The sequence below is a fragment of the Coturnix japonica genome, chromosome 6 (assembly GCF_054131305.1).
Source record: "Coturnix japonica strain WE chromosome 6, WE-NBRP24, whole genome shotgun sequence".
Lineage (NCBI taxonomy): Eukaryota > Metazoa > Chordata > Aves > Galliformes > Phasianidae > Coturnix > Coturnix japonica.
In genome coordinates this window covers 1,248,239-1,532,891 of record NC_140668.1, presented here as the reverse complement: position 1 = coordinate 1,532,891, position 284,653 = coordinate 1,248,239, and the positions used below count along the sequence as shown (strand labels likewise).

The following is a 284,653-nucleotide window of genomic DNA, read 5'->3' as shown; positions in this document are numbered from 1 at the left end:
AAATCTGGAAACTTAAGCTCTCGTTGGACTCTCATTTAATCATTATGCTTCTCCTTTCTTGATGATGGCAGAGAACGGTGCCAAGCCAGCAGGGGAGATCCATGTCAAGACTCTGGAAGAGATCCGTCTTGAAAGAGCGAATCAGCGAGGAGAAACCCCAGCTGCCCCCCAGGCAGAAGGGTGCTGTAAGGTGGAGGATCCCAGCTCCAGGGTGAGGCCTTGTCCTGCACTTCACATTAAAACCTACTCGGAAGCCCTGGCTGAAAGGAAACACAAAGGACTGGAGGAAGAGAAGCAAAAAGTAGAAGAGCTTCTTACTGACAAGAGAGCTGAGGGTAAATGCAAGAACAAGAGAATTTTCCTTCCACCTGGGCCGGGTAACGTGAAACTGGAAGAGCCACGGCGTAAAATCAAGAGATTGGAAGAAATTCATATTAAAACTTTGGAAGAAATCAAGCAGGAGAAAGCCCTGCGGATGCAGCAGGTCGCAAAGCCAGCAGGTAAGGAGGAGCTTCACTGTCTGCTCTGCCGAAGTGCTTCCCCTGTCAAGCAAATGGAGTTTGCTTAGAATTGCCTGGGCTGTTTCTTACAACATGCAAAGGCAGGAAGTGCCAGGATGTCCATCCATGTGTTTTTCCATTGAATCCGTGGTGTCTGCCTGCTTCATTCTGGAAAATTCATTCGCTGTGAGGTTTTGTAGTTCAGTTTCTCTTGTACATTTTTTTTTTTCTGCCATGTTTTTGGTGTGGCATGTTCTGTGTGTTGATGCCAAGGTTGCCTTCATCTTTGGCGAGTGTTGTTTAGTTAGATATGTAAATGTATTTGAAAAGCATGGATTGACTCCTCAACATGGGGGCCAACCTCTGTCAGAAAGGTCAGGGGGGTGAATTATTCATTGGGGAGGTGAAAGGCTTTGTGATGAGACAGCATGTGAAGGAGGGAAGAGCTTGGATACTGCATGGACTGCGTGATGCCGCCTCTGTCTGTGCTTTGTTATTGAATGTGAGGAAATAAGCGCATGGAGGAAACACTGGCACTCAAGTTTCTTTCTATGCTTGCTGTTGACCAAGTGATTTTCTTTTTCCTTGTTTTAAAGCACCTGGAAGAGAAGAGAAAAAGACTGTGGAATGGAGTAGGGCTGCTCCCAAAGCTGTCTCTGCACCCGCAGAGGTGAGTCCCTTCTGAAGATGGACACATTGACACAATTTCTTCACATGTTCTCATGTCTCACTGCTCACCATGTGCCACCATCATGAGTGCATTCCTACCTTCCTGCCTTTGGTGAAGAGCTGCAGCCATGTTTCACAATCCTGGTACTTTCAATGGCTTTCCCAGTCAGCTTTGCACACCTCAAACTCAGAATTGATCTGATTGTATCTGGCAGTGAGGCAGTAACCCTGCTGGCACCAGGTACAACTTGTGAGGTTAACGTGGGGGGCACTGGATACAAAAAGGCCACGACGGCTTCGTGCTCAGGGAAATCAGACTGTGGGTGGATGCTGTGTAGGGGAACAGGAATGACTTTCTGTTGCTCAAATAGAATGTGGTAGGTAACAACTCCAGTACTGTGCTGATTTAAACGAGCTTGCTTTGTTAATTGCACACGTTTGAAACAGTGTTTTCACAGCAAAGCATGGATCTTGTTATATGCAGGCATTTATGAAAGGGTCAGTGACCCAAGTGACAGGAATGTACTGTTCCAGGTGCAGCCGTTTTTGCAATATCTCCAATGTGATTTCCTTCATACACTCCCCCTGGTGTTTGTTCTGATTTTGCACTTACTTTATTTCTTTTTAGCCCTGGGATCAGAGTACACCAGATTCTAGAGCTCAAGCAAAGAGCCTTGAGGGGGCAATAAAGGAGAAGCTGCAGCTGCGACAACCAAAGAAGCTGAAGAAGGAAGTGGCTGCTGTGCCGGCTGCTGCTAAAGAAACAGTCAAAGGTAAAAGTGCAGAGCTTAGCAGTCCTGAATCCACCCTTCATGGTCAGCTTATCAGCTTGCAAAGGCCTAAGTGAAATCTCAGCACGGTGGGCAACAGCATTGCCAGGGAAACCATCAGCCCAACCTCAGGAGCAGAGAACTATGAATGAGTGTTGAGTGTGAGGTGGTCCTCGGAAGTAAAGGGACCTGAGTGCTCATGGTGGGTGCGTGCCTTTGCTTAGTGTTAGAAAGGGAAATGCTTATTTTCTTAGTTCACTTGTGTTCCTTCCAGCCAGACTTCAGCTTGAGAACGAGGGACAGACAGTGGCACCGAGCTGCAGACTTACCTGTGTGATATACCCCTGGATGTATTTTGTGGGTCTGTTGTGGCTTGCACAGCGTCTGGTTGCACACTCTTGTCTGTAGCTCCTGCTTTTTCCTTTCTCTAGAGGGACCATGTCTTGCTTTCTCCTGCTGTATGGCTGTTTCCCTTGTCTGGGTTATAATATGGTGTAGCTGTGCAGTTTCTTTGTTCCTTTGGTCGGACTGTTGGTATGCAGCACTTACTGTGGAAGATATTGCTGAGATTTGTGGAAAGAGCAATGTAATTTTGCTGGCCGGATGTATTTAACTGTGGAGAAGAGCTGTGGGAATGACAGGACAACCTGGACTCCTCTCAAGGCACAATTGTACCAGCTCTCTCTTCTTCCTGTAGCCAAGGGCAATGTGTGTGAGAAGCCTTGGGATGGCAAAGCCAGCAGCCCCATGAAGCGAGCAAGGAAGCGGAAGGCTGATGAGATCTCTCCCTCTGCTGTGGCAGCTGTGAATCCTCGGAGAAGCACTGAAGAAGAGGAGCCTCCAGCTAAAAAGGCTAAAATAGCAGCTTTGGTAAGGAGGGGAGGAAGTGTCAGTGCTGCCCTGTTCAGGCTTACTGTTAACGTCCTTAAGGAGCCCCTTGGCCCCCATGTTGGGTTAAGGCTCAGCAGTGCTGAAGGAGAAGTGCTGCAGAGGAAGGATCTGCTGAGCAATCATTGACTTTGTCTTCCTTCTTTCCAGACTGCTGCTCCAGCCCTGCCGGAGGTCAGCCTGCTCACCAAGGCTGTAGAAGATGACCTTGAAAAGTTCATCTCAGAATTCTTAGAGGAAATGGAAGGACAATATGACTTGGAGCTGGAGAAGGATGTGGATGAACTCCATCTTGAACTTTCTGAGATGATTGACAGTATAACTGAGTAGTCTTATAGTATATATATATATATATATAAATAAATATTTTTTAAAGGCTTCACAATAATGAGTCTTAAAGCACAGCTGAACTGGTAAAAGATTGGCAGACTACATTCCATTGTCCTGAGTTTTCCTGCTGGTCAGAGTTGAGGTCCTGTGCATCCATGCCCTGATCCTGGTTGGCTCCTTTCAGCAAGAGGACAAAGCAGTTCTGTGACAGCCCAGAAGGACGTCCATCTGTGTGCTGCAGTGCCTGGCAATTGATTCAGTGACGCTGCGAAGGCTTCAACCTCAAGCTCCTTCCTTCCTCCTCCCTTGGCCATGCTCAGCGTTGGGTGCAGCTGGAAGCTTCTTCGGTGCTCCCATTTCTTGGGCAGTCCCTATGTCTACCATGGAGTTCTGCCAGCTCTTGAGTTTTTTTGGTGTCTGCTTTTGTTTTTGACTTGAATCCTTTAAGGCAACTTAATGACAACGTGGGGGTGGGAGGGAGCAGAATTATTCTGGTGTTTTGGACCAAATGTGCCACCAAGGATGGGGGGTGCCTCCTGCCTTCCACTTATCAGCAGTGATGCAGCAGCAGTGTGAGAAGCGGGAGCTGCACGCCGCAGCTGCGTTATTCCCCCCTTTCCCTTTTTCTGGACTTCCAGTGCTGTTTGCTGGCAGAGCGCGATGCTGTGCTGATGATTTCTGGAAGCCAACACGTGTGCGCTTCGCTTGTCTCAGTTCAGAGTGCAGCCATCCCAGCCCTGCTGTGGGCACAGTGCAGCCCTGGCCCTGCTGGAGGACGCCGTGGTGACTCTGAGCTTCAGCAGGGTATTGAGTGGTTTTCTGCTGCCTCTGGGTGGGACTGTGCCCATGTCGTGTCTGCCATTGTTACTGTAAATATTTTATCCTTTCCTTTTGTATTTGCCTTCTATTTAAGATATTGTATGAACATAGTCAGGCTCCTCTGTTTGTGCCAGCGGCTCTCAGCTGTGTTTTTAAATAAACCTGGAATAGGACAGCAGTGCTGTACGTCTGCCTGCAGCTCTTGGAGGGAGCAGGACGGGAGCCAGGAGTGCTGCTCCAACAACATCCTGGTGCTGCTGCCACCAGGGTTACTGCTGTGCTGCTGTTATGAGCTCCATGGAAGAGATGAGCTCCAGCACGGCCTCCTCTCACTTATTTGGCTCTGAAGCCTTCAGTTGCTATTGGCCATGGCACATTCCACGCAGTGTGAATCTCTGTAACAGACATAACTGTATCAGTGGAATTGTGGGGGCTGGGAGGGAGGACACAGTGCTGCTGAGAGCAGGGCCAGGCAGCCCAGCATGCTCAGCACCACAGCCAGGTGAGGCTGGCAGTTCAGTTACAGTCTTTGCACTCCCTGTGCTATCTGCACCGCTTTGGCATGAAGACATGACTGGAAAGTTCATCCAGTATTGGGCTGAGCTGTGCTTCCCCCCCATAACCCACAGTGCTGCCACAGCCACATTCTGAGGGCAGACACCCAGCTTCCATAACCAACCATGCACTGAGGCTGAGCTGCCCACACCCCACATCCCAACCTGCTCCTCTACAAAACATCTCCACTTTATTCCATACAAATCCCAGAGCATTCCACTCTTCCCATCCTGCAGCGGGGAGCGGAGACAGCCACAGCTCCCCATGTCCCATCGCTTCCCACTCCAGCTGCCCTGTGGTCCTCAGTGCTGCAGCAGCCGGCTGTAGGGTCCACCGCGGGTCCTCAGTTCGGTGGGTGTCCCCATCTCAGCCATCGTGTCATGCTCCAGCACAACAACATGGTCTGCCTTCTCCAGCATCCGGGCTTGATGGCTGATGAGCAGCATTGACTGGTCCCCCCTGTTGGGCATTGGGTAGGTTTGTGGCGTGGCATTAAGCTGGTACATTCGGTGTTACACGCTGTGTGTGAGTCCCGTCAGTTCCCGTGTGCGGAGGCACGGTACTTTCACACAGCAGCCTTGATTTGTCGCCGGATCGGGAGGCGACAGCCTTCATGTCAGAAATGTGGACAAATGCTTCTGTTGTCTGAACCGTCTCTTGGCCCTCAGCACAATGGTGCGCTGCCTTTCCAACCCTTCACAGCACTGCTAGGTGCCAAGTGCTGTGCTTTAAGTCTGTTGTACGATGAGTGGCAGCAGAGACTTTCCAAGTGAAATGCTTCATGCTGTAGATAAACAACAACAACAAATACAGCTGGGTTAATGTGGTCGTCTTCCTGTGGCATATTAGTTGAAGCAAAATAGAAAATCCCCATCCCTTCTTGCTGGTGCTCTTGGCCACCCCCAGGAAGGGCTGAAAAGCTCTTCCAGGTCCACAAGGAGCAGTAGCAAAGCCCTCACCCAGCAAGGCCACGCACTGGTACGTCTCCAGCATCATGTCCTGGTATAGTACTCACAGTGCAGGGTCCAGCAACGCTCACTCCTCTCTGCTGAAATACACGGCCACCTCTGCAAACGGCACAGGCACCTGCAAGCGCTCCTTGCTGAGCACAGCCAAGGCCCAGGGAAACAGCTTGGAGAGAAACTCCAGTCCCAGCGGCTTCTCTGTTCCCAGCACACAAATGCTGGCTGAGGACACCTCACTCTCCCCCTGCACTGTCATCTCTTGCTCCTTGCCCTCTTTTGGCTGTTTCCCTTAGCCCCTGCCCGAGATGGATGTGCCGTGGCTACTTGCTGCTCTGCTGCAGGCTCATATTAAACTGGAGCCTGCTGGGACAAGAGAAACAGCAGGAGAGGTGTGAGGGAACGCAGCAATCCCTGCTCAACCCCCACCCTCACAAGCCCACCTGCAGGGCATTTCCTGGGGGTAAAAACCAGCTGGGACTCAGATCAGCAGCACTGCTCTTACCAGCCTTCCTTCCCAGCAAAGCCAGTGTGATGGTGTTCTCCTTCCTCACCCTTTCTTTCTTCCTTTCTCCCCCCTTCCTCCCTCAGCCTGGCATAGGAAGACGGCGAGCAACACTCCTAGCTAAATCAGATTAAGGATCACAAAACTGACTCAAACTGGGAGGCTGAAAGAACTGACAGCGGACTTCTGCCTCGAAAACTGAGGGCCACTTGAGCATGTGCCTAAAAACAAAGTACGACAGTGAGTCAATCATCTTACCACCAAAACAGAGCAGCACAAGCACCTCTTAAGCTCTCCTGCACAGCAGCAGGCTGCAGGACAAGCTCTCCCCTTGAGCAGGGATGCCTCTTGAGGTCACACCTACACAGAGATCCTTTCTAACTTGATATCAAGATACCTCGCTCATATGGATCCTTAGCAAGCAACTAACAGCTTGGTTTGAGCTTTCTTAGCTTTGCTAAGGTTTTATCTTTGTGCACACAGGATCTCTTAGACGCAAACTCTTGAACGCGTCTGGGACTACGAGCGGATTCAGCTGTGCTGAGGATCCTTACCTCTGTGGTTTGAAGAGGTCAGACGGCAATGGGGTCTGCTCTCATCCTCATGACACAGCAGGAGAGTGAACTGTAGGTGACTGTTTAACCCAGTCCTTCTATGTGGAAAATAACCAAGCGTATCCTGCCATCTCCAGTCTTGTTATATCACCCTTATATACTGAAGTACAGTATAGGTACCTAACATCAATAAACACATTCCTACTTCCCCCTTAGGAGTGTGCATTGTAGCTGTATCCGAAACGACAGAACTTACAAACACAGGAGTTAACATCCTCATAGAATCCTACACTCTAATAACCTCGTAGTAACGCTACAGTATTGAATTGCCACATTTTGTTTCCTCACTCCCACAGAGGGAAGCCTCTGTAGGAGCATACTCACAATTGATGGTATCAGTCAGCATCACCCAGCACTCCTCATGGAACAGCTTATCTAGAATATCAAAACACTGACAGTTACAAGTGCTCAGAGGTTCTTCCTCAAAAGATGAATACCATTTAATACCATTTTTCATTCTGGTTTGGACACAGGAAGGGAACTGAGGTCTAGAATCCTTACGAAAGGAATCTAACACCACAATGCCCTTCATAAAACCTCTTCCCTTTGCCACAACACAGGGGAATGAGGAAAGTGAACCTTCATCCTGGTTTTCCACTACCCCTCAGGTCAGTCCCTGGGGACACCTGGGACCCTCCTGGAGACACCAGGAGTCCCCAGGACCCTCACTGGGCCCGCCTCAGGCATTTTGATGCCACAAGCCCACTAGCACCCAGGGTGTATCTCTAGTATCCCACAGAGGGTGAGAGCCCAGGCAGGATGCAGTGTGATAGACCCACGTGGCTCCATTGTGTGTCATGTGTGCTTCTCACTGTTCCTGGTTTAAGTTCTCAGAGGGGCACACAGAGCTAATAGCAGGCTGAGGACATGGCCAAGGGGCACTCAGGGTGACAGGATGTAGCCACAGCTTGGGGACAGTGGTCAGGTGCCGGGGACATTCATACGGCAGGAAAAGACACAACCACAGCTTGGGGACATGGGGGGCAACAAAAGGGACCTTGCTCTGACCACTGGGAGCACGGTGCCACGGGTGAACACACTGCCTCCCACCTAGTGAAAGTCACGTCCTTGCTGCAGCTGCGCCTCCAAAGGGCTTTATTCAGTGCCACAACCCACAGATCCCCTGAACAGGCAAAAACCACAGAATTCTGGACCAAGCAATTGTCAGGAGCTTCCATTCGGTGACAGCGTTACTGTGAGGCCAAGGTCCCCACAGGCCACGAGACACAGGAACACTGCTGAGACACTGAGTGATCAGTAGCGGTGCTGCTGATGGCAGCATCAACTCAAGGGGACACTGCGCCAGAAAGGCAGCGACAATAAGAACGCCATCAGTGACAACCTGCCACGGGTTACTTAGATTTACCTATGCCCGTGACAGGGGAAGCCACCCCGCGGGCCCCCCCCCGGGGCCCGGAAAGGAGGGGGAAAAGGGGAGTGGGATAAAACAGCGACAATCTAAGGAGGAAAAACTTATTTTACTAAATATGATATCGAAATACAAGATAACACAATATAATATAATTAAGGCTAACAAATCGAACGAAACAGAGAGAGAGAATCTCCGAAAACCGAGAGGCCTATTGTGAACTCTAGGCGACACGGCTGGAACGCTTCCCACTCTCCGAGAAGTTCGAGAGAAGAAGGAGGGCACTCCAGCCTGGGAACGAGATTATATAGAGTCCTGGTCCCGTGACTTATTGTTACTCCTGTTGTTCTCTGGGATATGTAGTCTTCTTCTGTGGACTGCACATTCAATAGAAGTATCCATACTTGACATGATGTTATGATGTGGAATACTGATAGCAAAATTACAAAATTACAAAACCATGACACAACCACAACCCTCAAGTCCACCGGACACAGCGCTGGAGGTTACCGGCAGTAACACAGCGACAACGAAGCCAGGAGCTCCCCACGGCTGCCAGCACTGCCCCACCGGGGTCCTCACTCTCACAGCACCCCACAGATGTCAGGCGGCAGGTGGTGACGGTGGCTACGGTGGCAGCCACAGCACGCAGATCACGGCGCACCAGGCACAGGCAGTGTGCGGTAGCAGCTGCCCCAGCTTGAGCTTGGCCCAGGGGTCCCCCGAGGCCTTCCAGCAGCCGCGCAGCCCCACTGAAACCGCGTCCCAGCGCCTCAGCCATCGCACCCCGCAGCCGCCCCTCTCCCGCCCCCAGCCGCTGCTGCAGCAGTGAGGTGCCCCCCCGGGACACCCCCGGCAGTGGCACTCGGGACACGCCGTCCTCTTCCTCCTCCTCCTCAGTCTCCGACGCCTCCCCAGGAACCTTCAGCCCCACCGCACGGGTCCCGGCTGCGGTCCCCCCCGGCTCCGGCTCCGAGTCGCTCTCCGAGGCCTCGCCCAGCACCACCGTGGGGGACAGAGGGGCAGCCATGGTCTGCAAGAGCAGAACGAAAGGGAGGAGGGGGAATCGCGGGGAGAACAGCCCCGTCGGGCACGGAGACCCCCGGCCCCTTCTCCCGAGTCTCAGGGGAATACCCCGCATAACAGCCCCGCATAACAGCCCCGCGCTCCCCCGGCCTCACGAGACCCCCCGCTTCCCCGCCCCCCTCCCAGCCCCACGCGGACCCCAAACACGTCCAGGCACCCGCAGCTCCATCGGAACGCCTCGCAGTCCCTTCCCAGCCCTACGGGACCCCCCACGCCCCGTAACGCACCGCCAGCCCCGCAACCACTCACTCCCCTCAGCCCCGCACCGCCGCGGCCGCGGCCCCGGGTCACGTGACGCTCACCCCCATCCACCGCGCGGCGCGGCGCGTCGCGTCGAGCTACATCCCGCCTCCACGCGCCCGGATGAAGGGCGCGCCAATAATAGGCAGCAGTGAAAACCAATCAGATGGCCGAACGGGGAAGGGCTGGCCAATAGGAGGAGCGGAGGGGAGGGGAGGGGCGTGCAGGAGGCCGTGCAGGGCCGGAGCCTGTGCCTGCCGTGCGTTCGTGTGGTCCGGCGGTGCCGCCCGGTGTCCGCTGCTGCTCGGGGCGGCGTGTGCCAGGGCCCTCGTCGGGAAACACTGCGTCCTTCTATGGAAGCCGCCGAGCGCCTCGGCCTGCACTCTGTACATAAGGACGCGGCGATGACCGACTTGGTGTGCGCAGGGCGACGAGTCCGCTGCTGGGACACTGTCAGGGCGCGTAAGAAGTCGCGGTCCCTCCGTGTGTGAGCTCCCTCCGAGGACGAGAAGGCCGCCATCAGGTCTCCCCAGAGCCTTCTCCGGGCCGCACGAGCACAGCCATCTCAGCCCTTCCTGTCGGGAGAGGCTGTTCCTGGGCAATGGGGCGCAAAGCCAGGAGTCGGATGCAACGGGGGCATCCCCTGATGTTCCGATCCATTGCCCCGTGCTACCCAGAAGCGAGCAGGGACGAGGGAAGAGGAGAGCCTCCACTTCTTGTCTGAGGAGAAGAGGTGCACCGAGAGGCCTGAGAGAAGGGGGAGAATGTGGGGTGCGGGAGTTGCACCGCCACAGTTGACGCAGGCACTCCAGGCTTTAGGTGACGACTGCCCGAGAAATCCAAACACCAAACCTTCCTTCCAAATGAGCCCCACGCTGAGTTTTACCAAGCAGAGCGAGGAAGGAAGAAGCATGACATTTGGGCCTTGCAGGTGGGCATCTTTCTGTGCCAGAATTTCTTTGTCCTCTTAATTAGTGAAGGGAGTGACGTGCGGAATCAAACTCTATAACCCACGTAAGCTTATAAAGCAGCTATGCTCGTCATGGCGCCAGATGCGAGGGGGATATCTCCTCCTCCAAGAGGACTCGCACTCCAAGAAAAGCTCTAGGTACATATTTACAGACAGAACATTTACATATTCATTACGTTTCACAGAAATGGGCTGGAATTCTGAGAAATTATTAACATATTGTCCGACTCTCTTGAACATGCGTCCTAAAAATGGGGTGGGGGTCTCCGGTGGTCATTGGATGAAGGCTAGTAGTCTACCCCGCTGTGAACTTCCAACCTTTTAGTGGGGGGTAGTCCAAACCAGCTCGTACTGGTGTTTTGTTGAGCCGAGGCATCTGTTTCACTCTCCCATCTTCTACAACAGGAGTCCATTCTTCTTTCTTATTGTTGATGGGCGGCAAGTTTCCGTGGACTCTGCATTCTGTTCTTCAGCTTACGTGCCCGCAAGCGTCTTGTCCTTCAGCGTGGACCCACTCCAGCTCTGTGAAAAGGCTGTTCTCACAATTTGGAAAGGCTGTTCTCATGGTTTGGGAGACAGCCAGGGCTGGGGAATGGATGCATGGCACCCTAACTCTGACCAGCAAGGGAACGAGAATGGAAATGCAGACACTGCCAACTTCTACCAGTTTAAATCTGCTTCCAAACTGTTGTGGTTTGGTAATTTGGTTGGTGTTGCTATTCCACATCAGAACATCATGTGGGATAACGGGAGTAAAGGACACAAGTTTTTTATTTCTTTCTTTTTCTGTGGACAGCCTTAAATGGGCATGGGGGGAGGGAAGCGGCAGCGGAGGGGAGGCCACCCTGCCCCATACATGCCCCCCCACCCCATAACTCCCCCCACCCCACATATGGCCACCCCTCCACCCCATAGAAGCTCCCCCTGCCCCACAGAAGGCCCCCTGCCCCATATAAGCCCACCTCCACCCCACATATGGCTGCCACCCCGCCCCACAGAATAGCTCATGAAGCTTCTTTAGAGCAATACAGTTTATTCAGTCGAAATGAACATGTGAACTTAATTACTCCACCATACAGTAAGCCTAGGATGAGGAATTAAATAGATCCCTTTATGGGTCATATGAGTGGAGTTTTGGCAAGTTGTGCAATTTTTTATGATCTTTAGTGGGTTTTGTTGTTTCTTTTTTCCTTCCTAAATTAAAAACAAGAGCATCTTTCCTTCTGATACAGATTATGCCTCAATCTGTAAGTGTAAATCAGAGGCAGACTTCAGGCACAGGAAGGCAGTAAACATACACAGTTATAAATTCAAGTACATTTGGACTTGATAAAAACACAGTAATCCACTGTTAACTGAGAAAGCCGCTTGGCATTCTGATCTGCTCATCATCATGGGAATCTTGCTACCCTTGTGGAGATGTCTTACTTTTGAACTCAGTCCTGTCCTGTTTCTGTCTAGTTCTTCATAAATACTGATGCATCAGGAAGGAGAAATACTAGGGATTACTAGGAAGAACAATAGAACAGCAGGCATCATTGTGTCATTGCGTAAATACCTGGTATTCCTTGAATTTCAGAGGGCTGCAGTAGGAAAATGCACAATGAGCAGAAGTTAGAATAACGAGAGGTATGAAATGTTATATGTCAAGGAAAACCTGAATAGACAAAGGTTTATCAGTGTGGAAAAGGCACAGCTGTAGAGTCAGCTGATTGCTGAAATGGTACAATGAGGTGGGAGATTACCACGAGAATTTGGCATTTAAGTGATAGAGCTCTACAGTTAAATTTAAGCAATAAAAACAAAACTAAGTCTTCACTTTCTAGGTTTGCATCAGAGGATTTTAACAATTGGTAACTTGTTTTTTGTTACAGTGCTGTCATTGGTGAGATCGATGAAGAGACAGATTCAGCTCTTGACTTAGGGAATATTCGAGCAGAACCCTTAGGTTCAGTTGTGCATTGAAAAGAAGAGAATGCACAAGGACTTTGTAAATCTTTGGTTGTACAGACCTATTTAACAATGTTCAACAGTTTTTACAAATTGTGCATAACTTGTCTAGTCACCAGTTGTTTTTTTTTTTTTATTATGAATATGTTGTAGTTTCGCTTGTAAATTAAAGTTTCTACATTTTACTAAGTATGTTTTTGTTGGATTTATTTTGGACATTTCATGCTGTGTAATTTCACTATGAATAATGGGAAACTCGAGCAGTATCAGGACAGGGGGCTCTGGTATAGAGTTCAAAGAAGGTAATGCATCTCTATTCACAGGCTGACATAGATGTAGGTGCTAGAGCATTCTTGGAGAAGCTGAGAAATGTGATTTCAGACTCTTTCAGAAAAGACTGCTGACAAAAACTGGCAGCACAAAGCCCTATTAGGTTGATAGGCTGTGCATTGTTGAACTGACTCTTCTTCAACAAGGTAGGCAAAGGATGGTCTGCTTACGGGTCTGGTTAGAATTTCAGACTGCAATTCAGTGCTGCCAGGAGGGAGACTACTCAGAAGCCAAGTTCTGTGTGACAGCTTAAACTGTCAGCTGTGAAGTTTGGTTACCTAAACATGTAGACAGCAGCAATGTTAAGATTATTTTTTACTTTTGGATTGCATTCAAATTTTCTGTTTCAACAGCAGATTTTATTTCAGTTTTGATGCCATTGGTTTTGGTCTGGATTTGACCAAAGACTGTGCTGGTTACACTGGTGAAGAAATCGGAGAGAGAAGAACTGGTAACAAAGGGGTTCTTTAAATCAAACAGAAGGCCCACTACCCTTCTAAAAACTACAAAGGTGAAATCATAGCCTAATAAAGTTACACTCTACAGTGGATTGTTAGGTCTTAATTAGAGCTTAATTTTGAGAGAAGTTTCGTTCTCAGATGTTGGAAGAAGTCTGGGAGAGGAAAAAGGGAACCACAAGCCGCTATTGTTTTGGACAGGGCTGTGCCAGTTGCTGTGTGCCATTTGGCTGGCTGCTAAGATTCCTGTGGTTTCCCACTCTGTACGGATGTAGAAAAGAAAGTGTTTCCTAGGAGATAAGTGGTAATTTCTGCAAAAGATGTCCTTTCTCTCACTGAAGGAAAGAAAAAAGTACTCAACAAAGAAGAACAATTCTCAGGCTTGAAGGTACTCTCAGTACGGACTGCTGGTCTTAAGACTGTCAGATGGTTCCTCAGTACATGGAGAGTCCTACTGAAATACATATAAGGTGTCAGTTCACAGTGTTCTTGAAAAGCGGCTTTTCCTGCCAAGAGCCAAAATCAAGAGTATGATAAATAACAAGAAACTGAGTAAAATTCAATGCGTCCTTGCAAATTAGCAAACTGATTTTACAAAAATGAGCAGGGCAGAGAAAGATGATGCTGAGGACAAAAGGAAGTAACACTGAATTGGAGGTAATCGTCATAATCCACTACGTTTCCTGTGTTGCCTGACGTTGGTCGCTTCCTCCTTTTGTTTATTTAAAAGACATCTTGGAGTTAAGGGACAAATCTTGGCTAACACTGGAAAAGGATGTCTCCAGTGAAAGGACTGAGCTGGCTTATAAAAAGATGTGTTGAATTCATTTGGTGTGCTTGAAGCAAAACAAAAGCCATCTTTGTAGTCAAAGAGCAAGTTCCTTAATTGCAGTCCGTGTGCAGAGCCTTCGTGTCCACACGTCTGCAAAATTCTTCAAACATTAGTTGGTCAACCCATAGGTTGAAGGAATGTGGATTCTGTTTTGAGGACTTAGTCTGATAAGGAAGGCTTTCTGTCCAGCTCATCCCTTGCTATCAGCTACAGCCTGTTATCCTTAGGCCTTGGACTTGGTGAGTATCAAACATGCTGAGCTAGATGTGGAGACTCATCAGGTAGTGTGATGTATCTAGTACGATTCCATCAGTATACTACCTTCCCAACAAACATACCAGTTCTGTATGTGTGAATAGATGCTTTTCCACCTATTAGCTTCTGATGGGTGAAGCTGTTCTCCACTGAGAATTTTACTCTGCAGGTAAAATGATCCTAAATACCTGGCTGGTGTTCTCAATGCCTTGCTGAGAGGTGATTTAGTTGATTCCATGGCTGACAGTTCATGGCTTGGTATTTTGTCATGTTCCTTTAGGAACTGAATGACCTTGAAGGCATTTCTCAACACAATGAAAGCCTCTCAGAAGAGACTCAAACTCCAAATGGGAGTAATGCCACTGTAACTACATGGTTTATGCTTGCAAGGTTTATTTGGTCTATAGTATTTCTGAACACATCTGCCTCTTTCGCATCCTTCAGGCTGTGGGTTTAAGGAGTGACAGTGACAACCAAAGGAAGTGTGAGCCATGGAGCCAGACATAGCAGCCCTGCCTTCATGTCTGGCAGCACTGTATGCAACTTGGCTAATTTTTAGTAATTGTATTTTCATTCCTACCTTCCAGCTGTGTGTTCTGCTTAGTGATTAGAACCATGAAAGTCCATAAGTTTTCTTTGAGTGGAAGAGGGTTCTTCAGTCTCAATTGCTGTCCAGTCAATGAGGGGAAACTTGTACCAGGTTTAGTTTAACTACATGTGGCAGAAGGTAATGAGTCAGGTGTTTGCCTTGAAAATCCCACACTTGCCTCTAATACTCTTTTAAGGATTTATTTATTTATTTATTTATTTACAGTGATTTTTACAGCAACTACAGAAACTGTGACATTTCTTCCAGTAGTAGAATCTTCCCTGAAGAAAATAAAAGCTCTGCTGACGAAGGTAGAAATCAAAAGTGAAAACAATAGCAGTCAGACTCCTGCCAAGAGTCACTTGCCTGCACTGTGAGCCTGACCTTATCCGGGCAGTAATATCTTCCTTCCTGGACCTTGCAGCATGTTCCAGGAACTCGGGGACTTGTGCTGAACAACGTGTTGCTGCTGTTAGTCTGACATCAGTAACGCTGGCCCTGAATGGGTGCCAAGAAACGTCACTCCACAATGAACTCCTCCACTTGCACTGTTATATAAACAGTGTTGGTTTCTCCTGGGGACACGAGGGCAGGAGGAGGGCAGTCCCTGTACGATTTTTGTTCTCTGAAACATCAGTAGTGGTTGTTCCCCACACCTCCTTGTCATCATTGTGTCATGGTTTTGTAATTTTGTAATTTTGCTATCAGTATTCCACATCATAACATCATGTCAAGTATGGATACTTCTATTGAATGTGCAGTCCACAGAAGAAGACTACATATCCCAGAGAACAACAGGGGTAATGATAAGTCATGGGACCAGGACTCTATATAATCTCGTTCCCAGGCTGGAGTGCCCTCCTTCTTCTCTCGGACTTCTCGGAGAGTGGGAAGCGTTCCAGCCGTGTCACCTAGAGTTCACAGTAGGCCTCTCTGTTTTCGGGGACACTCTCTCTGTTTCGTTCGATTTGTTAGCCTCAATTATATTATATTATCGTGTTATCTTGTATTCCGATATCATATCCGCAGGCACTGAACCCCAAGGGGCCGCACGCGCTCCGCCTCACTGCTCTGGCGGCCCAACTCTAACTCGGTCCGGTCCCGGGCTCGGCGCAGCTGCTAGTCCGATGGCAATGGAAATTATAATAATTGATCACAGTCCATTACAGATTTCTTTGTTCTTTCTCCACACCCACTGCTGCATTTGACTAGTCTTTAAAAAATCTGTCACGGGTTACTTAGATTTACCTATGCCCGTGACAGGGGAAGCCACCCCGTGGGCCCCCCCCGGGGCCCAGAAAGGAGGGGGAAAAGGGGAATGGGATAAAAACAGCGGCAATCTAAGGAGGAAAAACTTATTTTACTAAATATGATATCGAAATACAAGACTCCTCACAAATTGAGGTTTTCCCCTGCAGTTTCCTTAAATGACAGCATTCCTTGTCCCTTTTCTATCACAAGGAACTATCCACTCCCTGCACTGAATCTAGTTTAAAGCGCTGGTAATCAATCCAACCAGCTTGCTCCCCAGCATGCTTTTGCCCCACCTGCTCTGTCACATTCTGTCTGATGTCCACATACCTGGTCCCTCAAAGGCCTGCCCAAGATCACAGTAACCAAAACCTTGACCCTGACACCATTACCTGAGCCAGTAATTTACCTGACCCATTCTCCCTCTTCATTTCTCAGCCCCCAGTCAGCAGTACAGAGAAGACTACTTGTGTTCCTGCTCCCTTTGACATCTTCCCAAGGGATTCAAAGTCCCTTTTAATATTCTGTAATTTCCTTTTTGCAGCCTCCTGGGACCCTACTTGAATGAGACCTTGAGTGGGTAGTAGCCTTCTATTTTATCAGAGGCAGTAGAGTCTTCTTAACATCTGTGACATGTGCCCCCAGATAACAGCAAACTGCTCTGGAGAGGTTATTTTTGGTGGCAAATTCGGGGCCTCAGTGCCTCCCAGCAAGGAGTCCCAATTGCCAAGGCTCGTCAGCTGTTTTTGGTGGCACTAGTTTTAATAGGACTCCTTGGTTGGCCCTGCCCCGCATGCTTGTTGTATGCAGTGGAAGCAGGGACAGGTAGCTGGGAAGGGGCCAGGGATGCTGTCTGGACATGCATGGGATCAGGAAGGCTGAGGCACAGATGGAACTGAACTTGGCGAGGGATGTAAAAATAACCAGAAGGGAGCCTACAGGTGCACTGGGCAGAAGTGACAGACCTGGGAGAGTGCACTCCCTCTGATAAATGAGGAGGGAGAACTGGCTTTAACCAACATGGAGAAGCGCAAGGTACTCTATGAGTGCTTTGCTGTCTGGATTCTGCTGGAGATATTCTTCCACCTGGCTCCTGCCTTGTACCAGCTGGACAGAGCACAAAGGGCCACCAGAAGTTATCTCATAAAGGAATGGCCAACCTGCAGAAAAGGCTCCAAAGATCCCCCTCCCAAGCATGGCCAGGTTTACAACAGAGACTTTACCCTCGGCTTCCTGTTAATGAATCACCACCGAAGACCTGAAAGTGGTTCAGCACACCCATTAAAATCACAACCGTCCACACTTGTTTCAAGCATATACCCCTTAATTTCTATGATGACAAACCTTATGACATATAGTAGCTGTTTGCCCCACTGCTTCAAGTACCCAGGAGGAAAAGGACACAAATGCATGCTGGCCATTTGTCTGATCTCAGGGCAGACTGAAGGCACCAGAAGGAGAGATGGAAGTGAGCAGAGGAGGACTGTAGCAAGTCATAGAGGCAAGGAATGAGGTGGAAAGCAAGTCAAGAAGGCCAACAGAATAAAACAAAGATGTACCAGATATGAAAGTTTATTAAATAATTATGTTCCAAGTTGGAACATAAATATCTGGAATTAAATATAGCATATTAGTGTCACAAAATACATTCATATAAAAAGGTGCAGTACCAATTGGACAGAAGGTTGAAATATTAATTTTCCTTCTTCCACTATGAACCGCTTCAGGTTCATCATGTGTTCATCTACCAACTGTGAATGTCTTAAGATGAGTCAAATTCTAACGCAAAATCCAACAAGGATATAAAGTCAGAAATATCAAAAAGGTCACATTAAAGCTTTCTTGGCACTGCTACACACGCACAGTATTTTTAAACCTAAGGTGCGTGAAAGTGACAGCAATGTAAAGTGCATTCTTCTCCAGCTTAATCACTGGTAAAACTTCCACTTAACCAGCAGAAATATTCACAGCATCAGGATGGAAACAGCTGGCAGGAATCCAATCAAAATCTCCTATGCGTTAAAATAACACTGGAGACTCTACCACAAACAGTGGAAGGGTTAAATAGAGCCAAAGGAATGCTTCTGGTAAAACCTTTAACAAAAAACGTGGAGCAAAATAATGTGTCAAAAACATTTTGACAGTTCCGTCAAGTTCAAGAACCAACCTTATTCAGTCTGATAGTAAGAAAAAATAGATATGGTTCTTATCCTGAGTGCAAAATAAACTGGCTACCCCTCGGTGACCAACAGGTAAGTGCAGAGTGTCAACCTATTTAATACATTTAAAATTTATATTCAAACCGCAGTAAAGATGTTTCCACACTAAGCTGCAGGATGGGAAGTCACAGACCTCCTATGTAAACAAATGATCTCCAGTACTTTTCCCTTTGCATTTTAAATAAAAATATATTTAGATCAGGTAATTTTGGTTTAAAACATCCCGGTACTCCTGTACCGCTCTGCAAAGGGGATCCTGGTCAACACTGAGATTTTTTGAAGATCCATGAGTAGATTCCATTGGAGAAGCTCTAGCAGTTTCAAGCTCAGCGGTGGCTGGAAAGAAAAGAAACAAGATTCACGATATTACTTTTACAGTAGATTGAGTCAAATCAGTCACTGTAAAAACATTACTGATAACTGATCAGGCTACGCTCTAGAGAAATATTTAAAAACTTCCAAGGAAAACACAAATCAAAAAGGACAGGCATAAAGGAAGAAACATTTTTTCACATTCAATGATCAGCCAATACAATTTTTAAAGCTAGTTAAAGAAATTCCAGGTTTTAGAAACACAGAATGGCTTGGGCTGGAAGGGACCTTTTAAGATCACCCAGTTCCAATCTCCCTTCTATAGGCAGGGACAGCTCCCTCTAGACCAGGTTCCTCAGAGCCCCATCCGGACTGGCTCTGAATGCCTGCAAGATGGGGGCTATGCACAGCATCTCTAAGCAACCTGTTCCAGAGTCTCACCACCCTTACATTAGGAAGTAAAGAGTGTCTTCCTAATATGTAGTCTAAATCTACCTACTTTCAAGTTTACAGCCATTTCTCCGCATCCTGTTATTACATGCCCATATATATATATGAAAGTTTCAGCCTTAACTTTAACTGCCAGGGATGTCTTAACTTTCCCTGGCTAAACACTCTTTCATTCACGGAAACACATCTTCGATGGAAGCAGAAAAGGATTTTCAGTACTTCCATCCATCAGCCTTTTCCAGACAAGATCCCCAAACCAAGCAAATACTACGGCTCCTACTACACATGTAATTATGTTTGAATATGCAAATGGGCACATGGCAATGGGTTTCTGTCTATTCAGGGAAATTGGAAGAGCTGTGAAGCAACAGCTGGATTCTCAAGGGCTCCCTGCTTCAAAATAACTCTAGGAACAGCAGCAGTGACTCTGGCAGAATGCTAATTGTGAAACAGTATGAATTCTTCTCTGAAGACCTGGCCTTTTATTATAGAACAGGCTTTACACTGCATATTAAAAGCAACCAGTTCATGCTGTGTTTGTCTATATATTGCTGAATGACTTTTACCTAAAGAAAGGCTATCTTTTCCACTGATTCTTCTTTATCCAAAGACAAGTAAGACAACATGTCAGGTACAAACAAAAGCAATGAAAAAGAGCGAGCAAAAATTAAGAACACCAGAAAATGTATATGGTATATTTGAAGTGCTGAATGCAATGAATGTATGCAGAAAGAGAAGTAGTGACAGAAGTCCATAAAAATCTTATTTCTGGGCTTTTTTTTTTTTTACATTTGATGTTTGTGCCTGAGGATGAAAGGTGACTTCAGCTTAAGCCAAGTGTATCTGTGTGGGGGAGATGGTTTGCTCTCCGCGCTTTTTCTCAAAAGTAGCTGCAGAACATTCTGAAGAGTATATTGGTTAGCAGGAAGTTTTCCATTAAAACTCTCTAAGTTAGAGTTAAAAACAACCCCACACTGTGCTTCAAACAGCACAAATCTTGACAACTTTTGAAAATAATTACACAGAAGTTACGAACAGTCATCATCTTCCTTAAAAACACTGATATCAGAGTAGCATATTACCTTGCTAAAGTTCCTTATTGATTTTTTTCTCCAATTCCTTCTGTACCTAGAATTATAAATAACACATGCATTATAAATAACACTGCACATTTTATTAAGTAACAGAAACCAGCTTGGATCGCTAGAAAGGAGCATTTACCCCTCGCTCCCCCAGGAGATGTTTATTTACTGTCATTTATTCTGAATGCAAAGTTTTCATAAGGAGAAATTAGACCTTTTAAAGGGCCACAGTCCAAACACCGTATGCGATCATTTACATATGAAGATATCTGCGACTCCTGTGTTATTTTCCATCAGGTCTTTAACGCATAGAAGTAATTGTCAAAACAGACAGCATATAGCTTCCAGACTCATGTCATTAGCAAATACAGTTAAGTGCTTGGAGCATGTGGCTTATGTGGAGAGGCTGAGAGCATCAGGACTGTTAAGCCTGGAGAACAGAAGGCTTGTGGTCTCACCTACAGGTGTAATTATCTGACTGTGGGATGCAGCATAAAGAAGACAGAGCAAGACATTTCTCGGTGGTGCCAAGTAAAAGAACAAGAGGAACAGGCAGAAGCCAAAAGAGTGGAAATTTATAAGACTGCTAAAAATCAGGAGTGCAGACAGGAAATAAAATCAGAAAGGAAACAGAAACTGAGAGACGGAATGGGAAGTAGGTGTTCCCTTTCTTATGCTACCAGTAGGAAAACTGGTTTCATGAATTCATGCACTCACGCTGGTTGCAGCTAGCAGAAGTCACTATTATTTCCTGCACCCACTTTTCAGAGCTGCATTTCTTTCTCTTGTTTGCAATCAGTGCAATTTGTTTCTTCAAACAGTTGCATGGACAAAGTAATTGATACCAGCATTTTGAATAATGGCGGCGTGAAGTATTTTCAGCTTCTTATCCTTGAAGCTTTATCAAAGCTTTTGCAAAACCAAAGCCAAAATCTACACGAGCTTCCTCGTCCCAGGAGATGCTCACACTCTACTTCAGATAACCTCCCTTACTTTGAAAAACACCAAATGTGCACTGAGAGCTTTAAATAAAAACAAAAGTGCAAGATGACTACACGAAGCAAACTCTAATTTAAGTTCCTTAGTTTCCAGTTATTATGAACTTTACTGTCAGGAGAACTTGTAATCTCCTCCATCCAAGAAGGCAGCACTTAGTTTGAATTTAATGGCAATACAGAGGTGGTTTTTTTTTGTTGTTGTTTTGTTTTTTTCCCAATAGAAGGAAACAGATTACTGGAAAAATCTGAGGTATAACTGAAGCAAAGACAAGGCTCAGAGTCAGGTAAACTCATGTCTTTTTAAGTAGCCTGGTGAACAGGCCAAGTACTAAGCAGCACAACTGGCAAAGTACTTCAGAGCTATTGCAGAAGTTGCAATCATGTATAAATTGCTGCAAAATATTATAAAGCTGTGAAGACTTGAAGAGTAGGTTGTTGTTTTCTCAGGTAATAATACATAGCAGGAAGCACAAAAAGAAATGTTTCCTAGGCACAGCATGCATCCCACAGCAGACTGTATAGTAAGAAGCAAAGCAATCATACTCACATCATCCTAGTTTTAAAGGATGTCTTTGTTAGTATTAATGTACTAAAAGAAACTAAAAATGAAGATCAGTAAGGAAAAAAACAACATGGCTTGACCAGAGATGTCTGATGGGCTGAGCAAAGATGTCAAAGTTATCCATTTCAAGTACGTCATACACTTATGCACATTCTATACAATAAAGTTTAATAAATAGCTTAGCTGGGAACTTCCAATGCCACAGCAGCTGCTTATTAAATTTTCTCTAGTTGAAAAAAAAGAAAAAAAAACCAACACAAAAACCTTACATAAGTACATAGTTATGTGTATATACAGTTAGATAGTTCATCATTTAGATGTCAGTATTTTTGGTGTCTGAGCACTCTAGGAATTCTGTACAATCTTAATGACCTAAAGTCTTCATCACTGAAGAGTATTTCACAATGCTTACCTTATCCAAGTAGACTGCAAATTTTTCTTGACAGTAATGCAGTCCCAGCTGCATCTAGGAAGCATTCCACTTGGCTGAAGCTTCTGTTCAGTGCGGAATTGTGGCTGAGATTTCCCAGTTCAGCTGAATATTTTCCTGGACTTGCTACAAAACCTCCACTGACAGTGCTGCTTGCAATTAAAGATTTGTTTCTTAGGCGTTCCTCAAAGAGCTTACAATTGGCTTCTGCAAGTCTCTCGGTTGTTCTGAAATATTTAAAAACACACAAAGAATTATCTTTGGTAATATTTTTGCAGAGTCACTTCTTCCAGGTCTTTGACTACTATTCAGCTTTTGAAAAGAGAAGGCATTAGAAGTCCAAAATGAGAGGGGCCCAAAGGCCATGTGTTAAAATGCTATCAACTTCAAACACGGGCCAGTGATGCCATGACTAGTGGTGTGACTGCTAGAACACTGAAGTGAAATGATGGTGGTTCCAAAAATAAAGGGGAAAGGTTTTAGAGGGTTACGCTTACATCCATAGTGCTGACAAGACACAGAAAAAGGATTTTAGGAGGAAACAGTACAAGGTTTTTCATGCAAGCTACTGCTACTTCACGTCTTGTTACCACTCCAAAAAAGCATGCACTTACCTTTCCAGCTTATTTGCTAGCCTTATTCTCATTTTCATTTCTTCACGATAGAGCTCTTTGTATTTTTCCACTTCCGCAAGCATAGATTCGTTTTGAAAAATATTGTCTTTGGTATTTTTTATTTTGTCCAACTCACATTCAAGCTCTTTTATTCTGCACTTCAGCTGGTCTCTCAGCGAGGCATGATGATTTTCTCTGATTTGTTCTATCTTGTCTTGTGAGGCTGCCTGGACCTGAAGCAGATAATACAATTTCAACCACTGCAAAGAAAAAGTGAACTGCATCTCCCCATACGGTTGCCCATAACCAATTTAAAGGGCCCAGTTTTACTCAACTGAGTCAACTGGACCTTCTCACTACTATCAGCAATCAAGGCAAAACCCTGGAACCAACACGTTAAATAACTGTTTTCATCCACACAGATCTGCTCTTAGCAATATTACTTATGAGAGCAGCTACTAAAAGAATGCTATGGCTGTAGGACAGGGCACACAAAAAGGATTCTACAAAGAAATTATGAGAATCCCATCCCCACTCTTTCTGCCCCACGGTAACTTCAGTGACTTCTTCCCTGAGCATTTTATCCTGTACAATGATAAAACACAACCTGTACGTACGGCCAAGCCATCTCTAAGTTATAGCATTCATGTGATGAACAGCAATAACAAGATGACCAGATGGCCATAGCTTCTTCTAAGAACTGCAAATCAGAAGTCTGTCAAGGGAAGGCTATTAGCTTGGGGACCTGCAGGCAAATTACACACACAAAAGCACTTTCGACAAACAATTTTCCATTCTTCCACTTCCCTTCAGGAAATACAGAAGTATGGCACTAACACAAAAAACCAAAGTACGAACAAGAAATGACAAAAACCAAAGTTACATAATAAAAACTACAGACATACACAACAAATTCATTTACCTGCAAAAAAAAATTGACTTCTTGCAGTTTTTGATTTATTTCTTGTGCAGCTCGCTCTTCCACTTCTTTCTTGTATCGTTCGATTTGGTTGTAAGTCATCCTGTGCACATTGTGGACAGCCTCCAGATGTTGTCTCAGGTTTGCCACCTCTTCTTTCAGCTGGCATATGGTCTTCTCTAGTTTTTCATGTTTTTTCATGTTTAGAGCCAGCTCTTCTTGCAAATCATGGTTTTGTCTTTGTAGTTGGACGCATTTTTTACACTCTAAATCCAGCTGATGAGAAAGTTCAGCAACCTACAGACAGTAATAAAATGAACTTAGAGGGGTGTAAAATTATTCTCTGAAAATTTATGAAGGGGAAGACCATCAAGTCTGTAACTGTCATCTGCTGACTCAGTACCCGAGTCAAAGGAAAGACAAGATCATCTTTTAAGAGAAGAACAACTTTTAAGTTCTTGCCAATAGGGTTCCATGACTTACAACCTTCCTCAGTTCTGCAGCAAGTAAAAGATCAACAAGTAGCAAACTAGCAGAATTTCACTTACGGGAGTGTGCTGAAAGGCACTAGGGCCATTCTTTTGTGCACTGCTCTACTGCTTGATGGAAATCAAACCACTCTACCCAGACAGCAGAAAGAATGCCTATCATGCTTCAGGGGGAATGTTCCAGTACACAGTTAACTGGGCACAGGAAACAAGTACTCCTCCTGCCATTGCTCTTGAAAGCTTTGTAAACAGTGCTTCAAAAAGCAGCTTCCACAGCAGTGGTAAAGGAAGGTATTTTCTCTCTAGGTCAAATCCAGTGTCTGGTTGCAAGAGTATGTACAAAATATGAGATGTTTCAGTACTTTCCAAGGTCAACTGTGAAGCCAATTTTCTCTCCCAGAAATATAACTTTTCCATACCTACTGAAAAGAATATTACAAGTCTCTAGAAATTAACATGACCCAAAGAAAAAAACCACTACCAACAACAAAACAAACAAACAAACAAAAACAAAAAAACAAACCAAAAAAAACCAGCAAAAAGAACAAAAAGAAACAACAAGAACTTGCCTTTGTTCTTAATTTTTCAACTTCATTCACCATTTCAGAATACCTGTTCTTCATTTCTCCCTGGAAATTAAATTGGGAGTCTCTTTCTTTGGCTTCATGCATCTTTAGTTTTTTCACAGCTTTCTTCAGAAGCCTCTTGAACCTGCACAACAAATCAGTCAAGAAAATAAGCAAAGGAACTAGGTATCTATTTGTCACGCTTGTACAAGAAAAGCATAGCTATGGCTTGCTTCATTTTTAACATGCTCAACAGGCCAAAAGTTAATAAGAAAAAACAGCATTTCAATGCAGTAGATCACCTGGAGGGTCCAAATTTCACCTCAACAGAGGAAAAAAAGACTTCCCTCCCAGAAGTGCAAGGCAGCCTACATTTGCTCTTCTTATGGCAGCTACAGAAAATCATAGGCTCATGTACCAGAACTGTCTTGCAAGAACTGATGTGAGATCTGAATTTGTTCAGAGTTAAACACACCTGCTTTTACATTCAAGTTCCTTAAAGCCTGACTTCTAACCTACATGAGCTCTCTTTCAAGTACTAGTGAACCATACCTGTCACGTTCCTTCTGCAGTTCAGTATTTCTTTCCCTTTCCTGGTCAAGACATGCTTCAAGTGGTCGTTTCAATTCTATCGGCTTCTTCACCTGCTTTCTTTCATTCTCACACTTTCAAAAAACAAACAAACAAAAATACATGATACACTCAGCACAGGACAGTACACATAGCAACTGCAGATAGCACATATCCATCCCTTTGCCACATTCAGCAGAACACTGAGGCACAGGATTCTTGTAAACATTTAAATCACTTCAGGCTTCACACAAGCGGGCCAAGAGCTAGGGATACCAATTAACGCCCCTGCTGAAGCAAATGCCCCTCTGCCCCCTTATTGGGCTTCATCCCAAATAGCTGGAAAAAAGATGCTAGAGAACAGCTTCCGCAGTTCCTCTGCTAATAGGTCAGCTTGCACAGGTAGCCACAGCCCTGGAGAACACTGCACACTCTACAGCATTCAATTCCAATGACCAGCAGGCTCTTGTGGAAGAGTCTGCTTTTCTGGAATTCACCAGTGTCTTCTCACTCATTACTTCCATATCTTATTTGTGGGTGTTTACTAATTTAGTTGCTGTTCCTCGTGGTGTTTTTTCAGACAAACTACAGGAGAAGTGGCAACTAGTTCTGTAGTTTGCATTTGCACCTTATTTATTCTGCAAGGGTTTTAAGCTCCTGTTATTCTGAAAACATGCAGCAGTTCCTCCATACACTGCACTGAAAATAAGGGGTGTTTTAATCCTGCTTGTAAATCAAGGGGTCAGACAATAACCAGAAGGAAATCAAATAAAGAACACAGGAACTGCTGCCTTGCTCCATGTGCTCAACTGGTATCAAACCACACCGTCTTTCTGATAGCACAACTCCGAGATATTCTCTTGGCTTTTATTCAATTCCTTCATGACTCCCAAATCACAATAATACTCAGGGCCTGAGTAGCAGGGATATAAAATCAGAGTATGTAAGAACTCAAGAAAATGTCAGCATTGCTCTGGGTATTGGCTAGGTGTTAGGGACTGTTTTCTGGGCTCACTTCTTCTAAAAGCTCAGCATTTTCCCTACTCAGTTTAGCAATATGGTCTTCAAGGTGGGCTCTCGACTTTCAATCTTCCTCGCACATCATGCATGAGCCTCTGGATGTCATAGCCAACATATTCTGATTTTGTATCTATGGAAACAACAATGACAAAGGGAATGCCAAGATAACCAGAGAGACAACACTGCACATGAACTGCATTACAAACTAGTAACTCAAATGGAGGCAGGGCTAAGCTCTCACCACTAAGGATCTATAGTGAATGTTACACTGAGTTTATAAAAAATGGCTTGAGAAGCACCGTCAAGAACAGCACTTAATGCTAGTGGAAAAAGTGAATGCTCTCTATACGATAAAATGAGGTTACATCATTTGGAGATAAGAAGACACACATACAACATTAACCCACAATTTTCTTCATGAAATTCTCCAGATTTCATAATGATACAAAAATGACTACATTTATAACTGTGCCCACCACTTAAAATTCCCTACACTCACTGACTGTGAAATAACTGCAGATCTCCTCAGAGCAAGAAAATGTTTTCAGAACAGCAATGTTACTTATCCTTTTACACAAAGGAGCAAAGATTTGCATCACAGATGCATTTGTGTGTAAACAAGTTTGCTTACTCAGTTCCCTTTGTAAAGAATGAAAGTTGCCTACATGCTTTGAATAGCACATTTTAAGAAAAAGAGAGACATCCCTGACCTACAGAAGGACATAAAAACCTGACCTTAAAGGCTTATACAACAAACTCATAAAACTTCCTCATGTGTCTTTACAGGATATGTTAAATGTCGGTTCTCCGTATGTGACAATGTATGGGTAAAATACAGAAGTGTTAAAAATGTTAAAAACCTTCTAATTGCTATATCACCAAAAGAAGATGACAGAAAAGGAACCTGGAAAAGAACTCAGACTTTTCTGGTGCAGATAATCAACAGCTTTTCCCTTCCACTAGATCCTTCTTATTCTCCCTATAGCAGCTTAATTTTCCAACAGCAAACTAATTAAAGAATATTCCAAGGTTACACAAGATGCTAAGCCATGCATGGGCACCAGCTACTTCCCAGCTGCCTGCCACTGACTGCACAGCATTACTTCACCTAGTTGTTCTTTCCTTACCTCAGCCCCCTGCGGGGCAGTAAAGTACCAACACATATTCACAAATGGAAAAAGAACCTAATGAGCTCAGGTGGAAACTATGACAAAGCTCTGAAGATAAAATAGATTTCTCACATCCAGGTTTCCCCTCCCAGATCTGAACCACACATCTCCCTCCTGCTGACATTGTCCATCCTATCCATCAAAAGAATCATGCTGATTAACACAAACATTTTCATACTACTGCAAAGATAGAAATGGCAGCAGTGAAAGGTGGAGATTTACAACCTTTACCTTTGAAGGTGTCTTGCCCTGAAACCAATTTTGTCAGTTTATTTGTACTTTACAGCACACCCAATCTTTCCAATCAATTACCTGCACACAAGAAATAAAAAGAGTAAACCAGTTCTTTGCAGAAGTCATTGAGATACCTGCTGATGTTGATATTCTTCTACAACAGTCTGTACTGTACGTAATCCGGTTATCAAGTCCTCTAGATGACTGTGAACCTAAGAAAGCATCAAAAGAAGGAAGAAGACACTGTCTTTCTAGACCAAAGTTCACATTTCATTATCAAAAAAAAAATTTATGCATATCTTTCCAGCTCTCTACTCTTTTCATACTTACCCTCGTCATCAGTCATGAGAAATACCAATGCTATGATAAAACTGTTAGCAAATATCACCTCTGCCATTTGGCTTCAAGGAGGCAACTGTGCAGAATACAAAGAATGTCCAATCATAGGATCATAGAATTGCTCAGGTTGGAAAAGATCTTCAAGTCCAACTGCAAGCTAACCATGCTACCCTAACTCTAACAGTGAACAAAGTACCTTCTCCCATCCACCATACATTTGAAAACCATACTTTCTTAACCAAGGGGGAAGAATAAGCACTTCTTTATTCTTCTGCCAGTGTCGGTACAGCACAAAGTTCAACATTCATGTAGAGTTATTTTCAGAATCTCTTCAACATTATTTAACAACCACAGGTATAACAAGGCCCCCAGTTCATTGTTTAGATAGAATACAAAAATAATTTGCCTCATATAAACCACAGGTGAAGCCATATGAGATGGCTTGGGAGGATTTGGATAGTTTTTGAGTGTTTTGTGGCATTTTAGGGCCTTTCTGCTGTATTTGTGGCGTTCTGGGGGCTATTTTTCTGGAATTCTTAGTGAGATCTGGGATTTTTTATGGAATTTGTGGCATTTTGGAGGAGTTTTTGTGGAACCGTGATGTTTTAGGGATGTTTCTGTAAGATTTGGGGTGAGCTCCGTGGGTCTGTGTGGGGCTCTAGGGGCACATCGGCTCTAGGGGGGCTTTTTGGAGGGGTTCACCTTCACACCCCTCACCTTCAGCTTCCCCTCCAAGTGTGCGGGACCGTTTGAAGCCTGAGTTCTTGGTCTCAGCCTTGATGGCACTGATGGCTCCGGATTTCACCAGCAGCTTGGCCTGCTCCATGGCCGTGGCAGTGTCCACAGGGGGTTGGTCCAACATGGCTGCAATGTGTGTGTCTTTATGGGGGGTGAGGGGGAATACAACCTCACCCCTCCCCAAATAAAAACAACCCCCAACCCCCCAACACCCTCAAAATACCATTAACCCCACATTAACCCCACATTAACCACACTTCCCTCCACCGCATCCCCCCCCTGCATCCCTACGGCCTTGCTAGGCCCCAAGCTTCCCCCCTCCCCTTTGGGCCCCCCCACCCCGACTCACAGCGCTTGATGCCCCCCTGACTGCCGGGCCCGGTGTTACTCTGCTGCTTCTTTAGTGCCAGCAGCGCCTTTTTCTGCGGGGAAATGGCATTCAGGTCAATGGGGGGAGGGGGGGATAGGGTTAGGGTAGGGTTAGGGTAGGGTTAGGATGGGGTTAGGGTTAGGGTTAGGGTTAAGGTTAGGGTTAGGGATAGGGATAGGATTAGGATTAGGGTTATGGGGCGAGGCAATGAGGGGAGGTTGGGTGTCCCGGGGTGTTCCAGGCCGAAACCTTCTTGCGTAGCTTGGCGAAACGCTTCTGCAGGGCCTGCTCCTCCTCCGTCAGACCCGGCGGCAGCGTCAACATGGCGGGGAATGGGGGATCCCTGTGGGGTCGCTCTGTGGATACGGGGGCCCTACAGACCGCGGGGTGCTCGGTCTCCTTGGCAACGGCAGTAGTGCTCAGCTGCAGCACTTCCGCTCGGCAGCCGGAAGTTCCGGTCAGCAGCCGAAAGTTCCGCTCTGAGCTGAGGGCAGGGGGGGGAACGCTTCCGGGATCAGCGTCCGGCGGAGCTGCGGGATGGAGCTGGAGCGGATCGGTGGGGATGGGGGCTATAATGAAGGGCGGGGGGCTGGAGGGGGGTGTGTAATGGGGAAGGGAGGGTTGTAATGGGGAGGGGGCGGGTCTGTGGGCCCTGTGGGGGTTGTGAGGACCTGTGGGGCCTGTGGAGCCTGTGTATGGGCCTCTGTGGGGCCTGGAGGGGCTGCACTGTTCTATGGGGCTCTGATTCTCCTCTGTGTTATTTTGCCCTTTCTCCCCCCATAGCGCTGCCCCCCCCCGGCCCGCTGCACCTCCCCCTGGCGCTGTTGGAGTTGGGCTGTGCCGGTCGCTATGAACTCCTGTCGGGTCCCGCCCCGCCCCGCAGCACGGTGAGATCCTGCCGACCCCCCCGACCCCATCTGAGCCCCATAAAGGACGTTGTGGGTCCGCCTCCCCAGGGACCCCCGTAACCCCTCAGAGCCTGTGACCACCTCAGACTTCACCCAATTGACCCCTCCCCCCCGCCCCCCAGATCCTACTAACCGTTCCCAAGGGACCCTCCTGATCCCTCTTCCAGACCATTGCTGCCTGGAAGAAGGGAGTGGACTCCAAAGTGTGAGCCCAGAGTGTCTGCAGAAGACTGAGGGATTTTTCTTCCTGAAAGCAATACTTTAGAAGTGCGTTCATTTCAGAAATGTGGACAAATGCTGCTATTGTCTCAACCTTCTCTCTTGGCCCTCAGCACAATGGTGCGCTGCCTTTCCAACCCCTCATGGCTCTGCTAGGTGCCAAGTGCTGTGCTTTAAGTCTGTTGTACGATGAGTGGCAGCAGAGACTTCCCAAGTGAGATACTTCATGCTGTGGATAAACAACAACAAATACAGCTGGGTAAATGTGTTCATCTTCCTCTAGCATGTAAGTGTTGCGGTAGCTGGTATCAGGGTTCCATCCCGTTCTCTGCCATCCACGATGTTGTGGGAAGCTGTGGAGGAACTGCTCAAATGTATTCTCTCTAAGAGAGCGGAGCAGATATCTCCTAAATGCATATCCGAGCCGGTAAAATGGGCTCATATGAGTGGACACCTTCAGGAGGTGGCACTGATGTTCACTGTAGCCAAATGGCGAGAAATAGTTGACCATATGTGGGACTTTGTTATCTCCAAAAATAAGGAATACAAAATAAATACATTGAAGAATGTCAAGGGTCAGTAAGTAATAATGCCCCTAGTGATACTCCAGCACATTTGTCCTCTAGAACTGGTTCTATTTGACATGCAACTTCATACAGTTCAGTGATCAATTATTAGCCCAAAGGCATGGTTATGAGCATCCTAAAAGCATTTGTTGCACAAATTTTAAAAATCAATATATCAGAGTATATGAAAGTTGAAGACTTTTCCTAACTAGTTACAGGTGAACGCAATGGGACCCTCGTGGATTTATTTCCAGGTTGCAGAAACTTAGGTTGCAGAGCAAACGTGTTTGTTCTTTTTAGTAGGTTTAACAGTAATGTTGTTATGCTGTGTTTGACTTGTCTCTTTTTTCACTTCTAGAGTATTGTCAATCGAGGCCTTGATTGAGTTATAATGGTTATGTTATTAATATAAGTATTATATATATATATATAAAATATATATACTATATATTATATACTATATATATAAGTGTTATTCTATAGGCAGTAGCTTGCTAATTAATAAAAAAGGGGGGGTCGCCGCGTTCCGACCCTGCAGAGCTCCACTCCATGCAGTACTTTGAAACAGGGATGACGGATCCCGGCCCCAGACTGCCCTGGTTCTTTGAAGTGGTGTACATGGATGGCGAAATCTTCGTGCACTACAACCTGGTTATGCTGAGAGACGGAAACATTACCTGGAGGAAACCTGTGTGCAGTGGCTGCGGAGACATGTAGAGAACGGGAAGGCAGAGCTGGGGAGGACAGGTGAGGGGGAGGCTGCGGTGTGAGGCTGCAGGTGGGGCGGGGGCTCAGTGTGGGGAGCTCAGCCCGGCCCTCACTGCCGCCCACCTTCAGAGCAACCTGAGGTGTGAGTGTGGGGGAAGAAGGCCGACGGGATCCTGACCTTGTCCTGCCACGCTCACGGCTTCTACCCACAGCCCATCACCGTCAGCTGGGTGAAGGACAGCGTGGTGCTGGGCCAGGACACCCACTCGGGGGGCATCGTGCCCAACAGCTACGGCACCTACCACACCTGAGTCACCATCGACGCGCTGCCAGGGGACGGGGACAAGTACCAGTGCTGCATGGAGCACGCCAGCCTGCCCCAGCCCAGCCTCTACTCATGGGGTGAGTGAGGGGACGTGGGGCTGGGGGGCTCTGGGCTGCCCCTTCCCCTGCTGACAGCCCTGCCTTCCTCCAGAGCGGTCACAGTCCAGCCTGGTGCCCAACGTGGTGGGGGTGGTTGTCGCCGTTGTGGCCATTGCCATCATGGCTGGCGTTGGATTCATCATCTACAGACACCATGCAGGTAAAAGTGGAGGGGTGTAGGAGGACAGTGGGGGCTGTGGGGGATTTGAGGCTCCCTCAGGAGCCCTCAGCCTGGCTGTGATGTGAACCTGTGCTGATGCATCTCTCTGTCTGCAGGGAAGAAGGAGAAAGGCTACAATGCGACGCCCAGTGAGTGATGAGGGCAGCGCTGTCCCCCACCTCTGCCCGGTGCCAGGGCAGCATTGGGGTCCCTGCTTTCTCCCAGGGTTCCCCTTCCTGGTGTTCGGAGCTGCTCCATGCCCCACAGCAAGAACAGGGCTGGGGCTCATGGCTGTGAGAGTCCTTCCTTGTTTTCTGGCTCCAAGCTTGCTTCCTGAGGTGTTTCTTGTGAGAAGACTCTCAATGATTTATTGAAGTGGCAAGTAATGGGTGCTACTGTGTGACAATCAATATCACTTTGTGGGTATTTGAATATTTGAAAGCACCTTCCCTCAGAGCTGTTTGCCTCCAGAAGAGTGCTCAGGACTGTTTATGAGTGGAAGATCTGGCCCGGGACTAAATAGCTCCAGCTTGGTGTGGGAAAACTGGGTAATGAAGCCATCGTGCCCTGTGAAAAACAGGATGCGGATGGGTATCCCTGCTCCCTCTTATCTGCTGGCAAGGCTCAGAAGATGGGAACAAAGGAATTTCTGCTAAGATCCCAGAGCCAGAAGCTTCCATTCCAAGGAGAGCTGACTCAACTACTTTGGATTTGAGCTGTCACTCCAAAGAGAGCTGACTTGACCGCTTTGGACATATAAATAAGTTGGTGCTACCATTGGAAATTGTCATCGTGGTCACCATTAACAGAACAACGCCTGACGACCCACCACTACTGAAGACCAATGACTGAACTACAAACCTCGATGGATCCATGGTGGTGAATATCTCCCTCTTGCTTCCTACAGAGACTCCTTGCTTCTATTTCATATTTTTACTGCATTCCCTTCCCCATCACCCTACACCATAATAGCGTCCGTCCTCCCCTTCCCCATCTCCCTGATAATGTCTTGTAATAAACTGGTCGGACCAATGTTTGAACCGTTGTTTCTTAATCTCACACCAGGTATACGTATATCAAAGAACCTTGCCTCCCTCCTACAACCTGGGCTGAGACAATGGCTCTTCTTACCTTACAGGCCAGGAAGGTGGAACCAGCAACTCGAGCACAGCTGCGGTGTGGGGCTGGGGGTTGGAAGGGGTCCCTGTGCTCCTTGTGCTCCTTGTGGTGCTGCACCAGGGCTGGGCTGGGACTCTGCAGGGAGCTGAGGGTTGGGATGTGGACGTGGCCCTATGGGACACCATCTCTTCTTCTTCACACAGGAAGTAACCAAACCGTCTGAGTGCTGTGCTTCAGCCTGCAAGGGGCCAACTGGCCACACGAGCATTTGGGGTCGGTGATGAACACAGCCCCATCCCCTCTACCTCTCACATCTCCCTCTGCTTCCTATGCTGCTATGCTTTCCCTGTGCTGCTTCTTGTGAAATACAGTGTTGGGCTGTTCTGTGCTCAGCCTGCCTGCATTCTGCTCTGTGCCGTGCTTGGTTTTGGGGTGGATGAGGGGACCTCCCCTCATCCCTCCTCCCCCCATCCCACACTCTTTGCCCATTGCTCCATTTCACACTGCTGCTCTCCTCCTCCCCTTTGCACTCCCTGTGCTATCTGCACCGCTTTGGCATGAAGACGTGACTGGAAAGTTCATCCAGTATTGGGCTGAGCTGTGCTTCCCCCCCATAACCCACAGTGCTGCCACAGCCACATTCTGAGGGCAGACACCCAGCTTCCATAACCAACCATGCACTGAGGCTGAGCTGCCCACACCCCACATCCCAAACTGCTCCTCTACAAAACATCTCCACTTTATTCCATACAAATCCCAGAGCATCCCACTCTTCCCATCCTGCAGCGGGGAGTGGAGACAGCCACAGCTCCCCATGTCCCATCGCATCCCACTCCAGCTGCCCTGTGGTCCTCAGTGCTGCAGCAGCCGGCTGTAGGGTCCACCGCGGGTCCTCAGTTCGGTGGGTGTCCCCATCTCAGCCATGGTGTCATGCTCCAGCACCACAACATGGTCTGCCTTCTCCAGCATCCGGGCTTGATGGCTGATGAGCAACATTGACTGGTCCCCCCTGTTGGGCATTGGGTAGGTTTGTGGCGTGGCATTAAGCTGGTACATTCGGTGTTACACGCTGTGTGTGAGTCCCGTCCGTTCCCGTGTGCGGAGGCACGGTACTTTCACACAGCAGCCTTGATTTGTCGCCGGATCGGGAGGCGACAGCCTTCATGTCAGAAATGTGGACAAATGCTTCTGTTGTCTGAACCGTCTCTTGGCCCTCAGTACAATGCTGCGCTGCCTTTCCAACCCTTCACAGCACTGCTAGGTGCCAAGTGCTGTGCTTTAAGTCTGTTGTACGATGAGTGGCAGCAGAGACTTTCCAAGTGAAATGCTTCATGCTGTAGATAAAAAACAACAACAAATACAGCTGGGTTAATGTGGTTGTCTTCCTGTGGCATATTAGTTGAAGCAAAATAGAAAATCCCCATCCCTTCTTGCTGGTGCTCTTGGCCACCCCCAGGAAGGGCTGAAAAGCTCTTCCAGGTCCTTTCCTTTGAGCCTTTGCTGCAGAGGGTCCCCACAGATTCCATTCCAAGATCTCCCTAAGCCTCCCTGTTTCCTACAGCTGTAGGCACTGATCCTAAAACAGCTGGGCTCTGTTTCCAGCCTGTGGGACCCCAGGAGTTCCTCACACCATCTTCTGCAAAGCCAGAGCTGCCCACAGTCCCCCACAGCCACTCTTCCCACTACATACGTCAGGGTGCGGATGCAGCGCTCTGAGTCCCAGATGTCCCACACTTTGATGTACAACGTGGACACGGTGAACACCAACCCCATGTGGCTGCAGTACTTGATGGAAACGACATTATTTGGGTGACCCTTGAGGGAAGCAATTTCCTGACCCGTCACCAAGTTCCACATCTTACAGCTCCGGTCTGTAGGAAGAAGAACGTGCCTGAGAGAGTTGGGCTGGGGAGTTCCTCGGTGGCGTGGAGGCACCGACTCCTTCCCAAGCGCTGCCTCCCACCACCCACAGCTCCACTCCAGGGCAATGGAGCCAGCCTGCTCCAGCACCTGGACATCAGAAGGCAGGGACAGGGGAGCAGCCCAGAAGGAGCCATCCCTGCCATGCACCCCAATTCCCCTTGCCAACCTGGGGAGATCTATGAGAATAGCGCATAAAAAGCCAGCAGCCCCCACACCTGTTCTGTCCAACATATACCTTTTTAGGCAGTGAAAAGCAGTTCATCGGTGGCATCCAGGCAGAGCACAGGCTTGGTGTGTCCTTCTGCCACAGAGACGCACTGCAGTGGGGCTGTCCGGGCATTCTTGGTGCCACCCACTGGATTAATGATGCCCCCTGCATGGGAAAGAAAGAAGGTGGGGTAGGTATGTGGAAAGGCACAGCACTGTAAGGTCCTACAGGCATGGGAAAGCACGAGCTGCCTCACCCCCAAGCATCTTCCACTTCCTGGTAGGGCAATGGGCCCCTCCATCTGAACTCAGGCATATCTGAGCAATCATCTTCATGGAAAACCTTGGTATCTCCCCACTAGCAGCCCCTGCCTAACGGCTCTGCCCAGGTGACACAGACTGTGAGACGTGATGCTCACGGCCTCTGCTCTGAGCCAGGAAACTCAGCTCATTGGACCTCAGCTCAGTTGAGGACAAACTGCACTTTCTCCATCCTGAAGCTCTGCCAGGAACGTTTCATTAGACCTATTTCATGGCAGTTCCTTCAAGCTGCCAGCCAGCCTGTGGTTGGCAACGTTTAGAAACGGAGCTGTACTCCTTTTAAAACCAAAAGGATGACAGGGGGCAGCACTGGCATTTGCACCCAGCACCCTGCGCCCGATGCTGGCTCAGAGGATCCATCCTCACCAAACCTTCTTCCAAGGGACGCCCTGCAGGCACCTCATCCCTCCGGCCACAGCATCTGCCAATCACTTCCACATCAGAGCGTTCAGAACACTGAGGTCCAGCAGCCCCACTGCTGCAGTCCTGAGCTTTGTGGACACCAGCAGCTCTTTCCTGCTGGCATTCCAAGCGCCGCCTGGGGCTCTGAGCTGTGCTAAATCTTTTCCTATGAGTAGGCAAAACAAGGCAGGAGGCTGGAGAAGGGCAGGCCCAGGGCTGCATGAGGTCTGCATTAGTCAGGAGGGTGAAGGTAAGCTCATTAATTCGGGTTTCGAAGTCACACGAGTGCGACCTCCTTCTCAATTAGCAGCTGTGCTCACACATTCAGCAGCTCTCCTCTGACCCCTAGTGTTGCTACTGGTCTCGAAGTGACACCGAGACCAAAGGGAAATCCCGGCTCCCCAGGGTGAGATGCGATCAGAGCAAACAGCTCAAGGTGACAAAGCACACACGCGCCTGGAGCCCTGTATCCAGTGGTTGCTGAGAGCAGAGCACCCATCAGCACCAGAGGTGCTCCTAAAGGGCAATGAGAAGCTTGTCCTTGCACTGGGACAAACTCAGGAGCACATTCAGCCCGAGGCTGAGCTCTGCACAGCAGTGACTTGGCTTCTGGGGCAGAGAGCTCTGCTCACACAGGACCCAGCACTGCAGAGATATGGCCAGGAGTGGGGAACGCCTGCACGTGTTTCCCTGGAAGATGCTTGCAAGAAAAACACACTGACAGTGCCCAGTGTTGCTCACCCCAGCATTACAGTCCTGCTGGAGAGCCAGGGATGGGACAGGACATGCTGACAAGAGATGGCACAGAGTGTGTGATGAGGACCTCGATCTGCTTATTAAGCGGATGATGCGGAGAGGTCTGGCTGATGAAGCTTCTCACTGTGTGAGTCGGTCAGCATTAGAGAAAGCCAGCAAGGAGCTCTGTGAGCTTGTGCAGGGGACAAAGAGGCGCAGAAGCTGCTACCCGCCCTTGGTGCTCTTAGAAAGTTAACTGAATTGGCCAAGGAGGAGCAGGAGTTATGGCTAACCTGTTTCCTGCAGGGGTGAACCCCAGAGGTTTGAGACCAAATGAGGTTTGGCAGATGGATGTCACAGACTTCCCAGAGTTTGGGTGTTTCCGTCACTTGCATGTCACAACTGACACATGCAGTGATTTTCTCTGGGCTGTGGCACAATCTGGACAGACCGCCATGCATTACATAAAAGCGTTGTGCATGGCCATCGCTGTCATGGGTGTACCTCACGAGTTAAAGACTGACAATGACCCAGGATATAGAAGTGCATGTTTTGGACGCTGGTGCACAGCTTGGGGCATTAAGCATATCTTCAGCATTCCCGGCAGCAGCACCTGACAGGCTATTATGGAGTGTGCACATCAGACCTTGAAGGGGCATCTTCGTGCGCTTAAAGACGGGGAGGGCTGGAGGGGCCTGAGCTGTGCCCACACGCTCTCCTCCTGCGTGAGAGAATCGGATGTGAGACCATCAGCTGACCGAATGGACACCAATAGGTCAGGTCCTGATCAGACCTGACGCAGGGCCATGGCTCCCAGACCCTATGCCACTCCTCGTCATGGGCAGGGGATACGCCTGTGTCGGGACCCCAAATGGGCCCCGCTGGCTGCCGGCACGTTGGGTTAAGCCGGCACCAAACGACGAGCCATCCTGCGCACCGTGAGGATCCGAACATCTCAGCACCGGTTTTGGTCAATGTCTCCTTGGTTAATGTCTCCAGTGCAGCCAGTGATTTGATGTCAGCACTGGGCAGCGGCTGCTGGTAACGGCACATGAGACTGCGTTGCTCCCAATGTGCCTGAAGGTCCGAACTGGGAATCCAGCCTTCATGCCGGACTGATAGTTCGTGAGCGGGGGAGACCTTGTTCCTGGATAATCCCCCAGTGGTGGACATTCAGAACGATTCTGCACAACCAATATGTTTTTGTCTTCTTATTTGGTTATGGAGTGTGACATTATAATGCACACTGGACAGAACTGGATTGCCACGAAGATTCTGTACAACAGTGTTACATTGAACTTGGAAAAGTTGTAACTCCATTGTGTACTGTGCTGTTATCTTGAACTTGAATGCACTGTTCTCTACAAGTTGACTAAGTGTTGCCATACAGCATATCACAATTGTTAGGCAGATTGCTGTTGTGTGCTTTCAGGATTGTAGGCACTACAGCTGCATCACTTTGGCATGTTATTATGACAGCTTAATTGTTTTTCGCATATGTTTAATGTTTGATTCATTTGCGGAATAGCCTTAAATGTGCGAATCACCTTTGGAGTAACAGGGAGTACATGGGTAAACCTTTACAGGGGCTGCAGATGATAAAGAGGGGGGAGATGTTGGGTATTGGGCAGGTGGTGCCTGCGTGCACCAGGGCTGGAGTCAGGGAGGTCACGGGTATCTGATAGGGGCGGTCACCTGCACCATTAAATAGGGTTTGTGGCATGGCATTAAACTGGTACTTTCGGCGTTACACACTGTGTGTTCTGGTTAGCATTTGGGCTGCTGTGCTAACAGATGTGTCTGGGGTTATCTTGTTTTAAAATGGAAGGGCTCGTAAGGAGCAGAGGGATGTGAGGTATTTCTAGTCCGCTTCATGCTCCCGATTCTAGAACCCTTCCAATTGTGAGGAGAACAGAAGTGCTGAGCTGTGTGCGTGTTCCACGGTGCAGAGTCCAGTGGCAGTTGGTGCCCGGTGTCTGTGCTGAGCAGCATTGAGGCCTTTAGGAACGTAGGAATCTGCCAATCTGTTGTGAAGGTACTAAAGGTAAAAAGGCAGCATTTCTATCAGTATTGGAGGAGGGAAGGAAACTTTGTCCTTAACTGCTGTTTTTGTTCCCTTTGTCATGCAGTCAGTCCAGCAACTAACTTGAGAACCCGACTTCTCCTCTCTTTAGTTTAGATTTGGGAAAATTCCCTGAAAAAAAACATTTTTTTTTTGGAAAATTCACTAGTGTTTGTGTGAGTAAAAGGTTCCAGCCTTTCCTTACTGACTGTAGGAAATGCTTAGCACAGAAAAGTGCAGCACTTTAATGAAAGAGTTCCGAATCACTTGAATTTGATCTTCTGTCTGTCCTGGTTGTAGGTTTTACTGCATTTGATACCTTAAAAAAAAAAAACAACAACAAAACAAACCTAAAATACCAAAATATTTGATTTTTACATCAGAAAAGAAAAAAAAACAACCCAAACCCTTGTTGTGGCTGAGCAGAACGTGCTGCAGCTCCATGCAGTGCTGAGTTACAGTATTCAGGCACATGTGTGTGGATTTGTGTATTGATACGCACTGGCATGCTTTTGCTGTACAGGTAACAAAGACAGGGGAAGGTTTTAGTGTTTTCTTCATAGGTGAAGAAACCTTGAAGACCGGAAATTCCAACTTACAGAATTTGACATTGGCAAAGTGAGGAGGAAAATTCTTCCTACCCCGTTATTCTTAATTGACGGATTCAGTGTTGGTTCAGCCTACAGGAGAAGTGAACTGCAAGGCTTGGAAGATCGCTGTCTTTGCTGAGGTTGTCCAGGTGGGTGAGCTTGACGACCTGCAGCGGTCAGACAAATGTGTTGGGGTTACTCACTGCTGTCACTCGTGGTGTTGAAGGAGGGGCTCCATTGGAGGGCTTGCAGCCGTGCAGCCCAGGGGCTCCGTGCTGAGTCAGGGTGATGTTACTAGAGTTTGACCAGTGTTGAGGAGGGCAATGTTTTGAAACAACTGCTCCTGAGAGACTGATTGAATGAAGAGAAGAAAGCTGGGAAGATGATAGATAGGAGCACAGCTCAACTTTGTGTGCTTCTGATATTTCAGTTTTTTCTTGCATGCTCAGCTTCTTTTTGCTTTTGTGGCCTTTGCCTTGCAGGTTGTTTTTCTGCATTTAAGCTTTTACTGGGTGAATGTTGTGTAGGGGGGGATTTCTTTGTTCACCCAGTAGCCAGTTGGATGGGCAACTGGTGACTCAGCATTTATCTGTGTGGGTTTTCAGCCTTGCCTGCCATCTTTGTGCAGTGGTTGTAAGGTTAGGATCAAAGTTTTAAATTGATCCTTTTTTTCCTGTAGCTACTCTGCCGAGTCCACCAGGGTCTGCAGGTGACGATCCGAGGGCAGCTCAGATAACAGTGCAGCAGAGCAAGCTTTCCGTGCAGTCCGATCCCTCTCCACAGTCGATGGAACTGATGGAAGTGGAAAACTCAGAGAATGTCCCAAGCCCGACACATCCTCCCGTTGTCATCAATTCTGCAGATGATGACAAAGGTGATGGTGAGTGTGGTTGATTTCCTGGTTCTCTAGTAGTTACTCTATTCACTTAGGCTGCTTCTATGGGTTTACCAGGTAAGTGTAGCTGTTTAAATAAAGAACCCATCTGTAGTCACTTACATTTGTACTTAAGAATATTAACTGTGGGCTGAAGTGTCATTGTATGAGCTACATAAATGTGGGAAATCTGATTGAATTCCTACCACGTAACTGAAGAGGCTGATTTTTTCTTTCCTTGTACAGACCAGCTTTCTAAGACGGGAGAAGAAATAAAAACACCTGTCCAGCAACCAGCTAAGGAAAACCATCATGGATTGCGGATCGTTTCCATTAGGAAATCTAATGCTGATACAAAACAAGGTATTCCAGGATTAATCAGAAGCACTTGCCAATTAACTCCAAAGCAATTTATTGTACAAACACAACATTACATAGGGTTGCTGAATGGACTCAGCTATTTCCATGATCTTGTTCCTACCTCGTAACTTCATGTGCCTTTCAGATTAGGAAGGTAAACTCCTTTGTTTAGAGCATTAGAGCACGACGAGGCCACAGCATGGAGTTTAAGTGCCTGTATGTGCATCTTTTCCACCAGTGGTGAAAGCCACATTTGCTGAGAGAGGAATCTAATGTCATGTGGATGGGATAAAGTAAGGGATAAAGCCTACTTTTAATATCCAGAAGGATGAAAGGAGGGCAGCAGACAGACATCAGGTCCATGGTGCTCTTAGCTGTGGGGAGAGCTGACAGGGTTTGTTCTGCATGCTTCTGAGCAGGAGGCAGTTTGCAGAGCTGTGGTCCTCAGCGTGTGCCTCTGTCCTTCAGTCTCATTCACTGCTCTGTGTTCCCAGATGACAGTCTGAATTTTGGAATAAAAACACTTGAAGAAATCAGACTGAAGAAACAAAAGGATAAAACCGAACAACAAAGTGGTGAGTTCATATGCCCTACTTTGTTATCCTTCTGATAATACTCAGATAGCTGGCACTGTGTTGGGGAATAGAGCTGTGCAGTGGTTGTTGCACATTGGACAGCAGTGAGTAACAAATGCGCTTTGGTCTTTGTGACGGTTCTGTCAGGTTTGCTTTTGTTGTTGGCAGTGGCTTTTCTTTTTCTTGTTGTAAACACTGTCTGTTTGTTCAATTGGATCAGAAGGGCCTTCAGGAGCTCCTGCTCATCTGCTCCAATCTCAGACTGTTCCTGTGCCTAAGAAGGAGAATGTGCGGACACTGGTCAGAACTGTGACGCTGTCTGCAAAGCAGGGTAATGATGAGTACCTTTGTTTTCATTTGGTGGCTCCTAAGTGGAATGGATAAATTACAATTGGGACTTACCCTGAGTGCATTACAGTTGCAATATTATTTTCTGTCAGGGCTGTCAAAGTGGTGTCTTTTGGGTGTCTTTGTTTTGGGTGGGAAATGAGCTCACAGGTCAGTAATTCTGTTGGTTTCTGTCAAATAAGCACTTTGTTTTTCTTTGTTTTAGGGGAGGAGCCTGTGATTCAATTGAATATTGCTGATAAACCTGGAAAACAGGAATCCTCTGTAGGTAAGGGCTGCTTGTGAGCTGCTGTTTGGCTGCCTCCACGTAAATGGGAGGGCACTGCTGAAGCAGGAGGGAGGAAAGTGTGTCGTGGGTCTGTGATGACTCCAAGTGGCACACAAGTGTAGCAGCTGGAAGGTGAATTTGAGAACATACACTTGGAGAAACCAAAGTTTGTGGTTGACTTGTAAAAATCTTTCTCCAAAGGAATTATCTTAGGAATGTTGTTGTTTTCTCTCTGTAGCTGATGTCAGTGGCCTTCCGCTGAAACGCAGCCTCGCAGAAAGGCTGGGGAAGAAGATCAAGATTGACAGAGCACCAAGGAGAGGTAAATGGTCATTGGTGTTTGCTGCACAGATTCTCTAGGCTTTCTGCTTATTCTTTCTCAGGAGCGTTGTTGTTGGGAACACGTATATTCTGTAATATTATGACAAATCTGCAAACTTAAGCTCTCGTTGGACTCTCATTTAATCATTATGCTTCTCCTTTCTTGATGATGGCAGAGAACGGTGCCAAGCCAGCAGGGGAGATCCATGTCAAGACTCTGGAAGAGATCCGTCTTGAGAGAGCGAATCAGCGAGGAGAAACCCCAGCTGCCCCCCAGGCAGAAGGGTGCTGTAAGGTGGAGGATCCCAGCTCCAGGGTGAGGCCTTCCCCTGCAGTTCGCATCAAAACCTACTCGGAAGCCCTGGCTGAAAGGAAACACAAAGGACTGGAGGAAGAGAAGCAAAAAGTAGAAGAGCTTCTTACTGACAAGAGAGCTGAGGGTAAATGCAAGAACAAGAGAATTTTCCTTCCACCTGGGCCGGGTAACGTGAAACTGGAAGAGCCACGGCGTAAAATCAAGAGATTGGAAAAAATTCATATTAAAACTTTGGAAGAAATCAAGCAGGAGAAAGCCCTGCGGATGCAGCAGATCGCAAAGCCAGCAGGTAAGGAGGAGCTTCACTGTCTGCTTTGCCGAAGTGCTTCCCCTGTCAAGCAAATGGAGTTTGCTTAGAATTGCCTGGGCTGTTTCTTACAACATGCAAAGGCAGGAAGTGCCAGGATGTCCATCCATGTGTTTTTCCATTGAATCCGTGGTGTCTGCCTGCTTCATTCTGGAAAATTCATTCGCTGTGAGGTTTTGTAATTCAGTTTCTCTTGTACATTTTTTTTTTTCTGCCATGTTTTTGGTGTGGCATGTTCTGTGTGTTGATGCCAAGGTTGCCTTCATCTTTGGCGTGTGTTGCTTAGTTCGATATGTAAATGTATTTGAAAAGCATGGATTGACTCCTCAACATGGGGGCCAACCTCTGTCAGAAAGGTCAGGGGGTGAATTATTCATTGGGGAGGTGAAAGGCTTTGTGATGAGACAGCATGTGAAGGAGGGAAGAGCTTGGATACTGCATGGACTGCGTGATGCCGCCTCTGTCTGTGCTTAGTTATTGAATGTGAGGAAATAAGCGCATGGAGGAAACACTGGTACTCAGGTTTCTTTCTATGCTTGCTGTTGACCAAATGATTTTCTTTTTCCTTGTTTTAAAGCACCTGGAAGAGAAGAGAAAAAGACTGTGGAATGGAGCAGGGCTGCTCCCAAAGCTGTCTCTGCACCCGCAGAGGTGAGTCCCTTCTGAAGATGGACACATTGACACAATTTCTTCACATGTTCTCATGTCTCACTGCTCACCATGTGCCACCATCATGAGCGCATTCCTACCTTCCTGCCTTTGGTGAAGAGCTGCAGCCATGTTTCACAATCCTGGTACTTTCAATGGCTTTCCCAGTCAGCTTTGCACACCTCAAACTCAGAATTGATCTGATTGTATCTGGCAGTGAGGCAGTAACCCTGCTGGCACCAGGTACAACTTGTGAGGTTAACGTGGGGGGCACTGGATACAAAAAGGCCACGACGGCTTCGTGTTCAGGGAAATCAGACTGTGGGTGGATGTTGTGTAGGGGAACAGGAATGACTTTCTGTTGCTCAAATAGAATGTGGTAGGTAACAACTCCAGTACTGTGCTGATTTAAATGAGCTTGCTTTGTTAATTGCACACGTTTGAAACAGTGTTTTCACAGCAAAGCATGGATCTTGCTATATGCAGGCATTTATGAAAGGGTCAGTGACCCAAGTGACAGGAATGTACTGTTCCAGGTGCAGCCGTTTTTGCAATATCTCCAATCTGATTTCCTTCATACACTCCCCCTGGTGTTTGTTCTGATTTTGCACTTACTTTATTTCTTTTTAGCCCTGGGATCAGAGTACACCAGATTCTAGAGCTCAAGCAAAGAGCCTTGAGGGGGCAATAAAGGAGAAGCTGCAGCTGAGACAACCGGAGAAGCTGAAGAAGGAAGTGGCTGCTGTGCCGGCTGCTGCTGAAGAAACAGTCAAAGGTAAAAGTGCAGAGCTTAGCAGTCCTGAATGCACCCTTCATGGTCAGCTTATCAGCTTGCAAAGGCCTAAGTGAAATCTCAGCACGGTGGGAAACAGCATTGCCAGGGAAACCATCAGCCCAACCTCAGGAGCAGAGAACTATGAATGAGTGTTGAGTGTGAGGTGGTCCTCGGAAGTAAAGGGACCTGAGTGCTCATGGTGGGTGCGTGCCTTTGCCTAGTGCTAGAAAGGGAAATGCTTATTTTCTTAGTTCACTTGTGTTCCTTCCAGCCAGACTTCAGCTTGAGAACGAGGGACAGACAGTGGCACTGAGCTGCAGACTTACCTGTGTGATAAACCCCTGGATGTATTTTGTGGGTCTGTTGTGGCTTGCACAGCGTCTGGTTGCACACTCTTGTCTGTAGCTCCTGCTTTTTCCTTTCTCTAGAGGGACCATGTATTGCTTTCTCCTGCTGTATGGCTGTTTCCCTTGTCTGGGTTATAATATGGTGTAGCTGTGCAGTTTCTTTGTTCCTTTGGTTGGACTGTTGGTATGAAGCACTTACTGTGGAAGATACTGCTGAGATTTGTGGAAAGAGGAATGTAATTTTGCTGGCCAGATGTATTTAACTGTGGAGAAGAGCTGTGGGAATGACAGGGCAACCTGGACTCCTCTCAAGGCACAATTGTACCAGCTCTCTCTTCTTCCTGTAGCCAAGGGCAACGTGTGTGAGAAGCCTTGGGATGGCAAAGCCAGCAGCCCCATAAAGCGAGCAAGGAAGAGGAAGGCTGCTGAGATCTCTCCCTCTGCTGTGGCAGCTGTGAATCCTCAGAGAAGTACTGAAGAAGAGGAGCCTCCAGCTAAAAAAGCTAAAATAGCAGCTTTGGTAAGGAGGGGAGGAAGTGTCAGTGCTGTCCTGGTCAGGCTGATACTGAGATACAACTGCTGCAGAAAGTGTGGAGAACTGAAATGTTCTGTAGGTTTCCTTTCAAAGCAATCGCTGTGTGCTGGATGCTGGATGAATGGCAGTGTGTGCACAATGCTCTACAGCCCTGTGATTCCTTTGTGGTGTGAAGGAATTTGTCCATTATTGTTGCATTGTTAAAAAGACCTGAGGTGCTCTGAAGCCTTCACGTGGTTGTTAATGTCCTTCAGGAGCCCCTTGGCCCCCGTGTTGGGTTAAGGCTCAGCAGTGCTGAAGGAGAAGCGCTGCAGAGGAAGGATCTCCTGAGCAATTATTGACTTTGTCTTCCTTCTTCCCAGACTGCTGGTCCAGCCCAGCCTGAGGTCAGCCTGCTCACCAAGGCTGTAGAAGAAGATGTCTTTGAAAAGTTCATCTCTGAAATCTTAGCAGGGGAACTGGAAGCCAAGTGCAACGTGTGTGAGAAGCCTTGGGATGGCAAAGCCAGCAGCCCCATAAAGAGAGCAAGGAAGCGGAAGGCTGCTGAGATCTCTCCTTCTGCTGTGGCAGCTGTGAATCCTCAGAGAAGCACTGAAGAAGAGGAGCCTCCAGCTAAAAAAGCTAAAATAGCAGCTTTGGTAAGGAGGGGAGGAAGCGTCAGTGCTGTCCTGGTCAGGCTTACTGTTAACGTCCTTCAGGAGCCCCTTGGCCCCCATGTTGGGTTAAGGCTCAGCAGTGCTGAAGGAGAAGCGCTGCAGAGGAAGGATCTCCTGAGCAATCACTGACTTTGTCTTCCTTCTTTCCAGACTGCTGGTCCAGCCCTGCCAGAGGTCAGCCTGCTCACCAAGGCTGTAGAAGAAGATGACATCGAAAAGTTCATCTCGGAATTCTTAGAGGAAATGGAAGGACAATATGACTTGGAGCTGGAGAAGGACGTGGATGAACTCCATCTTGAACTTTCTGAGATGATTGATAGTATATCTGAGTAGTCTTGTAGTATATATATATAAAAATAAATATTTTAAAAGGCTTCACAATGAGTCTTAAAGCACAGCTGAACTGGTAAAAGATTGGCAGACTACATTCCATTGTCCTGAGTTTTCCTGCTGGTCAGAGTTGAGGTCCTGTGCATCCATTCCCTGATCCTGGTTGGCTCCTTTCAGCAGCAAGAGGACAAAGCAGTTCTGTGACAGCCCAGAAGGACGTCCATCTGTGTGCTGCAGTGCCTGGCAATTGATCTCCTGATTCAGTGACGCTGCGAAGGCTTCAACCTCAAGCTCCTTCCTTCCTCCTCCCTTGGCCATGCTCAGCGTTGGGTGCAGCTGGAAGCTTCTTCGGTGCTCCCATTTCTTGGGCAGTCCCTATGTCTAGCTAGGAGTTCTGCCAGCTCTTGAGTTTTGTTGGTGTATGCTTTTGTTTTTGACTTGAATCCTTTAAGGCAACTTAATGACAGTGTGGGGGTGGGAGGGAGCAGAATTATTCTGGTGTTTTGGACCAAATGTGCCACTAAGGATGGGGGTGCTCCCTGCCTTCCAGTTATCAGCAGTGATGCAGCAGCAGTGTGAGAAGCGGGAGCTGCACGCAGCAGCTGCGTTATTCCCCCCTTTCCCTTTTTCTGGACTTAATAAGCCTCCCTGCTTATTAAGTGGATAATGCAGAGAGGTCTGGCTGATGAAGCTTCTCACTGTGTCAGTCGGTCAGCATTAGAGAAAGCCAGCATGGAGCTCTGTGAGCTTTTGCAGGGGACGAAGAGGCGCAGAAGCTGCTACCTGCCCTTGGTGCTCTTAGAAAGTTAACTGAATCGGCCAAGGAGGAGCGGGAGTTATGGCTAACCTGTTTCCTGCAGGGGTGAACCCCAGAGGTTTGAGACCAAATGAGGTTTGGCAGATGGATGTCACAGACTTCCCAGAGTTTGGGTGTTTCCGTCACTTGCATGTCACAACTGACACATGCAGTGGTTTTCTCTGGGCTGTGGCACAATCTGGACAGACCGCCATGCATTACATAAAAGCGTTGTGCATGGCCATCGCTGTCATGGGTGTACCTCATGAGTTAAAGACTGACAATGACCCAGCATATAGAAATGCATGTTTTGGACGCTGGTGCACAGCTTGGGGCATTAAGCATATCTTCAGCATTCCCGGCAGCAGCACCGGCCAGGCTATTATGGAGTGTGCACATCAGACCTTGAAGGGGCGTCTTTGTGCGCTTAAAGAGGGGGGAGGGCTGGAGGGGCCTGAGCTGTGCCCACACGCTCTCCTCCTGTGTGAGAGAATCGGATGGGAGACCATCAGCTGACCGAATGGACACCAATAGGTCAGGTCCTGATCAGACCTGACGCAGTGCCATGGCTCCCAGACCCTATGCCACTCCTCGTCATGGGCAGGGGATACGCCTGTGTCGGGACCCCAAGTGGGCCCTGCTGGCTGCCGGCACGTTGGGTTAAGCCGGCACCAAACGACGAGCCATCCTGCGCACCGTGAGGATCCGAACATCTCAGCACCGGTTTTGGTCAATGTCTCCTTGGTTAATGTCTCCAGAGCAGCCAGTGATTTGACGTCAGCACTGGGCAGCGGCTGCTGGTAACGGCACATGAGACTGCGTTGCTCCCAATGTGCCTGAAGGTCCGAACTGGGAATCCAGCACTTCATGCCGGACTGATAGTTCGTGAGCGGGGCAGACCTTGTTCCTGGATAATCCCCCAGCGGTCGACATTCAGAACGATTCTGCACAGCCAATATGTTTTTGTCTTCTTATTTGGTTATGGAGTGTGACATTATAATGCACACTGGACAGAACTGGATTGCCACGAAGATTCTGTACAATAGTGTTACATTGAACTTGGAAAAGTTGTAACTCCATTGTGTATTGTGCTGTTATCTTGAACTTGAGTGCACTGTTCTCTACAAGTTGACTAAGTGTTGCCATACAGCATTTCACAATTGTTAGGCAGATTGCTGTTGTGTGCTTTCAGGATTGTAGGCACTACAGCTGCATCACTTTGGCATGCTATTATGACAGCTTAATTGGTTTTCGCATATGTTTAATGTTTGATTCATTTGCGGAATAGCCTTAAATGTGCGAATCACCTTTGGAGTAACAGGAAGTACGCGGGGGAACCTTTACAGGGGCTGCAGATGATAAAGAGGGGGGAGATGTTGGGTATTGGGCAGGTGGTGCCTGCGTGCACCAGGGCTGGAGTCAGGGAGGTCACAAGTATCTGATGGGGCGGTTCTAGATTCTAGAACCCTTCCAATTGTGAGAACAGAAGTGCTGAGCTGTGTGCGTGTTCCACGGTGCAGAGTCCAGTGGCAGTTGGTGCCCGGTGTCTGTGCTGAGCAGCATTGAGGTCTTTAGGATCGTAGGAATCTGCCAGAGAGGAATCTGTTGTGAAGGTAGTAAAGGTAAAAAGGCAGCATTTCTATCAGTATTATAGGAGGGAAGGAAACTTTGTCCTTAACTGCTGTTTTTGTTCCCTTTGTCATGCAGTCAGTCCAGCAACTAACTTGAGAACCCGACTCCTCTCTTTAGTTTAGATTTGGGAAAATTCCCTGAAAAAGAAAAATATTTTTTGGAAAATTCACTAGTGTTTGTGTGAGTAAAAGGTTCCAGCCTTTCCTTACTGACTGTAGGAAATGCTTAGCACAGAAAAGTGCAGCACTTTAATGAAAGAGTTCCAAATCACTTGAATCTGAGCTTCTGTCTGTCCTGGTTGTAGGTTTTACTGCATTTGATACCTTAAAAAAGAAAAAACCAACAAAACAAACCTAAAATACCAAAATATTTGATTTTTACATCAGAAAAGAAAAAAAAACCAACCCAAACCCTTGTTGTGGCTGAGCAGAACGTGCTGCAGCTCCATGCAGTGCTGAGTTACAGTATTCAGGCACATGTGTGTGGATTTGTGTATCGATACGCACTGGCATGCTTTTGCTGTACAGGTAACAAAGACAGGGGAAGGTTTTAGTGTTTTCTTCATAGGTGAAGAAACCTTGAAGACCAGAAATTCCAACTTACAGAATTTGACATTGGCAAAGTGAGGAGGAAAATTCTTCCTACCCCGTTATTCTTAATTGACGGATTCAGTGTTGGTTCAGCCTACAGGAGAAGTGAACTGCAAGGCTTGGAAGATCGCTGTCTTTGCTGAGGTTGTCCAGGTGGGTGAGCTTGAAGACCTGCAGCGGTCAGACAAATGTGCTGGGGTAACTCACTGCTGTCACTCGTGGTGTTGAAGGAGGGGCTCCATTGGAGGGCAACCAGTGTTGAGGAGGGCAATGTTTTGAAACAACTGCTCCTGAGAGACTGATAGAATGAAGAGAAGAAAGCTGGGAAGATGATAGATAGGAGCACAGCTCAACTTTGTGTGCTTCTGATATTTCAGTTTTTTCTTGCATGCTCAGCTTCTTTTTGCTTTTGTGGCCTTTGCCTTGCAGGTTGTTTTCCTGAATTTAAGCTTTTACTGGGTGAATGTTGTGTAGGGGGGGATTTCCTTGTTCACCCAGTAGCCAGTTGGATGGGCAACTGGAGACTCAGCATTTATCTGTGTGGGTTTTCAGCCTTGCCTGCCATCTTTGTGCAGTGGTTGTAAGGTTAGGATCAAAGTTTTAAATTGATCCTTTTCTTCCTGTAGCTACGCTGCCAAGTCCACCAGGGTCTGCAGGTGACGATCCGAGGGCAGCTCAGATAACAGTGCAGCAGAGCAAGCTTTCCGTGCAGTCCGATCCCTTTCCACAGTCATTGGAAGTGATGGAAGTGGAAAACTCAGAGAATGTCCCAAGCCCGACACATCCTCCTGTTGTCATCAATTCTGCACATAGTGACAAATGTGATGGTGAGTGTGGTTGATTTCCTGGTTCTCTAGTAGTTACTCTATTCACTTAGGCTGCTTCTATGGGTTTACCAGGTAAGTGTAGCTGTTTAAATAAAGAACCCATCTGTAGTCACTTACATTTGTACTTAAGAATATTAACTGTGGGCTGAAGTGTCATTGTATGAGCTACATAAATGTGGGAAATCTGATTGAATTCCTACCACGTAACTGAAGAGGCTGATTTTTTCTTTCCTTGTACAGACCAGCTTTCTAAGACGGGAGAAGAAATAAAAACACCTGTCCAGCAACCAGCTAAGGAAAACCATCATGGATTGCGGATCGTTTCCATTAGGAAATCTAATGCTGATACAAAACAAGGTATTCCAGGATTAATCAGAAGCACTTGCCAATTAACTCCAAAGCAATTTATTGTACAAACACAACATTACATAGGGTTGCTGAATGGACTCAGCTATTTCCATGATCTTGTTCCTACCTCGTAACTTCATGTGCCTTTCAGATTAGGAAGGTAAACTCCTTTGTTTAGAGCATTAGAGCACGACGAGGCCACAGCATGGAGTTTAAGTGCCTGTATGTGCATCTTTTCCACCAGTGGTGAAAGCCACATTTGCTGAGAGAGGAATCTAATGTCATGTGGATGGGATAAAGTAAGGGATAAAGCCTACTTTTAATATCCAGAAGGATGAAAGGAGGGCAGCAGACAGACATCAGGTCCATGGTGCTCTTAGCTGTGGGGAGAGCTGACAGGGTTTGTTCTGCATGCTTCTGAGCAGGAGGCAGTTTGCAGAGCTGTGGTTCTCAGCGTGTGCCTCTGTCCTTCAGTCTCATTCACTGCTCTGTGTTCCCAGATGACAGTCTGAATTTTGGAATAAAAACACTTGAAGAAATCAGACTGAAGAAACAAAAGGATAAAACCGAACAACAAAGTGGTGAGTTCATATGCCCTACTTTGTTATCCTTCTGATAATACTCAGATAGCTGGCACTGTGTTGGGGAATAGAGCTGTGCAGTGGTTGTTGCACATTGGACAGCAGTGAGTAACAAATGCGCTTTGGTCTTTGTGACGGTTCTGTCAGGTTTGTTTTTGTTGTTGGCAGTGGCTTTTCTTTTTCTTGTTGTAAACACTGTCTGTTTGTTCAATTGGATCAGAAGGGCCTTCAGGAGCTCCTGCTCATCTGCTCCAATCTCAGACTGTTCCTGTGCCTAAGAAGGAGAATGTGCGGACACTGGTCAGAACTGTGACGGTGTCTGCAAAGCAGGGTAATGATGAGTACCTTTGTTTTCATTTGGTGGCTCCTAAGTGGAATGGATAAATTACAATTGGGACTTACCCTGAGTGCATTACAGTTGCAATATTATTTTCTGTCAGGGCTGTCAAAGTGGTGTCTTTTGGGTGTCTTTGTTTTGGGTGGGAAATGAGCTCACAGGTCAGTAATTCTGTTGGTTTCTGTCAAATAAGCACTTTGTTTTTCTTTGTTTTAGGGGAGGAGCCTGTGATTCAATTGAATATTGCTGATAAACCTGGAAAACAGGAATCCTCTGTAGGTAAGGGCTGCTTGTGAGCTGCTGTTTGGCTGCCTCCACGTAAATGGGAGGGTACTGCTGAAGCAGGAGGGAGGAAAGTGTGTCGTGGGTCTGTGATGACTCCAAGTGGCACACAAGTGTAGCAGCTGAAAGGTGAATTTGAGAACATACACTTGGAGAAACCAAAGTTTGTGGTTGACTGTTGTAAAAATCTTTCTCCAAAGGAATTATCTTAGGAATGTTGTTGTTTTCTCTCTGTAGCTGATGTCAGTGGCCTTCCGCTGAAACGCAGCCTTGCAGAAAGGCTGGGGAAGAAGATCAAGATTGACAGAGCACCAAGGAGAGGTAAATGGTCATTGGTGTTTGCTGCACAGATTCTCTAGGCTTTCTGCTTGTTCTTTCCTGGGAGCATTCTCTTTGCGTGCTTGCTGAAGTCTTCATCACTGGGATTTGAAGTTCCTTTCCCTGCCCCGTTTTGAAACGTGAGCACAGAGCTGGCATTTATGCAGCATCCCTGGTTTGTTCCGTTCTGTAGTTCAAGGCATGAAGTCTCTGAAGGAGAGACAGGGACATACTTGTGCTCAGATAGATAATAACTAGGTATTACACCTGCTTTCCCCTTTTTCCTTCTCATGAATTTAGACCACTTCCACAGAGCCCTAAATGTTAATTTGAAAGGGAAAAATCGGACTGGTTTTCAAAATATAGGACAGGTGGCTTAGAAGAGAAAACTGCAGAGTGAAGCTGTCCTGTGATGCCCTGTTGGGAACACTCATATTCTGTAATATTATGACAAATCTGCAAACTTAAGCTCTCGTTGGACTCTCATTTAATCATTATGCTTCTCCTTTCTTGATGATGACAGAGAAGGGTGCCAAGCCAGCAGGGGAGATCCATGTCAAAACTCTGGAAGAGATCCGTCTTGAGAGAGCGAATCAGCGAGGAGAAACCCCAGCTGCCCCCCAGGCAGAAGGGTGCTGTAAGGTGGAGGATCCCAGCTCCAGGGTGAGGCCTTCCCCTGCAGTTCGCATCAAAACCTACTCGGAAGCCCTGGCTGAAAGGAAACACAAAGGACTGGAGGAAGAGAAGCAAAAAGTAGAAGAGCTTCTTACTGACAAGAGAGCTGAGGGTAAATGCAAGAACAAGAGAATTTTCCCTCCACCTGGGCTGGGTAAAGTGAAACTGGAAGAGCCACGGCGTAAAATCAAGCGATTGGAAGAAGTTCATATTAAAACCTTGGAAGAAATCAAGCAGGAGAAAGCCCTGCGGATGCAGCAGATCGCAAAGCTAGCAGGTAAGGAGGTGCTTCACTGTCTGCTCTGCCGAAGTGCTTCCCCTGTCAAGCAAATGGAGTTTGCTTAGAATTGCCTGGGCTGTTTCTTCTAACATGCAAAGGCAGGAAGTGCCAGGATGTCCATCCATGTGTTTTTCCATTGAATCCGTGGTATCTGCCTGCTTCATTCTGGAAAATTCATTCGCTGTGAGGTTTTGTAGTTCAGTTTCTCTTGTACATTTTTTTTTCTGCCATGTTTTTGGTGTGGCGTGTTCTGTGTGTTGATGCCAGGGTTGCCTTCATCTTTGGCGTGTGTTGCTTAGTTAGATATGTAAATGTATTTGAAAAGCATGGATTGACTCCTCAACATGGGGGCCAACCTCTGTAAAAAAGGTCAGGGGGTGAATTATTCATTGGGGAGGTGAAAGGCTTTGTGATGAGACAGCATGTGAAGGAGGGAAGAGCTTGGATACTGCATGGACTGCGTGATGTCGCCTCTGTCTGTGCTTTGTTATTGAATGTGAGGAAATAAGCACATGGAGGAAACACTGGCACTCAGGTTTCTTTCTATGCTTGCTGTTGACCAAATGATTTTCTTTTTCCTTGTTCTAAAGCACCTGGACAAGAAGAGAAAAAGACTGCGGAGTGGAGCAGGGCTGCTCCCAAAGCTGTCTCTGCACCCGCAGAGGTGAGTCCCTTCTGAAGATGGACACATTGACACAATTTCTTCACATGTTCTCATGTCTCACTGCTCACCATGTGCCACCATCATGAGCGCATTCCTACCTTCCTGCCTTTGGTGAAGAGCTGCAGCCATGTTTCACAATCCTGATACTTTCAATGGCTTTCCCAGACAGCTTTGCACACCTCAAACTCAGAATTGATCTGATTGTATCTGGCAGTGAGGCAGTAACCCTGCTGGCACCAGGTACAACTTGTGAGGTTAAGGTGGGAGCACTGGATACAAAAAGGCCACGACGGCTTCGTGTTCAGGGAAATCAGACTGTGGGTGGATGCTGTGTAGGGGAACAGGAATGACTTTCTGTTGCTCAGATAGAATGTGGTAGGTAACAACTCCAGTACTGTGCTGATATAAACGAGCTTGCTTTGTTAATTGCACACGTTTGAAACAGTGTTTTCACAGCAAAGCATGGATCTTGTTATATGCAGGCATTTATGAAAGGGTCAGTGACCCAAGTGACAGGAATGTACTGTTCCAGGTGCAGCCGTTTTTGCAATATCTCCAATCTGATTTTCTTCATACACTCCCCCTGATGTTTGTTCTGATTTTGCACTTACTTTATTTCTTTTTAGCCCTGGGATCAGAGTACACCAGATTCTAGAGCTCAAGCAAAGAGCCTTGAGGGGACAATAAAGGAGAAGCTGCAGCTGAGACAACCAAAGAAGCTGAAGAAGGAAGTGGCTGCTGTGCCGGCTGCTGCTAAAGAAACAGTCAAAGGTAAAAGTGCAGAGCTTAGCAGTCCTGAATCCACCCTTCATGGTCAGCTTATCAGCTTGCAAAGGCCTAAGTGAAATCTCAGCACGGTGGGTAACAGCATTGCCAGGGAAACCATCAGCCCAACCTCAGGAGCAGAGAACTGTGAATGAGTGTTTAGTGTGAGGTGGTCCTCGGAAGTAAAGGGACCTGAGTGCTCATGGTGGGTGCGTGCCTTTGCTTAGTGCTAGAAAGGGAAATGCTTATTTTCTTAGTTCACTTGTGTTCCTTCCAGCCAGACTTCAGCTTGAGAACGAGGGACAGACAGTGGCACCGAGCTGCAGACTTACCTGTGTGATAAACCCCTGGATGTATTTTGTGGGTCTGTTGTGGCTTGCACAGCGTCTGGTTGCACACTGTTGTCTGTAGCTCCTGCTTTTTCCTTTCTCTAGAGGGACCATGTCTTGCTTTCTCCTGCTGTATGGCTGTTTCCCTTGTCTGGGTTATAATATGGTGTAGCTGTGCAGTTTCTTTGTTCCTTTGGTCGGACTGTTGGTATGCAGCACTTACTGTGGAAGATATTGCTGAGATTTGTGGAAAGAGCAATGTAATTTTGCTGGCCGGATGTATTTAACTGTGGAGAAGAGCTGTGGGAATGACAGGACAACCTAGACTCCTCTCAAGGCACAATTGTACCAGCTCTCTCTTCTTCCTGTAGCCAAGGGCAACGTTTGTGTGAAGCCTTGGGATGGCAAAGCCAGCAGCCCCATGAAGCGAGCAAGGAAGCGGAAGGCTGCTGAGATCTCTCCCTCTGCTGTGGCAGCTGTGAATCCTCAGAGAAGCACTGAAGAAGAGGAGCCTCCAGCTAAAAAGGCTAAAATAGCAGCTTTGGTAAGGAGGGGAGGAAGTGTCAGTGCTGCCCTGGTCAGGCTTACTGTTAACGTCCTTAAGGAGCCCCTTGGCCCCCATGTTGGGTTAAGGCTCAGCAGTGCTGAAGGAGAAGTGCTGCAGAGGAAGGATCTGCTGAGCAATCATTGACTTTGTCTTCCTTCTTTCCAGACTGCTGCTCCTGCCCTGCCGGAGGTCAGCCTGCTCACCAAGGCTGTAGAAGATGACCTTGAAAAGTTCATCTCAGAATTCTTAGAGGAAATGGAAGGACAATATGACTTGGAGCTGGAGAAGGATGTGGATGAACTCCATCTTGAACTTTCTGAGATGATTGACAGTATAACTGAGTAGTCTTATAGTATATATATATATATATATAAATAAATATTTTTTAAAGGCTTCACAATAATGAGTCTTAAAGCACAGCTGAACTGGTAAAAGATTGGCAGACTACATTCCATTGTCCTGAGTTTTCCTGCTGGTCAGAGTTGAGGTCCTGTGCATCCATTCCCTGATCCTGGTTGGCTCCTTTCAGCAAGAGGACAAAGCAGTTCTGTGACAGCCCAGAAGGACGTCCATCTGTGTGCTGCAGTGCCTGGCAATTGATTCAGTGACGCTGCGAAGGCTTCAACCTCAAGCTCCTTCCTTCCTCCTCCCTTGGCCATGCTCAGCGTTGGGTGCAGCTGGAAGCTTCTTCGGTGCTCCCATTTCTTGGGCAGTCCCTATGTCTACCATGGAGTTCTGCCAGCTCTTGAGTTTTTTTGGTGTCTGCTTTTGTTTTTGACTTGAATCCTTTAAGGCAACTTAATGACAACGTGGGGGTGGGAGGGAGCAGAATTATTCTGGTGTTTTGGACCAAATGTGCCACCAAGGATGGGGGGTGCTCCCAGCCTTCCACTTATCAGCAGTGATGCAGCAGCAGTGTGAGAAGCGGGAGCTGCACGCCGCAGCTGCGTTATTCCCCCCTTTCCCTTTTTCTGGACTTCCAGTGCTGTTTGCTGGCAGAGCGCGGTGCTGTGCTGATGATTTCTGGAAGCCAACACGTGTGCGCTTCACTTGTCTCAGTTCAGAGTGCAGCCATCCCAGCCCTGCTGTGGGCACAGTGCAGCCCTGGCCCTGCTGGAGGACGCCGTGGTGACTCTGAGCTTCAGCAGGGTATTGAGTGTTTTTCTGCTGCCTCTGGGTGGGACTGTGCCCATGTCGTGTCTGCCATTGTTACTGTAAATATTTTATCCTTTCCTTTTGTATTTGCCTTCTATTTAAGATATTGTATGAACATAGTCAGGCTCCTCTGTTTGTGCCAGCGGCTCTCAGCTGTGTTTTTAAATAAACCTGGCACAGGACAGCAGTGCTGTACGTCTGCCTGCAGCTCTTGGAGGGAGCAGGACGGGAGCCAGGAGTGCTGCTCCAACAACATCCTGGTGCTGCTGCCACCAGGGTTACTGCTGTGCTGCTGTTATGAGCTCCATGGAAGAGATGAGCTCCAGCACGGCCTCCTCTCACTTATTTGGCTCTGAAGCCTTCAGTTGCTATTGGCCGTGGCACATTCCACGCAGTGTGAATCTCTCTAACAGACATAACTGTATCAGTGGAATTGTGGGGGCTGGGAGGGAGGACACAGTGCTGCTGAGAGCAGGGCCAGGCAGCCCAGCATGCTCAGCACCACAGCCAGGTGAGGCTGGCAGTTCAGTTACAGTCTTTGCACTCCCTGTGCTATCTGCACCGCTTTGGCATGAAGACATGACTGGAAAGTTCATCCAGTATTGGGCTGAGCTGTGCTTCCCCCCCATAACCCACAGTGCTGCCACAGCCACATTCTGAGGGCAGACACCCAGCTTCCATAACCAACCATGCACTGAGGCTGAGCTGCCCACACCCCACATCCCAACCTGCTCCTCTACAAAACATCTCCACTTTATTCCATACAAATCCCAGAGCATCCCACTCTTCCCATCCTGCAGCGGGGAGCGGAGACAGCCACAGCTCCCCATGTCCCATTGCTTCCCACTCCAGCTGCCCTGTGGTCCTCAGTGCTGCAGCAGCCGGCTGTAGGGTCCACCGCGGGTCCTCAGTTCGGTGGGTGTCCCCATCTCAGCCATGGTGTCATGCTCCAGCACCACAACATGGTCTGCCTTCTCCAGCATCCGGGCTTGATGGCTGATGAGCAGCATTGACTGGTCCCCCCTGTTGGGCATTGGGTAGGTTTGTGGCGTGGCATTAAGCTGGTACATTCGGTGTTACACGCTGTGTGTGAGTCCCGTCAGTTCCCGTGTGCGGAGGCACGGTACTTTCACACAGCAGCCTTGATTTGTCGCCGGATCGGGAGGCGACAGCCTTCATGTCAGAAATGTGGACAAATGCTTCTGTTGTCTGAACCGTCTCTTGGCCCTCAGCACAATGGTGCGCTGCCTTTCCAACCCTTCACAGCACTGCTAGGTGCCAAGTGCTGTGCTTTAAGTCTGTTGTACGATGAGTGGCAGCAGAGACTTTCCAAGTGAAATGCTTCATGCTGTAGATAAACAACAACAACAAATACAGCTGGGTTAATGTGGTCGTCTTCCTGTGGCATATTAGTTGAAGCAAAATAGAAAATCCCCATCCCTTCTTGCTGGTGCTCTTGGCCACCCCCAGGAAGGGCTGAAAAGCTCTTCCAGGTCCACAAGGAGCAGTAGCAAAGCCCTCACCCAGCAAGGCCACGCACTGGTACGTCTCCAGCATCATGTCCTGGTATAGTACTCACAGTGCAGGGTCCAGCAACGCTCACTCCTCTCTGCTGAAATACACAGCCACCTCTGCAAACGGCACAGGCACCTGCAAGCGCTCCTTGCTGAGCACAGCCAAGGCCCAGGGAAACAGCTTGGAGAGAAACTCCAGTCCCAGCGGCTTCTCTGTTCCCAGCACACAAATGCTGGCTGAGGACACCTCACTCTCCCCCTGCACTGTCATCTCTTGCTCCTTGCCCTCTTTTGGCTGTTTCCCTTAGCCCCTGCCCGAGATGGATGTGCCGTGGCTACTTGCTGCTCTGCTGCAGGCTCATATTAAACTGGAGCCTGCTGGGACAAGAGAAACAGCAGGAGAGGTGTGAGGGAACGCAGCAATCCCTGCTCAACCCCCACCCTCACAAGCCCACCTGCAGGGCATTTCCTGGGGGTAAAAACCAGCTGGGACTCAGATCAGCAGCACTGCTCTTACCAGCCTTCCTTCCCAGCAAAGCCAGTGTGATGGTGTTCTCCTTCCTCACCCTTTCTTTCTTCCTTTCTCCCCCCTTCCTCCCTCAGCCTGGCATAGGAAGACGGCGAGCAACACTCCTAGCTAAATCAGATTAAGGATCACAAAACTGACTCAAACTGGGAGGCTGAAAGAACTGACAGCGGACTTCTGCCTCGAAAACTGAGGGCCACTTGAGCATGTGCCTAAAAACAAAGTACGACAGTGAGTCAATCATCTTACCACCAAAACAGAGCAGCACAAGCACCTCTTAAGCTCTCCTGCACAGCAGCAGGCTGCAGGACAAGCTCTCCCCTTGAGCAGGGATGCCTCTTGAGGTCACACCTACACAGAGATCCTTTCTAACTTGATATCAAGATACCTCGCTAATATGGATCCTTAGCAAGCAACTAACAGCTTGGTTTGAGCTTTCTTAGCTTTGCTAAGGTTTTATCTTTGTGCACACAGGATCTCTTAGACGCAAACTCTTGAATGCGTCTGGGACTACGAGCGGATTCAGCTGTGCTGAGGATCCTTACCTCTGTGGTTTGAAGAGGTCAGACGGCAATGGGGTCTGCTCTCATCCTCATGACACAGCAGGAGAGTGAACTGTAGGTGACTGTTTAACCCAGTCCTTCTATGTGGAAAATAACCAAGCGTATCCTGCCATCTCCAGTCTTGTTATATCACCCTTATATACTGAAGTACAGTATAGGTACCTAACATCAATAAACACATTCCTACTTCCCCCTTAGGAGTGTGCATTGTAGCTGTATCCGAAACGACAGAACTTACAAACACAGGAGTTAACATCCTCATAGAATCCTACACTCTAATAACCTCGTAGTAACGCTACAGTATTGAATTGCCACATTTTGTTTCCTCACTCCCACAGAGGGAAGCCTCTGTAGGAGCATACTCACAATTGATGGTATCAGTCAGCATCACCCAGCACTCCTCATGGAACAGCTTATCTAGAATATCAAAACACTGACAGTTACAAGTGCTCAGAGGTTCTTCCTCAAAAGATGAATACCATTTAATACCATTTTTCATTCTGGTTTGGACACAGGAAGGGAACTGAGGTCTAGAATCCTTACGAAAGGAATCTAACACCACAGTGCCCTTCATAAAACCTCTTCCCTTTGCCACAACACAGGGGAATGAGGAAAGTGAACCTTCATTCTGGTTTTCCACTACCCCTCAGGTCAGTCCCTGGGGACATCTGGGACCCTCCTGGAGACACCAGGAGTCCCCAGGACCCTCACTGGGCCCGCCTCAGGCATTTTGATGCCACAAGCCCACTAGCACCCAGGGTGTATCTCTAGTATCCCACAGAGGGTGAGAGCCCAGGCAGGATGCAGTGTGATAGACCCACGTGGCTCCATTGTGTGTCATGTGTGCTTCTCACTGTTCCTGGTTTAAGTTCTCAGAGGGGCACACAGAGCTAATAGCAGGCTGAGGACATGGCCAAGGGGCACTCAGGGTGACAGGATGTAGCCACAGCTTGGGGACAGTGGTCAGGTGCCGGGGACATTCATACGGCAGGAAAAGACACAGCCACAGCTTGGGGACATGGGGGGCAACAAAAGGGACCTTGCTCTGACCACTGGGAGCACGGTGCCACGGGTGAACACACTGCCTCCCACCTAGTGAAAGTCACGTCCTTGCTGCAGCTGCGCCTCCAAAGGGCTTTATTCAGTGCCACAACCCACAGATCCCCTGAACAGGCAAAAACCACAGAATTCTGGACCAAGCAATTGTCAGGAGCTTCCATTCGGTGACAGCGTTACTGTGAGGCCAAGGTCCCCACAGGCCACGAGACACAGGAACACTGCTGAGACACTGAGTGATCAGTAGCGGTGCTGCTGATGGCAGCATCAACTCAAGGGGACACTGCGCCGGAAAGGCAGCGACAATAAGAACGCCATCAGTGACAACCTGCCACGGGTTACTTAGATTTACCTATGCCCGTGACAGGGGAAGCCACCCCGTGGGCCCCCCCCCCGGCGCCCGGAAAGGAGGGGGAAAAGGGGAGTGGGATAAAACAGCGACAATCTAAGGAGGAAAAACTTATTTTACTAAATATGATATTGAAATACAAGATAACACAATATAATATAATTAAGGCTAACAAATCGAACGAAACAGAGAGAGAGAATCTCCGAAAACCGAGAGGCCTATTGTGAACTCTAGGCGACACGGCTGGAACGCTTCCCACTCTCCGAGAAGTTCGAGAGAAGAAGGAGGGCACTCTAGCCTGGGAACGAGATTATATAGAGTCCTGGTCCCGTGACTTATTGTTACTCCTGTTGTTCTCTGGGATATGTAGTCTTCTTCTGTGGACTGCACATTCAATAGAAGTATCCATACTTGACATGATGTTATGATGTGGAATACTGATAGCAAAATTACAAAACCATGACACAACCACAACCCTCAAGTCCACCGGACACAGCGCTGGAGGTTACCGGCAGTAACACAGCGACAACGAAGCCAGGAGCTCCCCACGGCTGCCAGCACTGCCCCACCGGGGTCCTCACTCTCACAGCACCCCACAGATGTCAGGCAGCAGGTGGTGACGGTGGCTACGGTGGCAGCCACAGCACGCAGATCACGGCGCACCAGGCACAGGCAGTGTGCGGTAGCAGCTGCCCCAGCTTGAGCTTGGCCCAGGGGTCCCCCGAGGCCTTCCAGCAGCCGCGCAGCCCCACTGAAACCGCGTCCCAGCGCCTCAGCCATCGCACCCCGCAGCCGCCCCTCTCCCGCCCCCAGCCGCTGCTGCAGCAGTGAGGTGCCCCCCCGGGACACCCCCGGCAGTGGCACTCGGGACACGCCGTCCTCTTCCTCCTCCTCCTCAGTCTCCGACGCCTCCCCAGGAACCTTCAGCCCCACCGCACGGGTCCCGGCTGCGGTCCCCCCCGGCTCCGGCTCCGAGTCGCTCTCTGAGGCCTCGCCCAGCACCACCGTGGGGGACAGAGGGGCAGCCATGGTCTGCAAGAGCAGAACGAAAGGGAGGAGGGGGAATCGCGGGGAGAACAGCCCCGTCGGGCACGGAGACCCCCGGCCCCTTCTCCCGAGTCTCAGGGGAATACCCCGCATAACAGCCCCGCATAACAGCCCCGCGCTCCCCCGGCCTCACGAGACCCCCCGCTTCCCCGCCCCCCTCCCAGCCCCACGCGGACCCCAAACACGTCCAGGCACCCGCAGCTCCATCGGAACGCCTCGCAGTCCCTTCCCAGCCCTACGGGACCCCCCACGCCCCGTAACGCACCGCCAGCCCCGCAACCACTCACTCCCCTCAGCCCCGCACCGCCGCGGCCCCGGCTCACGTGACGCTCACCCCCATCCACCGCGCCTCCACGCGCCCGGATGAAGGGCGCGCCAATAATAGGCAGCAGTGAAAACCAATCAGATGGCCGAACGGGGAAGGGCTGGCCAATAGGAGGGGCGGAGGGGAGGGGCGTGCAGGAGGCCGTGCAGGGCCGGAGCCTGTGCCTGCCGTGCGTTCGTGTGGTCCGGCGGTGCCGCCCGGTGTCCGCTGCTGCTCGGGGCGGCGTGTGCCAGGGCCCTCGTCGGGAAACACTGCGTCCTTCTATGGAAGCCGCCGAGCGCCTCGGCCTGCACTCTGTACATAAGGACGCGGCGATGACCGACTTGGTGTGCGCAGGGCGACGAGTCCGCTGCTGGGACACTGTCAGGGCGCGTAAGAAGTCGCGGTCCCTCCGTGTGTGAGCTCCCTCCGAGGACGAGAAGGCCGCCATCAGGTCTCCCCAGAGCCTTCTCCGGGCCGCACGAGCACAGCCATCTCAGCCCTTCCTGTCGGGAGAGGCTGTTCCTGGGCAATGGGGCGCAAAGCCAGGAGTCGGATGCAACGGGGGCATCCCCTGATGTTCCGATCCATTGCCCCGTGCTACCCAGAAGCGAGCAGGGACGAGGGAAGAGGAGAGCCTCCACTTCTTGTCTGAGGAGAAGAGGTGCACCGAGAGGCCTGAGAGAAGGGGGAGAATGTGGGGTGCGGGAGTTGCACCGCCACAGTTGACGCAGGCACTCCAGGCTTTAGGTGACGACTGCCCGAGAAATCCAAACACCAAACCTTCCTTCTAAATGAGCCCCACGCTGAGTTTTACCAAGCAGAGCGAGGAAGGAAGAAGCATGACATTTGGGCCTTGCAGGTGGGCATCTTTCTGTGCCAGAAGTTCTTTGTCCTCTTAATTAGTGAAGGGAGTGACGTGCGGAATCAAACTCTATAACCCACGTAAGCTTATAAAGCAGCTATGCTCGTCATGGCGCCAGATGCGAGGGGGATATCTCCTCCTCCAAGAGGACTCGCACTCCAAGAAAAGCTCTAGGTACATATTTACAGACAGAACATTTACATATTCATTACGTTTCACAGAAATGGGCTGGAATTCTGAGAAATTATTAACATATTGTCCGACTCTCTTGAACATGCGTCCTAAAAATGGGGTGGGGGTCTCCGGTGGTCATTGGATGAAGGCTAGTAGTCTACCCCGCTGTGAACTTCCAACCTTTTAGTGGGGGGTAGTCCAAACCAGCTCGTACTGGTGTTTTGTTGAGCCGAGGCATCTGTTTCACTCTCCCATCTTCTACAACAGGAGTCCATTCTTCTTTCTTATTGTTGATGGGCGGCAAGTTTCCGTGGACTCTGCATTCTGTTCTTCAGCTTACGTGCCCGCAAGCGTCTTGTCCTTCAGCGTGGACCCACTCCAGCTCTGTGAAAAGGCTGTTCTCACAATTTGGAAAGGCTGTTCTCATGGTTTGGGAGACAGCCAGGGCTGGGGAATGGATGCATGGCACCCTAACTCTGTCCAGCAAGGGAACGAGAATGGAAATGCAGACACTGCCAACTTCTACCAGTTTAAATCTGCTTCCAAACTGTTGTGGTTTGGTAATTTGGTTGGTGTTGCTATTCCACATCAGAACATCATGTGGGATAACGGGAGTAAAGGACACAAGTTTTTTATTTCTTTTTCTGTGGACAGCCTTAAATGGGCATGGGGGGAGGGAAGCGGCAGCGGAGGGGAGGCCACCCTGCCCCATACATGCCCCCCCACCCCATAACTCCCCCCACCCCACATATGGCCACCCCTCCACCCCATAGAAGCTCCCCCTGCCCCACAGAAGGCCCCCTGCCCCATATAAGCCCACCTCCACCCCACATATGGCTGCCACCCCGCCCCACAGAATAGCTCATGAAGCTTCTTTAGAGCAATACAGTTTATTCAGTCTAAATGAACATGTGAACTTAATTACTCCACCATACAGTAAGCCTAGGATGAGGAATTAAATAGATCCCTTTATGGGTCATATGAGTGGGGTTTTGGCAAGTTGTGCAATTTTTTATGATCTTTAGTGGGTTTTGTTGTTTCTTTTTCCCTTCCTAAATTAAAAACAAGAGCATCTTTCCTTCTGATACAGATTATGCCTCAATCTGTAAGTGTAAATCAGAGGCAGACTTCAGGCACAGGAAGGCAGTAAACATACACAGTTATAAATTCAAGTACATTTGGACTTGATAAAAGCACAGTAATCCACTGTTAACTGAGAAAGCCGCTTGGCATTCTGATCTGCTCATCATCATGGGAATCTTGCTACCCTTGTGGAGATGTCTTACTTTTGAACTCAGTCCTGTCCTGTTTCTGTCTAGTTCTTCGTAAATACTGATGCATCAGGAAGGAGAAATACTAGGGATTACTAGGAAGAACAATAGAACAGCAGGCATCATTGTGTCATTGCGTAAATACCTGGTATGCCTTGAATTTCAGAGGGCTGCAGTAGGAAAATGCACAATGAGCAGAAGTTAGAATAACGAGAGGTATGAAATGTTATATGTCAAGGAAAACCTGAATAGACAAAGGCTTATCAGTGTGGAAAAGGCACAGCTGTAGAGTCAGCTGATTGCTGAAATGGTACAATGAGGTGGGAGATTACCACGAGAATTTGGCATTTAAGTGATAGAGCTCTACAGTTAAATTTAAGCAATAAAAACAAAACTAAGTCTTCACTTTCTAGGTTTGCATCAGAGGATTTTAACAATTGGTAACTTGTTTTTTGTTACAGTGCTGTCATTGGTGAGATCGATGAAGAGACAGATTCAGCTCTTGACTTAGGGAATATTCGAGCAGAACCCTTAGGTTCAGTTGTGCATTGAAAAGAAGAGAATGCACAAGGACTTTGTAAGTCTTTGGTTGTACAGACCTATTTAACAATGTTCAACAGTTTTTACAAATTGTGCGTAACTTGTCTAGTCACCAGTTGTTTTTTTTTTTTTATTATGAATATGTTGTAGTTTCGCTTGTAAATTAAAGTTTCTACATTTTACTAAGTATGTTTTTGTTGGATTTACTTTGGACATTTCATGCTGTGTAATTTCACTATGAATAATGGGAAACTCAAGCAGTATCAGGACAGGGGGCTCTGGTATAGAGTTCAAAGAAGGTAATGCATCTCTGTTCACAGGCTGACATAGATGTAGGTGCTAGAGCATTCTTGGAGAAGCTGAGAAAGGTGATTTCAGACTCTTTCAGAAAAGACTGCTGACAAAAACTGGCAGCACAAAGCCCTATTAGGTTGATAGGCTGTGCATTGTTGAACTGACTCTTCTTCAACAAGGTAGGCAAAGGATGGTCTGCTTACGGGTCTGGTTAGAATTTCAGACTGCAATTCAGTGCTGCCAGGAGGGAGACTACTCAGAAGCCAAGTTCTGTGTGACAGCTTAAACTGTCAGCTGTGAAGTTTGGTTACCTAAACATGTAGACAGCAGCAATGTTAAGATTATTTTTTACTTTTGGATTGCATTCAAATTTTCTGTTTCAACAGCAGATTTTATTTCAGTTTTGATGCCATTGGTTTTGGTCTGGATTTGACCAAAGACTGTGCTGGTTACACTGGTGAAGAAATCGGAGAGAGAAGAACTGGTAACAAAGGGGTTCTTTAAATCAAACAGAAGGCCCACTACCCTTCTAAAAACTACAAAGGTGAAATCATAGCCTAATAAAGTTACACTCTACAGTGGATTGTTAGGTCTTAATTAGAGCTTAATTTTGAGAGAAGTTTCGTTCTCAGATGTTGGAAGAAGTCTGGGAGAGGAAAAAGGGAACCACAAGCCGTTATTGTTTTGGACAGGGCTGTGCCAGTTGCTGTGTGCCATTTGGCTGGCTGCTAAGATTCCTGTGGTTTCCCACTCTGTACAGATGTAGAAAAGAAAGTGTTTCCTAGGAGATAAGTGGTAATTTCTGCAAAAGATGTCCTTTCTCTCACTGAAGGAAAGAAAAAAGTACTCAACAAAGAAGAACAATTCTCAGGCTTGAAGGTACTCTCAGTACGGACTGCTGGTCTTAAGACTGTCAGATGGTTCCTCAGTACATGGAGAGTCCTACTGAAATACATATAAGGTGTCAGTTCACAGTGTTCTTGAAAAGCGGCTTTTCCTGCCAAGAGCCAAAATCAAGAGTATGATAAATAACAAGAAACTGAGTAAAATTCAATGCGTCCTTGCAAATTAGCAAACTGATTTTACAAAAATGAGCAGGGCAGAGAAAGATGATGCTGAGGACAAAAGGAAGTAACACTGAATTGGAGGTAATCGTCATAATCCACTACGTTTCCTGTGTTGCCTGACGTTGGTCACTTCCTCCTTTTGTTTATTTAAAAGACATCTTGGAGTTAAGGGACAAATCTTGGCTAACACTGGAAAAGGATGTCTCCAGTGAAAGGACTGAGCTGGCTTATAAAAAGATGTGTTGAATTCATTTGGTGTGCTTGAAGCAAAACAAAAGCCATCTTTGTAGTCAAAGAGCAAGTTCCTTAATTGCAGTCCGTGTGCAGAGCCTTCGTGTCCACACGTCTGCAAAATTCTTCAAACATTAGTTGGTCAACCCATAGGTTGAAGGAATGTGGATTCTGTTTTGAGGACTTAGTCTGATAAGGAAGGCTTTCTGTCCAGCTCATCCCTTGCTATCAGCTACAGCCTGTTATCCTTAGGCCTTGGACTTGGTGAGTATCAAACATGCTGAGCTAGATGTGGAGACTCATCAGGTAGTGTGATGTATCTAGTACGATTCCATCAGTATACTACCTTCCCAACAAACATACCAGTTCTGTATGTGTGAATAGATGCTTTTCCACCTATTAGCTTCTGATGGGTGAAGCTGTTCTCCACTGAGAATTTTACTCTGCAGGTAAAATGATCCTAAATACCTGGCTGGTGTTCTCAATGCCTTGCTGAGAGGTGATTTAGTTGATTCCATGGCTGACAGTTCATGGCTTGGTATTTTGTCATGTTCCTTTAGGAACTGAATGACCTTGAAGGCATTTCTCAACACAATGAAAGCCTCTCAGAAGAGACTCAAACTCCAAATGGGAGTAATGCCACTGTAACTACATGGTTTATGCTTGCAAGGTTTATTTGGTCTATAGTATTTCTGAACACATCTGCCTCTTTCGCATCCTTCAGGCTGTGGGTTTAAGGAGTGACAGTGACAACCAAAGGAAGTGTGAGCCATGGAGCCAGACATAGCAGCTCTGCCTTCATGTCTGGCAGCACTGTATGCAACTTGGCTAATTTTTAGTAATTGTATTTTCATTCCTACCTTCCAGCTGTGTGTTCTGCTTAGTGATTAGAACCATGAAAGTCCATAAGTTTTCTTTGAGTGGAAGAGGGTTCTTCAGTCTCAATTGCTGTCCAGTCAATGAGGGGAAACTTGTACCAGGTTTAGTTTAACTACATGTGGCAGAAGGTAATGAGTCAGGTGTTTGCCTTGAAAATCCCACACTTGCCTCTAATACTCTTTTAAGGATTTATTTATTTATTTATTTACAGTGATTTTTACAGCAACTACAGAAACTGTGACATTTCTTCCAGTAGTAGAATCTTCCCTGAAGAAAATAAAAGCTCTGCTGACGAAGGTAGAAATCAAAAGTGAAAACAATAGCAGGCAGACTCCTGCCAAGAGCCACTTGCCTGCACTGTGAGCCTGACCTTATCCGGGCAGTAATATCTTCCTTCCTGGACCTTGCAGCATGTTCCAGGAACTCGGGGACTTGTGCTGAACAACGTGTTGCTGCTGTTAGTCTGACATCAGTAACGCTGGCCCTGAATGGGTGCCAAGAAACGTCACTCCACAATGAACTCCTCCACTTGCACTGTTATATAAACGGTGTTGGTTTCTCCTGGGGACATGAGGGCAGGAGGAGGGCAGTCCCTGTACGATTTTTGTTCTCTGAAACATCAGTAGTGGTTGTTCCCCACACCTCCTTGTCATCATTGTGTCATGGTTTTGTAATTTTGTAATTTTGCTATCAGTATTCCACATCATAACATCATGTCAAGTATGGATACTTCTATTGAATGTGCAGTCCACAGAAGAAGACTACATATCCCAGAGAACAACAGGGGTAATGATAAGTCATGGGACCAGGACTCTATATAATCTCGTTCCCAGGCTGGAGTGCCCTCCTTCTTCTCTCGGACTTCTCGGAGAGTGGGAAGCGTTCCAGCCGTGTCACCTAGAGTTCACAGTAGGCCTCTCTGTTTTCGGGGACACTCTCTCTCTGTTTCGTTCGATTTGTTAGCCTCAATTATATTATATTATCGTGTTATCTTGTATTCCGATATCATATCCGCAGGCACTGAACCCCAAGGGGCCGCACGCGCTCCGCCTCACTGCTCTGGCGGCCCAACTCTAACTCGGTCCGGTCCCGGGCTCGGCGCAGCTGCTAGTCCGATGGCAATGGAAATTATAATAATTGATCACAGTCCATTACAGATTTCTTTGTTCTTTCTCCACACCCACTGCTGCATTTGACTAGTCTTTAAAAAATCTGTCACGGGTTACTTAGATTTACCTATGCCCGTGACAGGGGAAGCCACCCCGTGGGCCCCCCCCGGGGCCCAGAAAGGAGGGGGAAAAGGGGAATGGGATAAAAACAGCGGCAATCTAAGGAGGAAAAACTTATTTTACTAAATATGATATCGAAATACAAGACTCCTCACAAATTGAGGTTTTCCCCTGCAGTTTCCTTAAATGACAGCATTCCCTGTCCCTTTTCTATCACAAGGAACTATCCACTCCCTGCACTGAATCTAGTTTAAAGCGCTGGTAATCAATCCAACCAGCTTGCTCCCCAGCATGCTTTTGCCCCACCTGCTCTGTCACATTCTGTCTGATGTCCACATACCTGGTCCCTCAAAGGCCTGCCCAAGATCACAGTAACCAAAACCTTGATCCTGACACCATTACCTGAGCCAGTAATTTACCTGACCCATTCTCCCTCTTCATTTCTCAGCCCCCAGTCAGCAGTACAGAGAAGACTACTTGTGTTCCTGCTCCCTTTGACATCTTCCCAAGGGATTCAAAGTCCCTTTTAATATTCTGTAATTTCCTTTTTGCAGCCTCCTGGGACCCTACTTGAATGAGACCTTGAGTGGGTAGTAGCCTTCTATTTTATCAGAGGCAGTAGAGTCTTCTTAACATCTGTGACATGTGCCCCCAGATAACAGCAAACTGCTCTGGAGAGGTTATTTTTGGTGGCAAATTCGGGGCCTCAGTGCCTCCCAGCAAGGAGTCCCAATTGCCAAGGCTCGTCAGCTGTTTTTGGTGGCACTAGTTTTAATAGGACTCCTTGGTTGGCCCTGCCCCGCATGCTTGTTGTATGCAGTGGAAGCAGGGACAGGTAGCTGGGAAGGGGCCAGGGATGCTGTCTGGACATGCATGGGATCAGGAAGGCTGAGGCACAGATGGAACTGAACTTGGCGAGGGATGTAAAAATAACCAGAAGGGAGCCTACAGGTGCACTGGGCAGAAGTGACAGACCTGGGAGAGTGCACTCCCTCTGATAAATGAGGAGGGAGAACTGGCTTTAACCAACATGGAGAAGCGCAAGGTACTCTATGAGTGCTTTGCTGTCTGGATTCTGCTGGAGATATTCTTCCACCTGGCTCCTGCCTTGTACCAGCTGGAGAGAGCACAAAGGGCCACCAGAAGTTATCTCATAAAGGAATGGCCAACCTGCAGAAAAGGCTCCAAAGATCCCCCTCCCAAGCATGGCCAGGTTTACAACAGAGACTTTACCCTCGGCTTCCTGTTAATGAATCACCACCGAAGACCTGAAAGTGGTTCAGCACACCCATTAAAATCACAACCGTCCACACTTGTTTCAAGCATATACCCCTTAATTTCTATGATGACAAACCTTATGACATATAGTAGCTGTTTGCCCCACTGCTTCAAGTACCCAGGAGGAAAAGGACACAAATGCATGCTGGCCATTTGTCTGATCTCAGGGCAGACTGAAGGCACCAGAAGGAGAGGTGGAAGTGAGCAGAGGAGGACTGTAGCAAGTCATAGAGGCAAGGAATGAGGTGGAAAGCAAGTCAAGAAGGCCAACAGAATAAAACAAAGATGTACCAGATACGAAAGTTTATTAAATAATTATGTTCCAAGTTGGAACATAAATATCTGGAATTAAATATAGCATATTAGTGTCACAAAATACATTCATATAAAAAGGTGCAGTACCAATTGGACAGAAGGTTGAAATATTAATTTTCCTTCTTCCACTATGAACCGCTTCAGGTTCATCATGTGTTCATCTACCAACTGTGAATGTCTTAAGATGAGTCAAATTCTAACGCAAAATCCAACAAGGATATAAAGTCAGAAATATCAAAAAGGTCACATTAAAGCTTTCTTGGCACTGCTACACACGCACAGTATTTTTAAACCTAAGGTGCGTGAAAGTGACAGCAATGTAAAGTGCATTCTTCTCCAGCTTAATCACTGGTAAAACTTCCACTTAACCAGCAGAAATATTCACAGCATCAGGATGGAAACAGCTGGCAGGAATCCAATCAAAATCTCCTATGCGTTAAAATAACACTGGAGACTCTACCACAAACAGTGGAAGGGTTAAATAGAACCAAAGGAATGCTTCTGGTAAAACCTTTAACAAAAAACGTGGAGCAAAATAATGTGTCAAAAACATTTTGACAGTTCCGTCAAGTTCAAGAACCAACCTTATTCAGTCTGATAGTAAGAAAAAATAGATATGGTTCTTATCCTGAGTGCAAAATAAACTGGCTACCCCTCGGTGACCAACAGGTAAGTGCAGAGTGTCAACCTATTTAATACATTTAAAGTTTATATTCAAACCGCAGTAAAGATGTTTCCACACTAAGCTGCAGGATGGGAAGTCACAGACCTCCTATGTAAACAAATGATCTCCAGTACTTTTCCCTTTACATTTTAAATAAAAATATATTTAGATCAGGTAATTTTGGTTTAAAACATCCCGGTACTCCTGTACCGCTCTGCAAAGGGGATCCTGGTCAACATTGAGATTTTTTGAAGATCCATGAGTAGATTCCATTGGAGAAGCTCTAGCAGTTTCAAGCTCAGCGGTGGCTGGAAAGAAAAGAAACAAGATTCACGATATTACTTTTACAGTAGATTGAGTCAAATCAGTCACTGTAAAAACATTACTGATAACTGATCAGGCTACGCTCTAGAGAGATATTTAAAAACTTCCAAGGAAAACACAAATCAAAAAGGACAGGCATAAAGGAAGAAACATTTTTTCACATTCAATGATCAGCCAATACAATTTTTAAAGCTAGTTAAAGAAATTCCAGGTTTTAGAAACACAGAATGGTTTGAGCTGGAAGGGACCTTTTAAGATCACCCAGTTCCAATCTCCCTTCTATAGGCAGGGACAGCTCCCTCTAGACCAGGTTCCTCAGAGCCCCATCCGGACTGGCTCTGAATGCCTGCAAGATGGGGGCTATGCACAGCATCTCTAAGCAACCTGTTCCAGAGTCTCACCACCCTTACATTAGGAAGTAAAGAGTGTCTTCCTAATATCTAGTCTAAATCTACCTACTTTCAAGTTTACAGCCATTTCTCCGCATCCTGTTATTACATGCCCATATATATATATGAAAGTTTCAGCCTTAACTTTAACTGCCAGGGATGTCTTAACTTTCCCTGGATAAACCCTCTTTCGTTCATGGAAACACATCTTCGATGGAAGCAGAAAAGGATTTTCAGTACTTCCATCCATCAGCCTTTTCCAGACAAGATCCCCAAACCAAGCAAATACTACGGCTCCTACTACACATGTAATTATGTTTGAATATGCAAATGGGCACATGGCAATGGGTTTCTGTCTATTCAGGGAAATTGGAAGAGCTGTGAAGCAACAGCTGGATTCTCAAGGGCTCCCTGCTTCAAAATAACTCTAGGAACAGCAGCAGTGACTCTGGCAGAATGCTAATTGTGAAACAGTATGAATTCTTCTCTGAAGACCTGGCCTTTTATTATAGAACAGGCTTTACACTGCATATTAAAAGCAACCAGTTCATGCTGTGTTTGTCTATATATTGCTGAATGACTTTTACCTAAAGAAAGGCTATCTTTTCCACTGATTCTTCTTTATCCAAAGACAAGTAAGACAACATGTCAGGTACAAACAAAAGCAATGAAAAAGAGCGAGCAAAAATTAAGAACACCAGAAAATGTATATGGTATATTTGAAGTGCTGAATGCAATGAATGTATGCAGAAAGAGAAGTAGTGACAGAAGTCCATAAAAATCTTATTTCTGGGCTTTTTTTTTTTTTACATTTGATGTTTGTGCCTGAGGATGAAAGTTGACTTCAGCTTAAGCCAAGTGTATCTGTGTGGGGGAGATGGTTTGCTCTCCGTGCTTTTTCTCAAAAGTAGCTGCAGAACATTCTGAAGAGTATATTGGTTAGCAGGAAGTTTTCCATTAAAACTCTCTAAGTTAGAGTTAAAAACAACCCCACACTGTGCTTCAAACAGCACAAATCTTGACAACTTTTGAAAATAATTACACAGAAGTTACGAACAGTCATCATCTTCCTTAAAAACACTGATATCAGAGTAGCATATTACCTTGCTAAAGTTCCTTATCGATTTTTTTCTCCAATTCCTTCTGTACCTAGAATTATAAATAACACATGCATTATAAATAACACTGCACATTTTATTAAGTAACAGAAACCAGCTTGGATCGCTAGAAAGGAGCATTTACCCCTCGCTCCCCCAGGAGATGTTTATTTACTGTCATTTATTCTGAATGCAAAGTTTTCATAAGGAGAAATTAGACCTTTTAAAGGGCCACAGTCCAAACACCGTATGCGATCATTTACATATGAAGATATTTGCGACTCCTGTGTTATTTTCCATCAGGTCTTTAACGCATAGAAGTAATTGTCAAAACAGACAGCATATAGCTTCCAGACTCATGTCATTAGCAAATACAGTTAAGTGCTTGGAGCATGTGGCTTATGTGGAGAGGCTGAGAGCATCAGGACTGTTAAGCCTGGAGAACAGAAGGCTTGTGGTCTCACCTACAGGTGTAATTATCTGACTGTGGGATGCAGCATAAAGAAGACAGAGCAAGACATTTCTCGGTGGTGCCAAGTAAAAGAACAAGAGGAACAGGCAGAAGCCAAAAGAGTGGAAATTTATAAGACTGCTAAAAATCAGGAGTGCAGACAGGAAATAAAATCAGAAAGGAAACAGAAACTGAGAGACGGAATGGGAAGTAGGTGTTCCCTTTCTTATGCTACCAGTAGGAAAACTGGTTTCATGAATTCATGCACTCACGCTGGTTGCAGCTAGCAGAAGTCACTATTATTTCCTGCACCCACTTTTCAGAGCTGCATTTCTTTCTCTTGTTTGCAATCAGTGCAATTTGTTTCTTCAAACAGTTGCATGGACAAAGTAATTGATACCAGCATTTTGAATAATGGCGGCGTGAAGTATTTTCAGCTTCTTATCCTTGAAGCTTTATCAAAGCTTTTGCAAAACCAAAGCCAAAATCTACACGAGCTTCCTCGTCCCAGGAGATGCTCACACTCTACTTCAGATAACCTCCCTTACTTTGAAAAACACCAAATGTGCACTGAGAGCTTTAAATAAAAACAAAAGTGCAAGATGACTACACGAGGCAAACTCTAATTTAAGTTCCTTAGTTTCCAGTTATTATGAACTTTACTGTCAGGAGAACTTGTAATCTCCTCCATCCAAGAAGGCAGCACTTAGTTTGAATTTAATGGCAATACAGAGGTGGTTTTTTTTTGTTGTTGTTTTGTTTTTTTCCCAATAGAAGGAAACAGATTACTGGAAAAATCTGAGGTATAACTGAAGCAAAGACAAGGCTCAGAGTCAGGTAAACTCATGTCTTTTTAAGTAGCCTGGTGAACAGGCCAAGTACTAAGCAGCACAACTGGCAAAGTACTTCAGAGCTATTGCAGAAGTTGCAATCATGTATAAATTGCTGCAAAATATTATAAAGCTGTGAAGACTTGAAGAGTAGGTTGTTGTTTTCTCAGGTAATAATACATAGCAGGAAGCACAAAAAGAAATGTTTCCTAGGCACAGCATGCATCCCACAGCAGACTGTATAGTAAGAAGCAAAGCAATCATACTCACATCATCCTAGTTTTAAAGGATGTCTTTGTTAGTATTAATGTACTAAAAGAAACTAAAAATGAAGATCAGTAAGGAAAAAAACAACATGGCTTGACCAGAGATGTCTGATGGGCTGAGCAAAGATGTCAAAGTTATCCATTTCAAGTACGTCATACACTTATGCACATTCTATACAATAAAGTTTAATAAATAGCTTAGCTGGGAACTTCCAATGCCACAGCAGCTGCTTATTAAATTTTCTCTAGTTGAAAAAAAAGAAAAAAAAACCAACACAAAAACCTTACATAAGTACATAGTTATGTGTATATACAGTTAGATAGTTCATCATTTAGATGTCAGTATTTTTGGTGTCTGAGCACTCTAGGAATTCTGTACAATCTTAATGACCTAAAGTCTTCATCACTGAAGAGTATTTCACAATGCTTACCTTATCCAAGTAGACTGCAAATTTTTCTTGACAGTAATGCAGTCCCAGCTGCATCTAGGAAGCATTCCACTTGGCTGAAGCTTCTGTTCAGTGCGGAATTGTGGCTGAGATTTCCCAGTTCAGCTGAATATTTTCCTGGACTTGCTACAAAACCTCCACTGACAGTGCTGCTTGCAATTAAAGATTTGTTTCTTAGGCGTTCCTCAAAGAGCTTACAATTGGCTTCTGCAAGTCTCTCGGTTGTTCTGAAATATTTAAAAACACACAAAGAATTATCTTTGGTAATATTTTTGCAGAGTCACTTCTTCCAGGTCTTTGACTACTATTCAGCTTTTGAAAAGAGAAGGCATTAGAAGTCCAAAATGAGAGGGGCCCAAAGGCCATGTGTTAAAATGCTATCAACTTCAAACACGGGCCAGTGATGCCATGACTAGTGGTGTGACTGCTAGAACACTGAAGTGAAATGATGGTGGTTCCAAAAATAAAGGGGAAAGGTTTTAGAGGGTTACGCTTACATCCATAGTGCTGACAAGACACAGAAAAAGGATTTTAGGAGGAAACAGTACAAGGTTTTTCATGCAAGCTACTGCTACTTCACGTCTTGTTACCACTCCAAAAAAGCACGCACTTACCTTTCCAGCTTATTTGCTAGCCTTATTCTCATTTTCATTTCTTCACGATAGAGCTCTTTGTATTTTTCCACTTCCGCAAGCATAGATTCGTTTTGAAAAATATTGTCTTTGGTATTTTTTATTTTGTCCAACTCACATTCAAGCTCTTTTATTCTGCACTTCAGCTGGTCTCTCAGCGAGGCATGATGATTTTCTCTGATTTGTTCTATCTTGTCTTGTGAGGCTGCCTGGACCTGAAGCAGATAATACAATTTCAACCACTGCAAAGAAAAAGTGAACTGCATCTCCCCATACGGTTGCCCATAACCAATTTAAAGGGCCCAGTTTTACTCAACTGAGTCAACTGGACCTTCTCACTACTATCAGCAATCAAGGCAAAACCCTGGAACCAACACGTTAAATAACTGTTTTCATCCACACAGATCTGCTCTTAGCAATATTACTTATGAGAGCAGCTACTAAAAGAATGCTATGGCTGTAGGACAGGGCACACAAAAAGGATTCTACAAAGAAATTATGAGAATCCCATCCCCACTCTTTCTGCCCCACGGTAACTTCAGTGACTTCTTCCCTGAGCATTTTATCCTGTACAATGATAAAACACAACCTGTACGTACGGCCAAGCCATCTCTAAGTTATAGCATTCATGTGATGAACAGCAATAACAAGATGACCAGATGGCCACAGCTTCTTCTAAGAACTGCAAAACAGAAGTCTGTCAAGGGAAGGCTATTAGCTTGGGGACCTGCAGGCAAATTACACACACAAAAGCACTTTCGACAAACAATTTTCCATTCTTCCACTTCCCTTCAGGAAATACAGAAGTATGGCACTAACACAAAAAACCAAAGTACGAACAAGAAATGACAAAAACCAAAGTTACATAATAAAAACTACAGACATACACAACAAATTCATTTACCTCCAAAAAAAAATTGACTTCTTGCAGTTTTTGATTTATTTCTTGTGCAGCTCGCTCTTCCACTTCTTTCTTGTATCGTTCGATTTGGTTGTAAGTCATCCTGTGCACATTGTGGACAGCCTCCAGATGTTGTCTCAGGTTTGCCAACTCTTCTTTCAGCTGGCATATGGTCTTCTCTAGTTTTTCATGTTTTTTCATGTTTAGAGCCAGCTCTTCTTGCAAATCATGCTTTTGTCTTTGTAGTTGGACGCATTTTTTACACTCTAAATCCAGCTGATGAGAAAGTTCAGCAACCTACAGACAGTAATAAAATGAACTTAGAGGGGTGTAAAATTATTCTCTGAAAATTTATGAAGGGGAAGACCATCAAGTCTGTAACTGTCATCTGCTGACTCAGTACCCGAGTCAAAGGAAAGACAAGATCATCTTTTAAGAGAAGAACAACTTTTAAGTTCTTGCCAATAGGGTTCCATGACTTACAACCTTCCTCAGTTCTGCAGCAAGTAAAAGATCAACAAGTAGCAAACTAGCAGAATTTCACTTACGGGAGTGTGCTGAAAGGCACTAGGGCCATTCTTTTGTGCACTGCTCTACTGCTTGATGGAAATCAAACCACTCTACCCAGACAGCAGAAAGAATGCCTATCATGCTTCAGGGGGAATGTTCCAGTACACAGTTAACTGGGCACAGGAAACAAGTACTCCTCCTGCCATTGCTCTTGAAAGCTTTGTAAACAGTGCTTCAAAAAGCAGCTTCCACAGCAGTGGTAAAGGAAGGTATTTTCTCTCTAGGTCAAATCCAGTGTCTGGTTGCAAGAGTATGTACAAAATATGAGATGTTTCAGTACTTTCCAAGGTCAACTGTGAAGCCAATTTTCTCTCCCAGAAATATAACTTTTCCATACCTACTGAAAAGAATATTACAAGTCTCTAGAAATTAACATGACCCAAAGAAAAAAACCACTACCAACAACAAAACAAACAAACAAAAACAAAAACAAAAAACCAAACCAAAAAAAACCAGCAAAAAGAACAAAAAGAAACAACAAGAACTTGCCTTTGTTCTTAATTTTTCAACTTCATTCACCATTTCAGAATACCTGTTCTTCATTTCTCCCTGGAAATTAAATTGGGAGTCTCTTTCTTTGGCTTCATGCATCTTTAGTTTTTTCACAGCTTTCTTCAGAAGCCTCTTGAACCTGCACAACAAATCAGTCAAGAAAATAAGCAAAGGAACTAGGTATCTATTTGTCACGCTTGTACAAGAAAAGCATAGCTATGGCTTGCTTCATTTTTAACATGCTCAACAGGCCAAAAGTTAATAAGAAAAAACAGCATTTCAATGCAGTAGATCACCTGGAGGGTCCAAATTTCACCTCAACAGAGGAAAAAAAGACTTCCCTCCCAGAAGTGCAAGGCAGCCTACATTTGCTCTTCTTATGGCAGCTACAGAAAATCATAGGCTCATGTACCAGAACTGTCTTGCAAGAACTGATGTGAGATCTGAATTTGTTCAGAGTTAAACACACCTACTTTTACATTCAAGTTCCTTAAAGCCTGACTTCTAACCTACATGAGCTCTCTTTCAAGTACTAGTGAACCATACCTGTCACGTTCCTTCTGCAGTTCAGTATTTCTTTCCCTTTCCTGGTCAAGACATGCTTCAAGTGGTCGTTTCAATTCTATCGGCTTCTTCACCTGCTTTCTTTCATTCTCACACTTTCAAAAAACAAACAAACAAAAATACATGATACACTCAGCACAGGACAGTACACATAGCAACTGCAGATAGCACATATCCATCCCTTTGCCACATTCAGCAGAACACTGAGGCACAGGATTCTTGTAAACATTTAAATCACTTCAGGCTTCACACAAGCGGGCCAAGAGCTAGGGATACCAATTAACGCCCCTGCTGAAGCAAATGCCCCTCTGCCCCCTTATTGGGCTTCATCCCAAATAGCTGGAAAAACGATGCTAGAGAACAGCTTCCGCAGTTCCTCTGCTAATAGGTCAGCTTGCACAGGTAGCCACAGCCCTGGAGAACACTGCACACTCTACAGCATTCATTCCAATGACCAGCAGGCTCTTGTGGAAGAGTCTGCTTTTCTGGAATTCACCAGTGTCTTCTCAGTCATTACTTCCATATCTTATTTGTGGGTGTTTACTAATTTAGTTGCTGTTCCTCGTGGTGTTTTTTCAGACAAACTACAGGAGAAGTGGCAACTAGTTCTGTAGTTTGCATTTGCACCTTATTTATTCTGCAAGGGTTTTAAGCTCCTGTTATTCTGAAAACATGCAGCAGTTCCTCCATACACTGCACTGAAAATAAGGGGTGTTTTAATCCTGCTTGGAAATCAAGGGGTCAGACAATAACCAGAAGGAAATCAAATAAAGAACACAGGAACTGCTGCCTTGCTCCATGTGCTCAACTGGTATCAAACCACACCGTCTTTCTGATAGCACAACTCCGAGATATTCTCTTGGCTTTTATTCAATTCCTTCATGACTCCAAAATCACAATAATACTCAGGGCCTGAGTAGCAGGGATATAAAATCAGAGTATGTAAGAACTCAAGAAAATGTCAGCATTGCTCTGGGTATTGGCTAGGTGTTAGGGACTGTTTTCTGGGCTCACTTCTTCTAAAAGCTCAGCATTTTCCCTACTCAGTTTAGCAATATGGTCTTCAAGGTGGGCTCTCGACTTTCAGTCTTCCTCGCACATCATGCATGAGCCTCTGGATGTCATAGCCAACATATTCTGATTTTGTATCTATGGAAACAACAATGACAAAGGGAATGCCAAGATAACCAGAGAGACAACACTGCACATGAACTGCATTACAAACTAGTAACTCAAATGGAGGCAGGGCTAAGCTCTCACCACTAAGGATCTATAGTGAATGTTACACTGAGTTTATAAAAGATGGCTTGAGAAGCACCGTCAAGAACAGCACTTAATGCTAGTGGAAAAAGTGAATGCTCTCTATACGATAAAATGAGGTTACATCATTTGGAGATAAGAAGACACACATACAACATTAACCCACAATTTTCTTCATGAAATTCTCCAGATTTCATAATGATACAAAAATGACTACATTTATAACTGTGCCCACCACTTAAAATTCCCTACACTCACTGACTGTGAAATAACTGCAGATCTCCTCAGAGCAAGAAAATGTTTTCAGAACAGCAATGTTACTTATCCTTTTACACAAAGGAGCAAAGATTTGCATCACAGATGCATTTGTGTGTAAACAAGTTTGCTTATTCAGTTCCCTTTGTAAAGAATGAAAGTTGCCTACATGCTTTGAATAGCACATTTTAAGAAAAAGAGAGACATCCCTGACCTACAGAAGGACATAAAAACCTGACCTTAAAGGCTTATACAACAAACTCATAAAACTTCCTCATGTGTCTTTACAGGATATGTTAAATGTCGGTTCTCCGTATGTGACAATGTATGGGTAAAATACAGAAGTGTTAAAAATGTTAAAAACCTTCTAATTGGTATATCACCAAAAGAAGATGACAGAAAAGGAACCTGGAAAAGAACTCAGACTTTTCTGGTGCAGATAATCAACAGCTTTTCCCTTCCACTAGATCCTTCTTATTCTCCCTATAGCAGCTTAATTTTCCAACAGCAAACTAATTAAAGAATATTCCAAGGTTACACAAGATGCTAAGCCATGCATGGGCACCAGCTACTTCCCAGCTGCCTGCCACTGACTGCACAGCATTACTTCACCTAGTTGTTCTTTCCTTACCTCAGCCCCCTGCGGGGCAGTAAAGTACCAACACATATTCACAAATGGAAAAAGAACCTAATGAGCTCAGGTGGAAACTATGACAAAGCTCTGAAGATAAAATAGATTTCTCACATCCAGGTTTCCCCTCCCAGATCTGAACCACACATCTCCCTCCTGCTGACATTGTCCATCCTATCCATCAAAAGAATCATGCTGATTAACACAAACATTTTCATACTACTGCAAAGATAGAAATGGCAGCAGTGAAAGGTGGAGATTTACAACCTTTACCTTTGAAGGTGTCTTGCCCTGAAACCAATTTTGTCAGTTTACTTGTACTTTACAGCACACCCAATCTTTCCAATCAATTACCTGCACACAAGAAATAAAAAGAGTAAACCAGTTCTTTGCAGAAGTCATTGAGATACCTGCTGATGTTGATATTCTTCTACAACAGTCTGTACTGTACGTAATCCGGTTATCAAGTCCTCTAGATGACTGTGAACCTAAGAAAGCATCAAAAGAAGGAAGAAGACACTGTCTTTCTAGACCAAAGTTCACATTTCATTATCAAAAAAAAAATTTATGCATATCTTTCCAGCTCTCTACTCTTTTCATACTTACCCTCGTCATCAGTCATGAGAAATACCAATGCTATGATAAAACTGTTAGCAAATATCACCTCTGCCATTTGGCTTCAAGGAGGCAACTGTGCAGAATACAAAGAATGTCCAATCATAGGATCATAGAATTGCTCAGGTTGGAAAAGATCTTCAAGTCCAACTGCAAGCTAACCATGCTACCCTAACTCTAACAGTGAACAAAGTACCTTCTCCCATCCACCATACATTTGAAAACCATACTTTCTTAACCAAGGGGGAAGAATAAGCACTTCTTTATTCTTCTGCCAGTGTCGGTACAGCACAAAGTTCAACATTCATGTATAGTTATTTTCAGAATCTCTTCAACATTATTTAACAACCACAGGTATAACAAGGCCCCCAGTTCATTGTTTAGATAGAATACAAAAATAATTTGCCTCATATAAACCACAGGTGAAATCATCTTATTTCTGCTAATATCAATCACCTTATTTATGGCAATACCACTGAACAGGGGCAAGTTGCAAGCCTTTCACCAAGCTCTGCAAATAATACCACAGGGATTCCTCTTTACCATTTCATAGAAACAAATACACATCGAGCAGCCAAAGGAAAAGCAATGCCACACAGCAAAATCTCTGAGGAATATAATTCTTGTCCCACAGCCTGATGATGTCAGTCAGGTCTCTGGTATGAAGCTCTTGGAACTGTCACACATGTAAAATCTGTCATTTAATGCCATGACTGGCATAAAGAATGAAATATTTAAACCAGCTCACTAGTGTCAAAATCTCACCATATATATATATATATATATATATATATATAACCCTATATATATATATAGGGTTAAGTATACAACTTAACAACTAAATAACAACTATATATATATATATATATATATATATATACATACATATAGGGTTTAGTAAGACTTGTTATATTATTATGGGAAAACTCTCAAAACTGGAGAATAGACCATCAGGATTTTCAGAGTACCCTACAGTCACACCACAGCTCAGATGACTCAGCTCCCCTATGATCCCCAGGAAAACCACATAAATTCCCCATGAAAAATATCTAAATAGGCTCAGAAGCTCACAAAAAAAATTAAAAAATAAATAAATAAAAGGGAAGTTTATGACTGGCTTACTGATGCTTCAGTTCTCTTGTCCTGGTGTTGCGCAGCAGCTTCCACTCTGGCATTTTCCATTTCAAGCCTTAAAGAGAAGCACAGATCTTATTAGACAAATCCATAATAGCACACACTGCAAAAGAATGGTGTGAAAGAATGCTATTTAAAGCAAGAGCTTCTTTTAAAATCATGTATTACCCTGATGATGCAACAAGGCAATTCTGATGTTTTCAGAGAATCCCAGAAAGCAAAACCTTGCTTCACTCTGTTATTTTCTTACCGTTGGACATGTTCTTCCAGCTGCTTTATTGTAGAACTGCTTCTGGAAGCTGCTAACAGAAGGTCTTTCATTTTTTGGTTAGAAGCTGATATTTGTCTTTCCTTATTATCTAGGTCAGTCTTCAAATCTTGAATGCAACGCTCAGATTGAATACGCTGTTGTTCAGACTCATGTAACTGTAAAATAGCAATGAGAATCCTCAGCAGCCAGGTTAGGTTCAGTATAGAGAGCTCAGTGAGCACTGAAGAATTTGAATATTGCATGTATCTACATACACCCCCTACCCAAAGTACTGGAATCGTTTCCAATTCATTCAAGCCTTCATTTCTCTTAGCAAATGAACAATAACAGATGATATTTCATCATCTGTGACACTGGCCTCTCCCATCTGTACAAAGGATTTTCTATAACACCATTATGAGCATTGACACTGCCAATCCTACCTTCTCAGTGACTTGTGACATCCTGAAACTACTTGTTTGCAATTCTATCGAAAATATTAACCAAAAAACCTCATCCTTTTCCTAAAGTGATTTCACAGCTCATTAGTACATTATTATGGTAGATGTTTCAGAAAAAAACCCACAACTCTCACAGAGAGCAAAAAAGAAACTCAAATTCAGCTGTCCAGTATTTCTACTTTTTCTCAGAAATCAGACACCAATCTTGGCCAAACCAAAAGCGATAACCTGCTGAGACACCAGGTCATTTTGCAAAGCAGCTTATCAAATACAGATCTTCTCCAGCTAAAGACATAATGACCTCGTGCCGAAGACCACCCAGTCATGGACACCAAGTGCACAGAACAATGCAGTTCATATACTTGTCTTTAAATCTATACCCCTGAATTTATTTCTACGATAGGAGGACATTTGCTTATACTTTGAACTCTCTGCTCTGATTTGGCACAGGCATGACTGTGATCACAGATGACAAGGGGCAAGTTGAGAAGACTAAGGGGATAAAGACCACCTTATAGTGTTTACAACCAACCTTATAAGACACAGAAAAACAATTTGTAAATTCAGAGCACCTGTGTGATGTTGCTTCAGATAGTTGGTAGTTTGTACACATCCCATCCACAAATAAATTCTTAATTGTGTTTGACACCAGGAGAGGGAAGTAAGTTGGGAAAAGAAAGAACACTGCTACAACACCCTGGAGCCACAAGAAGAACTTTAGCTGTGGGGCTGAAGAACGGCTCCTACTTGCAAAAGAAACTAGTTGGCTTTTTGATGATTCTAGTAACACTTATCTTTCACTACAGAGGAGGAGGCCAGCTGGCAAAGATTTCACCAGCTTCATGAATTATGACAGGGTATCACTGCTAACCTCCTTAGCTCTCTCTGGTACTTGCTCTCAGAACATTATTTTTCTCTTCTTCACCAGAAACAGGGAAAAATCACCCTCAGATTTTATGTGTAAGTTACAGCCTCTCTGTACCTTAGCTTTAATCCTGTCCAGTTCCTTCTGCAAGTGCAATTTGTCTTCCTCAAGGTCACTGCGGTAGCGTGTAGTAACTTCAAGGGAAGCTTCTGACATAGACTGCTTTTTAAGAGCATCAGCAAGCTCCTGCTGCAGCTGTCTGACCAAACCCTAAGGAAACAGATAAACATGAGGAAAAACATGAAACCTGACTTTACTCCTTTAAACTGACTATATTATACAGTTCAGCCATTTACCGGTCCTCCTTAATTCTAAGAGAAAAAACAATGAACCACAACAAAACAACACAATTTGGTCCTATGTGTAAAACTTACACCTGATGCATTTTAGAAATACAAAATCATTTTATGAATTGAAACATTTTAATTTATTCTAATTGTATAGCTTACCTCTCTTTCTTCTTTGTCAGTCTCATATTTAAAGACTTGTTCCCTTAAATCAGTACACTTGGTATTTAATTCCTTGTTTCTCTCTTCCATGAGGTAAACCTGCTTTTCACTGTCAGCTCTGAGTTTATTGAACATATCATGAAATCTGTCCTGGACATCATTCACAACCTTTTCTTTGATGATCTCCTTTTTCTGCAAATCTTCCAGCTGCTGACGGAGTAAAAGGTTTTCACTTTGGAGCTGGGACAATCGTTCCTGCATAGATTCGTGCTTTATCATAAATTTACTGACTTGATCTTTCTCAAGTTGCCACACATGCTCATTTTCTTTTGCTTGACACTGGGCTTGATTTAAGTCTTTTTGTGTCATTTCTAAAAGCAGTGTTTTTTCTCGAAGTGTTTGTTTCAACTGGTGAAGCTCGTTTTCTAGACTATTAACTTTGCTTTCCGTTTTACTCAGCTGCTGAGACAAGCTCTTGTTGCTCTCTCGCACCTCAGAGAGCTCACGATGGAGCTTGTCTTGTAAACGAAGCCATTCATCACGTACTCTCTGAAATGTTCGTTCGGCATCACTTTTCAATGACTGATGACGTTCGAGATCTTGAACCACTGCATTCAAGCGGGAACAGAATGATTCAATCTCTGTTTCCAGTCTGTCTTTGCTTTCTTTTTTCTGTTCAGGCTTGGAAGTTAGCATTGCAGATTCGGTCCTGAGTAAATTCAGCTGTCCATTGTACTGAAATACTGTCTGTGTTAAGGTTTCCTCACTCAGTTTAAGTTCCTTCTGAAGAGAATCATTCTTTTCTTTCAAAGACTCATTTTCCTCTAAGTATTTTCCTTCATCCTCCTGGTGCTTAAGTTTTACTTGATCGAGTTCTAGTCTTAGCATAGCAATCTCTTCTTGCAGTAACTGATTTCTGTGTACCAGATCCTTTTCTCTGTCATTAGTGTCAGATTTCTGTGTGATAAAGGACAATAATGAATAGTTAGTTGGGAAATAAATTCAGGTTTAACCCATCAGGCAGCTAGGCACCACACTCTCATCACTATGTGGGATGAGGGAGAGAACAGGAAACAAAACAGAACTCATGGGCTGTGATAAAAATAATTTATTAAGCAAAAAGATGAAGGACATGGAAACAAGAAAGTGATGACAGTATAATAACGAATTCAAAAGCCAAGTAATAGGATCACAAACAGCCTCAGCCAGCTTCTTTCCTAGTTAATCTCCAGATATCTGGACATTTCATGGGTAGAAACCTTAGAAATGATTGTAACAACTATACAGTGAAGAACAGCAGGCAGTTTAAGAGACTGGGAACACAATGTCTTATTTTCCAGTGGCTTCCTACTTCCACATGCAATTCAGGTCTATGTGGGATTGATGATGCTATTCAGAGTTTTTAGACAACAGTAACAAAATTTGGTTATATTGACAAACTGTAGATAATCCACGAAAAGGCACAAAAGGTTATTTTTCTTAAGGTTTTAGAATGAGCACAGTGAAGTATAACCAAATTAATTAGGAATGGAACTGCTTACCTCTGAATTTTTCCCGATAGTTTTTCTTGTCTCTTCTTCCAGCTCCTTCTGTCTCCACAGGTGGTTGCTCAAAATTCCTTCTTGCAGAGCTCTAGCACTCCTTTCATTAGAGAGCTGTCTCTGTGTTTCATCACGCTCTTCTTCAACCTACAGTAATATAGTTGAACTTGTGAATCTTGAACAAAATCAGAATTAGCAATACCTTCCTATTTCATTCTTTTTATTCTTACATTCTATTAATTCTAGTAAGAGTCATTTATCATAAAATCATAGAATGACCTGCATATCAATTTTCCATGTTTGCAAACAAACATCTTTAGATTTATCTGAATTGAAAGTTATAAGGATAGTGTGAGTCCTCTGCACAAATCAGCATCATAGAAGTTTTATACTTAATGAATCTCCCTCTATAACACAAGAAAAAAACAAACAAACTAGAACTACTATTCTTGAAAACATACAGAGTTTAAGTAGAAACCCAAGTTATCTTTCTAACAAACTATATATACATACTAAAACCAGAGATGGACACTCATATGCTTACAGTCAAAGATTTAAAAACATCTATTCATCAATATGAGCACTAACACTAAGAACTGCACAAAACAAATGACTAAGATTTCCAAAAGCACAATAACTACACTTACTTTACCCCACTGCAAGGTCTTAAGTCTACATCTCTTCTACTAATATTTAGAAATGCTTCAGAAAATGTGCCAATCCATTTTCAGTTTACCAAAATCTAGCAATACTGCTGGATAAATTGAGTTGTATGAGATTTCCAAAGGCTATTAATGAAGTGAGACACAGAAGAGGACTGACCAGCTGAACAGCAGACCAGGAGGTAAACTAATGCCAATGATGTCCCTGTTAAATCCAGGCAGACTGAAAGAGGTGATGCTAACTACTTACTGCTTCTGCCAGAGCAACGTGGCCACTGAGGATCCCTAATGACCACTTTCACATGTTCTTAATATGTTTGCAAATACAAGTTCTGAAAATTTGAGGCTTACTATTTATGGGGAAAAATACAACAGAACAGACGGAATTTCCAAGGTATATTTCAAACTGCGTAGAACCATGACAGGAATGCTGAAAAGTAGGTAAAGGCCAGTGAAAAGACCCTCAAAACTGTATGTAAGAACTGAAGAATTCATGCAGGTTGTGTACAGTGAGAACATCATCATCTCAATTGCATTTAATAAGCCACTAAACTTGTAATAAAAATAAAGGTGAGAGTTTTTCTGGATTCAGTCTTGATTGTAAGCAATTGAGGCAATTTACAGATTATCAGGTAAACAGTAACATTTAGGCCTAAATTTAAATTCATGTAAGTATACTTGAAAGAATACTACAAACAGTAACTGTAATTTCCTTCTGAAGAAAAAAAACCAATAATAATAAAAACATTATATATATATATATACACATATAATATATATATAGATATATATATATAGACATACATATACACACACGCGCACAGAGTTCTGTAGTAATTAGGAAAAATAACTCAAAGAGAAGCTTTGCCTGAAGCACAAACCAAACTATAATTCTGAAAAATGTGAAAAGGTATCATGAACTTGTTTGTTCACGCTGGTTTCATGACAATGGTCCTCAAAATGCACCAAGATAATTACCTAATGTCTCTTTCACCAACAAGTTGAACATATTAGCATAAAATATCAGTTTGAAAGAAACAGAAAAACAGAAGATATATATTTAATATACCTGTTTCTTGAGCTGTTTCAGCGTTATTAACTCTGTTTCTAAATTCCTTACACGAAACTCAAGTTGTTGTTTTTCCTCTGTCTCTCTAGAATATTGATCCTCTTCCCTCTTTAGTTGCTTTCTTGTTTTTTCATATCGCATTTCAGCTCTATGTCTCTTTTCCTCTTCTTGTTTCACAGAAAATCTGGGATTTAAAAGAGAGTATTTGAGGAATTAAAGCACTGACAAAAAAGTAAATATGCCACATCATGAACCAGGAGAAACAACTTAAAACTGTAGAAATGTCACACTTTTTCAAATATAGAAGTTTTTCTGCAATTTTAAACTTTTAACATCACTCTAATTTCATTCCATTAGTGGTGGAAGACACCTTATACATGAGCTGCACAAGACTGACAAATAAGCCCTTAAGTGATGTACAAAATTCATCATGTATTTCCATGTCGACATAGGTAAACATGAACAGTAAACCATGAACTTTTACTAACAAAAATACACTGTTTTTAATATGTTGATCATCACCTATATAGTACAGATTCATTAATGACTGCAAGTAATACCGATAAAACATCACATCACTTATCTAAGACAAATCAAAAACTTTTAAGAAGCCTTCCCTAAGACTATAACAACTGCTTACCATGTGTGGATGAACCTTTTCATTTCTTTTAATAAATTAAAGGATAAGGATAGTGTTCAAAAAAAGATTTGAATATCAGCAACCACTAACAAGTAGTTCAAAACATTGGCTGTAACATCAGTATTGAAGCAGCTTATTCTAAAGGAGAAAGATTTACATGTAGTCTTTAGCTTCCCAAAAAGTACAGCTTTTACTCATGTATAGCTAATACTGTTTTGAGATTTTACATAAAAGAAAAAATTAATTCCTTCTATTTACAGATGTTTGGGAATTCTGAAAAATGTTTAGAATCAAATCCAGGCCAAATCAGGAACGGCTTTGTCTTACTCACAATCCCCTTCCACGTACTGGGAGACTGCTGGCACATCCTGAAGTTTATTTCCCTCAGCTTATTCTCACAGAGTTTCATGCTCTGTGATCAGCCTGGAAAGCCTCTACTGAACTCACACATGTTGACTACGATCTCTTGAAGGCCATAAAAAGAAATGCACACAAGTACTTGGAGGCCAAAAGTTGGACCCAGTGCTCCAGACACAGACCAACTAGATGCTAAGTAGGGATGGACTCCTCCCTTCAGCTTCTTGACTCTGCAACCCAGGATGCTGCTGGCCTTCTCAGCTGCAAGATCATTCTGACTCACGTTGCACTTAATCTCTGCCAAAGCCCCCGGAGGCTTCTCAGCGAATCAGCTCACCAGCCAGAGCATTTCACTGTGTACACAAGGGGTTCCTCCATCCCATGTGCAAGGGCTTTGAATTCGTTCTTGATTAATTTATTAGGCATAGGAGGTAAGATTCCAAAGACACGATTAGAGTCAGTGTTAAGGAAGAAATTCTCTGGGAAGCCTGGTCTGGTGGTTGGTGACCCTGCACATAGCAGGGGGGTTGAAACTAGATGATCATTGTGGTCCTTTTGAACCTGGGCCATTCTATGATTCTGTGATTAAGACCTCTATCACCTCCAGCAAAATTGATCTGAACCTCCACTGTGCATTTAGTTCTTCGAAAAATATACTTTTAAAACAGTTTGGGAAGCAGGGGACTACTCAGCATAGCTTTCAATACCGAGGAAAGTGCTTCAATTACAAGATTTAAAACAATCTAATTCTACGGATTATTTTATTAGCTTACCCTTTTACTGGCATTTCAAGTAATTTTGGTCTCTCCTCGGATGAAGAATTCTTTGTGTGTTTTTCTTCTATCATTTTTTCGTTCTTCCTTAGAGCAAGCTTTTCTTTTACTGGTTGATGGGTAATATTGCCCGCTGGTGTATTTGATTTATCAAGACTTTCCTGTTTCTCCACTGCTTGCATTTTGAAACGTCTCCGCTTCCTTTTTTCCTTCTCAACCTATGAAGAGAAAATTAAGCTTCATATATTCTTCTGATTCTAAAGGAGATCCAAGACCAAATAATCTAAGCTTGACTTTTAAAATAATGTAAAATAAAAAAGATTTTCCCCAAAAATTACTCTACAAAATGTACCAAGTCAACAAATATACTCTGAATTCACTCTTGATTTGAAGTATAACAATCAAACAAAAACAAAAAAGCAAAGCAGCCCTAAGGAAACAAACAATAGAAGCATTACTGATGGATAAGAAATCAGATGGACTACACAACAGTAGTTGTAGAAACACAAAGTATGAGTGGATGTATGATGTCGTACTTCCTTAATGATGAGGAAAAAAGCAAACTGAACTCAAAAGTAGAAACAGCTTCACAGCAATCAGGAATTTTAGTGAGAGGCAATGAAGGCACACCATGCACAAACCACAGCAATCGAAGAGATAAATCAAGACCCTGTTCAGAAGCTATTTTCATTCCTTGATTGACAATCAAAACTGGTGTACTTGTATGAATTTCTTTTGATGGTAATGAGGTGATAACTACTTACACTGCAACTGACTGCCACCTATTGTCAAACTGAAACAATATATTTTGCTTTCTCAAAACCTTCTGATTACGTTATGGGGAAAAGCACAGTTCTCCACTGCTTTCCTTATTTATGAGCAACGTTCTTCTCTTAAGACAAAAAAAACAATTTGCACAAAGCACCTTCTTTTAATGATCAATAGCTAACATGAACAGGACCACTGATACTGAGAAAGACTAAAGAATAAGGAAAAGCAGGTGAACCTCTACCTCTTTTTGTAGCTCTACCTTCTCTTTTTCCAAAGCCAGGAATACCATTTGCAGCATTCCTACCTTACTCTTAAATCTTTCCACATCTTGTTTTAGTTCTTCATCCAGATTCCTTTTCAGCATGCCACAAGGTTGCTGAGCATGCGGGAAAAGATTTTCGATTTCTGTTTCTCCTATTTCCTTGTTTTTGATTAGGCAGTCTCTGGGAACACTGTCACTAAGACAGATGTCCTTGCCAATTTTCTTCTCGCTTATAAAGCCAAGTGTACTTTCACCATTTGTGGAAACAGGTCTTATATTAGGAAGATTATTAGAAATGTCATCCCAAATATTTGTTTTTAAACAATGTCTCAGGGAATACTCAGGACTTCCCTCTACATCTCTACTAATCCCATTCTCATTTTCTTCCATTTCCTCTGCTTTTGATAGATGTACTTTTGTATTATCTGTGTAATTAGTGCAGCCTTCTTCATCTGGTATTCTCCAGGTATTTTCCATGCTCGCATTTAATTTACTGTGATCAGGAAGGACACAGAGACTCGGAATAACTATTTCAGGTTTGGGTTCTTTTAGGTCTACGTTAAGTTTCACATCTCCAAATTCACCTTTACTTTCTAACATATTACTTGATTCTGTCACACAAGATGAAACACAAAGACTCTTCCATTCTTCAATGAGGTCATCTTCTGACACTTCTGCCACAAGGGATGGAGCTTTCTCAGATTCATTAATTTCACCAAACAGCTGCTTCAGTTCTGCTGTAATGTTTTTAAAATTTGCTTTCAACTCCCTTTTCTCTTTTTCAATCCACATCCTTTCGTATCTTTCTTCCCACGACTTTAGACTTAACTGCTTGTCAGCACTGTGGGATTCCTCATTTTCTGCTAGGGCTTCCTGATGAGAAATTTCTGCTTTGTCAGTCTGCTTTTCATGTGCTGTATTTTCTATCAAGTTGGTAGTTTCTAAAACATATTTATCCTTAAGTAAGCAGGTAAAGACAGAAAAATTACCAAGAAAAATGAAATTACCGTTAAGCCATATAATTTACATTGCAAACTCATCCCATCATACAACAACAACAAAACAAAGATACCTTATTTATTTTTTCCTCAAAACAGAAGGATCTAGTTTAGAAACATAAACCAATCAAACAGATCAAAACCAATCAGTAACAACAGAAAACACAACTGCCCAAATTTTCCCATACTCCATTACTTTCTACTGACTGTCCCTTTAAACCCCCTGCTGGTGAGCGTTCATAACAAGCGTGAGTGATCATAACAAGCTTTTTTACTAACCACCACAAGGGACTGGCTACATTACAATCACTTATGCTCCTCAGAGTCAGAATTATTAAATTCTATTCCAAGCTCCCAAGACAAATATTTAAAAGGAATACCTGTTCATTCCTGCCCTCAGCCCAAAATCAAGAACTGAGACATCTATCCAAACGGTACCATGCCTCAAGCTCACTGACCAGCTCCTCTCTCCAGCCTTCTCACTATCTCTGACTTCACAGTCCCTGCAAAGTTGCCCTTGGTTTGTGTTCCCTTCTGAACAAGGTCTGCAGCCTTGGCATCCCAAGGAACCACAACTATTGTCCTTCTTACTCTGGTTATAGAGGCCCTTTTCTCCTTCCACATTGTAACTCCACAAAAATCTTTCACAATGGAGAGCATCTCAGTCACCACCTGTCTCAGCCACTTCATTTCCAAGCTCCATTCACTTTGCACATCCGCTACCACCTTCCAATACTTAAGTTCTGCTCTCTACCTGCTGAAATGAATCACATCCCTCTTCCACAGTGCCTATGTATGATGATATTACTTCCTCCACTTCCCTTGAGGTATTACAGAAGACTCCAGACACTCAATGAAGATCCCTACCCAGTCCTGTATGCTCAATACAAACAGGACGCCTAGCCTATATTCCTCCATAATGACCTTCAAAAAATATTTTCGAACACTTACTAACTTGATCAGACAAGGAGATATTTTGCAGAGGCAGAGAAAGCACTGACAGATCATATTTCAGGTTTTTACTTAATCTTTCTAATACACAGAGGAAAATCTGGCGTGTTTTGTCAAAGAAATAATCACATGATATAAAATTTTGCTCCCAAATGAGTATGTATTTTGCATAGGAAAAAACAAAAAACCCACCACATGACTGCACTGTTTCTCAGAATTGCACGCAAGGAAAAACAGTGGTCAGTGTTTAAGCAAACCAGCTGGAAACATACCAGGACAATGGTATGTATTCATCACAACAGCAAGCATTTTATACAGCCATGAGAAGACAATATCTAACTTCAGATGATACAAACTTCATGTGCAAGATGCTTTTTTCAGAACCACTTACTGACTGGTAAGCTTTCTTTTAACTTACAATAGAGTTTATCAATTCAGATTATAATTCACAATATTTGGTTTCACATACCTGCCTCCCAAAGTTTTCAGTGGCATCCTTGACCATCTCTTTTTTAGCTGATGACGACACATGAACGGTAGATTCTGAGCGCTCACCTACAGTGAAAAAATTACATCTTTATAACGAACATGACTTATTACAAATTAATTATACCTAGAGTACATCCTGAATCATTGCATTTGTGAGAAAATAGCACAAACTAACACAGCCTCTCAAGCGTATGATTTACGATTTGAACATAATATTATAATACAGTTTGAAGATGCCTCTGTGTGAACTAATCCCTCTCAGGGCATTTTCCCTTTCATTCCTAAGGGAAATTTGATGAAAATCAGTCAGAAATACACGTTTAAGAATCTCAAATGGTTTACATGTAGAACTATATTTATACATACATGACACACTGTATGCTATACAGCAATCGGCTAGATTCCTCTAGCTACTTTCATTTCTCCTTGTTTTGTGCCACAAAGGGTCTTGTTTAACCCTTTTAGAGTTAGAAATACTTGTACCATAGGAATTATAACACTCTGCAGAAGAAATACAGCTTGCTGAAACCCAAACATAGGAGTTTGAGACAAACTTTCACATATATTTCTTAATACCTGATCTTTGAGCAAATACATGGATTATAGAAAAAAACCAGACACGAGGAAGGATGAACAGAAAATACATGAAATGATGACATAAAATGAGCTATGAAAAGACTGTTTTTCCTATCTAACTTTGCCACGTCCCACACCATCACTGGACTACATTTCACATGACTACATAAAACAGACAAAACAAGAACTCACAGAATCACAGAAACACAAAGGATGGAAAAGACCTCCAAGATCATGGGTAAATTAGGTTGTTAAGTCACTATCCACCATATTTAAAGAGTTGTGGTAGTCAGGTAAAACCCTTAGTGACAGGAGAAAGGGAAACATCACACTTGTTTTTAAAGAGTTTAAGAAAGGAGGTACTTTCCATGGCCCAGACAACCTTCTATTATGGAGTGACTAGAGTGGAGGATAAAGAAATAGCAACTGATGTTAGCTACCTAGAGAGCTCATCTCTCTAAATTGGAGAAATATCATGGATGGATTCTTTGGTAGACAGAGAAGTGCTGCCAAGTGGTGTATCTGATATGTTAGTGAAAAGAGATCGCATTCAGACGGATACTGACAGCCTACAGAAGCAGATCTTATGATGTTCAGCAAGGCCAAGCGCAAGATCCTGCACCTGGGCTGGGAAGTCATCAGCTTCAGCACAGGCTGGACAATGAACAGACTGAGAGCAGTCCTGTGGAAAAGTACTTGGGGATAATGCTGGATGAAGAATTACATATAAGCTGAGAATGCATGCTTGCAGTCCAAAAAGCCAATTGCACCCTGGGCCACAAAAAAAGAAGCACTGCATGGCCAGCAGGCCAAGAGAGGTGGTGTCCCCTTCTACTCCACTCTTTCAAAACCCTACCAGGAGCACCAAGTTCATCTCTGGGGCCCCCAGCACAAAAAATCTCTGGCTAGAGCAGGTCCAGGGAAGGGTCTCAAAAAACAATTTGAGGACTGGAACACTTTTCCTATGAGGAAAGCTGACAGAGTTGGGGAATAGAAGAGTTTGCAGAGACCATATGATGGCCTTTCAATAATTACTGGGGGCTTACACGAAAGACTTTTAACTATGGCCTGTAGTGACAGAGCAAAGGGTAACAGTTTTAAACTAAAAGATCGTTCAGATTAGATATAAGGAATAAATTCTTGATGAGGGTGATGAGGCACTGCAACAGGTTACCCACAGCTGGGAAGTTTCAATTAGGTGATTTTTAAAGGTCCTTTCCAGCCCAATTCTATAATTCAATGATTCTAACCACCTTTTGTGCATCTTACAGAAACAATAGCACTGCAGTAGAGAATCTCCTTTTCTTTATGCAAACACACGTACATTTTTTTTCTAGAAAGAAGTTTAACCTCTATTGTCATCAAAAGAAACAGTACCTTTTTTCCCAAGACATGGATGTCAAACAGCTTGGAGCAATTTCCATTCCATACTTAGAAGTTGCAATAGTTTTCTGAACTCTTATCTAATCATCTACTTCATATGCTTGCTTATATAGGTTTTCACCTGATTTGTAATTTTCAGGGCTCGTTGTAGAAATTCTAAGACCTTAATAGGGAACTGTTTTGTATCTTGCTAACAAATACTTAAATTCACATATATCAGAATTAAGAAATTAAGAACCCATTGAGGTTAGATATACTCTCTCCCATGTATAATAAATGATCTAGCTGCTTCACTTTTATTTATCTTTCCCAACCAAAAGGAATACCTGCCAACATACTTCCACTCACTGCCTCCCACCTACACTCTCTTTCCCATGTCCTTCCACTAGCTCTAAACTCAGTGCCCAGTTTAAACAAAACATGAGAGGATGGCTTTGGAAGAGCATACGTAATACATGTTTTCATACAACTGCCAGAGAGGCAAAGAAAAAGCCAGGTAAATAATCAATCATGCTAATGAAGCATAAGCCTGTGAACCACCCATTCTGTCCCACCTGCAGCTCCTGGACAGCTCCATCTGCAGACCCTAGACAGGAATCAGACACAGGACATGACCCCTGTTGCTCCTCTGCAGATCGGTATATTTGGCAATGAGAAGGAAATGAGTAAATGTGGACTGCCTGACAAGGGGTGATGATAGCAGGTATGCTGGAGGAACCTTACACTGTAGAAGGATGTTTACAAATGTTGAATGGAGCTCTAGTGGAGAAAACACCCAAAGATAGAGCCATATTTCATTAAATCTGCTGCTGAAATAACATCTTGCTAGCAAAACATTAATTTAATATGAAGAATTTACAACTACAATGTATCTGCCCACAAAGGGACATGACAAAAAAAAAACAACAACTATTTATAAATACCTTCAATATCATCTACACTCAATTTCTCCTGTGGATCTGCAAAACAAATGAATCAAATGCTTAATTAAATATGCTTATCAGAAAGATTTTTGAAGCTAAAATCAGAATATAAAAGACATCATTACCTGATTTTTGCTTTTCTGTTTTTGAAGATGTTTCATTCATCTCTAAAACTGCAGAAACCTTTAACTATGAAAGACAAACCAATGAAAAATAAACACCCATACATTCAAAATAACTACATATTCATTAATGAGCAGGACAAGTAGATTTCAATGAAAAGCATTTACCTGCAAATTACTGGGTTTCTCTGAAAGGCCTGGAGGTGAAAAATGAAAGCGTTATTTTATTTAATTGAAGATATCTTTTATTCTTTACAACATTAGTAGGCTCTGTAATTGTTTCTTGCACAAATTACTTCATTGAGAGTGAAATAGCTAATATCCAATTATCTTATCACACAGAACTTGTAGTAGTATATAAGAAATAGAGTAATTCCCATCATCCACCTTTTATTAAAAAAAAAAAAAAAGAATCAAATCACAGAATGACAACAATTCATGTGAAGCATTAAGTTATGTCTATTAAGAGAACAAGATTAAAATATTTTGTTCCTTTTGGAAGCTGAATTCTGCTTTCTGGAAAAATTAATTAGAGCAGATAGCTCTGGCTTCTTAATGACCAATCAAGAAAGAACCCAGCAGAACTATGACTACTTCTATTCTAGCAGTGCATAATGTTGAGGCTACTTTCTCATTAACAGCTTATGGAAAGCAAGGGTAGAGACACAGCAACCTCATACAAACATCATTCAATGAGGTAAAAACAATCTGGTTCTCAACTGACCTCTCTGGATCAGTTTGCAAGGAAATAAATGATACAAACATTGCTTGGTTGTAATGCACAACATGTGCATTATTCCAAACCTTTTTCAAGTTTAGTGTCAAATCTTATTTCCTAACTCTCACAACCTACTGCCCTGTGCTGCAGTCATCTTATACTTTACGACTCCATTCATGAAACAAGCATACAAAATGCTTCTACGAATTGTTCCACAAAAGAATTTTTACATTTAAATAAATACTAAAAACAAATCATCAAGACTTGATTTTCGAACACTAGGTGGTCAAGTAACATGGAAATACATTAGAAAGATTACCACAGTCACCTCTTCCCCCCTCCCACACTGATTTCAAGCTTAGCAGAATCATAAGAAGCAGACATTAAAGATAATTGGTAAGTTGATTTATGGATTCCAGAAGCTTGCTAATATTTGGTGTCTACTTACAAAAATAAAATTGGACTTGCCTTTTAGGCTATGTCATTGAATCCATATTATAAGCCATATTGCCAAAGCACTCGCAAAGAGATAAAAGCTTATTTCCAATACCAAAAAGACAATCAGGATGGTCATAAAGCAACTGCCAAGAGCTGCAGGTGGAAACCCGCATCAACATAACAACAATTTGCCCACATATTTTAGTTCATAAAGAAAAACAGGAAACTAAAAACAAATAAACAAACAAAAAGATTAACCAAATGATATTTTTCTTCTGCTGATTATCCAGAAATATCCAAATCCTCAGACAGATAAATCTTAAACCAGATACCAATCTCACCACTTTAAGCAACAACTTAAAGCAAAGAAAATAAACAAACACCCAAAAAAATACATGTCCAAAAAAAACATAATGAACGCAAGAACGTCCTGGACTAATCCAACAGGCCAGCAAGTGCAGTGTTCACTGCTGTTAATTAACAGCCAAGCACTTCATTGCTACAGCACATATTCACTGAACAACAGGACTAACAAGGAAAGCAAAAGAAAAATTTCACTTGTCTATAAACACAGACAAATCCAATCTATGAGATATTTACCCTTGTTGTGCTCCCCTGAAACACTCTGCAAGCGTACTCCATGTTCAACTGCAGGTGGGAGAAACACAGGAGGAGATGCTTTCCTCGGACCTTCAGAACACGGCTGTACAATACAGTACATACGCGTAAGAATTTGTACAAAACAATTTTTTTAAAATAAAATCTAACAAAGGTTTTTGCATTTTAAATAAAAGGGCAAAAAATCCTCACAATTCATCTAAACTATTCCATAATGTTGATTAAGGCTGGCAAATCACAGAGCCACACAAGAAATTAACACAGGAAATCAAGATGTCGATTGTGAACAAGAAGCTGCAGCTCTGTGTTGATTGAACATTTGCATCAAATTTGCGCCTGGCATTCAAATATGAGCCTACATTGCTGGGGCACATGTCCCACAATGTTGAGTGAGTGCATCACTATGTTGCAAAAGCAAGATTTGATTTGCTTAAAGGCCAAAAAGGCAAAGCTGATAGCGATTAAAGCTATCTAGAAAGTCTTGTATTTTTAAGAAAGGAGTGGGGAATTAGTTTTTTTCCCAACAACAAAGGCTAGAGGGGAAGTAGCTACAGACCCTGCTCACTCTCATCTTGAGAATTATCAGACAGAAAGGATAAGCACAGCCAGCACACTTGGTGTCTGCTGAACATGATTTTCAAAATCGGATTAAGTCTATCTAGAGAAGACAGAGGTTCTATACAGGAAAATCTAAATGTCTGGGTTGCTCAATGTATTGGCATCCATTAAACTCTGACTGGATCAGCAGAATAGATCTGAATAGTAGGGGGAAAAAAAATCCTCACAAAAATATGCCTGAGAAGTTCATAAGTTTAAAAGCAGCAATAAACTGCTGTATTAAAACTGTGCTAGAAAATCAACTCCAAAGCCTGCAGCCAGGAGGCCAACGTAAGTAGTTTGACATAACATTGTCCCAGTACTATCTCAACAGAGAACCTACGCTACAGGTATTTCAATGACCCTCAGATACAGGACATCGAGCAGCAGCAACATGGGGTAAATAAGCCTCACCAGGGGCAGAGCTCAACTCAAAGGCAAGCTCTCACGTAGTTCTCATCTGGCTCTCCCACAGACCGGGGAGATGCACATATCACAGAAAGTACCTCAGAATCCCAGGGAGAATCAGACTCTTCCTTTTTCTCTGCTCCTACTGCTGGCAGAGCACCTACAAAAAAATGGACAAAGAGAGACACTGAGAATTTACTGCACTCCACTTTTATACCCCATCAGTCAAACAAAGGATCTGAAAGATGAGTAACAGTACTACAGCAAAGGACAAACCAAGAAATGAGTTACACTCAACGGTAGCTTTACACCCAGTCACATCACAGTATTCTGTTTTCTCCTCTTCATTTCTTTTCCAGCAAAAGATGCATAAGAATCATGGCTGACATGACAATGTCCCTCGTGTTGGGACAACGTTAAGGAAGAAACTCCAGCACGCTTCAGACTCAGCATATGGACACCCTGAGTCATCTTCCCTCTTGCCTACACCTCCATCATCTGGCACTTACTATCACATTCCACTCTACAGGACACACCACAAAAGCACGATACAAAACAACCTCACACTAAGAGGAAGCTGCCAACACACACGGCTCCTTGCTTAGTGCTATCAAGGGATATCTCACCTGACCATGATTCATAATCCTGCAACTTCTGACCAGGTACATACACAAGGACTGACATTTAGGAATGAAACAGAAGCTCACAGCTCCAATACAGTCCAGAACACTGCAAGCATTTTAAATCTTATCACTTCAAAGTCTAGTATCTTCTGACCACCAAACTCCCATCTAGAGCAGACCACAGTCAGTTCTCTCTTCTAAGCTACTCCATTATGTAAAACAAACTCAGGATTGACTCACACAGAAACGCAAGGAAAATTTACAGGAATGAGCCAGACAGGAGCAATGGCGTCCGCTCTGGAAAACCGTAACTGCTGATTCCAGCCTGAGCGCTGACTATTCATGCTTTTCCAAAATAAACTCTTTGCACCTAAAATGCACTAAGAGAAAAGTGAATGCACCGTGAGTGCTGCTTCCACACCTTCTGAGCAGCAACTGACCAATAGCTACACGAGCTCTGAAAACATCTACAGCAACAAGATATCCTCTGGAGACGGACATACTATCTTCTGCTCTGAGACCCTGGGGTGAGTACCTAAGCACCCACCTCTCTCTGAGGTCATGCTCTCAAGCATACAAACGAGTAGCGCAGGAGAGATCTCCTACATTTTACAACTGAACAAGGTGAGGCACTGGAAGAGTCTTCTCTGACTTTGAATCAGGTCAGCTCTTGGCTGAAGCCCTGAAAAACCACAGCTTTTCAATCTGATAGTACCCATTAGAAAGGGAATCAATAGTGTCACACACAAGACACACTAGACTACCTACTTGTTTTGTGCAGATCAAGGAGAACACAGCAACAAAATTAATAAAGAAACTTGCATCAGACATAATCATTAGGAACCCAGCACCACCATTTGTGACCTTTAGGAAAGAACGAAAAGCAACAAAAGCTGCAGACCTTCTCCACCACAGCAGGCTAGGGTTCACAGCTAAATCTTAAGCCAGATACCACTCCCACCACTTTAAGCAACCACTTAAAGCAAAGAAAAACACCCGAACAAATACATATCCAAAAAGTATACAGAATGAACGCAAGAACCTCCTGGACTAATCAAGCAGGCCAGCAAGTGCAGTGTTCACTGCTGTTAATTAACAACAGCCAAGCACTTCATTGCTACAGCACATATTCACTGAACAACAGGACTAACAAGGAAAGCAAAAGAAAAATTTCACTTGTCTATAAACACAGACAAATCCAATCTATGAGATATTTACCCTTGTTGTGCTCCCCTGAAACACTCTGCAAGCGTACTCCATGTTCAACTGCAGGTGGGAGAAACACAGGAGGAGATGCTTTCCTCGGACCTTCAGAACACGGCTGTACAATACAGTACATACGCGTAAGAATTTGTACAAAACAATTTTTTTAAAATAAAATCTAACAAAGGTTTTTGCATTTTAAATAAAAGGGCAAAAAATCCTCACAATTCATCTAAACTATTCCATAATGTTGACTAAGGCTGGCAAATCAGAGAGGCACACAAGAAATTAACACAGGAAATCAAGATGTCGATTGTGAACAAGAAGCTGCAGCTCTGTGTTGATTGAACATTTGCATCAAATTTGCGCCTGGCATTCAAATATGAGCCTACATTGCTGGGGCACATGTCCCACAGTGTTGAGTGAGTGCATCACTATGTTGCAAAAGCAAGATTTGATTTGCTTAAAGGCCAAAAAGGCAAAGCTGATAGCGATTAAAGCTATCTAGAAAGTCTTGTATTTTTAAGAAAGGAGTGGGGAATTAGTTTTTTTCCCAACAACAAAGGCTAGAGGGGAAGTAGCTACAGACCCTGCTCACTCTCATCTTGAGAATTATCAGACAGAAAGGATAAGCACAGCCAGCACACTTGGTGTCTGCTGAACATGATTTTCAAAATCGGATTAAGTCTATCTAGAGAAGACAGAGGTTCTATACAGAAAAATCTAAATGTCTGGGTTGCTCAATGTATTGGCATCCATTAAACTCTGACTGGATCAGCAGAATAGATCTGAATAGTAGGGGGAAAAAAAATCCTCACAAAAATATGCCTGAGAAGTTCATAAGTTTAAAAGCAGCAATAAACTGCTGTATTAAAACTGTGCTAGAAAATCAACTCCAAAGCCTGCAGCCAGGAGGCCAACGTAAGTAGTTTGACATAACATTGTCCCAGTACTATCTCAACAGAGAACCTACGCTACAGGTATTTCAATGACCCTCAGATACAGGACATCGAGCAGCAGCAACATGGGGTAAATAAGCCTCACCAGGGGCAGAGCTCAACTCAAAGGCAAGCTCTCACGTAGTTCTCATCTGGCTCTCCCACAGACCGGGGAGATGCACATATCACAGAAAGTACCTCAGAATCCCAGGGAGAATCAGACTCTTCCTTTTTCTCTGCTCCTACTGCTGGCAGAGCACCTACAAAAAAATGGACAAAGAGAGACACTGAGAATTTACTGCACTCCACTTTTATACCCCATCAGTCAAACAAAGGATCTGAAAGATGAGTAACAGTACTACAGCAAAGGACAAACCAAGAAATGAGTTACACTCAACGGTAGCTTTACACCCAGTCACATCACAGTATTCTGTTTTCTCCTCTTCATTTCTTTTCCAGCAAAAGATGCATAAGAATCATGGCTGACATGACAATGTCCCTCGTGTTGGGACAACGTTAAGGAAGAAACTCCAGCACGCTTCAGACTCAGCATATGGACACCCTGAGTCATCTTCCCTCTTGCCTACACCTCCATCATCTGGCACTTACTATCACATTCCACTCTACAGGACACACCACAAAAGCACGATACAAAACAACCTCACACTAAGAGGAAGCTGCCAACACACACGGCTCCTTGCTTAGTGCTATCAAGGGATATCTCACCTGACCATGATTCATAATCCTGCAACTTCTGACCAGGTACATACACAAGGACTGACATTTAGGAATGAAACAGAAGCTCACAGCTCCAATACAGTCCAGAACACTGCAAGCATTTTAAATCTTATCACTTCAAAGTCTAGTATCTTCTGACCACCAAACTCCCATCTAGAGCAGACCACAGTCAGTTCTCTCTTCTAAGCTACTCCATTATGTAAAACAAACTCAGGATTGACTCACACAGAAACGCAAGGAAAATTTACAGGAATGAGCCAGACAGGAGCAATGGCGTCCGCTCTGGAAAACCGTAACTGCTGATTCCAGCCTGAGCGCTGACTATTCATGCTTTTCCAAAATAAACTCTTTGCACCTAAAATGCACTAAGAGAAAAGTGAATGCACCGTGAGTGCTGCTTCCACACCTTCTGAGCAGCAACTGACCAATAGCTACACGAGCTCTGAAAACATCTACAGCAACAAGATATCCTCTGGAGACGGACATACTATCTTCTGCTCTGAGACCCTGGGGTGAGTACCTAAGCACCCACCTCTCTCTGAGGTCATGCTCTCAAGCATACAAACGAGTAGCGCAGGAGAGATCTCCTACATTTTACAACTGAACAAGGTGAGGCACTGGAAGAGTCTTCTCTGACTTTGAATCAGGTCAGCTCTTGGCTGAAGCCCTGAAAAACCACAGCTTTTCAATCTGATAGTACCCATTAGAAAGGGAATCAATAGTGTCACACACAAGACACACTAGACTACCTACTTGTTTTGTGCAGATCAAGGAGAACACAGCAACAAAATTAATAAAGAAACTTGCATCAGACATAATCATTAGGAACCCAGCACCACCATTTGTGACCTTTAGGAAAGAACGAAAAGCAACAAAAGCTGCAGACCTTCTCCACCACAGCAGGCTAGGGTTCACAGCTAAATCTTAAGCCAGATACCACTCCCACCACTTTAAGCAACCACTTAAAGCAAAGAAAAACACCCGAACAAATACATATCCAAAAAGTATACAGAATGAACGCAAGAACCTCCTGGACTAATCAAGCAGGCCAGCAAGTGCAGTGTTCACTGCTGTTAATTAACAACAGCCAAGCACTTCATTGCTACAGCACATATTCACTGAACAACAGGACTAACAAGGAAAGCAAAAGAAAAATTTCACTTGTCTATAAACACAGACAAATCCAATCTATGAGATATTTACCCTTGTTGTGCTCCCCTGAAACACTCTGCAAGCGTACTCCATGTTCAACTGCAGGTGGGAGAAACACAGGAGGAGATGCTTTCCTCGGACCTTCAGAACACGGCTGTACAATACAGTACATACGCGTAAGAATTTGTACAAAACAATTTTTTTAAAATAAAATCTAACAAAGGTTTTTGCATTTTAAATAAAAGGGCAAAAAATCCTCACAATTCATCTAAACTATTCCATAATGTTGACTAAGGCTGGCAAATCAGAGAGGCACACAAGAAATTAACACAGGAAATCAAGATGTCGATTGTGAACAAGAAGCTGCAGCTCTGTGTTGATTGAACATTTGCATCAAATTTGCGCCTGGCATTCAAATATGAGCCTACATTGCTGGGGCACATGTCCCACAGTGTTGAGTGAGTGCATCACTATGTTGCAAAAGCAAGATTTGATTTGCTTAAAGGCCAAAAAGGCAAAGCTGATAGCGATTAAAGCTATCTAGAAAGTCTTGTATTTTTAAGAAAGGAGTGGGGAATTAGTTTTTTTCCCAACAACAAAGGCTAGAGGGGAAGTAGCTACAGACCCTGCTCACTCTCATCTTGAGAATTATCAGACAGAAAGGATAAGCACAGCCAGCACACTTGGTGTCTGCTGAACATGATTTTCAAAATCGGATTAAGTCTATCTAGAGAAGACAGAGGTTCTATACAGGAAAATCTAAATGTCTGGGTTGCTCAATGTATTGGCATCCATTAAACTCTGACTGGATCAGCAGAATAGATCTGAATAGTAGGGGGAAAAAAAATCCTCACAAAAATATGCCTGAGAAGTTCATAAGTTTAAAAGCAGCAATAAACTGCTGTATTAAAACTGTGCTAGAAAATCAACTCCAAAGCCTGCAGCCAGGAGGCCAACGTAAGTAGTTTGACATAACATTGTCCCAGTACTATCTCAACAGAGAACCTACGCTACAGGTATTTCAATGACCCTCAGATACAGGACATCGAGCAGCAGCAACATGGGGTAAATAAGCCTCACCAGGGGCAGAGCTCAACTCAAAGGCAAGCTCTCACGTAGTTCTCATCTGGCTCTCCCACAGACCGGGGAGATGCACATATCACAGAAAGTACCTCAGAATCCCAGGGAGAATCAGACTCTTCCTTTTTCTCTGCTCCTACTGCTGGCAGAGCACCTACAAAAAAATGGACAAAGAGAGACACTGAGAATTTACTGCACTCCACTTTTATACCCCATCAGTCAAACAAAGGATCTGAAAGATGAGTAACAGCACTACAGCAAAGGACAAACCAAGAAATGAGTTACACTCAACGGTAGCTTTACACCCAGTCACATCACAGTATTCTGTTTTCTCCTCTTCATTTCTTTTCCAGCAAAAGATGCATAAGAATCATGGCTGACATGACAATGTCCCTCGTGTTGGGACAACGTTAAGGAAGAAACTCCAGCATGCTTCAGACTCAGCATATGGACACCCTGAGTCATCTTCCCTCTTGCCTACACCTCCATCATCTGGCACTTACTATCACATTCCACTCTACAGGACACACCACAAAAGCACGATACAAAACAACCTCACACTAAGAGGAAGCTGCCAACACACACGGCTCCTTGCTTAGTGCTATCAAGGGATATCTCACCTGACCATGATTCATAATCCTGCAACTTCTGACCAGGTACATACACAAGGACTGACATTTAGGAATGAAACAGAAGCTCACAGCTCCAATACAGTCCAGAACACTGCAAGCATTTTAAATCTTATCACTTCAAAGTCTAGTATCTTCTGACCACCAAACTCCCATCTAGAGCAGACCACAGTCAGTTCTCTCTTCTAAGCTACTCCATTATGTAAAACAAACTCAGGATTGACTCACACAGAAACGCAAGGAAAATTTACAGGAATGAGCCAGACAGGAGCAATGGCGTCCGCTCTGGAAAACCGTAACTGCTGATTCCAGCCTGAGCGCTGACTATTCATGCTTTTCCAAAATAAACTCTTTGCACCTAAAATGCACTAAGAGAAAAGTGAATGCACCGTGAGTGCTGCTTCCACACCTTCTGAGCAGCAACTGACCAATAGCTACACGAGCTCTGAAAACATCTACAGCAACAAGATATCCTCTGGAGACGGACATACTATCTTCTGCTCTGAGACCCTGGGGTGAGTACCTAAGCACCCACCTCTCTCTGAGGTCATGCTCTCAAGCATACAAACGAGTAGCGCAGGAGAGATCTCCTACATTTTACAACTGAACAAGGTGAGGCACTGGAAGAGTCTTCTCTGACTTTGAATCAGGTCAGCTCTTGGCTGAAGCCCTGAAAAACCACAGCTTTTCAATCTGATAGTACCCATTAGAAAGGGAATCAATAGTGTCACACACAAGACACACTAGACTACCTACTTGTTTTGTGCAGATCAAGGAGAACACAGCAACAAAATTAATAAAGAAACTTGCATCAGACATAATCATTAGGAACCCAGCACCACCATTTGTGACCTTTAGGAAAGAACGAAAAGCAACAAAAGCTGCAGACCTTCTCCACCACAGCAGGCTAGGGTTCACTGCTAAATCTTAAGCCAGATACCACTCCCACCACTTTAAGCAACCACTTAAAGCAAAGAAAAACACCCGAACAAATACATATCCAAAAAGTATACAGAATGAACGCAAGAACCTCCTGGACTAATCAAGCAGGCCAGCAAGTGCAGTGTTCACTGCTGTTAATTAACAACAGCCAAGCACTTCATTGCTACAGCACATATTCACTGAACAACAGGACTAACAAGGAAAGCAAAAGAAAAATTTCACTTGTCTATAAACACAGACAAATCCAATCTATGAGATATTTACCCTTGTTGTGCTCCCCTGAAACACTCTGCAAGCGTACTCCATGTTCAACTGCAGGTGGGAGAAACACAGGAGGAGATGCTTTCCTCGGACCTTCAGAACACGGCTGTACAATACAGTACATACGCGTAAGAATTTGTACAAAACAATTTTTTTAAAATAAAATCTAACAAAGGTTTTTGCATTTTAAATAAAAGGGCAAAAAATCCTCACAATTCATCTAAACTATTCCATAATGCTGATTAAGGCTGGCAAATCACAGAGCCACACAAGAAATTAACACAGGAAATCAAGATGTCGATTGTGAACAAGAAGCTGCAGCTCTGTGTTGATTGAACATTTGCATCAAATTTGCGCCTGGCATTCAAATATGAGCCTACATTGCTGGGGCACATGTCCCACAATGTTGAGTGAGTGCATCACTATGTTGCAAAAGCAAGATTTGATTTGCTTAAAGGCCAAAAAGGCAAAGCTGATAGCAATTAAGCTATCTAGAAAGTCTTGTATTTTTAAGAAAGGAGTGGGGAATTAGTTTTTTTCCCAACAACAAAGGCTAGAGGGGAAGTAGCTACAGACCCTGCTCACTCTCATCTTGAGAATTATCAGACAGAAAGGATAAGCACAGCCAGCACACTTGGTGTCTGCTGAACATGATTTTCAAAATCGGATTAAGTCTATCTAGAGAAGACAGAGGTTCTATACAGAAAAATCTAAATGTCTGGGTTGCTCAATGTATTGGCATCCATTAAACTCTGACTGGATCAGCAGAATAGATCTGAATAGTAGGGGAAAAAAAAATCCTCACAAAAATATGCCTGAGAAGTTCATAAGTTTAAAAGCAGCAATAAACTGCTGTATTAAAACTGTGCTAGAAAATCAACTCCAAAGCCTGCAGCCAGGAGGCCAACGTAAGTAGTTTGACATAACTTTGTCCCAGTACTATCTCAACAGAGAACCTACGCTACAGGTATTTCAATGACCCTCAGATACAGGACATCGAGCAGCAGCAACATGGGGTAAATAAGCCTCACCAGGGGCAGAGCTCAACTCAAAGGCAAGCTCTCACGTAGTTCTCATCTGGCTCTCCCACAGACCGGGGAGATGCACATATCACAGAAAGTACCTCAGAATCCCAGGGAGAATCAGACTCTTCCTTTTTCTCTGCTCCTACTGCTGGCAGAGCACCTACAAAAAAATGGACAAAGAGAGACACTGAAAATTTACTGCACTCCACTTTTATACCCCATCAGTCAAACAAAGGATCTGAAAGATGAGTAACAGCACTACAGCAAAGGACAAACCAAGAAATGAGTTACACTCAACGGTAGCTTTACACCCAGTCACATCACAGTATTCTGTTTTCTCCTCTTCATTTCTTTTCCAGCAAAAGATGCATAAGAATCATGGCTGACATGACAATGTCCCTCGTGTTGGGACAACGTTAAGGAAGAAACTCCAGCATGCTTCAGACTCAGCATATGGACACCCTGAGTCATCTTCCCTCTTGCCTACACCTCCATCATCTGGCACTTACTATCACATTCCACTCTACAGGACACACCACAAAAGCACGATACAAAACAACCTCACACTAAGAGGAAGCTGCCAACACACACGGCTCCTTGCTTAGTGCTATCAAGGGATATCTCACCTGACCATGATTCATAATCCTGCAACTTCTGACCAGGTACATACACAAGGACTGACATTTAGGAATGAAACAGAAGCTCACAGCTCCAATACAGTCCAGAACACTGCAAGCATTTTAAATCTTATCACTTCAAAGTCTAGTATCTTCTGACCACCAAACTCCCATCTAGAGCAGACCACAGTCAGTTCTCTCTTCTAAGCTACTCCATTATGTAAAACAAACTCAGGATTGACTCACACAGAAACGCAAGGAAAATTTACAGGAATGAGCCAGACAGGAGCAATGGCGTCCGCTCTGGAAAACCGTAACTGCTGATTCCAGCCTGAGCGCTGACTATTCATGCTTTTCCAAAATAAACTCTTTGCACCTAAAATGCACTAAGAGAAAAGTGAATGCACCGTGAGTGCTGCTTCCACACCTTCTGAGCAGCAACTGACCAATAGCTACACGAGCTCTGAAAACATCTACAGCAACAAGATATCCTCTGGAGACGGACATACTATCTTCTGCTCTGAGACCCTGGGGTGAGTACCTAAGCACCCACCTCTCTCTGAGGTCATGCTCTCAAGCATACAAACGAGTAGCGCAGGAGAGATCTCCTACATTTTACAACTGAACAAGGTGAGGCACTGGAAGAGTCTTCTCTGACTTTGAATCAGGTCAGCTCTTGGCTGAAGCCCTGAAAAACCACAGCTTTTCAATCTGATAGTACCCATTAGAAAGGGAATCAATAGTGTCACACACAAGACACACTAGACTACCTACTTGTTTTGTGCAGATCAAGGAGAACACAGCAACAAAATTAATAAAGAAACTTGCATCAGACATAATCATTAGGAACCCAGCACCACCATTTGTGACCTTTAGGAAAGAACGAAAAGCAACAAAAGCTGCAGACCTTCTCCACCACAGCAGGCTAGGGTTCACTGCTAAATCTTAAGCCAGATACCACTCCCACCACTTTAAGCAACCACTTAAAGCAAAGAAAAACACCCGAACAAATACATATCCAAAAAGTATACAGAATGAACGCAAGAACCTCCTGGACTAATCAAGCAGGCCAGCAAGTTCAGTGTTCACTGCTGTTAATTAACAACAGCCAAGCACTTCATTGCTACAGCACATATTCACTGAACAACAGGACTAACAAGGAAAGCAAAAGAAAAATTTCACTTGTCTATAAACACAGACAAATCCAATCTATGAGATATTTACCCTTGTTGTGCTCCCCTGAAACACTCTGCAAGCGTACTCCATGTTCAACTGCAGGTGGGAGAAACACAGGAGGAGATGCTTTCCTCGGACCTTCAGAACACGGCTGTACAATACAGTACATACGCGTAAGAATTTGTACAAAACAATTTTTTTAAAATAAAATCTAACAAAGGTTTTTGCATTTTAAATAAAAGGGCAAAAAATCCTCACAATTCATCTAAACTATTCCATAATGCTGATTAAGGCTGGCAAATCACAGAGCCACACAAGAAATTAACACAGGAAATCAAGATGTCGATTGTGAACAAGAAGCTGCAGCTCTGTGTTGATTGAACATTTGCATCAAATTTGCGCCTGGCATTCAAATATGAGCCTACATTGCTGGGGCACATGTCCCACAATGTTGAGTGAGTGCATCACTATGTTGCAAAAGCAAGATTTGATTTGCTTAAAGGCCAAAAAGGCAAAGCTGATAGCAATTAAGCTATCTAGAAAGTCTTGTATTTTTAAGAAAGGAGTGGGGAATTAGTTTTTTTCCCAACAACAAAGGCTAGAGGGGAAGTAGCTACAGACCCTGCTCACTCTCATCTTGAGAATTATCAGACAGAAAGGATAAGCACAGCCAGCACACTTGGTGTCTGCTGAACATGATTTTCAAAATCGGATTAAGTCTATCTAGAGAAGACAGAGGTTCTATACAGAAAAATCTAAATGTCTGGGTTGCTCAATGTATTGGCATCCATTAAACTCTGACTGGATCAGCAGAATAGATCTGAATAGTAGGGAAAAAAAAAATCCTCACAAAAATATGCCTGAGAAGTTCATAAGTTTAAAAGCAGCAATAAACTGCTGTATTAAAACTGTGCTAGAAAATCAACTCCAAAGCCTGCAGCCAGGAGGCCAACGTAAGTAGTTTGACATAACTTGGTCCCAGTACTATCTCAACAGAGAACCTACGCTACAGGTATTTCAATGACCCTCAGATACAGGACATCGAGCAGCAGCAACATGGGGTAAATAAGCCTCACCAGGGGCAGAGCTCAACTCAAAGGCAAGCTCTCACGTAGTTCTCATCTGGCTCTCCCACAGACCGGGGAGATGCACATATCACAGAAAGTACCTCAGAATCCCAGGGAGAATCAGACTCTTCCTTTTTCTCTGCTCCTACTGCTGGCAGAGCACCTACAAAAAAATGGACAAAGAGAGACACTGAAAATTTACTGCACTCCACTTTTATACCCCATCAGTCAAACAAAGGATCTGAAAGATGAGTAACAGCACTACAGCAAAGGACAAACCAAGAAATGAGTTACACTCAACGGTAGCTTTACACCCAGTCACATCACAGTATTCTGTTTTCTCCTCTTCATTTCTTTTCCAGCAAAAGATGCATAAGAATCATGGCTGACATGACAATGTCCCTCGTGTTGGGACAACGTTAAGGAAGAAACTCCAGCATGCTTCAGACTCAGCATATGGACACCCTGAGTCATCTTCCCTCTTGCCTACACCTCCATCATCTGGCACTTACTATCACATTCCACTCTACAGGACACACCACAAAAGCACGATACAAAACAACCTCACACTAAGAGGAAGCTGCCAACACACACGGCTCCTTGCTTAGTGCTATCAAGGGATATCTCACCTGACCATGATTCATAATCCTGCAACTTCTGACCAGGTACATACACAAGGACTGACATTTAGGAATGAAACAGAAGCTCACAGCTCCAATACAGTCCAGAACACTGCAAGCATTTTAAATCTTATCACTTCAAAGTCTAGTATCTTCTGACCACCAAACTCCCATCTAGAGCAGACCACAGTCAGTTCTCTCTTCTAAGCTACTCCATTATGTAAAACAAACTCAGGATTGACTCACACAGAAACGCAAGGAAAATTTACAGGAATGAGCCAGACAGGAGCAATGGCGTCCGCTCTGGAAAACCGTAACTGCTGATTCCAGCCTGAGCGCTGACTATTCATGCTTTTCCAAAATAAACTCTTTGCACCTAAAATGCACTAAGAGAAAAGTGAATGCACCGTGAGTGCTGCTTCCACACCTTCTGAGCAGCAACTGACCAATAGCTACACGAGCTCTGAAAACATCTACAGCAACAAGATATCCTCTGGAGACGGACATACTATCTTCTGCTCTGAGACCCTGGGGTGAGTACCTAAGCACCCACCTCTCTCTGAGGTCATGCTCTCAAGCATACAAACGAGTAGCGCAGGAGAGATCTCCTACATTTTACAACTGAACAAGGTGAGGCACTGGAAGAGTCTTCTCTGACTTTGAATCAGGTCAGCTCTTGGCTGAAGCCCTGAAAAACCACAGCTTTTCAATCTGATAGTACCCATTAGAAAGGGAATCAATAGTGTCACACACAAGACACACTAGACTACCTACTTGTTTTGTGCAGATCAAGGAGAACACAGCAACAAAATTAATAAAGAAACTTGCATCAGACATAATCATTAGGAACCCAGCACCACCATTTGTAACCTTTAGGAAAGAACGAAAAGCAACAAAAGCTGCAGACCTTCTCCACCACAGCAGGCTAGGGTTCACAGCTAAATCTTAAGCCAGATACCACTCCCACCACTTTAAGCAACCACTTAAAGCAAAGAAAAACACCCGAACAAATACATATCCAAAAAGTATACAGAATGAACGCAAGAACGTCCTGGACTAATCAAGCAGGCCAGCAAGTTCAGTGTTCACTGCTGTTAATTAACAACAGCCAAGCACTTCATTGCTGCAGCACATATTCACTGAACAACAGGACTAACAAGGAAAGCAAAAGAAAAATTTCACTTGTCTATAAACACAGACAAATCCAATCTATGAGATATTTACCCTTGTTGTGCTCCCCTGAAACACTCTGCAAGCGTACTCCATGTTCAACTGCAGGTGGGAGAAACACAGGAGGAGATGCTTTCCTCGGACCTTCAGAACACGGCTGTACAATACAGTACATACGCGTAAGAATTTGTACAAAACAATTTTTTTAAAATAAAATCTAACAAAGGTTTTTGCATTTTAAATAAAAGGGCAAAAAATCCTCACAATTCATCTAAACTATTCCATAATGCTGATTAAGGCTGGCAAATCACAGAGCCACACAAGAAATTAACACAGGAAATCAAGATGTCGATTGTGAACAAGAAGCTGCAGCTCTGTGTTGATTGAACATTTGCATCAAATTTGCGCCTGGCATTCAAATATGAGCCTACATTGCTGGGGCACATGTCCCACAATGTTGAGTGAGTGCATCACTATGTTGCAAAAGCAAGATTTGATTTGCTTAAAGGCCAAAAAGGCAAAGCTGATAGCAATTAAGCTATCTAGAAAGTCTTGTATTTTTAAGAAAGGAGTGGGGAATTAGTTTTTTTCCCAACAACAAAGGCTAGAGGGGAAGTAGCTACAGACCCTGCTCACTCTCATCTTGAGAATTATCAGACAGAAAGGATAAGCACAGCCAGCACACTTGGTGTCTGCTGAACATGATTTTCAAAATCGGATTAAGTCTATCTAGAGAAGACAGAGGTTCTATACAGAAAAATCTAAATGTCTGGGTTGCTCAATGTATTGGCATCCATTAAACTCTGACTGGATCAGCAGAATAGATCTGAATAGTAGGGGAAAAAAAAATCCTCACAAAAATATGCCTGAGAAGTTCATAAGTTTAAAAGCAGCAATAAACTGCTGTATTAAAACTGTGCTAGAAAATCAACTCCAAAGCCTGCAGCCAGGAGGCCAACGTAAGTAGTTTGACATAACTTTGTCCCAGTACTATCTCAACAGAGAACCTACGCTACAGGTATTTCAATGACCCTCAGATACAGGACATCGAGCAGCAGCAACATGGGGTAAATAAGCCTCACCAGGGGCAGAGCTCAACTCAAAGGCAAGCTCTCACGTAGTTCTCATCTGGCTCTCCCACAGACCGGGGAGATGCACATATCACAGAAAGTACCTCAGAATCCCAGGGAGAATCAGACTCTTCCTTTTTCTCTGCTCCTACTGCTGGCAGAGCACCTACAAAAAAATGGACAAAGAGAGACACTGAGAATTTACTGCACTCCACTTTTATACCCCATCAGTCAAACAAAGGATCTGAAAGATGAGTAACAGCACTACAGCAAAGGACAAACCAAGAAATGAGTTACACTCAACGGTAGCTTTACACCCAGTCACATCACAGTATTCTGTTTTCTCCTCTTCATTTCTTTTCCAGCAAAAGATGCATAAGAATCATGGCTGACATGACAATGTCCCTCGTGTTGGGACAACGTTAAGGAAGAAACTCCAGCATGCTTCAGACTCAGCATATGGACACCCTGAGTCATCTTCCCTCTTGCCTACACCTCCATCATCTGGCACTTACTATCACATTCCACTCTACAGGACACACCACAAAAGCACGATACAAAACAACCTCACACTAAGAGGAAGCTGCCAACACACACGGCTCCTTGCTTAGTGCTATCAAGGGATATCTCACCTGACCATGATTCATAATCCTGCAACTTCTGACCAGGTACATACACAAGGACTGACATTTAGGAATGAAACAGAAGCTCACAGCTCCAATACAGTCCAGAACACTGCAAGCATTTTAAATCTTATCACTTCAAAGTCTAGTATCTTCTGACCACCAAACTCCCATCTAGAGCAGACCACAGTCAGTTCTCTCTTCTAAGCTACTCCATTATGTAAAACAAACTCAGGATTGACTCACACAGAAACGCAAGGAAAATTTACAGGAATGAGCCAGACAGGAGCAATGGCGTCCGCTCTGGAAAACCGTAACTGCTGATTCCAGCCTGAGCGCTGACTATTCATGCTTTTCCAAAATAAACTCTTTGCACCTAAAATGCACTAAGAGAAAAGTGAATGCACCGTGAGTGCTGCTTCCACACCTTCTGAGCAGCAACTGACCAATAGCTACACGAGCTCTGAAAACATCTACAGCAACAAGATATCCTCTGCAGACGGACATACTATCTTCTGCTCTGAGACCCTGGGGTGAGTACCTAAGCACCCACCTCTCTCTGAGGTCATGCTCTCAAGCATACAAACGAGTAGCGCAGGAGAGATCTCCTACATTTTACAACTGAACAAGGTGAGGCACTGGAAGAGTCTTCTCTGACTTTGAATCAGGTCAGCTCTTGGCTGAAGCCCTGAAAAACCACAGCTTTTCAATCTGATAGTACCCATTAGAAAGGGAATCAATAGTGTCACACACAAGACACACTAGACTACCTACTTGTTTTGTGCAGATCAAGGAGAACACAGCAACAAAATTAATAAAGAAACTTGCATCAGACATAATCATTAGGAACCCAGCACCACCATTTGTGACCTTTAGGAAAGAACGAAAAGCAACAAAAGCTGCAGACCTTCTCCACCACAGCAGGCTAGGGTTCACAGCTAAATCTTAAGCCAGATACCACTCCCACCACTTTAAGCAACAACTTAAAGCAAAGAAAAACACCCGAACAAATACATATCCAAAAAGTATACAGAATGAACGCAAGAACGTCCTGGACTAATCAAGCAGGCCAGCAAGTGCAGTGTTCACTGCTGTTAATTAACAACAGCCAAGCACTTCATTGCTACAGCACATATTCACTGAACAACAGGACTAACAAGGAAAGCAAAAGAAAAATTTCACTTGTCTATAAACACAGACAAATCCAATCTATGAGATATTTACCCTTGTTGTGCTCCCCTGAAACACTCTGCAAGCGTACTCCATGTTCAACTGCAGGTGGGAGAAACACAGGAGGAGATGCTTTCCTCGGACCTTCAGAACACGGCTGTACAATACAGTACATACGCGTAAGAATTTGTACAAAACAATTTTTTTAAAATAAAATCTAACAAAGGTTTTTGCATTTTAAATAAAAGGGCAAAAAATCCTCACAATTCATCTAAACTATTCCATAATGTTGACTAAGGCTGGCAAATCAGAGAGGCACACAAGAAATTAACACAGGAAATCAAGATGTCGATTGTGAACAAGAAGCTGCAGCTCTGTGTTGATTGAACATTTGCATCAAATTTGCGCCTGGCATTCAAATATGAGCCTACATTGCTGGGGCACATGTCCCACAATGCTGAGTGAGTGCATCACTACGTTGCAAAAGGAAGATTTGCTTTGCTTAAAGGCCAAAAAGGCAAAGCTGATAGCGATTAAAGCTATCTAGAAAATCTTGTACTTTTAAGAAAGGAGTAGGGAATCAGTTTTTTTTCCAAACAACAAAGGCTAGATGGGAAGTAGTTATTCTGTTTCACTACTGTGCTAGAAAATCAACTCAAAAGCCTGCAAACAAAGGTTCGATACAAGAAGCTTAAGCTAACTTTGTCCCAGTACTATCTCCACACAGAACCTACACTACAAGTATTTCGTTGACCCTCAGATACAGGACATCGAGCAGCAGCAATATGGGGCAAATAAGCCTCACCACGGGCAGGGTTCAACGCAAAGGCAAGCTCTCATGTAGTTCTCATCTGGCTCTCCCACAGACTGGGGAGATGCACATTTCACAGAAAGTACCTCAGAATCCCAGGGAGAATCAGACTCTTCCTTTTTCTCTGCTCCTACTGTGGGTTGGGCTTCTACAAAAAAAAAGGAGAAATAGAGACACTGAGAAATATACTGCACTGCACTTTTATACCCCATCAGTCAAATAAAGGATCTGAAAGACGAGCAGTAATTCTACAGCAAAGAACAAACCAAACAGTGAGTCCCACTCAAGGGTAACTTTACACCCAGTCACATCACAGTATTCTCTTCACTCCTCTTCATCTGTTTTCCAGCAGAAGATGCCCAAGTAGGACAGCTGACATGGCTATGTCCATCAAGTTTGGACAATGTTCTGTGCAGCATCTTACCAATAGCTACACATGCTCTGAAGAAGTCTACTGCAACAAGCAGTGCTCTGGAGTCAGACAATGGAAATAGTATCTTCTGCTTTCACACCCTGGGGTCTATGCCAAATTACCTAACCACAGCTTTTCAATCTGATAGTAGCATCGGAAAGGGAAACAATATTGTCACACACAAGATAGATTAGACTAGCTTCTTGTTTTGTTCAGACCGCATCAAGGAGAACACAGCAACAAAATTAATAAAGAAACTTGCATCATACGTAATCATTAGGAATCCAGCACCACCATTTGTGACCGTTAGGTAAGAACAAAAAAAACCAAAAGCTGCAGACCTTCTCTACCACAGCAGGCTAGAGTTCACAGGTAACAGGAAAGTTTATCATCTTTGAGGATAATCATCATTTTACTTTATTTACTGAACATTAATACTTATAGAGGAGCAATCAGGATCATATTTAAACTCACTTCTCGCATAAGCTGTGTCTTCTGAAACTTTACGGACTTGATGTTTATTACTAGAAACAGAATGTTTCACATCCCCCAAAACTGTCGTTTGCAACTTCCTTCTAGTATCTTCCTTCTCCTGTTCTTCTTTCCATTTAGGTGACTCCTTCTAAAACAGATTGACCAAAACAGCTGAAAAGCACAGAAATCAATATCTACTTCACCACCCATTAACAACTTGGAAAACGGTTTTCTTGGGTAAGACTTAAATGAAGCAAAGTGCAACATGGTTTCTAAAGGCCTACAATTTTTAGTGGGAATCTGCACAATTAAACTGCAGTGCCTCATGTTGTAAACTTCATCTCTGGCTATGCAAAACCTCTGAGAAGCACTTCCTTGTGTCAATCTAAATGCAGTTTCATTGATATTTGTCATGGTTTTGTAATTTTGTAATTTTGCTATCAGTATTCCACATCATAACATCCTGTCAAGTATGGATACTTCTGTTGAATGTGCAGTCCACAGAAGAAGACTACATATCCCAGAGAACAACAGGAGTAACAATAAGTCACGGGACCAGGACTCTATATAATCTCGTTCCCAGGCTGGAGTGCCCTCCTTCTTCTCTCGAACTTCTCGGAGAGTGGGAAGCGTTCCAGCCGTGTCGCCTAGAGTTCACAGTAGGCCTCTCGGTTTTCGGAGACTCTCTCTCTCTGTTTCGTTCGATTTTGTTAGCCTTAATTATATTATATTGTGTTATCTTGTATTTCGATATCATATTTAGTAAATAAGTTTTTCCTCCTTAGATTGTCGCTGTTTTATCCCACTCCCCTTTTCCCCCTCCTTTCCGGGCCCCGGGGGGGGCGTGGGGTGGCTTCCCCTGTCACGGGCATAGGTAAATCTAAGTAACCCGTGACAGATTTTTTGGTGGAGAATGCGGGCATAGAGCTTTTTAGCTTTTAGAACAACTCTCTCTTTGCTCTTAAAGAGCTTCGTTACGGGAGTGTTGGGAGTGTTATCTTTCCGTAGCTGCTCACGGAGAACGTGACCTTGAAATACCAGACAAATTGTCAACATTAAGGGCTGCTGTACATTCTCAGCACTGCTATCTAACTTTTGTGTAGAAAACAAAGGGATTTCTTTCTCCCTTAGAGCAAAGCTAGCTAGTTCTGACTTTTACAGAGCCTGCCAGCTATGAATCCACTCTTCATCCCAGTTGCTCTGTTTAAGGGATTGAAAGCAATTATGATCTTCTTAAAGTATTGGTCAACTATTAACACCATAATTTGGTGTTGTGGAATTGTGCAGATATATAGCCTAGTAAGGTGGATACTGATGGAGACACCTGCCTGGTACTTTTACGAGATGTGGTATGGTCAGAATTTTGGCATCTACACCCCAGATGGAATTGTGAATCTTACAAACACTTGCATCCCAGATGAAACAGGCAATTTTACAAATACTTGCATCCCAGATGGAACAGGCAATTTTACAAACACCACCATGTTTAATTCATTGTACAGGCTAAATAAACCCTTTTTATTTAGGTTGTACTCTCAGATTTCCACACGCTTTTCAATAACTGAGATAGGGTTCATACTTGCATTCATGTTATCACTATCAATGCATGCATATATGTTCCTATGCATTCGTTCTATGCGGAAGTCTCCTCCAGAACCAGAGAATGATGACTGGCAGGGAATATGGAAAGGTTTAGGAAAAGTCTTAGAAGCATGGGGACCCGCAGTGTCATGGGATTTCACTCTTGAACACCTAAGGGACCCTAAGAAATTAAGTGAGTATTTGGGTCAGAGATCTAAGGAGGTAAACCTTATGTGGGGTTTGGCTTATGCATACCGTGCTTTGTATCATACTATTCTGGAGAGAGAGAGTTTCCGATCTGAGATTCAAGCCCAAGTTAATTCTGATCAGTCACAGGAGGCATCAGTAGCAATATCAGTTGCCCCTGTGGAAGGCAAGAAATGGAAACGGGTGTCCATGCGTCTAGAACGAAAAGAAGGAGAAGCACAGGGGGGGCCAGCAGAAGACCCAGGTGCCGGGCATGGAGCAGTACCGAAAAAAGCAAAGGCAAAAACCAAGAGGCATGAAGAAGAGACTGATGATGAGGAGGAAATCACCTATTGTCGACCTCTGAAGCTGACTGAAATCCAAGGCTCAAGAAAGGAGTTCACACGGCGTCAAGATGAAGGTATCCTTGCTTGGTTGCTTCGCTGCTGGGACAACGGGGCCAACAGCTTGTCTCTAGATGGTAATGAAGCTCGCCAACTAGGAAGCATTGCCCAAGATGCAGGTATCGACAGAGGGATTAGCAGATGTTCGGATGGAGCTGCTACTCTCTGGTTGCGGCTGTTAGAAGCCGTGAGAGAAAGGTACCCCTATAAGGATGCTTTGAAGCCTAAATTTGATAGTTGGAATACCGTCCAAAAAGGTATTCAGCGCCTGAGGGAATTGGCCATGGCGAAAATGTTGTACAGCCCTGATCCAAGCGAACTTGACCCAGAGAGAGTGAGGGCCGATCCTGACATGTGGCAGAAAATCACAAGTACAGCACCAGAGAGAATGGCACAGTCATTGGTAACAGGTTCTAAAGGATTCGTGGACAGATGGCCCCGAGTTGTTGAGCTGATTATAATGCTTCAAACCACCGATCAGCAGCTCCCCCAACTGCATGCCGCAGTTTCTGCCATCTCACGGCTAGAAAACCGAGTAGATGAAATGTGCAAGAAATTGTTTCCATCAACTAATTGTAATGATCCCGTAACAGTATCAGAAACAACTGATGAAGGTCAATCCTCGTACGGGCCACCAGGTCTAATGAAGGATCTGATCAAACTAGTCCAGTCCTACTCCCCACCTGCATCATCAAAAGTCTCAGCTGTTAAACGCACACGCTTCCCAGCTCGAGCAAAGAACAACAGTACGATTGCACCGCGTGTTTCCATGTGGCGCTACCTACGTGACCGTGGAGAAGACATGAGGAAGTGGCATGATCAGCCCACGTCTGCACTACGAGCACGGGTGAAAGAACTACTAGACATACCAACCACCAGTGGAGTTGCTCCAGTCATCACAGGTAACCAATAGAGGGGCCCTGCCCTCAGTCAGGGGAGGGAAAGGGATAATAGAGTTTATTGGACTGTGTGGATTCGATGGCCTGGCACATCAGAACCACAGAAATATAAGGCACTGGTGGATACCGGTGCACAGTGCACCCTAATGCCCTCCAGTCATGAAGGGACAGAATCAATCCATATTTCTGGAGTGACTGGGGGCTCTCAAGAATTGACTGTGCTGGAGGCTGAAATAAGCCTCACTGGCAAAGACTGGCAAAAACATCCTATTGTGACTGGCCCAGGGGCTCCATGTATACTGGGTATTGATTACCTCAGAAGGGGGCATTTCAAGGATCCTAAGGGGTATCGATGGGCCTTTGGGATAGCTGCTGTAGATATGGACAACATTAAGCAGCTGTCTGTTTTGCCTGGCCTGTCAGAGGACCCGTCTGTTGTGGGGCTGCTACGAGTAAAAGAGCAGCAGGTACCGATTGCTACAAAGACAGTGCACAGACGGCAGTATCGCACCAACAGGGATTCCTTGCTTCCCATTCATGATTTGATTCGCCAGTTGGAGAATCAGGGAGTGATCAGTAAAACTCACTCACCTTTTAACAGTCCCATATGGCCAGTGCGTAAAGCCAGTGGAGAATGGAGGCTGACAGTAGACTACCGTGGCCTGAATGAGGTCACACCCCCATTGAGCGCTGCTGTGCCGGACATGTTGGAACTCCAGTACGAGCTGGAGTCAAAAGCAGCCAAATGGTATGCCACCATTGACATTGCCAATGCCTTCTTCTCTATTCCTTTGGCCGCAGAATGCAAGCCACAGTTTGCCTTCACCTGGAGGGGCATTCAGTATACTTGGAACCGTTTGCCCCAGGGGTGGAAACACAGCCCAACCATTTGCCATGGGTTGGTCCAAACTGTACTGGAACAGGGTGGTGCTCCTGAACACCTGCAGTACATTGATGACATTGTTGTGTGGGGCGATACAGCAGAAGAAGTTTTTACAAAAGGAGAGCAGATAATCCGGATTCTTCTACAAGCTGGCTTTGCTATTAAGCGAAGCAAAGTAAAAGGACCTGCCCAGGAAATTCAGTTCTTAGGTATAAAGTGGCAGGATGGACGTCGTCACATCCCAGCAGATGTGATCGACAAAATCACTGCCATGTCTCCACCAACTAGCAAGAAAGAGACACAATCTTTCCTGGGTGCAGTGGGCTTTTGGAGGATGCACATTCCAAACTACAGCCTCATTGTAAGCCCCCTTTATCAGGTAACGCGGAAGAAGAATGATTTTGCATGGGGCCCTGAGCAGCAGCAGGCTTTCGAACAGATTAAACAAGAGATAGCCCGTGCTGTAGCCCTGGGGCCAGTACGGACTGGACAGGATGTAAAGAACATCCTCTATACTGCTGCTGGAGAGAAAGGCCCCACTTGGAGTTTGTGGCAAAGAGCCTCAGGAGAGACCCGAGGCCGACCCCTGGGATTCTGGAGTCGATCATATAAGGGGTCTGAAGAGTGCTACACTCCAACTGAGAAGGAGATCTTAGCCGCGTATGAGGGGGTTCGGGCTGCTTCCGAAGTAGTCGGGACTGAAACACAGCTCCTTTTGGCACCTCGACTGCCAGTGCTGAACTGGATGTTCAAAGGACAGGTTCCCTCCACCCATCATGCTACCGATGTCACCTGGAGCAAGTGGATTACGCTGATTACACAGCGAGCGCGAATGGGAAACCTCAATCGTCCAGGAATCCTAGAGGTAATCATGGACTGGCCTGAAGATAAAAAGTTTGGAACATCACCAGCAGAAGAGGTATCACGTGCTAAAGAGGCCCCACCATACAACGAATTACCAGAAAATGAAAAGAAATATGCCCTATTCACTGACGGATCATGTCGCATTGTAGGGAAGCATCGCAAATGGAAAGCTGCTGTGTGGAGCCCCACACGACAGGTTGCAGAGGCCACTGAAGGTAAGGGAGAATCAAGTCAGTTTGCAGAGGTAAAAGCTGTCCAGCTGGCCTTAGATGTTGCTGAACGGGAGAGGTGGCCAATGCTGTATCTTTATACTGACTCATGGATGGTGGCAAATGCCTTATGGGGGTGGTTACAGCGGTGGGAACAAAATAACTGGCAACGGAGGGGAAAATCTGTTTGGGCCGCTGAACTATGGAAGGACATTGCTTCCCGAACAAAGAATATGGTTGTAAAGGTGCGTCATGTGGATGCACATGTGCCCAAAAGTCGGGCTTCTGAAGAACAACAAAACAACCATCAGGTAGATAAAGCTGCTAGAATTGAGGTGGCTCAAATTGACTTGGACTGGCAGAATAAGGGTGAATTATTTCTAGCTCGATGGGCTCATGAGACCTCAGGTCATCAAGGAAGAGACGCGACATATAAGTGGGCCAGAGACCGAGGGGTGGACTTAACCATGGACGCTATTGCGCAGATTATTCATGATTGTGAAACATGTGCCATAATTAAACAAGCCAGAAGGATGAAACCTCTCTGGGAGGAAGGGCGATGGCAAAAGTATAAATATGGGGAGGCGTGGCAGGTTGATTATATCACCTTGCCACGATCTCGCAGTGGTAAGTGTTATGTACTCACTATGGTAGAGGCAACCACTGGGTGGCTTGAAACATACGCAGTACCCCATGCTACTGCTCGAAACACCATATTAGGTCTTGAGAAACAAGTCCTGTGGCGACATGGCACCCCAGAAAGAATTGAATCTGATAATGGGACACATTTCAAAAATTCTCTTATAAATACTTGGGCCAAAGATCATGGCATTGAGTGGATTTATCATATTCCCTACCATGCACCAGCTTCTGGAAAAATTGAACGATATAATGGGTTGTTGAAAACTATGTTGAAAGCAATGGGTGGTGGAACATTTAAGCACTGGGAGAAGAATCTGGCAGAAGCCACTTGGTTGGTCAATACTAGAGGATCTGTCAATCGTGATGGTCCTAGTCAATCTAGCCCCCTACACACTGTAGAAGGAGATAAGGTCCCTGTTATACATGTAAAGAACATGTTGGGAAAAGCTGTTTGGGTCCTTCCAGCTTCTGGAAAGGGCAAACCTATCCGTGGAACTGTCTTTGCCCAGGGACCTGGGTGCACTTGGTGGGTAATGCAGAAGGATGGGGATGTTCAATGTGTGCCACAAGGGAATTTGATGCTGGGGGAATGCAGTCAATAATTTTATGTATCTATATATATATATATATGTTTGCATGTGTAGTGTATTTTAGTTATTATAGTTGTACATTTAGTTATGTTACATGCAATTCTACTATTTAGCTATCACAATTTTACATACGTGTATATATATGTATATATATGTATATATTAACCATGATGTAATAATGTAGAATAAGGGGTGGAATGTCATGGTTTTGTAATTTTGTAATTTTGCTATCAGTATTCCACATCATAACATCATGTCAAGTATGGATACTTCTGTTGAATGTGCAGTCCACAGAAGAAGACTACATATCCCAGAGAACAACAGGAGTAACAATAAGTCACGGGACCAGGACTCTATATAATCTCGTTCCCAGGCTGGAGTGCCCTCCTTCTTCTCTCGAACTTCTCGGAGAGTGGGAAGCGTTCCAGCCGTGTCGCCTAGAGTTCACAGTAGGCCTCTCGGTTTTCGGAGACTCTCTCTCTCTGTTTCGTTCGATTTTGTTAGCCTTAATTATATTATATTGTGTTATCTTGTATTTCGATATCATATTTAGTAAATAAGTTTTTCCTCCTTAGATTGTCGCTGTTTTATCCCACTCCCCTTTTCCCCCTCCTTTCCGGGCCCCGGGGGGGGCGTGGGGTGGCTTCCCCTGTCACGGGCATAGGTAAATCTAAGTAACCCGTGACAATATTATTCAGAAAGTCTTCTTTCTGCCTACATATCTCACAATTTCACTAGTTTCCTGCCCTCAATTTCATTCAAAACTTCCTTTTGTTTCTTCATTTCTAGTCATTACTTCATGAATTCTACTAAATGGCTACAACTTCTAATGGATATTATCCATTCCCTCCGTTTTACATAACAGAAAGTGCACAGATTCCAGAAAGAATGAAGTTTCCTGTCTTTCTCCTTCCAAAACTCTCCAATCTCATAATAAAAATATTGAAAATAATGTCTGAGTTTGGCTATGAACAAGATGTTTTCAGTATCAAAATACAATGATTGAATACAGATACGTGATTGAGTATTAACAGGAAAATAGTTTACTGTCACTTACCTGTATTACCCTTAACAAACTCTTCCAATTGAATCATCCCTGTACACTTACTTTTGTGCTTGAGGGAAATGCTGCCCATAGATTTTCCTCACATCTATTTAGGCCCAGGTTTTCACTTTCTTGTTTTAGTGTTTCATGGAATTTATTATGTACCTCTTTGCACTGCCCTTCTTCCTCTTCCACCAATTCATATTCCTCAAGGTTGCTTGAATCTGAGACATCTTGTTTCAACAACTCTCCACATTCTCCTCTGTTCAGATTTGCACCTGTTGGTTTTTTTTGTTTGAGGCTTTTCTTCTGTGACTTAGGAATTTCAATTCTAGAACTATCACCACCACCTTAAAGCATGAGAAAGGGAAAGAGGAATATGAATCAAATGGGTTATATAAATAGCAGCAGGCATTTTACCCATTAAAAAAACAGGAAAGTAGTCATCTGGGACTGTATGGAAAAGAAGCCAGGTAAGGGCAGGATGGGAGAAGGACACATCAGACACAAAGGCTTAGGAGGGGACTCAGTATGGTCATTTCCATTATCTTACTTATTTTATTCTGACATGACCATCTGTTCTGTTCTTATAACACTACTTTCCTCAATTACTACAGCCAAGTGAAAACAACAACAACAAAAAACGAAATGAAATTATTTAGTAAGTTTACATTTGTATGTCATTGTATTATGAAGTACTTTCCAAATAACTTACCAATATTCCTGAACTTTTGGGGAACATTCATTAACATTGTCAAGTTTGACTTCTGTGGCTTCTGTAAATAAAAATACATTTTAAAAGAATTATTTGATCTGTTTTTGTTTGCTTTTTGTTTTAAAGCAAATCCTTTACTTACATCAAATCTTGAACAGTAAATACAACCAGGCTGTCCCCTTTTGAAAGGACTCAGATGCTTGCTAGATCCTTCAACTTTAATTACACAAACATTCCTCTCCTCTTGTGTACAAGTCAGTGACTATTCAAAACTATCTGTAAATGCGTAACAATTCTAAAAAGGTATTTTAATCCATTGGTAAAATACAACTACACTCGCGATTACTTACTTGTAAGTATGCACAACTCAAGTATCAATTAAAGTTCCTGAAGCTTGAAGAATAAATTAGTTAATATAACTCCTCTTAGTGAAATATCTGTAAATTTCAAAATAATGCTAAAAATTTGAATCACTTCCCCTAAAATCAATGTAAGAAAATAGAAAAATTTTTAAAGTACACATGCTTACATCTCCAGCATTACAGAGTGTGCTGAACTAACAAACTAAAGTTCCTAATCACTGCAGAATCCCAGTGCAACAGACTAAATACTCCAGATGCCATTGAAAAAACTGGTAACATGAAAAACTGAAAAAACGTTCATAAAAACAGCAGGATAAGCTCATGGAGCTTATAAAGAGAAAAATCCAAATATTCAAAAAATGAAGATAGTCATGCAGTGTGAGATTATATACAAGCACGGAATGTCATCCCACAGAAGGAAAAAAGAAAGAAAGAATAATTATTTGAGCAACTCAAGTATCAAACACTCGAGGAACCTAGTGAGGAAGGAGAGAACCAGGTGATGAACAATTTCACTAGATTTTGATAAATAAATGTTCTTTTTCATTATCGTGTTCTTTTTCATTATTCATCCTATCATGTAAATTAGGGGAAACAATTGTGAAGTTTGAAAGAGAACAGAACAGGTTATTTATTAACTTATCAACTCCTAGGGTTGGCAAATCTCACTCAATGAACAACTAATACAATGTGGTAGTTTATCTTAATATCTACTCTTTTGCCTCAAACCACAAATCTACTGCATGTTCTGCCAAAGTAACAAGTTCTTAGGAAAAACTTACAGCACAAGAAAGGTTGGCAGATGAGAGACTCTTCTTAAGGAGGAAAAAAAAAAAAAACAAACAAAAGAATTGGCTGGAAAAAGAGTTTCCTTCTATCTCAGAGGAAACTGCCTTCAAATCACTTATTTTACACAACTATTTTCCCATAAAGGCACCATACCTTGGCTGTAAAATCCAGTTCTTCTTCCTCAAAAGTATTCCAGGTGCCATTACTGCCCTCTTTTTCAGAACTTCAAGAACAAAGAAAAGTAAGTACTGGTCCTCTCAAATAATTCCTCAAATAAGCATTTGGTTTTTTTTTAAGACTAACCTTTTTGAGTCTCCTTTGAAAAAGTCATCCATTGCTGTTCAAATATAAATCGACATGTTGAGATTAGATTTTGCATACTAAAAATTAACCAATACAGACATTTAACATGAAAACAGCTCATAAGAGTACAGAAGCTGAAGTGGTCAATTCAATAAGAACAGCATGAAGGAAAGTATTTACAAAACAAATGCTTTTTCAAATTATACTGAAAAACAAATCAGACATATCTACAATATCTACCATTTTTTTGCTGCCGTACCTTGCTATGGATTATAAATAAAGTATATTTATAAATACAAAGAAAATCAAAAAGCATACTCAGGAGCTATAGGTTATCCCTAGCTAGAAGAATCACCAGCATTTCTCTACAGTGAATCAAAAAATGATATACTTGAGACAAAAGGAGCATTAGCAGGGCATGCTATACTACACCCCCAAGTTTTTATCAGTTCAGTGAAGGTAGTAACTCACACCTAAGACTATAGGATAGGTCAGGTCAAAAGGGATCTCTGGAAGTCTCTCAGCCAACTACTTAAAGCCAGCTCAGCTTTGAGCTCAGGAAAAGTCGGTCAGGGTTTTATTCAGTCTAGTCTTGAACACCTCCAAGAGAAGGTTCACAACTTCTCTATTTTGCCATCCTTATCATGGCAACACTTTTCATCTCCAGCTAGAAACCATCTTGCTTTCATTTATACCTCTTGCCATCTTCGCTTCCTGTCAAGTATCACAGGGAAGCATCTGGCTTTGTCTTCTCATCTGCATTGGACGCTGCAGTTAGGGCCCTTCAAAGCTGCCTCTTCTTCAGGCTGAGTAAGTCCACTTTCTCAGCCCTCTCACAGGGCAAATACTCCTTCACAAATATGATGGCTCCCTAGAGAATTAGCTTGCTATTGATCGATCGACCTCTCATGTAGAAGGAACTCAAAATTACAGCCAAGGCACAGTCAAGTGAGTGCTAAACAGGGGCTGACAATCGCTTCTCTCAGTCTCCTGGCTTTGCTACTCTTAGCACAGTGCAAGCTGCAGCCCTTAGCTGCCAGAGCACCCTGCTGCCTCATGCTCAGCTTGCCTTCTGACAGGTCTGTGTCCTTTCTCAGCAGAGCTGCTCCCCTGCCATGCAGTCCCATCATGTTTTGTAGGAAGGGGCTTTTCCACCCCAAATGGGTCTTGGTATTTGCCCCCGATGGATTTCTTAAGATGCCTGCCAGTCTATTGCCCTGGCTCATTGAAGTCCCTCTGAATGCCAGCTCTGTGCTGAAGCATATCCAACAATCGCTCTTACTTCAGATCATTAGCAACCCTGATGAGAGCGCCCTGCAGTAAATCCTTCAGGTCACCATTCTAATGAAAACTGCAGTCTAGGAACACAATTTTTGAAGCGCTAACACCTCTTAACAACTAAAACATAATAGAAGGACTTTCTGATTCCCAGCACAGAAGGGAAAACAGACATATCTGATCTCCACATAGAAACCATAATTCCTGAAGTTTCTGAACTGTTAAATATTATAACAAAAAGAAGGGTTACTACTAACAGCCTACAAATGAGTGTACAAATTTTGCCTTTCCTAAACACAGTATGCGAGAACATTCCCTGATCTGAACACAGCTTTCTGATGATGCAGTACAGTATAAATGTTCAAAGAAATATCATGTAGAAAAAAGCTAGAGGCTGAAACTTCCCATCTGAGGGCATCTTAAATGGTTCAAATGCTAACAATCTGATTTTTGATGTTTTCCACTACAGAAAACACAGAATATTCTTAAATGCTAATGGAATCCTGCTGTATGTAAAGCTAAGTAACTAACTCAGTACTATGACTCTATCTGCTAACTTTCCATGCAGAACAGAAAATTGCTGCTGTGTGGAACAATTAAACTCTGGACGAACGACTTCAGTTACATCTTCAATGAGTACCACTAGAAGTAAGGAAAACAGCTCATTAAATTACCTACACTTTTGCTTTCAACATATAAATACTGCCAATGATCCTGCTATCCTTTAGAAGGCGAGACAGGAATTTGATGAGATAGCTTTCAGCTAGACCAAAACCACAGCCATGATGCACTGACACAGAAATGAGATCTAGTCTCCAGGGACCACTTTAACTGAAGCCTATATCACCATTTCTGAGCAAGAGGAGAACAGATTACAAAACAAACAACCCCAAAACAAACACTATCACAAGTGATAAAAGCAAATGCTGAATTCAGTAATAAGGGACTCATGCAAAACATGCAAAGAAACAAAAGCTGCCCCAAATCCACTCTAACTCATAGATCTTAAATCATCAAGATACAGATCTGCAAGATAATAAGCACCTATGATGAATAAGTATTTGTCTATCACAAGACATGTGTGGTATTTAAAATACTGCTGTGCAGAATGAATACCTTCACTCGATTCTCCTGTTCTCGGAGTCTGCTCAGGGGACTGTTGCATTTCTATATCCATTAAGGGAAAGGCATGGAAAGGACAGACAACAATGACATCAGAATAAATGCGGAATCTCACAAGTTTGGAAAACACAAAAAGCACACACACAAAGCTACAGCACTGGGAGAATGCGCTGTGACTATGACATGCATTTGCGTGCACGTGTACATCTGTGTGTCAAAAGAGAAACTGTGGAACACTACCTTGACATCAAATTCTTTCACAATAAATCTGTTACTTTTCTCTGGAGCAGAAGGTTGTCCTACTTACATGGATTTTATCACATACACATGCAGTGCTGTGGAAAAACAGCTACTATCAGAAACATACACTTAAGAGAAAGTTTAAAAGAATCACAGGATGGCTTGGGTTGAAAAGAACCTCAAGATGATTTCTCATCCCTTCTGGCTTTTCTGTTTCCTTAAGAGGGAATACAGGAAAAGTTTTATCTGACCTCAGGAGATAAAAATCACACAGAAGTGATAATTTACTTTTGTAAAGAGTTTTACAATGCTGAGACAATTCCTCTAATCATAGAAACACTAAGGTTGGAAAAGATTATCAAGTCCAATTGCAAATGACTCAGGGAAACACTGAACAATACACTAGTATGTGCTGCAGTGGCCAAACATACTGTCACTGCGAACATACTAGAAACAGAAATAGCACAACTACTGTTTTCCTCAAAAATAAATTGTTACCTAAAATCTAAGAGATCGGTCATTCAATATGTTCTGGAAGCCAATCTGTACGTGATTAATAAAAGGGTTCATGTTCTGACACCCAAATAATCATGAGCAAACTTGTTGAAAAATGCTGACCTGTTCAACATTCTTCAGAATCTCCTCTTCTAATTAGAAAGTACAAAAGTAGCAGAAAGGATAAGGTCAAAATTTTAGATAGCAGAAAAATAAAACAGAAGAGCAAAAGACAATAAAAGAATTCCAAAGTGGGTATTTCTCTGGTCTCTCTCTCAACATCCCGGCTTCTCCTCTAAAGGACACTTTTAAGACTGTTACTGTGGCATATTAAAAGGACTCTCATGATTCAGGGTGTAGATGCAATCAGAGACTGCAGAATTAATTCCAATATTGTTTCTACTACGCTACTGAACTTTCTCTCTGCTCCCTCCTACTCCTCTGCTGGGGTCATCTTTAAGAGACTGAGCACAGGGAGAATCACAGAATGGTTTGAGTTGGAACAGACCTTTAATATCATCTAAATCCAACTCCCTGCTATAGGCAGGGACACCTCCCTCTAGACCAGGTTGCTCAAAGCCCCATCCACCTTTGGCTTTGAATGCTTGCAGGGAGGGAGCATTTACAACCTCTCTGGGCAACCTGTTCCAGTGTCTCATCCCCCTCACAGTAAAGAATTTCTTCCTGATATCTAGTCTAAATGTACCCTCTACTTGGAAGAAGAAACCCTCAAATCACATATTTTAAATTAACCCAGGCCTGTTAGTTCTTACAATGGGGTACCAGAGCAACTATCTACGTGCATGGAAGGTAGCAACTGAGTGGATTTGGATAAAAAAAAGTATTTCAATGATTAAACCAACTGTATCGAGCCCCACTGAAAAACAAGCAAACAAAACTTCAAAACCAAGCTACGAAGAAACTTTTTCAACCACTCTCTAGTTCAAAGTAACTGCTCCTAAGTCAAAGGCAACATCACTTGGGTCTAAAATCTATTCTTCCATCTGGGATAAGTCCAGGAAGAAAAAATATGCCATGTATTCTTTGTTCATATTTCTCAGTCTTTATAATAAAAAAGTAATGAATTGTGTTTGAACAGTCTGCTGCCCATCTGACACATGATTCTCACAAAACCCTTAAAAATAAGGAACAAATAAAACCTCGTACATTGGGGCTTGAAACGTAAACTGCAAGGCAATCTCATTCATACTAAAATAGCAACTTCCTAAGATTCATTTAGGGCAATTTGAGCTTATAAACGCTGCCTGGATTTTACAAATTCATTGAAGGAATGTATTTCTTTTATTTACAAGGCAATGAGAAAATATAACAGTTTTTCTGGATCACAAAGTCTTTCTTGTTGTTTTTTTTTTCTTTTTTAAATAAAAGTAATTGAAAAAAACATTACTTTGATTATAAATCAAACCATGTCCAAAAAGATACGGTATATACAAACAATGTACTCTTGTTGCTTATGAAGTTATTTTTCCAAGACAATTTTTGTTATGTCTCCACAACACAAACAAAAGCAATTGTAATTGAAGGTGAGAAATTATGTCTCCCAAAAAAGGAGCTTTATGCAGGTGAAACTATTAAAATTAAAACAGAGTGACAGAAATCCAGTGGTAATCAACAAAAGATGCATCTTCTTGCAATTCATCTGCTGCTTCGCCGCTACAGAAGATAAAACTACTATTTGGGATGAAACTACAGCTTTTGCAATTGGATTTTCTGAATAACAATCTAAATGAGCATCTCGTAAGTAAAACTGCACACCCATAAAACAAGGCCACTTTAACCTATTTTGTTTTTTCTCTTCCCTCCTCCCCCTTGCTAAAGGGACAATTTAAATAAATGGGCAACTTGATGTGCTGAAAGTGACAACTGTATGAGCAGATGGATGTAGTGCACACAAACCACAACTGTCCCCACAGCCTGTGGAGATGCAGTGTAAACTAGCAGCAAGCAAACACATTCATAACACTTCTTATTACAGTCCACCTGATGCTTCCACTGAAGTCCACACTGAGCACGGTGAATTTAAAAGATGCAAACCAACCTAAGGAAGGGGCCAGCACGATTCTGCCCATTAGCTCTACCACGTTTAAGTATCCTACCTCCTCTGCTCGAAGCAGCTGCACCCAACGTAAAGCCAGCAGCTCTTGCCTGGTGAGGAGTCACCGGCACTGGGATGCCTCCTTCAGCACCTGCAGAAGCTTCCCCTGCGTTCTCATGGTCTGCATATTCTGCCAGTTTTTTACTAAGACTATGGAGAGCAAAAAAGGAAATGCATTTGGGAAAAATAATCCCATAGCTACATAAACACTTAATGGGATAATAAGAGCCTTATACTATCCATCCTAAACATAACCATAGCCAGAACAATTTTCATATTCAGTAAGTGTAACATACTTTACTTTTTGCAAACTGTAACATACTCAAATATTCTGGACACATCTATTTTATAGATGCACATCCAGATCTATGAAGTTATTTACTTCTGCTCGGTACCCTTTGCAGTCCAGTTTTTACAAATACAACCACTCTTATGAATGAACAACCACGGGTAAAATGCTTATGTGTCGGAGGAGTTAAACTGTTTAGTAATTTAACAAAAGAAATAACAGCTAGATCTCCTCTGAAACAAAACAGGTGGTTCCTGGTCAGTGGAACTGAAGACAGTAATAACAAGGGTTCTGTTTTGAGAAGAATTTACAAACATTTCAGTTTTTCAAGTTGAACTTCTGCGTCTGTGGGCTACAGACACATTTTAATAGTGTATAGCAGGCAGACATCAGCTTAGAAACAAACACTTGAAATCTTACAGAGAATTTTGAGCAGAAGCCCTTTTCTCAACTTTCAAATTAACACCAGACACATGAACAGTATACGTGAGAAGATGTCAACGAACACATCTTCAAAATAGCACCGTTAAACTTGGTGCTGTTACCAAAAAGGTTCAAACTCAACACTGATAACTAAAAACCTAGCAATAAATTTAAAAGTTTACCTAGCATTTCCATGAATAATAGCATAGTCCTCAGCTGTCCATCCATTAACGTCTTTATGGAAAATTTCAGCCCCATAGCGAAGAAGCATTTTTACCAACTTAAGCTCCCCACCGGCCGCTGCAGTCATAAGTGGGGTTCTACAGCATCCAAAATACAAGACAAACCATACAATTTAGTCAGACATTGTAATTATTTTAATTCCCATTTGCTCAATGTCAAAGAAAAATAAAATCACTTTATGAACAGAAAAAAAGCTTCTATATTAACAACACTTGCATACAAACTTGGCATCAATTTGAAAAACTCTCTCTGGCATAACAGCAATGTTGCTGGCACAATGGCAATTTTCCTGCCACAGCGGCTACCATAAACAATGTTTTCTTGCAGTTCTCAATGCAGAAAACATGCAATAATGCATGTCACCTGCCAAGCTGAGACCTGCTTTCGCCAGTCACTCAACGAGCTCTTTCTCTGTGTCTTTCTACTTCAATGCTCATTCCCATCCTTCCCATCAGTCCAACCTGAAGACAACTAAGGTGACCTGCAGAGTTTAGACCATCTCCTCACCTTTCACACGGATCTCGAGTGTGAACATCAGCTCCTTTTTTAAGAAGGAGCTCTACCATTTCTTTCTGATTTTCAGAGATTGCAAGAGTAAGAGGAGTACATCCGTCCTGAAAGAACAGAAATAATTCAAGTTAAAAATCAAAAGAAACAAACAAAAAATCTACAATAAAAATATCAATGCAACTTTTTGAACTTCTCTATTGAATCTCGAAATGTACCTTATTCTGAGCATTAATACGGGCACTGTGCTCAATTAACATCCCTGCTAGAAATCTGTTAGGAGCTACAGCAGCCAAGTGAAGGGCAGTGTTGCCACCAGCATCTGCCAGGTTCGGATCAGCACCGTGCTCTAGCAGGATCACTGCACATCTTTCTTTCTGGCATTGTACTGCCTGGAAACAACACACACACACACACACAAAAAAAAGGTAAAATTTCCAGCAGTCATATTTCACTGTGTCACTACTACTACAACTTCCCATTCCTGGATTATAAAAGCATCTGTCAAGATTAGCTAGCACATGCCAAACCCACACTGATTACTGCATGCATGTTTCTACACAGACTTACTTAAAGAATCTGGAAAGACATCATTTAATACATAATCAATAATTCCTACTTGCAGCAACATAGTATGTTCTACTTACCTTCATCAGTGGAGATCTGTTATCACCGTCAAAAAGATTTAGCTTACACTTGTTTTCTACTAGAAACGTAACGACATCCTCACGTCCATTTGCACAAGCAAGATGCAGTGGTGTCCTAAAAGTGAAACGTGTAAATTGAAACAGACAGCTAAATAAATATTTTCACTCTGTGGTACATGAACGGGGCAAATTGCATTTCTTTATCCCAATTACCTCCCAAAATAAACAAAATAAAATAAAAACAAGCTTATTCCATTACCAGCGTGCACCAAACCATGTCCCTTAGTACAACATCTACATGTTTCTTGAACACCTCCAGGGATGGTGACTTTACCACCAACCTGGGCAGCCCATTCCAGTGCACAACCACTCTCTGGAGAGGCTTATCCTAGCATCCAACGTGAACCTCCCCTGGTGCAAGCTGAGGCTGTTCCCTCTTGTCCTAACAGCTCCCATCACAGGCAGGCTGATGAGTACCCTCCATAAGACCAGCTTCCTCCAAGGCAGAGAAGATGAGGACGAAATAACAGGCAGAACGTCAAATAACTCATCATGCCTTGTCACAGACATGGAACAACTCGAGGGTGACTGTCCCCACTGAGAAATTCCCAAATAAGTATGCAAGATCCTTCACCTCTGAATAGAAGCCTGACAATATTGATCTGAGCACTGTATTTATTATTTATTTAGCACAGTGTACCGCAAAGAGCTCGAATGAGTAACGGAACTGTAACAAACACAACTTTGTGCAGGAGCCCCTCGTCACCCAAAAGCAGCCGTTACCAAGCACTGGGGAATATGACAACCTAAAGGAACCACCATCAGCTTCGCAAGCAAGAAAGCCTTCATGAAGCCAGCAGCCTTATCGCTGCCCTTTCTCACCAGCCCCCAACAGAGCTCTCAGCTCGGAGGAATGCCGAGCAGCGCTACGAGGGAGCCAGGCCAGGAGGGCACATCGGAGCGGCCTCTACCGGCCGTCCCAGCCATGCGCGGCCCCCGTTAACAGCAGCCCTCTGTGCCCAGGTCATGCAGCGGGGATCCCGGCCCGGCCCGCCGCCCTTACCGCTGCGCTTTGTCGCGCTCGTCGATGTCGTGCTTCTTCAGTCCTTGCTGCACCAGGGCCAGGTCTCCCGCGGCGGCCCCTCGGTGCAGCTTAGTCAGCTCCTTCGGGCGGATCTCGTACGCACCGGCGGAGCACGCCGAGGCGGCGCTGCCGGGCGGCGGATCCCGTTTCTTCTTCTTTACGAAGCTGAGTATCTTCTTCATGTCGTCTTAAAACTCTGCCGGGCCGAGCCCCGAGCAGGACGCGGAAACAGGGCGCACGCTCAGGAACCGCGGCCCAACCCACAGGCTGCAGGGCAGCCTCAGGCTCCCAGCCGGAGCCGGGAGCCCCACGTATGCGTTATACGTGCGATATTAAGCGACAGTAAGCGATAGTAAGCGATAGTAAGCGATATAAAGAGGATACACACCCGCGGAGAGCAGGAGTGTGCGCGTCTGTAGGCTCGGCTGCCTCAGAAAGCGGTTGGCAACGGTGTGTCCTGGGGCCGTTGCCTTTGGAATAGTCACGGGGATAACCGTCTGCAGGGTTATTTCTTGCCCTACTTGTGGGTATTATTTAATAGGGATCTCAAAGCACGCGTTTTTAACCTGTTACTAAACTAGTTGTCAGCTTTCTGTCTTCAGTTTTCCCATCTTCCCCCCCCTCCTCCCCTCCACCTTTGTTCATACTGTTTATTAAATCTTTAATATGGGCGATTTTGAATAATATTTTTAATTCATTCCTGTTAAAAACAAATAGTTCCATTTATTTTTTTTTTTTCTTCAGAAATTGGTATTTCCTGTCACGGTTCCTCATACTCTCAGTGTGTTCTCTTTGGTAATCTGGAGCTTTCTCTAAGAACCATCGAGTAATTGCTATTCCTATTGCTGTCTGCGTGAGGTGATTCCTGTTCTGTTACCCAGTACAAGATCCACGTAGCACAGTAAGATTTTCAAGTAAGGGCTTAAGTGTGGCTTAAGTGTTGCATAAGCATTGGCATTTGGGTTAGTCTGCTAAAGACTCACCTTTCCTTTGACATAACAATACGGCTGGATAATTTAGCTCACAATCCTCGCAGCTCTGAGGTACAAAATGGCAGTCTAAAAGGTCTCCTTTCGCAGTCTTTATTTTTCCCCTATTAAATCACTGTGTGTATTTTGCTTACTGAAGAGTAACAATGGCAGTAAAGGCTTGTTGGACTGATCACAGTGTGCTGCGTGTTGTCTGGTCATAGAATCTTTTAATCATAGAATGGAATGGCCTGGATTGAAAAGGCCCACAATGACCATCTAGTTTCAACCCCCCTGGATATAGCCACATCCAGCCTGGCCTTGAATGTCTCCAGGGATGGGGCATCCTCAACCCCCTTGGGCAACCTGTTTCAGTGAGTTACCACCCTCTGTGTGAAAAACTTCCTCCTAATATCTAACCTAAACCTCCCCTGCCTTAGTTTCAAACCATTCCCCCTTGTCCTATCAGTATCCACAGGTGACTTACTACACCTGATTTGCAGCTGTTGTGTTTACAAGCTGGGAAATCTGGCTGGGCAGATAGCATGTTTCTGCATTGCTCCAGGGCTTTGAAGAGAACTGGGCAGTTGCAGGTAGAGACTATAGCAGCTCCAGCTCTGTCTAGGTTGGAGAGCTGGAGCTGAGGTGGTGCTTTTGATGTTACACTGCCTGCCCTATGCAACCAATGTGTATGCTTAGATACAGTTTTGCTTGTTCCTGGTCCAGTCTGAAGCTCTCACACTGTATCTCATGCACATGGTCTGTTAATCCTCAGCTGGATTAACAGCTAGTTTCTATTGATAATGCTGAAAGAATTCCTTTTGGCTTACCCTAAATGAAAAAGATGCAGCTATGCTTCCCATTTTAACAATGAAAATTAAGAATAGGTTTCAAGATTGAAAAAAAATATATCATTTATTTGCTTTCTTTATGACTCCATTTTCAGTTGACATAAATACATGACTTGCAGATTTTCAAATGGAATATATGGAGTTGCAACTAAAAGTTTGATTATGTCTCTCTACCAGACCTCTACAAGTCTCATTTTACCAGAGAGAAATATCCTCCTTCTTACTTGTGTCACCGCTTCTGGCAGTAAATACATTTGTGAGTGACTGTTTTTCAAGGCTGAAGCACAGGAAGAGTAAAATTTCATCAAAACTGTGATGAACACCCGGAGTTCTCACTGAGAATGGCAATCACTGCCATTAAAGCAGCCTCATGTGGTTGTTTCACAGAAACAAGATCACATATCCCACTAGTTTTGTGGTTTTTTTGGTCTCTTTTTTACATGCTTTAATAATGAAGACTAAAAATTAAGTTTTGTTATTTTGTATATGCAGTGTTTCTTCCTGAAGTTCACACCTTACTGCCACTCTTGCCAGTATCAGTACAGCACAGGGCCTGCAGTCACCTCCCTGCCTCCCCAGACCAAATCCAAGAATCATTTGCTTCTCATAGGCCTCAGATGAAAATACTATTTTATAACAACTCTAACCACGTTAAGGACAGTGAGACACTTTAAGTCAGTGCTGTGCAGTTCTACAAACTTGGCAAATACCTCTAATGCAGGAGGAATGTCTAATGTGCAGCCTGAGGTCTTCGATACCACAACTAAAGCAGATCTAAACCAGAAAATACTTACACCAGCATGTTAGTGTAAACCTTCTCTAGTGTTAACTACGGTTTGCCATAGCATCGTGGCAAGTCTCAAAACCACAAACGTGGGGAAATAACGAATGGCAGGATTTTCAGAGTAGCCTATGGTCAGCACAGCTTGGGAATTCAGCTCTCCTAGGCCCTCCAGGAAAATGTCATCATGCATTTTCCTCACAGAATTACTTAACTAGTCTCAGGAGCTTGCAAAACCCACAGAGGTTTTTAACTAGCTTACTGAAGCAAAGGCTTGAAGGTTGTCCTGAGGGGCTTCATTCATTTTGCTTTGTTGCTGAGCTGTGGTTTCCAGTCTGTCACTTCCAGCCTTGAGCCTGAAAGAGAGACAGGCCTTGCTGTGGACATTCACAAGAGCACAACGTCTGAAAGAGCAGTCTTTATGGAGGGAAACTGACAACTTCTACTTTCAAAAACTCACGTTACTTCATTGCATTCCCTTCTATTAGAATTCAAAAAATAGCTTTTTGAAAGGAACATGCACACAATTCTCCCAGCATGGAAAAAGCAACTTCTTGATTGGCAGCCCTCCTAATTACAGGTTAGTAAAACAAGGCAACCAACTTTCATATCACTGAATCTACCCTGCTGAAACGATGCTCAGTCTGCTACAGCAACCTGAGCTCATGCCCCCACTGTTACCTTAAGCTGCTCACAGGAGCAGACACGGAATGCAGCAGCCCCATTCCTTCCCAGTCACTGTCACAGCTGAGTGCACGCTGAAGCATCCTGAGCTACAGAAATGTCCCAGAGAAGGAATCAGCTCTCCATTCTGGGTTGTTACAGCAAAGACCTGAGCACCACTCTCTGGGAACTACGTGGAAACTTAGGAAAGACATGGAGAAACCTCAGAGTCCAGAGCTTTGATGTGAGTATATGGCTTGTGTTGTCATGTAATTTGCTGCCTGTTTACATTAAACATCCCCAATATGGCTGCAGTCTTTCATGTGGCTCAAGCTTAGCAAAAGGGCCAATTCACAGTTGGGCATCGAAGGCAGGAGCTTGGGCTCCTCCTAGAATCAGGGAGGGGGAGAATTCAGAAATACCCATTGCTCATCCACTGTTAGGTTCATGTCAGCTTCAGTGCAGAAACTTGCAGGGGGAGCAAAGTGTTTCTGTGTATCCACTAGAAGGCTGTTTCTAACACAGTGCTTTGCCCCTCCAGCTTGTGAAAAGCACCCAGGCCTGCTAGCGGCATTATGTACCTTGAACAGCTGGCCTAGAGCTTAAGTATTTCAAGGTCTCATTGTTCAGAAGCATAAGGCAGAGGCAGCAGCAGAGGGAAGTGGGTCCAGAGGTGACAAGCCTAGAAGTAAGCAAGCCAACAGGGGTCCCTGCACATCCTTCAGAGAAAGTACCTCAGAGTACTGGGGAGATTCAGTCTTCCTCTTGCTCTGCTCCTGCTGCGGGCAGGGCATCTGTTAAGAATGGACAAAGTGAGACACATTCAGTCTCTTGCAGTGAGTTTTCCTAAGTCTGTTAAGCCCTGTCATCAAAGCTTTGCCATGCTCTCTGTGGGGAAGTGCAGCTGCAAGCTTTGTTAAAAATTGGTGGTATCTTGCTTTACAACGTGAGTTTTCCATTTATCATGTTCTGTGTTTTTTTTCAAAGATTGTAATAGGGCCCTCTGTCAAAAGAAGCCCAACTCTATGCAGAGAGATGTGCATAATCAGGCAGAGCTTTCTAAAGAACAGCACCTGTTGCAGAACGGCGGGAGAAAAGCAAACGATCACACCTGTCATTGACATATGATCAGCTAATCTCGTTTATTCCTTGGCTGCGTGTACATTTATAATACGGATAATTAGCTCATACATATTGCAAAAGTGGAGCTCATCATTGGTTCCCAATTACATACCATCCCCAAGTATCTTTGCAGCTTCTTGTTATCATCCTGAAAGCTACTCCCTTGCTGAGTTCACAAAACCATGGCTAGTTTCTCACCATCCCAGGGCATCCTGTTGTTCTCACTGTCCTTGCAGGTAGTATGGCTGCTTGATTAACTGCACCGTGTTTACGACCCTTCTCAGCTAACTAGCTGTAAAAAACACTCTCTACATTTCCCCCGTTTTCTTTTAGGCTGAAAAGGCTCAGTTTACCGACCGACTAACCGTATTTCACAAACAATTCAGTTCATTTGTTCAATTAGTTCTCATGCTGTTTATCCTGCTCCGTAGCTGCTGCTCTGTGAACTCCTTATCTTGATCCATGGCTGCTGCTCCATAAAATTCTTCTTGTACTACAACAATTTCAAGATACTGCCTATGGAATAACAACACTACTTATATTAATAACATAACTATGATAACTCAATCAAGGCCTTGATAGACAATACTCTAAAAGTGAAAAAAGAGACAAGTCAAATACAACATAACAACATTACTGTTAAACCCACTAAAAAGAACAAATATGTTTGTACTGCAACCTAAGTTTCTGCAACCTGAAAATAAATCTGTGAGGGTCCCATTGTGTAAATCTGTACCTGATTTGGAAAAGTCTTCAATTTTCATATACTCTGATACATTGATTTTTAATGACCGCTAAAATTTGTGCAATAAATGCTTTTAAGATGCTCATAACCATGCTCTACTGACTGAGTTATCCGGGCTAATAATTGATTAATGATCGCACAATTTAATGGAATAGCATGTCAAATAGAACCAATTTTAGAGGAAAAATGTACTAGAGTATCACTAGGGGCATTATTACTTATTGACCCTTGAGAAACAGCAAACCATGTTGGTGGTGGATGCAACAGGTAGTACCAGCAGGGCGTCCCCTGCTTCAAGGTGCACATTTCCTCTCTCACCCATCACAGATTCTCTCCTGCATTCAGGGTCTGAAGGATTTCTTCCAGTTGTACACCATATCCGCATGGCCAGTGTATGATATAGAGCCCAAGTGGAACACCTGCTTGGAAAACAGAATAAACTATCAAATTTAGTTCTATTAGTGTGCACTTTTGTCTAAAATGATGCATGGTTATATTTCAAAAATCCCAATTAGTTGGATGTAAGAGAGGTATCTATTCTATGATACAGGGTCATCTCTTTGTCTGGGATTCCTATCCAGGTTTTGTCTTTGCAAATTAAGAAAAGCTAATTAATAGGATAATAACATCATAACCAAACAGTACTAAAACACTGAAAGAGCTGTTCCTGTACATTCTAGCATGGATTACATCAAATCCTTTTTAATACACATCTGATCTACTACTAAAATAGAAGAAGCACACAACATCCTAGCTAATGCCTAAAACTCTAATTCTTGAGACTGCATTGGTAAAACAGAAAATCGCACACTATGTCAAACTATTACTAATATTATCTATAACAAAGAGTTACATATAACTCTTTGTTATATATATATAACTCTTTGTTATATATATACTATAACTCTATACAAAGAGGCTGTTAAGATGTGTAGAGGGAAAATCAGAGAGGCAAAAGCCCAGTTTGAATCTAAGCTGGCCGCTGGGGTAAAAACAAACAAGAAACCCTTTTACAAGTACATCAGCTGTAAGAGGAGGACTAAGGGGAATCTCCATTCTTTACTGGACGAGGCTGGGAATATGATTACAGAGGGTAAGGAAAAGGCAGAGGTTCTGAATGCCTTCTTTACGTCTGTCTTTAAAAGTCGTCTCGGTCCTTCCCAGGGCTCCCCACGCTCTGACCTGGTAGTCTCGGCTGGGGAGCAGACTGAACCCCCTGTGATTCTTGAAGGTCAGGGAATTACTACTCCAACTGGACTGCCACAAGTCCATGGGTCCGGATGAGATTCACCCGAGAGTGCTGAAGGAACTGGCGGAGGTGATCGCTGAGCCGCTTTCTGTTATCTTTCAGTGCTCCCTATTAACGGGTGAGGTGCCGGAAGACTGGAGGCTTGCCAACGTTACTCCCATTTACAAGAAAGGTTGTAAGGAGGATCCGGGGAACTACAGGCCTGTTAGCCTGACCTCGGTGCCAGGGAAGGGAATGGAACAAATTGTCTTGAGGGAGATCACAAGGCAGGTGTGGGATGACCAGGAGATCAAACCTAGCCAGCATGGGTTCGTGACGGGCAGATCCTGCTTGACCAATCTGATCTCCTTCTATGATCCTGTGACCCGTCTAATAGATGAAGGAAAGGCTGTTAATGTGGTCTACCTAGACCTCAGCAAAGCCTTTGACACTGTCTCCCATGCTGTTCTCCTACAAAAGCTGGCAGCCCGTGGCTTGGATGAGTACACTCTTGGCTGGGTAAGGAGCTGGCTGGAGGGCTGGGCCCAGAGAGTGGTGGTAAATGGAGTTAAATCCAGTTGGAGACCAGTCATGAGTGGTGTTCCCCAGGGGTCGGTGCTGGGACCTGTCCTCTTCAACATCTTTATTGATGTCTTGGATGAGGGCATTGAGTGCACCCTCAGTAAGATCGTGAATGACACCAAATTGGCAGGGAGTGTAGCGAGGCCCTACCTGAGTGTAGCGAGGCCCTGCAGAGGGATCTGGATAGAGCTGGGCCAAAGCCAACAGGATGAGCTTCAACAAGACCGAATGCCGAGTTCTGCACTTTGGCCACAACAACCCTGGGCAGCGCTATAGGCTTGGGGCAGAATGGCTAGAGGATTGTGTTGAGGAAACGGACCTGGGGGTACTGATTGATGCTCGGCTGAACATGAGCCGACAGTGTGCCCGGGTGGCCAAGAAGGCCAACGGCACCCTGGCTTGCATCAAAAACTGTTACTAGCAGGAACAGAGAGGTAATTGTCCCCCTGTACTCGGCATTGGTGCGGCCGCACCTTGAGTACTGTGTTCAGTTTTGGGCCCCACACTGCAAGAAAGACATTGCGGCCCTGGAACGTGTTCAGAGGAGGGCTACAAAGCTGGTGAGGGGTCTGGAGCACAGGCCGTATGAGGAGCGGCTGAGGGAGCTGGGATTGTTCATCCTGGAGAAGAGGAGGCTCGGGGGAGACCTTATAGCTCTCTATAACTTCCTGAAGGGGGGTTGTAGTGAGCTGGGGGTTGGCCTCTTCTCTTGTGTAATCAGTGATAGAACTAGAGGGAATGGTTTCAAGCTGCATCAGGGGAGATTCAGGCTGGACATTAGGAAGTATTACTTTTCGGAAAGAGTAGTCAGGCATTGGAATGCACTGCCCAGGGACGTGGTGGAGTCACCGACCATGGGAGTGTTCAAGAAACGCTTGGATGTGGTGCTGAGGAATATGATTTAGCCAGGAAGTAATGGTTGGTAATGGTAATGGTTGGACTAGATGATCTTCTAGGTCTTTTCCAACCTTGATAATTCTGTGATTCTGTGATTCTATAACACAGCAAGTTTCAAAGCAATACCACTAAGTAAGAAACACACAATTACAATTACTACGAAGGCTGGATGCTATTTTCTGCCTTCAGATGAGACTGAACATATCATGCTGGAACCCACATAAGGCCGGTCCCTGTGGAAATACGAGCATATTCACGACCCCAAGTTGTCAGTGGTAGGGGACTGTCCCAAAGTCCTGTGGCCATATTCCAAACATTAACCATAGGCTGTTCCTTTAGCACTGGGGAAGCCTCAAAATGACGATCCACATAAGCTGCATCTCTATGAACACGATCCAGAAACTTCAGCACAAGCAAAACAAGCAAAACCTTGCATAATATTTCTTGTAGTGTGTCTCCCATATTCCCTTTTTTGTTTAATAGTAATAAGAATGGATTTCAGTGTTTGATAAATGTGCTCAGTGATAGCTTGTTCAGTGGGAGAATGAGCAATGGCTGTAGTATGTTTAACACACCCTTCTTGGAGGAAAGTTCGAGTGGCCTTAGAGGTATACGCAGGCCCATTATCTGCCTTTGTAGTATGTGGGATTCCCATAGCAGCATAAACAGATAACCAGTGTTTACGGGCATTGCAACTGTGTTCACTTGTATGTGCTGTGGCAGATACATAAGAAAAATGAGTATCTATCGTTACATGTGCATATTTTAGACAGCCAAATTCAGGAACGTGAGTGACATCTGTCTGACACAGTTGAAGAGGTGCTGTGCCACATGGATTTGTCCCAGTTTGAGGCAAAGAGGTATCAGTCAAATTATGTAGCCGGTATTCAGTCACAAACACGGTGTATTGCATAGCAGAGAGGATCATTCTTAACACAATTTTCCAATCGTGAGGGGTCATAGCGTAACTGTCACTGTTTGCAACCAAAAGATTGTATGTAAAGGCTGACTGAACTCCGTATGTTCTCACTGACTCCCTTAGCTCCTTCACTGCCTCACAAGGCAGGGATTCCCAACGGGGGGCCTGATTCGGCTGATACAACACAGGAAAGGCTTGCAACGTGTCAGCATCACCCCTTAATATTGCTTCTTTTCTGCACTGCTCTAAGACATCACAGTACGCTGTAGGGAAAATTGTCGTTCCTGCTCCCTTCAAAGTATCATCAGGAGGAAATGCGTCCGATTCTCTTTCTGGATCTACTGGACCGGGGTCACAACGATCCCCTGGTTTCGGTCCGTCCGTGTCTTTAACCACGTTACACACGGGCTGCACAGACGCAGCCGCGCACGACGAGGGGGGGCGGCACGGCGAGGCGCAGAGAACGACGTGGGCGGAGCAGAGGGCGGGGGCGCGACGAGCGACGTAGGCGGACTGAAGGGCGGGGGGGCCGTAGAGGCCGACAACGCGGCCAGCGACGTGGGGGGGGCGGCAGGCGGCCGCTGGCTGGGAACGGCTGGTTGTGTCGGAGCGCGGCCGCTGTTCTTTCTCGCGCTGGGCTGGAGGTTTCTCGACCGGCGACGGCAGGTGACGGTGTTGTGGTTGTCCGAGCGGCAGTTCTGGCACCACACACCGACAGCTTGGCAATTCCGTCGCAAATGTCCCTTAACGCCGCACCGGAAACATTTAACAGAGGTGCTTGGGCCTGCACTGGTTACCGCAGACGCTTGGAAGGGTGCAAGAGCTGCTGACACTTGATTCTGAGAAGCCTCAGCCTGTGCCTTTAATCCTGCCCCTAGCTCTTTAATAGCCTCAACTATAAAAGCCTGAGCCCTGTGGGAACGCTCGATAATCTGTGTAACGCCTCCTCTATTGTCCAGTTACTCCTCAAAGTACTTAGAATGCCATGAGCTGTAGCATTACAATTCTGAAGTGCACAATGTTTTAGCATTATTTCCCTCATGTACTCTGGTACTCCAGCCTTCTCTATGGCTCCGGCTACCTTATCTAGAAACACTCCAAAATCCTCATTTCTTCCTTGCTGGATTCCCATATAAGACGACAGCCCACCTGGTGCCTTGATCTTATCCATAGCCTGCCTGGCCAGATACATTGACTCCCTACAGTTAACTGGTCCTAATAAAGCCCGGGCCCCCGTCCGGATGAAAGCACCCACCCCTAAAAGTTCTTCAACGGTTACGTTATACAACGGATCTCCGGGCTGCCTAACAATCGCAACGCTCTGTTGGCACATCTCTTCCCAATAAGCATTAAATAGCAGTTGTTAGTGCTGCGAAAAAAAATCAACCTAGCTATAGCCCGACAATCAGATGGCAACAAAACCTGAGTACTCCAGATATAATCCAGCATCTGTCTCGCTGGCTCACTTTTAACTCCAAACTGACTGACCGTAGACTGCAATTGTGACAACAACTCTGCCGCTTCCTTTTCTGCCTGATATTGCAGCAAATCATTACAAACCACACACCACCACTTCCCGCATTTTTTAGCCATCTTCTCCCCATCTATCATTCCCTGAAAAATTGCATCTCCAAATTTACACCACTCAACAAGATCATACACTAAATGCAGATTCTGAAATAACCCTTTAGCATACCCATACACTAATAACTTAGGGAGTTCCTTTTCCAAGTCTACCCCCTTAAACTGTCTCCGCCTAAGAAAAGCGGAAAATAAATTATATGCTGCTTGCCTGTCCATATTTACTCACGTCGGTACCGTTGCAGCCCTCCAGGCTTCGGCAGCACGTATCGGTCGAGCCCACCTGTGTGGTCACTCGAGACGCGGAGCTCCAATTTTAGCTCTTTCGTCGTCCGTCGAGCTGCGAAATCCGGACCCGAACCCAACGCAGTTCTTCACCCGTGGCAGCCCCTTTTTCCTTATCACGTCGAGGGTCACCATTTGTTGGAAGTAACCGCGGGAGACAAGTCTCATGCTATCATGGTCAACAAGCCTCGTTTATTAGGTGTTACAGCATCTCATTTATACAATCAGTAATAAGTTCATGCATATTGCAAAAGTTAAGCTCAGGATTGGTGAATTAGACATTACTTCATCTGACCTTTGTGGTTAGTCTTATGGATACTTTTTCTTTGCAGCTTTGTCTACACCTTGCTACACATCTTGCTTTTCCCTTAGGCCGTCCTTGCCTCTAGATACATATTTAATCTTTAGCTACATACCCTGTCTTTTCACATACTGATTTCTTCTCAGCTGCCTAGCCCGTGATTGGCCCTAGGATAGACCGTCTTTGTCTTTAATCACGTTCATTCTTTTACAATTTAACTAGTGGAATCTCTTCATGTCCTTTCTCATGAAGCCATTCTGCATAAACACTCTCCACAGTGTAGGAGGACAGTGGGGGCTGTGGGGGATTTGAGGCTCCCTCAGGAGCCCTCAGCCTGGCTGTGATGTGAACCTGTGCTGATGCATCTCTCTGTCTTCAGGGAAGAAGGAGAAAGGCTACAATGCGACGCCCAGTGAGTGATGAGGGCAGCGCTGTCCCCCACCTCTGCCCGGTGCCAGGGCAGTATTGGGGTCCCTGCTTTCTCCCAGGGTTCACCTTCCTAGTATTCGGAGCTGCTCCATGCCCCACAGCAAGAACAGGGCTGGGGCTCATGGCTGTGAGAGTCCTTCCTTGTTTTCTGGCTCCAAGCTTGCTTCCTGAGGTGTTTCTTGTGAGAAGACTCTCAATGATTTATTGAAGTGGCAAGTAATGGGTGCTACTGTGTGACAATCAATATCACTTTGTGGGTATTTGAATATTTGAAAGCACCTTCCCTCAGAGCTGTTTGCCTCCAGAAGAGTGCTCAGGACTGTTTATGAGCGGAAGATCTGGCCCGGGACTAAATAGCTCCAGCTTGGTGTGGGAAAACTGGGTAATGAAGCCATCGTGCCCTGTGAAAAACAGGATGCGGATGGGTATCCCTGCTCCCTCTTATCTGCTGGCAAGGCTCAGAAGATGGGAACAAAGGAATTTCTGCTAAGATCCCAGAGCCAGAAGCTTCCATTCCAAGGAGAGCTGACTCAACTACTTTGGATTTGAGCTGTCACTCCAAAGCGAGCTGACTTGACCACTTTGGACATATAAATAAGTTGGTGCTACCATTGGAAATTGTCATCGTGGTCACCATTAACAGAACAACGCCTGATGACCCACCACTACTGAAGACCAATGACTGAACTACAAACCTCGATGGATCCATGGTGGTGAATATCTCCCTCTTGCTTCCTACAGAGACTCCCTGCTTCTATTTCATATTTTTACTGCATTCCCTTCCCCATCACCCTACACCATAATAGCGTCCGTCCTCCCCTTCCCCATCTCCCTAATAATGTCTTGTAATAAACTGGTCGGACCAATGTTTGAACCGTTGTTTCTTAATCTCACACCAGGTATACGTATATCAAAGAACCTTGCCTCCCTCCTACAACCTGGGCTGAGACAATGGCTGTTCTTACCTTACAGGCCAGGAAGGTGGAACCAGCAACTCGAGCACAGCTGCGGTGTGGGGCTGGGGGTTGGAAGGGGTCCCTGTGCTCCTTGTGCTCCTTGTGGTGCTGCACCAGGGCTGGGCTGGGACTCTGCAGGGAGCTGAGGGTTGGGATGTGGACGTCGCCCTATGGGACACCATCTCTTCTTCTTCACACAGGAAGTAACCAAACCGTCTGAGTGCTGTGCTTCAGCCTGCAAGGGGCCAACTGGCCACACGAGCATTTGGGGTCGGTGATGAACACAGCCCCATCCCCTCTACCTCTCACATCTCCCTCTGCTTCATATGCTGTTATGCTTTGCCTGTGCTGCTTCTTGTGAAATACAGTGTTGGGCTGTTCTGTGCTCAGCCTGCCTGCATTCTGCTCTGTGCCGTGCTTGGTTTTGGGGTGGATGAGGGGACCTCCCCTCATCCCTCCTCCCCCCACCCCACACTCTTTGCCCATTGCTCCATTTCACACTGCTGCTCTCCTCCTCCCCTTTGCACTCCCTGTGCTATCTGCACCGCTTTGGCATGAAGACATGACTGGAAAGTTCATCCAGTATTGGGCTGAGCTGTGCTTCCCCCCCATAACCCACAGTGCTGCCACAGCCACATTCTGAGGGCAGACACCCAGCTTCCATAACCAACCATGCACTGAGGCTGAGCTGCCCACACCCCACATCCCAACCTGCTCCTCTACAAAACATCTCCACTTTATTCCATACAAATCCCAGAGCATCCCACTCTTCCCATCCTGTAGCGGGGAGCGGAGACAGCCACAGCTCCCCATGTCCCATCGCATCCCACTCCAGCTGCCCTGCGGTCCTCAGTGCTGCAGCAGCCGGCTGTAGGGTCCACCGCGGGTCCTCAGTTTGGTGGGTGTCCCCATCTCAGCCATGGTGTCCAGCACCACAACATGGTCTGCCTTCTCCAGCATCCGGGCTTGATGGCTGATGAGCAGCATTGACTGGTCCCCTCTGTTGGGCATTGGGTAGGTTTGTGGCGTGGCATTAAGCTGGTACATTCGGTGTTACACGCTGTGTGTGAGTCCCGTCCGTTCCCGTGTGCGGAGGCACGGTACTTTCACACAGCAGCCTTGATTTGTCGCCGGATCGGGAGGCGACAGCCTTCATGTCAGAAATGTGGACAAATGCTTCTGTTGTCTGAACCGTCTCTTGGCCCTCAGCACAATGGTGCGCTGCCTTTCCAACCCTTCACAGCACTGCTAGGTGCCAAGTGCTGTGATTTAAGTCTGTTGTACAATGAGTGGCAGCAGAGACTTTCCAAGTGAAATGCTTCATGCTGTAGATAAACAACAACAACAAATACAGCTGGGTTAATGTGGTCGTCTTCCTGTGGCATATTAGTTGAAGCAAAATAGAAAATCCCCACCCCTTCTTGCTGGTGCTCTTGGCCACCCCCAGGAAGGGCTGAAAAGCTCTTCCAGGTCTACATGGAGCAGTAGCAAAGCCCTCACCCAGCAAGGCCACGCACTGGTACGTCTCCAGCATCATGTCCTGGTATAGTACTCACAGTGCAGGGTCCAGCAACGCTCACTCCTCTCTGCTGAAATACACGGCCACCTCTGCAAACGGCACAGGCACCTGCAAGCGCTCCTTGCTGAGCACAGCCAAGGCCCAGGGAAACAGCTTGGAGAGAAACTCCAGTCCCAGCGGCTTCTCTGTTCCCAGCACACAAATGCTGGCTGAGGACACCTCACTCTCCCCCTGCACTGTCATCTCTTGCTCCTTGCCCTCTTTTGGCTGTTTCCCTTAGCCCCTGCCCGAGATGGATGTGCCGTGGCTACTTGCTGCTCTGCTGCAGGCTCATATTAAACTGGAGCCTGCTGGGACAAGAGAAACAGCAGGAGAGGTGTGAGGGAACGCAGCAATCCCTGCTCAACCCCCACCCTCACAAGCCCACCTGCAGGGCATTTCCTGGGGGTAAAAACCAGCTGGGACTCAGATCAGCAGCACTGCTCTTACCAGCCTTCCTTCCCAGCAAAGCCAGTGTGATGGTGTTCTCCTTCCTCACCCTTTCTTTCTTCCTTTCTCCCCCTTCCTCCCTCAGCCTGGCATAGGAAGACGGCGAGCAACACTCCTAGCTAAATCAGATTAAGGATCACAAAACTGACTCAAACTGGGAGGCTGAAAGAACTGACAGCGGACTTCTGCCTCGAAAACTGAGGGCCACTTGAGCATGTGCCTAAAAACAAAGTACGACAGTGAGTCAATCATCTTACCACCAAAACAGAGCAGCACAAGCACCTCTTAAGCTCTCCTGCACAGCAGCAGGCTGCAGGACAAGCTCTCACCTTGAGCAGGGATGCCTCTTGAGGTCACACCTACACAGAGATCCTTTCTAACTTGATATCAAGATACCTCGCTCATGTGGATCCTTAGCAAGCAACTAACAGCTTGGTTTGAGCTTTCTTAGCTTTGCTAAGGTTTTATCTTTGTGCACACAGGATCTCTTAGACGCAAACTCTTGAACGCGTCTGGGACTACGAGCGGATTCAGCTGTGCTGAGGATCCTTACCTCTGTGGTTTGAAGAGGTCAGACGGCAATGGGGTCTGCTCTCATCCTCATGACACAGCAGGAGAGTGAACTGTAGGTGACTGTTTAACCCAGTCCTTCTATGTGGAAAATAACCAAGCGTATCCTGCCATCTCCAGGACGAATCCTACACTCTAATAACCTCGTAGTAACGCTACAGTATTGAATTGCCACATTCTGTTTCCTCACTCCCACAGAGGGAAGCCTCTGTAGGAGCATACTCACAATTGATGGTATCAGTCAGCATCACCCAGCACTCCTCATGGAACAGCTTATCTAGAATATCAAAACACTGACAGCTACAAGTGCTCAGAGGTTCTTCCTCAAAAGATGAATACCATTTAATACCATTTTTCATTCTGGTTTGGACACAGGAAGGGAACTGAGGTCTAGAATCCTTACGAAAGGAACACCACAGTGCCCTTCATAAAACCTCTTCCCTTTGCCACAACACAGGGGAATGAGGAAAGTGAACCTTCATCCTGGTTTTCCACTACCCCTCAGGTCAGTCCCTGGGGACATCTGGGACCCTCCTGGAGACACCAGGAGTCCCCAGGACCCTCACTGGGCCCGCCTCAGGCATTTTGATGCCACAAGCCCACTAGCACCCAGGGTGTATCTCTAGTATCCCACAGAGGGTGAGAGCCCAGGCAGGATGCAGTGTGATAGACCCACGTGGCTCCATTGTGTGTCATGTGTGCTTCTCACTGTTCCTGGTTTAAGTTCTCAGAGGGGCACACAGAGCTAATAGCAGGCTGAGGACATGGCCAAGGGGCACTCAGGGTGACAGGATGTAGCCACAGCTTGGGGACAGTGGTCAGGTGCCGGGGACATTCATACGGCAGGAAAAGACACAACCACAGCTTGGGGACATGGGGGGCAACAAAAGGGACCTTGCTCTGAGCACTGGGAGCACGGTGCCACGGGTGAACACACTGCCTCCCACCTAGTGAAAGTCACGTCCTTGCTGCAGCTGCGCCTCCAAAGGGCTTTATTCAGTGCCACAACCCACAGATCCCCTGAACAGGCAAAAACCACAGAATTCTGGACCAAGCAATTGTCAGGAGCTTCCATTCGGTGACAGCGTTACTGTGAGGCCAAGGTCCCCACAGGCCACGAGACACAGGAACACTGCTGAGACACTGAGTGATCAGTAGCGGTGCTGCTGATGGCAGCATCAACTCAAGGGGACACTGCACCGGAAAGGCAGCGACAATAAGAACGCCATCAGTGACAACCTGTCACAGGTTACTTAGATTTACCTATGCCCGTGACAGGGGAAGCCACCCCGTGGGCCCACCCCCCGGGGCCCGGAAAGGAGGGGGAAAAGGGGAGTGGGATAAAACAGCGACAATCTAAGGAGGAAAAACTTATTTTACTAAATATGATATCGAAATACAAGATAACACAATATAATATAATTAAGGCTAACAAATCGAACGAAACAGAGAGAGAGAATCTCCGAAAACCGAGAGGCCTATTGTGAACTCTAGGCGACACGGCTGGAACGCTTCCCACTCTCCGAGAAGTTCGAGAGAAGAAGGAGGGCACTCCAGCCTGGGAACGAGATTATATAGAGTCCTGGTCCCGTGACTTATTGTTACTCCTGTTGTTCTCTGGGATATGTAGTCTTCTTCTGTGGACTGCACATTCAATAGAAGTATCCATACTTGACATGATGTTATGATGTGGAATACTGATAGCAAAATTACAAAATTACAAAACCATGACACAACCACAACCCTCAAGTCCACCGGACACAGCGCTGGAGGTTACCGGCAGTAACACTGCGACAACGAAGCCAGGAGCTCCCCACGGCTGCCAGCACTGCCCCACCGGGGTCCTCACTCTCACAGCACCCCACAGATGTCAGGCGGCAGGTGGTGACGGTGGCTACGGTGGCAGCCACAGCACGCAGATCACGGCGCACCAGGCACAGGCAGTGTGCGGTAGCAGCTGCCCCAGCTTGAGCTTGGCCCAGGGGTCCCCCGAGGCCTTCCAGCAGCCGCGCAGCCCCACTGAAACCGCGTCCCAGCGCCTCAGCCATCGCACCCCGCAGCCGCCCCTCTCCCGCCCCCAGCCGCTGCTGCAGCAGTGAGGTGCCCCCCCGGGACACCCCCGGCAGTGGCACTCGGGACACGCCGTCCTCTTCCTCCTCCTCCTCAGTCTCCGACGCCTCCCCAGGAACCTTCAGCCCCACCGCACGGGTCCCGGCTGCGGTCCCCCCCGGCTCCGGCTCCGAGTCGCTCTCCGAGGCCTCGCCCAGCACCACCGTGGGGGACAGAGGGGCAGCCATGGTCTGCAAGAGCAGAACGAAAGGGAGGAGGGGGAATCGCGGGGAGAACAGCCCCGTCGGGCACGGAGACCCCCGGCCCCTTCTCCCGAGTCTCAGGGGAATACCCCGCATAACAGCCCCGCATAACAGCCCCGCGCTCCCCCGGCCTCACGAGACCCCCCGCTTCCCCGCCCCCCTCCCAGCCCCACGCGGACCCCAAACACGTCCAGGCACCCGCAGCTCCATCGGAACGCCTCGCAGTCCCTTCCCAGCCCTACGGGACCCCCCACGCCCCGTAACGCACCGCCAGCCCCGCAACCACTCACTCCCCTCAGCCCCGCACCGCCGCGGCCCCGGGTCACGTGACGCTCACCCCCATCCACCGCGCGGCGCGGCGCGTCGCGTCGAGCGACGTCCCGCCTCCACGCGCCCGGATGAAGGGCGCGCCAATAATAGGCAGCAGTGAAAACCAATCAGATGGCCGAACGGGGAAGGGCTGGCCAATAGGAGGGGCGGAGGGGAGGGGCGTGCAGGAGGCCGTGCAGGGCCGGAGCCTGTGCCTGCCGTGCGTTCGTGTGGTCCGGCGGTGCCGCCCGGTGTCCGCTGCTGCTCGGGGCGGCGTGTGCCAGGGCCCTCGTCGGGAAACACTGCGTCCTTCTATGGAAGCCGCCGAGCGCCTCGGCCTGCACTCTGTACATAAGGACGCGGCGATGACCGACTTGGTGTGCGCAGGGCGACGAGTCCGCTGCTGGGACACTGTCAGGGCGCGTAAGAAGTCGCGGTCCCTCCGTGTGTGAGCTCCCTCCGAGGACGAGAAGGCCGCCATCAGGTCTCCCCAGAGCCTTCTCCGGGCCGCACGAGCACAGCCATCTCAGCCCTTCCTGTCGGGAGAGGCTGTTCCTGGGCAATGGGGCGCAAAGCCAGGAGTCGGATGCAACGGGGGCATCCCCTGATGTTCCGATCCATTGCCCCGTGCTACCCAGAAGCGAGCAGGGACGAGGGAAGAGGAGAGCCTCCACTTCTTGTCTGAGGAGAAGAGGTGCACCGAGAGGCCTGAGAGAAGGGGGAGAATGTGGGGTGCGGGAGTTGCACCGCCACAGTTGACGCAGGCACTCCAGGCTTTAGGTGACGACTGCCCGAGAAATCCAAACACCAAACCTTCCTTCCAAATGAGCCCCACGCTGAGTTTTACCAAGCAGAGCGAGGAAGGAAGAAGCATGACATTTGGGCCTTGCAGGTGGGCATCTTTCTGTGCCAGAAGTTCTTTGTCCTCTTAATTAGTGAAGGGAGTGACGTGCGGAATCAAACTCTATAACCCACGTAAGCTTATAAAGCAGCTATGCTCGTCATGGCGCCAGATGCGAGGGGGATATCTCCTCCTCCAAGAGGACTCGCACTCCAAGAAAAGCTCTAGGTACATATTTACAGACAGAACATTTACATATTCATTACATTTCACAGAAATGGGCTGGAATTCTGAGAAATTATTAACATATTGTCCGACTCTCTTGAACATGCGTCCTAAAAATGGGGTGGGGGTCTCCGGTGGTCATTGGATGAAGGCTAGTAGTCTACCCCGCTGTGAACTTCCAACCTTTTAGTGGGGGGTAGTCCAAACCAGCTCGTACTGGTGTTTTGTTGAGCCGAGGCATCTGTTTCACTCTCCCATCTTCTACAACAGGAGTCCATTCTTCTTTCTTATTGTTGATGGGCGGCAAGTTTCCGTGGACTCTGCATTCTGTTCTTCAGCTTACGTGCCCGCAAGCGTCTTGTCCTTCAGCGTGGACCCACTCCAGCTCTGTGAAAAGGCTGTTCTCACAATTTGGAAAGGCTGTTCTCATGGTTTGGGAGACAGCCAGGGCTGGGGAATGGATGCATGGCACCCTAACTCTGTCCAGCAAGGGAACGAGAATGGAAATGCAGACACTGCCAACTTCTACCAGTTTAAATCTGCTTCCAAACTGTTGTGGTTTGGTAATTTGGTTGGTGTTGCTATTCCACATCAGAACATCATGTGGGATAACGGGAGTAAAGGACACAAGTTTTTTATTTCTTTCTTTTTCTGTGGACAGCCTTAAATGGGCATGGGGGGAGGGAAGCGGCAGCGGAGGGGAGGCCACCCTGCCCCATACATGCCCCCCCACCCCATAACTCCCCCCACCCCACATATGGCCACCCCTCCACCCCATAGAAGCTCCCCCTGCCCCACAGAAGGCCCCCTGCCCCATATAAGCCCACCTCCACCCCACATATGGCTGCCACCCCGCCCCACAGAATAGCTCATGAAGCTTCTTTAGAGCAATACAGTTTATTCAGTCTAAATGAACATGTGAACTTAATTACTCCACCATACAGTAAGCCTAGGATGAGGAATTAAATAGATCCCTTTATGGGTCATATGAGTGGGGTTTTGGCAAGTTGTGCAATTTTTTATGATCTTTAGTGGGTTTTGTTGTTTCTTTTTTCCTTCCTAAATTAAAAACAAGAGCGTCTTTCCTTCTGATACAGATTATGCCTCAATCTGTAAGTGTAAATCAGAGGCAGACTTCAGGCACAGGAAGGCAGTAAACATACACAGTTATAAATTCAAGTACATTTGGACTTGATAAAAGCACAGTAATCCACTGTTAACTGAGAAAGCCGCTTGGCATTCTGATCTGCTCATCATCATGGGAATCTTGCTACCCTTGTGGAGATGTCTTACTTTTGAACTCAGTCCTGTCCTGTTTCTGTCTAGTTCTTCGTAAATACTGATGCATCAGGAAGGAGAAATACTAGGGATTACTAGGAAGAACAATAGAACAGCAGGCATCATTGTGTCATTGCGTAAATACCTGGTATGCCTTGAATTTCAGAGGGCTGCAGTAGGAAAATGCACAATGAGCAGAAGTTAGAGTAACGAGAGGTATGAAATGTTATATGTCAAGGAAAACCTGAATAGACAAAGGTTTATCAGTGTGGAAAAGGCACAGCTGTAGAGTCAGCTGATTGCTGAAATGGTACAATGAGGTGGGAGATTACCACGAGAATTTGGCATTTAAGTGATAGAGCTCTACAGTTAAATTTAAGCAATAAAAACAAAACTAAGTCTTCACTTTCTAGGTTTGCATCAGAGGATTTTAACAATTGGTAACTTGTTTTTTGTTACAGTGCTGTCATTGGTGAGATCGATGAAGAGACAGATTCAGCTCTTGACTTAGGGAATATTCGAGCAGAACCCTTAGGTTCAGTTGTGCATTGAAAAGAAGAGAATGCACAAGGACTTTGTAAATCTTTGGTTGTACAGACCTATTTAACAATGTTCAACAGTTTTTACAAATTGTGCGTAACTTGTCTAGTCACCAGTTGTTTTTTTTTTTTTTATTATGAATATGTTGTAGTTTCGCTTGTAAATTAAAGTTTCTACATTTTACTAAGTATGTTTTTGTTGGATTTACTTTGGACATTTCATGCTGTGTAATTTCACTATGAATAATGGGAAACTCAAGCAGTATCAGGACAGGGGGCTCTGGTATAGAGTTCAAAGAAGGTAATGCATCGCTATTCACAGGCTGACATAGATGTAGGTGCTAGAGCATTCTTGGAGAAGCTGAGAAAGGTGATTTCAGACTCTTTCAGAAAAGACTGCTGACAAAAACTGGCAGCACAAAGCCCTATTAGGTTGATAGGCTGTGCATTGTTGAACTGACTCTTCTTCAACAAGGTAGGCAAAGGATGGTCTGCTTACGGGTCTGGTTAGAATTTCAGACTGCAATTCAGTGCTGCCAGGAGGGAGACTACTCAGAAGCCAAGTTCTGTGTGACAGCTTAAACTGTCAGCTGTGAAGTTTGGTTACCTAAACATGTAGACAGCAGCAATGTTAAGATTATTTTTTACTTTTGGATTGCATTCAAATTTTCTGTTTCAACAGCAGATTTTATTTCAGTTTTGATGCCATTGGTTTTGGTCTGGATTTGACCAAAGACTGTGCTGGTTACACTGGTGAAGAAATCGGAGAGAGAAGAACTGGTAACAAAGGGGTTCTTTAAATCAAACAGAAGGCCCACTACCCTTCTAAAAACTACAAAGGTGAAATCATAGCCTAATAAAGTTACACTCTACAGAGGATTGTTAGGTCTTAATTAGAGCTTAATTTTGAGAGAAGTTTCGTTCTCAGATGTTGGAAGAAGTCTGGGAGAGGAAAAAGGGAACCACAAGCCGTTATTGTTTTGGACAGGGCTGTGCCAGTTGCTGTGTGCCATTTGGCTGGCTGCTAAGATTCCTGTGGTTTCCCACTCTGTACGGATGTAGAAAAGAAAGTGTTTCCTAGGAGATAAGTGGTAATTTCTGCAAAAGATGTCCTTTCTCTCACTGAAGGAAAGAAAAAAGTACTCAACAAAGAAGAACAATTCTCAGGCTTGAAGGTACTCTCAGTACGGACTGCTGGTCTTAAGACTGTCAGATGGTTCCTCAGTACATGGAGAGTCCTACTGAAATACATATAAGGTGTCAGTTCACAGTGTTCTTGAAAAGCGGCTTTTCCTGCCAAGAGCCAAAATCAAGAGTATGATAAATAACAAGAAACTGAGTAAAATTCAATGCGTCCTTGCAAATTAGCAAACTGATTTTACAAAAATGAGCAGGGCAGAGAAAGATGATGCTGAGGACAAAAGGAAGTAACACTGAATTGGAGGTAATCGTCATAATCCACTACGTTTCCTGTGTTGCCTGACGTTGGTCGCTTCCTCCTTTTGTTTATTTAAAAGACATCTTGGAGTTAAGGGACAAATCTTGGCTAACACTGGAAAAGGATGTCTCCAGTGAAAGGACTGAGCTGGCTTATAAAAAGATGTGTTGAATTCATTTGGTGTGCTTGAAGCAAAACAAAAGCCATCTTTGTAGTCAAAGAGCAAGTTCCTTAATTGCAGTCCGTGTGCAGAGCCTTCGTGTCCACACGTCTGCAAAATTCTTCAAACATTAGTTGGTCAACCCATAGGTTGAAGGAATGTGGATTCTGTTTTGAGGACTTAGTCTGATAAGGAAGGCTTTCTGTCCAGCTCATCCCTTGCTATCAGCTACAGCCTGTTATCCTTAGGCCTTGGACTTGGTGAGTATCAAACATGCTGAGCTAGATGTGGAGACTCATCAGGTAGTGTGATGTATCTAGTACGATTCCATCAGTATACTACCTTCCCAACAAACATACCAGTTCTGTATGTGTGAATAGATGCTTTTCCACCTATTAGCTTCTGATGGGTGAAGCTGTTCTCCACTGAGAATTTTACTCTGCAGGTAAAATGATCCTAAATACCTGGCTGGTGTTCTCAATGCCTTGCTGAGAGGTGATTTAGTTGATTCCATGGCTGACAGTTCATGGCTTGGTATTTTGTCATGTTCCTTTAGGAACTGAATGACCTTGAAGGCACTTCTCAACACAATGAAAGCCTCTCAGAAGAGACTCAAACTCCAAATGGGAGTAATGCCACTGTAACTACATGGTTTATGCTTGCAAGGTTTATTTGGTCTATAGTATTTCTGAACACATCTGCCTCTTTCGCATCCTTCAGGCTGTGGGTTTAAGGAGTGACAGTGACAACCAAAGGAAGTGTGAGCCATGGAGCCAGATAGCAGCCCTGCCTTCATGTCTGGCAGCACTGTATGCAACTTGGCTAATTTTTAGTAATTGTATTTTCATTCCTACCTTCCAGCTGTGTGTTCTGCTTAGTGATTAGAACCATGAAAGTCCATAAGTTTTCTTTTGAGTGGAAGAGGGTTCTTCAGTCTCAATTGCTGTCCAGTCAATGAGGGGAAACTTGTACCAGGTTTAGTTTAACTACATGTGGCAGAAGGTAATGAGTCAGGTGTTTGCCTTGAAAATCCCACACTTGCCTCTAATACTCTTTTAAGGATTTATTTATTTATTTATTTATTTACAGTGATTTTTACAGCAACTACAGAAACTGTGACATTTCTTCCAGTAGTAGAATCTTCCCTGAAGAAAATAAAAGCTCTGCTGACGAAGGTAGAAATCAAAAGTGAAAACAATAGCAGTCAGACTCCTGCCAAGAGCCACTTGCCTGCACTGTGAGCCTGACCTTATCCGGGCAGTAATATCTTCCTTCCTGGACCTTGCAGCATGTTCCAGGAACTCGGGGACTTGTGCTGAACAACGTGTTGCTGCTGTTAGTCTGACATCAGTAACGCTGGCCCTGAATGGGTGCCAAGAAACGTCACTCCACAATGAACTCCTCCACTTGCACTGTTATATAAACGGTGTTGGTTTCTCCTGGGGACATGAGGGCAGGAGGAGGGCAGTCCCTGTACGATTTTTGTTCTCTGAAACATCAGTAGTGGTTGTTCCCCACACCTCCTTGTCATCATTGTGTCATGGTTTTGTAATTTTGTAATTTTGCTATCAGTATTCCACATCATAACATCATGTAAAGTATGGATACTTCTATTGAATGTGCAGTCCACAGAAGAAGACTACATATCCCAGAGAACAACAGGGGTAATGATAAGTCATGGGACCAGGACTCTATATAATCTCGTTCCCAGGCTGGAGTGCCCTCCTTCTTCTCTCGGACTTCTCGGAGAGTGGGAAGCGTTCCAGCCGTGTCACCTAGAGTTCACAGTAGGCCTCTCTGTTTTCGGGGACACTCTCTCTCTGTTTCGTTCGATTTGTTAGCCTCAATTATATTATATTATCGTGTTATCTTGTATTCCGATATCATATCCGCAGGCACTGAACCCCAAGGGGCCGCACGCGCTCCGCCTCACTGCTCTGGCGGCCCAACTCTAACTCGGTCCGGTCCCGGGCTCGGCGCAGCTGCTAGTCCGATGGCAATGGAAATTATAATAATCGATCACAGTCCATTACAGATTTCTTTGTTCTTTCTCCACACCCACTGCTGCATTTGACTAGTCTTTAAAAAATCTGTCACGGGTTACTTAGATTTACCTATGCCCGTGACAGGGGAAGCCACCCCGTGGGCCCCCCCCGGGGCCCAGAAAGGAGGGGGAAAAGGGGAATGGGATAAAAACAGCGGCAATCTAAGGAGGAAAAACTTATTTTACTAAATATGATATCGAAATACAAGACTCCTCACAAATTGAGGTTTTCCCCTGCAGTTTCCTTAAATGACAGCATTCCCTGTCCCTTTTCTATCACAAGGAACTATCCACTCCCTGCACTGAATCTAGTTTAAAGCGCTGGTAATCAATCCAACCAGCTTGCTCCCCAGCATGCTTTTGCCCCACCTGCTCTGTCACATTCTGTCTGATGTCCACATACCTGGTCCCTCAAAGGCCTGCCCAAGATCACAGTAACCAAAACCATGATCCTGACACCATTACCTGAGCCAGTAATTTACCTGACCCATTCTCCCTCTTCATTTCTCAGCCCCCAGTCAGCAGTACAGAGAAGACTACTTGTGTTCCTGCTCCCTTTGACATCTTCCCAAGGGATTCAAAGTCCCTTTTAATATTCTGTAATTTCCTTTTTGCAGCCTCCTGGGACCCTACTTGAATGAGACCTTGAGTGGGTAGTAGCCTTCTATTTTATCAGAGGCAGTAGAGTCTTCTTAACATCTGTGACATGTGCCCCCAGATAACAGCAAACTGCTCTGGAGAGGTTATTTTTGGTGGCAAATTCGGGGCCTCAGTGCCTCCCAGCAAGGAGTCCCAATTGCCAAGGCTCGTCAGCTGTTTTTGGTGGCACTAGTTTTAATAGGACTCCTTGGTTGGCCCTGCCCCGCATGCTTGTTGTATGCAGTGGAAGCAGGGACAGGTAGCTGGGAAGGGGCCAGGGATGCTGTCTGGACATGCATGGGATCAGGAAGGCTGAGGCACAGATGGAACTGAACTTGGCGAGGGATGTAAAAATAACCAGAAGGGAGCCTACAGGTGCACTGGGCAGAAGTGACAGACCTGGGAGAGTGCACTCCCTCTGATAAATGAGGAGGGAGAACTGGCTTTAACCAACATGGAGAAGCGCAAGGTACTCTATGAGTGCTTTGCTGTCTGGATTCTGCTGGAGATATTCTTCCACCTGGCTCCTGCCTTGTACCAGCTGGAGAGAGCACAAAGGGCCACCAGAAGTTATCTCATAAAGGAATGGCCAACCTGCAGAAAAGGCTCCAAAGATCCCCCTCCCAAGCATGGCCAGGTTTACAACAGAGACTTTACCCTCGGCTTCCTGTTAATGAATCACCACCGAAGACCTGAAAGTGGTTCAGCACACCCATTAAAATCACAACCGTCCACACTTGTTTCAAGCATATACCCCTTAATTTCTATGATGACAAACCTTATGACATATAGTAGCTGTTTGCCCCACTGCTTCAAGTACCCAGGAGGAAAAGGACACAAATGCATGCTGGCCATTTGTCTGATCTCAGGGCAGACTGAAGGCACCAGAAGGAGAGATGGAAGTGAGCAGAGGAGGACTGTAGCAAGTCATAGAGGCAAGGAATGAGGTGGAAAGCAAGTCAAGAAGGCCAACAGAATAAAACAAAGATGTACCAGATACGAAAGTTTATTAAATAATTATGTTCCAAGTTGGAACATAAATATCTGGAATTAAATATAGCATATTAGTGTCACAAAATACATTCATATAAAAAGGTGCAGTACCAATTGGACAGAAGGTTGAAATATTAATTTTCCTTCTTCCACTATGAACCGCTTCAGGTTCATCATGTGTTCATCTACCAACTGTGAATGTCTTAAGATGAGTCAAATTCTAACGCAAAATCCAACAAGGATATAAAGTCAGAAATATCAAAAAGGTCACATTAAAGCTTTCTTGGCACTGCTACACACGCACAGTATTTTTAAACCTAAGGTGCGTGAAAGTGACAGCAATGTAAAGTGCATTCTTCTCCAGCTTAATCACTGGTAAAACTTCCACTTAACCAGCAGAAATATTCACAGCATCAGGATGGAAACAGCTGGCAGGAATCCAATCAAAATCTCCTATGCGTTAAAATAACACTGGAGACTCTACCACAAACAGTGGAAGGGTTAAATAGAACCAAAGGAATGCTTCTGGTAAAACCTTTAACAAAAAACGTGGAGCAAAATAATGTGTCAAAAACATTTTGACAGTTCCGTCAAGTTCAAGAACCAACCTTATTCAGTCTGATAGTAAGAAAAAATAGATATGGTTCTTATCCTGAGTGCAAAATAAACTGGCTACCCCTCGGTGACCAACAGGTAAGTGCAGAGTGTCAACCTATTTAATACATTTAAAGTTTATATTCAAACCGCAGTAAAGATGTTTCCACACTAAGCTGCAGGATGGGAAGTCACAGACCTCCTATGTAAACAAATGATCTCCAGTACTTTTCCCTTTACATTTTAAATAAAAATATATTTAGATCAGGTAATTTTGGTTTAAAACATCCCGGTACTCCTGTACCGCTCTGCAAAGGGGATCCTGGTCAACATTGAGATTTTTTGAAGATCCATGAGTAGATTCCATTGGAGAAGCTCTAGCAGTTTCAAGCTCAGTGGTGGCTGGAAAGAAAAGAAACAAGATTCACGATGTTACTTTTACAGTAGATTGAGTCAAATCAGTCACTGTAAAAACATTACTGATAACTGATCAGGCTACGCTCTAGAGAGATATTTAAAAACTTCCAAGGAAAACACAAATCAAAAAGGACAGGCATAAAGGAAGAAACATTTTTTCACATTCAATGATCAGCCAATACAATTTTTAAAGCTAGTTAAAGAAATTCCAGGTTTTAGAAACACAGAATGGTTTGGGCTGGAAGGGACCTTTTAAGATCACCCAGTTCCAATCTCCCTTCTATAGGCAGGGACAGCTCCCTCTAGACCAGGTTCCTCAGAGCCCCATCCGGACTGGCTCTGAATGCCTGCAAGATGGGGGCTATGCACAGCATCTCTAAGCAACCTGTTCCAGAGTCTCACCACCCTTACATTAGGAAGTAAAGAGTGTCTTCCTAATATCTAGTCTAAATCTACCTACTTTCAAGTTTACAGCCATTTCTCCGCATCCTGTTATTACATGCCCATATATATATATGAAAGTTTCAGCCTTAACTTTAACTGCCAGGGATGTCTTAACTTTCCCTGGCTAAACCCTCTTTCGTTCATGGAAACACATCTTCGATGGAAGCAGAAAAGGATTTTCAGTACTTCCATCCATCAGCCTTTTCCAGACAAGATCCCCAAACCAAGCAAATACTACGGCTCCTACTACACATGTAATTATGTTTGAATATGCAAATGGGCACATGGCAATGGGTTTCTGTCTATTCAGGGAAATTGGAAGAGCTGTGAAGCAACAGCTGGATTCTCAAGGGCTCCCTGCTTCAAAATAACTCTAGGAACAGCAGCAGTGACTCTGGCAGAATGCTAATTGTGAAACAGTATGAATTCTTCTCTGAAGACCTGGCCTTTTATTATAGAACAGGCTTTACACTGCATATTAAAAGCAACCAGTTCATGCTGTGTTTGTCTATATATTGCTGAATGACTTTTACCTAAAGAAAGGCTATCTTTTCCACTGATTCTTCTTTATCCAAAGACAAGTAAGATAACATGTCAGGTACAAACAAAAGCAATGAAAAAGAGTGAGCAAAAATTAAGAACACCAGAAAATGTATATGGTATATTTGAAGTGCTGAATGCAATGAATGTATGCAGAAAGAGAAGTAGTGACAGAAGTCCATAAAAATCTTATTTCTGGGCTTTTTTTTTTTTTACATTTGATGTTTGTGCCTGAGGATGAAAGGTGACTTCAGCTTAAGCCAAGTGTATCTGTGTGGGGGAGATGGTTTGCTCTCCGTGCTTTTTCTCAAAAGTAGCTGCAGAACATTCTGAAGAGTATATTGGTTAGCAGGAAGTTTTCCATTAAAACTCTCTAAGTTAGAGTTAAAAACAACCCCACACTGTGCTTCAAACAGCACAAATCTTGACAACTTTTGAAAATAATTACACAGAAGTTACGAACAGTCATCATCTTCCTTAAAAACACTGATATCAGAGTAGCATATTACCTTGCTAAAGTTCCTTATCGATTTTTTTCTCCAATTCCTTCTGTACCTAGAATTATAAATAACACATGCATTATAAATAACACTGCACATTTTATTAAGTAACAGAAACCAGCTTGGATCACTAGAAAGGAGCATTTACCCCTCGCTCCCCCAGGAGATGTTTATTTACTGTCATTTATTCTGAATGCAAAGTTTTCATAAGGAGAAATTAGACCTTTTAAAGGGCCACAGTCCAAACACCGTATGCGATCATTTACATATGAAGATATTTGCGACTCCTGTGTTATTTTCCATCAGGTCTTTAACGCATAGAAGTAATTGTCAAAACAGACAGCATATAGCTTCCAGACTCATGTCATTAGCAAATACAGTTAAGTGCTTGGAGCATGTGGCTTATGTGGAGAGGCTGAGAGCATCAGGACTGTTAAGCCTGGAGAACAGAAGGCTTGTGGTCTCACCTACAGGTGTAATTATCTGACTGTGGGATGCAGCATAAAGAAGACAGAGCAAGACATTTCTCGGTGGTGCCAAGTAAAAGAACAAGAGGAACAGGCAGAAGCCAAAAGAGTGGAAATTTATAAGACTGCTAAAAATCAGGAGTGCAGACAGGAAATAAAATCAGAAAGGAAACAGAAACTGAGAGACGGAATGGGAAGTAGGTGTTCCCTTTCTTATGCTACCAGTAGGAAAACTGGTTTCATGAATTCATGCACTCACGCTGGTTGCAGCTAGCAGAAGTCACTATTATTTCCTGCACCCACTTTTCAGAGCTGCATTTCTTTCTCTTGTTTGCAATCAGTGCAATTTGTTTCTTCAAACAGTTGCATGGACAAAGTAATTGATACCAGCATTTTGAATAATGGCGGCGTGAAGTATTTTCAGCTTCTTATCCTTGAAGCTTTATCAAAGCTTTTGCAAAATCAAAGCCAAAATCTACACGAGCTTCCTCGTCCCAGGAGATGCTCACACTCTACTTCAGATAACCTCCCTTACTTTGAAAAACACCAAATGTGCACTGAGAGCTTTAAATAAAAACAAAAGTGCAAGATGACTACACGAGCCAAACTCCAATTTAAGCTCCTTAGTTTCCAGTTATTATGAACTTTACTGTCAGGAGAACTTGTAATCTCCTCCATCCAAGAAGGCAGCACTTAGTTTGAATTTAATGGCAATACAGAGGTGGTTTTTTTTGTTGTTTTGTTTTTTTCCCAATAGAAGGAAACAGATTACTGGAAAAATCTGAGGTATAACTGAAGCAAAGACAAGGCTCAGAGTCAGGTAAACTCTTGTCTTTTTAAGTAGCCTGGTGAACAGGCCAAGTACTAAGCAGCACAACTGGCAAAGTACTTCAGAGCTATTGCAGAAGTTGCAATCATGTATAAATTGCTGCAAAATATTATAAAGCTGTGAAGACCTGAAGAGTAGGTTGTTGTTTTCTCAGGTAATAATACATAGCAGGAAGCACAAAAAGAAATGTTTCCTAGGCACAGCATGCATCCCACAGCAGACTGTATAGTAAGAAGCAAAGCAATCATACTCACATCATCCTAGTTTTAAAGGATGTCTTTGTTAGTATTAATGTACTAAAAGAAACTAAAAATGAAGATCAGTAAGGAAAAAAACAACATGGCTTGACCAGAGATGTCTGATGGGCTGAGCAAAGATGTCAAAGTTATCCATTTCAAGTACGTCATACACTTATGCACATTCTATACAATAAAGTTTAATAAATAGCTTAGCTGGGAACTTCCAATGCCACAGCAGCTGCTTATTAAATTTTCTCTAGTTGAAAAAAAAGAAAAAAAAACCAACACAAAAACCTTACATAAGTACATAGTTATGTGTATATACAGTTAGATAGTTCATCATTTAGATGTCAGTATTTTTGGTGTCTGAGCACTCTAGGAATTCTGTACAATCTTAATGACCTAAAGTCTTCATCACTGAAGAGTATTTCACAATGCTTACCTTATCCAAGTAGACTGCAACTTTTTTTCTTGACAGTAATGCAGTCCCAGCTGCATCTAGGAAGCATTCCACTTGGCTGAAGCTTCTGTTCAGTGCAGAATTGTGGCTAAGATTTCCCAGTTCAGCTGAATATTTTCCTGGACTTGCTACAAAACCTCCACTGACAGTGCTGCTTGCAATTAAAGATTTGTTTCTTAGGCGTTCCTCAAAGAGCTTGCAATTGGCTTCTGCAAGTCTCTCGGTTGTTCTGAAATATTTAAAAACACACAAAGAATTATCTTTGGTAATATTTTTGCAGAGTCACTTCTTCCAGGTCTTTGACTACTATTCAGCTTTTGAAAAGAGAAGGCATTAGAAGTCCAAAATGAGAGGGGCCCAAAGGCCATGTGTTAAAATGCTATCAACTTCAAACACGGGCCAGTGATGCCATGACTAGTGGTGTGACTGCTAGAACACTGAAGTGAAATGATGGTGGTTCCAAAAATAAAGGGGAAAGGTTTTAGAGGGTTACGCTTACATCCATAGTGCTGACAAGACACAGAAAAAGGATTTTAGGAGGAAACAGTACAAGGTTTTTCATGCAAGCTACTGCTACTTCACGTCTTGTTACCACTCCAAAAAAGCATGCACTTACCTTTCCAGCTTATTTGCTAGCCTTATTCTCATTTTCATTTCTTCACGATAGAGCTCTTTGTATTTTTCCACTTCCGCAAGCATAGATTCGTTTTGAAAAATATTGTCTTTGGTATTTTTTATTTTGTCCAACTCACATTCAAGCTCTTTTATTCTGCACTTCAGCTGGTCTCTCAGCGAGGCATGATGATTTTCTCTGATTTGTTCTATCTTGTCTTGTGAGGCTGCCTGGACCTGAAGCAGATAATACAATTTCAACCACTGCAAAGAAAAAGTGAACTGCATCTCCCCATACGGTTGCCCATAACCAATTTAAAGGGCCCAGTTTTACTCAACTGAGTCAACTGGACCTTCTCACTACTATCAGCAATCAAGGCAAAACCCTGGAACCAACACGTTAAATAACTGTTTTCATCCACACAGATCTGCTCTTAGCAATATTACTTATGAGAGCAGCTACTAAAAGAATGCTATGGCTGTAGGACAGGGCACACAAAAAGGATTCTACAAAGAAATTATGAGAATCCCATCCCCACTCTTTCTGCCCCACGGTAACTTCAGTGACTTCTTCCCTGAGCATTTTATCCTGTACAATGATAAAACACAACCTGTACGTACGGCCAAGCCATCTCTAAGTTATAGCATTCATGTGATGAACAGCAATAACAAGATGACCAGATGGCCATAGCTTCTTCTAAGAACTGCAAATCAGAAGTCTGTCAAGGGAAGGCTATTAGCTTGGGGACCTGCAGGCAAATTACACACACAAAAGCACTTTCGACAAACAATTTTCCATTCTTCCACTTCCCTTCAGGAAATACAGAAGTATGGCACTAACACAAAAAACCAAAGTACGAACAAGAAATGACAAAAACCAAAGTTACATAATAAAAACTACAGACATACACAACAAATTCATTTACCTCCAAAAAAAAATTGACTTCTTGCAGTTTTTGATTTATTTCTTGTGCAGCTCGCTCTTCCACTTCTTTCTTGTATCGTTCGATTTGGTTGTAAGTCATCCTGTGCACATTGTGGACAGCCTCCAGATGTTGTCTCAGGTTTGCCACCTCTTCTTTCAGCTGGCATATGGTCTTCTCTAGTTTTTCATGTTTTTTCATGTTTAGAGCCAGCTCTTCTTGCAAATCATGCTTTTGTCTTTGTAGTTGGACGCATTTTTTACACTCTAAATCCAGCTGATGAGAAAGTTCAGCAACCTACAGACAGTAATAAAATGAACTTAGAGGGGTGTAAAATTATTCTCTGAAAATTTATGAAGGGGAAGACCATCAAGTCTGTAACTGTCATCTGCTGACTCAGTACCCGAGTCAAAGGAAAGACAAGATCATCTTTTAAGAGAAGAACAACTTTTAAGTTCTTGCCAATAGGGTTCCATGACTTACAACCTTCCTCAGTTCTGCAGCAAGTAAAAGATCAACAAGTAGCAAACTAGCAGAATTTCACTTACGGGAGTGTGCTGAAAGGCACTAGGGCCATTCTTTTGTGCACTGCTCTACTGCTTGATGGAAATCAAACCACTCTACCCAGACAGCAGAAAGAATGCCTATCATGCTTCAGGGGGAATGTTCCAGTACACAGTTAACTGGGCACAGGAAACAAGTACTCCTCCTGCCATTGCTCTTGAAAGCTTTGTAAACAGTGCTTCAAAAAGCAGCTTCCACAGCAGTGGTAAAGGAAGGTATTTTCTCTCTAGGTCAAATCCAGTGTCTGGTTGCAAGAGTATGTACAAAATATGAGATGTTTCAGTAGTTTCCAAGGTCAACTGTGAAGCCAATTTTCTCTCCCAGAAATATAACTTTTCCATACCTACTGAAAAGAATATTACAAGTCTCTAGAAATTAACATGACCCAAAGAAAAAAACCACCACCACCAACAAAACAAACAAACAAAAACAAAAAAACAAACCAAAAAAAACCAGCAAAAAGAACAAAAAGAAACAACAAGAACTTGCCTTTGTTCTTAATTTTTCAACTTCATTCACCATTTCAGAATACCTGTTCTTCATTTCTCCCTGGAAATTAAATTGGGAGTCTCTTTCTTTGGCTTCATGCATCTTTAGTTTTTTCACAGCTTTCTTCAGAAGCCTCTTGAACCTGCACAACAAATCAGTCAAGAAAATAAGCAAAGGAACTAGGTATCTATTTGTCACGCTTGTACAAGAAAAGCATAGCTATGGCTTGCTTCATTTTTAACATGCTCAACAGGCCAAAAGTTAATAAGAAAAAACAGCATTTCAATGCAGTAGATCACCTGGAGGGTCCAAATTTCACCTCAACAGAGGAAAAAAAGACTTCCCTCCCAGAAGTGCAAGGCAGCCTACATTTGCTCTTCTTATGGCAGCTACAGAAAATCATAGGCTCATGTACCAGAACTGTCTTGCAAGAACTGATGTGAGATCTGAATTTGTTCAGAGTTAAACACACCCGCTTTTACATTCAAGGTCCTTAAAGCCTGACTTCTAACCTACATGAGCTCTCTTTCAAGTACTAGTGAACCATACCTGTCACATTCCTTCCGCAGTTCAGTATTTCTTTCCCTTTCCCGGTCAAGACATGCTTCAAGTGGTCGTTTCAATTCTATCGGCTTCTTCACCTGCTTTCTTTCATTCTCACACTTTCAAAAAACAAACAAACAAAAATACATGATACACTCAGCACAGGACAGTACACATAGCAACTGCAGATAGCACATATCCATCCCTTTGCCACATTCAGCAGAACACTGAGGCACAGGATTCTTGTAAACATTTAAATCACTTCAGGCTTCACACAAGCGGGCCAAGAGCTAGGGATACCAATTAACGCCCCTGCTGAAGCAAATGCCCCTCTGCCCCCTTATTGGGCTTCGTCCCAAATAGCTGGAAAAAAGATGCTAGAGAACAGCTTCCGCAGTTCCTCTGCTAATAGGTCAGCTTGCACAGGTAGCCACAGCCCTGGAGAACACTGCACACTCTACAGTATTCATTCCAATGACCAGCAGGCTCTTGTGGAAGAGTCTGCTTTTCTGGAATTCACCAGTGTCTTCTCAGTCATTACTTCCATATCTTATTTGTGGGTGTTTACTAATTTAGTTGCTGTTCCTCGTGGTGTTTTTTCAGACAAACTACAGGAGAAGTGGCAACTAGTTCTGTAGTTTGCATTTGCACCTTATTTATTCTGCAAGGGTTTTAAGCTCCTGTTATTCTGAAAACATGCAGCAGTTCCTCCATACACTGCACTGAAAATAAGGGGTGTTTTAATCCTGCTTGGAAATCAAGGGGTCAGACAATAACCAGAAGGAAATCAAATAAAGAACACAGGAACTGCTGCCTTGCTCCATGTGCTCAACTGGTATCAAACCACACCGTCTTTCTGATAGCACAACTCCGAGATATTCTCTTGGCTTTTATTCAATTCCTTCATGACTCCAAAATCACAATAATACTCAGGGCCTGAGTAGCAGGGATATAAAATCAGAGTATGTAAGAACTCAAGAAAATGTCAGCATTGCTCTGGGTATTGGCTAGGTGTTAGGGACTGTTTTCTGGGCTCACTTCTTCTAAAAGCTCAGCATTTTCCCTACTCAGTTTAGCAATATGGTCTTCAAGGTGGGCTCTCGACTTTCAGTCTTCCTCGCACATCATGCATGAGCCTCTGGATGTCATAGCCAACATATTCTGATTTTGTATCTATGGAAACAACAATGACAAAGGGAATGCCAAGATAACCAGAGAGACAACACTGCACATGAACTGCATTACAAACTAGTAACTCAAATGGAGGCAGGGCTAAGCTCTCACCACTAAGGATCTATAGTGAATGTTACACTGAGTTTATAAAAGATGGCTTGAGAAGCACCGTCAAGAACAGCACTTAATGCTAGTGGAAAAAGTGAATGCTCTCTATACGATAAAATGAGGTTACATCATTTGGAGATAAGAAGACACACATACAACATTAACCCACAATTTTCTTCATGAAATTCTCCAGATTTCATAATGATACAAAAATGACTACATTTATAACTGTGCCCACCACTTAAAATTCCCTACACTCACTGACTGTGAAATAACTGCAGATCTCCTCAGAGCAAGAAAATGTTTTCAGAACAGCAATGTTACTTATCCTTTTACACAAAGGAGCAAAGATTTGCATCACAGATGCATTTGTGTGTAAACAAGTTTGCTTATTCAGTTCCCTTTGTAAAGAATGAAAGTTGCCTACATGCTTTGAATAGCACATTTTAAGAAAAAGAGAGACATCCCTGACCTACAGAAGGACATAAAAACCTGACCTTAAAGGCTTATACAACAAACTCATAAAACTTCCTCATGTGTCTTTACAGGGTATGTTAAATGTCGGTTCTCCGTATGTGACAATGTATGGGTAAAATACAGAAGTGTTAAAAATGTTAAAAACCTTCTAATTGGTATATCACCAAAAGAAGATGACAGAAAAGGAACCTGGAAAAGAACTCAGACTTTTCTGGTGCAGATAATCAACAGCTTTTCCCTTCCACTAGATCCTTCTTATTCTCCCTATAGCAGCTTAATTTTCCAACAGCAAACTAATTAAAGAATATTCCAAGGTTACACAAGATGCTAAGCCATGCATGGGCACCAGCTACTTCCCAGCTGCCTGCCACTGACTGCACAGCATTACTTCACCTAGTTGTTCTTTCCTTACCTCAGCCCCCTGCGGGGCAGTAAAGTACCAACACATATTCACAAATGGAAAAAGAACCTAATGAGCTCAGGTGGAAACTATGACAAAGCTCTGAAGATAAAATAGATTTCTCACATCCAGGTTTCCCCTCCCAGATCTGAACCACACATCTCCCTCCTGCTGACATTGTCCATCCTATCCATCAAAAGAATCATGCTGATTAACACAAACATTTTCATACTACTGCAAAGATAGAAATGGCAGCAGTGAAAGGTGGAGATTTACAACCTTTACCTTTGAAGGTGTCTTGCCCTGAAACCAATTTTGTCAGTTTACTTGTACTTTACAGCACACCCAATCTTTCCAATCAATTACCTGCACACAAGAAATAAAAAGAGAAAACCAGTTCTTTGCAGAAGTCATTGAGATACCTGCTGATGTTGATATTCTTCTACAACAGTCTGTACTGTACGTAATCCGGTTATCAAGTCCTCTAGATGACTGTGAACCTAAGAAAGCATCAAAAGAAGGAAGAAGACACTGTCTTTCTAGACCAAAGTTCACATTTCATTATCAAAAAAAAAATTTATGCATATCTTTCCAGCTCTCTACTCTTTTCATACTTACCCTCGTCATCAGTCATGAGAAATACCAATGCTATGATAAAACTGTTAGCAAATATCACCTCTGCCATTTGGCTTCAAGGAGGCAACTGTGCAGAATACAAAGAATGTCCAATCATAGGATCATAGAATTGCTCAGGTTGGAAAAGATCTTCAAGTCCAACTGCAAGCTAACCATGCTACCCTAACTCTAACAGTGAACAAAGTACCTTCTCCCATCCACCATACATTTGAAAACCATACTTTCTTAACCAAGGGGGAAGAATAAGCACTTCTTTATTCTTCTGCCAGTGTCGGTACAGCACAAAGTTCAACATTCATGTATAGTTATTTTCAGAATCTCTTCAACATTATTTAACAACCACAGGTATAACAAGGCCCCCAGTTCATTGTTTAGATAGAATACAAAAATAATTTGCCTCATATAAACCACAGGTGAAATCATCTTATTTCTGCTAATATCAATCACCTTATTTATGGCAATACCACTGAACAGGGGCAAGTTGCAAGCCTTTCACCAAGCTCTGCAAATAATACCACAGGGATTCCTCTTTACCATTTCATAGAAACAAATACACATCGAGCAGCCAAAGGAAAAGCAATGCCACACAGCAAAATCTCTGAGGAATATAATTCTTGTCCCACAGCCTGATGATGTCAGTCAGGTCTCTGGTATGAAGCTCTTGGAACTGTCACACATGTAAAATCTGTCATTTAATGCCATGACTGGCATAAAGAATGAAATATTTAAACCAGCTCACTAGTGTCAAAATCTCACCATATATATATATATATATATATATATATATATATATAACCCTATATATATATATATATATATATAGGGTTAAGTATACAACTTAACAACTAAATAACAACTATATATATATATATATATATATACACATACATATAGGGTTTAGTAAGACTTGTTATATTATTATGGGAAAACTCTCAAAACTGGAGAATAGACCATCAGGATTTTCAGAGTACCCTACAGTCACACCACAGCTCAGATGACTCAGCTCCCCTATGATCCCCAGGAAAACCACATAAATTCCCCATGAAAAATATCTAAATAGGCTCAGAAGCTCACAAAAAAAATTAAAAAATAAATAAATAAAAGGGAAGTTTATGACTGGCTTACTGATGCTTCAGTTCTCTTGTCCTGGTGTTGCGCAGCAGCTTCCACTCTGGCATTTTCCATTTCAAGCCTTAAAGAGAAGCACAGATCTTATTAGACAAATCCATAATAGCACACACTGCAAAAGAATGGTGTGAAAGAATGCTATTTAAAGCAAGAGCTTCTTTTAAAATCATGTATTACCCTGATGATGCAACAAGGCAATTCTGATGTTTTCAGAGAATCCCAGAAAGCAAAACCTTGCTTCACTCTGTTATTTTCTTACCGTTGGACATGTTCTTCCAGCTGCTTTATTGTAGAAATGCTTCTGGAAGCTGCTAACAGAAGGTCTTTCATTTTTTGGTTAGAAGCTGATATTTGTCTTTCCTTATTATCTAGGTCAGTCTTCAAATCTTGAATGCAACGCTCAGATTGAATACGCTGTTGTTCAGACTCATGTAACTGTAAAATAGCAATGAGAATCCTCAGCAGCCAGGTTAGGTTCAGTATAGAGAGCTCAGTGAGCACTGAAGAATTTGAATATTGCATGTATCTACATACACCCCCTACCCAAAGTACTGGAATCGTTTCCAATTCATTCAAGCCTTCATTTCTCTTAGCAAATGAACAATAACAGATGATATTTCATCATCTGTGACACTGGCCTCTCCCATCTGTACAAAGGATTTTCTATAACACCATTATGAGCATTGACACTGCCAATCCTACCTTCTCAGTGACTTGTGACATCCTGAAACTACTTGTTTGCAATTCTATCGAAAATATTAACCAAAAAACCTCATCCTTTTCCTAAAGTGATTTCACAGCTCATTAGTACGTTATTATGGTAGATGTTTCAGAAAAAAACCCACAACTCTCACAGAGAGCAAAAAAGAAACTCAAATTCAGCTGTCCAGTATTTCTACTTTTTCTCAGAAATCAGACACCAATCTTGGCCAAACCAAAAGCGATAACCTGCTGAGACACCAGGTCATTTTGCAAAGCAGCTTATCAAATACAGATCTTCTCCAGCTAAAGACATAATGACCTCGTGCCGAAGACCACCCAGTCATGGACACCAAGTGCACAGAACAATGCAGTTCATATACTTGTCTTTAAATCTATACCCCTGAATTTATTTCTACGATAGGAGGACATTTGCTTATACTTTGAACTCTCTGCTCTGATTTGGCACAGGCATGACTGTGATCACAGATGACAAGGGGCAAGTTGAGAAGACTAAGGGGATAAAGACCACCTTATAGTGTTTACAACCAACCTTATAAGACACAGAAAAACAATTTGTAAATTCAGAGCACCTGTGTGATGTTGCTTCAGATAGTTGGTAGTTTGTACACATCCCATCCACAAATAAATTCTTAATTGTGTTTGACACCAGGAGAGGGAAGTAAGTTGGGAAAAGAAAGAACACTGCTACAACACCCTGGAGCCACAAGAAGAACTTTAGCTGTGGGGCTGAAGAACGGCTCCTACTTGCAAAAGAAACTAGTTGGCTTTTTGATGATTCTAGTAACACTTATCTTTCACTACAGAGGAGGAGGCCAGCTGGCAAAGATTTCACCAGCTTCATGAATTATGACAGGGTATCACTGCTAACCTCCTTAGCTCTCTCTGGTACTTGCTCTCAGAACATTATTTTTCTCTTCTTCACCAGAAACAGGGAAAAATCACCCTCAGATTTTATGTGTAAGTTACAGCCTCTCTGTACCTTAGCTTTAATCCTGTCCAGTTCCTTCTGCAAGTGCAATTTGTCTTCCTCAAGGTCACTGCGGTAGCGTGTAGTAACTTCAAGGGAAGCTTCTGACATAGACTGCTTTTTAAGAGCATCAGCAAGCTCCTGCTGCAGCTGTCTGACCAAACCCTAAGGAAACAGATAAACATGAGGAAAAACATGAAACCTGACTTTACTCCTTTAAACTGACTATATTATACAGTTCAGCCATTTACCGGTCCTCCTTAATTCTAAGAGAAAAAACAATGAACCACAACAAAACAACACAATTTGGTCCTATGTGTAAAACTTACACCTGATGCATTTTAGAAATACAAAATCATTTTATGAATTGAAACATTTTAATTTATTCTAATTGTATAGCTTACCTCTCTTTCTTCTTTGTCAGTCTCATATTTAAAGACTTGTTCCCTTAAATCAGTACACTTGGTATTTAATTCCTTGTTTCTCTCTTCCATGAGGTAAACCTGCTTTTCACTGTCAGCTCTGAGTTTATTGAACATATCATGAAATCTGTCCTGGACATCATTCACAACCTTTTCTTTGATGATCTCCTTTTTCTGCAAATCTTCCAGCTGCTGACGGAGTAAAAGGTTTTCACTTTGGAGCTGGGACAATCGTTCCTGCATAGATTCGTGCTTTATCATAAATTTACTGACTTGATCTTTCTCAAGTTGCCACGCATGCTCATTTTCTTTTGCTTGACACTGGGCTTGATTTAAGTCTTTTTGTGTCATTTCTAAAAGCAGTGTTTTTTCTCGAAGTGTTTGTTTCAACTGGTGAAGCTCGTTTTCTAGACTATTAACTTTGCTTTCCGTTTTACTCAGCTGCTGAGACAAGCTCTTGTTGCTCTCTCGCACCTCAGAGAGCTCACGATGGAGCTTGTCTTGTAAACGAAGCCATTCATCACGTACTCTCTGAAATGTTCGTTCGGCATCACTTTTCAATGACTGATGACGTTCGAGATCTTGAACCACTGCATTCAAGCGGGAACAGAATGATTCAATCTCTGTTTCCAGTCTGTCTTTGCTTTCTTTTTTCTGTTCAGGCTTGGAAGTTAGCATTGCAGATTCGGTCCTGAGTAAATTCAGCTGTCCATTGTACTGAAATACTGTCTGTGTTAAGGTTTCCTCACTCAGTTTAAGTTCCTTCTGAAGAGAATCATTCTTTTCTTTCAAAGACTCATTTTCCTCTAAGTATTTTCCTTCATCCTCCTGGTGCTTAAGTTTTACTTGATCGAGTTCTAGTCTTAGCATAGCAATCTCTTCTTGCAGTAACTGATTTCTGTGTACCAGATCCTTTTCTCTGTCATTAGTGTCAGATTTCTGTGTGATAAAGGACAATAATGAATAGTTAGTTGGGAAATAAATTCAGGTTTAACCCATCAGGCAGCTAGGCACCACACTCTCATCACTATGTGGGATGAGGGAGAGAACAGGAAACAAAACAGAACTCATGGGCTGTGATAAAAATAATTTATTAAGCAAAAAGATGAAGGACATGGAAACAAGAAAGTGATGACAGTATAATAACGAATTCAAAAGCCAAGTAATAGGATCACAAACAGCCTCAGCCAGCTTCTTTCCTAGTTAATCTCCAGATATCTGGACATTTCATGGGTAGAAACCTTAGAAATGATTGTAACAACTATACAGTGAAGAACAGCAGGCAGTTTAAGAGACTGGGAACACAATGTCTTATTTTCCAGTGGCTTCCTACTTCCACATGCAATTCAGGTCTATGTGGGATTGATGATGCTATTCAGAGTTTTTAGACAACAGTAACAAAATTTGGTTATATTGATAAACTGTAGATAATCCACGAAAAGGCACAAAAGGTTATTTTTCTTAAGGTTTTAGAATGAGCACAGTGAAGTATAACCAAATTAATTAGGAATGGAACTGCTTACCTCTGAATTTTTCCCGATAGTTTTTCTTGTCTCTTCTTCCAGCTCCTTCTGTCTCCACAGGTGGTTGCTCAAAATTCCTTCTTGCAGAGCTCTAGCACTCCTTTCATTAGAGAGCTGTCTCTGTGTTTCATCACGCTCTTCTTCAACCTACAGTAATATAGTTGAACTTGTGAATCTTGAACAAAATCAGAATTAGCAATACCTTCCTATTTCATTCTTTTTATTCTTACATTCTATTAATTCTAGTAAGAGTCATTTATCATAAAATCATAGAATGACCTGCATATCAATTTTCCATGTTTGCAAACAAACATCTTTAGATTTATCTGAATTGAAAGTTATAAGGATAGTGTGAGTCCTCTGCACAAATCAGCATCATAGAAGTTTTATACTTAATGAATCTCCCTCTATAACACAAGAAAAAAACAAACAAACTAGAACTACTATTCTTGAAAACATACAGAGTTTAAGTAGAAACCCAAGTTATCTTTCTAACAAACTATATATACATACTAAAACCAGAGATGGACACTCATATGCTTACAGTCAAAGATTTAAAAACATCTATTCATCAATATGAGCACTAACACTAAGAACTGCACAAAACAAATGACTAAGATTTCCAAAAGCACAATAACTACACTTACTTTACCCCACTGCAAGGTCTTAAGTCTACATCTCTTCTACTAATATTTAGAAATGCTTCAGAAAATGTGCCAATCCATTTTCAGTTTACCAAAATCTAGCAATACTGCTGGATAAATTGAGTTGTATGAGATTTCCAAAGGCTATTAATGAAGTGAGACACAGAAGAGGACTGACCAGCTGAACAGCAGACCAGGAGGTAAACTAATGCCAATGATGTCCCTGTTAAATCCAGGCAGACTGAAAGAGGTGATGCTAACTACTTACTGCTTCTGCCAGAGCAACGTGGCCACTGAGGATCCCTAATGACCACTTTCACATGTTCTTAATATGTTTGCAAATACAAGTTCTGAAAATTTGAGGCTTACTATTTATGGGGAAAAATACAACAGAACAGACGGAATTTCCAAGGTATATTTCAAACTGCGTAGAACCATGACAGGAATGCTGAAAAGTAGGTAAAGGCCAGTGAAAAGACCCTCAAAACTGTATGTAAGAACTGAAGAATTCATGCAGGTTGTGTACAGTGAGAACATCATCATCTCAATTGCATTTAATAAGCCACTAAACATTAATAAAAATAAAGGTGAGAGTTTTTCTGGATTCAGTCTTGATTGTAAGCAATTGAGGCAATTTACAGATTATCAGGTAAACAGTAACATTTAGGCCTAAATTTAAATTCATGTAAGTATACTTGAAAGAATACTACAAACAGTAACTGTAATTTCCTTCTGAAGAAAAAAAACCAATAATAATAAAAACATTATATATATATATATATACACATATAATATATATATAGATATATATATATAGACATACATATACACACACGCGCACAGAGTTCTGTAGTAATTAGGAAAAATAACTCAAAGAGAAGCTTTGCCTGAAGCACAAACCAAACTATAATTCTGAAAAATGTGAAAAGGTATCATGAACTTGTTTGTTCACGCTGGTTTCATGACAATGGTCCTCAAAATGCACCAAGATAATTACCTAATGTCTCTTTCACCAACAAGTTGAACATATTAGCATAAAATATCAGTTTGAAAGAAACAGAAAAACAGAAGATATATATTTAATATACCTGTTTCTTGAGCTGTTTCAGCGTTATTAACTCTGTTTCTAAATTCCTTACACGAAACTCAAGTTGTTGTTTTTCCTCTGTCTCTCTAGAATATTGATCCTCTTCCCTCTTTAGTTGCGTTCTTGTTTTTTCATATCGCATTTCAGCTCTATGTCTCTTTTCCTCTTCTTCTTTCACAGAAAATCTGGGATTTAAAAGAGAGTATTTGAGGAATTAAAGCACTGACAAAAAAGTAAATATGCCACATCATGAACCAGGAGAAACAACTTAAAACTGTAGAAATGTCACACTTTTTCAAATATAGAAGTTTTTCTGCAATTTTAAACTTTTAACATCACTCTAATTTCATTCCATTAGTGGTGGAAGACACCTTATACATGAGCTGCACAAGACTGACAAATAAGCCCTTAAGTGATGTACAAAATTCATCATGTATTTCCATGTCGACATAGGTAAACATGAACAGTAAACCATGAACTTTTACTAACAAAAATACACTGTTTTTAATATGTTGATCATCACCTATATAGTACAGATTCATTAATGACTGCAAGTAATACCGATAAAACATCACATCACTTATCTAAGACAAATCAAAAACTTTTAAGAAGCCTTCCCTAAGACTATAACAACTGCTTACCATGTGTGGATGAACCTTTTCATTTCTTTTAATAAATTAAAGGATAAGGATAGTGTTCAAAAAAAGATTTGAATATCAGCAACCACTAACAAGTAGTTCAAAACATTGGCTGTAACATCAGTATTGAAGCAGCTTATTCTAAAGGAGAAAGATTTACATGTAGTCTTTAGCTTCCCAAAAAGTACAGCTTTTACTCATGTATAGCTAATCCTGTTTTGAGATTTTACATAAAAGAAAAAATTAATTCCTTCTATTTACAGATGTTTGGGAATTCTGAAAAATGTTTAGAATCAAATCCAGGCCAAATCAGGAACGGCTTTGTCTTACTCACAATCCCCTTCCACGTACTGGGAGACTGCTGGCACATCCTGAAGTTTATTTCCCTCAGCTTATTCTCACAGAGTTTCATGCTCTGTGATCAGCCTGGAAAGCCTCTACTGAACTCACACATGTTGACTACGATCTCTTGAAGGCCATAAAAAGAAATGCACACAAGTACTTGGAGGCCAAAAGTTGGACCCAGTGCTCCAGACACAGACACAGACACAGACCAACTAGACTCCTCCCTTCAGCTTCTTGACTCTGCAACCCAGGATGCTGCTGGCCTTCTCAGCTGCAAGATCATTCTGACTCACGTTGCACTTAATCTCTGCCAAAGCCCCCGGAGGCTTCTCAGCGAATCAGCTCACCAGCCAGAGCATTTCACTGTGTACACAAGGGGTTCCTCCATCCCATGTGCAAGGGCTTTGAATTCGTTCTTGATTAATTTATTAGGCATAGGAGGTAAGATTCCAAAGACACGATTAGAGTCAGTGTTAAGGAAGAAATTCTCTGGGAAGCCTGGTCTGGTGGTTGGTGACCCTGCACATAGCAGGGGGGTTGAAACTAGATGATCATTGTGGTCCTTTTGAACCTGGGCCATTCTATGATTCTGTGATTAAGACCTCTATCACCTCCAGCAAAATTGATCTGAACCTCCACTGTGCATTTAGTTCTTCGAAAAATATACTTTTAAAACAGTTTGGGAAGCAGGGGACTACTCAGCATAGCTTTCAATACCGAGGAAAGTGCTTCAATTACAAGATTTAAAACAATCTAATTCTACGGATTATTTTATTAGCTTACCCTTTTACTGGCATTTCAAGTAATTTTGGTCTCTCCTCGGATGAAGAATTCTTTGTGTGTTTTTCTTCTATCATTTTTTCGTTCTTCCTTAGAGCAAGCTTTTCTTTTACTGGTTGATGGGTAATATTGCCCGCTGGTGTATTTGATTTATCAAGACTTTCCTGTTTCTCCACTGCTTGCATTTTGAAACGTCTCCGCTTCCTTTTTTCCTTCTCAACCTATGAAGAGAAAATTAAGCTTCATATATTCTTCTGATTCTAAAGGAGATCCAAGACCAAATAATCTAAGCTTGACTTTTAAAATAATGTAAAATAAAAAAGATTTTCCCCAAAAATTACTCTACAAAATGTACCAAGTCAACAAATATACTCTGAATTCACTCTTGATTTGAAGTATAACAATCAAACAAAAACAAAAAAGCAAAGCAGCCCTAAGGAAACAAACAATAGAAGCATTACTGATGGATAAGAAATCAGATGGACTACACAACAGTAGTTGTAGAAACACAAAGTATGAGTGGATGTATGATGTCGTACTTCCTTAATGATGAGGAAAAAAGCAAACTGAACTCAAAAGTAGAAACAGCTTCACAGCAATCAGGAATTTTAGTGAGAGGCAATGAAGGCACACCATGCACAAACCACAGCAATCGAAGAGATAAATCAAGACCCTGTTCAGAAGCTATTTTCATTCCTTGATTGACAATCAAAACTGGTGTACTTGTATGAATTTCTTTTGATGGTAATGAGGTGATAACTACTTACACTGCAACTGACTGCCACCTATTGTCAAACTGAAACAATACATTTTGCTTTCTCAAAACCTTCTGATTACGTTATGGGGAAAAGCACAGTTCTCCACTGCTTTCCTTATTTATGAGCAACGTTCTTCTCTTAAGACAAAAAAAACAATTTGCACAAAGCACCTTCTTTTAATGATCAATAGCTAACATGAACAGGACCACTGATACTGAGAAAGACTAAAGAATAAGGAAAAGCAGGTGAACCTCTACCTCTTTTTGTAGCTCTACCTTCTCTTTTTCCAAAGCCAGGAATACCATTTGCAGCATTCCTACCTTACTCTTAAATCTTTCCACATCTTGTTTTAGTTCTTCATCCAGATTCCTTTTCAGCATGCCACAAGGTTGCTGAGCATGCGGGAAAAGATTTTCGATTTCTGTTTCTCCTATTTCCTTGTTTTTGATTAGGCAGTCTCTGGGAACACTGTCACTAAGACAGATGTCCTTGCCAATTTTCTTCTCGCTTATAAAGCCAAGTGTACTTTCACCATTTGTGGAAACAGGTCTTATATTAGGAAGATTATTAGAAATGTCATCCCAAATATTTGTTTTTAAACAATGTCTCAGGGAATACTCAGGACTTCCCTCTACATCTCTACTAATCCCATTCTCATTTTCTTCCATTTCCTCTGCTTTTGATAGATGTACTTTTGTATTATCTGTGTAATTAGTGCAGCCTTCTTCATCTGGTATTCTCCAGGTATTTTCCATGCTCGCATTTAATTTACTGTGATCAGGAAGGACACAGAGACTCGGAATAACTATTTCAGGTTTGGGTTCTTTTAGGTCTACGTTAAGTTTCACATCTCCAAATTCACCTTTACTTTCTAACATATTACTTGATTCTGTCACACAAGATGAAACACAAAGACTCTTCCATTCTTCAATGAGGTCATCTTCTGACACTTCTGCCACAAGGGATGGAGCTTTCTCAGATTCATTAATTTCACCAAACAGCTGCTTCAGTTCTGCTGTAATGTTTTTAAAATTTGCTTTCAACTCCCTTTTCTCTTTTTCAATCCACATCCTTTCGTATCTTTCTTCCCACGACTTTAGACTTAACTGCTTGTCAGCACTGTGGGATTCCTCATTTTCTGCTAGGGCTTCCTGATGAGAAATTTCTGCTTTGTCAGTCTGCTTTTCATGTGCTGTATTTTCTATCAAGTTGGTAGTTTCTAAAACATATTTATCCTTAAGTAAGCAGGTAAAGACAGAAAAATTACCAAGAAAAATGAAATTACCGTTAAGCCATATAATTTACATTGCAAACTCATCCCATCATACAACAACAACAAAACAAAGATACCTTATTTATTTTTTCCTCAAAACAGAAGGATCTAGTTTAGAAACATAAACCAATCAAACAGATCAAAACCAATCAGTAACAACAGAAAACACAACTGCCCAAATTTTCCCATACTCCATTACTTTCTACTGACTGTCCCTTTAAACCCCCTGCTGGTGAGCGTTCATAACAAGCGTGAGTGATCATAACAAGCTTTTTTACTAACCACCACAAGGGACTGGCTACATTACAATCACTTATGCTCCTCAGAGTCAGAATTATTAAATTCTATTCCAAGCTCCCAAGACAAATATTTAAAAGGAATACCTGTTCATTCCTGCCCTCAGCCCAAAATCAAGAACTGAGACATCTATCCAAACGGTACCATGCCTCAAGCTCACTGACCAGCTCCTCTCTCCAGCCTTCTCACTATCTCTGACTTCACAGTCCCTGCAAAGTTGCCCTTGGTTTGTGTTCCCTTCTGAACAAGGTCTGCAGCCTTGGCATCCCAAGGAACCACAACTATTGTCCTTCTTACTCTGGTTATAGAGGCCCTTTTCTCCTTCCACATCGTAACTCCACAAAAATCTTTCACAATGGAGAGCATCTCAGTCACCACCTGTCTCAGCCACTTCATTTCCAAGCTCCATTCACTTTGCACATCCGCTACCACCTTCCAATACTCAAGTTCTGCTCTCTACCTGCTGAAATGAATCACATCCCTCTTCCACAGTGCCTTGGACGTATGATGATATTACTTCCTCCACTTCCCTTGAGGTATTACAGAAGACTCCAGACACTCAATGAAGATCCCTACCCAGTCCTGTATGCTCAATACAAACAGGACGCCTAGCCTATATTCCTCCATAATGACCTTCAAAAAATATTTTTGAACACTTACTAACTTGATCAGACAAGGAGATATTTTGCAGAGGCAGAGAAAGCACTGACAGATCATATTTCAGGTTTTTACTTAATCTTTCTAATACACAGAGGAAAATCTGGCGTGTTTTGTCAAAGAAATAATCACATGATATAAAATTTTGCTCCCAACTGAGTATGTATTTTGCATAGGAAAAAACAAAAAACCCACCACATGACTGCACTGTTTCTCAGAATTGCACGCAAGGAAAAACAGTGGTCAGTGTTTAAGCAAACCAGCTGGAAACATACCAGGACAATGGTATGTATTCATCACAACAGCAAGCATTTTATACAGCCATGAGAAGACAATATCTAACTTCAGATGATACAAACTTCATGTGCAAGATGCTTTTTTCAGAACCACTTACTGACTGGTAAGCTTTCTTTTAACTTACAATACAGTTTATCAATTCAGATTATAATTCACAATATTTGGTTTCACATACCTGCCTCCCAAAGTTTTCAGTGGCATCCTTGACCATCTCTTTTTTAGCTGATGACGACACATGAACGGTAGATTCTGAGCGCTCACCTACAGTGAAAAAATTACATCTTTATAACGAACATGACTTATTACAAATTAATTATACCTAGAGTACATCCTGAATCATTGCATTTGTGAGAAAATAGCACAAACTAACACAGCCTCTCAAGCGTATGATTTACGATTTGAACATAATATTACAAAACAGTTTGAAGATGCCTCTGTGCGAACTAATCCCTCTCAGGGCATTTTCCCTTCCATTCCTAAGGGAAATTTGATGAAAATCAGTCAGAAATACACCTTTAAGAATCTCAAATGGTTTACATGTAGAACTATATTTATACATACATGACACACTGTATGCTATACAGCAATCGGCTAGATTCCTCTAGCTACTTTCATTTCTCCTTGTTTTGTGCCACAAAGGGTCTTGTTTAACCCTTTTAGAGTTAGAAATACTTGTACCATAGGAATTATAACACTCTGCAGAAGAAATACAGCTTGCTGAAACCCAAACACAGGAGTTTGAGACAAACTTTCACATATATTTCTTAATACCTGATCTTTGAGCAAATACATGGATTATAGAAAAAAACCAGACACGAGGAAGGATGAACAGAAAATACATGAAATGATGACATAAAATGAGCTATGAAAAGACTGTTTTTCCTATCTAACTTTGCCACGTCCCACACCATCACTGGACTACATTTCACATGACTACATAAAACAGACAAAACAAGAACTCACAGAATCACAGAAACACAAAGGATGGAAAAGACCTCCAAGATCATGGGTAAATTAGGTTGCTAAGTCACTATCCACCATATTTAAAGAGTTGTGGCAGTCAGGTAAAACCCTTAGTGACAGGAGAAAGGGAAACATCACACTTGTTTTTAAAGAGTTTAAGAAAGGAGGTACTTTCCATGGCCCAGACAACCTTCTATTATGGAGTGACTAGAGTGGAGGATAAAGAAATAGCAACTGATGTTAGCTACCTAGAGAGCTCATCTCTCTAAATTGGAGAAATATCATGGATGGATTCTTTGGTAGACAGAGAAGTGCTGCCAAGTGGTGTATCTGATATGTTAGTGAAAAGAGATCGCATTCAGACGGATACTGACAGCCTACAGAAGCAGATCTTATGATGTTCAGCAAGGCCAAGCGCAAGATCCTGCACCTGGGCTGGGAAGTCATCAGCTTCAGCACAGGCTGGACAATGAACAGACTGAGAGCAGTCCTGTGGAAAAGTACTTGGGGATAATGCTGGATGAAGAATTACATATAAGCTGAGAATGCATGCTTGCAGTCCAAAAAGCCAATTGCACCCTGGGCCACAAAAAAAGAAGCACTGCATGGCCAGCAGGCCAAGAGAGGTGGTGTCCCCTTCTACTCCACTCTTTCAAAACCCTACCAGGAGCACCAAGTTCATCTCTGGGGCCCCCAGCACAAAAAATCTCTGGCTAGAGCAGGTCCAGGGAAGGGTCTCAAAAAACAATTTGAGGACTGGAACACTTTTCCTATGAGGAAAGCTGACAGAGTTGGGGAATAGAAGAGTTTGCAGAGACCATATGATGGCCTTTCAATAATTACTGGGGGCTTACACGAAAGACTTTTAACTATGGCCTGTAGTGACAGAGCAAAGGGTAACAGTTTTAAACTAAAAGATCGTTCAGATTAGATATAAGGAATAAATTCTTGATGAGGGTGATGAGGCACTGCAACAGGTTACCCACAGCTGGGAAGTTTCAATTAGGTGATTTTTAAAGGTCCTTTCCAGCCCAATTCTATAATTCAATGATTCTAACCACCTTTTGTGCATCTTACAGAAACAATAGCACTGCAGTAGAGAATCTCCTTTTCTTTATGCAAACACACGTACATTTTTTTTCTAGAAAGAAGTTTAACCTCTATTGTCATCAAAAGAAACAGTACCTTTTTTCCCAAGACATGGATGTCAAACAGCTTGGAGCAATTTCCATTCCATACTTAGAAGTTGCAATAGTTTTCTGAACTCTTATCTAATCATCTACTTCATATGCTTGCTTATATAGGTTTTCACCTGATTTGTAATTTTCAGGGCTCGTTGTAGAAATTCTAAGACCTTAATAGGGAACTGTTTTGTATCTTGCTAACAAATACTTAAATTCACATATATCAGAATTAAGAAATTAAGAACCCATTGAGGTTAGATATACTCTCTCCCATGTATAATAAATGATCTAGCTGCTTCACTTTTATTTATCTTTCCCAACCAAAAGGAATACCTGCCAACATACTTCCACTCACTGCCTCCCACCTACACTCTCTTTCCCATGTCCTTCCACTAGCTCTAAACTCAGTGGCCAGTTTAAACAAAACATGAGAGGATGGCTTTGGAAGAGCATACGTAATACATGTTTTCATACAACTGCCAGAGAGGCAAAGAAAAAGCCAGGTAAATAATCAATCATGCTAATGAAGCATAAGCCTGTGAACCACCCATTCTGTTCCACCTGCAGCTCCAGGACAGCTCCATCTGCAGACCCTAGACAGGAATCAGACACAGGACATGACCCCTGTTGCTCCTCTGCAAATCGGTATATTTGGCAATGAGAAGGAAATGAGTAAATGTGGACTGCCTGACAAGGGGTGATGATAGCAGGTATGCTGGAGGAACCTTACACTGTAGAAGGATGTTTACAAATGTTGAATGGAGCTCTAGTGGAGAAAACACCCAAAGATAGAGCCATATTTCATTAAATCTGCTGCTGAAATAACATCTTGCTAGCAAAACATTAATTTAATATGAAGAATTTACAACTACAATGTATCTGCCCACAAAGGGACATGACAAAAAAAAAAACAACAACTATTTATAAATACCTTCAATATCATCTACACTCAATTTCTCCTGTGGATCTGCAAAACAAATGAATCAAATGCTTAATTAAATATGCTTATCAGAAAGATTTTTGAAGCTAAAATCAGAATATAAAAGACATCATTACCTGATTTTTGCTTTTCTGTTTTTGAAGATGTTTCATTCATCTCTAAAACTGCAGAAACCTTTAACTATGAAAGACAAACCAATGAAAAATAAACACCCATACATTCAAAATAACTACATATTCATTAATGAGCAGGACAAGTAGATTTCAATGAAAAGCATTTACCTGCAAATTACTGGGTTTCTCTGAAAGGCCTGGAGGTGAAAAATGAAAGCGTTATTTTATTTAATTGAAGATATCTTTTATTCTTTACAACATTAGTAGGCTCTGTAATTGTTTCTTGCACAAATTACTTCATTGAGAGTGAAATAGCTAATATCCAATTATCTTATCACACAGAACTTGTAGTAGTATATAAGAAATAGAGTAATTCCCATCATCCACCTTTTATTAAAAAAAAAAAAAAAGAATCAAATCACAGAATGACAACAATTCATGTGAAGCATTAAGTTATGTCTATTAAGAGAACAAGATTAAAATATTTTGTTCCTTTTGGAAGCTGAATTCTGCTTTCTGGAAAAATTAATTAGAGCAGATAGCTCTGGCTTCTTAATGACCAATCAAGAAAGAACCCAGCAGAACTATGACTACTTCTATTCTAGCAGTGCATAATGTTGAGGCTACTTTCTCATTAACAGCTTATGGAAAGCAAGGGTAGAGACACAGCAACCTCATACAAACATCATTCAATGAGGTAAAAACAATCTGGTTCTCAACTGACCTCTCTGGATCAGTTTGCAAGGAAATAAATGATACAAACATTGCTTGGTTGTAATGCACAACATGTGCATTATTCCAAACCTTTTTCAAGTTTAGTGTCAAATCTTATTTCCTAACTCTCACAACCTACTGCCCTGTGCTGCAGTCATCTTATACTTTACGACTCCATTCATGAAACAAGCATACAAAATGCTTCTACGAATTGTTCCACAAAAGAATTTTTACATTTAAATAAATACTAAAAACAAATCATCAAGACTTGATTTTCGAACACTAGGTGGTCAAGTAACATGGAAATACATTAGAAAGATTACCACAGTCACCTCTTCCCCCCTCCCACACTGATTTCAAGCTTAGCAGAATCATAAGAAGCAGACATTAAAGATAATTGGTAAGTTGATTTATGGATTCCAGAAGCTTGCTAATATTTGGTGTCTACTTACAAAAATAAAATTGGACTTGCCTTTTAGGCTATGTCATTGAATCCATATTATAAGCCATATTGCCAAAGCACTCGCAAAGAGATAAAAGCTTATTTCCAATACCAAAAAGACAATCAGGATGGTCATAAAGCAACTGCCAAGAGCTGCAGGTGGAAACCCGCAGCAACATAACAAGAATTTGCCCACATATTTTAGTTCTTAAAGAAAAACAGGAAACTAAAAAAAAATAAATAAACAAACAAAAAGATTAACCAAATGATATTTTCTTCTGCTGATTATCCAGAAATATCCAAATCCTCAGACAGATAAATCTTAAACCAGATACCAATCTCACCACTTTAAGCAACAACTTAAAGCAAAGAAAATAAACAAACACCCAAACACATACATGTCCGAAAAAACCATAATGAACGCAAGAACGTCCTGGACTAATCCAACAGGCCAGCAAGTGCAGTGTTCACTGCTGTTAATTAACATCAGCCAAGCACTTCATTGCTACAGCACATATTCACTGAACAACAGGACTAACAAGGAAAGCAAAAGAAAAATTTCACTTGTCTATAAACACAGACAAATCCAATCTATGAGATATTTACCCTTGTTGTGCTCCCCTGAAACACTCTGCAAGCGTACTCCATGTTCAATTGCAGGTGGGAGAAACACAGGAGGAGATGCCTTCCTCGGACCTTCAGAACACGGCTGTACAATACAGTACATACGCGTAAGAATTTGTACAAAACAATTTTTTTAAAATAAAATCTAACAAAGGTTTTTGCATTTTAAATAAAAGGGCAAAAAATCCTCACAATTCATCTAAACTATTCCATAATGCTGATTAAGGCTGGCAAATCACAGAGCCACACAAGAAATTAACACAGGAAATCAAGATGTCGATTGTGAACAAGAAGCTGCAGCTCTGTGTTGATTGAACATTTGCATCAAATTTGCGCCTGGCATTCAAATATGAGCCTACATTGCTGGGGCACATGTCCCACAATGTTGAGTGAGTGCATCACTATGTTGCAAAAGCAAGATTTGATTTGCTTAAAGGCCAAAAAGGCAAAGCTGATAGCGATTAAAGCTATCTAGAAAGTCTTGTATTTTTAAGAAAGGAGTGGGGAATTAGTTTTTTTCCCAACAACAAAGGCTAGAGGGGAAGTAGCTACAGACCCTGCTCACTCTCATCTTGAGAATTATCAGACAGAAAGGATAAGCACAGCCAGCACACTTGGTGTCTGCTGAACATGATTTTCAAAATCGGATTAAGTCTATCTAGAGAAGACAGAGGTTCTATACAGAAAAATCTAAATGTCTGGGTTGCTCAATGTATTGGCATCCATTAAACTCTGACTGGATCAGCAGAATAGATCTGAATAGTAGGGAAAAAAAAAATCCTCACAAAAATATGCCTGAGAAGTTCATAAGTTTAAAAGCAGCAATAAACTGCTGTATTAAAACTGTGCTAGAAAATCAACTCCAAAGCCTGCAGCCAGGAGGCCAACGTAAGTAGTTTGACATAACTTTGTCCCAGTACTATCTCAACAGAGAACCTACGCTACAGGTATTTCAATGACCCTCAGATACAGGACATCGAGCAGCAGCAACATGGGGTAAATAAGCCTCACCAGGGGCAGAGCTCAACTCAAAGGCAAGCTCTCACGTAGTTCTCATCTGGCTCTCCCACAGACCGGGGAGATGCACATATCACAGAAAGTACCTCAGAATCCCAGGGAGAATCAGACTCTTCCTTTTTCTCTGCTCCTACTGCTGGCAGAGCACCTACAAAAAAATGGACAAAGAGAGACACTGAGAATTTACTGCACTCCACTTTTATACCCCATCAGTCAAACAAAGGATCTGAAAGATGAGTAACAGCACTACAGCAAAGGACAAACCAAGAAATGAGTTACACTCAACGGTAGCTTTACACCCAGTCACATCACAGTATTCTGTTTTCTCCTCTTCATTTCTTTTCCAGCAAAAGATGCATAAGAATCATGGCTGACATGACAATGTCCCTCGTGTTGGGACAACGTTAAGGAAGAAACTCCAGCATGCTTCAGACTCAGCATATGGACACCCTGAGTCATCTTCCCTCTTGCCTACACCTCCATCATCTGGCACTTACTATCACATTCCACTCTACAGGACACACCACAAAAGCACGATACAAAACAACCTCACACTAAGAGGAAGCTGCCAACACACACGGCTCCTTGCTTAGTGCTATCAAGGGATATCTCACCTGACCATGATTCATAATCCTGCAACTTCTGACCAGGTACATACACAAGGACTGACATTTAGGAATGAAACAGAAGCTCACAGCTCCAATACAGTCCAGAACACTGCAAGCATTTTAAATCTTATCACTTCAAAGTCTAGTATCTTCTGACCACCAAACTCCCATCTAGAGCAGACCACAGTCAGTTCTCTCTTCTAAGCTACTCCATTATGTAAAACAAACTCAGGATTGACTCACACAGAAACGCAAGGAAAATTTACAGGAATGAGCCAGACAGGAGCAATGGCGTCCGCTCTGGAAAACCGTAACTGCTGATTCCAGCCTGAGCGCTGACTATTCATGCTTTTCCAAAATAAACTCTTTGCACCTAAAATGCACTAAGAGAAAAGTGAATGCACCGTGAGTGCTGCTTCCACACCTTCTGAGCAGCAACTGACCAATAGCTACACGAGCTCTGAAAACATCTACAGCAACAAGATATCCTCTGGAGACGGACATACTATCTTCTGCTCTGAGACCCTGGGGTGAGTACCTAAGCACCCACCTCTCTCTGAGGTCATGCTCTCAAGCATACAAACGAGTAGCGCAGGAGAGATCTCCTACATTTTACAACTGAACAAGGTGAGGCACTGGAAGAGTCTTCTCTGACTTTGAATCAGGTCAGCTCTTGGCTGAAGCCCTGAAAAACCACAGCTTTTCAATCTGATAGTACCCATTAGAAAGGGAATCAAGAGTGTCACACACAAGACACACTAGACTACCTACTTGTTTTGTGCAGATCAAGGAGAACACAGCAACAAAATTAATAAAGAAACTTGCATCAGACATAATCATTAGGAACCCAGCACCACCATTTGTGACCTTTAGGAAAGAACGAAAAGCAACAAAAGCTGCAGACCTTCTCCACCACAGCAGGCTAGGGTTCACTGCTAAATCTTAAGCCAGATACCACTCCCACCACTTTAAGCAACCACTTAAAGCAAAGAAAAACACCCGAACAAATACATATCCAAAAAGTATACAGAATGAACGCAAGAACCTCCTGGACTAATCAAGCAGGCCAGCAAGTGCAGTGTTCACTGCTGTTAATTAACAACAGCCAAGCACTTCATTGCTACAGCACATATTCACTGAACAACAGGACTAACGAGGAAAGCAAAAGAAAAATTTCACTTGTCTATAAACACAGACAAATCCAATCTATGAGATATTTACCCTTGTTGTGCTCCCCTGAAACACTCTGCAAGCGTACTCCATGTTCAACTGCAGGTGGGAGAAACACAGGAGGAGATGCTTTCCTCGGACCTTCAGAACACGGCTGTACAATACAGTACATACGCGTAAGAATTTGTACAAAACAATTTTTTTAAAATAAAATCTAACAAAGGTTTTTGCATTTTAAATAAAAGGGCAAAAAATCCTCACAATTCATCTAAACTATTCCATAATGCTGATTAAGGCTGGCAAATCACAGAGCCACACAAGAAATTAACACAGGAAATCAAGATGTCGATGGTGAACAAGAAGCTGCAGCTCTGTGTTGATTGAACATTTGCATCAAATTTGCGCCTGGCATTCAAATATGAGCCTACATTGCTGGGGCACGTGTCCCACAATGTTGAGTGAGTGCATCACTACGTTGCAAAAGCAAGATTTGATCTGCTTAAAGGCCAAAAAGGCAAAGCTGATAGCGATTAAAGCTATCTAGAAAGTCTTGTATTTTTAAGAAAGGAGTGGGGAATTAGTTTTTTTCCCAACAACAAAGGCTAGAGGGGAAGTAGCTACAGACCCTGCTCACTCTCATCTTGAGAATTATCAGACAGAAAGGATAAGCACAGCCAGCACACTTGGTGTCTGCTGAACATGATTTTCAAAATCGGATTAAGTCTATCTAGAGAAGACAGAGGTTCTATACAGAAAAATCTAAATGTCTGGGTTGCTCAATGTATTGGCATCCATTAAACTCTGACTGGATCAGCAGAATAGATCTGAATAGTAGGAAGAAAATAAATCCTCACAAAAATATGCCTGAGAAGTTCATAAGTTTAAAAGCAGCAATAAACTGCTGTATTAAAACTGTGCTAGAAAATCAACTCCAAAGCCTGCAGCCAGGAGGCCAACGTAAGTAGTTTGACATAACTTTGTCCCAGTACTATCTCAACAGAGAACCTACGCTACAGGTATTTCAATGACCCTCAGATACAGGACATCGAGCAGCAGCAACATGGGGTAAATAAGCCTCACCAGGGGCAGAGCTCAACTCAAAGGCAAGCTCTCACGTAGTTCTCATCTGGCTCTCCCACAGACCGGGGAGATGCACATATCACAGAAAGTACCTCAGAATCCCAGGGAGAATCAGACTCTTCCTTTTTCTCTGCTCCTACTGCTGGCAGAGCACCTACAAAAAAATGGACAAAGAGAGACACTGAGAATTTACTGCACTCCACTTTTATACCCCATCAGTCAAACAAAGGATCTGAAAGATGAGTAACAGCACTACAGCAAAGGACAAACCAAGAAATGAGTTACACTCAACGGTAGCTTTACACCCAGTCACATCACAGTATTCTGTTTTCTCCTCTTCATTTCTTTTCCAGCAAAAGATGCATAAGAATCATGGCTGACATGACAATGTCCTTCGTGTTGGGACAACGTTAAGGAAGAAACTCCAGCATGCTTCAGACTCAGCATATGGACACCCTGAGTCATCTTCCCTCTTGCCTACACCTCCATCATCTGGCACTTACTATCACATTCCACTCTACAGGACACACCACAAAAGCACGATACAAAACAACCTCACACTAAGAGGAAGCTGCCAACACACACGGCTCCTTGCTTAGTGCTATCAAGGGATATCTCACCTGACCATGATTCATAATCCTGCAACTTCTGACCAGGTACATACACAAGGACTGACATTTAGGAATGAAACAGAAGCTCACAGCTCCAATACAGTCCAGAACACTGCAAGCATTTTAAATCTTATCACTTCAAAGTCTAGTATCTTCTGACCACCAAACTCCCATCTAGAGCAGACCACAGTCAGTTCTCTCTTCTAAGCTACTCCATTATGTAAAACAAACTCAGGATTGACTCACACAGAAACGCAAGGAAAATTTACAGGAATGAGCCAGACAGGAGCAATGGCGTCCGCTCTGGAAAACCGTAACTGCTGATTCCAGCCTGAGCGCTGACTATTCATGCTTTTCCAAAATAAACTCTTTGCACCTAAAATGCACTAAGAGAAAAGTGAATGCACCGTGAGTGCTGCTTCCACACCTTCTGAGCAGCAACTGACCAATAGCTACACGAGCTCTGAAAACATCTACAGCAACAAGATATCCTCTGGAGACGGACATACTATCTTCTGCTCTGAGACCCTGGGGTGAGTACCTAAGCACCCACCTCTCTCTGAGGTCATGCTCTCAAGCATACAAACGAGTAGCGCAGGAGAGATCTCCTACATTTTACAACTGAACAAGGTGAGGCACTGGAAGAGTCTTCTCTGACTTTGAATCAGGTCAGCTCGTGGCTGAAGCCCTGAAAAACCACAGCTTTTCAATCTGATAGTACCCATTAGAAAGGGAATCAATAGTGTCACACACAAGACACACTAGACTACCTACTTGTTTTGTGCAGATCAAGGAGAACACAGCAACAAAATTAATAAAGAAACTTGCATCAGACATAATCATTAGGAACCCAGCACCACCATTTGTGACCTTTAGGAAAGAACGAAAAGCAACAAAAGCTGCAGACCTTCTCCACCACAGCAGGCCAGGGTTCACTGCTAAATCTTAAGCCAGATACCACTCCCACCACTTTAAGCAACCACTTAAAGCAAAGAAAAACACCCGAACAAATACATATCCAAAAAGTATACAGAATGAACGCAAGAACCTCCTGGACTAATCAAGCAGGCCAGCAAGTGCAGTGTTCACTGCTGTTAATTAACAACAGCCAAGCACTTCATTGCTACAGCACATATTCACTGAACAACAGGACTAACGAGGAAAGCAAAAGAAAAATTTCACTTGTCTATAAACACAGACAAATCCAATCTATGAGATATTTACCCTTGTTGTGCTCCCCTGAAACACTCTGCAAGCGTACTCCATGTTCAACTGCAGGTGGGAGAAACACAGGAGGAGATGCTTTCCTCGGACCTTCAGAACACGGCTGTACAATACAGTACATACGCGTAAGAATTTGTACAAAACAATTTTTTTAAAATAAAATCTAACAAAGGTTTTTGCATTTTAAATAAAAGGGCAAAAAATCCTCACAATTCATCTAAACTATTCCATAATGCTGATTAAGGCTGGCAAATCACAGAGCCACACAAGAAATTAACACAGGAAATCAAGATGTCGATGGTGAACAAGAAGCTGCAGCTCTGTGTTGATTGAACATTTGCATCAAATTTGCGCCTGGCATTCAAATATGAGCCTACATTGCTGGGGCACATGTCCCACAATGTTGAGTGAGTGCATCACTATGTTGCAAAAGCAAGATTTGATTTGCTTAAAGGCCAAAAAGGCAAAGCTGATAGCAATTAAGCTATCTAGAAAGTCTTGTATTTTTAAGAAAGGAGTGGGGAATTAGTTTTTTTCCCAACAACAAAGGCTAGAGGGGAAGTAGCTACAGACCCTGCTCACTCTCATCTTGAGAATTATCAGACAGAAAGGATAAGCACAGCCAGCACACTTGGTGTCTGCTGAACATGATTTTCAAAATCGGATTAAGTCTATCTAGAGAAGACAGAGGTTCTATACAGAAAAATCTAAATGTCTGGGTTGCTCAATGTATTGGCATCCATTAAACTCTGACTGGATCAGCAGAATAGATCTGAATAGTAGGGAAAAAAAAAATCCTCACAAAAATATGCCTGAGAAGTTCATAAGTTTAAAAGCAGCAATAAACTGCTGTATTAAAACTGTGCTAGAAAATCAACTCCAAAGCCTGCAGCCAGGAGGCCAACGTAAGTAGTTTGACATAACTTTGTCCCAGTACTATCTCAACAGAGAACCTACGCTACAGGTATTTCAATGACCCTCAGATACAGGACATCGAGCAGCAGCAACATGGGGTAAATAAGCCTCACCAGGGGCAGAGCTCAACTCAAAGGCAAGCTCTCACGTAGTTCTCATCTGGCTCTCCCACAGACCGGGGAGATGCACATATCACATAAAGTACCTCAGAATCCCAGGGAGAATCAGACTCTTCCTTTTTCTCTGCTCCTACTGCTGGCAGAGCACCTACAAAAAAATGGACAAAGAGAGACACTGAGAATTTACTGCACTCCACTTTTATACCCCATCAGTCAAACAAAGGATCTGAAAGATGAGTAACAGCACTACAGCAAAGGACAAACCAAGAAATGAGTTACACTCAACGGTAGCTTTACACCCAGTCACATCACAGTATTCTGTTTTCTCCTCTTCATTTCTTTTCCAGCAAAAGATGCATAAGAATCATGGCTGACATGACAATGTCCCTCGTGTTGGGACAACGTTAAGGAAGAAACTCCAGCATGCTTCAGACTCAGCATATGGACACCCTGAGTCACCTTCCCTCTTGCCTACACCTCCATCATCTGGCACTTACTATCACATTCCACTCTACAGGACACACCACAAAAGCACGATACAAAACAACCTCACACTAAGAGGAAGCTGCCAACACACACGGCTCCTTGCTTAGTGCTATCAAGGGATATCTCACCTGACCATGATTCATAATCCTGCAACTTCTGACCAGGTACATACACAAGGACTGACATTTAGGAATGAAACAGAAGCTCACAGCTCCAATACAGTCCAGAACACTGCAAGCATTTTAAATCTTATCACTTCAAAGTCTAGTATCTTCTGACCACCAAACTCCCATCTAGAGCAGACCACAGTCAGTTCTCTCTTCTAAGCTACTCCATTATGTAAAACAAACTCAGGATTGACTCACACAGAAACGCAAGGAAAATTTACAGGAATGAGCCAGACAGGAGCAATGGCGTCCGCTCTGGAAAACCGTAACTGCTGATTCCAGCCTGAGCGCTGACTATTCATGCTTTTCCAAAATAAACTCTTTGCACCTAAAATGCACTAAGAGAAAAGTGAATGCACCGTGAGTGCTGCTTCCACACCTTCTGAGCAGCAACTGACCAATAGCTACACGAGCTCTGAAAACATCTACAGCAACAAGATATCCTCTGGAGACGGACATACTATCTTCTGCTCTGAGACCCTGGGGTGAGTACCTAAGCACCCACCTCTCTCTGAGGTCATGCTCTCAAGCATACAAACGAGTAGCGCAGGAGAGATCTCCTACATTTTACAACTGAACAAGGTGAGGCACTGGAAGAGTCTTCTCTGACTTTGAATCAGGTCAGCTCTTGGCTGAAGCCCTGAAAAACCACAGCTTTTCAATCTGATAGTACCCATTAGAAAGGGAATCAAGAGTGTCACACACAAGACACACTAGACTACCTACTTGTTTTGTGCAGATCAAGGAGAACACAGCAACAAAATTAATAAAGAAACTTGCATCAGACATAATCATTAGGAACCCAGCACCACCATTTGTGACCTTTAGGAAAGAACGAAAAGCAACAAAAGCTGCAGACCTTCTCCACCACAGCAGGCTAGGGTTCACAGCTAAATCTTAAGCCAGATACCACTCCCACCACTTTAAGCAACCACTTAAAGCAAAGAAAAACACCCGAACAAATACATATCCAAAAAGTATACAGAATGAACGCAAGAACCTCCTGGACTAATCAAGCAGGCCAGCAAGTGCAGTGTTCACTGCTGTTAATTAACAACAGCCAAGCACTTCATTGCTACAGCACATATTCACTGAACAACAGGACTAACGAGGAAAGCAAAAGAAAAATTTCACTTGTCTATAAACACAGACAAATCCAATCTATGAGATATTTACCCTTGTTGTGCTCCCCTGAAACACTCTGCAAGCGTACTCCATGTTCAACTGCAGGTGGGAGAAACACAGGAGGAGATGCTTTCCTCGGACCTTCAGAACACGGCTGTACAATACAGTACATACGCGTAAGAATTTGTACAAAACAATTTTTTTAAAATAAAATCTAACAAAGGTTTTTGCATTTTAAATAAAAGGGCAAAAAATCCTCACAATTCATCTAAACTATTCCATAATGCTGATTAAGGCTGGCAAATCACAGAGCCACACAAGAAATTAACACAGGAAATCAAGATGTCGATGGTGAACAAGAAGCTGCAGCTCTGTGTTGATTGAACATTTGCATCAAATTTGCGCCTGGCATTCAAATATGAGCCTACATTGCTGGGGCACGTGTCCCACAATGTTGAGTGAGTGCATCACTACGTTGCAAAAGCAAGATTTGATCTGCTTAAAGGCCAAAAAGGCAAAGCTGATAGCGATTAAAGCTATCTAGAAAGTCTTGTATTTTTAAGAAAGGAGTGGGGAATTAGTTTTTTTCCCAACAACAAAGGCTAGAGGGGAAGTAGCTACAGACCCTGCTCACTCTCATCTTGAGAATTATCAGACAGAAAGGATAAGCACAGCCAGCACACTTGGTGTCTGCTGAACATGATTTTCAAAATCGGATTAAGTCTATCTAGAGAAGACAGAGGTTCTATACAGAAAAATCTAAATGTCTGGGTTGCTCAATGTATTGGCATCCATTAAACTCTGACTGGATCAGCAGAATAGATCTGAATAGTAGGAAGAAAATAAATCCTCACAAAAATATGCCTGAGAAGTTCATAAGTTTAAAAGCAGCAATAAACTGCTGTATTAAAACTGTGCTAGAAAATCAACTCCAAAGCCTGCAGCCAGGAGGCCAACGTAAGTAGTTTGACATAACTTTGTCCCAGTACTATCTCAACAGAGAACCTACGCTACAGGTATTTCAATGACCCTCAGATACAGGACATCGAGCAGCAGCAACATGGGGTAAATAAGCCTCACCAGGGGCAGAGCTCAACTCAAAGGCAAGCTCTCACGTAGTTCTCATCTGGCTCTCCCACAGACCGGGGAGATGCACATATCACAGAAAGTACCTCAGAATCCCAGGGAGAATCAGACTCTTCCTTTTTCTCTGCTCCTACTGCTGGCAGAGCACCTACAAAAAAATGGACAAAGAGAGACACTGAGAATTTACTGCACTCCACTTTTATACCCCATCAGTCAAACAAAGGATCTGAAAGATGAGTAACAGCACTACAGCAAAGGACAAACCAAGAAATGAGTTACACTCAACGGTAGCTTTACACCCAGTCACATCACAGTATTCTGTTTTCTCCTCTTCATTTCTTTTCCAGCAAAAGATGCATAAGAATCATGGCTGACATGACAATGTCCCTCGTGTTGGGACAACGTTAAGGAAGAAACTCCAGCATGCTTCAGACTCAGCATATGGACACCCTGAGTCATCTTCCCTCTTGCCTACACCTCCATCATCTGGCACTTACTATCACATTCCACTCTACAGGACACACCACAAAAGCACGATACAAAACAACCTCACACTAAGAGGAAGCTGCCAACACACACGGCTCCTTGCTTAGTGCTATCAAGGGATATCTCACCTGACCATGATTCATAATCCTGCAACTTCTGACCAGGTACATACACAAGGACTGACATTTAGGAATGAAACAGAAGCTCACAGCTCCAATACAGTCCAGAACACTGCAAGCATTTTAAATCTTATCACTTCAAAGTCTAGTATCTTCTGACCACCAAACTCCCATCTAGAGCAGACCACAGTCAGTTCTCTCTTCTAAGCTACTCCATTATGTAAAACAAACTCAGGATTGACTCACACAGAAACGCAAGGAAAATTTACAGGAATGAGCCAGACAGGAGCAATGGCGTCCGCTCTGGAAAACCGTAACTGCTGATTCCAGCCTGAGCGCTGACTATTCATGCTTTTCCAAAATAAACTCTTTGCACCTAAAATGCACTAAGAGAAAAGTGAATGCACCGTGAGTGCTGCTTCCACACCTTCTGAGCAGCAACTGACCAATAGCTACACGAGCTCTGAAAACATCTACAGCAACAAGATATCCTCTGGAGACGGACATACTATCTTCTGCTCTGAGACCCTGGGGTGAGTACCTAAGCACCCACCTCTCTCTGAGGTCATGCTCTCAAGCATACAAACGAGTAGCGCAGGAGAGATCTCCTACATTTTACAACTGAACAAGGTGAGGCACTGGAAGAGTCTTCTCTGACTTTGAATCAGGTCAGCTCTTGGCTGAAGCCCTGAAAAACCACAGCTTTTCAATCTGATAGTACCCATTAGAAAGGGAATCAAGAGTGTCACACACAAGACACACTAGACTACCTACTTGTTTTGTGCAGATCAAGGAGAACACAGCAACAAAATTAATAAAGAAACTTGCATCAGACATAATCATTAGGAACCCAGCACCACCATTTGTGACCTTTAGGAAAGAACGAAAAGCAACAAAAGCTGCAGACCTTCTCCACCACAGCAGGCTAGGGTTCACTGCTAAATCTTAAGCCAGATACCACTCCCACCACTTTAAGCAACCACTTAAAGCAAAGAAAAACACCCGAACAAATACATATCCAAAAAGTATACAGAATGAACGCAAGAACCTCCTGGACTAATCAAGCAGGCCAGCAAGTGCAGTGTTCACTGCTGTTAATTAACAACAGCCAAGCACTTCATTGCTACAGCACATATTCACTGAACAACAGGACTAACGAGGAAAGCAAAAGAAAAATTTCACTTGTCTATAAACACAGACAAATCCAATCTATGAGATATTTACCCTTGTTGTGCTCCCCTGAAACACTCTGCAAGCGTACTCCATGTTCAACTGCAGGTGGGAGAAACACAGGAGGAGATGCTTTCCTCGGACCTTCAGAACACGGCTGTACAATACAGTACATACGCGTAAGAATTTGTACAAAACAATTTTTTTAAAATAAAATCTAACAAAGGTTTTTGCATTTTAAATAAAAGGGCAAAAAAATCCTCACAATTCATCTAAACTATTCCATAATGCTGATTAAGGCTGGCAAATCACAGAGCCACACAAGAAATTAACACAGGAAATCAAGATGTCGATTGTGAACAAGAAGCTGCAGCTCTGTGTTGATTGAACATTTGCATCAAATTTGCGCCTGGCATTCAAATATGAGCCTACATTGCTGGGGCACATGTCCCACAATGTTGAGTGAGTGCATCACTACGTTGCAAAAGCAAGATTTGATCTGCTTAAAGGCCAAAAAGGCAAAGCTGATAGCAATTAAAGCTATCTAGAAAGTCTTGTATTTTTAAGAAAGGAGTGGGGAATTAGTTTTTTTCCCAACAACAAAGGCTAGAGGGGAAGTAGCTACAGACCCTGCTCACTCTCATCTTGAGAATTATCAGACAGAAAGGATAAGCACAGCCAGCACACTTGGTGTCTGCTGAACATGATTTTCAAAATCGGATTAAGTCTATCTAGAGAAGACAGAGGTTCTATACAGAAAAATCTAAATGTCTGGGTTGCTCAATGTATTGGCATCCATTAAACTCTGACTGGATCAGCAGAATAGATCTGAATAGTAGGGAAAAAAAAAATCCTCACAAAAATATGCCTGAGAAGTTCATAAGTTTAAAAGCAGCAATAAACTGCTGTATTAAAACTGTGCTAGAAAATCAACTCCAAAGCCTGCAGCCAGGAGGCCAACGTAAGTAGTTTGACATAACTTTGTCCCAGTACTATCTCAACAGAGAACCTACGCTACAGGTATTTCAATGACCCTCAGATACAGGACATCGAGCAGCAGCAACATGGGGTAAATAAGCCTCACCAGGGGCAGAGCTCAACTCAAAGGCAAGCTCTCACGTAGTTCTCATCTGGCTCTCCCACAGACCGGGGAGATGCACATATCACATAAAGTACCTCAGAATCCCAGGGAGAATCAGACTCTTCCTTTTTCTCTGCTCCTACTGCTGGCAGAGCACCTACAAAAAAATGGACAAAGAGAGACACTGAGAATTTACTGCACTCCACTTTTATACCCCATCAGTCAAACAAAGGATCTGAAAGATGAGTAACAGCACTACAGCAAAGGACAAACCAAGAAATGAGTTACACTCAACGGTAGCTTTACACCCAGTCACATCACAGTATTCTGTTTTCTCCTCTTCATTTCTTTTCCAGCAAAAGATGCATAAGAATCATGGCTGACATGACAATGTCCCTCGTGTTGGGACAACGTTAAGGAAGAAACTCCAGCATGCTTCAGACTCAGCATATGGACACCCTGAGTCATCTTCCCTCTTGCCTACACCTCCATCATCTGGCACTTACTATCACATTCCACTCTACAGGACACACCACAAAAGCACGATACAAAACAACCTCACACTAAGAGGAAGCTGCCAACACACACGGCTCCTTGCTTAGTGCTATCAAGGGATATCTCACCTGACCATGATTCATAATCCTGCAACTTCTGACCAGGTACATACACAAGGACTGACATTTAGGAATGAAACAGAAGCTCACAGCTCCAATACAGTCCAGAACACTGCAAGCATTTTAAATCTTATCACTTCAAAGTCTAGTATCTTCTGACCACCAAACTCCCATCTAGAGCAGACCACAGTCAGTTCTCTCTTCTAAGCTACTCCATTATGTAAAACAAACTCAGGATTGACTCACACAGAAACGCAAGGAAAATTTACAGGAATGAGCCAGACAGGAGCAATGGCGTCCGCTCTGGAAAACCGTAACTGCTGATTCCAGCCTGAGCGCTGACTATTCATGCTTTTCCAAAATAAACTCTTTGCACCTAAAATGCACTAAGAGAAAAGTGAATGCACCGTGAGTGCTGCTTCCACACCTTCTGAGCAGCAACTGACCAATAGCTACACGAGCTCTGAAAACATCTACAGCAACAAGATATCCTCTGGAGACGGACATACTATCTTCTGCTCTGAGACCCTGGGGTGAGTACCTAAGCACCCACCTCTCTCTGAGGTCATGCTCTCAAGCATACAAACGAGTAGCGCAGGAGAGATCTCCTACATTTTACAACTGAACAAGGTGAGGCACTGGAAGAGTCTTCTCTGACTTTGAATCAGGTCAGCTCTTGGCTGAAGCCCTGAAAAACCACAGCTTTTCAATCTGATAGTACCCATTAGAAAGGGAATCAAGAGTGTCACACACAAGACACACTAGACTACCTACTTGTTTTGTGCAGATCAAGGAGAACACAGCAACAAAATTAATAAAGAAACTTGCATCAGACATAATCATTAGGAACCCAGCACCACCATTTGTGACCTTTAGGAAAGAACGAAAAGCAACAAAAGCTGCAGACCTTCTCCACCACAGCAGGCTAGGGTTCACTGCTAAATCTTAAGCCAGATACCACTCCCACCACTTTAAGCAACCACTTAAAGCAAAGAAAAACACCCGAACAAATACATATCCAAAAAGTATACAGAATGAACGCAAGAACCTCCTGGACTAATCAAGCAGGCCAGCAAGTGCAGTGTTCACTGCTGTTAATTAACAACAGCCAAGCACTTCATTGCTACAGCACATATTCACTGAACAACAGGACTAACGAGGAAAGCAAAAGAAAAATTTCACTTGTCTATAAACACAGACAAATCCAATCTATGAGATATTTACCCTTGTTGTGCTCCCCTGAAACACTCTGCAAGCGTACTCCATGTTCAACTGCAGGTGGGAGAAACACAGGAGGAGATGCTTTCCTCGGACCTTCAGAACACGGCTGTACAATACAGTACATACGCGTAAGAATTTGTACAAAACAATTTTTTTAAAATAAAATCTAACAAAGGTTTTTGCATTTTAAATAAAAGGGCAAAAAATCCTCACAATTCATCTAAACTATTCCATAATGCTGACTAAGGCTGGCAAATCACAGAGCCACACAAGAAATTAACACAGGAAATCAAGATGTCGATTGTGAACAAGAAGCTGCAGCTCTGTGTTGATTGAACATTTGCATCAAATTTGCGCCTGGCATTCAAATATGAGCCTACATTGCTGGGGCACATGTCCCACAATGTTGAGTGAGTGCATCACTATGTTGCAAAAGCAAGATTTGATTTGCTTAAAGGCCAAAAAGGCAAAGCTGATAGCAATTAAGCTATCTAGAAAGTCTTGTATTTTTAAGAAAGGAGTGGGGAATTAGTTTTTTTCCCAACAACAAAGGCTAGAGGGGAAGTAGCTACAGACCCTGCTCACTCTCATCTTGAGAATTATCAGACAGAAAGGATAAGCACAGCCAGCACACTTGGTGTCTGCTGAACATGATTTTCAAAATCGGATTAAGTCTATCTAGAGAAGACAGAGGTTCTATACAGAAAAATCTAAATGTCTGGGTAGCTCAATGTATTGGCATCCATTAAACTCTGACTGGAACAGCAGAATAGATCTGAATAGTAGGGAAAAAAAAAATCCTCACAAAAATATGCCTGAGAAGTTCATAAGTTTAAAAGCAGCAATAAACTGCTGTATTAAAACTGTGCTAGAAAATCAACTCCAAAGCCTGCAGCCAGGAGGCCAACGTAAGTAGTTTGACATAACTTTGTCCCAGTACTATCTCAACAGAGAACCTACGCTACAGGTATTTCAATGACCCTCAGATACAGGACATCGAGCAGCAGCAACATGGGGTAAATAAGCCTCACCAGGGGCAGAGCTCAACTCAAAGGCAAGCTCTCACGTAGTTCTCATCTGGCTCTCCCACAGACCGGGGAGATGCACATATCACAGAAAGTACCTCAGAATCCCAGGGAGAATCAGACTCTTCCTTTTTCTCTGCTCCTACTGCTGGCAGAGCACCTACAAAAAAATGGACAAAGAGAGACACTGAGAATTTACTGCACTCCACTTTTATACCCCATCAGTCAAACAAAGGATCTGAAAGATGAGTAACAGCACTACAGCAAAGGACAAACCAAGAAATGAGTTACACTCAACGGTAGCTTTACACCCAGTCACATCACAGTATTCTGTTTTCTCCTCTTCATTTCTTTTCCAGCAAAAGATGCATAAGAATCATGGCTGACATGACAATGTCCTTCGTGTTGGGACAACGTTAAGGAAGAAACTCCAGCATGCTTCAGACTCAGCATATGGACAACCTGAGTCATCTTCCCTCTTGCCTACACCTCCATCATCTGGCACTTACTATCACATTCCACTCTACAGGACACACCACAAAAGCACGATACAAAACAACCTCACACTAAGAGGAAGCTGCCAACACACACGGCTCCTTGCTTAGTGCTATCAAGGGATATCTCACCTGACCATGATTCATAATCCTGCAACTTCTGACCAGGTACATACACAAGGACTGACATTTAGGAATGAAACAGAAGCTCACAGCTCCAATACAGTCCAGAACACTGCAAGCATTTTAAATCTTATCACTTCAAAGTCTAGTATCTTCTGACCACCAAACTCCCATCTAGAGCAGACCACAGTCAGTTCTCTCTTCTAAGCTACTCCATTATGTAAAACAAACTCAGGATTGACTCACACAGAAACGCAAGGAAAATTTACAGGAATGAGCCAGACAGGAGCAATGGCGTCCGCTCTGGAAAACCGTAACTGCTGATTCCAGCCTGAGCGCTGACTATTCATGCTTTTCCAAAATAAACTCTTTGCACCTAAAATGCACTAAGAGAAAAGTGAATGCACCGTGAGTGCTGCTTCCACACCTTCTGAGCAGCAACTGACCAATAGCTACACGAGCTCTGAAAACATCTACAGCAACAAGATATCCTCTGGAGACGGACATACTATCTTCTGCTCTGAGACCCTGGGGTGAGTACCTAAGCACCCACCTCTCTCTGAGGTCATGCTCTCAAGCATACAAACGAGTAGCGCAGGAGAGATCTCCTACATTTTACAACTGAACAAGGTGAGGCACTGGAAGAGTCTTCTCTGACTTTGAATCAGGTCAGCTCGTGGCTGAAGCCCTGAAAAACCACAGCTTTTCAATCTGATAGTACCCATTAGAAAGGGAATCAATAGTGTCACACACAAGACACACTAGACTACCTACTTGTTTTGTGCAGATCAAGGAGAACACAGCGACAAAATTAATAAAGAAACTTGCATCAGACATAATCATTAGGAACCCAGCACCACCATTTGTGACCTTTAGGAAAGAACGAAAAGCAACAAAAGCTGCAGACCTTCTCCACCACAGCAGGCTAGGGTTCACTGCTAAATCTTAAGCCAGATACCACTCCCACCACTTTAAGCAACCACTTAAAGCAAAGAAAAACACCCGAACAAATACATATCCAAAAAGTATACAGAATGAACGCAAGAACCTCCTGGACTAATCAAGCAGGCCAGCAAGTGCAGTGTTCACTGCTGTTAATTAACAACAGCCAAGCACTTCATTGCTACAGCACATATTCACTGAACAACAGGACTAACAAGGAAAGCAGAAGAAAAATTTCACTTGTCTATAAACACAGACAAATCCAATCTATGAGATATTTACCCTTGTTGTGCTCCCCTGAAACACTCTGCAAGCGTACTCCATGTTCAACTGCAGGTGGGAGAAACACAGGAGGAGATGCTTTCCTCGGACCTTCAGAACACGGCTGTACAATACAGTACATACGCGTAAGAATTTGTACAAAACAATTCTTTTAAAATAAAATCTAACAAAGGTTTTTGCATTTTAAATAAAAGGGCAAAAAATCCTCACAATTCATCTAAACTATTCCATAATGCTGATTAAGGCTGGCAAATCACAGAGCCACACAAGAAATTAACACAGGAAATCAAGATGTCGATTGTGAACAAGAAGCTGCAGCTCTGTGTTGATTGAACATTTGCATCAAATTTGCGCCTGGCATTCAAATATGAGCCTACATTGCTGGGGCACATGTCCCACAATGTTGAGTGAGTGCATCACTATGTTGCAAAAGCAAGATTTGATTTGCTTAAAGGCCAAAAAGGCAAAGCTGATAGCAATTAAGCTATCTAGAAAGTCTTGTATTTTTAAGAAAGGAGTGGGGAATTAGTTTTTTTCCCAACAACAAAGGCTAGAGGGGAAGTAGCTACAGACCCTGCTCACTCTCATCTTGAGAATTATCAGACAGAAAGGATAAGCACAGCCAGCACACTTGGTGTCTGCTGAACATGATTTTCAAAATCGGATTAAGTCTATCTAGAGAAGACAGAGGTTCTATACAGAAAAATCTAAATGTCTGGGTTGCTCAATGTATTGGCATCCATTAAACTCTGACTGGATCAGCAGAATAGATCTGAATAGTAGGGGGAAAAAAATCCTCACAAAAATATGCCTGAGAAGTTCATAAGTTTAAAAGCAGCAATAAACTGCTGTATTAAAACTGTGCTAGAAAATCAACTCCAAAGCCTGCAGCCAGGAGGCCAACGTAAGTAGTTTGACATAACTTTGTCCCAGTACTATCTCAACAGAGAACCTACGCTACAGGTATTTCAATGACCCTCAGATACAGGACATCGAGCAGCAGCAACATGGGGTAAATAAGCCTCACCAGGGGCAGAGCTCAACTCAAAGGCAAGCTCTCACGTAGTTCTCATCTGGCTCTCCCACAGACCGGGGAGATGCACATATCACAGAAAGTACCTCAGAATCCCAGGGAGAATCAGACTCTTCCTTTTTCTCTGCTCCTACTGCTGGCAGAGCACCTACAAAAAAATGGACAAAGAGAGACACTGAGAATTTACTGCACTCCACTTTTATACCCCATCAGTCAAACAAAGGATCTGAAAGATGAGTAACAGCACTACAGCAAAGGACAAACCAAGAAATGAGTTACACTCAACGGTAGCTTTACACCCAGTCACATCACAGTATTCTGTTTTCTCCTCTTCATTTCTTTTCCAGCAAAAGATGCATAAGAATCATGGCTGACATGACAATGTCCTTCGTGTTGGGACAACGTTAAGGAAGAAACTCCAGCATGCTTCAGACTCAGCATATGGACACCCTGAGTCATCTTCCCTCTTGCCTACACCTCCATCATCTGGCACTTACTATCACATTCCACTCTACAGGACACACCACAAAAGCACGATACAAAACAACCTCACACTAAGAGGAAGCTGCCAACACACACGGCTCCTTGCTTAGTGCTATCAAGGGATATCTCACCTGACCATGATTCATAATCCTGCAACTTCTGACCAGGTACATACACAAGGACTGACATTTAGGAATGAAACAGAAGCTCACAGCTCCAATACAGTCCAGAACACTGCAAGCATTTTAAATCTTATCACTTCAAAGTCTAGTATCTTCTGACCACCAAACTCCCATCTAGAGCAGACCACAGTCAGTTCTCTCTTCTAAGCTACTCCATTATGTAAAACAAACTCAGGATTGACTCACACAGAAACGCAAGGAAAATTTACAGGAATGAGCCAGACAGGAGCAATGGCGTCCGCTCTGGAAAACCGTAACTGCTGATTCCAGCCTGAGCGCTGACTATTCATGCTTTTCCAAAATAAACTCTTTGCACCTAAAATGCACTAAGAGAAAAGTGAATGCACCGTGAGTGCTGCTTCCACACCTTCTGAGCAGCAACTGACCAATAGCTACACGAGCTCTGAAAACATCTACAGCAACAAGATATCCTCTGGAGACGGACATACTATCTTCTGCTCTGAGACCCTGGGGTGAGTAACTAAGCACCCACCTCTCTCTGAGGTCATGCTCTCAAGCATACAAACGAGTAGCGCAGGAGAGATCTCCTACATTTTACAACTGAACAAGGTGAGGCACTGGAAGAGTCTTCTCTGACTTTGAATCAGGTCAGCTCTTGGCTGAAGCCCTGAAAAACCACAGCTTTTCAATCTGATAGTACCCATTAGAAAGGGAATCAAGAGTGTCACACACAAGACACACTAGACTACCTACTTGTTTTGTGCAGATCAAGGAGAACACAGCAACAAAATTAATAAAGAAACTTGCATCAGACATAATCATTAGGAACCCAGCACCACCATTTGTGACCTTTAGGAAAGAACGAAAAGCAACAAAAGCTGCAGACCTTCTCCACCACAGCAGGCTAGGGTTCACTGCTAAATCTTAAGCCAGATACCACTCCCACCACTTTAAGCAACCACTTAAAGCAAAGAAAAACACCCGAACAAATACATATCCAAAAAGTATACAGAATGAACGCAAGAACCTCCTGGACTAATCAAGCAGGCCAGCAAGTGCAGTGTTCACTGCTGTTAATTAACAACAGCCAAGCACTTCATTGCTACAGCACATATTCACTGAACAACAGGACTAACAAGGAAAGCAAAAGAAAAATTTCACTTGTCTATAAACACAGACAAATCCAATCTATGAGATATTTACCCTTGTTGTGCTCCCCTGAAACACTCTGCAAGCGTACTCCATGTTCAACTGCAGGTGGGAGAAACACAGGAGGAGATGCTTTCCTCGGACCTTCAGAACACGGCTGTACAATACAGTACATACGCGTAAGAATTTGTACAAAACAATTTTTTTAAAATAAAATCTAACAAAGGTTTTTGCATTTTAAATAAAAGGGCAAAAAAATCCTCACAATTCATCTAAACTATTCCATAATGCTGATTAAGGCTGGCAAATCACAGAGCCACACAAGAAATTAACACAGGAAATCAAGATGTCGATTGTGAACAAGAAGCTGCAGCTCTGTGTTGATTGAACATTTGCATCAAATTTGCGCCTGGCATTCAAATATGAGCCTACATTGCTGGGGCACATGTCCCACAATGTTGAGTGAGTGCATCACTACGTTGCAAAAGCAAGATTTGATCTGCTTAAAGGCCAAAAAGGCAAAGCTGATAGCGATTAAAGCTATCTAGAAAGTCTTGTATTTTTAAGAAAGGAGTGGGGAATTAGTTTTTTTCCCAACAACAAAGGCTAGAGGGGAAGTAGCTACAGACCCTGCTCACTCTCATCTTGAGAATTATCAGACAGAAAGGATAAGCACAGCCAGCACACTTGGTGTCTGCTGAACATGATTTTCAAAATCGGATTAAGTCTATCTAGAGAAGACAGAGGTTCTATACAGAAAAATCTAAATGTCTGGGTTGCTCAATGTATTGGCATCCATTAAACTCTGACTGGATCAGCAGAATAGATCTGAATAGTAGGGAAAAAAAAAATCCTCACAAAAATATGCCTGAGAAGTTCATAAGTTTAAAAGCAGCAATAAACTGCTGTATTAAAACTGTGCTAGAAAATCAACTCCAAAGCCTGCAGCCAGGAGGCCAACGTAAGTAGTTTGACATAACTTTGTCCCAGTACTATCTCAACAGAGAACCTACGCTACAGGTATTTCAATGACCCTCAGATACAGGACATCGAGCAGCAGCAACATGGGGTAAATAAGCCTCACCAGGGGCAGAGCTCAACTCAAAGGCAAGCTCTCACGTAGTTCTCATCTGGCTCTCCCACAGACCGGGGAGATGCACATATCACAGAAAGTACCTCAGAATCCCAGGGAGAATCAGACTCTTCCTTTTTCTCTGCTCCTACTGCTGGCAGAGCACCTACAAAAAAAATGGACAAAGAGAGACACTGAGAATTTACTGCACTCCACTTTTATACCCCATCAGTCAAACAAAGGATCTGAAAGATGAGTAACAGCACTACAGCAAAGGACAAACCAAGAAATGAGTTACACTCAACGGTAGCTTTACACCCAGTCACATCACAGTATTCTGTTTTCTCCTCTTCATTTCTTTTCCAGCAAAAGATGCATAAGAATCATGGCTGACATGACAATGTCCCTCGTGTTGGGACAACGTTAAGGAAGAAACTCCAGCATGCTTCAGACTCAGCATATGGACACCCTGAGTCATCTTCCCTCTTGCCTACACCTCCATCATCTGGCACTTACTATCACATTCCACTCTACAGGACACACCACAAAAGCACGATACAAAACAACCTCACACTAAGAGGAAGCTGCCAACACACACGGCTCCTTGCTTAGTGCTATCAAGGGATATCTCACCTGACCATGATTCATAATCCTGCAACTTCTGACCAGGTACATACACAAGGACTGACATTTAGGAATGAAACAGAAGCTCACAGCTCCAATACAGTCCAGAACACTGCAAGCATTTTAAATCTTATCACTTCAAAGTCTAGTATCTTCTGACCACCAAACTCCCATCTAGAGCAGACCACAGTCAGTTCTCTCTTCTAAGCTACTCCATTATGTAAAACAAACTCAGGATTGACTCACACAGAAACGCAAGGAAAATTTACAGGAATGAGCCAGACAGGAGCAATGGCGTCCGCTCTGGAAAACCGTAACTGCTGATTCCAGCCTGAGCGCTGACTATTCATGCTTTTCCAAAATAAACTCTTTGCACCTAAAATGCACTAAGAGAAAAGTGAATGCACCGTGAGTGCTGCTTCCACACCTTCTGAGCAGCAACTGACCAATAGCTACACGAGCTCTGAAAACATCTACAGCAACAAGATATCCTCTGGAGACGGACATACTATCTTCTGCTCTGAGACCCTGGGGTGAGTACCTAAGCACCCACCTCTCTCTGAGGTCATGCTCTCAAGCATACAAACGAGTAGCGCAGGAGAGATCTCCTACATTTTACAACTGAACAAGGTGAGGCACTGGAAGAGTCTTCTCTGACTTTGAATCAGGTCAGCTCTTGGCTGAAGCCCTGAAAAACCACAGCTTTTCAATCTGATAGTACCCATTAGAAAGGGAATCAAGAGTGTCACACACAAGACACACTAGACTACCTACTTGTTTTGTGCAGATCAAGGAGAACACAGCAACAAAATTAATAAAGAAACTTGCATCAGACATAATCATTAGGAACCCAGCACCACCATTTGTGACCTTTAGGAAAGAACGAAAAGCAACAAAAGCTGCAGACCTTCTCCACCACAGCAGGCTAGGGTTCACTGCTAAATCTTAAGCCAGATACCACTCCCACCACTTTAAGCAACCACTTAAAGCAAAGAAAAACACCCGAACAAATACATATCCAAAAAGTATACAGAATGAACGCAAGAACCTCCTGGACTAATCAAGCAGGCCAGCAAGTGCAGTGTTCACTGCTGTTAATTAACAACAGCCAAGCACTTCATTGCTACAGCACATATTCACTGAACAACAGGACTAACAAGGAAAGCAAAAGAAAAATTTCACTTGTCTATAAACACAGACAAATCCAATCTATGAGATATTTACCCTTGTTGTGCTCCCCTGAAACACTCTGCAAGCGTACTCCATGTTCAACTGCAGGTGGGAGAAACACAGGAGGAGATGCTTTCCTCGGACCTTCAGAACACGGCTGTACAATACAGTACATACGCGTAAGAATTTGTACAAAACAATTTTTTTAAAATAAAATCTAACAAAGGTTTTTGCATTTTAAATAAAAGGGCAAAAAAATCCTCACAATTCATCTAAACTATTCCATAATGCTGATTAAGGCTGGCAAATCACAGAGCCACACAAGAAATTAACACAGGAAATCAAGATGTCGATTGTGAACAAGAAGCTGCAGCTCTGTGTTGATTGAACATTTGCATCAAATTTGCGCCTGGCATTCAAATATGAGCCTACATTGCTGGGGCACATGTCCCACAATGTTGAGTGAGTGCATCACTACGTTGCAAAAGCAAGATTTGATCTGCTTAAAGGCCAAAAAGGCAAAGCTGATAGCGATTAAAGCTATCTAGAAAGTCTTGTATTTTTAAGAAAGGAGTGGGGAATTAGTTTTTTTCCCAACAACAAAGGCTAGAGGGGAAGTAGCTACAGACCCTGCTCACTCTCATCTTGAGAATTATCAGACAGAAAGGATAAGCACAGCCAGCACACTTGGTGTCTGCTGAACATGATTTTCAAAATCGGATTAAGTCTATCTAGAGAAGACAGAGGTTCTATACAGAAAAATCTAAATGTCTGGGTTGCTCAATGTATTGGCATCCATTAAACTCTGACTGGATCAGCAGAATAGATCTGAATAGTAGGGGGAAAAAAATCCTCACAAAAATATGCCTGAGAAGTTCATAAGTTTAAAAGCAGCAATAAACTGCTGTATTAAAACTGTGCTAGAAAATCAACTCCAAAGCCTGCAGCCAGGAGGCCAACGTAAGTAGTTTGACATAACTTTGTCCCAGTACTATCTCAACAGAGAACCTACGCTACAGGTATTTCAATGACCCTCAGATACAGGACATCGAGCAGCAGCAACATGGGGTAAATAAGCCTCACCAGGGGCAGAGCTCAACTCAAAGGCAAGCTCTCACGTAGTTCTCATCTGGCTCTCCCACAGACCGGGGAGATGCACATATCACAGAAAGTACCTCAGAATCCCAGGGAGAATCAGACTCTTCCTTTTTCTCTGCTCCTACTGCTGGCAGAGCACCTACAAAAAAATGGACAAAGAGAGACACTGAGAATTTACTGCACTCCACTTTTATACCCCATCAGTCAAACAAAGGATCTGAAAGATGAGTAACAGCACTACAGCAAAGGACAAACCAAGAAATGAGTTACACTCAACGGTAGCTTTACACCCAGTCACATCACAGTATTCTGTTTTCTCCTCTTCATTTCTTTTCCAGCAAAAGATGCATAAGAATCATGGCTGACATGACAATGTCCTTCGTGTTGGGACAACGTTAAGGAAGAAACTCCAGCATGCTTCAGACTCAGCATATGGACACCCTGAGTCATCTTCCCTCTTGCCTACACCTCCATCATCTGGCACTTACTATCACATTCCACTCTACAGGACACACCACAAAAGCACGATACAAAACAACCTCACACTAAGAGGAAGCTGCCAACACACACGGCTCCTTGCTTAGTGCTATCAAGGGATATCTCACCTGACCATGATTCATAATCCTGCAACTTCTGACCAGGTACATACACAAGGACTGACATTTAGGAATGAAACAGAAGCTCACAGCTCCAATACAGTCCAGAACACTGCAAGCATTTTAAATCTTATCACTTCAAAGTCTAGTATCTTCTGACCACCAAACTCCCATCTAGAGCAGACCACAGTCAGTTCTCTCTTCTAAGCTACTCCATTATGTAAAACAAACTCAGGATTGACTCACACAGAAACGCAAGGAAAATTTACAGGAATGAGCCAGACAGGAGCAATGGCGTCCGCTCTGGAAAACCGTAACTGCTGATTCCAGCCTGAGCGCTGACTATTCATGCTTTTCCAAAATAAACTCTTTGCACCTAAAATGCACTAAGAGAAAAGTGAATGCACCGTGAGTGCTGCTTCCACACCTTCTGAGCAGCAACTGACCAATAGCTACACGAGCTCTGAAAACATCTACAGCAACAAGATATCCTCTGGAGACGGACATACTATCTTCTGCTCTGAGACCCTAGGGTGAGTACCTAAGCACCCACCTCTCTCTGAGGTCATGCTCTCAAGCATACAAACGAGTAGCGCAGGAGAGATCTCCTACATTTTACAACTGAACAAGGTGAGGCACTGGAAGAGTCTTCTCTGACTTTGAATCAGGTCAGCTCTTGGCTGAAGCCCTGAAAAACCACAGCTTTTCAATCTGATAGTACCCATTAGAAAGGGAATCAATAGTGTCACACACAAGACACACTAGACTACCTACTTGTTTTGTGCAGATCAAGGAGAACACAGCAACAAAATTAATAAAGAAACTTGCATCAGACATAATCATTAGGAACCCAGCACCACCATTTGTGACCTTTAGGAAAGAACGAAAAGCAACAAAAGCTGCAGACCTTCTCCACCACAGCAGGCTAGGGTTCACAGCTAAATCTTAAGCCAGATACCACTCCCACCACTTTAAGCAACCACTTAAAGCAAAGAAAAACACCCGAACAAATACATATCCAAAAAGTATACAGAATGAACGCAAGAACCTCCTGGACTAATCAAGCAGGCCAGCAAGTGCAGTGTTCACTGCTGTTAATTAACGTCAGCCAAGCACTTCATTGCTACAGCACATATTCACTGAACAACAGGACTAACAAGGAAAGCAAAAGAAAAATTTCACTTGTCTATAAACACAGACAAATCCAATCTATGAGATATTTACCCTTGTTGTGCTCCCCTGAAACACTCTGCAAGCGTACTCCATGTTCAACTGCAGGTGGGAGAAACACAGGAGGAGATGCTTTCCTCGGACCTTCAGAACACGGCTGTACAATACAGTACATACGCGTAAGAATTTGTACAAAACAATTTTTTTAAAATAAAATCTAACAAAGGTTTTTGCATTTTAAATAAAAGGGCAAAAAATCCTCACAATTCATCTAAACTATTCCATAATGCTGATTAAGGCTGGCAAATCAGAGAGGCACACAAGAAATTAACACAGGAAATCAAGATGTCGATTGTGAACAAGAAGCTGCAGCTCTGTGTTGATTGAACATTTGCATCAAATTTGCGCCTGGCATTCAAATATGAGCCTACATTGCTGGGGCACATGTCCCACAATGTTGAGTGAGTGCATCACTATGTTGCAAAAGCAAGATTTGATTTGCTTAAAGGCCAAAAAGGCAAAGCTGATAGCGATTAAAGCTATCTAGAAAGTCTTGTATTTTTAAGAAAGGAGTGGGGAATTAGTTTTTTTCCCAACAACAAAGGCTAGAGGGGAAGTAGCTACAGACCCTGCTCACTCTCATCTTGAGAATTATCAGACAGAAAGGATAAGCACAGCCAGCACACTTGGTGTCTGCTGAACATGATTTTCAAAATCGGATTAAGTCTATCTAGAGAAGACAGAGGTTCTATACAGAAAAATCTAAATGTCTGGGTTGCTCAATGTATTGGCATCCATTAAACTCTGACTGGATCAGCAGAATAGATCTGAATAGTAGGAAAAAAAAAAATCCTCACAAAAATATGCCTGAGAAGTTCATAAGTTTAAAAGCAGCAATAAACTGCTGTATTAAAACTGTGCTAGAAAATCAACTCCAAAGCCTGCAGCCAGGAGGCCAACGTAAGTAGTTTGACATAACTTTGTCCCAGTACTATCTCCACACAGAACCTACACTACAAGTATTTCGTTGACCCTCAGATACAGGACATCGAGCAGCAGCAACATGGGGTAAATAAGCCTCACCAGGGGCAGGGTTCAACGCAAAGGCAAGCTCTCATGTAGTTCTCATCTGGCTCTCCCACAGACTGGGGAGATGCACATTTCACAGAAAGTACCTCAGAATCCCAGGGAGAATCAGACTCTTCCTTTTTCTCTGCTCCTACTGTGGGTTGGGCTTCTACAAAAAAAAAGGAGAAATAGAGACACTGAGAAATATACTGCACTGCACTTTTATACCCCATCAGTCAAATAAAGGATCTGAAAGACGAGCAGTAATTCTACAGCAAAGAACAAACCAAACAGTGAGTCCCACTCAAGGGTAACTTTACACCCAGTCACATCACAGTATTCTCTTCACTCCTCTTCATTTCTTTTCCAGCAGAAGATGCCCAAGTAGGACAGCTGACATGGCTATGTCCATCAAGTTTGGACAATGTTCTGTGCAGCATCTTACCAATAGCTACACATGCTCTGAAGAAGTCTACTGCAACAAGCAGTGCTCTGGAGTCAGACAATGGAAATAGTATCTTCTGCTTTCACACCCTGGGGTCTATGCCAAATTACCTAACCACAGCTTTTCAATCTGATAGTAGCATCGGAAAGGGAAACAATATTGTCACACACAAGATAGATTAGACTAGCTTCTTGTTTTGTTCAGACCGCATCAAGGAGAACACAGAAACAAAATTAATAAAGAAACTTGCATCATACGTAATCATTAGGAATCCAGCACCACCATTTGTGACCGTTAGGTAAGAACAAAAAAACCAAAAGCTGCAGACCTTCTCTACCACAGCAGGCTAGGGTTCACAGGTAACAGGAAAGTTTATCATCTTTGAGGATAATCATCATTTTACTTTATTTACTGAACATTAATACTTATAGAGGAGCAATCAGGATCATATTTAAACTCACTTCTCGCATAAGCTGTGTCTTCTGAAACTTTATGGACTTGATGTTTATTACTAGAAACAGAATGTTTCACATCCCCCAAAACTGTCGTTTGCAACTTCCTTCTAGTATCTTCCTTCTCCTGTTCTTCTTTCCATTTAGGTGACTCCTTCTAAAACAGATTGACCAAAACAGCTGAAAAGCACAGAAATCAATATCTACTTCACCACCCATTAACAACTTGGAAAACGGTTTTCTTGGGTAAGACTTAAATGAAGCAAAGTGCAACATGGTTTCTAAAGGCCTACAATTTTTAGTGGGAATCTGCACAATTAAACTGCAGTGCCTCATGTTGTAAACTTCATCTCTGGCTATGCAAAACCTCTGAGAAGCACTTCCTTGTGTCAATCTAAATGCAGTTTCATTGTTATTATTCAGAAAGTCTTCTTTCTGCCTACATATCTCACAATTTCACTAGTTTCCTGCCCTCCATTTCATTCAAAACTTCCTTTTGTTTCTTCATTTCCAGTCATTACTTCATGAATTCTACTAAATGGCTACAACTTCTAATGGATATTATCCATTCCCTCCGTTTTACATAACAGAAAGTGCACAGATTCCAGAAAGAATGAAGTTTCCTGTCTTTCTCCTTCCAAAACTCTCCAATCTCATAATAAAAATATTGAAAATAATGTCTGAGTTTGGCTATGAACAAGATGTTTTCAGTATCAAAATACAATGATTGAATACAGATACGTGATTGAGTATTAACAGGAAAATAGTTTACTGTCACTTACCTGTATTACCCTTAACAAACTCTTCCAATTGAATCATCCCTGTACACTTACTTTTGTGCTTGAGGGAAATGCTGCCCATAGATTTTCCTCACATCTATTTAGGCCCAGGTTTTCACTTTCTTGTTTTAGTGTTTCATGGAATTTATTATGTACCTCTTTGCACTGCCCTTCTTCCTCTTCCACCAATTCATATTCCTCAAGGTTGCTTGAATCTGAGACATCTTGTTTCAACAACTCTCCACATTCTCCTCTGCTCAGATTTGCACCTGTTGGTTTTTTTTGTTTGAGGCTTTTCTTCTGTGACTTAGGAATTTCAATTCTAGAACTATCACCACCACCTTAAAGCATGAGAAAGGGAAAGAGGAATATGAATCAAATGGGTTATATAAATAGCAGCAGGCATTTTACCCATTAAAAACACAGGAAAGTAGTCATCTGGGACTGTGTGGAAAAGAAGCCAGGTAAGGGCAGGATGGGAGAAGGACACATCAGACACAAAGGCTTAGGAGGGGACTCAGTATGGTCATTTCCATTATCTTACTTATTTTATTCTGACATGACCATCTGTTCTGTTCTTATAACACTACTTTCCTCAATTACTACAGCCAAGTGAAAACAACAACAACAAAAAACGAAATGAAATTATTTAGTAAGTTTACATTTGTATGTCATTGTATTATGAAGTACTTTCCAAATAACTTACCAATATTCCTGAACTTTTGGGGAACATTCATTATCAAGTTTGGCTTCTGTGGCTTCTGCAAATAAAAATACATTTTAAAAGAATTATTTGATCTGTTTTTGTTTGCTTTTTGTTTTAAACCAAATCCTTTACTTACATCAAATCTTGAACAGTAAATACAACCAGGCTGTCCCCTTTTGAAAGGACTCAGATACTTGCTAGATCCTTCAACTTTAATTACACAAACATTCCTCTCCTCTTGTGTACAAGTCAGTGACTATTCAAAACTATCTGTAAATGCGTAACAATTCTAAAAAGGTATTTTAATCCATTGGTAAAATACAACTACACTCGCGATTACTTACTTGTAAGTATGCACAACTCAAGTATCAATTAAAGTTCCTGAAGCTTGAAGAATAAATTAGTTAATATAACTCCTCTTAGTGAAATATCTGTAAATTTCAAAATAATGCTAAAAATTTGAATCACTTCCCCTAAAATCAATGTAAGAAAATAGAAAAATTTTTAAAGTACACATGCTTACATCTCCAGCATTACAGAGTGTGCTGAACTAACAAACTACAGTTCCTAATCACTGCAGAATCCCAGTGCAACAGACTAAATACTCCAGATGCCATTGAAAAAACTGGTAACATGAAAAACTGAAAAAACGTTCATAAAAACAGCAGGATAAGCTCATGGAGCTTATAAAGAGAAAAATCCAAATATTCAAAAAATGAAGATAGTCATGCAGTGTGAGATTATATACAAGCACGGAATGTCATCCCACAGAAGGAAAAAAGAAAGAAAGAATAATTATTTGAGCAACTCAAGTATCAAACACTCGAGGAACCTAGTGAGGAAGGAGAGAACCAGGTGATGAACAATTTCACTAGATTTTGATAAATAAATGTTCTTTTTCATTATCGTGTTCTTTTTCATTATTCATCCTATCATGTAAATTAGGGGAAACAATTGTGAAGTTTGAAAGAGAACAGAACAGGTTATTTATTAACTTATCAACTCCTAGGGTTGGCAAATCTCACTCAATGAACAACTAATACAATGTGGTAGTTTATCTTAATATCTACTCTTTTGCCTCAAACCACAAATCTACTGCATGTTCTGCCAAAGTAACAAGTTCTTAGGAAAAACTTACAGCACAAGAAAGGTTGGCAGATGAGAGACTCTTCTTAAGGAGGAAAAAAAAAAAAACAAACAAAAGAATTGGCTGGAAAAAGAGTTTCCTTCTATCTCAGAGGAAACTGCCTTCAAATCACTTATTTTACACAACTATTTTCCCATAAAGGCACCATACCTTGGCTGTAAAATCCAGTTCTTCTTCCTCAGAAGTATTCCTGGTGCCATTACTGCCCTCTTTTTCAGAACTTCAAGAACAAAGAAAAGTAAGTACTGGTCCTCTCAAATAATTCCTCAAATAAGCATTTGGTTTTTTTTTAAGACTAACCTTTTTGAGTCTCCTTTGAAAAAGTCATCCATTGCTGTTCAAATATAAATCGACATGTTGAGATTAGATTTTGCATACTAAAAATTAACCAATACAGACATTTAACATGAAAACAGCTCATAAGAGTACAGAAGCTGAAGTGGTCAATTCAATAAGAACAGCATGAAGGAAAGTATTTACAAAACAAATGCTTTTTCAAATTATACTGAAAAACAAATCAGACATATCTACAATATCTACCATTTTTTTGCTGCCGTACCTTGCTATGGATTATAAATAAAGTATATTTATAAATACAAAGAAAATCAAAAAGCATACTCAGGAGCTATAGGTTATCCCTAGCTAGAAGAATCACCAGCATTTCTCTACAGTGAATCAAAAAATGATATACTTGAGACAAAAGGAGCTTAGCAGGGCATGCTATACTACACCCCCAAGTTTTTATCAGTTCAGTGAAGGTAGTAACTCACACCTAAGACTATAGGAAAGGTCAGGTCAAAAGGGATCTCTGGAAGTCTCTCAGCCAACTACTTAAAGCCAGCTCAGCTTTGAGATCAGGAAAAGTCGGTCAGGGTTTTATTCAGTCTAGTCTTGAACACCTCCAAGAGAAGGTTCACAACTTCTCTATTTTGCCATCCTTATCATGGCAACACTTTTCATCTCCAGCTAGAAACCATCTTGCTTTCATTTATACCTCTTGCCATCTTCGCTTCCTGTCAAGTATCACAGGGAAGCATCTGGCTTTGTCTTCTCATCTGCATTGGACGCTGCAGTTAGGGCCCTTCAAAGCTGCCTCTTCTTCAGGCTGAGTAAGTCCACTTTCTCAGCCCTCTCTCACAGGGCAAATACTCCTTCACAAATATGATGGCTCCCTAGAGAATTAGCTTGCTATTGATCGATCGACCTCTCACGTAGAAGGAACTCAAAATTACAGCCAAGGCACAGTCAAGTGAGTGCTAAACAGGGGCTGACAATCGCTTCTCTCAGTCTCCTGGCTTTGCTACTCTTAGCACAGTGCAAGCTGCAGCCCTTAGCTGCCAGAGCACCCTGCTGCCTCATGCTCAGCTTGCCTTCTGACAGGTCTGTGTCCTTTCTCAGCAGAGCTGCTCCCCTGCCATGCAGTCCCATCATGTTTTGTAGGAAGGGGCTTTTCCACCCCAAATGGGTCTTGGTATTTGCCCCCGATGGATTTCTTAAGATGCCTGCCAGTCTATTGCCCATTGAAGTCCCTCTGAATGCCAGCTCTGTGCTGAAGCATATCCAACAATCGCTCTTACTTCAGATCATTAGCAACCCTGATGAGAGCGCCCTGCAGTAAATCCTTCAGGTCACCATTCTAATGAAAACTGCAGTCTAGGAACACAATTTTTGAAGCGCTAACACCTCTTAACAACTAAAACATAATAGAAGGCCTTTCTGATTCCCAGCACAGAACGGAAAACAGACATATCTGATCTCCACATAGAAACCATAATTCCTGAAGTTTCTGAACTGTTAAATATTATAACAAAAAGAAGGGTTACTACTAACAGCCTACAAATAAGTGTACAAATTTTGCCTTTCCTAAACACAGTATGCGAGAACATTCCCTGATCTGAACACAGCTTTCTGATGATGCAGTACAGTATAAATGTTCAAAGAAATCTCATGTAGAAAAAAGCTAGAGGCTGAAACTTCCCATCTGAGGGCATCTTAAATGGTTCAAATGCTAACAATTCCACTACAGAAAACACAGAATATTCTTAAATGCTAATGGAATCCTGCTGTATGTAAAGCTAAGTAACTAACTCAGTACTATGACTCTATCTGCTAACTTTCCATGCAGAAGAGAAAATTGCTGCTGTGTGGAACAATTAAACTCTGGACGAACGACTTCAGTTACATCTTCAATGAGTACCACTAGAAGTAAGGAAAACAGCTCATTAAATTATCTACACTTTTGCTTTCAACATATAAATACTGCCAATGATCCTGCTATCCTTTAGAAGGCGAGACAGGAATTTGATGAGATAGCTTTCAGCTAGACCAAAACCACAGCCATGATGCACTGACACAGAAATGAGATCTAGTCTCCAGGGACCACTTTAACTGAAGCCTATATCACCATTTCTGAGCAAGAGGAGAACAGATTACAAAACAAACAACCCCAAAACAAACACTATCACAAGTGATAAAAGCAAATGCTGAATTCAGTAATAAGGGACTCATGCAAAACATGCAAAGAAACAAAAGCTGCCCCAAATCCACTCTAACTCATAGATCTTAAATCATCAAGATACAGATCTGCAAGATAATAAGCACCTATGATGAATAAGTATTTGTCTATCACAAGACATGTGTGGTATTTAAAATACTGCTGTGCAGAATGAATACCTTCACTCGATTCTCCTGTTCTCGGAGTCTGCTCAGGGGACTGTTGCATTTCTATATCCATTAAGGGAAAGGCATGGAAAGGACAGACAACAATGACATCAGAATAAATGCGGAATCTCACAAGTTTGGAAAACACAAAAAGCACACACACAAAGCTACAGCACTGGGAGAATGCGCTGTGACTATGACGTGCATTTGCGTGCACGTGTACATCTGTGTGTCAAAAGAGAAACTGTGGAACACTACCTTGACATCAAATTCTTTCACAATAAATCTGTTACTTTTCTCTGGAGCAGAAGGTTGTCCTACTTACATGGATTTTATCACATACACATGCAGTGCTGTGGAAAAACAGCTACTATCAGAAACATACACTTAAGAGAAAGTTTAAAAGAATCACAGGATGGCTTGGGTTGAAAAGAACCTCAAGATGATTTCTCATCCCTTCTGGCTTTTCTCTGTTTCCTTAAGAGGGAATACAGGAAAAGTTTTATCTGACCTCAGGAGATAAAAATCACACAGAAGTGATAATTTACTTTTGTAAAGAGTTTTACAATGCTGAGACAATTCCTCTAATCATAGAAACACTAAGGTTGGAAAAGATTATCAAGTCCAATTGCAAATGACTCAGGGAAGCACTGAACAATACACTAGTATGTGCTGCAGTGGCCAAACATACTGTCACTGCGAACATACTAGAAACAGAAATAGCACAACTACTGTTTTCCTCAAAAATAAATTGTTACTTAAAATCTAAGAGATCGGTCATTCAATATGTTCTGGAAGCCAATCTGTACGTGATTAATAAAAGGGTTCATGTTCTGACACCCAAATAATCATGAGCAAACTTGTTGAAAAATGCTGACCTGTTCAACATTCTTCAGAATCTCCTCTTCTAATTAGAAAGTACAAAAGTAGCAGAAAGGATAAGGTCAAAATTTTAGATAGCAGAAAAATAAAACAGAAGAGCAAAAGACAATAAAAGAATTCCAAAGTGGGTATTTCTCTGGTCTCTCTCTCAACATCCCGGCTTCTCCTCTAAAGGACACTTTTAAGACTGTTACTGTGGCATATTAAAAGGACTCTCATGATTCAGGGTGTAGATGCAATCAGAGACTGCAGAATTAATTCCAATATTGTTTCTACTACGCTACTGAACTTTCTCTCTGCTCCCTCCTACTCCTCTGCTGGGGTCATCTTTAAGAGACTGAGCACAGGGAGAATCACAGAATGGTTTGAGTTGGAACAGACCTTTAATATCATCTAAATCCAACTCCCTGCTATAGGCAGGGACACCTCCCTCTAGACCAGGTTGCTCAAAGCCCCATCCACCTTTGGCTTTGAATGCTTGCAGGGAGGGAGCATTTACAACCTCTCTGGGCAACCTGTTCCAGTGTCTCATCCCCTTCACAGTAAAGAATTTCTTCCTGATATCTAGTCTAAATGTACCCTCTACTTGGAAGAAGAAACCCTCAAATCACATATTTTAAATTAACCCAGGCCTGTTAGTTCTTACAATGGGGTACCATAGCAACTATCTACGTGCATGGAAGGTAGCAACTGAGTGGATTTGGATAAAAAAAAAGTATTTCAATGATTAAACCAACTGTATCGAGCCCCACTGAAAAACAAGCAAACAAAACTTCAAAACCAAGCTACGAAGAAACTTTTTCAACCACTCTCTAGTTCAAAGTAACTGCTCCTAAGTCAAAGGCAACATCACTTGGGTCTAAAATCTATTCTTCCATCTGGGATAAGTCCAGGAAGAAAAAATATGCCATGTATTCTTTGTTCATATTTCTCAGTCTTTATAATAAAAAAGTAATGAATTGTGTTTGAACACTCTGCTGCCCATCTGACACATGATTCTCACAAAACCCTTAAAAATAAGGAACAAATAAAACCTCGTACATTGGGGCTTGAAACGTAAACTGCAAGGCAATCTCATTCATACTAAAATAGCAACTTCCTAAGATTCATTTAGGGCAATTTGAGCTTATAAACGCTGCCTGGATTTTACAAATTCATTGAAGGAATGTATTTCTTTTATTTACAAGGCAATGAGAAAATATAACAGTTTTTCTGGATCACAAAGTCTTTCTTGTTGTTTTTTTTTTCTTTTTTAAATAAAAGTAATTGAAAAAAACATTACTTTGATTATAAATCAAACCATGTCCAAAAAGATACGGTATATACAAACAATGTACTCTTGTTGCTTATGAAGTTATTTTTCCAAGACAATTTTTGTTATGTCTCCACAACACAAACAAAAGCAATTGTAATTGAAGGTGAGAAATTATGTCTCCCAAAAAAGGAGCTTTATGCAGGTGAAACTATTAAAATTAAAACAGAGTGACAGAAATCCAGTGGTAATCAACAAAAGATGCATCTTCTTGCAATTCATCTGCTGCTTCGCCGCTACAGAAGATAAAACTACTATTTGGGATGAAACTACAGCTTTTGCAATTGGATTTTCTGAATAACAATCTAAATGAGCATCTCGTAAGTAAAACTGCACACCCATAAAACAAGGCCACTTTAACCTATTTTGTTTTTTCTCTTCCCTCCTCCCCCTTGCTAAAGGGACAATTTAAATAAATGGGCAACCTGATGTGCTGAAAGTGACAACTGTATGAGCAGATGGATGTAGTGCACACAAACCACAACTGTCCCCACAGCCTGTGGAGATGCAGTGTAAACTAGCAGCAAGCAAACACATTCATAACACTTCTTATTACAGTCCACCTGATGCTTCCACTGAAGTCCACACTGAGCACGGTGAATTTAAAAGATGCAAACCAACCTAAGGAAGGGGCCAGCACGATTCTGCCCATTAGCTCTACCACGTTTAAGTATCCTACCTCCTCTGCTCGAAGCAGCTGCACCCAACGTAAAGCCAGCAGCTCTTGCCTGGTGAGGAGTCACCGGCACTGGGATGCCCCCTTCAGCACCTGCAGAAGCTTCCCCTGCGTTCTCATGGTCTGCATATTCTGCCAGTTTTTTACTAAGACTATGGAGAGCAAAAAAGGAAATGCATTTGGGAAAAATAATCCCATAGCTACATAAACACTTAATGGGATAATAAGAGCCTTATACTATCCATCCTAAACATAACCATAGCCAGAACAATTTTCATATTCAGTAAGTGTAACATACTTTACTTTTTGCAAACTGTAACATACTCAAATATTCTGGACACATCTATTTTATAGATGCACATCCAGATCTATGAAGTTATTTACTTCTGCTCAGTACCCTTTGCAGTCCAGTTTTTACAAATACAACCACTCTTATGAATGAACAACCACGGGTAAAATGCTTATGTGTCGGAGGAGTTAAACTGCTTAGTAATTTAACAAAAGAAATAACAGCTAGATCTCCTCTGAAACAAAACAGGTGGTTCCTGGTCAGTGGAACTGAAGACAGTAATAACAAGGGTTCTGTTTTGAGAAGAATTTACAAACATTTCAGTTTTTCAAGTTGAACTTCTGCGTCTGTGGGCTACAGACACATTTTAATAGTGTATAGCAGGCAGACATCAGCTTAGAAACAAACACTTGAAATCTTACAGAGAATTTTGAGCAGAAGCCCTTTTCTCAACTTTCAAATTAACACCAGACACATGAACAGTATACGTGAGAAGATGTCAACGAACACATCTTCAAAATAGCACCGTTAAACTTGGTGCTGTTACCAAAAAGGTTCAAACTCAACACTGATAACTAAAAACCTAGCAATAAATTTAAAAGTTTACCTAGCATTTCCATGAATAATAGCATAGTCCTCAGCTGTCCATCCATTAACGTCTTTATGGAAAATTTCAGCCCCATAGCGAAGAAGCATTTTTACCAACTTAAGCTCCCCACCGGCCGCTGCAGTCATAAGTGGGGTTCTACAGCATCCAAAATACAAGACAAACCATACAATTTAGTCAGACATTGTAATTATTTTAATTCCCATTTGCTCAATGTCAAAGAAAAATAAAATCACTTTATGAACAGAAAAAAAGCTTCTATATTAACAACACTTGCATACAAACTTGGCATCAATTTGAAAAACTCTCTCTGGCATAACAGCAATGTTGCTGGCACAATGGCAATTTTCCTGCCACAGCGGCTACCATAAACAATGTTTTCTTGCAGTTCTCAATGCAGAAAACATGCAATAATGCATGTCACCTGCCAAGCTGAGACCTGCTTTCGCCAGTCACTCAACGAGCTCTTTCTCTGTGTCTTTCTACTTCAATGCTCATTCCCATCCCTCCCATCAGTCCAACCTGAAGACAACTAAGGTGACCTGCAGAGTTTAGACCATCTCCTCACCTTTCACACGGATCTCGAGTGTGGACATCAGCTCCTTTTTTAAGAAGGAGCTCTACCATTTCTTTCTGATTTTCAGAGATTGCAAGAGTAAGAGGAGTACATCCGTCCTGAAAGAACAGAAATAATTCAAGTTAAAAATCAAAAGAAACAAACAAAAAATCTACAATAAAAATATCAATGCAACTTTTTGAACTTCTCTATTGAATCTCGAAATGTACCTTATTCTGAGCATTAATACGGGCACTGTGCTCAATTAACATCCCTGCTAGAAATCTGTTAGGAGCTACAGCAGCCAAGTGAAGGGCAGTGTTGCCACCAGCATCTGCCAGGTTCGGATCAGCACCGTGCTCTAGCAGGATCACTGCACATCTTTCTTTCTGGCATTGTACTGCCTGGAAACAACACACACACACAAAAAAAAAAAAGGTAAAATTTCCAGCAGTCATATTTCACTGTGTCACTACTACTACAACTTCCCATTCCTGGATTATAAAAGCATCTGTCAAGATTAGCTAGCACATGCCAAACCCACACTGATTACTGCATGCATGTTTCTACACAGACTTACTTAAAGAATCTGGAAAGACATCATTTAATACATAATCAATAATTCCTACTTGCAGCAACATAGTATGTTCTACTTACCTTCATCAGTGGAGATCTGTTATCACCGTCCAAAAGATTTAGCTTACACTTGTTTTCTACTAGAAACGTAACGACATCCTCACGTCCATTTGCACAAGCAAGATGCAGTGGTGTCCTAAAAGTGAAACGTGTAAATTGAAACAGACAGCTAAATAAATATTTTCACTCTGTGGTACATGAACGGGGCAAATTGCATTTCTTTATCCCAATTACCTCCCAAAATAAACAAAATAAAATAAAAACAAGCTTATTCCATTACCAGCGTGCACCAAACCATGTCCCTTAGTACAACATCTACATGTTTCTTGAACACCTCCAGGGATGGTGACTTTACCACCAACCTGGGCAGCCCATTCCAGTGCACAACCACTCTCTGGAGAGGCTTATCCTAGCATCCAACGTGAACCTCCCCTGGTGCAAGCTGAGGCTGTTCCCTCTTGTCCTAACAGCTCCCATCACAGGCAGGCTGATGAGTACCCTCCATAAGACCAGCTTCCTCCAAGGCAGAGAAGATGAGGACGAAATAACAAGCAGAACGTCAAATAACTCATCATGCCTTGTCACAGACATGGAACAACTCGAGGGTGACTGTCCCCACTGAGAAATTCCCAAATAAGTATGCAAGATCCTTCACCTCTGAATAGAAGCCTGACAATATTGATCTGAGCACTGTATTTATTATTTATTTAGCACAGTGTACCGCAAAGAGCTCGAATGAGTAACGGAACTGTAACAAACACAACTTTGTGCAGGAGCCCCTCGTCACCCAAAAGCAGCCGTTACCAAGCACTGGGGAATATGACAACCTAAAGGAACCACCATCAGCTTCGCAAGCAAGAAAGCCTTCATGAAGCCAGCAGCCTTATCGCTGCCCTTTCTCACCAGCCCCCAACAGAGCTCTCAGCTCGGAGGAATGCCGAGCAGCCCTACGAGGGAGCCAGGCCAGGAGGGCACATCGGAGCGGCCTCTACCGGCCGTCCCAGCCATGCGCGGCCCCCGTTAACAGCAGCCCTCTGTGCCCAGGTCATGCAGCGGGGATCCCGGCCCGGCCCGCGGCCCTTACCGCTGCGCTTTGTCGCGCTCGTCGATGTCGTGCTTCTTCAGTCCTTGCTGCACCAGGGCCAGGTCTCCCGCAGCGGCCCCTCGGTGCAGCTTGGTCAGCTCCTTCGGGCGGATCTCGTACGCACCGGCGGAGCACGCCGAGGCGGCGCTGCCGGGCGGCGGATCCCGTTTCTTCTTCTTTACGAACCTGAGTATCTTCTTCATGTCGTCCCAAAACTCTGCCGGGCCGAGCCCCGAGCAGGACGCGGAAACAGGGCGCACGCTCAGGAAGCCGCAGCCCAACCCACAGGCTGCAGGGCAGCCTCAGGCTCCCAGCCGGAGCCGGGAGCCCCACGTATGCGTTATACGTGCGATAGTAAGCGACAGTAAGCGATAGTAAGCGATATAAAGAGGATACACACCCGCGGAGAGCAGGAGTGTGCGCGTCTGTAGGCTCGGCTGCCTCAGAAAGCGGTTGGCAACGGTGTGTCCTGGGGCCGTTGCCTTTGGAATAGTCACGGGGATAACCGTCTGCAGGGTTATTTCTTGCCCTACTTGTGGGTATTATTTAATAGGGATCTCAAAGCACGCGTTTTTAACCTGTTACTAAACTAGTTGTCAGCTTTCTGTCTTCAGTTTTCCCATCTTCCCCCCCCTCCTCCCCTCCACCTTTGTTCATACTGTTTATTAAATCTTTAATATGGGTGATTTTGAATAATATTTTTAATTCATTCCTGTTAAAAACAAATAGTTCCATTTTTTTTTTTTTTTCTTCAGAAATTGGTATTTCCTGTCACGGTTCCTCATACTCTCAGTGTGTTCTCTTTGGTAATCTGGAGCTTTCTCTAAGAACCATCGAGTAATTGCTATTCCTATTGCTGTCTGCGTGAGGTGATTCCTGTTCTGTTACCCAGTACAAGATCCACGTAGCACAGTGTCACGGAGTTCTCTCTAGAGCTCACTCCGGGACAGGGGCACAAAACCCGGGGCAGCAGGAACAAAAGCCCCCTCCCCCCCTTTTCTCTAGCGGCAGGGTACGGCAGAGTGCGGCGCGGTCCGGCCCGGCCACGTGCGTTTCAGAAGAGGGGAAGGGAAGGGAGATTGCGATTAGGTCTAACAAAAAATAAGGGAGGAAAAAGGTGATCTGAGAACGAATGGCAGTTTAATAACCTAATAACACTAAACAACAACAAGAGAGTTTCAACAAAGAGAATACCAAGTCCCAAATCTCACCGATGGAGCTGTGGAAGGCAGGAAGGTCTGACCACGTTGTCTCCTCGCAGGGAGCCGGTCCAGCAACCCGTCCCCTTCCTCACTTCCCTTCCGGTGCCCCTCCCCACATGCTCATTAAGGCAGTTCACAAAAAAAAACTTGTCCCCTTTACTCCCATTATGAAGCATGGTGTTCTGATGTGGAATACCAACACCAACCAAATTGCAAAACCATAACACACAGTAAGATTTTCAAGTAAGGGCTTAAGTGTGGCTTAAGTGTTGCGTAAGCATTGGCATTTGGGTTAGTCTGCTAAAGACTCACCTTTCCTTTGACATAACAATACGGCTGGATAATTTAGCTCACAATCCTCGCAGCTCTGAGGTACAAAATGGCAGTCTAAAAGGTCTCCTTTCGCAGTCTTTATTTTTCCCCTATTAAATCACTGTGTGTATTTTGCTTATTGAAGAGTAACAATGGCAGTAAAGGCTTGTTGGACTGATCACAGTGTGCTGCATGTTGTCTGGTCATAGAATCTTTTAATCATAGAATGGAATGGCCTGGATTGAAAAGGCCCACAATGACCATCTAGTTTCAACCCCCCTGGATATAGCCACATCCAGCCTGGCCTTGAATGTCTCCAGGGATGGGGCATCCTCAACCCCCTTGGGCAACCTGTTTCAGTGAGTTACCAACCTCTGTGTGAAAAACTTCCTCCTAATATCTAACCTAAACCTCCCCTGCCTTAGTTTCAAACCATTCCCCCTTGTCCTATCAGTATCCACAGGTGACTTACTACACCTGATTTGCAGCTGTTGTGTTTACAAGCTGGGAAATCTGGCTGGGCAGATAGCATGTTTCTGCATTGCTCCAGGGCTTTGAAGAGAACTGGGCAGTTGCAGGTAGAGACTATAGCAGCTCCAGCTCTGTCTAGGTTGGAGAGCTGGAGCTGAGGTGGTGCTTTTGATGTTACACTGCCTGCCCTATGCAGCCAATGTGTATGCTTAGATACAGTTTTGCTTGTTCCTGGTCCAGTCTGAAGCTCTCACACTGTATCTCATGCACATGATCTGTTAATCCTCAGCTGGATTAACAGCTAGTTTCTATTGATAATGCTGAAAGAATTCCTTTTGGCTTACCCTAAATGAAAAAGATGCAGCTATGCTTCCCATTTTAACAATGAAAATTAAGAATAGGTTTCAAGATTGAAAAAAAATATATCATTTATTTGCTTTCTTTATGACTCCATTTTCAGTTGACAGAAATACATGACTTGCAGATTTTCAAATAGAATATATGGAGTTGCAACTAAAAGTTTGATTATGTCTCTCTACCAGACCTCTACAAGTCTCATTTTACCAGAGAGAAATATCCTCCTTCTTACTTGTGTCACCGCTTCTGGCAGTAAATACATTTGTGAGTGACTGTTTTTCAAGGCTGAAGCACAGGAAGAGTAAAATTTCATCAAAACTGTGATGAACACCCGGAGTTCTCACTGAGAATGGCAATCACTGCCATTAAAGCAGCCTCATGTGGTTGTTTCACAGAAACAAGATCACATATCCCACTAGTTTTGTGGTTTTTTTGGTCTCTTTTTTACATGCTTTAATAATGAAGACTAAAAATTAAGTTTTGTTATTTTGTATATGCAGTGTTTCTTCCTGAAGTTCACACCTTACTGCCACTCTTGCCAGTATCAGTACAGCACAGGGCCTGCAGTCACCTCCCTGCCTCCCCAGACCAAATCCAAGAATCATTTGCTTCTCATAGGCCTCAGATGAAAATACTATTTTATAACAACTCTAACCACGTTAAGGACAGTGAGACACTTTAAGTCAGTGCTGTGCAGTTCTACAAACTTGGCAAATACCTCTAATGCAGGAGGAATGTCTAATGTGCAGCCTGAGGTCTTCGATACCACAACTAAAGCAGATCTAAACCAGAAAATACTTACACCAGCATGTTAGTGTAAACCTTCTCTAGTGTTAACTACGGTTTGCCATAGCATCGTGGCAAGTCTCAAAACCACAAACGTGGGGAAATAACGAATGGCAGGATTTTCAGAGTAGCCTATGGTCAGCACAGCTTGGGAATTCAGCTCTCCTAGGCCCTCCAGGAAAATGTCATCATGCATTTTCCTCACAGAATTACTTAACTAGTCTCAGGAGCTTGCAAAACCCACAGAGGTTTTTAACTAGCTTACTGAAGCAAAGGCTTGAAGGTTGTCCTGAGGGGCTTCATTCATTTTGCTTTGTTGCTGAGCTGTGGTTTCCAGTCTGTCACTTCCAGCCTTGAGCCTGAAAGAGAGACAGGCCTTGCTGTGGACATTCACAAGAGCACAACGTCTGAAAGAGCAGTCTTTATGGAGGGAAACTGACAACTTCTACTTTCAAAAACTCACGTTACTTCATTGCATTCCCTTCTATTAGAATTCAAAAAATAGCTTTTTGAAAGGAACATGCACACAATTCTCCCAGCATGGAAAAAGCAACTTCTTGATTGGCAGCCCTCCTAATTACAGGTTAGTAAAACAAGGCAACCAACTTTCATATCACTGAATCTACCCTGCTGAAACGATGCTCAGTCTGCTACAGCAACCTGAGCTCATGCCCCCACTGTTACCTTAAGCTGCTCACAGGAGCAGACACGGAATGCAGCAGCCCCATTCCTTCCCAGTCACTGTCACAGCTGAGTGCACGCTGAAGCATCCTGAGCTACAGAAATGTCCCAGAGAAGGAATCAGCTCTCCACTCTGGGTTGTTACAGCAAAGACCTGAGCACCACTCTCTGGGAACTACGTGGAAACTTAGGAAAGACATGGAGAAACCTCAGAGTCCAGAGCTTTGATGTGAGTATATGGCTTGTGTTGTCATGTAATTTGCTGCCTGTTTACATTAAACATCCCCAATATGGCTGCAGTCTTTCATGTGGCTCAAGCTTAGCAAAAGGGCCAATTCACAGTTGGGCATCGAAGGCAGGAGCTTGGGCTCCTCCTAGAATCAGGGAGGGGGAGAATTCAGAAATACCCATTGCTCATCCACTGTTAGGTTCATGTCAGCTTCAGTGCAGAAACTTGCAGGGGGAGCAAAGTGTTTCTGTGTATCCACTAGAAGGCTGTTTCTAACACAGTGCTTTGCCCCTCCAGCTTGTGAAAAGCACCCAGGCCTGCTAGCGGCATTATGTACCTTGAACAGCTGGCCTAGAGCTTAAGTATTTCAAGGTCTCATTGTTCAGAAGCATAAGGCAGAGGCAGCAGCAGAGGGAAGTGGGTCCAGAGGTGACAAGCCTAGAAGTAAGCAAGCCAACAGAGGTCCCTGCACATCCTTCAGAGAAAGTACCTCAGAGTACTGGGGAGATTCAGTCTTCCTCTTGCTCTGCTCCTGCTGCGGGCAGGGCATCTGTGAAGAATGGACAAAGTGAGACACATTCAGTCTCTTGCAGTGAGTTTTCCTAAGTCTGTTAAGCCCTGTCATCAAAGCTTTGCCATGCTCTCTGTGGGGAAGTGCAGCTGCAAGCTTTGTTAAAAATTGGTGGTATCTTGCTTTACAACGTGAGTTTTCCATTTATCATGTTCTGTGTTTTTTTTCAAGATTGTAATAGGGCCCTCTGTCAAAAGAAGCCCAACTCTATGCAGAGAGATGTGCATAATCAGGCAGAGCTTTCTAAAGAACAGCACCTGTTGCAGAACGGCGGGAGAAAAGCAAACGACCACACCTGTCATTGACATATGATCAGCTAATCTCGTTTATTCCTTGGCTGCGTGTACATTTATAATACAGATAATTAGCTCATACATATTGCACAAGTGGAGCTCATCATTGGTTCCCAATTACATACCATCCCCAAGTATCTTTGCAGCTTCTTGTTATCATCCTGAAAGCTACTCCCTTGCTGAGTTCACAAAACCATGGCTAGTTTCTCACCATCCCAGGGCATCCTGTTGTTCTCACTGTCCTTGCAGGTAGTATGGCTGCTTGATTAACTGCACCGTGTTTACGACCCTTCTCAGCTAACTAGCTGTAAAAAACACTCTCTGCATTTCCCCCGTTTTCTTTTAGGCTGAAAAGGCTCAGTTTACCGACCGACTAACCATATTTCACAAACAATTCAGTTCATTTGTTCAATTAGTTCTCATGCTGTTTATCCTGCTCCGTAGCTGCTGCTCTGTGAACTCCTTATCTTGATCCATGGCTGCTGCTCCATAAAATTCTTCTTGTATTACAACAATTTCAAGATACTGCCTATAGAATAACAACACTACTTATATTAATAACATAACTATGATAACTCAATCAAGGCCTTGATAGACAATACTCTAAAAGTGAAAAAAGAGACAAGTCAAATACAACATAACAACATTACTGTTAAACCCACTAAAAAGAACAAATATGTTTGTACTGCAACCTAAGTTTCTGCAACCTGAAAATAAATCCGTGAGGGTCCCATTGTGTTAATCTGTAACTGATTTGGAAAAGTCTTCAATTTTCATATACTCTGATACATTGATTTTTAATGACCGCTAAAATTTGTGCAATAAATGCTTTTAAGATGCTCATAACCATGCTCTACTGACTGAGTTATCCGGGCTAATAATTGATTAATGATCGCACAATTTAATGGAATAGCATGTCAAATAGAACCAATTTTAGAGGAAAAATGTACTAGAGTATCACTAGGGGCATTATTACTTATTGACCCTTGAGAAACAGCAAACCATGTTGGTGGTGGATGCAACAGGTAGTACCAGCAGGGCGTCCCCTGCTTCAAGGTGCACATTTCCTCTCTCACCCATCACAGATTCTCTCCTGCATTCAGGGTCTGAAGGATTTCTTCCAGTTGTACACCATATCCGCATGGCCAGTGTATGATATAGAGCCCAAGTGGAACACCTGCTTGGAAAACAGAATAAACTATCAAATTTAGTTCTATTAGTGTGCACTTTTGTCTAAAATGATGCATGGTTATATTTCAAAAATCCCAATTAGTTGGATGTAAGAGAGGTGATTCTATGATACAGGGTCATCTCTTTGTCTGGGATTCCTATCCAGGTTTTGTCTTTGCAAATTAAGAAAAGCTAATTAATAGGATAATAACATCATATCCAAACAGTACTAAAACACTGAAAGAGCTGTTCCTGTACATTCTAGCATGGATTACATCAAATCCTTTTTAATACACATCTGATCTACTACTAAAATAGAAGAAGCACACAACATCCTAGCTAATGCCTAAAACTCTAATTCTTGAGACTGCATTGGTAAAACAGAAAATCGCACACTATGTCAAACAATTACTAATATTATCTATAACAAAGAGTTACATATAACTCTTTGTTATATATATATAACTCTTTGTTATATATATACTATAACTCTATACAAAGAGGCTGTTAAGATGTGTAGAGGGAAAATCAGAGAGGCAAAAGCCCAGTTTGAATCTAAGCTGGCCGCTGGGGTAAAAACAAACAAGAAACCCTTTTACAAGTATATCAGCTGTAAGAGGAGGACAAAGGGGAATCTCCATTCTTTACTGGATGAGGCTGGGAATGTGATTACAGAGGGTAAGGAAAAGGCAGAGGTTCTGAATGCCTTCTTTACGTCTGTCTTTAAAAGTCGTCTCGGTCCTTCCCAGGGCTCCCCACACTCTGACCTGGTAGTCTCGGCTGGGGAGCAGACTGAACCCCCTGTGATTCTTGAAGGTCAGGGAATTACTACTCCAACTGGACTGCCACAAGTCCATGGGTCCGGATGAGATTCACCTGAGAGTGCTGAAGGAACTGGCGGAGGTGATCACTGAGCCGCTTTCTGTTATCTTTCAGTGCTCCCTATTAACGGGTGAGGTGCTGGAAGACTGGAGGCTTGCCAACGTGACTCCCATTTCCAAGCAAGGTTGTCAGGAGGATCCGGGGAACTCCAGGCCTGTTAGCCTGACCTCGGTGCCAGGGAAGGTAATGGAACAAATTGTCTTGAGGGAGATCACAAGGCAGGTGTAGGATGACCAGGAGATCAAACCTAGCCAGCATGGGTTCGTGACGGGCAGCTCCTGCTTGACCAATCTGATCTCCTTCTATGATCCTGTGACCCGTCTAATAGATGAAGGAAAGGCTGTTAATGTGGTCTACCTAGACCTCAGCAAAGCCTTTGACACTGTCTCCCATGCTGTTCTCCTACAAAAGCTGGCAGCCCGTGGCTTGGATGAGTACACTCTTGGCTGGGTAAGGAGCTGGCTGGAGGGCTGGGCCCAGAGAGTGGTGGTAAATGGAGTTAAATCCAGTTGGAGACCAGTCATGAGTGGTGTTCCCCAGGGGTCGGTGCTGGGACCTGTCCTCTTCAACATCTTTATTGATGTCTTGGATGAGGGCATTGAGTGCACCCTCAGTAAGATCGTGAATGACACCAAATTGGCAGGGAGTGTCAATCTGCCTGAGGGTAGCGAGGCCCTGCAGAGGGATCTGGATAGAGCTGGGCCAAAGCCAACAGGATGAGCTTCAACAAGACCGAATGCCGAGTTCTGCACTTTGGCCACAACAACCCTGGGCAGCGCTATAGGCTTGGGGCAGAATGGCTAGAGGATTGTGTTGAGGAAACGGACCTGGGGGTACTGATTGATGCTCGGCTGAACATGAGCCGACAGTGTGCCCGGGTGGCCAAGAAGGCCAACGGCACCCTGGCTTGCATCAAAAACAGTGTTACTAGCAGGAACAGAGAGGTAATTGTCCCCCTGTACTCGGCATTGGTGCGGCCGCACCTTGAGTACTGTGTTCAGTTTTGGGCCCCACACTGCAAGAAAGACATTGCGGCCCTGGAACGTGTTCAGAGGAGAGCTACAAAGCTGGTGAGGGGTCTGGAGCACAGGCCGTATGAGGAGCGGCTGAGGGAGCTGGGATTGTTCATCCTGGAGAAGAGGAGGCTCGGGGGAGACCTTATAGCTCTCTATAACTTCCTGAAGGGGGGTTGTAGTGAGCTGGGGGTTGGCCTCTTCTCTTGTGTAATCAGTGATAGAACTAGAGGGAATGGTTTCAAGCTGCGTCAGGGGAGATTCAGGCTGGACATTAGGAAGTATTACTTTTCGGAAAGAGTAGTCAGGCATTGGAATGCACTGCCCAGGGACGTGGTGGAGTCACCGACCATGGGAGTGTTCAAGAAACGCTTGGATGTGGTGCTGAGGAATATGATTTAGCCAGGAAGTATTGGTAATGGTTGGACTAGATGATCTTCTAGGTCTTTTCCAACCTTGATAATTCTGTGATTCTGTGATTCTATAACACAGCAAGTTTCAAAGCAATACCACTAAGTAAGAAACACACAATTACAATTACTATGAAGGCTGGATGCTATTTTCTGCCTTCAGATGAGACTGAACATATCATGCTGGAACCCACATAGGGCCGGTCCCTGTGGAAATACGAGCATATTCACGACCCCAAGTTGTCAGTGGTAGGGGACTGTCCCAAAGTCCTGTGGCCATATTCCAAACATTAACCATAGGCTGTTCCTTTAGCACTGGGGAAGCCTCAAAATGACGATCCACATAAGCTGCATCTCTATGAACACGATCCAGAAACTTCAGCACAAGCAAAACAAGCAAAACCTTGCATAATATTTCTTGTAGTGTGTCTCCCATATTCCCTTTTTTGTTTAATAGTAATAAGAATGGATTTCAGTGTTTGATAAATGTGCTCAGTGATAGCTTGTTCAGTGGGAGAATGAGCAATGGCTGTAGTATGTTTAACACACCCTTCTTGGAGGAAAGTTCGAGTGGCCTTAGAGGTATACGCAGGCCCATTATCTGCTTTTGTAGTATGTGGGATTCCCATAGCAGCATAAACAGATAACCAGTGTTTACGGGCATTGCAACTGTGTTCACCTGTATGTGCTGTGGCAGATACATAAGAAAAATGAGTATCTATCGTTACATGTGCATATTTTAGACAGCCAAATTCAGGAACGTGAGTGACATCTGTCTGACACAGTTGAAGAGGTGCTGTGCCACATGGATTTGTCCCAGTTTGAGGCAAAGAGGTATCAGTCAAATTATGTAGCCGGTATTCAGTCACAAACACGATGTATTGCATAGCAGAGAGGATCATTCTTAACACAATTTTCCAATCGTGAGGGGTCATAGCGTAACTGTCACTGTTTGCAACCAAAAGATTGTATGTAAAGGCTGACTGAACTCCGTGTGTTCTCACTGACTCCCTTAGCTCCTTCACTGCCTCACAAGGCAGGGATTCCCAACGGGGGGCCTGATTCGGCTGATACAACACAGGAAAGGCTTGCAACGTGTCAGCATCACCCCTTAATATTGCTTCTTTTCTGCACTGCTCTAAGACATCACAGTACGCTGTAGGGAAAATTGTCGTTCCTGCTCCCTTCAAAGTATCATCAGGAGGAAATGCGTCCGATTCTCTTTCTGGATCTACTGGACCGGGGTCACAACGATCCCCTGGTTTCGGTCCGTCCGTGTCTTTAACCACGTTACACACGGGCTGCACAGACGCAGCCGCGCACGACGAGGGGGGGCGGCACGGCGAGGCGCAGAGAACGACGTGGGCGGAGCAGAGGGCGGGGGCGCGACGAGCGACGTAGGCGGACTGAAGGGCGGGGGGGCCGTAGAGGCCGACAACGCGGCCAGCGACGTGGGGGGGGCGGCAGGCGGCCGCTGGCTGGGAACGGCTGGTTGTGTCGGAGCGCGGCCGCTGTTCTTTCTCGCGCTGGGCTGGAGGTTTCTCGACCGGCGTCGGCAGGTGACGGTGTTGTGGTTGTCCGAGCGGCAGTTCTGGCACCACACACCGACAGCTTGGCAATTCCGTCGCAAATGTCCCTTAACGCCGCACCGGAAACATTTAACAGAGGTGCTTGGGCCTGCACTGGTTACCGCAGACGCTTGTAAGGGTGCAAGAGCTGCTGACACTTGATTCTGAGAAGCCTCAGCCTGTGCCTTTAATCCTGCCCCTAGCTCTTTAATAGCCTCAACTATAAAAGCCTGAGCCCCTGTGGGAACGCTCGATTATCTGTGTAACGCCTCCTCTATTGTCCAGTTACTCCTCAAAGTACTTAGAATGCCACGAACTGTAGCATTACAATTCTGAAGTGCACAATGTTTTAGCATTATTTCCCTCATGTACTCTGGTACTCCAGCCTTCTCTATGGCTCCGGCTACCTTATCTAGAAACACTCCAAAATCCTCATTTCTTCCCTGCTGGATTCCCATATAAGACGGCAGCCCACCTGGTGCCTTGATCTTATCCATAGCCTGCCTGGCCAGATACATTGACTCCCTACATTTAACTGGTCCTAATAAAGCCTGGGCCCCCGTCCGGATGAAAGCACCCACCCCTAAAAGTTCTTCAACGGTGACATTATACAGCGGATCTCCGGGCTGCCTAACTATCACAACGCTCTGTTGGCACATCTCTTCCCAATAAGCATTAAATAGCAGTTGTTGGTGCTGCGAAAAAATCAACCTAGCTATAGCCCGACAATCAGATGGCAACAAAACCTGAGTACTCCAGATATAATCCAGCATCTGTCTCGCTGGCTCACTTTTAACTCCAAACTGACTGACCGTAGACTGCAATTGTGACAACAACTCTGCCGCTTCCTTTTCTGCCTGATATTGCAGCAAATCATTACAAACCACACACCACCACTTCCCGCATTTTTTAGCCATCTTCTCCCCATCTATCATTCCCTGAAAAATTGCATCTCCAAATTTACGCCATTCAGCAAGATCATGCACTAAATGCGGATTCTGAAATATCCCTTTAGCATACCCATTCGCTAATAACTCGGGGAGTTCCTTTTGCAAGTCTATCCCCTTAACCTGACATTTTTTTTCCAAAAAGCAAGAAAATACCAGACGCTTTTTTTAAAAAAAAAAAAGCAAAAAAATAATTCATAAACTGCTTGCCTTCCCATACCTATTTGTCAGCACGCTATTGCAGTCTTAAGGACGTCGGCAGCCCGTATCGGCTAGGCCCTTCTATACGGTCACATAGAGCACCTGCACCTTCTTTTCCTGGCACATGCTATCCCCGCTGCTTAAGGATCCGAGCACATTCGCTGCTGCGATCCTTCCTGGTAGATCACGTCGAGGGTCAACATTTGTTGTAGAACGGCGGGAGAAAAGCAAACGACCACACCTGTCATTGACATATGATCAGCTAATCTCGTTTATTCCTTGGCTGCCTGTACATTTATAATATGGATAATTAGCTCATACATATTGCAAAAGCGGAGCTCATCATTGGTTCCCAATTACATACCATCCCCAAGTATCTTTGCAACTTGTGGTTATCATCCTGAAAGTTACTCCCTTGCTGAGTTCACAAAACCATGGCTAGTTTCTCACCATCCCAGGGCATCCTGATGTTCTTGCTGTCCTTGCAGGTGGTATGGCTGCTTGCTTAGCTGCACTGTGTTTACGACCCTTCTCAGGTAACCAGCTGTAAATAACACTTTCTACAGAGCTCTGCGCAAATCACAAATGCCGCCCTTACACATACAGGAAAAAATGCACATCTCTTTCAGCATTTATTTCTCTAAGGAAAAAAAAGAAAAACAGTAAAAAGCCCTCAAAAAATGTATATCCAAGTAGAACCCCAGATTTACTGTGCTAGTAAGGAAAGCAGTGCCAAGCCTTGCATAAAACCGGTGCTTACCAAGATGCTTTAATGACTGATAGTTACCTAATGCCAAAGCAGTTGATTAAAATTGGTTATTTACAAGAAAGCCTCCTGAGTACTAAAACAAGCAGCATAAACTCAGGGGTGCCGGGGGTGGGAATTGGGATTGCTGGGAGCCTTGTGGTACCACAGAGCTCCCATGCTCTTCTGGTGCCAATGTCGGCCCTTCCCAGTTCCCAAGAAACTTAGGCTTGCTGCAGCTCCCACCTACATGCACCTTGTACCCTACCAGCCCCAGGAGGAGCATCTCAACCAAAATGTTGCTAACAATGGGTTTGAGGTCTTACGACTCTCTGTCTCATCAGTTCTGGGTTAAACGTCTTTTGTCGTCGTTGCAAAGGTACCAGCTCATAATTGATGGTTTGTTGAATCATCGGTTTGGGGTTTGGGTGCTCAGGGACAGAAAACTCAGAGCATCCAATGGCCTTGAGTTCTTACATCAAAGAGCTAAAATACAGGAGAAGGATTTAATTCTGTAGTGAGTACAGAATATTAGCTTTCCTTTGCCTGTCCCACAAAGCAGCATTGTGTCCATGTGTGCAGGGAACTGCCTTCACTTTCTGAAACCAGGCAACAGCCAAAAATTGAGTTATCATGGAGCTGGCCTGCAGCAAGGGCCCAGCTCCTTCTCACTGCTCTCCATGGATGGGAAGATGGTTCATCCTTGCATGCTGCTCATGGCTTTCCTGAGAGGTTTGCTGTTTGGGCTGTGTTTTGAGCCACGGATGGGTTCTAAGAGCTGCCTCAGAGATAGCTCTTATCCTTCATCAGCTTGGCTCACAACATGCCTGGCTCCATTTTGCTGCGTGGTGCTGAAGGTTTCACTTCCCTACGTGAGCGAGGCCTGGTCTGGCTTGGCAGGGCACAAAGAAGGCACATGTAGGGCCCTCAGTGTCCCTGCTTAGTCCTGGACACAACCACGGAGGCCAGCCCTCCTCCAAGGCAATCTTCAGGGTGCAGGAACGACGTCTGAAAGGACATACTAGATACCCCTCAGGAGACATTGGCTTACACAAGGATTTGGGACGAGGCAGGAACAACAGAGGAGGCCAAATGGGTGCTGAGGGTGAGTGAGTTCCTCACCCACTGCCGCCCCAGCATGGCAAAGGACCAGTTGGAGCTGTGGTCCTGGCTGTCACCCAAGGAGGAGCACTGCTCCTGGCCTCCAAGCCAGTAACGGCCAGTGCTCTGCACCATCCTGGCCAGTGCCATCCTGAAGCGCTCCCCAGCAAAGACATAGAGGAAGGGGTTGAGGCAGCTGTGGAGGAAGGCGATGCTCTGGGTGACCTGCAGCCCAATGTCCAGCCCACTGATGGTCTGGCAGCTGTACACCGCCCCAGTGTACATGTTGATGGTCTCGATCAGCAAAACAATGTTGTATGGGAACTGAGAGAGGAGAAAGGCAGTGATGATAATGATGATGATCTTTAATGACTTCTGCTTTTGGCATCTTTTGGCTTGGAGGAGGGTGTCGATGATCAGGGTGTAGCAAATAGCCATGACCAGAAGCAGGAGGAAGAAGCCTATAGTGACTTTCAGAGCCAGGATGGCAACTCTGAAGGCCATGCCAAGGTTGGGCAGGTACGTCATTTTGCAGACCGTCACAGCACCGATCTGCTTGCTCTGGCTGTACATGATCTCAGGGAGGCACAGGCTGACAGATGCCAGCCAGACAGCCATGCACACGAGTTTGCTGCGCAGGATCCACCTTTTCTTGGAAGATTTAGCTTTTGTTGCTTGAACAATGGTGATGTACGTGTCAAAACTGATGCGTGTTAGAAACAAGATGCAGCCGTAGAAGTTGATCTTATGCATGCTATTGATGACATTGCACACTCCTTCCCTATTCTAAACTGTTCTACAGAGCTGGCATGCACTAGAACATGCACTGAATTTTAGTTGCACTTGGGAAGTACTGAACAGTCCCTTAACTTCAGTTACATCAGATGTAAACAGGGTTTCTGTGTACTTTTGTGATGAATTAGCTCTAAACACCTGCAACCCCAAGAGAAGGCAGCTTCGCCAAAGTATCCCTTTGGCTGAGTTTCTTCTTTTATAAGACAAGGGCTTGTTGAATTCTGGTCTTACTCCACAGTTTGCAGTGAGGCAGTATTTACTTCTGGCATTGCACTGCACCTGCTTAGCACGGAGCCCCCAACATTTTGCCCTCCCGCAGGCTTTGCAGATCCCATCCAGCTTAGGAATTGGGAAGTACGTTCCAATTTATAACGCCTTCCAAGTGATCTCAGTTGCCTTTAATTTCTCAGCATCATTTGGGACCGTTTTGGTTCCTTCTGGGAAAAGACGCGTGTCATGGTTTTGTAATTTTGTAATTTTGCTATCAGTATTCCACATCATAACATCATGTAAAGTATGGATACTTCTATTGAATGTGCAGTCCACAGAAGAAGACTACATATCCCAGAGAACAACAGGGTTAATGATAAGTCACGGGACCAGGACGCTATATAATCTCGTTCCCAGGCTGGAGTGCCCTCCTTCTTCTCTCGAACTTCTCGGAGAGTGGGAAGCGTTCCAGCCGTGTCGCCTAGAGTTCACAGTAGGCCTCTCGGTTTTTGGGGACTCTCTCTCTCTGTTTCGTTCGATTTGTTAGCCTCAATTATATTATATTGTGTTATCTTGTATTTCGATATCATATTTAGTAAAATAAGTTTTTCCTCCTTAGATTGTCACTGTTTTATCCCACTCCCCTTTTCCCCCTTCTTTCCGGGCCCCAGGGGGGGGCCCACGGGGTGGCTTCCCCTGTCACGGGCATAGGTAAATCTAAGTAACCTGTGACAGATTTTTTGGTGGAGAATGCGGGCATAGAGCTTTTTAGCTTTTAGAACGACTCTCTCTTTACTCTTAAAGAGCTTCGTTAGGGGAGTATTATCTTTTCGTAGCTGCTCACTGAGAACGTGACCTTGAAATACCAGACAAATTGTCAACATTAAGGGCTGCTGTACATTCTCAGCATTGCTATCTAACTTTTGTGTAGAAAACAAAGGGATTTCTTTCTCCCTTAGAGCAAAGCTAGCTAGCTCTGACTTTTACAGAGCCTGCCAGCTATGAATCCACTCTTCATCCCAGTTGCTCTGTTTAAGGGATTGAAAGCAATTATGATCTTCTTAAAGTATTGGTCAACTATTAACACCATAATTTGGTGTTGTGGAATTGTGCAGGTATATAGCCTAATAAGGTGGATACTGATGGAGACACCTGCCTGGTACTTTTATGAGATGTGGTATGGTCCGAATTTTGGCATCTACACCCCAGATGGAATTGTGAATCTTACAAACACTTGTATCCCAGATGGAATTGCGAATCTTACAAGTACTTGCATCCCAGATGGAACAGGCAATTTTACAAACACCACCATGTTTAATCCATTGTACAGGCTAAAAAAACCTGCTTTTTTTTAGATTGTACTCTCAGATTTCCACACGCCTTTCAGTAACTGAGATAGGGTTCATACTTGTATCCATGTTATCACTATCAATGAATGCATATACATTCCTATGCATTCGTTCTATGTGGAAGTCTCCTCCAGAACCAGAGAATGATGACTGGCAGGGAATATGGAAAGGTTTAGGAAAAGTCTTAGAAGCATGGGGACCCGCAGTGTCATGGGATTTCACTCTTGAACACCTAAGGGACCCTAAGAAATTGAGTATTTGGGTCAGAGATCTAAGGAGGTAAACCTTATGTGGGGTTTGGCTTATGCATACCGTGCTTTGTATCATACTATTCTGGAGAGAGAGAGTTTCCGATCTGAGATTCAAGCCCAAGTTAACTCTGATCAGTCACAGGAGTAGCAATATCAGTTGCCCCTGTGGAAGGCAAGAAATGGAAACGGGTGTCCATGCGTCTAGAACGAAAAGAAGGAGAAGCAGAGGGGGGGGGGGGGGGCAGCAGAAGACCCAGGTGCCGGGCATGGAGCAGTACCGAAAAAAGCAAAGGGAAAAACCAAGAGGCATGAAGAAGAGACTGATGATGAGGAGGAAATCACCTATCGTCGACCTCTGAAGCTGACTGAAATCCAAGGCTCAAGAAAGGAGTTTACACGGCGTCAAGATGAAGGTATCCTCGCTTGGTTGCTTCGCTGCTGGGACAACGGGGCCAACAGCTTGTCTCTAGATGGTAATGAAGCTCGCCAACTAGGAAGCATTGCCCAAGATGCAGGTATCGACAGAGGGATTAGCAGATGTTCGGATGGAGCTGCCACTCTCTGGTTGCGGCTGTTAGAAGCCGTGAGAGAAAGGTACCCCTATAAGGATGCTTTGAAGCCTAAATTTGATAGTTGGAATACCGTCCAAAAAGGTATTCAGTGCCTGAGGGAATTGGCCATGGCGAAAATGTTGTACAACCCTGATCCAAGCGAACTTGACCCTGAGAGAGTAAGGGCTGATCCTGACATGTGGCAGAAAATCACAAGTACAGCACCAGAGAGAATTGCACAGACATTGGTAACAGGATCTAAAGGATTCGAGGACAGATGGCCCCGAGTTGTTGAGCTGATTATAATGCTTCAAACCGTCGATCAGCAGCTCCCTCAACTGCATGCCGCAGTGTCTGCCATCTCACGGCTAGAAGACCAAGTAGATGAAATGTGCAAGAAATTGTTTCCATCAACCAAACGTAATGATCCCGTAATAGTATCAGAAACAACTGATGAAGGTCAATCCTCGTACGGGCCACCAGGTCTAATGAAGGATCTGATCAAACTAGTCCAGTCCTACTCCTCACCTGCATCATCAAAAGTCTCAGCTGTTAAACGCACACGCTTCCCAGCTCGAGCAAAGAACAACAGTACGATTGTACCGCGTGTTTCCATGTGGCGCTACCTACGTGACCGTGGAGAAGACATGAGGAAGTGGCATGATCAGCCTACTTCTGCACTACGAGCACGGGTGAAAGAACTACTGGACATACCAACCACCAGTGGAGTTGCTCCAGTCATCACAGGTAACCAATAGAGGGGCCTGCCCTCAGTCAGGGGAGGGAAAGGGATAATAGAGTTTATTGGACTGTGTGGATTCGATGGCCTGGCACATCAGAACCACAGGAATATAAGGCGCTGGTGGATACCGGTGCACGGTGCACCCTAATGCCCTCCAGTCATGAAGGGACAGAATCAATCCATATTTCTGGAGTGACTGGGGGCTCTCAAGAACTGACTGTGCTGGAGGCTGAAATAAGTCTCACTGGCAAAGACTGGCAAAAACATCCTATTGTGACTGGCCCAGGGGCTCCATGTATACTGGGTATTGATTACCTCAGAAGGGGGCATTTCAAGGATCCTAAGGGGTATCGATGGGCCTTTGGGATAGCTGCTGTAGATATGGACAACATTAAGCAGCTGTCTGTTTTGCCTGGCCTGTCAGAGGACCCGTCTGTTGTGGGGCTGCTACGAGTAAAAGAGCAGCAGGTACCGATTGATACAAAGACAGTGCACAGACGGTAGTATCGCACCAACAGGGATTCCTTGCTCCCCATTCATGATTTGATTCGCCAGTTGGAGAATCAGGGAGTGATCAGTAAAACTCTCTCACCTTTTAACAGTCCCATATGGCCAGTGCGTAAAGCCAGTGGAGAATGGAGGCTGACAGTAGACTACCGTGGCCACTATGGTGGCAGATGCCTTATGGGGGTGGTTACAGAGGTGGGAACAAAATAACTGGCAACGGAAGGGTAAATCTGTTTGGGCTGCTGAATTATGGAAGGACATTGCTGCCCGAACAAAGAATATGGTTGTAAAGGTGCATCATGTGGATGCACATGTGCCCAAAAGTCGGGCTACTGAAGAACAACAAAACAACCATCAGGTAGATAAAGCTGCCAAAATTGAGGTGGCTCAAATCGACTTGGACTGGCAGAATAAGGGCTAATTATTTCTAGCTCGATGGGCTCATGAGACCTCAGGTCATCAAGGAAGAGACGCGATATATAAGTGGGCCAGAGACCGAGGGGTGGACTTAACCATGGTACGCTATTGCTCAGATTATTCATGACTGTGAAACATGTGCCATAATTAAACAATCCAAAAGGATGAAACCTCTCTGGGAGGAAGGGTGATGGAAAAGTATAAATATGGGGAGTCGTGGCAGGTTGATTATATCACCTTGCCACGATCTCGCAGTGGTAAGTGTTATGTACTCACCATGGTAGAGGCAACCACTGGGTGGCTTGAAACATACGCAATACCCCATGCTATTGCTCGAAACACCATATTAGGTCTTGAGAAACAAGTCCTGTGGCGACATGGCACCCCAGAAAGAATTGAATCTGATAATGGGACACACTTCAAAAATTCCCTTATAAATACTTGGGCCAAAGATCATGGCATTGAGTGGATTTATCATATTCCCTACCATGCACCAGCTTCTGGTAAAATTGAACGATATAATGGGTTGTTGAAAACTATGTTGAAAGCAATGGGTGGTGGAACATTTAAGCACTGGGAGAAGAATCTGGCAGAAGCCACCTGGTTGGTGAATACTAGAGGATCTGTCAATCGTGATGGTCCTAGTCAATCTAGCCCCCTACACACTGTAGAAGGAGATAAGGTCCCTGTTGTACATGTAAAGAACATGTTGGGAAAAGCTGTTTGGGTCCTTCCAGCTTCTGGAAAGGGCAAACCTATCCGTGGAACTGTCTTTGCCCAGGGACCTGGGTGCACTTGGTGGGTAATGCAGAAGGATGGGGATGTTCAATGTGTGCCAGAAGGGAATTTGATGCTGGGGGAGTGCAGTCAATAATTTTATGTATTTATATATATATGTTTGCATGTGTAGTTATTATAGTTGTACATTTAGTTATGTTACATGCAATTCTACTGTTTAGCTATCATAATTTTACATACGTGTATATATATGTATATATATATTAACCATGATGTAATAATGTAGAATAAGGGGTGGATTGATATGGTATTTCGATATCAAATTTAGTAAAATAAGTTTTTCCTCCTTAGATTGTCGCTGTTTTATCCCACTCCCCTTTTCCCCCTTCTTTCCGGGCCCCGGGGGGGGGGCCCATGGGGTGGCTTCCCCTGTCACAGGCATAGGTAAATCTAAGTAACCCGTGACAACACGGTTCATCTAATTTACTGTACTGTGCTGTTGGCTGCTGTGAGCACCATTTTAAATCAGTTTGTTAAGGAGAGCTCATCTTGCTCCATTTTCCTGCCATGAATTGAAGGAGCTCACTTACTTACGTAATTTTGTATGCAGAACTATAGAGGGAGACATCAAAGCTGTTGAAATAACATACCCTGAAATTACTACCAATGATGCTATGGAAAAAGAAACTGCACAACTCATCCTAATAGAGAGGACTTCTCTTTTGTTTTCTTCCTTAAGGTGCGGACCGTGTCATTACGCTGAAAATGGAAATTCCTGGATCCATGCCACCTTTTATTCAAGAAATGTTGGAGAACTCTGAAGGACACGAACCACTGACACCAACCTCAAATGGAAACGCTGCAGAACACAGCCCGAGTATCTCACCTAGCTCGGTGGATAACTGCAGTGTGAGTCAATCCCCTATGGTGCAATAAGACATATTCCAGCTACTTCAGACAATCCTAACACCTTATGTACAGGGATGAAAAGCAAGAGAAAACATTTTTACTGCTGCTTACTTTCTGGATTTAATATATATCTATACATGTATATATATAGATAGGTAAAAACTCAACAAAAACCAAGACATTTTCATATGTATCGATATATACTCCTTGCTGTTTAAACTCTTTCAAATAGAAAATGCAAACTTTTGAAACTCTAAATCAGCCATTTCATGCAAAAAAAAAAAAAAAAAAAAGAAAGAAAGAAAAAGAAAATAAAAATAGTTAAGCTTCTGTTTTTTGAACATTCAAGACTGCATGGTGACAAGACAGATCTCAGACTTTCAATTCTGGTTGTATTTCTGATGACTTTGTACATACAAATGTATGGCTGTATTTTCTGTACTGGATGTTTGGTGCTTTCCTTTTGTCTCTCGTACAAGACACCAACCAGATGAAACGGACCTACTGTACACATCCAGAAAAGGAAATTTCAAGGACCATCGGATTAGTTAATATGAAAACTACTCTTGGATGCCCTCAGTTTGCATCTCCTTCCTTGTAAAAAGTACACGAAAATCCCTGCACTCGCAGAAAAGACATCGGTGTCAGCGTTAACTGCCAGATCAGTTATTCAGATGTCATTGGTTCCACTGTTAACGTCACTTTAAAATTGAAAAAGTGGTTTATTAGCTGGCTGGTGACCTACCTACACCATTAACTACTGCATTTCTACAGCAATGATAGCCTCCAAGGCAGCAACACTTCTCAGTGTTACCATGTTTTTGTTTACTTATTCACAAGCCATGAGGAAAACTTCATGGGATGATAACCAGCCGACTCATGTACAGCTTTCGAATGGGTGAGTCCAAGGTATTTCCTTAATAGTCGACCACCAGGAATGAGCTGGGCTACGTGGCCTTCCAGGTGCTAGGGAAGTACAGACAGGACTTCCAGAAACACAAGGAGAGAATCTGCCTTCTTGGCCTTGTTAAATCACCATGAAGCAGAGTGAAAACTGTGCTAGAATGGTTAACAGATTTAAAGTGTCAGTTTCTTAGGTTTCATTTAAAGCACTAGTGGATTTTTATTTTTTTTTATATATTCTAGCAAGTCTGTGATGTACTTTCACTGGCTCTGTTTGTACATTGAGATTGTTTAACAATGCTTTCTATGTTCATATACTGTTTACCTTTTTCCATGGAGTCTCCTGGCAAAGAATAAAATATATTTATTTTAAAAAAGCACCCGTGTGGCAGTCGGTCCCTCCACCCCCACGTTACACACACACACACACACAAGACAGAGAGTTTTCCATTTTTTAATGTTTAAACTTTATTTCAAAAAGCAGGTTTGCTGTTTGCAACCATGTCAATTAAAATGTGCTTTAGCACCGCTGTCTAGAACATCTCTACAAGCCAGTCAGACAAATACATGACATTTCAATGAGTAAAAAGGAGCATAAAACTGTAGGTGTAAGAACAAGATATTAAAATTCCTACACAGAAGAATAAAAGCCATCAATTACATTTATCACATAAAATAAGTCGAATGTACAAAAGTTGGCAACAGAAGGGACCAAAAAGGCAACACAAGATAGTCGCTGGAAAACAGTTGTGTGTTCTTTGGGCACTTAGTCATCATCCTCATCAGACTCTGCAAAATATTTCACTTCTTTTGCCCTTCTCCCTTTTCCTAGGTGAGAGAACATAATTTCAATAAAACATCAGAGTTCGGCACGCTGGAAGAAACAGCAGGGACATTGCTACATCTTATCATGTCTGCGTGTAAAGTTGAACTTCACTTTACAGCTCAAGCTTCTTCTCAACAGGCAGAAAATACAACATAACAGTTGATTTTCTCAGTTTTATCTCTCTCTTTCATACTACTTCTGGAGTTACCATTCTCTCTAGCAATTCACACTGTCAGTTCAAGACAGGGACAAACTTTATCAGCTCAACTTCTTTCAGACTTGCAAAGTACTGCAAGTCCTCAGTAACTTTTTGTGCTGGTAACACAGCATTCACGCACCTTCACAGCTTAGGAATTTACTGTTCCTGGCAGCTATCAGCACTGGCACAACATTTTCTTTACAGTGTTCCGATGAAATCACTAGCTGTGCTGCGGTGCTTCTTAGGACTGACAATTGGGATACCAGTGAATTGGTTTCAAGAACCAGAAAACCTGACTTAATAGAGCTACCAACAATCAGAACTTCACTGACATGTATAAAGGTGACCTCACAGAATGAAAATAAACAGTATCCAACAGAATGCATGAGCAATTAAAAGGGGTTTGGAGTCATTAAATTTCCAACAGCGAAGGTCACTTAAGAAGTTTACAACACTGATTGCCAAGAAACACCAGTGAACTCTTTCTGTCATAGAAAAAACTCAGGGCTGATTTATTTGCTGGTGATCCATTTACTAATAAATCAGAGTGGTTCTTTTAGAGACTATCTTTGCTTCACTTGAAATATAATCTTGAACTTCTGTTACAGAGAGCACAGACATCGGGTGATGCTAATCGTCACCACACCTAAATTACTACCCTTGTGTTCTGCAGTCTTCTTTGGAATGCCAAATTCAGAATCCGAGTCAGAATTTACAGTTTCCGACCTCTTGGCCTTGGGAGCCCTCTTAGGTTTAGGTGGTACATCTACTTTTGCTGTTAGAAGTTAGAGATAACGAATATGTTACATTCACATATTCCTTTGAAATATCAAATTTTAATAGATTACAGGATAAATGGCAGATGTTAAAATGAGACGAGCCTCCTACACTTGAGGAATAAACAGGAATCCTTACAGAATTTCTATTACTGCTACACAACCTGTCTTGCCATCTTAAAAACACAGCTTTTGTATTGCTCCGAAAGCAATGCCTTCTATTTATTCCCATGGAAATTACAACGAATACAAAGAGCTCAATAACAGCATTCAATAGTGTTTTCATTATCTATGCATTTTCATCTTTGATGAACAAGAGCCTACATGCTGTGCTGGTAAAAATCTGCCCCAGCAGAGGCAACCCACTGTCACTGTCAGCACTGCTGAAATGCACCCCCCACTGTCGCACTTCGCTCACTTTTGGTGTCCATAAACATTCAGCAAGTGTCAGTTAATGTCACTAAGAGCAATTTTTCCACATAGAAGAATTCATTTCCATCCCTTTCCTTCACCTGCACTTCTATGTCAGACACCATTTTGTCAGACTGCCCCTCTGCTGCCACCTGTTACATTACAATGAAATGGAATGGAATACTGCTGGGAAGGTTCAACCTCTGCTGCCACACCATCACCGTCCACCTCTGTTATTGTGGGCCAACAAAATAAAACAAGAGGCATTGGTCTCGGAGCAGCCCTCCTACATTCACACCACGGAGAAGTAATGTACTCCACATGTTGGAAGACAAACCAACCTTTAACAAAACCCTCTGCTTTGCTACTGGCCTGTGTGTAATCTGTCAGCCCTCAATAACTTAAGGAGCATGTAAAAAGCTCCAGATAGCAGGAATGTGGACACTGGTAAGTACTCAAGCTTTCATCTGTGATACTGCTAAGGAAATGTCTTCAGAATGATGAGTGTCTCCAGAATCTTTTTGGCTGTGTTGCCTTTAACTGCTCCCTGATGGAGAATCACTGTACTGCTTTGTGTGATGGATGATACCTACTAAGTAGTCTAAGTATCATGGCCTGCTAATATTAAAAACAAAGCTTTCTTTGGCATCAAGGAGAGGCTCCAGCAGCCTTTTAGATAGATCTTGAGAGTGAAGAACTGATACTTAAGTGAGAACTCGGGAACCATATTTGAAAACAACAAATTGGTCTCTATAGATATCACAATTAGAAGACAAAAGAACTATATTAGCATAAAGAAAATCAGATGAAATACTTATAGTGGTATATTTCCCTTCTCATAATGTCTTAAAAATTCAATTAATGCAAAAATTAGTACTCATTCAAACTTAATGATGACTGTGTAAGGATATCTCACCAGGCTCCTCCTTCTCTTTCTTCACTTTATGGATTTTAGCTGCTGAGGCTGCCGTATTCACCAAGTCATCCCCACGACTCTCAGCTTGCACACCACCAAATTCTTCATCATATTCTATTTTTATTACTACAAAATCAGCATCACCTTAAAAATATTAACAAGTTGGTCAAAATAAAATTTTACATTTATATTTCAACAGTAAACTGCAATACAATTTTTAGAAGAGAATAAATTAGACTATTATATTGAAAATTTAAATAGTATTGGAAGGGGAAAAAAAGCAACAAAAACATTCCAGCAATAAGTAGTCATAATAGGCTTTCAAATATAAAATAAGTCCAGCATTAATTTCTTTACACATGGAGTTAGCAAAACATCATACATACATACATACAGTACTAATGGGGTCTAGTGGGGTCTAGTCTTTGGATCTGCATTATCAGCACAGAAAAATCCAGCAGTTAAATAATGTAACTGTAACAACAGTTGGTTTACCTTTTTCCTTTTCAGCAGTTTCCTGCTGGCATCAGCTTTCATGGCTGTAATCCGTGGAACTATTCCTCTTCCATCTTCACCTTTTATTGGTTAGTCAATCATGCCAGCCAGAATGTCGTTCCTTTCCTGTGCTTCTACTTTCTAACAAACAACCAGGGGCAGGAGGGAAACACGTTCATTTTCAGTAAAGGCAAAGTGGAACATGGTGCTTTTTCAGTATTTATTAACATGGAGCAGAAGACTGCCCTTAATTGTCAGCTGAATTATAATGTACATTTTACTAATGGAAAATCAGTCACTTAATCTTGGTGAGTTCTTCCCTACTTCATGTGGTTAAAAACTACACTTTTTTTCAAGCCCAAACAAATGAAAACTTTTGGACACTTTGGAATATCTTCCTTTCATCAAGTTTCTCTTCCTCACTTGTATCTCCAGGTACTGATATAACTTTTCAGTCCTTCAGTGTTTAAAGCAAGCAGTGAGCTTTTAGAGTAAGTTTTATAAGGCACGTTTTCCAGTCCTTTCCAGTTTTTTATTACAGAAATTGAGGTTTCAGCACAGAATACTTCCAATTGCATCTGCACCATGAACGTGCAGAGAAATAAACATCTTATTTGTATTATCCTGTGTTACTTCAAAAGATTACATCAGCCATTTTCAGGAAACACTGAAGGTTGAGGCTCAGCAAGTTACCCACCAATACACCTTTACCTTTTTGCCAGAGATAGTAACGAGGCAAGGTAAAAGCCTTTTGTCTAGCACTTCTTGTCTACATGCTTTGTTCCCAGATTTGTGGCTTTGAATTTGATAATGCTTACTGCTTCCCAACTGGTTAGATCACTTAGGATTGCTAGTTCCTACTCCCAGTTTTTTTGTCATTTGAAAACAAATTTGTTCCTTGAAGATTTTCTTTCACTGACTTGGAAAAGAACTGTACTGTACAGATGCAAGAAACAGTCCCTGAGGACCACAAATAGGAAGTCAACTACCCAAAACAGATTTCCCACTTGCCCCTATATTTGGAGATCAATCTGTTTGTTTTGTTTTGGTTTTTTTTTCCTTTTTTTTTTTGTTTATTTTGCTTATTTTTAATATATATTTTTAGAAAGATTTGTAAAACATACTTCAAGCTCTTCAACAAAAGCTGCTAAGTCTTCTTTCCAGAGATCCGAAGCAGATTTCCTTTTAAGGTCAATTAATTCTCTCTCCTAAAATGTGAAAGTAGCATATAAATATAAGTTTATAAATTATGTGTCAGCTGAATCATCAGTTACAAGTAACTTAGTACATACTATCTGAACTGAACATTCACAACTGGGCACATCAGTAATTATTAAATCAACCAGTGGGTGGCTTCCAGAACAGTTCAAGATGTCTCTGTTAAGATTGAGTTTTGCTGCATGTAACCTGGAACCCTGAGCTCTTGCAATCAGCTGTAGAATTAGGCTTAGGAACACAGAGCATAATTCCTAGCTGCAGTAGGTGATAGTGTAGCTTGATAAAGTGTTCCCGTGGGGGCTCAGATAGGTTAGATCTTAGTAGCATCTGGTATACTAAAGCGTGACTAATTCAGCTGATGTACCTCTCTTTGTATTGTTGGCTCTTCATTGTTGGTGGGTAATTTCAGCAGCCAGCCCAGCGAAGACTACTGGTTAGCAGGTAGGCTTCTGTACTTAGCCTTGAAAGGCAGGAGGATGCAGAGAGTAATATTTTGCTGAAGACAGAGTGATTTGAGAAACTGCAGAAGGTCAACTTTGATAGGGATCATAGAGTCATAGAATTGCTCAGGTTGGAAAAGATCTTAAAGGTGGTCAAGTCCAACCATAACCTAACCAAACTTACCCTAAACCTGACAACCTGCTGCCAAATCATGTCCCTGAGCACCACATCCAAATGGTTCTTAAACACATGCAGGGGTGGTGACTCAACCACCTGCTTGGTTCTTCCTTAGAGGAGCAAGCTGTCAGAGATGTCACTGCAGGAGCTGGTGTGGAAACTGGACAGAGGTGTGTACTTGTCTTTCAAGAATTGCCAGAGCCTAAGAATCTGCCTGGAGAAAGTGATTGTGGGGAAGCCAGAGAAACTGCAAGTCCCATCACAGCTCCCACAGGAACTGTGGTGTTAAATCTCATAGAATCATAGAATTGCTCAGGTTGGAAAAGGCATTAAGGATCATCAAGTACAACCACAACCTAACCATAGTAGCCTCACTCTAACAGCCCTCCACAAAATCATGTCGCTGAGCTCTGCATCAGAATGGTTCTTAAACACATCCAGGGATGGTGAGTCAACCACCTCCCTGGGGAGCCTATTCCAGCGCTTAACAAGCCCTTCTGTCAAGAAGTTTTTCCTGGTATTCAACCTAAACTTCCCCTGGTGCAGCTTGAGGCCATTTCTCCTCATCCTGTCACCAGTGAGAAGAGACCAGCCCCGCTCTCTCTGTAAGCACCTTTCAGGTATCTGGAGAGAGCAATGAGGTCTCCCCTCTGCCTCCTTTTTCCCAAACTGAACAGTCCCAGTTCCTTCAGTCACTCCCTGTAGAGCGTATTCCCCAAGCCCTTCCCCAGCCTTGCTGCCCTTCTTTAAACCTGCTGCAGCCTCTCCTTTCTGAATTGGGGTGCCCAAAACTGAACACAGTACTCGAGGTGAGGCCTCACCAGAGACAAGTGCAGGGGCAGGATGACTTCCCTAGTCCTGCTCACCACACCATTCCTGATACAAGCCAGGATGCCACTGGCCTTCTTGGCCACCTGGGCACACTGCTGGCTCGTATTCAGCTGACTGTCCATCAGTACATGTCACGGGTTATCTAGATTTACCTATGCCCGTGACAGGGCGGAGCCACCCCGTAGGTCCCACCCCGGGCCCGGAAAGGAAGGGAAAAAAGGGGAATGGGATAAAAACAGCAGCAATCTAAGGAGGAAAAACTTATTTTACTAAATATGATATCGGAATACAAGATAATGCAATATAATATAATATAATTGAGGCTAATAAATCAAACGAAACAGAGAGAGAGAGTCCCTGAAAACCAAGAGGCCTACTGTGAACTCTAGCTGACACGGCTGGAATGCTTCCCACTCCCCGAGAAGTCTGAGAGAGAGAGAACTCCAGCCTGGGAATGAGATTATATAGTGTCCTGGTCCAGTGACTTATCCCTGACCGTGTTCTTCTCTGGGATATGTAGTCTTCTTCTGTGAACTGCACATTCGATAAAAGTATTCATGCTTTCCATGATGTTACGATGTGGAATACTGATAGCAAAATTACAAAATTACAAAACCATGACATTCCACCCCTTATTCTACATGATTACATCATGGTTAATATATATACATATATACATGTATGTAAAACTATGGTAGCTAAATAGTACAATTAAATGTAACATAACTAAATGTATAACTATAGTAACTAAAATACACTGCACATGTGAATATATATATAGATACATAAAATTATTGACTGTACTCCCCCAGCATCAAATTCCCTTGTGGTACACACTGAACATTCCCATCCATCTGCATTACCCACCAAGTGCACCCAGGTCCCTGGGCAAAGACAATTCCACCCAGAAGTTTGCCCTTTCCAGATGCTGGAAGCACCCAAACAGCTTTTCCCAACATGTTCTTTACATGCACTACAGGGACCTCATCTCCCTCTGCAGTACGCAGGGGGCTGGATTGGGTAGGACCATCACGATTGACAGATCCTCTAGTATTGACCAACCAAGTGGCTTCTGCCCAATGCTTCTCCCAGTGCTTAAATGTTCCACCACCCATTGCTTTCAACATAGTTTTCAACAACACATTATGTCATTCAATTTTACCAGAAGCTGGTGCATGGTAGGGAATATGATAAATCCACTCAATGCCATGATCTTTGGCCCAAGTATTTATAAGAGAATTTTTGAAATGTGTCCCATTATCAGATTCAATTCTTTCTGGGGTGCCGTGTCGCCATAGGACTTGTTTCTCAAGAACCAATATGGTGTTTTGGGCAGTAGCATGGGGTATTGCGTATGTTTCAAGCCACCCAGTGGTTGACTCCACCATGGTAAGCACATAACACTTAGCACTGCGAGATTGTGGCAATGTGATATAATCAACCTGCCACGCATCCCCATATTTATCCTTCTGCCATCACCCTTCCTCCCAGAGTTTTCATCCTCTTGGTTCGTTTAATTATGGCACATGTTTCACAGCCATGAATAACCTGTGCAATACTGTCCGTAGTTAATCCCACTCCTTGGTCTCCACCACACTTATATGTCGTGTCTCTTCCTTAATGGCCTGAGGTCTCATGGGCCCATTGAGCTAGAAATAACTCGCCCTAGTTCTGCCAGTCCCAGTCTATTTGAACCACCTCAAATCTTGCTGCTTGATCTACCTGATGTGAAGGATGAGAGAAGGGCCCCACAGTGAGGCTGCCCCTCCTGCAGTGTTGAAAGTTTGCAGCGAGGAAGACGATAAGCCTTCATCCCATCACCACCCCCATGACTCACCACACACACACAAGGGGGGAGGGACTGTGCTAATGGGGTCTGAGGAATGTCATGAATATGTATCCCAATTCCTGCCAGCTATTGATGATGTATCAGTTCAGCCTACATCTGTAGCACACTTTCCCCTAATGGGGTGCAAGTGAGGTGCAGCAATCCCCCTTGCACCAGGGTGTGTGAGCATCACTCATTAAACATACCTGCTTTACAACTACTTGGTGCTGATGGAGTTTGGTTCCACAAGTCAGTCTGCTGGTCATTGCATACAGATAATCCTGGGAGGAGGACAGAGGGGAGTATCGTGCTGCCTGCCTGCTGCATGCTGACCTTCCCACACAGTGAGGCAGTCCAGCCTTGTTGGAGGCCCAGGCTTTGTTGTTTGTGAAACCTGTTTTCTTCTTCTGGGAGTCTCCTATCCAAATAGAACAGCCTTACAATAAGCTTTTCTAGTCCATAATACTCTTTGTGTTCTGTTTGGCACATTTAAAAATGACTGCAGTCTGACAAGGAAGGATTAATCACATAATTCAGCAACTGTATTTCTAAAACATGCTACCAACTGCCCTGTTCAAACTCTAATGCATAAACAACGTTGCATTCCCACCACAGCCTGGCAGGCCAGAACCAGCTTAAGGCCCTAAAGCCACAGCCACAGTGAGGGAGGCCGGCACCATCCCCAGGGCACAAAGGATGTCAGCGGGTGCCATGTTTTGTGCACAGAGGAGTTCAGTCCCACACCTTTAATTCAGAAACGCTTCCGTGTCAGACGGCAGTTGGTCAGAGTGCCCCTGTGCTGCCATCTTGGCCTGGCAGGGACCCTGGCCTGCAGGATTTTGGCCTGGAAGGGCTTCCTCGGCTTGCAGGCATTTGAGCTGGCAGTGCCCCCCAGAGTAGACAGCTGGCTTTTGGCCTGGCTGAGACCCCACATACCGGCAGGCCGGCTTTTAGCCTGGTAGGGCCCACTCGAGCCACCCAGCTGGCATTTGACCTGGTATGGCGCCTTGGGCCAGCTGGCTTTTGGCCTGGCAGGTACCACACAGGCTGGCCAGCTGGTTCTATCCCGTCAGGGATCCCTGGGCCTGCCAGATGGGTTTTGGCCATGCAGGGCTTCCCTGTCTGGATGGCCAGCCTTCATCAGAGATTCAAGATCTTCCTCAAAGGCTGAGCCCAGCCTGTCCTGTGCCAGGAAGCGGCAGATACAGTGTGACCTGCTTTTCCTCTGCCCTTCAGAGCCAGTTGCCATCTGGGATGCGGTGGCCACCTACGTACAGGAGCAGCTCCTGATGCACAAAGTGTGTTGGCTGTTGGGTTCCTCCTCTCCCTGTCCAGCTTAGCCTACAGTTCCTCTGCGTCTTCCCCTGCACACACAGCAGGAAACTCACCCCACAATTCTCTTCTGGGCATCCCACAAGCTTCCTGTCAATGCAAGATCACTTGTGCTGGTGGTGTCGTATCTCACGGCCCATCCAAGTCTCTGGAAGCCTCTGGATCCCATTTGGCTGTTTCTGGTCTGCCTGCTGTGCTGCATTTGGGAGGGCAAGAAGAAGGAGAGGACTGTGCAGCCCTTTCCCAAAGCCTTTCCCTATGCCCTGGCTTGTGTCTCTGAGCTGTGAGAGAGGGTGTCACGGAGTTCTCTCTAAAGCTCACTCCATGACAGCAGTGAATAGTGAAAAGGGACCCCATAGTAGATGAAAAGGGAACACTGTGCTACAGAAAGGGAAAAGGGCCTCACTAAGGCAAAGGGTAGTTACAGATGGATAGTTTATGTTAAGGGGGAGCAGAGAGAGGGGGAATTGCAGACACTTAGTTTGAGAAAACAAGGGGATAAAGGCCATGAAGATAACGGTGGAACAGCCTGAGAACAGTGTGGTGATTAGATGTCCACAGAGCAAGCTGGAACCAGTTTGGGGGGTGCCTCTCCCGAAGGGTCGAAAGTTTACAGTGAGGAAGATGATCTCCTTGGGATGCTTGAATCTGACCCGGTCACACAGTGAAGAGCACCAGGAGATCTTGAGGTCTTCTCAGGGAGCAGCTCCAGAGGTATATTCCTTACACCAGCTTCGGAAGAGGCCTCCAGTTCTCTTGTCCTGCTCTGAAGGGGTCCTGTTGTTATGGCAGTGCCAGCAAGGTGACTAGCTCTGACACAGCCATTCATACTGCGGGATACTGACTGCAGCCCCAGAGTGCTGCAGTAGAGACAACAGGACTGTTGTGAGACACACAAGACTTTCAGGCCTGCACAAATGAGTGGACCTGAGTGCACTGTGGAAGTGTAACGAGAGCAGTAATGGAAAGAGCACATTGTGCTGCTGTCCATGGCTGTACATGTTCATGTCCCAGAGAAGGTAGGGAGAGCGAAGAGCTAAGGAGAAGTCTATTTTGAAAGCTTTATAGGTATCTTTAAACCTATTCAGGGAATATGGTTCCATGTTTACACGAGCTCTTGGAGTGAGAAAATGGAAAGTAGGCAGGAAAGAAGTGAAATAAATTTTAATTTAGATGTTCAATAACATATCATTGCAGGTTGCTATGTCACACACAAACAAACAAACAAAGATGCATAAAACATAAAGAACCATCACAGGGAATACTGTGAAGAAGATGTGCACTTTATTGAAGCTGGAATAGTGTGTATTGCAACAGCTTCCTGAGAGCATGCTTGATCTCCCTGTTCCTCATGCTGTAGACAATAGGGTTCAGTGTTGGAGGAACCACTGCATACAGAAGTGCCACTGTCAGATTCAGGAGTGGGGAGGAAATGGACAAGGGCTTCAGGTAGGCAAAAAAGGCAGTGCTGAGAAAGAGGGAGACCACAGCCAGGTGAGGGAGGCACGTGGAGAAGGCTTTGTGCCGTCCCTGCTCAGAGGGCATCCTCAGCACAGCCATGAAGATCTGCACATAGGACACAACTATGAAAATGAAGCAGACAAAGAATAAACTGGCACTAAAAATGAGAAACACAACTTCCCTGAGGTAGGAGGCTGAGCAGGAGAGTTTGAGGATCTGGGGGACTTCACAGAAAACCTGGTTGACAACATTGCCTTGGCAGAGAGGCAGTGAAAATGTACTGGCAGTGTGCAGCAGGGAATTGAGAACCCCAGCGCCCCAGGCAGCTGCTGCCATGGTGGCACAAGCTCTGCTGTCCATCGAGGTCCCATAGTGCAGGGGCTTGCAGATGGCAACGTAGCGGTCATAGGACATGATGGTGAGAAGGGAATACTCTGCTGAGAAGAAGAAGAAAATCAAAAAGACCTGTGCAGCACATCCTGCATAGGAGATGGCCCTGGTGTCCCAGAGGGCGTTGGCCATGGCTTTGGGGAGAGTGGTGGAGATGCAGCCCAGGTCGAGGAGGGCCAGGTTGAGGAGGAAGAAGTACATGGGGGTGTGCAGGCGGCGGTCGCAGGCTACGGCTGTGCTGATGAGGCCGTTGCCCAGGAGGGCAGCCAGGTAGATGCCCAGGAAGAGCCAGAAGTGCAGGAGCTGCAGCTGCCGCGTGTCTGCCAATGGCAGCAGGAGGAACTCACTGATGGAGCTGCTGTTGGACATCTGCAGTTGCTGGGCTTGGAGTCCTGCTCAGAGTGCAGAAGATAATGACAAGTCCAGACCATTCTCAGAGACACTCTTTCTACTGTATTATGAAATGTTTTCATTCTCTTATGACAAAGTTTATTTAGCACCACAAATAGAACTGAATTTCACAAAGTTCACCATTCTATAAGCAGAAGAAGCACATGGAGCTGTAACCTTCCTTTCATCTTCTAATCTTATCCCATCTCCCTGGACTTTTCCATTTGATTCGTGTCTCATATCTTTACCCTCACTGCTCTTTAAGCCCTCTGTCACAACCTTTGTGCTATTCACTTTCTGTTCAGGAAACCTGCCTATTTGCAATATAAGTGCATTATTCTTGTCAAGAAAAAATGATAATTTCAATTAGTTCCACCCTTGGAAATGTTCCTCTCCATGAAAGGAGAGGCTGAAAACACTTCACGTATGACCGTTCAGAAAACAAGCAATTGACTGAAGAAGAGTTTGGGAGTCTCAGAGCTGTGTTTATATTTGACAGCCCCTTTTAGATTTCTGCTTCCAATCCTTTCCCCTTCCTTCCAAACAAGAAATAGAAAACTGCTACCTTGGCTCTCCTCTTGCAAAGTGCCCTCAGAAACATTCAGTTGTGCAGTGGAGCTGTGATCCCCTACCCCAGGCAGCAGCTGTGGCAGCACAAGCCCTGCCGGGGGCTCCTTTCCCCCACACCACATGTCTCCTCGCAGCATCCTGGGCAGCTCCCCAGGCAGGCTGAGTGCTGAGCCTGGCAGGCGGCAGAGTCCCATACCCGGCACACAGCCCCTGGGGCACAGCAGGGACCCTGCTCTGCAGTACAGCCCTGGGCACCCGCCTGCAGCCATGCTGGGACACGCAGCCCTCAGGGCTGTGCTCTGACACTGCAGTACGGAAGCCCTCTGCTGGAGCAAAAGGCTTTTAACACAGCAAAGGAATATGCAGCGCCTACATCCAGATCTGCTACGGGATGTCCCAGATTAAGTTAACCCTCTATGAAAAGCAGCTGCATGGTCTGTAGTGAGACTTACCATGTCATGTTCTGTGAGTAATGCTCCTGCTGTGTGCTCACAGCCTGCTCACACCATACACATTCCTGTAAGCTCTCTCCCCTTTCTCTCCTCTCCTTTTTGGAGCTGCAGGCTGTGCTGTGCACAAGAGCTGTTCCTGGGCACAGCTGTCTCTCTGCAGCACTGCCCACTTGTATGAGCTCCCTGTGTCCCAGGAGCCTGGCCCAGCTCAGCAGCAGAGGATGTCAGTTTTATCCTTCCCACTCATCTCTCCTGTGGTGTCCCTGGGTCCTCATGGCCATCAGCTCCTGAAAAACAACAGCATCATGATTGTACTTTGAAATCTGATGAATTAAACACCAAATGTACAGTGGTCAGTGACTGATTCCAGACCTGATACGTGAGATCCTGTGATGAAACAAAATGGGCATACAGGCAAGGACAGAGAGAGGTGAACTTCCCCTGTGCAGGGCAGTGATTTAGTTGAGGCAGTGCAGGCGTCTCATCACTAATGGGAAACCCTGGGGCTGAAATGGGATTCAGCTCCCCATGGACACACAGTGTCATTGGGATCCCTCTGGTTCAGCTCAGAAGTGCACAAGGAGTTGCCTGCATGTGAGCCCCTGCTCTGAGTCCTTGGTCCTTCAGCGGGGTGGCTGTTGCTCACACACAGACACTGGGTGATGCCCAAGGTGCCTGGGCTGCTCCTGATGTGTGCCAGTGCTTGTAAACTGTGTGGGAAATCCCTGGGACAGACACCTCCTACCTGAACATCAGCTGCGGGGCAGAGAGGGAACAGAGGTATTATCGACCATCCTAAATGACAACAGACCCCAGCGTTTAGGGCACTTCGTGGTGCCTTTGTCTCCACCTCCACTGAGAATGAAGAGTTACACAGCTGACTAAATGGATGAGCTCACAAAAGAAGAGCCAGATCTTTCTCTGTTCTCCATCTGAGGCATATTCTGGAGCTCAAGGCAATACAAAGATAACATACGTCTTTATTCTTCAACAGACATAACCTCAGTTTTCGGTGGGCTCTCAAGTGAATAGCTTCAGAAGCATCCTAGTGTCTCTGGGCTCTCCCACAGACTCACATGCAGCTGCAAATGCAGCACAGGGCCTTCAGGAAAGCCATGCCCATGGTGTATCTGTGCTGCTGTGTCAACTCCAAGACCCACAATGGATCTAATGCCTGTGTGCCACCTTCTTCACAGTAATACCATAGATGAGCTATCCAGTCAGGCTATGTCCAGTGATGCTTTCCAATGAGGATGTTTACTTCTGTATTTTTGCACTAATGAGAACAACAAAACTTGAGGAGCTAGAAATCTTTGTAGAGTTACATGCCTGAGCTCTTGTTTGGACCATGGGGACACAGTTGAATGGCTTCTACAACTGCACTGTAGAACAAGGGGTATACAGATTCTTTATGATGGATTGGCGAGGAGACAAGGAAGGGTGACTGTCCTCTGTGAGACTGCACATTTTCCAGGTGTCTCCTGATCAGGGAGAGCAAGTGGAAGGTGCCCTCTGCATACAGATGGGAGTCTCATGTTGTCAGGCCCTTTTTCCCTTTGGGGGCCTTTTTCACTCCAGTATCTGCTTCAGGGACAGCACAGCAGGGCATGTGCCATCCAGCAGATCCATGGAGAGCACAGATGGCTGCTTCTTGACCAAGCCATGGAGGAACCAAAGAGGAGAGGTTCTCTGCTGGACCTCATGCTCTCCAGCATGGAAGGTCTGGTGGGAATTGTGAAGGTCAAAGGGGCATCAGGCCACGTGCAGAAGACAAATGGATCTCTATTTATTTATTTATTTATTTATTTATTTATTTATTTATTTATTTATTTAGAGACTGTCAGCTTAAAAGATGATCATAGATGTCAATAAAACTGAAACAAAGAATGGAAGACAAAGATAGAAATCAATGAAAATGTGTTAACCCTTCTCAACATGAGAAATCGTCATGAGTCTTGTTCTATTTTTAGTTGTAAATATGAGTATTTGTAGGGATTTTGTGTCTTTTTTTATTTTTTTTTTCCCTATAATTCAGATGCCTTCAGGTACAGGGACACAGACAGCAGTGCCAGTGTCATTGCCCTGTGACTAAAGCCTGGCATCCGCCGCTGCTCTTCCCTTCTGCCTGTTTGATGTCCCTCATTTTCCAGGTATCTCCAGCTGTCCTAAATAAATGGCCGTGGTTAAGGGCATGTTTTCAGCAGGCCATTTGGGCACACGCTCCTCCCACTGCCTGCCAGAATTCCCCATCCCTTGCTCTTTGTTTTGTCAGATACCTCCCAATTATCTGTCTGATTTCTTACTTACAGGGACATTATTGGAATTTGCTCCATTCCTCAAAATGCTGATGGACTCTGTTGTCAAATCCTTCGCTGTGATTCTATCTAACCCATCCTATCTGCGTCTAAATAATTTCTTGAACAAATATTCCCTGTAATCGATAAAACTCAATAGACACAGCTTGGACATGCCATGCAGTTGATCACTGAGTTTTACTGTTCATTCAATTGCATCACCTTTCCTTCCGTTTGATGGCCAAAAAAAAAAAAAAAGGAAATTTTTCCCTTTTCCATGTGCAGCTGGTTCTCTGTGGAAAGCCACTGGGAGTTGGTGCAAAGCGGGTTTAATGCTGAGAGGGTGACGGAAGAGGTGAAGAGTGATGTGAGAAAAAGTGATGCAAGTCCCATGGGACCAATGTGAGTAGAAAGGGGGTGGGGATGTTGAGGAGCTTTGTCAACACAGTAACAGAATAGAACTCGTTGGAACATCCTGGATTACTATCAGTTGCACAGTGCTGTTTTAATGTCTTGTTTTAACACAACTATAAATAAGTAGAAAATAAATGTCTGCTGGATTCTTCCTCTTCAAGCTCTCTCTAGATATCTCTCCATTTTGCTGAACAAGTTCTGAAAACTTGAAGAAGTGAACAGGAAGGCAAAAGACACAGGAGGCTCTTAAGGTTATAATGGGCCCCAGGGCGCATTTGATGCTGAGTCCATCAGCCTCCAGTGCAGAGAGAAGTTTGCACAGAGTGCTCAACAAAACAAAGTCAGAAGTAACTGTGAAGTTTCTTGGAGTATTAATGGGCCCACTGAGGGCCATTACCAAGCAAGCTTCCCAAGGGACTTTTTAGTGAAGATAATTGGAAGATATGACTACAGGCACTCAAAGGCACTGGCATGGTGGCTCTAGTGCTGAGAAACCTCTCCTTTGTCTTATGAAGGAGATAGGCCAAGCCCTGATCCCCAGACCTTTGGCAGGGAGGACCTCATGATGACTAAGGATCCTTCCTGGGGCACTGAGTTGGAAGTCTGTATGATGTTAAAAGAGAGACATGGGGAGAGAAGATCTCAGGCTCTGCATGGGGTGCAAGGATGCTCTGAGGTTCGTGTCCCATATGCACCATGTGTTTCATAGCAGGTTGTGGGTTGTGAGAAGGGCCCAGTCTGAACAAGCAGTCAATCCCAATATAACTCTGAACTTCAGATTTCTCAATTCCAGTGCCCTCCTGTGAACACGCTCCCATAGTCTGACGTCCGTTATGTTCTGCAGCATCCAGAAGTGCACCCAGTGCTCCAGGTGAGGCTGCAACAATGCAGAGCAGACAGGGACAATTCTTTCTGTCATGGTTTGAACGAAAAATCCACCTGCGTCCGTGACAGGGGCCGTGGGCCCCACAGGGGCCCTAGGCCGAAAGGAAAAAGTTAATTAGGAAAAGAAAACAGCAGCAACGATCTAAGGAGGCACACTTATTTACTAAATACTATATCGAAATACAGGATAACACAATATAATACAATATAATTGAAAATTTGAGCTAACGAATCAAGCAAAATAGGAGAGAGAATGAATCCCGTAACCGAGAGGCCTACTGTGAAATCTAGGCGACACGGAGAAGGCTCCCACACACTCCCCTGAACGCCAGAACTCGAAAGACGTCAGTCTATTCTGCGACCAAGTTAATATAGAGTCCATGTCCAGTGACCTATCATGTTGTTCTCTGGGAGATGTAGTCTTCTTCTATAAGTTGCAGATTCAGTAAAATTATTCATGCTTTATATGATGTTATGATGTGGAATACTGATAGCAAAATTACAAAATTATTAAACCATGACATTCCACCCCTTATTCTACATCATTACATTATGTTTATACATACATACACACTCATACGTATAGTTGTGAATAATCAGCAACCTTATTTTCTCAACAATTTATATTTATTCCATACAAATCCCTAAGTTGAGAACAAAACTCTATAACCTGACCTACTATTTATTAATTTTGAGAAAATTGCAAAACTGCCAGAAAAAGGAAAACATGTCAGCGGTGGAGGAGAAAGGCAGTGCTAGTAGGGTGTCCCCCACATCAAGGTGCACTCATCCTTTCCCAGCCGCCACAGCAGATTTCTTTTTGACTTATACTTCTTTCCATGTGTGCTCTACACATGCATGGCCAGTGCACGATATAGAGTCCAGATGGAAAACTTGCTTACAGAATGCCTAATTAAGGTATATAGAAAAAAGTGTTTCCTTAACATTAATCCACTCTATCTTAAGTCCTGTACCTAATTGAACTATCCTGTACCTAATTGAAATATTTTCTGAGACTCTACCTGTATATCTACAGGAAAATCATTGGCTGCACTCCCCCAACATCAAATTCCCTTGTGGTACACATTGGACATTCCCATTTTTGTCCATCACCCACCACGTGCAACCAGGTCCCTGGGCAAAGACAGTACCCCGGAGAGGTTTCCCCTTTCCAGATGCTGGAGGGACCCAAACTGTTTTTCCCAACACACTCTTTATGTGTACTACAGGAACTTTATCTCCCTCCACGGTACGTAGGGAGCTGGATTGGTTAGGACCATTACGATTACTAGATCCTTGAGTGTTGACCAACCAGGTGGCTTCTGCTAAATGGTTCTCCCAATTTTTATACGTTCCGCCACCCATTGCTTTCAACATAGTTTTCAACAACCCATTGAATCGTTCAATCTTACCAGAAGCTGGTGCATGATAGGGAATATGGTAAATCCACTCAATGCCATGATTTTTGGCCCAAGTGGTTACAAGAGAATTTTTAAAATGGGTCCCATTATCTGATTCAATTCTTTCCGGAGTGCCATGCCGCCACAGGATTTGCTTTTCCAACCCTAATATGGTGCTTCGGGCGGTAACATGGGGTACTGCGTATGTTTCGAGCCACCCAGTGGTTGCCTCCGCCATGGTGAGTACATAACGCTTACCATTACGAGATCGTGGCAACGTGATATAATCAACCTGCCATGCCTCTCCATATTTATACTTTTGCCATCGCCCTTCCCCCCAAAAAGGTTTCATCCTCTTGGCTTGTTTAATTATGGCGCATGTTTCACAGTCATGAATAACCTGAGCAATCGCGTCTATAGTTAAGTCCACCCCTCGGTCTCTGGCCCACTTACATGTTGCATCCCTTCCTTGATGACCTGAAGTCTTGTGGGCCCACCGAGCTAGGAATAATTCACCCTTGTTCTGCCAGTCCAAGTCTATTTGAGCCACCTCAATTTTGGCAGCTCGATCAACCTGATGGTTATTTTTATGTTCTTCAGTAGCCTTACTTTTAGGCACATGAGCATCTACATGGCGCACCTTTACAACAGTGTTCCTTATTCGGGCAGCAATGTCTTTCCACAGTTCAGCAGCCCAAACAGGTTTCCCCTTTCGTTGCCAATTATCATTTTCCCACTGTTGCAACCACCCCCATAAGGCATTGGCCACCATCCATGAATCAGTATAAAGATGAAGCATTGGCCACCTCTCCCGTTCAGCCACATCTAAAGCTAGCTGAACAGCCTTTACCTCTGCAAATTGACTTGATTCTCCTTTACCTTCAGTGGCCTCTGCAACTTGTCGTGTGGGGCTCCACACAGCAGCTTTCCATCTGCGATGCTTCCCTACAATACGACATGATCCGTCTGTGAATAGGGCAAATTTCTTTTCGTTTTCTGGTAGCTCATTGTATGGTGGTGCCTCTTTAGCATGTGATACCTCTTCTGTAGGTGGTGTTTCAATTTTTTTATTCTCAGGCCAGTCCATGATCACTTCTAGAATTCCAGGACGGCTGAGTTTTCCCATTCGAGCTCGTTGAGTAATTAATGAAATCCACTTACTCCAAGTGGCATCAGTAGCATGATGGGTGGAGGGAACCTGTCCTTTAAACATCCAGTTTATTACTGGCAAGCGAGGTGCTAGAAGAAGCTGAACCTCTGTCCCAACTACTTCAGAAGCAGCCCGAACCCCCTCATACGTGGCTAAGATCTGCTTCTCAGTTGGAGTGTAGCACTCTTCAGACCCCTTATATGATCGACTCCAGAATCCCAGGGGTCGGCCTCGGTTCTCTCCTGAGGCTCTTTGCCACAAACTGCATGTGGGACCTTTATCTCCAGAAGCAGTATAGAGGATGTTCTTCACATCCTGTCCCGTCCATACTGGCCCCAAGGCCACGGCACGGGCTATTTCTTGTTTTATCTGCTCAAAAGCCTGCTGCTGCTCAGGACCCCATGAGAAATTATTCTTCTTCCGTGTTACCTGATAGAGGGGGCTCACTTTGAGGCTGTAGTTTGGAACATGCATTCTCCAAAAACCCACTACTCCCAGAAAAGACTGGGTCTCTGTCTTGTCGGTGGGCGGAGGCATAGCAGTGATTTTGTCAATCACATCTGCTGGGACGTGACGACGTCCATCTTGCCATTTTATACCTAAGAACTGGATTTCCTGGGCAGGCCCCTTCACCTTGCTGCGCTTAATGGCAAAACCAGCTTGCAAAAGAATTTGGATTATCTGCTTCCCTTTCTTGAAAACTTCTGCTGCTGTATGGCCCCACACTATAATATCATCAATATACTGCAAGTGCTCAGGAGCATTACCCTGTTCCAAAACAGCTTGGATCAATCCATGGCAAATTGTTGGGCTGTGCTTCCACCCTTGAGGTAAACGGTTCCAGGTATACTGAATACCTCTCCAGGTAAAAGCAAACTGTGGCCTACATTTTGCAGCCAATGGGATGGAAAGAAGGCATTAGCAATGTCAATGGTGGCATACCACCTAGCTTCTTTTGACTCCAATTCATACTGGAGTTCTAGCATGTCTGGTACAGCAGCACTTAATGGAGGTGTGACTTCATTCAGGCCACGGTAATCTACCGTCAGCCTCCATTCCCCACTGGTTTTACGCACTGGCCATATGGGGCTGTTAAAAGGCGAGTGAGTTTTGCTAATAACTCCCTGATTCTCTAATTGGCAAATTAGCTTGTGAATGGGGAGCAATGAGTCCCTATTGGTGCGGTACTGCCGTCTGTGAACCACTTTGGTGGCAATTGGTACCTCTTGATCTTTTACCTGGAGCAACCCCACAGCAGAAGGATCATCTGACAGACCAGGTAAAGTTGACAGCTGCTTAACACCATTTGTGTTTACAGCAGCTATCCCAAAGGCCCATCGATACCCCTTGGGATCCTTAAAATATCCCATCCTAAGGTAATTGATTCCCAGTATACATGGAGCCTCTGGACCAGTCACAATAGGGTGTCTCTGCCAGTTTTTACCAGTGAGGCTTATTTCGGCCTCCAACATAGTCAATTCTTGGGAACCCCCAGTCACTCCATGTATATATATTGGTTGTGTCCCTTGGTGACTTGAGGGCATTAGGGTGCATTGTGCACCAGTGTCCACCAAGGCTTTATATTTCTGTGGTCGAGATGTGCCAGGCCACTTAATCCACACAGTCCAGTATACTCTATTGTCCCTTTCCCCTTCCTTGGCTGGGGGCAGGGCCCCTCTATTGTTTACCTCGTTGACTTGCAGCAACTGGAACTCTCCCCTTCTTGGAAGAGTTCACCTTGGTAGTTGTTTCACCTTGTAATTCTTTCACTCGTGCCTGAAGTGCAGAAGTGAATGAATTACCCCACTTCTTCATGTCCTCCCCATGACTACAGAGGAAAAACAACAAGGCAAGACGTGTAGTCTTATCGTTGTCATTTGCTTGAATACGAGGTGTCTTATCGTTGTCATTTGCTTGAATACGAGGACGTCTCTTTTTTATGGTTGAGATTTTTGATGATACAGGTCGAGAGGAACTCATGTTGTTTAGCTTTCTCAATAGGCAATTGTGGAAATCCTGGTTTCCATCATCTTGTACCACTGTGGATTCATCTACATCAGGCACATTAGCCAATTTGTCAATAATATAACTTTGTGTTCCCTCTATTTTGTTTAATCTTTCCACTATTTTGACAATGGCCGAAGTATACAGATTAACTTCTGTAGCGCTTATAAATAGTTCAGGGAGCATTTGCTGCTGAGTCCATCAACCTCCAGTGCAGACAGAAGTTTGCACAAACTGCTCAACAGGGCAAAGTCAGAAGTAACAGTGAAGATTCTTGGAGTATAAATGGGCTCACTGAGGGCCATTATCAAGCAGGCTTTCCTAGGGACTTGTAAGAGCAGATAATTGGAAGCCATGACTCCAGTCAGGCAAAGGCACTGGCATGGTGGCTCTGATGCTAAGAAACCCTTTCTTTGCCTTATGAAGCAGACAGGCCAAGCCCTGATTCCCAGACCCTTGGCAGGGAGATCCTGTCCCTCATGCTGTCTAAGGATTCTTCCTGGGGCAGTGGGATGGAGGTCTGTATATTGTTAAATGAAAGAAATGGGGACAGAAGATCCCAGGCTCTGCATGGGGTGCAAGGATGCTGTGAAGTTCATGTCCCATGTGTGCCCTGCGTCTCATTGCAGGATGTGGGATGTAAGAAGGGCCCCATCTGAGCAAGCAGTCAATCCCAATGAAACTCTGAACTTCAGATCTCGCAGTTCCAGTGCCCTCCTTTGCACATTTTCTGGTAGATTAATGTCCTTTATGTTCTGAGTTGCCCAGAAGAGCACCCAGTGCTGCAAATGAGGCTGTAGCAATGCAGAGCAGAGAGGGACAATCCTTTCCCTCACACATCTGGCAATAACTTGCTTGATGCACTCCAGGGGTCCGCTGGCCATGGAACCCATTGACTATAATCCTTTGGCCTGACCTAATGGCCAACTGCTCACCCACCACATTGTGTTTCTGTCTAGCTGTATGCAGGATATTCTGTCCAGAAGGGTGCTGTGAGAAATAGTATCAAAATCTCTTCTGAAATCCTCAAGGATAACACCAACTGGCTTCCCTTGGTCAACTAAATGGATAACTGTGTCATATAAGGACTTGAAGTTTAACATGACCTTCCACTTGGCATCTTGTGATGGCTGCGACCAATGACAGAATTGTCTTTCAGCTGTTTTTTCATAACTCCCACCATCATTTTCTCCATAATTTTACCAGGCACTGGATTGGGACTGACAGGTCCGTAATTGCCCGTGTCATCTTTCTTGCTCTTCCTTACAATGAGACAACATTTGCTATCTTCCTGTCAACTGGCATGACCCTAGACTTCTTTAGATGCAATTGAACTGAGAGCCCAGAGCACACTAAGGTGTCATCAGTGAAAGAACGTAGATGTGCCATAGCTTTGCAATGCCTTGAACTCCAGAGTACACCGCAGATGGAGCAGAGAGGAAGATCTGCCTCTTCTGTTCTGAGATCATCCATTTGGTAAGCAGAATAACACTACATGATACATGGGGGTTGCTTCTCTGCTCTGCTCTGCTCTGCTTGCAGGGGAATGGAGTGGGGGGTTGCTGTCATGTCAGCGCAGATAAACTCACTTTCTCTTTATCCCTTTTTCCTTTGTAAACTATTCCACTATTTGTACCCTCATTTACACTTCCACACACCTTCAATTACACTTCTATATGCTATTAACAATTGCACTTTCTTATACCTTCAAAGCAGTTTGTCAGTTCAGTTATTTAGTTCCCATAACCACCCTTAATACCGTATATCTTTCCATTAACAATCTTTGTTGTTCATTTATAAAGTTCTTGCCACAGAATCAGCACTGATTGGCCCCCCTCCCTTACACACTTCCTCACAGACAGAACATAGTATTACAATAATGGGTTGACACTCATTAAAAAGGATAGTAAAAAAGGCTTTTTAAAGTATGTTAAGAGTAAAAGGAAGACTAGGGAGACTATGGGTCCCCTGCAAAGTGAGGAGGGTGTTCTGGTAACTGGGGTTGCTGAGTCAGTGAAGATACTGAAGGCCTTCTTTGCTTCTGTCTACAGTGAGAAAGCTCACTCTCAGGAATCCCTGACCCTGGAGTTTAGTGAGAGGGTCTGGGGAATGGAAGACTTCCCTTTAATCTGGGAAGAGCTGGTCTGTGAGCACCTGGGACAGGCTGGATGATGAGCTGCTGGAGGGGAGCTCTGTAGATAGGGACCTGGGTGTCCTGGTGGACAATAGGTTGGCCATGAGGCAGCAGTGTGCCCTCGTGGCCAAAAAGGCCAATGGCATTCTGGGGTGCATGAAAAAGAGCGTGTTCAGCAGGTCAAGAGAGGTGATCCTCCCAGTCTACTCTGCCCTGGTAAGGCCCCATCTGGAGCACTGTATCCAGTTCTGGGCTCCCCAGTACGAAAAACACATGGATGTCATGGAAAGATTTCAATGGAGGGCCACAAAGATGGTGAAGTGCCTGGATCATCTCCCCTGTGAAGAAAGGCTAAGTGTACAGGGTCTGTTTAACCTTTAGAAAAGAAGATTGAGAGAGGACCTGAGCCAGGTCTATAAATATCTGAGGTGTGGGAGGCAAAGTGGCGAGACCAGTCTCTTGTCAGCCGTGTGTGGAGACAGGACAAGGGGAAATGGCCAGAAACTGGAGCACAGGAAGATCTGCAGGAATGTGTGCAAGAGCATCTTTATGGTGAGGGTGACGGAGCACTGGAACAGGCTGCCCAGGGAGGTGATGGAGTCTCCTTCTCTGGAGACCAGCCTGGATGTGGAGCTTTGTGACCTGGTGTAGGGAACCTGCTTTGGCAAGGGGGTTGGACTCAAGGATCACTGGAGGTCCCTTCCAACCCCTACGGTTCTGTGATTCTGTGACTAATGGGCACCTGAGAGCGCAGCGTTATTCAGCTGACCCAAAAGATGAGTACACCAAGAGAAGAGACAGATCTTTCTCTATATATCTAGTGAAAATTCCAAAGCTTAAGGCATTCTGAAGCTGTGACAAACCCACATTCTGTCACTGATGGCACCTTTGCTTGTTTTGGGCTCTTCTCAGTTCCGTGGGGTCTCCAGCACACCCCCAGCCAGCTGGCAAATGCAGCTGAGGACCTTCAGGAAAGCCATGTCCTGGTAGTGTCAGTGCTTGCTGGACAACTGTGAGCCCCACAGTGGGTCTCATTTCTGTGTGGCAACTTCTGAACACCTGTACCACGATGTAGATGCAAGGCCCAGCTAGGCTAAATCTAATCATGTTTCTGGAAAGGGATGCTTTCTGAAGAGTCTTTACACTAATGAGAAGACCACAAACATTCACTCAGTGAGCTCGAAATCACTGTGCATTTGCATGCCTACGGTCTTGCTTGTCTCACAGAGACATGGTGAGATGTTTCCTGCCTCTGGACTGTAGCAAATGGGGTACGGACTCTTTATGACAGATGACCTAGGATGATTAGGAAAGGCTACTGCCATCCATGAGAGTGCACTGAGCTCTGCCTGGGGATGGCAGAGGAGCCAGCTGAGAACTGATGGAAAGGGCTCAAAGAGGAGAGCAGCAGATTCTGTTTCTTACTTCCTGATCAGGAAGAATAAGAGGAGGGGGACAGGCAGGTATCTGAGTTACAGCTCAGATGGAATTGTTTTCTTCAGACTGTCTACTGTAGTGCCGTGTTTTGGTTCTAGGAGAAAAACAACGTTGATAACACTCTGTTGTTTACAGCTCCTGCTAAGCATCAGTATATAGAGCCAAGGCCATGGTCAGTGGAGGGCACATGGAACTGGGAGGGAACAGAGTGAGGACAGCTGACTGGAAGTGGCCAAAGGGATGTTCTCTACCAACTGACAGCAAGCAAGAAAGCAGAAAATGTATTGAAAGGGGTGGGAGTTCATCTCAGTCTCTTCACTGCCCAGGGCCCAGCTGGGCATCAGTCTGGTGGTGCTGAGCAAGTCCATATGCATCAGTTGTTACGTACTATTCCATATAAACTGATATATAGTGATAACTATTACACCTCTCCTTTTATCTCTCTTAGTAAATAGCTTCATTTCAACACACAAGTTGTATTTGTTTTTTCACCCAGTTCTCTTCCCCATCCCACAGGGAATGGGCAGTGCACAAAGCACTATGTGCTGCTGAGCCACCTGTTGGGTTCAACAACCACCATTGTTTTGGTGCCTGATGTGAGGCTCCAGGGGTTGAGGTAACAGCACATCTGTCCGGACTGAGATAACACAGGGCTTTGTGGGAGTTGGAGAATTGCTGGCAATGATGCTGATTGTTCCCTTATTTGTGGAGCTCATAGAGCCTTCTCATAAATCTTCAGTGCACAGCTCCTTGCTTGGTGCTTGTTTTCCCTGCTGTGTTGTTTGTCAGGTCTGGAATAGGGCATTTATTTTGCTATGCTGTCTAACCTTGGTTTATATCATGATAAAATTGGCAGCTGACAAAATGAAGTTTTGTGCATATTCAGCTCTGAGTTCATCTTTGGGTTTTGGAAGCTATTTGGTATAGCTTCTATATTTCTTCATTGAAGATCTGGATAAGGGGTTTGAGTGCACCCTCAGTAAGTTTGTAGAGGATACCAAGTTGGGAGGGAGTGTTGATTTGCCTGAGGGGAGAAGGGCACTACAGAGGGACCTGGATAGACTAGATTGATGGGCCAAGATTGATGGCATGAGCTTCAGTGGGACCAGTTGTTGGGTCCTGCATTTTGGTCACAACAACCCCAGGAAACCCCACAGGCTTGGGGAGCTGTGGCTGGAAAGCTGCCTGATGGAAAGGGACCTTGGTGTGCTGATGGAGAGTCAGATGAATACGAGCCAGCAGTGTACCCAGGTGGACAAGAAGGTCAATGTGGTGAGCAGGACTAGAGAAGTCATCCTTCCCCTGTACTCAGCATTGGTGAGGCCTCACCTCGAGTACTGTGTTCAGTTCTGGGCACCTCAGTACAAAAAAGAGATGGAGGTACTGGAGCAGGTCCAGAGAAGGGCAATGAGGCTTGTGAAGGGCTTGGAAAATCAACCCTATGAGGAGAGGCTGAGGGATCTGGGGCTGTTTAGTCTGGAGAAAAGGAGGCTGAGGGGAGATATTGTCTCTCTCTTCCAGTATCTGACGGGTGCTTACAGAAGAGAGCGGGGCAGGTCTCTTCTCACTGGTGACAAGTGACAGGATTAGGGGAAATGGCCTCAAGTTGTGCCAGGATAAGTTCAGGTTGGACGTTAGAAAACACTTTTTTACAGAAAGGGTAGTTAAACACGGGAATAGGCTCCCTAGGGTGGTGGTTGAGTCATCGTCTCTGGATGTGTTCAAGAACCGTTTGGATGTGGTGCACAGAGATATGATTTAGCAGAGGGTTGTTAGAGTTGGGGTACTATGGTTAGGCTGTGGTTGGACTTGATGATCTTCAAGGTCTTTTCCAGCCTGGGTAGTTCTATGATCCTATGATTCTATGAAGATTGGAAACTTCTGATGTGATAAACCATATTGAAAAACTTGTCCTGTGCAGGGTCTCACAGAGAATAAGGAAGAGGGGACCTGACAACCAATGTGCAAATCAGCTGCTGCTGCTGGCCTCTCAGAGGCACTGACAGATGTGAGCCTGAAAACACAAACCCCAGCCAGAAGCCCAGGGATAGCCCATCAGCTGTTGCAGGCTGAAGTCACCGCACAGTCTGATGAACAGCCGTGTGCTTCCTGCTGGATTGTGAGTTTCTGAGAACATCCAACCCCGACAGCACCAGAAATGTCTCACAAGAAGGAGGACAGACAGAGTCACTGCACATCCTAGACTCTGTTAGGGTTCACACAGAGCCTGGTTCATTATGTACCGTGTATCTGGGCTACACTACTGTCATGGTTTTGTAATTTTGTAATTTTTTCCTCCTTAGATTGCCGCTGTTTTTATCCCATTCCCCTTTTCCCCCTCCTTTCCGGGCCCCCGGGGGGGCCCACGGGGTGGCTTCCCCTGTCACGGGCATAGGTAAATCTAAGTAACCCATGACAGATTTTTTTGGTGGAGAATGCGGGCGTAGAGCTTTTTAGCTTTTAGAACGACTCTCTCTTTGCTCTTAAAGAGCTTTGTTAGCTTCCTTACGGGAGTGTTATCTTGTAGCTGCTCACTGAGAACGTGACCTTGAAATACCAGACAAATTGTCAACATTAAGGGCAGCTGCACATTCTCAGCATTGCTATCTAACTTTTGTATAGAAAACAAAGGGATTTCTTTCTCCCTTAGAGCAAAGCTAGCTAGCTCTGACTTTTACAGAGCCTGCCAGCTATGAATCCACTCTTCATCCCGGTTGCTCTGTTTAAGGGATTGAAAGCAATTATGATCTTCTCAAAGTATTGGTCAACTATTAACACCATAATTTGGTGTTGTGGAATTGTGCAGGTATATGGCCTAATAAGGTGGATACTGATGGAGACACCTGCCTGGTACTTTTATGAGATGTGGTATGGTCCGAATTTTGGCATCTACACCCCAGATGGAATTGTGAATCTTACAAACACTTGTATCCCAAATGGAATCGCAAATCTTACAAATACTTGGATCCCAGATGGAATGGGCAATTTTACAAACACCACCATGTTTAATCCATTGTACAGGCTAAAAAAACCTGCTTTTTTAGGTTGTACTCTCAGATTTCCACACGCCTTTCAATAACTGAGATAGCGCTCATACTTGTATCCATGTTATCACTATCAATGAATGCATATGTATTCCTATGCTTTCGTTCTATGCGGAAGTCTCCTCCAGAACCAGAGAAACCAGAGAATGATGACTGGCAGGGAATATGGAAAGGTTTAGGAAAAGTCTTAGAAGCATGGGGACCCGCAGTGTCATGGGATTTCACTCTTGAACACCTAAGGGACCCTGAGAAATTGAGTATTTGGGTCAGAGATCTAAGGAGGTAAACCTTATGTGGGGTTTGGCTTATGCATACCGTGCTTTGTATCATACTATTCTGGAGAGAGAGAGTTTCCGATCTGAGATTCAAGCCCAAGTTAACTCTGATCAGTCACAGGAGGCATCAGTAGCAATATCAGTTGCCCCTGTGGAAGGCAAGAAATGGAAACGGGTGTCCATGCATCTAGAATGAAAAGAAGGAGAAGCAGAGGGGGGTGCAGCAGAAGACCCAGGTGCCTGGCATGGAGCAGTACCGAAAAAAAGCAAAGGGAAAAACCAAGAGGCATGAAGAAGAGACTGATGATGAGGAGGAAATCACCTATCGTCGACCTCTGAAGCTGACTGAAATCCAAGGCTCAAGAAAGGAGTTTATACGGCGTCAAGATGAAGGTATCCTCGCTTGGTTGCTTCGCTGCTGGGACAACGGGGCCAACAGCTTGTCTCTAGATGGTAATGAAGCTCGCCAACTAGGAAGCATTGCCCAAGATGCAGGTATCGACAGAGGGATTAGCAGATGTTCGGATGGAGCTGCCACTCTCTGGTTGCGGCTGTTAGAAGCCGTGAGAGAAAGGTACCCCTATAAGGATGCTTTGAAGCCTAAATTTGATAGTTGGAATACCGTCCAAAAAGGTATTCAGTGCCTGAGGGAATTGGCCATGGCGAAAATGTTGTACAACCCTGATCCAAGCGAACATGATCCAGAGAGAGTGAGGGCCGATCCTGACATGTGGCAGAAAATCACAAGTACAGCACCAGAGAGAATTGCACAGACATTGGTAACAGGATCTAAAGGATTCGAGGACAGATGGCCCCGAGTTGTTGAGCTGATTATAATGCTTCAAACCGTCGATCAGCAGCTCCCTCAACTGCATGCCGCAGTGTCTGCCATCTCACGGCTAGAAGGCCGACTAGATGAAATGTGCAAGAAATTGTTTCCATCAACTAATCGTAATGATCCTGTAATAGTATCAGAAACAACTGATGAAGGTCAATCCTCGTACGGGCCACCAGGTCTAATGAAGGATCTGATCAAAGTATTACAGTCCTACTCCTCACCTGCATCATCAAATGTCTCAGCTGTTAAACGCACACGCTTCCCAGCTCGAGCAAAGAACAACAGTACGATTGTACCGCGTGTTTCCATGTGGCGCTACCTATGTGACCGTGGAGAAGACATGAGGAAGTGGCATGACCAGCCTACTTCTGCACTACGAGCACGGGTGAAAGAACTACTTGACATACCAACCACCAGTGGAGTTGCTCCAGTCATCACAGGTAACCAATAGAGGGGCCCTGCCCTCAGTCAGGGGAGGGAAAGGGATAATAGAGTTTATTGGACTGTGTGGATTCGATGGCCTGGCACATCAGAACCACAGGAATATAAGGCGCTGGTGGATACCGGTGCACAGTGCACCCTAATGCCCTCCAGTCATGAAGGGACAGAATCAATCCATATTTCTGGAGTGACTGGGGGCTCTCAAGAACTGACTGTGCTGGAGGCTGAAATAAGCCTCACTGGCAAAGACTGGCAAAAACATCCTATTGTGACTGGCCCAGGGGCTCCATGTATACTGGGTATTGATTACCTCAGAAGGGGGCATTTCAAGGATCCTAAGGGATATGGATGGGTTTTTGGGATAGCTGCTGTAGATATGGACAGCATTAAGCAGCTGTCTGTTTTGCCTGGCCTGTCAGAGGACCCGTCTGTTGTGGGGCTGCTACGAGTAAAAGAGCAGCAGGTACCGATTGATACAAAGACAGTGCACAGACGGCAGTATCGCACCAACAGGGACTCCTTGCTCCCCATTCATGATTTGATTCGCCAGTTGGAGAATCAGGGAGTGATCAGTAAAACTCACTCACCTTTTAACAGTCCCATATGGCCAGTGCGTAAAGCCAGTGGAGAATGGAGGCTGACAGTAGACTACCGTGGCCTGAATGAGGTCACACCCCCATTGAGCGCTGCTGTGCCGGACATGTTGGAACTCCAGTACGAGCTGGAGTCAAAAGCAGCCAAATGGTATGCAACCACTGACATTGCCAATGCCTTCTGCTCTATTCCTTTGGCTGCAGAATGTAAGCCACAGTTTGCCTTCACCTGGAGGGGCATTCAGTATACTTGGAACCGTTTGCCCCAGGGGTGGAAACACAGCTCAACCATTTGCCATGGGTTGGTCCAAACTGTACTGGAACATGGTGGTGCTCCTGAACACCTGCAGTACATTGATGACATTGTTGTGTGGGGCGATACAGCAGAAGAGGTTTTCACAAAAGGAGAGCAGATAATCCAAATTCTTCTACAAGCCGGCTTTGCTATTAAGCGAAGCAAAGTAAAAGGACCTGCCCAGGAAATTCAGTTCTTAGGTATAAAGTGGCAGGATGGACGTCGTCACATCCCAACAGATGTGATCGACAAAATCACTGCCATGTCTCCACCAACTAGCAAGAAAGAAACACAATCTTTCCTGGGTGCAGTGGGCTTTTGGAGGATGCACATTCCAAACTACAACCTCATTGTAAGCCCCCTCTATCAGGTGACGCGGAAGAAGAATGATTTTGCATGGGGCCCTGAGCAGCAGCAGGCTTTTGAACAGATTAAACAAGAGATAGCCCATGCTGTAGCCCTGGGGCCAGTACGGACTGGACAGGATGTAAAGAACATCCTCTATACTGCTGCTGGAGAGAAAGGCCCCACTTGGAGTTTGTGGCAAAGAGCCTCAGGAGAGACCCGAGGCCGACCCCTGGGATTCTGGAGTCGAGCATATAAGGGGTATGAAGAGTGCTACACTCCAACTGAGAAGGAGATCTTAGCCGCGTATGAGGGGGTTCAGGCTGCTTCCGAATTAGTTGGGACTGAAACACAGCTCCTTTTGGCACCTCGACTGCCAGTGCTGAACTGGATGTTCAAAGGACAGGTTCCCTCCACCCATCATGCTACCGATGTCACCTGGAGCAAGTGGATTACGCTGATTACACAGCGAGCGCGAATGGGAAACCTCAATCGTCCAGGAATCCTAGAGGTAATCATGGACTGGCCTGAAGATAAAAGGTTTGGAACATCACCAGCAGAAGAGGTATCACGTGCTAAAGAGGCCCCACCATACAACGAATTACCAGAAAATGAAAAGAAATATGCCCTATTCACTGACGGATCATGTCGCATTGTAGGGAAGCATCGCAAATGGAAAGCTGCTGTGTGGAGCCCCACACGACAGGTTGCAGAGGCCACTGAAGGTAAGGGAGAATCAAGTCAGTTTGCAGAGGTAAAAGCTGTCCAGCTGGCCTTAGATGTTGCTGAACGGGAGAGGTGGCCAATGCTGTATCTTTATACTGACTCATGGATGGTGGCAAATGCCTTATGGGGGTGGTTACAGAGGTGGGAACAAAATAACTGGCAACGGAGGGGTAAATCTGTTTGGGCTGCTGAATTATGGAAGGACATTGCTGCACGAACAAAGACTACGGACATATGTATGGGACACATTTCAAAAATTCTCTTATAAATACTTGGGCCAAAGATCATGGCATTGAGTGGATTTATCATATTCCCTACCATGCACCAGCTTCTGGTAAAATTGAATGATATAACGGGTTGTTGAAAACTATGTTGAAAGCAATGGGTGGTGGAACATTTAAGCACTGGGAGAAGAATCTGGCAGAAGCCACTTGGTTGGTGAATACTAGAGGATCTGTCAATCGTGATGGTCCTAGTCAATCTAGCCCCCTGCACACTGTAGAAGGAGATAAGGTCCCTGTTGTACATGTAAAGAACATGTTGGGAAAAGCTGTTTGGGTCCTTCCAGCTTCTGGAAAGGGCAAACCTATCCGTGGAACTGTCTTTGCCCAGAGACCTGGGTGCACTTGGTGGGTAATGCAGAAGGATGGGGATGTTCAATGTGTGCCAGAAGGGAATTTGATGCTGGGGGAGTGCAGTCAATAATTTTATGTATCTATATATATATGTGTTTGCATGTGTAGTGTATTTTAGTTATTATAGTTGTACATTTAGTTATATTACATGCGATTCTACTATTTAACTATCATAATTTTACATACGTGCATATATGTGTATATATATTAACCATGATGTAATAATGTAGAATAAGGGGTGGAATGTCATGGTTTTGTAATTTTGTAATTTTGCTATCAGTATTCCACATCATAACATCATGTAAAGTATGGATACTTCTATTGAGTGTGCAGTCCACAGAAGAAGACTACATATCCCAGAGAACAACAGGGGTAATGATAAGTCACGGGACCAGGACTCTATATAATCTCGTTCCCAGGCTGGAGTGCCCTCCTTCTTCTTCTCTCGAATTTCTCGGAGAGTGGGAAGCGTTCCAGCCGTGTCACCTAGAGTTCACAGTCGGCCTCTCGGTTTTCGGGGACTCTCTCTCTCTCTCTCTGTTTGTTCGATTTGTTAGCCTTAATTATATTGTGTTATCTTGTATTTCGTTACCATATTTAGTAAAATAAGTTTTTCCTCCATAGATTGTCGCTGTTTTTATCCCATTGCCCTTTCCCCCTCCTTTCCGGGCCCCGGAAGGGGGGGGAGGGGGGGGAGGGGCATGGGGTGGCTTCCCCTGTCACAGGCATAGGTAAATCTCAGTAACCCGTGACAACAACAAAGGTACAATCTGAAGAAGAATTGATTTGAATAATGACATTTTAGTGAAAAGCATTACAGTATTTTCAAAAAAGAATAAGGTCTGATACATTACACTAAAAATCGATCGAAACAAAACAAAACAAAGAGTTTGCAAAAGTAAAAAGCTGCATTACATGTCATGAATTCCAATAGATGGGCACTTCACTGCATTTAAAACACATCTGGTCATCACTTTCCACACAGCATTCTTGATTTCCTGGTTCCTCATGCTGTAGATGAGGGGGTTTACTGCTGGAGGCACCACCGAGTACAGAACTGCAACCATCAGGTCCATGGATGGGGAGGAAATGGACAGGGGCTTCAGGTATGCAAAGAAGCCAGTACTGAGAAAGAGGGAGACCACAGCCAGGTGAGGGAGGCACGTGGAGAAGGCTTTGTGCCGTCCCTGCTCAGAGGGAAACCTCAGCACGGCAATGAAGATCTGCACATAGGACACAACTATGAAGACAAAGCACCCAAAGATTAAACTACCACTAAAAATGAGAAACACAATTTCTCTGAGGTAGGAGCCAGAGCAGGAGAGTTTGAGGATCTGGGGGATTTCACAGAAAAACTGGTTGACAACATTGCCTTGGCAGAGAGGCAGTGAAAATGTACTGGCAGTGTGCAGCAGGGAATAGAGAATCCCAGTGACCCAGGCAGCTGCTGCCATGGTGGCACAAGCTCTGCTGTCCATCAAGGTCCCGTAGTGCAGGGGCTTGCAGATGGCAACGTAGCGATCATAGGACATGATGGTGAGAAGGGAACACTCTGCTGACATGAAGAAGATGAAGAAAAAGAGCTGTGCAGCACATCCTATGTAGGAGATAGCCCTGGTGTCCCAGAGGGTGTTGGCCATGGCCTTGGGGAGAGTGGTGGAGATGCAGCCCAGGTCGAGGAGGGCCAGGTTGAGGAGGAAGAAGTACATGGGGGTGTGCAGGCGGCGGTCACAGGCTACGGCTGTGCTGATGAGGCCGTTGCCCAGGAGGGCAGCCAGGTAGATGCCCAGGAAGAGCCAGAAGTGCAGGAGCTGCAGCTGCCGCGTGTCTGCCAATGACAGCAGAAGGAACTCGCTGATGGAGCTGCTGTTGGTCATCTGCTGTTGTTCCTGGGCTTGGAATCCTGTTCAAAGCGCAGAAGGTAATGACAAGTCCAGACCATTCTCAGAGACACTCCTTCTACTCTAATATGAAATGTATTTATTCTCCTATGACAATGTTCATTTAGCACCACAAACTGAATTTCATTTCATGAAGTTTACCATATAAGCAGAATAAGCACATGGAGCTTTAACCTTCCTTTCATCTTCTAATCTTATCTCATCTCTTTGGATTTTTGCATCTGTTTCATGTCTCTTATCTTTACCCTCACTGCTCTTATGGCCCTCAGTCCCAAACTCTGTTCCCTTCACTTTCTGTTCAGGAAATATGCTTATTTGAAATATAAGTGCATTATTCTTGTCAACAAAAAATGATAATTTCAATTAGTTCCACCCTTGGAAAAGTTCCTTTCCATCAAAGGAGAGGCTGAAAACACTTCACATAACAAGCAATTGACTGAAGAAGAATTTTGGAGTCTTAGAGATGTGTTCAAATTTGACAGCTCGTTTTAGTTTTCAAATTCAAGTCTTTTTTCCTTCCTTACATACATGAAATAGAAAATCACTACCTTGGCTCTCCTCTCTCAAAGAACCCTCAGAAACATTCAGTTCAGCAGTGGAGCTGTGATCCACTGCCCCAGGCAGCAGCTGTGGCAGCACAAGCCCTGCTGGGGGGCTCCTTCCCCCCACGTCTCCCCGCAGCACCCTGGGCAGCTCCCCAGGCAGGCTGAGTGCTGAGCCTGGCAGGCGGCAGAGTCCCATACCCGGCACACAGCCCCTGGGGCACAGCAGGGACCCTGCTCTGCAGGACAGCCCTGGGCACCCACCTGCAGCCCCGGCTGCACAGACTGCAGCCGTGCTGGGACATGCAGCCCTCAGGGCTGTGTTCTGGCGCAGCAGCACCAAAGCCCTCAGCTGGAGCAGAAGGCTTTTTCCATAGTAAAGTAACATGCAGTGCTTGCAGCCAGATCTGCTATGGGATATCCCAAATTAAGTTAACCCTCTATGAAAAGCAACTCATGGTCTGCAGTGAGACTTACCATGTCGTGATCTGTGAGTAATGATCCTGCAGTGAGCTAACAGCCCGCTCACACTTCAGACATCCTGTAAGCTCTCTTCCCTTTCTCTCCTCTCCTTCTGTCAGCTGCAGGCTGTGCTGTGCACAAGAGCTGCTCTTGGGCACAGCTGTCTCTCTGCAGCACTGCCCACTTTTATGAGCTCCCTCTGTCCCCAGAGCCCGGCCCAGCTCAACAGCAGATGATGTCATGTTTATCCTTGCCACTCATGTCCCCTGACATGTCTCTGTGTCTTCATTGCCAACAGCCTTTGAAAGACAACAGCATCATGACTGTACTTTGAAATCTGTTGAATTAAACACCGGATGTCCAGTGCACAGTGACTAATTCCAGATGTATGGGGAAGCCTACCTGGTAGTGTTTGCTGAAACAAATAAGGCACACAGACAAGGACAGGGAGGGTTGGACTTCTCCTCTGCTTGGGAGTGATTCAGCTGAGGCAGTACATGCACCTCATCTCTACCTGCAAACCCTGGGGCTGAAATGGGATTCAGCTCCCCATGGACACACAGTATCATTGGGATTCCTCTGGTTCAGCTTAGAAGTGCACAAGGAGTTGCCTGCATGTGAGCTCCTGCTCTGAGTCCTCAGTCCTTCAATGGGGAGGCAGCTGCTTACACACAGACACTGTGTGATGCCCAAGGTGCCTGGGCTGCTCCTGATGTGTGCCAGTGCTTGTAAACCGTGTGGGAAATCCCTGAGATAGACACCTCCTTTCTGGGCATCAGCCGAGGGCCAGAGAGGGGATAGCATCGGCTGTCTGGTGAATTCACATGCAGCTGCAAGTGCAGCGCAGGGCCTTCAGGAAAGCCATGCCCATGGTGTGCCTTTGCTGCTACGTCAGCTCCAAGACCCACATGAGTTGAGTGCATGTGTGCCACCTTCTGCACATGGATACTATAGATGAGCTATCCAGTCTGGCTATGTCCAGTGATGCTTTCCAATTAGGATATTCTGTGGTTTTGCACTAATGCAAACACCAACACACAAGAAGCTCAAAATCTTGGTAGAGTTGCAGGCCTGAGCTCCCGATTGGACCACAGGGACACAGTTGAATGGCTTCCACAACTGCACTGTAGCACAAGGGGGATACAGAGTCTTTAGGATGGATGGGCGAGGAGACAAGGAAGGGCGGCTGCCCTCTGTGAGAGTGCACTGAGCTCTGCCTGGGGATGGAAGAGCAGCCGGGTCAGAGCTAATGGAAATGGCCAACGGAGGAGATGAACAGTGCCTGTTTCAGGCTTCCTGATCATGGAGAGCAATTGGAAGGTGCCCTCTGCAGACAGATGGGAGTCTCGTGTTGTCTGGCCATTGTCCCCTTTGGCAGCCTTTTGCACTCCAGTATCTGCTGCAGGGACAGCACAGCAGGGCATGTGCCATCCAGCAGATCCATGGAGAGCACAGATGGCCGCTTCTTGACCAAGCCATGGAGGAACCAAAGAGGAGAGGTGCTCTGCTGGATCTCATACTGTCCAGCATGGAAGGTCTGGTGGGAACTGTGAAGGTCAAAGGGACATCAGACCATGTGCAAGGGACAAATGGATCTCATTTATCTATCTATCTATCTATCTATCTATCTATCTATCTATCTATCTATCTATCTATCTATCTGTCTATCTATTTAGAGGCTGTAAGCTTAAAAGTTGTTCCTTAATGTCAATGGAAATGAAACAAAGAATTGAAGACAAAGATCGAAATCAATGAAAATGTGTTAACCTTTCTCAAATGTGAAATTCTCCTGAGTCCTGTTCCATTTTAAGTTTTAAATATTTGAGAGGGTTTGGTGTCTTTTTGTTTTGGTTTGGTTTGGTTTTTCAGAAACTACAATGTTTCCCAGAACTGTGTTTGCAGGACACAGATGCCTTCAGGTTCAGGGACACAGACAGCGGTGCCAGAGCCAATGCCCTGCAGCTAAATGGCCATGGTTAATGGCGTGTTTTCAGCAGACCATTTGGACACACGCTCCTCCTGCTGCCTGCCATATTTCCCCATCTTTTTCAGTCAGATACCTCCCAATTATCTGCCTGATTTCTGACTTTCAAGGAGATTACTTGAATTTGCTCCATCTCTCCAAAGTCTGATTAACTGTGTTGTCAAATCCTTCACAATGATTCTATCTATCCCTTCCTATCTTTTTCTTTTTCTTTTTCTTTTTCTTTTTCTTTTTCTTTTTCTTTTTCTTTTTCTTTTTCTTTTTCTTTTTCTTTTTCTTTGTCTCTTTTTCTTTGTCTCCTTTTCTCTCTATTTTTCTTTTTCTTTCTTTCTCTTTCTTTTTCTTTCTTTTTCTTTCTTTTTCTTTCTTTTCTTTCTTTCTCTTTCTTTTTCTTTCTTTTTCTTTCTTTTTCTTTCTTTTCTTTCTTTTTCTTTCTTTTTCTTTCTTTTTCTTTCTAAGCACAAAGTCTGTAAGTTGTTCATTAATGTCAGTAAAAGTGAAAAAAAGAGTTGAAGACAAAGATAGAAATCAATGAGAATGTGTTAACCCTTCCCAAGAGTGAAATACTCACAAGTCCTGTTCAGTTTTAAGTTGATACCTCTCAACTACCTGGTTGATCTACCCCAGGAGATTACTGGAATTTGCTCCATCTCCCAGAGTCTGATGGACTCTGGTGCGATACTGCCGTCTGTGCACTGTCTTTGTAGCAATCGGTACCTGCTGCTCTTTTACTCGTAGCAGCCCCACAACAGACGGGTCCTCTGACAGGCCAGGCAAAACAGACAGCTGCTTAATGCTGTCCATATCTACAGCAGCTATCCCAAAGGCCCATCGATACCCCTTAGGATCCTTGAAATGCCCCCTTCTGAGGTAATCAATACCCAGTGTACATGGAGCCCCTGGGTCAGTCACAATAGGATGTTTTTGCCAGTCTTTGCCAGTGAGACTTATTTCAGCCTCCAGCACAGTCAATTCTTGAGAGCCCCCAGTCACTCCAGAAATATGGATTGATTCTGTCCCTTCATGACTGGAGGGCATTAGGTGCACTGGTATCCACCAGCACCTTATATTCCTGTGGTTCTGATGTGCCAGGCCATCGAATCCACACAGTCCAATAAACTCTATTATCCCTTTCCCTCCCCTGACTGAGGGCAGGGCCCCTCTATTGGTTACCTGTGATAACTGGAGCAGCTCTACTGGTGGTTGGTCTGTTTTGTAGTTCCCTTACCCTTTCTCATAGTACAAGAGTAGGCTGGTCATGCCACTTCTTCATGTCTTCTCCGTGGTCACTCCCAGATGGTGGCAGCCCCATCCATGCATCTGCTCATCCTTCTGTCAATAGTTGGTTTGTGGAAATGCCTCCTAGTTGACAAGCTTTGTTACCATCTAGAAACAAGCTACCGGCTCCACTGTCCCAACAGCAAAGCAAGCAGGTAACAAGAGATTTGTTCTGGCACCGTGTAAACTCCTTTCTTACGCCTTGAATTTCAGTCATCTTCAGGGGTCTACAAACAGTAATAGAGATTTCCTCCTCATCACTCTCTTCTTTGTGCCTCTTAACTTTTCCTTTTGCCTTTCTCGGTGCTCATCCACACCTGCCACCTGGATCTTCTGCTGCCTCCTCTTCCGCTTCTTTTTTCCGTTCTAGACATAAGGACATCCATTTCCATTTCTTGCCTTCCGGAGGGGCAACTGATATTGTTACTGGTGCCTCTTGTGAATGATCAGAATTGACTTAGGGATTTCCCTTTTTGGCTTGAACCTCAGCTCGGAAACTCTCTCTTTCCAGAACAGTGTTATATAGAGCACGGTAAGTACAAGCCAAGCCCCAGATAAGTCATACATCTGTAGATCTATCGAGGCTGCACCATCCCTGACTCAAATACTGGCTTAGTTTCTTGGGATCCCACAGGTGTTCAAGAGTGAATTCCCATGACATTGCAGGCCTCCATATGTTGGTAAACATGAAGGCAAAAGGTCAGCGTTCTAGGACAAACAGCCACACACCAATACAGTTAAATATAGCTGCATCCGTCTATTGCCCAAAAAGACATACTTTTATACCAGAAAAATGAGGGCATTCAAATGTCACACACACTAAACAGAGGAAAGCTTCTGCAGTAAGAACCCTAAAACCCTGCTTCAAAGCCACAAGCCATTCATTCTTTTGCTAGCGGTGTCTTTGGTTCTCATGCAGTTTTTCCTGCTCTGCAGCTGCTGCTCTGTGAAATCCTTATCTTGATCCATGGCTGATGTTCTGTAAAATTCTTCTTGTATTACAACAGAATGGCAGTTCCTTGGGGTCTCCAGCACACCCCCAGCCAGCTGGCAAATGCAGCTGAGGACCTTCAGGAAAGCCATGTCCTGGTAGTGTCAGTGCTTGACAGAAAACTTTGAGCCCCACAATGGGTCTCGTACCTGTGTGACACATTCTGAACACCAGTACCATGATGTAGATGCAAGGCCCAGCGAGGCTAAATGAAAACATGCTTCTGGAAGGGATGTTTTCTGAAGAGTCTTTACACTAATGAGAGGACCACAAACATTCACTCAGTGAGCTCGAAATCACTGTGCATTTGCATGCCTACGGTCTTGCTTGTCTCACAGAGACATGGTGAGATGTTTCCCACCTCTGGACTGTAGCAAATGGGGTACGGACTCTTTATGACAGATGACCTAGGATGATTAGGAAAGGCTACTGCCGTCCATGAGAGTGCACTGAGCTCTGCCTGGGGATGGCAGAGGAGCCAGCTGAGAACTGATGGAAAGGGCTCAATGAGGAGAGCGGCAGATTCTGTTTCTTACTTCCTGATCAGGAAGAACAAGAGGAGGGGGACAGGCAGGTATCTGAGTTACAGCTCAGATGGAATTGTTTTCTTCAGACTGTCTACTGTGGTGCCGTGTTTTGGTTCTAGGAGAAAAACAACGTTGATAACACTCTGTTGTTTACAGCT

The 284,653-nt window shown here is 43.9% G+C and overlaps 13 protein-coding genes, 2 long non-coding RNA genes and 1 pseudogene across 37 annotated transcripts; 7 read left to right on the top strand and 9 right to left on the bottom strand.

Annotated features, from left to right (window-relative positions):
* Positions 1–8,071: 8,071 nt before the first annotated feature.
* Positions 8,072–9,428, bottom strand: LOC146760202 (uncharacterized). 3 transcript variants are annotated; one of them, XM_085550713.1, is made up of 2 exons: positions 9,370–9,428; positions 8,072–9,014 (listed from the first exon to the last, which is right to left on the bottom strand). In XM_085550713.1, exons 1-2 carry the CDS (start codon positions 9,373–9,375, stop codon positions 8,460–8,462), a joined length of 561 nt encoding a protein of 186 aa, XP_085406839.1. In that variant the 5' UTR covers positions 9,376–9,428; the 3' UTR covers positions 8,072–8,459. The 3 variants fall into 3 exon arrangements, with proteins under 3 accessions (XP_085406839.1, XP_085406840.1, XP_085406841.1); XM_085550714.1 differs by lacking the exon at positions 9,370–9,428 and adding an exon at positions 9,295–9,343; XM_085550715.1 differs by lacking the exon at positions 9,370–9,428 and adding an exon at positions 9,317–9,343.
* Positions 9,429–9,522: 94 nt separating this feature from the next.
* Positions 9,523–12,416, top strand: LOC146760201 (uncharacterized). Its single transcript, XM_085551480.1, has 3 exons — positions 9,523–10,238; positions 10,683–10,983; positions 12,152–12,416. The coding sequence occupies exons 1-3, from the start codon at positions 10,072–10,074 to the stop codon at positions 12,164–12,166; spliced, it is 483 nt and encodes a 160-aa protein (XP_085407606.1). The 5' UTR covers positions 9,523–10,071; the 3' UTR covers positions 12,167–12,416.
* A 5,082-nt stretch (positions 12,417–17,498) lies between these two features.
* LOC146760200 (ankyrin repeat domain-containing protein 26-like) lies at positions 17,499–29,476 on the bottom strand. Of its 5 annotated transcripts, none has more exons than XR_014947307.1 (11): positions 29,272–29,473; positions 29,002–29,074; positions 28,632–28,778; positions 27,710–27,787; positions 25,135–25,247; positions 24,586–24,727; positions 23,532–23,825; positions 22,610–22,842; positions 21,978–22,222; positions 20,006–20,051; positions 17,499–18,497 (listed from the first exon to the last, which is right to left on the bottom strand). XR_014947307.1 is itself a non-coding variant. In XM_085550703.1 (11 exons), exons 1-9 carry the CDS (start codon positions 29,344–29,346, stop codon positions 21,979–21,981), a joined length of 1,470 nt encoding a protein of 489 aa, XP_085406829.1. In that variant the 5' UTR covers positions 29,347–29,476; the 3' UTR covers positions 17,499–18,497; positions 20,006–20,051; position 21,978. The 5 variants fall into 5 exon arrangements, 4 of the variants coding, with proteins under 4 accessions (XP_085406829.1, XP_085406827.1, XP_085406828.1 ...); XM_085550703.1 differs by having other exon boundaries at positions 27,654–27,787; positions 28,632–28,793; positions 29,272–29,476; XM_085550701.1 differs by having other exon boundaries at positions 27,654–27,787; positions 29,272–29,464.
* Positions 29,477–29,508: 32 nt separating this feature from the next.
* On the top strand, positions 29,509–33,046 carry LOC146760199 (superkiller complex protein 2-like). 8 transcript variants are annotated; one of them, XM_085550721.1, is made up of 7 exons: positions 29,509–29,578; positions 29,806–29,909; positions 30,263–30,408; positions 31,284–31,462; positions 31,636–31,825; positions 31,899–32,006; positions 32,123–33,046. In XM_085550721.1, the coding sequence occupies exons 1-3, from the start codon at positions 29,560–29,562 to the stop codon at positions 30,365–30,367; spliced, it is 228 nt and encodes a 75-aa protein (XP_085406847.1). In that variant the 5' UTR covers positions 29,509–29,559; the 3' UTR covers positions 30,368–30,408; positions 31,284–31,462; positions 31,636–31,825; positions 31,899–32,006; positions 32,123–33,046. The 8 variants fall into 8 exon arrangements, 3 of the variants coding, with proteins under 3 accessions (XP_085406847.1, XP_085406846.1, XP_085406848.1); XM_085550720.1 differs by having other exon boundaries at positions 30,263–30,435; XM_085550722.1 differs by having other exon boundaries at positions 30,263–30,435; positions 31,553–31,825.
* A 26,959-nt stretch (positions 33,047–60,005) lies between these two features.
* Positions 60,006–61,525, bottom strand: LOC146760198 (uncharacterized). 3 transcript variants are annotated; one of them, XM_085550711.1, is made up of 3 exons: positions 61,472–61,525; positions 60,669–61,191; positions 60,257–60,596 (listed from the first exon to the last, which is right to left on the bottom strand). In XM_085550711.1, exons 2-3 carry the CDS (start codon positions 61,186–61,188, stop codon positions 60,328–60,330), a joined length of 789 nt encoding a protein of 262 aa, XP_085406837.1. In that variant the 5' UTR covers positions 61,189–61,191; positions 61,472–61,525; the 3' UTR covers positions 60,257–60,327. The 3 variants fall into 3 exon arrangements, with proteins under 3 accessions (XP_085406838.1, XP_085406837.1, XP_085406836.1); XM_085550712.1 differs by lacking the exon at positions 60,257–60,596 and adding an exon at positions 60,006–60,138 and having other exon boundaries at positions 60,629–61,511; XM_085550710.1 differs by having other exon boundaries at positions 60,669–61,511.
* Positions 61,526–61,561: 36 nt separating this feature from the next.
* LOC146760197 (uncharacterized) lies at positions 61,562–64,546 on the top strand. 2 transcript variants are annotated; one of them, XM_085550717.1, is made up of 2 exons: positions 61,562–62,372; positions 62,817–64,546. In XM_085550717.1, the coding sequence occupies exon 1, from the start codon at positions 61,570–61,572 to the stop codon at positions 61,930–61,932; it is 363 nt and encodes a 120-aa protein (XP_085406843.1). In that variant the 5' UTR covers positions 61,562–61,569; the 3' UTR covers positions 61,933–62,372; positions 62,817–64,546. The 2 variants fall into 2 exon arrangements, with proteins under 2 accessions (XP_085406843.1, XP_085406844.1); XM_085550718.1 differs by having other exon boundaries at positions 61,562–63,117; positions 64,282–64,546.
* Positions 64,547–69,626: 5,080 nt separating this feature from the next.
* On the bottom strand, positions 69,627–133,826 carry LOC107306749 (uncharacterized). Of its 2 annotated transcripts, XM_085550699.1 has the most exons (44): positions 133,255–133,826; positions 132,192–132,306; positions 131,763–131,936; positions 131,545–131,651; positions 130,977–131,114; positions 130,084–130,232; positions 127,226–127,276; positions 124,832–124,865; positions 124,682–124,751; positions 123,378–123,438; positions 122,828–123,012; positions 115,360–115,507; positions 111,974–112,035; positions 110,854–110,956; positions 109,111–109,172; positions 107,991–108,093; positions 106,248–106,309; positions 105,128–105,230; positions 103,385–103,446; positions 102,264–102,366; positions 100,521–100,582; positions 99,400–99,502; positions 97,657–97,718; positions 96,536–96,638; positions 94,948–94,976; positions 94,783–94,846; positions 94,658–94,693; positions 91,756–91,841; positions 89,380–90,294; positions 88,305–88,522; positions 86,535–86,718; positions 84,804–84,950; positions 83,263–84,219; positions 82,871–83,023; positions 81,428–81,603; positions 81,166–81,232; positions 79,839–79,916; positions 77,265–77,377; positions 76,716–76,857; positions 75,660–75,953; positions 74,738–74,970; positions 74,106–74,350; positions 72,134–72,179; positions 69,627–70,625 (listed from the first exon to the last, which is right to left on the bottom strand). In XM_085550699.1, the coding sequence occupies exons 1-42, from the start codon at positions 133,455–133,457 to the stop codon at positions 74,107–74,109; spliced, it is 6,561 nt and encodes a 2,186-aa protein (XP_085406825.1). In that variant the 5' UTR covers positions 133,458–133,826; the 3' UTR covers positions 69,627–70,625; positions 72,134–72,179; position 74,106. The 2 variants fall into 2 exon arrangements, with proteins under 2 accessions (XP_085406825.1, XP_085406826.1); XM_085550700.1 differs by lacking the exon at positions 89,380–90,294.
* A 14,458-nt stretch (positions 133,827–148,284) lies between these two features.
* Positions 148,285–150,869, bottom strand: LOC146760196 (uncharacterized). 4 transcript variants are annotated; one of them, XM_085550707.1, is made up of 3 exons: positions 150,811–150,869; positions 149,899–150,461; positions 148,285–149,400 (listed from the first exon to the last, which is right to left on the bottom strand). In XM_085550707.1, the coding sequence occupies exons 1-2, from the start codon at positions 150,814–150,816 to the stop codon at positions 149,907–149,909; spliced, it is 561 nt and encodes a 186-aa protein (XP_085406833.1). In that variant the 5' UTR covers positions 150,817–150,869; the 3' UTR covers positions 148,285–149,400; positions 149,899–149,906. The 4 variants fall into 4 exon arrangements, with proteins under 4 accessions (XP_085406833.1, XP_085406832.1, XP_085406834.1 ...); XM_085550706.1 differs by lacking the exon at positions 148,285–149,400 and having other exon boundaries at positions 149,519–150,461; XM_085550708.1 differs by lacking the exon at positions 148,285–149,400 and having other exon boundaries at positions 149,519–150,461; positions 150,742–150,814.
* Positions 150,753–153,853, top strand: LOC146760195 (uncharacterized). Its single transcript, XM_085550716.1, has 2 exons — positions 150,753–151,851; positions 152,119–153,853. Exon 1 carries the CDS (start codon positions 150,872–150,874, stop codon positions 151,232–151,234), a length of 363 nt encoding a protein of 120 aa, XP_085406842.1. The 5' UTR covers positions 150,753–150,871; the 3' UTR covers positions 151,235–151,851; positions 152,119–153,853.
* Positions 153,854–155,278: 1,425 nt separating this feature from the next.
* On the top strand, positions 155,279–156,870 carry LOC146760194 (uncharacterized). The gene is made up of 2 exons (XR_014947323.1): positions 155,279–155,523; positions 156,353–156,870. It is a non-coding gene; the product is annotated as an uncharacterized LOC146760194 (long non-coding RNA).
* A 2,066-nt stretch (positions 156,871–158,936) lies between these two features.
* LOC146760193 (uncharacterized) lies at positions 158,937–225,127 on the bottom strand. The gene is made up of 47 exons (XM_085551382.1): positions 224,877–225,127; positions 223,814–223,928; positions 223,387–223,560; positions 223,169–223,275; positions 222,601–222,738; positions 221,708–221,856; positions 218,847–218,897; positions 216,474–216,507; positions 216,324–216,393; positions 215,027–215,081; positions 214,477–214,661; positions 213,551–213,698; positions 212,668–212,813; positions 211,631–211,781; positions 209,888–209,949; positions 208,767–208,869; positions 207,023–207,084; positions 205,901–206,003; positions 204,158–204,219; positions 203,039–203,141; positions 201,296–201,357; positions 200,176–200,278; positions 198,433–198,494; positions 197,311–197,413; positions 195,568–195,629; positions 194,447–194,549; positions 192,704–192,765; positions 191,584–191,686; positions 189,841–189,902; positions 188,720–188,822; positions 184,262–184,290; positions 184,097–184,160; positions 181,069–181,154; positions 178,690–179,604; positions 177,615–177,832; positions 175,850–176,033; positions 174,118–174,264; positions 172,577–173,533; positions 172,185–172,337; positions 170,742–170,917; positions 170,472–170,546; positions 169,141–169,210; positions 164,968–165,261; positions 164,046–164,278; positions 163,412–163,658; positions 161,444–161,489; positions 158,937–159,935 (listed from the first exon to the last, which is right to left on the bottom strand). The coding sequence occupies exons 1-46, from the start codon at positions 225,077–225,079 to the stop codon at positions 161,448–161,450; spliced, it is 6,936 nt and encodes a 2,311-aa protein (XP_085407508.1). The 5' UTR covers positions 225,080–225,127; the 3' UTR covers positions 158,937–159,935; positions 161,444–161,447.
* Positions 225,128–232,687: 7,560 nt separating this feature from the next.
* On the top strand, positions 232,688–233,245 carry LOC146760192 (uncharacterized). The gene has a single exon (XM_085550698.1). It carries the CDS (start codon positions 232,688–232,690, stop codon positions 233,243–233,245), a length of 558 nt encoding a protein of 185 aa, XP_085406824.1.
* A 4,516-nt stretch (positions 233,246–237,761) lies between these two features.
* On the bottom strand, positions 237,762–238,945 carry LOC146760191 (C-C chemokine receptor type 9 pseudogene; annotated as a pseudogene). Its single transcript, XR_014947650.1, has 2 exons — positions 238,890–238,945; positions 237,762–238,596 (listed from the first exon to the last, which is right to left on the bottom strand). The product of XR_014947650.1 is annotated as a C-C chemokine receptor type 9 pseudogene (transcript).
* A 1,756-nt stretch (positions 238,946–240,701) lies between these two features.
* Positions 240,702–245,564, top strand: LOC146760190 (uncharacterized). Its single transcript, XM_085550697.1, has 2 exons — positions 240,702–241,718; positions 244,115–245,564. Exons 1-2 carry the CDS (start codon positions 241,100–241,102, stop codon positions 244,309–244,311), a joined length of 816 nt encoding a protein of 271 aa, XP_085406823.1. The 5' UTR covers positions 240,702–241,099; the 3' UTR covers positions 244,312–245,564.
* A 66-nt stretch (positions 245,565–245,630) lies between these two features.
* Positions 245,631–250,020, bottom strand: LOC146760189 (uncharacterized). Its single transcript, XR_014947306.1, has 2 exons — positions 249,935–250,020; positions 245,631–248,951 (listed from the first exon to the last, which is right to left on the bottom strand). It is a non-coding gene; the product is annotated as an uncharacterized LOC146760189 (long non-coding RNA).
* Positions 250,021–255,818: 5,798 nt separating this feature from the next.
* Positions 255,819–281,912, bottom strand: LOC107324590 (olfactory receptor 14J1-like). 2 transcript variants are annotated; one of them, XM_085550694.1, is made up of 2 exons: positions 279,731–281,912; positions 255,819–256,880 (listed from the first exon to the last, which is right to left on the bottom strand). In XM_085550694.1, exon 2 carries the CDS (start codon positions 256,855–256,857, stop codon positions 255,922–255,924), a length of 936 nt encoding a protein of 311 aa, XP_085406820.1. In that variant the 5' UTR covers positions 256,858–256,880; positions 279,731–281,912; the 3' UTR covers positions 255,819–255,921. The 2 variants fall into 2 exon arrangements, with proteins under 2 accessions (XP_085406820.1, XP_085406819.1); XM_085550693.1 differs by lacking the exon at positions 255,819–256,880 and adding an exon at positions 277,592–278,713 and having other exon boundaries at positions 279,731–279,907.
* Positions 281,913–284,653: the final 2,741 nt, after the last annotated feature.

Coding starts and splice junctions, on each gene's coding strand:
- LOC146760201 (XM_085551480.1), top strand. CDS start 10,072: ATGTGGGGTGCGGGAGTTGCACCGCCACAGTTGACGCAGGCACTCCAG. Junction 10,239..10,682: donor ATGACATTTGGGCCTTGCAG/GTGGGCATCTTT, acceptor CTTCTACAACAG/GAGTCCATTCTTCTTTCTTA.
- LOC146760195 (XM_085550716.1), top strand. CDS start 150,872: ATGAAGGGCGCGCCAATAATAGGCAGCAGTGAAAACCAATCAGATGGC.
- LOC146760198 (XM_085550710.1), bottom strand. CDS start 61,299: ATGCGGGGTATTCCCCTGAGACTCGGGAGAAGGGGCCGGGGGTCTCCG. Junction 60,597..60,668: donor TTGTCGCTGTGTTACTGCCG/GTAACCTCCAGC, acceptor TTTTGCTATCAG/TATTCCACATCATAACATCA.
- LOC107306749 (XM_085550699.1), bottom strand. CDS start 133,457: ATGAAGAAGATACTCAGCTTCGTAAAGAAGAAGAAACGGGATCCGCCG. Junction 132,307..133,254: donor GAGCGCGACAAAGCGCAGCG/GTAAGGGCGGCG, acceptor TTTCACTTTTAG/GACACCACTGCATCTTGCTT. Junction 124,752..124,831: donor TTCAAAGGAGACTCAAAAAG/GTTAGTCTTAAA, acceptor TTGTTCTTGAAG/TTCTGAAAAAGAGGGCAGTA.
- LOC146760192 (XM_085550698.1), top strand. CDS start 232,688: ATGAGCCGACAGTGTGCCCGGGTGGCCAAGAAGGCCAACGGCACCCTG.
- LOC146760190 (XM_085550697.1), top strand. CDS start 241,100: ATGGCGAAAATGTTGTACAACCCTGATCCAAGCGAACTTGACCCTGAG. Junction 241,719..244,114: donor AGTTGCTCCAGTCATCACAG/GTAACCAATAGA, acceptor TTCTTCCTTAAG/GTGCGGACCGTGTCATTACG.
- LOC146760199 (XM_085550721.1), top strand. Junction 29,910..30,262: donor CCGCCCCGCCCCGCAGCACG/GTGAGATCCTGC, acceptor CTTGGCCCTCAG/CACAATGGTGCGCTGCCTTT.
- LOC146760197 (XM_085550717.1), top strand. CDS start 61,570: ATGAAGGGCGCGCCAATAATAGGCAGCAGTGAAAACCAATCAGATGGC.
- LOC146760200 (XM_085550703.1), bottom strand. CDS start 29,346: ATGTTGACGCTGCCGCCGGGTCTGACGGAGGAGGAGCAGGCCCTGCAG. Junction 28,794..29,001: donor TCAGGGGGGCATCAAGCGCT/GTGAGTCGGGGT, acceptor CCCCCCATAAAG/ACACACACATTGCAGCCATG. Junction 22,843..23,531: donor AAGTCAATTTTTTTTTGCAG/GTAAATGAATTT, acceptor TATCTGCTTCAG/GTCCAGGCAGCCTCACAAGA.
- LOC146760193 (XM_085551382.1), bottom strand. CDS start 225,079: ATGAAGAAGATACTCAGGTTCGTAAAGAAGAAGAAACGGGATCCGCCG. Junction 223,929..224,876: donor GAGCGCGACAAAGCGCAGCG/GTAAGGGCCGCG, acceptor TTTCACTTTTAG/GACACCACTGCATCTTGCTT. Junction 211,782..212,667: donor CTTGCCTTTGCGTTGAACCC/TGCCCCTGGTGA, acceptor ATTTTATTTTAA/AAAAATTGTTTTGTACAAAT.
- LOC107324590 (XM_085550693.1), bottom strand. CDS start 278,687: ATGACCAACAGCAGCTCCATCAGCGAGTTCCTTCTGCTGTCATTGGCA.